Genomic DNA, 288,358 nt, shown 5'->3' on the forward strand with positions numbered 1-288,358 from the left:
CAAATATAAGTTTTATGAAAGCATCTTTCAGCATTTTCTTCTGAACTGCAACCCAAACAATGCCTAAACACCTTTCTAATATAATAAAATGTTGTTGGGAAAAAGCCTTGTTAGGGAATGGCTTTCACTTGGCATTAGTGTGAATGACTTGGCATTGTCAACATGGGTGGTGTTATTTTAAATACAGAACATCCTGCACAGTGATTTTCATTGTAAAGTCTGTGATGTCAAACTTCAATAAAATTTCTTTCTGGGAATTGAACCTGCAAAATGTACACATGGCAAATGTCTTTTATTCAAACAGCTTTAAAAACAAAACAAAACAAAAATCTCACATTTGGATCATATACATCTGTTATCCCATCTGGTCCTCATAACAAATATGTGAAGCAACTAAGTCAAATTTTATAATTCACTCATTGTACAGATGCAGAAATGGAGGCATGGACTATAATAAGTAAGTGGCAAAACTAAGATCAGAACTCAAAACTCTCAACTCTAGCTTTCATGCTTCTACACATGGCATACCGCCTCTCCAGAGGGACAATACAGAAATGGTAATGAAGTGATTTCTCATTTGCAAGACTCAAAATATACAAACTTGGTATATACATAGGGTGAGCCAATATTACACCCCTGGAGTTGAATATTTTGTCAATAAGTTTCCAAATGTTACAATTCCATAAAGAAATGTCTATGTTTTGCTTTTAAATAAGATATTTTTTTCCACCCATTAATACACTGTTTTGATGGTATCTCAGAGAACTTATGTGTGGGATTTTAGAAAAAAAAGAAAACAGGCATAGATAATGTGAATTTATTTAAATGTATATAAAACCGAGGTTTCTAACTTCCGATATGGACCTTTTTAGAATCCCCATATAGATAGACACCAAGAGATACAGGAATTCCTGAAATTAAATGTAAAATTTTTTGAGTATAAATGTTTTCTGGGAGGATCTTTTGGTTTCATTGGACTTTTAAAGGGGGTTTGTTTCTTGAGGAATGATTACTCTAATAGACACCAGAAATAATTCCTCCTATCACCCACCAAAGCAGCCCACAAAGATATCTCCATCTCCTGAGCTTTCAGAGAGTGTGCTATCTGTCTGGCATGTTTATTTGGGACCCACTGAGCTTTGCTTTGTCATTTAACTGTTATACGTAAGAGGCACTTCATCTCAATAATCTGTTTCAGAGTACACAGAACCGTTTTGTGCCTGTAGTAGATGCTTAAGAAATCATAGATTTATAAATGTTGACTTTAAAGTCTCTGATAACTAGGGTAAGAACCCATGAGGACTGTGGGATCAAGCAATGCTTAATTAAGGTACTTAGTTGGCAAATCAATTCTAAACACAAAAAACTAAGTAACAGGTATGATTATCAAGCTATAGGATAACTTTAAAAATAGCCTCACTAGTGTATCATAACCTAGATAATTGTTACCATTTCAATGTGATTCCTTTCCCCAGTTATGTGTTTTTTCAAAGATGATGCTTGTATTAGTCCATTTTCAGACTGCTGATGAAGGCATGCTCGAGACTGGAAAGAAAAAGAGGTTTAATGGACTTACACTTCCACATGGCTGGGGAAGCCTCACAATCATAGCAGAAGGGAAGGAGGAGCAAGTCATGTCTTATATGGATGGCAGTAGGCAAAAAGAGAGCTTATGCAGGGAAACTCCCATTTTTAATACCGTCAGTTCTTATGAGACTTATTCACTATCATGAGAACAGCATGGGAAAGACCCATCCCCATGATTAAATTATCTCCCACCAGGTCCCTTCCACAACATGTGGGAATTATGGGAGCTACAAGATGAGATTTGGGTGGTGACACAGAGCCAAACCACATCATTCCACTCCTGGCCCCTCCCAAATTTCATGTCTTCACATTTCAAAACCAATCATGCCTTCCCAACAGTCCCCCAAAGTCTTAAGCCATTTCAGCATTAACTCAAAAGTCCATAGTCCAAAGTCTCATCTGAGACAAGGCAAGTCCCTTCCGCCTATGAGCCTGTAAAATCAAAAGCAAGTTAGTTACTTCCTAGATACAATGAGGGTATAGGCATTGAGTAAATACAGCCATCCCAAACGGGCAAAATTGGCCAAAACAAAGGGGCCACAGGCCCCATGCAAGTCCAAAATCCAGCAGGCAGTCAAATCTTAAAGCTCCAAGATCTCCTTAAACTCTGTGTCTCACATTCAGGTCACGCCAATGCAAGAGGTGAGCTCCCACAGCCTGGGGCAGCTCCGCCCCTGTGACTCCATTCCTGACTGTTTTCGTGGGCTGGTGTTGAGTGTCTGTGGCTTTTCCAGGCACATGGTGGAAGCTGTCAAAGGATCTACCATTCTGGGATCTGGAGGACAGAGGCCCTCTTCTCACAGTTCCAGTAGGTGGTGTGCCAGTGGGGGCTCTGTACCCTACATTTCCCTTTGGCACTTCCCTAGCAGAGGTTCTCCATGAGCGCCCCACCCCTGCAGCAAACTTCTGCCTGGACATCCAGGCATTTCCATACATGCTCTGAAATTTAGGAGGAGGTTTCAAAACCCCAATTATTGACTTGTGCAGGCTCAACACCATGTAGAAGATGCTAAGGCTTGGGGCTTCCACCCTCTGAAGTAAAAGCCCAAGCTGTACCTTGACTCCTTTTAGTCATGGCTGGAGCAGCTGGGTTGCAGGAGACCAAGTCCCTAGACTGCACACAGCAGAGGGACCCTGGGCCTGGGCCACAAAATCATTTTCTCCCTCTAAGCCTCTGGGTCTGTGATGGGAGGGGCTGCTGCAAAAGTCTCTGACATGCCCTGGAAATATTTTCCCCATTGGCTTGATGACTAACATATGGCTCCTTGTTACTTAGGCAAATTTCTGCAGGCAGATTGAATTTCTCCTCAGAAAATGGAATTATATTTTCTATTGCATTGTCAGGAAGCAAATTTTTGGAACTTTTATGCTTTGTTTTCCCTTTAAATCTGAATGCCTTTAACAGCACCCAAGTCACCTCTTGAATGCTTTTCTGCTTAGAAATTTTTTTCTGCCAGATACTCTAAATCATCTCTCTCAAGTTCAAAGTTCCACAGATCTTTAGGGCAGGGGCAAAATGCCACCAGTCTCTTTGCTGAAATGTAGCAAGAGTCGCCTTTACTCTAGTTCCCAACAATTTCCTCATCTCTGTCTGAGACCACTTCAGCCTGGATTTCATGTCCATATCATTATCAGCATTTTGGTCAAAGCCATTCAAGTCTCTAGGAAGTTCCAAACTCTCCTACATTTTCCTGTCTTCTGAGCCCTCCAAACTGTTCCAAACTGCCTGCTACCCAGTTCCAAAGTCATTTCCACATTTTCTGGTATTTTTTCAGCAGCACCCCACTCTACTGGTACCAATTTGCTCTGTTAGTCTGTTTTCATCCTGCTGATAAATACATACCCAAGACTGGAAAGAAAAAGTTTAATGGACTTATAGCGCCACATGGCTGGGGAGGACTCACAATTATGCCAGGAGGCAAGGAGGAGCAAGTCACATCTTACGCGGATGGTGGCAAGCAAAAAGAGACCTTGTGCAGGGAAACTCCTGTTTTTAAAACTATCAGATCTTGTGAGACTTATTCACAATCATGAGAGCAGCATGGGAAAAACCCACCCCCATGATTCAATTATCTTCCACCTGGTCCCTCCCACAACTCGTGGGAATTATGGGAGCTACAAGATGAGATTTGGATGGGGACACAGTCAAACCATGTCAATGCTATTAGCTCTACATACAGTCTATAGGACTTCCTCATTAGGACAGCCACGGAGGGTCTCAAAAGGGCATTAACCAGCATGACAAATTACTACGTTCCCTGATGGAAAGTGCAATGATTTTGCTGTTTCAAAATCTTAAGTCTACCTTCAAAGATGTAAGGGTTTTATATATGTATATAAAACAATATGTATGCAAAAATCAGTTTTGTGCTCCCTGAATATAAATCAACGAAAGGACCTGTAACTTGTATGCTGAGTAGTAAATCACTGGGATAGGTAAACAATCTCTTATTCTTTCAAGAGACAGTGCTTACTTGGAGGCCTAAATACTGGGATGCTTACTTTAAAAATAATCTATGGTTTGCATTCATGGTATCAATTTAGTTTTACAATCCAGTATTTGAGCACTTAAAAAGCATCCAACTTTGTGCTATGCACTGAGGGCACAAAGATTGCAAAGACTAAATTCTTATATAAATGAAGCTTGTATTTCATTCAGTCAAAGAGTTATATATAATCTCAACATGATGATATACATGGTATTGTAGATTTATATGCCAGGTAGACAAGAGACTCAGGACCCAAACAGGGACAACAGGGAAGGCTTCCTGGAAGAAGAGACATCTGAGCCCAGACTTGGAAGAAGAATAAGAGCCAGGTAAGTAAAGGCCAGAAGGGCACTTCAAGCAGAGGGAAGAGCAGGAGCAAAGGCACAGTCTTGTACAGAAAACAGCAGTAAAGGAGGAGGTTAAAGGGGAGGGATTGCAAGGAGTTCGGCATTACTGAGAAGTTGGCCCGGCCCTCGGAGCCCAGCGCCGCCGCCATGTCCTCCGGGGCTAGCGCGAGCGCCCTGCAGCGCCTGGTGGAGCAGCTCAAGTTGGAGGCTGGCGTGGAGAGGATCAAGGTCTCTCAGGCAGCTGCAGAGCTTCAACAGTACTGTATGCAGAATGCCTGCAAGGATGCCCTGCTGGTGGGTGTTCCAGCTGGAAGTAACCCCTTCCGGGAGCCCAGATCCTGTGCTTTACTCTGAAGACTCTAGGAGAGAAGTTCGCTGAGGAATGCCTTCAAGCGCAAAGTGATGAATGACTGCCTTCAAGTCTCAAGAAAACACTTTTCCCTAACTCTAATTAGAGATGTTTTAGCCCTTTCCTGTGGCCTGGTCCTATAGCGAAAATCACAGAAATTCATGAGTTTCTACTTGAGTGAGGAAACTGGGTGAAGGAATAGAGTTTTAAATAGTAATAGCCTGGTTTTTTGTGCAAGTACTTTTATACATAAGACAAACAAAAACCTTACCACCAAATATACCAAAATGCACCTGTTTCATAAGTGAGTTACTAATATTTCTATGCCTGGAATATCATGTATGTTTGATTTACTGGATGTTTACATTTTAAGAAGGAAAATAGTTGTGTTTATTTAAACTTGTAAACTGTTGTTCCTGGAAGATATTTATGCCATAAAAAATGTGTTCTTTTCTCATGAATTCACAATTCCTAAATGAATACAAGAAAGTACAAATTGCTGGGAGGAAGAATAGGCTTTACTAATTGACTGATGTCTTGATTTTTCTAAATGGGAAGATTGTTTTATTTTTAACACTAAATATAGGAGCAGTTTCTTAGCAAACTTTTTTTGAAGAGTTAATGTTATGATGTGCATTAGGCTGCCCCATCGTGTATATAAATGAAGCAGATTCAATCCTTGTATTCTTAGGTTCCTCTACTTTGTAGTTGTGGCTATAAAGAAATACAGAATTTCATATATTTAAAAATGTTTAAAATGTGACCCACAGAACATTGTAAATGGTTAAAAACTAACATGAAAATATTACAACCTAAAATAATTCTTAACGTCACAAGTGTTTTACTTTGATGATGTGCCTTTGATTTAATTTGGGACACTTTTTTAGAAGAATACATTATTCATGTTTGTAACAGTCTTTGAAGAGCTTGGAAATAAAATTTCTGCTTAATTAATCATTTTTCTATGACAAAAAAAAAAAAAAAAAAAGACGTTGGCCCGGGGAACTGCAGGGCATAGAGGGGCCGAACAGCAGGCTGCAGGGTCAGGTCATGGTGATCTTGAGCCTGAGTCTTGGGACCTTGGCCTTTGTTCTGTAGGCAACAAGAAGTCATCTTAGATAGGAAGTGACATGATCATATTCGGACTTTGAAAAGATGATTCCATAGTTCAAGATAGTCCAAGAGCCTACAAGCCATGGCTATACTTAGTCATGTATCCTGACTAGCAAAATGCTGGATGCATATTATTTAAAAGTCACCTGATCCCACCTAATACATTTAATAACCTGTGACATCATCTGGAGTCACTCTGTCCTTCAATCTCCAGATAATACGGGCTTGAACTTCCATTCCACATCCTGCAGAAAGTCCAGTGTCCCAGCCAGAGTTCTAAGAGACCCTGGGTTGCTTATGTTCTCTGAGTCTAAGCTCTTCAGTGACTTAATTTGTTCAGTTAACAAATTGTTCAGAAAGTTCCTTCTCTGTTCTGTTGCCATATCAACCCAGGTCTAGGACTGGGCTCCTATCTATGATTTTCATCAAAAGCCACTCCCACAAGGTGTTAGTGTGTGCCGAAGACGTTACTGAAGGATCAGGGAGGTGATAGGCCTTACAGTGCCAAAAAGGTAAGCAATCCAAAATTGCATATTGGATATTCTTGTTTGTCACCTTGAGCCCCAAATTTCCACGGCACACCATGTGGCTTTGCCCTCCTTTCCACCTTGCTGCTTCACAGCTACTTCCTCATCCCTGACCTGACCCTGTATTTTCTGTCCACAGAATACAGAGCGATGCAGCCATCTGTAGCCTACTTCCCAAACTTGGCTCAGGACCTCCTTTGGCAGATCCACAGAGTTTCTTTCCTTTGTAGCTATATAGAAATTTCCCTTCCCGGGGCATTCCTAGCCCTCCTACCAAGGCAAAAGAAGCTACAGTTGGTTTCGGTTTTAGATAATCTTTTTCCACCCCCGTTTCACTGGATTTCTGAGACTGAAAGTTGCATACAAACTGGTGTGCCACTTTTGGTGAATTGACACTATTAAGTAGGCCCATTGAAATATTATCTGTCTCATAATGGAGACAGTTCACAGAGTACTGGGAACACAGTGCCTGCTGCAGGGGCGGGAGAAGAGAGGGAGAATGGCACATAGTCTCTGTTCCCAGCATAGTCCTCCGTGGAGGTTAGCGGATCCTGACATACAGGAGGTTGGCCTTCTTTTCTGAATGGAAATAGGCACTGGGGCTAATGTCTGGGAAGAGGCTGCTTTCTGTTTCATAAGCTGTTTGCTACTATTTGGCTTCTATTCTGTAACATGCATGGATGCATTTCAGAGACTCACCTTACTACCTAACATAATCCTTTCCTCAAAGTTTTGGCTTTAGGAGGCTTTGTTTTCCCAAACAGAATCCATTTCTGGTTTTTTTTTTTCTTTATCTTAAAGAGTCACAAGTTATTGTTGAATTTACAGGCTTACTATGAGAGCAATTGTTACTCTGTGGGTGACTTAAGACATTGCTGAATGAGGTCTCCTTCCTGGTAACATTAGGCGGCCCGCTTTCTGCTTCCTCAGTGGGGCCTGTTGCCTCCTGTATCAGACAATTATCAGAGACTCAGTGACCTTCGGGTTCCTTTTAACTCAGAAATACCAGGATTCTAAAATTTCTTAGGGAAAGTAGTGTTGATAGTTTTCCAATATTTTTAGAGACCAGACAGGTAACAGGGAAAATATAAAGCAGTTGGATAGACAGAATATGCTGGACCCTGCCTAAAGCCATCATATTTCAAAAAAATGATGTCATTCATACAACCATTCCTCCAGAGACCATGACAAGAGTTAGTATGGAACTCCATATTAAAATGATGATGCCAAAATATGTCCCTGGAAAGCCTTTACGTTGAAGGTAGAAAAGAACTTCCTTTGAACGGTTGAAGCCTTTGAACTTTTGGGGGGCTGGAAGTCATGCTCTAGGCTCTTCTTTTCTTCTAAATCCTGACTTCTTTTGGTTAGGGAGAAGAGGCATGACTTTTCTCCCACTTTCCATGCAGCCTCGTTATTTTCCGGCCGTGCTGGGGTTGTGCCGATCATTCCTGCCCAATCAGGGAGGCAGCCAAACAGATATCCCACAGGCAGAGGGCACAGCTGAGATAGGAACTGGTGAGATTCTCCTGGATTAAGAGACCATCTACAGGCTGAATTCCCCCCACTCTGGGGACACAGCCTGTGCACACACCCCCTGTGATGGACTGAATCTGGAGTAGAGCTTTCTTTCATCCCTACTGGCTTAGCTCACATCCTGTCCATCTACCAGGGCCACTACCAGTCTCCTAATTTATCTCCCTGTTTTCACCCTTGCTTCCCTGCTGTCCATTCTAAACAAAGCAGCCAGTGTGAGCCTTTTAAAATTGATGTCGTTCTATTGCCCCAAGCCCACCAAAATTGTCGTGTCACTTAAAATTCTGAGTCCAAACCACAGCTCTTGAAATTGACATCACTTGGTCCTTCTTAACTCTCCTCCTACTCTGCCTCTGCCACCCCCAGCTACCAAGGCCATCTTGCTGCTTCTTAGAGGAATCAAGCATGCTCCTGCCTCTGGATTCACGTATTTACTATGCCTCAGTGGGCTCATACCACATTTCCACTAGGTTCTCTGCTAAGTCCTCTCTTCGGAGAGCTACCTTAACCACTTTATCTAAAATAGCACATTCTGCCGTTCTCTAGTCCCTTACTCTACTTTGTTTATCTTTATAGATCTTATCACTGCCTAACATATAAATGTCGGGTTAGTGCCTGACTCCCAGCTAGAATGAGCATCATGAAGGATGTGGCTCTGGCCCGTCATGTTCTCACTGGTTCCTCAGAATTCAGGACAATACCTGGTACATAGCAGGCACTAAACAAATGAATGAGGTAAAGACAGCACATGTAGGGGGTGTCTGTGTGTGGCTATAAGGAGGGACAGCTTCTGATGGGGCTGATCCGTAGATCCTTCCTCAATTTTGTGAAAAGTTTAAGAAATGTTTGCACTTCCCCGTAACTGATGTTTCATCTAGGATGTGCCAATTATAAAACTGTTCTGGAACCTTTTAGAATCTGTTAATTCCCGTGAGGTCTGAGGAGGACTGCCAGTTGCTATCTAGTTATCTGAGATTACCTTCCAGCGTTTAGAAGTCCTGCTTAGGAAACCACAGGGCTACTTGTTTGGGGTCAGGCCAAAAGGCAAATTCCCCTGGAACTTTAAAGAACTAATCCTCAGCAAATCTCACATGTAAGTGGGTAAATTTAAGGAAACATAAACAATGACTAAGGGTTTAAAATATACTCTCTGCCCTCAATCAACCAGTAGGCAAGAAATGCCTCTGAATTGAACACTGTAACATGAAATGTTCATGCCTGAAATCTAGCATTCCACATTTCCTAGACTGTGGGCCAGTCATATTTGCTGAGCTTGATAAATCCAAAGAGCATGCTATACCTTCTAGAGTGGTATAAGGTACAGTCTGTCTTCTTACCCCCACTAATTAAAAAGACATTTATGAATAATTGAACTTAAACCAATCACCTGCGTTCTTTAATCAGCAGAGGGTCACACACGAGGCTTTCTACAAAGCTCATAGGTGCAGGATGATTAATCAACTTGATTTTTTGAAGTAAAAAATATTACCAAATGCTAGCATTTCAAGGGGAGATTGAACAAGGAACACTTGCAAATGGAATTTTAATACACGAGTACGGATCAAAATCAGATCTCCGAACAGACATAAGGATTTTTACTTTAAAAAAGATGAATCATGATTTTTTTTTTTTTTTTTTTGGTGCTAGAGAAGGAAATAACAGTTGTTGTTTGAATGAAGCACTTTATATGTGTTGCCTCTCTCTTTTATGAGAACGCTATGGAAGTAGGTGTTGTGATTTTCAGAAGAGGACAGAAGCTTGGATGGAAAGCAACTTACTTGTGGCCACAGCTTGATAAAGTAGTGGAAAAACATCCAAACTTATATCCACTTACTGCAAAGCTGGTGAGATCAACATCTCAAACAAAATGCAACATCTCACTTATTAAGGACTCACTGTTGAGCTTTAAAATATTTTTTGACTGTTTCTCTTTCCTTTGATTTGTTTATTTTTCTCCTATTCTTTCGGATCCTCTGAGTCAATTTCAAGGTTTAATGCCTAATTTAATTCAGACAATTGGGGCCATTGCTTAGAAAAGTTTTAGGTGGAATATATCTAAGACTCACAAAAGTTTTAGCCTTATAAATGAATCTCAACACAGACCATCTAAGAACTGACGAGGAGACAGAATCAAAATGATTTTACTTGTTACATCCTTTCCTGTCCTGTCACCCTGAGGTATGCCCCCTTTAGCCGGGTGTTGCCTGTTCTCAGTCACCTACAAGAAGGAAGTGCTAGGCTAACATTCCTAACTAACAGGAGCTTTGACTTCTGTCTTTTTCATGGGAAGGGTAGAGAGGGGAAATTTGAGAAGATAATATACTGGCTGTCCATGGTGAGGCACTAACTGTACTAAATATGGCAAGAAAGGGAATATCTCAGTTTTTCAGCCTGAAGAGTCCAGACCTGGGTGGTCTTACTTGTTTCCTAGAAAGGGGTGACTGAGTCACCTTCAGTGATTCAGTTGAGAAAAGGAAAAAGAATTGAATAAAAGCTTTTATAAAAGGTATCTAGAAAAAGGAAAGGCTCACAACAATTATCTCAAAAATAAACTTTTATTTAAATGTACAGTTCATTAATAAAAAAATGTTTATCGACAGGTCATCAGGACTCTGTGCATTCTAACATGTACCTTTAGAATGCTGAAGATCCTGAGCATGATAATTTGGTTGTATGTGCCAGACTCCTGAGGCATTACATGCTTTTAAATCACGTTTTAGTATCAAGTGACATTTAAAAAGAGCAAGATAGTTTTGTCAAAGCCAGTCATTTTGTTCAAAAAATTCTCTTCCTCCTTGCATGTATGTAAATTGAGAAATACCCAAGTCTCAGGGGATAGATTCCAGAATACCTAAGATGATCCAATCCTGGAGTTATAGCATCATTGAGTTACAAGCCACAGTTCTTCCTGTCTTTTTGGCCATGTTTCTCCCTATAGGAGAGTCTTGAAACTTAAGATTTATTGTGGTACAGCTTGTTTCCTCCCAATATCTTAGGAATGAAGTTGCCTACTCATAAATTCCTTTAGGGGAATCTTTATTATTTTCTTTGCAATCCAACAATCTACTTCTACTTCACTTGGATGGCCAAGGAAAATAATTCTGGAATGTGTAGCATCTTGAAGGCATAACAAATAACTGAGCTGATCTGTGCTGACCTAATAAGGTAGTACCAGTGGTACACTTCCATTACACCACCATATTGGATGCCAGCCATAATGGGCATCAGAGGAACTGTTGAAGGATCCTCACATCAGTAGCAAAGGGGACTCAGCAAACATGCAATGCAACATCCAGCTCAATCTTTGCACAGTAAGCACATAGGATTTGGAATCACACATTGTTTGTAGCCTCAGTTTTTACCTGTGTAAAATGGAGATACTTATTAGGGTTGCTGTGAGGAGCAAGTAGAAGACTTGGGGACACTTACTTAGTACAAAATTAAGCATATGATAAGAATTTAAAGGAGATTTTAAGTTCTTTGGCAGCCATCTAAAGACTATGCAGGCTCCGAAACATTTGTTTCCATCCTAGGAGGTAGTCAAAAGAACTGAGGCAGAAACATCCCATCTATGTTTCTAGCGTTTAAACCATGCAATCTTTTAAGCCTTCTTAACTATGCAAGATGCTATCACTCCTTAAATATCAGACTTAGCTCTCTTTAGACAGGTGTAGAGGAGAACACTTGGGTCAGCATCTAACACATTACATTCATCATAGATAAAGGTAGCTGTGACTTTCTCTGGTAAAGTCACTTACCGGTTCCTGTGTGTGACAGTAAATACAGACCTAGCATTGATGTGATATTCAGTAGCGACATCTGCCCTGTACATATTAGATGCCAGACACTGTGCTGAGCTTTTCGTGTGCATCTCACTTAACACTTACCTTGTCACAGTGAGACAGTCCCCATCATCTCTACTTTACAGGGGGAATTAGTAACTTGCCCAAGGTACCACACACAAGACACAGAAGTCTATGCTGTTAACTACATTGCCTGCTGCTTCTAAACAGAACCACCTTGCCACACATCTGACTTTTTCCTTAAGCGCAGTGAAGAAAAGAGCCATTTTTGATATGCCGTGAGGTAACCTGCAGAGCACCAACTCCCCACCCACAGCTGGTCTCACTCCTGTCTCAGTGTTTTGACACTGAGATTTTTACAGTGAGATTTACAGGAGAACACTGGGTCATGGTCCTACTTTGTTCTTTTTCTCAGATTAGCCAGGCTCAAAAATGTGAAACAGACTCAGGAGACATGATAGACAGAAGGAACCCCACTGTTATCAGTTCGTTAGTAGCTTATTTATCTATGGATCCCTAAGTTTCATATCTAGAGCCTCACTGGCAAAATGCATTCAGCTTTCATGTGTGAAGGTAGATATGAAAGGGATATGCAAAGACGCCTGATAACCTTCACATGTAACTGTTTTGAGCTAAAAATCCTCCAGGCTGGATTAGAGAGAAATAAGTTCAAAAAATGCTATTGTTCCATCTTCAAATTCATTCCCTCCGTATTTGGAAATAAGTACCTTTGATGATTTTTCTACTTTTATATATTTCTGAACTCTCATAGTTTAGGTCCATGATATGGCTGAAGCATGAATGTACAATTTTTAGTTGTCCCAAGGAAAATCAAACTTGTTAGGATATTTACTCGAGTAGTTTTATAATGTTACAATTCTGGAAGAGAAGAAAAGTCATTATAAGTCCCTTCTGGCCTTAGAGAATACATAATATCAAAAATACCTAAAAATCTTTTATTTAAGGAAGTGAAATTGCTTGATGTGCCCTCCCACTCTGGTTAGATGCTTAATAGACCACAGCAGACAGTGCACCTCAGGGCTAAGTGTGCAACAAAACTGAAGTACACAAAAAGCAAATTATAGGCTCAGGTACTGTGAGGCATAAAACAAGAATCAATCCATCAATCCGTGAAATCACTTGATGTGCCCTCCCACTCTGGTGAGATGCTTAACAGACCACAGCAGACAATGCGCCTCAACCAGGGCTAAGTGTGCACACTTGGCCAGCAGCCACCAACAGAACGTGCAGCAGCAGCAGTTAGCGCTGACGCAACTATCGCTGCTATTGCTACCATCTCCCCACTAACAGGGCTTGCAGAATGTATAATACCACATGGGATTATATATATGTGGTTTTTAGGCACCGCCTCATTATCCACTAGAAGGGAAGCTTCTTTCTACTCTTTCACTAGTTGCTTCTCCTACTTGTTAGGAGTTTAATGTATCAGACCCTTTTGAGAAATGTCTATGTCACAGCTACATTCAGGATAAAACAATTATGAAACTGAAGGGCTCAGATTTGGGGATTAAGATTAGCAGGTGGTACTCATTGTACTTGAACTTAAATTAGCAAAAGTATATCTGCTTTTTGCAAGTTTTTGCCACCATTGAAAGCAAAATGTATAGCTTTCATTTGGATTCAAAATAATAAATTGTTTTACTAGGGCAAGATTTCACTAGTAAGCATTCTAGGAAATTATTCCAATTAGATTACATAATAGAGTTAAGTGACCCCTAGAATCTTTAGGTTTGGGGTAGAGATTCTTGAAAGGTAGACTTTAAGTTGGTCTCCCATTTCAACAGTGTTCTTAACTGAAGAATTAGTCTTTTAATATCCTATAGTTTGCTATTTAAAGCTTGGCTTCTCATTTTTGCGAAGGGCTATTTGACTTCCACAGATATAAGGTACAGAAGCAAATGCCAAAGTGCAAGTCTCAATTTTTTTTTTTTTTTTTTTGCCTCGTATTCATCAAGAACTAGAGAGGCAGGGATACCTAGGCTTTAAAACACCTACTAGAATGTTTCAAGGGAACTAGTTGAACAACTGGGACTAATTTTGCCAAATAGATAGCTTGCAAAGGGCACTTAAAAATTTGGACAGAGGAACTTGGCTGGATTTCTTTAGCAGAGGCCACAAATCTGTTTATTCACCTATCATCAATCTTTGTGGCAATTCCTAAAATTTCTGGAGGGTCCACTTTCACTTTGTGTGACAGGCTCATCTAACTCCAAATATTCTCCTTTAGTGTGTGGTAAGCTTCATATTTTACCTCTTAATTATCTTCTACATTAAACTCTAGAGACACAGGAAACTTACCCTAACACATTTCACATAGAATTCAGGTTCTTGTTTGGGTGATAAAGCCAAGGCCTCTTATCATTCATGCACTATTATTACAAGTTGTATTGACTAGTAGTTTAGTCATATAACTATTTTTTATTTTTATAAATTTTTTTTGTAGAGACAGGGTCTCACCATGTTGCTCAGGCTGGTCTCGAACTCCTGGCCTCAAGTGATCCTCCTGCCTTGGCCTTCCAAAGTGCTGGGATTATAGGCGTGAGCCACCATACCTGGCCCCCAGTATATTTATTCTTATTTCAATAGGAATATCTAGTTACTTTGTTTCTACAAATGAGTTTGTACCTCTTAGGTACAATGAGTTGTACCTTGGCTTCTCATTGGGGAGGACATGGTAAAAAAAAAAAAAAAGATGTTTTAGACTCTTTGAGGGTTGGAAATTTGTACCCAGAACATGAAAGAACATACTAGGGACAGGAATTCAAAAGATGATGATGATAGAGAATAATGCTTTATTTGCCAAAACAAACTTTGGGCCTTATAATTAATACTGTATAATCGTTATAATAGGGAAAGCAATAGTATCAAACTTCAAGCTTCTAAAGGGAATTTGGTATTACTCCAGTTAAAAAAAAAAACAAAAAACGAAAAAAAACGTGTTTTTTTGTACCATAGCAGGGTCAGAGCAGCATTCAAACACTGAAATGGCTTTCAGAGTTCATGTTGAATGCTAACCTACTTACCAAATAGGCACTTCAGCTACTCACTGTCAGCAGGCCACATCCTGTTCAGTGTGATGACTAAATGTACAGTAAGGAAAAGGTGGAGAGCAGACAGTTCTATATTCATGACTACAGCCTTTTCCTTCTACATGCTTGACCTCCAAACCTCCCATGAAACAAAGGTCCAAGGCTATCTTTCCTTTTTCATTCAGTTGACCAAAATCACAAGGGGGCATCCCTTAAGACAACAGAACCAACTTCCCCTTCATCTAGTAATATTAATTTCTTTGCTTAAGCCACAAACAAGATGTTAACTGCCTTATATTTCATATGCCAGTGAAAATATGAGTCATCCACTGATTCATGTAGCGACTTAAAACATCTTCTCTTCATCTTCTTCCTACAGTGTTGGTCGGTCATTTAATTCCAGAGGAATTGCTGTACCTTCCACAGTCAACTCTCCACCTCACTTGTGACACACAGCATCCACCCGATGCTTCCAGTCTTGTGTCTTTCCTTGCTTCCAGACATCCTGAGACTTTGGAGAAAGAAAGTAATGGCCAACCTGATGGAAAAATTCACTAAACTCCCTGTGCAACTTTTTCTTTGTCTCAAACTCTTCATCTGCTCTTCATACTGTAAGTTCCAGAAATTGTCCATAATAAGAATCTGCCCTATCCCAGCCAGGATAAAAATTTAGGTGATATTATAATTATATTCTTCATGAAGTCACATCAAAACAGTGGTTTTTAAGCTTTAGTTTACATCAATATTGCCTGAAGGGCTTATGAAAGCAGGTTTCAGCCCTAGCCCGCAGAGTTTCTGATTCAGTAGGTCTGGGATAGGGCTGAGAACTTGCATTTCTAACACATTCCCAGGTGATGCAGATGCTTCTGTTCCCGGGACCACACTGAGAACCCTGCCTTAGATTGTTCAAGAATGCCATTGCTTGCTATCCTCCCTGGGCATCTTCACAGTAAGACAGTCTAGATTTTTATAAGAAGAAAGCCCTTATCCATGCCTTAGAAGGCACTTGTCCTTGACCTAAATAAATGACAGAACATGGAAAACAGACTTAACTATAAAGAAGCAGAATTCATAGAAATCTCAGCATGTGTTTCTCGATCAGGAAACAAGTTAATGGAAAAGGAATTCTAGGTACAGACTAAGCTAGCTTCTTTTACACAGTAAGAAATATTTTGGGAGCAAATGTTAAACAGTACTTCATTTTTTAGCTGTACTTGGGTGTAAGAGAAACTAGCCCAATTACAGGCTTAGTTATACAACATCAAGAATTATAGCTCACACAGAACACTTGATACTACTCAGGCTAGGATTTCATCCTAGAGGAACAGGCACAAACCATGGTTAAGCTGCTTGGTTTAATTTTTTAGCACTTGAAAAAAAATGTACAGTAGTTTGAATACTCAGTCTTTGCAAACCTCCATTGAGGTCAAAGATTTCATTCATACGTACAAAATTAGTTTACAAATTTTTTTTTTGGCAATTTCATCTTAGTAACCCGTTTTATCCTATTGCCATTGTCCCAACCATTGAAAAAGTTTACAATAATTTACATAGAAATATTTTCAAAGTGCTTAAGAATAGTGATTGTTCTCTGGGATATTTACAGATGGCCTATACAATGTATGTACAGGTGGTATACACTATAGCACAAGTTTCATTGCTGGAATATGGCTTTCTAGGGAAAGTGCATATTTGGCCAGAGGTGGCAATACTGTCTAGAAATTCAAGGGTTACAGATACTTAGTAACCACATCCAAAGCTGAAGTAGAATGTGGACAAGAATATTTACAAAAGTAATATAAAAACGGTCAAGTACACAAGCTTGATCCACACAAAGGTATCTTGATGTTCTTCCAGCCGAGAGGAAGAAAGAGACTTCAGCTGCTGGCTCGGTTACTGTTCCGACGGGGGTATTATTTGTTTAGACCTCAAAGGTCAAGACTTGTCACAGAAGTCAAGCTAGATCATCATCTGTGCTTACAACTGATATCTGTGGAAAAGAAGAAGTATGGAATGAGCTTGGTGATCACTCACTGATGGCAACTCTCGTCTTTAAAATGGACCCTGCTTTTTAGTTGGTCATTCGAACACTCAGAGTGCTCAGAAGAAAAGTCAGATACAAAAGAGTACTGAGTTGTATCATTCATGCATTTAATTTGAATTCAACTATACCTGCTTGGTAGTGAGATAAGATAGTGTGACTGATTCTGCCTCTTCTACTTAATGATCATAAGTCTTGGAGAAAAATGTGAAAAGCCATCTGTGTCAAGAATTGACCACTGTTCCATGTTTCACCAGAGCTTGAGAGGGGAGCAATCAATACTTGGTTTTTTCAGCCTGTTTCCTACGTGAAGGCCAAATACTCCACTTGGGTTTCATCTGAAGAACAAGTGAATGACTACTGCTAGAAGAAAAGCTAGCTATACTAAGTGTGGTGGGATACTTTTTAAAGCAAAGCGTATCATAATTTTGGCTAAGTGAATCTTAATATACTGACTTTAAGCCAACTCCCCTATATAGGATATGCTAATTTACTTTCAAATATCCAGTAGGCAATGGATTTAATAGTTCAGTAAAGAGCTACTTGGTTCATGCTAATATTTACATGTCATTTCTATAACCAAAAATATCTTAATATAGTGGTGACCTTAAGTTGACCCTCTTGCCATTTGGTGAGGGTTAGATGCTGATCAACTGACTGACTTATGTTCTAATAGGCTACACTGTCTAATATCCAGGTGGCAGATGAAGTATTTGGTAATGCCATCATCCAAATGGCTCTCTTTCCAGCCTAGGTCTCCTTTCTGAAAAGTCTCACTTCAAGCCATGGTATATAAAGACACAAAGCTGACTTACTGCTGGGTATGTGTGTCCAACAGAAGCACTGTGTCTACCAATGTCTATGGAGAGGTCCTCTTCAGTGGTTTTCAAGTACACAGGATTGTCAAAGTTCATACTTTTCATGTTCTTGTGTTGCCAATTCCGCCACATCAAGTAGCCACCTACTGCTGCCATCACTAAGAGCACTGAAAAAAATCAGAGGGTAGCTAAGTGAGCTAAGTCTAACATTGGAACATACAAGAAAGGTAATAATGTTCAGGAATCCATAATAATTGACATTAGTAAAAATGTCATGTTTTATGGAGCTAGGATAACTAGAAGTTGGAATAAACATGGGCCAGGAGCTTGAAAGAAGCTCAGCCCAGAGGTAGTTCTATGCACTGGAGCTGGGCTAGCCACATCCATCCAGGCAAGGGCAGGGTCCTCGGTCCCACCTTAGTCTCACCAAATTAAAATTGCAGAAGGTTCTGGAGAGCTATTCAGGTGTTCCTGGTGTGTTAGCTAAGCTTGGAATCTATTAATTTAGGACAAAGGCTTTTATAGCAAAGTCCTTATAATTCACATGTCTCATAATAGTTTTAGAGGTCCTTTTCCATAGGTTTGAAAATTCTTAACTGCTTTTAATTTACCCTCAACAAGTCCTGTAACTCTTCAAGAAAGCATTTAAGCATTTGTGCATCTCCTCTGTATAAAGCATTACACGCATTTCAAAGGGGGAACAGAAGAGCAGTTAAAGAGACTTATAAGGGGACAAGCCAGGCTAACAGTGCTTAAGTGGAAAGCATTAACTGTTGAACATTTATCATGCCAGTTACTGTGCCAAGGGCACAACTGAAGAGAAAGATATGGGCCTTAATTTAGTGTACTATGTGGGGGAGAAAGTGAATATAATTCAGTGTCATAAGTGCTATGACAGCATAAAAGGGTAGCTCCAGATGAACAAAAAATCTTCATCTGGTATCTAAGAAGTTCTTGAACCCAGACTTGTAGGAAATCTACTTACAGAGAGGAAGAATGGCCCAAGCGGCAGAAGTCCCTTTTGGGGGAACACTGACCTCTGATACTGCTGTGGTCACATTGATCCCTACAGAGGAATAAAAGGAATCCGTTTAGAAGGGTCTGTATTAAGATTTAGAGATTTACCCATCAGGTAAGGAGCCAAAACCTTTGCATCCAACATTGATGTTCACTATCTACTACAATTGAACACCAGGAACAACTCTGGCCTAGAAGTATTTGAGTCACAGGCTGTAGTAGCCATTTCACCGACAGTTCTCTACTAGAAACCTTAAAGATCAGTCAGGAAAAGATATGCAAATTTTAAGTCTTTGGTGTTTAAATATAGGTTACCAATTGGGGCAGAAATAGTAGTTAAAGGTTGCATTAATTATTTAAGCTATAGATACAAAGAGTGTGGCTGTTAGTGGAGATTAACAGTTTGCAGTACTGAACTCGATACCTCCAGGAACTAGTCCACTAGTTGGTGAAATTTCTGTTGTGTTCGTATCTTTTGTCTCACTGTAAGTCACAGTAGTTGCAGTACCTGAATTATAAAAACCAAGAACCTGGTTAATGCCAAGGTTCCAGAATGGCTAGCTCTTTTGTCCAGACAAGCCATGCAAAAGGTTATTTTAAAACCAGCTAAAATAGACAAACCACTGCTGAACTAAGTTGTACAGCTGATGTGTCAAAATTGAAATAGCAATCTTCATGCAAAAAGAGATACATGAAACTTTGGGAAGAACAGTCGGTATTTGGAATTTGACAATTCAAAATGATGGACAACCATATTTTATCCCTCTAAACAATATCCCACGTTCCTGGAAATTACAAGAAATGTTTTCAAGATGCTCTGGTATAGCAGGCATACCAGACTGTCTTGCAACTAATTTCTTGGTAAACTGAGCTAATCCCTGCCGTGACCTGACCATGAATCATGCTAGTAAAAACCTCACCAGCCTCACCATATGAGCTCCTTGGCCACACAAAGGAGTTTAATTTGCCACTTAATCAAAAGCTAAGAACAGAAGACTAAATGCAAATTCAGCTTAAGTGTTATTTTAGGTAAGCGTCACCCACTGAGGCGATGAGGTTTCTGTAACCATGGCCTGCCTTAAGCATAGTTTCTGTCCTCCTCCTTTTGAGGAAAAATGTTAAGGCCTCGTTTAATTACCTGCAAGTTGGCTAGCTCAGTGCTGTTAAGGGACTAATTGGTACAGATTAGTATAAAGTATGTTGACACTATAGTCTCCTATAAACTCATTTAATGTTGAAATGGGTTAAAGCCAGTTCTAAAGAAATGACATGATAACCCGGCATACAACAATAGCAGATATCTTCTCAAATCTATTCAAAGAATTAGCTAAAACAGAATTTTTAAAAATCCAAGCTTGTGTCTTATATTGCTTGTTGTATGTTCTACTTGTGGTTGAAACACAAAATGCCTTACTTTGGCAGTCTCGGCCATTTTCCTCTAGATTGAACCCATTGGGGCAGGAACAGGTATATTTTGGAGAGTGATCATTAATCTGTGGTGCTGGCAGGCATAGGTATTCACATCCTCCATTCTCCATGTCTTCTTCACACCAATTTTTACCTAGTCAGGAAAAAAATACCATTAAAATGGGTATTCCAATGCCTAGTATATATAAAGCCTTGTTCTACGTGTTGAAGATCAGAGTCCTTGCCCCCAAGAGCTTAGACTTGTTGACTCTGGCAATCCTTCAAGTGAGAGCAATATCAAGGAAGAATAAGTATAAAAGTACAGGCAGCATGCTCTAAGGACACCAGATAAGGGACCTCTTAGAGACAGACTGTAAAAGTTATGTCTTTAAGAGATAGATTTCAAAAGAGGAGGTGGGGAAGGGAGGTGAGGGACCAGGACTGGCTCTCACTATTGGCCCAAGGTTTAGTGTAAAGGCTCAGAGAAAGGAGACTAGGCATGTTCTCCTGGTTTTCTCTTGACTTGCTCCAACAAAGTGGAAGGAAACTCAGCCTTAGGAAGGTTTGAAGGTTTTATTTAGATAGAACCAGCCAAGTGTTTTCAGCAGGACATAATATAACCTGATGTGTTTGAGAATCTACACAATCCTATATCAGGTGTGTCACAGGGAAAAAGTAGGTGTTACAAGTTGAATTGTGTTCCTCCCTAAAATTCATATATTGAAGTCCTAGTACCTCAGAATGTGATCTGATTTGGAGATATTGAAGATAGGATATTTACAGAGGTAATCAAGTTAAAATGAGGTCATTAAGCTGGGCTCTAATTCAATATGACTGGTATTACAGCTCACGCCTTTAATTCTAGCTCTTTGGGAGGCCGAGGCAGGCAGATTACTTGGGGTCAGGAGTTTGAGACCAGTCTGGCCAACATAGTGAACATAGTGAAACCCCATCTCTACTAAAAATACAAAATGTAGCTGGGCATGGTGGCTCACTCCTGTAGTCCCAGCAACTCGGGAGGCTGAAGCAAGAGAATTGCTTGAACACAGGAGGTGGAGGTTGCAGTGAGCTGAGATTTTGCCACTGCACTCCAGCCTGGGCGACAGAGTGAGACTCCGTCTCAAAAAAAAAAAAAAACCTGGACAAAAGCATATACAGAGGGAAGATGATGTGAAGAGACACAGGCGGAAGCACTGTCAACAGACCACGAAAAGAGGCCCCGAACAGATCCTTCCCTCACAGCCCTCAAGAGGCACCAACCCTGCTGGCACCTTGATTTTAGACTTCTGGCCTCCAGAATTTTGAGACAATAAACTTCTGTGGTTTAAGGCAGTTTGTGGCACTTCATTGCAAAAATCCTAGCAAACTAACAGTAGAGGAAGTTTGTAGCACAAAAGCTACTTTGGAGGCTACTGCAATAGTCTTGGCAAGAGGGGCTGAAGGTCAAGGGGACATGGATGAAGCAGAAATAAAAGATCTGACACTGAGGCTTGGGAGGGAAGCTAGGAGCTGAAGCTGAGAAGCCATTTCTCTAAGGCAGCAGAAATAAAAAAATAACGTGTGAAATGTTTGAGGTAGGGTACGGGAGGGCAAACGTTCCTTTTAAAGAAAGGTGAGTTGCCAAGAGCCACTGACATCCAGTAGGTTCTGTGTCATGCTGCTTCCCTTAAAGTGGTTATTAAGGACTGTGCTTCTCCACGGTACCTGATGGCTGTACAAGTTCATGATAGACAATGATGTCTTGGGCATCATTAAGGTTGTTGACTAGAGTGGCTAGCTCTGATCCAGTGAATTTATTGGCACCATAGACTGCTTCGTTTTCCCCATCTATCCAGTAGACACGATCCTACAACAGAACCCCACAATTAGCATGTACATCCAGGATTAACACAAGTCCATTTCTAAGGTCATCATTTACTTCTCATTTAATGGACTAAGTTTATTGAATGCTGAGCTGGGACACTAGATATAAAACTGTAAAAGAATCAAGTTTAGGTTTGAAGTGCTTCTGGGAATTAGTGTCTAATTTGTACCAGGTTTTAAGTGAAAGCAGTTGCTCAAGCCATGCTCAGCTGCTCTTCCCTCCTCCCGCCATGTCTGTCATTTCTCCTCAAAGTGATATAGTAGCTGAAAGGTATACACACTTTGATGTGAGACACATCTTACCTCAAATATTGTTAGTGCAAGAGGGTGAGCTAGGAACTCCAGAGACTTTAGTACTATCCTACGATCTTGGCCATTCAAGTCCACGCTGGATAACATGTGCAACTTAGAATCAAGCCAATAGAGGCGGCTTTTTATAAGGTCTAGGTAGGAAAAGAATTGTCATTACATGACAAGCCACTACTACTCTGGCTTCCATTTAAAACATCTAATGAATTAATATTCTACTTTTATGGTTCTTTCCCCAACATGGTTTCTTAACGGGGTCACACAAACCTGGCAAAGCAGCATGCAGAATCTGTATCCACATTCATTTTTGGGGACTAACGGGGTACCTGAGATTCTCAAAGTAAATGACTTAAGAAATATTACTCACATTACAGAAAATATTAAAAGAGGCTGGCACTTTGTTGTTCTCCTCCAAAAAGCCAGAAGAAAACTGTTAAAAGCCTGCAATTCAGGAAATGCTAAGGCATCCATGCCCAGAATATTTAGTATGAGTGCACCCAAGACCTAACCTTCACTGAGTTCGTGTCACATATTAGGCCCAGGTGGACAACAGGTCAGTAGTTACGGAATGTGTAATTTGCTAATCCACCATTTTACTTGCGTTGTTCAGTTACTCCCATTGAAAATTCCTGCTAGAATTTAGGCGGAAGCAGAAGAGTCATCTGCTAGTCCAGAATTCACCATGGAGATAAATGGAAACACTATGAAGATAGTTGAGTGGGTGGTTGAGAAGGAAGAACATACATACCAAGTGTAATTCCGTTAGGCCACTGGATATCCACTGTCACCAGTGGACGTCTATCAAATCCATTCATTCCTGCTTTTTCTATTTTAGCTGGTTCACCCCAGTCTGACCAGTAAACAAAGCTGTGAAGAAATAAATGAGAAATAAGCCTCAGTGGTTTAGAAGGAATAAAGTTGTAGCTTGAAACAAAAATTTAAAATTTGAGCAGAAAACTCAAGGGATTCTCTAGTGACAAATAGTAACACTTAAGGGTCTAAATTTTGTTCTAGGTAAATAAAATTGAATATTAAGAATCTGCAAGTTCATTATTAACTGTAATAATCTATGTTTGTCTGACATTTAAATTTCGGCCCAAAGTCACAAGGTTATGTTTCCTTTTTAAAAGGTCACTTCTTTCAGAGGAGTGAAAGACAAATATCCTTTAAATTTCATAGCAGGGGTTGGCTGATTGAGTTCTAATGAGGCTGCAGGGGGGGCAGTTGTGATGACTACAGCCTTAGTCAATTTCCTAAGCTGCTCTTCTATGTTACTTAGTGGTAATTTAGGGAACCCCCTTAGTGAAATGTTTCTATAAAGGTCTGTTTATTTCTGCTGGACTTTCAGACAACTTGCACACTTAGATGCAATGTCGTTACCCAAATCCCCACAATTCAGGCTGTCATTTAGGTTTGATCATCCAGAGCTAGCCCAGCAAAGTGTTCAGTCAAAAACTAAAAAATCATTTGCGTAGAAACTGGGTGGGCAAAAGGGTTCAGATACAGCTTTTGGTACACACATCAAATCAGGAATGTTAATTCATTAATATCAACCAGCAGTCAGTCATACGAGTCAGACAGGAGGACCTGTCATACAGATAAGGCCGTCCTAGGGTCATTCAACTGGGACAAAACTGGTATCTTGAATTAGAATTCTAATTCTTTGTTGTAGAGGGCTGATAAACCTTGAGATTTTAGTACTAATTCAGGTATGAGAAAGCTCCTGACCTACACAGATACCATTCAAAAAGCTATGTGATAGAAAACGGTGTACAAACCCAGACAGTGGGTCCACAGCTATGGAGGCAGGCTCTCGCAAATCAGAGTTAAACAGGAACTTCCTCTTGGTTCCATCTAGGGTAGCTACTGAAATAGTCTTAGAAGCCGCATCAGTCCAGTAGATGGTCTTGTACACCCAATCAACAGCAATGGCTGCAGGATTATAGACATTGTCGATCATTTTAACATGTCTACCAACCTTGTCATCAATTGAGGCACTGAAACAGAATAGGTCACAAGAAATTTAAGAGTTTGACACAATTAGAGCTTGGAGAAGGGACTTTTTGCTTACAAAATGGTCAATGACTTCATTCAGAAAGAAATCTAGTAACACCACAGCTCACCACTCAAATTATTTAACCATGCTGCTTACTGATGCTAAATTAATAATGCTGTGGATTATCTAGTTGCTGGTATGTATTCTATATACAAGAACAACAAATTTATAAGTGAAGCTATTTGTTTCAGTATCCATCATCTGAGTTTCTATAGTTCCCATTAAGAAGCGGCTGTACTACCATTTCTATTTGTAGCAACAATGAACAGTTCTCAATTAACTGTAGAGAAAAGGGAGAAAATATAAAAAATATGAAAGATGTCATCTTTTACTTCATAGACAATTATCAGTTTCTATTTAGGAAATGATAACAATTTAATAAAGAATTAGTGTTAGATTTAATGTCCCCAGGTAATTAGATGCTAGATGGGGCTAGACACAAAATGAAACTCCTCCAAACTATCCCACAGATCACTTCCCAAGTGACAATGACTTATGTCGAGACACTACAAATGGAACTGAAAGTTACCTGAAGATAGCCTTTTGGCTTAGATCAGCCCAGAATAGTTTCTGAGCAGCAATGTCAGCATCGAGAGCCACAGTGTTTCTTAGCTGTTCAACTAGTTGGATATATTCTTTCCTCTCTAAGCCAATCTTCCTGATGTCTCTTCGATTAGTGAAGATCAGACTTGGCTCTTTGCCTGCAAGATGAAAGTCAGGGTTACTTAGTTTTGCTTTAAGAAGGCAAGGTCTTTCTAAACCACCTCCTCCCAGCAGAGATCTTAGAAAGTAAAGGTATTGTGGAACACGTCAGTAGTATCTGTTTTGGAGTTCCTGCCCCTGGGACCTGCAAGTGCTTCTTATGGTTTAGGAAGGCATTCCTGGGATTACAGCCTTCAACAACAGGGTGGGTGATGAATAAGTCACTTATTTGAGTTGCACTCAAGTTTTGGAAACAGAGAGCATGCAAACCTGGTAGGTATTCATGGTATCATACGCAAAAGGAATGACCAAGGTAGATGTCTAGGGGAGAGATCTGCTATTTAACCGATACTGCTGTATTATGAGGTTAGCAACATTGTTCTCAAGTACGATTTCACGTTTAGTTTGACTATTGTGGTCACCGGCTGTACCTTTAAGAGGGACTTACTTGTAAAAGTACAATAGCTACACCAGTCCAAGTTCATTTACCTACTGCCTTGCACACGCCAGTGGCAAGATCCATTTGATAGCCACGACTACATTCACACTTGTAACCGCCTTTTAAGTTGATACAAATTTGACTGCAGATTCCTGGATTTTGGCATTCGTCAATATCTAGGAGGGAAATCAGAATTAGTCTTGCTGCTTCTATACCTTACTAGGTACATACTACCCTTTCCCATCACCCGCAGGGTCCAGGTTTTCTTCTTAGACTCACCTCCACAGGTTTTCCTATCTATCAGTTCAAACCCAGCTGCACAGTCACACTCGTAGCCTATAACTAGGTCTTTGCAGATATGGGAACATCCGCCATTATTTACCAAGCATTCGTTTATATCTGAAATAAAAATGTAGCAGTCACTTGACAACTTATTTTCAATTAATATCTGTCTTTCACATTTAAAACCCAAGCTATTTGATAACTTATCTAGTTGGCCTGGTGAAACCCATGATTTGTCTAAGACCTAATCATTTATTTTATAGGTATATACTTCAGGGTAGATTATCTATCTCCTTGGCAAGTTACCAGTTGGTCAAGCAGCATTTAGTCAAGTTTCTCTATTGATGATCAGTTATCTTTAAGGAGGTTAAACTATAAACTAGTTTGGGCTAGGCATGGTGGCTCATGCCTGTAATCCCAGCACTTTGGAAGGTCGAGGCAGGTGGATCACGAGGTCAGGAGTTTGAGACCAGCCTAGCCAACACGGGGAAACCTTGTCTTTACTAAAAATACAAAAACAAAAAACAAAAACAAAAACCGGGCATGGTGGCGGGCGCCTATAGTCCCAGCTACTTGGGAGGCTGAGGCAGGATAATTGCTTGAACCTGGGAGGCAGAAGTTGCAGTGAGCCGAGACTGCGTCAATGCACTCCAGCCTGGGCAACCAGAGTGGAACTCCGTCTCAAAAAACACAAAAAACAAAAAACAAAAACAAACACTATAGTTTGTCCTACCTGGGTATTTAAGTCATAAAGTTTCACTCTGAAGTCTACAATTGAACTTCAGTATATTCAAAAGTTTAAGCAGCCATCAACATGGGGTCTACAGTGTTAGCTATGCTGGATTGTATCAAACTTCCAGGGTTTGTACTTGAGCAACAAGTACACTTACGACATTCTTTCAGGGGCTCATCACTCCAGTCCCTGCAGTCCTGTTCCTGGTTACATACTTTGCTGATATCTATGCATTCTCCACTTCTGCATTTGAATTTTCCAGGGCCCAAGCACTGATTGACTACAAAGAGAAACAAAGAAGGGAGATTCCATGAGTGGGTCTGGTCAGACCAATCCATTGCTTAACCAACAAGAAGAAACCCTTACCATTTTTGCAGTTGACTTCATCGGAACCATCGACACAGTCTCGGATGCCGTTACACTGCCTGCTGCCATGGATGCAGCTGCCATCCTCACACTCAAATTGGTCAGGTCGGCAAGTTCGAGAGGCTACAAAGGGAGGAAACACCATGGAATGAAGCTAGCAAATTGTCCCAGTTGATACACGGAAGAGAACTGAACATGCCATGCTAGAAAGCTACTTACGACAGTTGACCTCATCGCTGCCGTCCTTGCAGTCAGGGTCCCCATCACATCGCCACTTCTTATGGATGCACTCGCCAGAGCCGCACTGGATTTCGCTGGCTGGACACTTGGTGTGTATAACTGGCTGGCGGCCACACTGCTCCAGGGACTCATCAGATTGGTCGGAGCAGTCTGCATCATCATCACATACCCAGCTGATGGGGATGCAGGAGGAGGTGCTGCACTGGAACTCATGGACGCCACAGGTTGGCGGGGCACAGTCCAGCTCATCACTGCCATCGCTGCAGTCATCCTGGCCATTGCATACAAAGTTCCTGGAGATGCAGCGGCCACTGGAGCAGGTGAACTCACTGGGGCTACATGTTATATTGCCTATTAAGAGAGAGGATGCCCCATTGAAAGTGCATCAAGATAGGTCCTTTCAAGATTCTTGTCCCAAAATCTAATACATTGATCTTTATTCATTAATCGTAACTTACTAGCCCAACTTAAAGGCTACAACGGAGTTAAATCAAGAACACAGTCTCACTGTACAAAAAATGAAGGCACACTGTAAATAAAAAGAACAGAAATAAAGGACCAAGAAAATAGTTGAAGACTGGAAATTAATTTGAGATGAGAACCACAATTGACTCTAAAAGTGGCTGTGATAACTAACAAACTGAAACAAGGGATTTCAATTTGGAAGGCAGAGATTGAGTTGTCCTTGAATCAACATACAGCTTGTCAGATCTCATCACTAGTTGAGAATATCATGCAACGTAATACAACAAGCATTAAGACACTGTCACCAAAAAGAGATGAACCACATACTACCATACATGGTTCCTCTTTTCGGTCCTTTAAATAAGGACCAGGAATAACAAGTCTTAAACACTTTCCATTTTGAAAAAGTCACTGCCAGGGCTGTAATCACCATTTAACAATCAGGTATGCTGACAATGATAAGCTAGTCCTACTAGCCAATTGGTACTTTGACTTAAATTCCTGCCAAACATTTCAAGGTCACAATTTGGTGGCAATTAGAATAGAGACCACGACTCTCTTGGGAAGCAAAGTCTAGATTTATAAGGGAAACACTTGGCAGCACAAGGGCTTACCAATACAGAAAACTCAATTCTAGGATTGAACACTAAAACTCATTGGACTAGGTGCAATGGTATTGACCTCAGGAGGTGACTTCTATACACAAGACTGGTGTTTCAACTGTAAGTACCCTGAGCTCCCTTGACTACTACCATATCAGGAGACCCATGCTTGTCAGACCTGGGTAGGTTTTAGAGGCCCTATAAAAAGGGCGGTAGCTTGAAAGAACATTCAAAGCACTGTTTGTTCAACCTAGCGATTTTCCCAGGACTTCACCTTCAACATGCAGCATTTTATTAAAGATTTTCCAAGACCAGAAACATGAAAGAATAGGAAACAAAGTTAGCTTTCAGAGACAGGAACTGCAACAGGAGACAAAGGTATCACCAGTTGGGTAGACTCTTCTTTGGGCATCTGAGGCAAGATGTTAATTCATGCTTCTGTGTCTTTTTTTTTCCCCCAAAAAGTTATGCCAGAATCTAGTTTAGGGGCAAAGAAATGTTTGTATAATACTCAATTTATTCCAATAACCCAATCAAGTTTAGACCTATGAATGTGTTTGCCAACCCTACTCACCTACTTTTGTTGTGCCAAAGTGCAAAAGGCACATGAATTACTGTCACAACAGAGACAAAAGTCCACACAATTGCTGCTTCCCTGAGCTACTGCTACATACAAGTGCCTTGAATGACTTACCTTCTTATTTCTATTTGCCTAAAAGAAACACCAAGCAATGGCCAATTGCCACGTGAATGTCTTTTAGGGTTTTAGGGCAGTTATGAAGGACGAGTAATTGAGCAGATAGTGAAGTCACTGAAAAGTGAGTCAATGTCAGTGCCTCTTCATGCTTAGGTTAGTTTCCCCTGCCCACCCTTCCTTTAGGAAAAGGGTCTTTGGGTTACGTCACTCAACACTGATCTTCTTACCACAGTTTTCTTCATCTTCTCCACTGTCACAATCATTTTCACCATCACATCTCCAGGACACTGGGATACACTGAGTAGAATGGGCGGCACAGCTGATTTCATTTATGCGGCATGTTCTCATATCTGTTGATGATATACAGTCTCAAAAGAGCCTCAAAACTGATCAATGCAAAGCTGATGTTCCTGTGCTGCCTGGAAGCGCTAATACCTGTGACTCAGTAGCCTGGCAACTGGTGAAATTCTAACTGGCTGAAGCCTGGGGAGCTCTTTCATCAGCTCCATTCCTTAGAAGCTGTGCCAACCTATGCTACCTGACAGTGTACCTGACAGCCTTGACCACGTCACTCCTTCAAGGTCCCATGGCGTGCTCAGTTCTGGCTTTTGTTTTACTTGGCATGGTGAAGTTTACTGGCTGGGCTGCTCCTAGACCACTATTTATCTGTTGGATATCAAGTGGACAGACCCAGATATTGTCATCTAATCTCAAATGCATGAAAAGTCAGATAGTCAAACACCTAGGAAATCTTCTATTGCCTAGATTCCTTTACAGGCCTCCTTCACAACCTCCTTTAAATTGACATCTTGCAAAGTAGAAGCATGCCCTAATGCTTGACTTGACGAGGTCATTCTCCACTAAAACTTGAGGCTGAATCTTTACACAACCTGTCTTTAGCTCGCAGGCCTTGAACTCACTTGTCTTGACCATTATTACTCCCCTCACTTATCTACAAAATTGAAAGTAACACCCTTATCTACCTTTCCATTTGATTTTCCTTCATAATCACATTTTAGACCTAAATTTTGTTCATGTTAGTCCTTCTTTAGTGCTTCTACCAGTGCAGGCCTCTACTGACTCAAACTCTAAGACTTTCTTCACCTTGACATTCACGTGATCTCACTTTATATGTTCCCAAACCATCATTCTTTATGGTCTCATAGACTGTTTCCTAAGGACACAGGTATACACTTGCATACCTATGAAGTTTATCTTATTTAAGAATAAGCTGTAAGATTTCCATTTTAGTAACTTTAGGTTACATGTGTGTCAGAAGTCACTATTCACCCAATTACTAGCTACCTTACCTCTTCAGTAATAGCTTTTTAATAGTATGAGAAGCTGTGCTTCTAAAAGCTTATGCTTGGCTCACAGGGAACCCTCACTTCTTGACTTAGCTTCCAGGACCAGAGTACCATCTGCTCAGAGTCATTATAATCAAACATTTGAAATCTATGCACCTAGTCAAGGAGTTCTTGATTGAATCTGCTGACTTCAGTTTTAAGTATTCAATAGTGAAGCTACCCAAGAGAATGTAAGTCTTGTTGGACCAGGGAGAACATTCTTTAAAGGAGGCTGATAAACTGGTAATGATTTGACTGACTTTGGAGTCAATTGACCTAAACTTTAAGGCAGGCAAAGAAAAATGAATACCAAGTAGTAGATTAAGCAATACTTAGAAATGTGAGACACCGAACAACTTAGGAAAGTTCAAGGCCAAAGCAAGTTACACTCACGGCACTGTTCTGGGCTTTCATCTGAACCATCTTCACAGTCAGGATCTCCATCACACTTCCATCGGCTGGGAACACACTGGCCATTGTTGCACACGAAGTCAGATTCAGCACACGTCTTCTTTACTACAAACGTTTATTTGAAGGGTTAAAGTTGAAGTCACTTACCCACAGCCCTAGCTTCACATGAGGGCTCATACTGCATTTTGGCATGTTTTGCTCTAAAAAAAGCTGAGTCAATGGGCACTCAATTGCCAATATCCAGGGGGAAACTTCAGAAAAATTATTATTATTTTTTTTTTTCGGAGAAGGAAGATGCTCATTTGAGAGACTTGGAGAAAACTGAAGTCAAGGTCAGATAGAGGTTGCCCATTATCTTACGACTCGGAGATATCTTACAGTTAACTTCCTGCCTATTGTATAATGTTGAGATTAAGTAACACTTTCATTTTCTACATGTATTTCTTCCAAGTCATTCAAGTACTTCATACATTTAACAGCTAAACATTCCCTCTTCTGACTGGATCATAGTAGAACTGTTTGCTGGGGACTGAATGTTTGTTTCCACCCAAAATTCATGTATTGAAATCCTAACCCCCAATATGATGTTATTAGGAAGTCGGGCCTCTGGGAGGTAAAGTCATGAGGGTGGAGTCCCCATGAATGGGATTAGCACCCTTATAAAAAGAAATCAGAGCACTTGCTTTCTCTTTCTTTGTAATCTACTATGTAAGGACACAGTGAGAAGATGGTCATCTGCAAATCGGAAAGACAGCTCTCACCTGATACCAGATCTGCTGGCACCTTGATCTTGGACTTCTCAGCCTCCATAACTATGAGAAATAAATTTCTATTGTTTCAGCCACCCATCTATGGTGTTTTTGTGAGAGCAGTCTGAGCTGACTAAGACACTGTTCAAGGGGCATCCCTTAACAACACATGTGTTCAGTGTGGAGAATGAAGGCCAAACCCCAGTACTGAATATTGTCACCCATACTGGTCTACAGGGGCAAAGGAACTCATCAGGTAGAAAGGGGAGAAAACTCAATCAGTGTAACAAGAGATGTTGTATTTAGAATTCAAGGGAGAGATGATTTTAGCCTTTCTAGTCAAGGGGTAGGCTAACATCAATCAGCTAAAAGTCATTGAAGCTGTCAGTGCTAATATCCATAACTGACTGCTAATGTTAAAATAGCCTAAGGAAAGGAATTGATTCTGCTGCTAATTCTTGCTGGGGCAGGTCTTTCCCCTATACTTAGGGTTACCATGCAATTTTTTGTCCACATTGGGACAATCTCAGCAGAAAGGGGACACTGTTAATTAATCCAGAAGATAAGTATAAACCAGGGCTGTCCTAAGCAAATTGGGCAGCTTGATTACCCTACCCATGAAGGAATCACAGAGTAGGATGAATCTTGATATAAAGTAGCCACGCAGGATACCCTAAGCTTATCTTTCTTACATTATATTCTTTCTTGCCTATATGCTTATAGCTTCTACCCAAATTTGTATTTTAAAACATTCCTCCATAACATATATTCTGTGAAGATAAATAAGTGAAAAATTCACAATTTGATGAACATTTGAAAGGGACTATTTCCCAAATCACTGGCTTAAAGTAAGTAGAACTCTCAGAGTTTAGAGTTTGCCCTTGGACCACTCTGGTTCAGTGTAAGATATTATAAAGGGGAGAGATAGTGATTACAGTTAATTTCTAGAACTCAAGATGGGTTGGCAAATTATGATCTAAAAAGCATTATCTCCTTGAATTACATAACCAAGGAAACAAGACTAGCCATGCTAGCTTTAGATTCATGACTGTTTCTAAAATCACTGAAAAACTCAAACACTAGTGTTAATGAATTAAGTGGTATTCAAGGCCCATGTTCTCCTGAGCATGGAGGAAGAAGTCAGAGGGTCTGCAGGGTTAGTTGCTGTAATTCAACCTGTGATATTCTTTGGAAGTTGCAAAAGAGGGAGTAGCAGAATGGCTGTAAAGAGACCCCATGATTGATTGATTGATTGATTTTGAGACAGAGTCTCGCTCTGTCACCCAGGCTGGAGTGCAGTGGTGTGATCTCGGCTCACTGCAAGCTCTGCCTCCCTGTGGAGGCCATTCTCCTGCCTCAGCCTCCCAAGTAGCTGGGACTACAGGTGCCTGCCACCACGCCTGGCTAATATTTTGTATTTTTAGTAGAGACAGGGTTTCACCGTGTTAGCCAGGATGGTCTCAATCTCCTGACCTCGTGATCCGTCCGCTTCAGCCTCCCAAAGTGCTGGGATTACAGGCATGAGCCACTGCTCCTCACAGTTTTTTTTGAGACGGAGTCTCGTTCTGTCACCCAGGCTGGAGGGCAGTGGCACGATCTCGGCTCACTGCAAGCTCTGCCTTCCCAGGTTCACGCCATTCTCCTCCCCCAGCCTCCCGAGTAGCTGGGACTACAGGTGCCCGGCTGGGACTACACCACGCCCGGCTAATTTTTTTTTGTATTTTTAGTAGAGACAGGGTTTCACTGTGTTAGGCAGGATGGTCTCAATCTCCTGACCTCATGATCCACCCACCTCGGCCTCCCAAAGTGCTGGGATTATAGGCATGAGCCACTGCACCTGGCCCCCCATGATTTTAAGTCTTAGAAAACATAATGAGGATGTGAAAGATTGGCTGTATACCACAGTGTTTGAGCAAAAGATAAACAGAGACAAACTGCTGTAGGGTTATCTCTCTTCATCTGGAGCATAGACTGGGAGGGTAAAGAAAGGATATTTGAACTGGGCCTTGAGAGACAAGTAAAAATTTAGATGTGCTACAGAGGAAGAGAACTAGCAGTTACATATTTAGAGTACTTAGGCTGCTGATTAATTAGCTCAGCCTAACACTAAAAGAACGAGTTAATGGGACCAACAGAAGCACATGGCTTAGAGAATCCAAAGTTAAGTGGACTATGCCCACTGACATACTGGAAATAAAGAACCATACTAAATATTGTAACCAAGTTCCATATTAAGAGATTAGACCAAAAATAGGAGGTAGCTTTGGAAGTTTTAAGTAATTCTACAGCTTTCCTCTTCCATAGAGAAACAAAGTAAGCACTCAGAACTTCCCTGATTGTAATGTTTCCACTTTCTTTCTCTACTGTCACACATGGGAAGTAGAGACTAATTGTGGCTAAGAATACAATTTCTCCTACCTCAAATGATCTTGATTAGATATATGTCTACCTCCTTTTCTTTTCCAAACTCTCCTACCATGTGGCTAGTAGAGAGTACTTATACAAGACTATTTTAGAAAAATCCCAAGTTGACCCAGGTTAGTTCCTACTGAGTCAGATGGTAAAAGAAGACTTTTGCAATATAAAGAGAATAATTGCTTTTTAAGAACAAGCAATGGGTTTTGCCAAATATATAGTTTAGAATAGAGAAAAAAAAATTGCAACTTACAACAGGAAAATAGTTGACAAGAGTGAGGACTCTCTAGGGAGATATTTAGTGAGGGAACTAAATTACCTAGGTAACCCAGAAATAGCATGAGACTCAATGTCTTGTGGAATAGATTAAAATCTTAGTGTTAAAATGCAAATGATGGGAAAGTGTTGCACAGGAGAACTATTCTTGGTCCTACAACTGGATTTAAGTTTCTTCCCGGAGACTGTAGAACTGACTTTCTTATGCTTCCAAAGGAGCTGCTTATCTGCTCTACACATTGGCATAAAAACACCTGTGATACTGCTCAGAGCGAACAGGTGTAGAACAAGGTCTGCCATGATGCATACTGTATAGCCTTTTAGTAATGATGCAAGAAGTAGGTAAGGGCATAACAAGGTGTCAGTTGCTGAGACCTACATTTAGTCTCTACTTTTCTTCTGTATTTCTACCTTGTATACTGAATATCTTTATATAACATCTTTTAAAAGATAAATGACAATGTTAGCACCAATATTCACATAGAATATTGTTTCAGAATGTTTACAACATGGAACGAAAGGATCCTAGAGCAAACTTCAGCATGTATTCATGGTATCTAAATGTGATCTTGCCATGCAGTTCTCAGCTGATGTGGCTTGACATGAGGTTGTATAGATTGCATACATAGGCATTTCTCACAATGATCTTTAGATAGCTGCTGATTGATGGATGTGACACTGTATCCCCATTCTCTTGGGGAGAGAATGTCTTCCGCTCTGCTAATGCTTTAGAATTAGCAACTATTGTAGGCAGAGAATTAAAAAAGAATCCTTATCGGATCTTTGATCTGTGCTGGCTTGTAGTTTCTATGTCAGGGGTTAATTAACCCCCTGAAACTTTATGGGATTTTCTCATGTCCATGGCTTGCCTTCTTTTCTAGGATCAGAGCCATTTGAAAATCAAAAGGGGAAAACAGTCCTTTCTAAGCAATCCTCTGTTTGTCTCTATTTCTGGTCCTCTTCTTCCTTCTCCCAGATTCCTATTCCACATGTTTGTCTGATCTAAGATAAACTAGGTCCTGTCATTTAAATGGAACAACACCTTATTCCATTCTCAAGTTGATAACCCCATGTCAAAGATTCAATTTTATTCCTTTACACAGAGAAATACAGATTCTTTAGACTCTTTCAAAGCAACTGTTAGAAGTGATTTTATTTTCAGAATCTCAATACGTTTGCAGATTAACATCATATTTTAACAAAATGCATAAGTCATCAAAGTCTTTACTTACCACAGTTCTTTTCATCACTGCCGTCAACACAGTCTTCATCCCCATCACATTTCCACAACAGCGTAATACAGCGACCATTTGTGCACTGGAATTGGGAAGGTTCACATTTGGCTTTTCTCCCTGGAATAAGAAGGGAACACTCAGCAAAGCAAAGATTGGTTATAGATTTAAGATACCTAATACCCATGGATGGGGACCTTCTAAGGAGGATACTGCAGACTCGGCAGGCTGTAACCTCCTAAGGGCCAGAGTAGGATGAATCTTCAGCCAGTGACTGACAGTAATTGCGTTCTTAGCTGGGTCCATGCTAAGACTAAATACTAGATTTCCCAGCCTCTTTCTTAGTGAGGTACAGCCAAGGGACTACATTCTGACTAATGGAATGTAAACTGAAATGGTATATACAACTTTAGGAAATATCCTTAAGAGGACAGAGGATCCATTTTCTTTCCATCTATTCATTTCTGGTACCTGAAAATTGGGCATGGTGGCTGGAATAGTGATCTCGGGCAAATGGAACCAGACCAAAATAGAAACAATCCAGATTGCCCAGAGACCACAAGGGGCATCATCTCTGCCTCTGGACTCGTTTTTCTCATTTGTTGAAACTACATGTGTGGCTATAATCAGCCAAGTCCTAATCCTTTAATGGCATTTCTCGTCCACATCCATACTATTATTCATTAATGATGTTTCTATTACAAGCACAGTGAAGAAGATTTAGAAGGAGCAACAAGAATAGGGTAGAAATAGAGATTGAATACATGATTCCTCCTCTTAGAAACTGAGGTCTAATTGGAAAACACAGGTTTACAAAACAGCTCCAAGATAAAAGCAACAAGAAAGTATAGTTAAGAGGGAAAGGAAGATCATTTGTCATTTAAAGACGAGAAGAAAGAAAAGTGAGGTGGAGCTGAAGATGTAGATTCTATTTCTCTGAATCTGTTCTTCTATGCTTAATGTATGGATATTTAATTCACACAATGGTGTGAACTAAGACTTGTAAGTGGGACAGTTGGTATTTTGCCCGGCACAGGCCAGCTAATATTCAGGTGCTTCCTATCATTAGCAGTTCTGTCCTTCTGGCGGATGTGATTGCTTTACGATAAAAGGCACAGATGTGGCCGCTTAAAGCAAATATACTGCAAATATTTGAGAAAAAACAGTGGAATCATATAGTTCACGCAGACTACTTAGGGAGGGTTTCCAAGCAGAAGGCCTTCCGATTTCCTGCCACCTTTCAGCATTTGCAGCTGTGGCATGCTGGCATAAGAATTGATATTACAGAGACAAGCACAGACTGGAACTCTTGTGTTACGTGCACAATACCCTAGTTGGTCTCCCTAGTGTCAGCTACTCCCTGCTGTCTGGGAGCATTCTGTGCTTTGTGGCTCTTCCCTGGGAGATTAAAATTTGACCCAAATCAAGATGACCATATGGGTGTGGTTACTTCCTTGGATATTAAATATGTTGCTTTTAAAACAGCATCTATCACTCTGCTACCATGAGTCTAATTAAGCTAGGACCCAGCTACAAAGCAGAATGGTTTCCTACCTTCATTTCTTAATACTTTTTCATTCCTCACATGTTTTATGGGTTGTAATATACTAGGGATTTAGAAGGGGAGCTAGAGGAGGGTAGAGATTGTTGTCAGGAAGCATCACCTATGCGGTTTTATACTGCTAAACCAAATATGATGTACCTGGTGCCTCTCCCCTCTTCCCTCATTGCCACTGGATTCTTAATATGTCTGCAATATTCTCAATGCCGAGAGTACATGTCTTGTAGTTCTATATAACCTTATTACCTTTGGGGACTGTGAAGGTGGTAAGATTCTACCTTGAGTAATCAGAAAAAGAACGATTTGTAGTCTGAGAACATAGATATAAATATACTTGGAAAGAACAGTCAGGTTGGAGTCAGGATACAGTAAAGGTTGAAAGCCTCTGATTTTTTTTTTTTTTTAAGGTTTTAGTTACCAAAGGTTAAGTCAAAATGAGACAAAAACATTGACATTGATATCTACAGTGTCAAAATGGGAACCTTGTAATCAGATTTGAATAGGAACTTAAAGGTCAATGTCAAATGATAGTTTCCCACCTCAGGGTTAAGGCATCTGGAAGACAACCTCCTTAAAAATGAGTTTGAAGCTACAGATTTCATAGGCACTCAGAGTGGTCTGGGATTAAATATGGGTATACAGTATCCCAAGGCTGATATTTACTCTACTATTGCCTTAAAGAGGGTCTCTGAATTTAGTTGTAATATACAAGCTATCGACAGTAATAAATTCTATTAAAATCCTAGCAGCTCTGCTCCAAGAGTCTATATTGAGCAGACTCAGGACAGGCATCAGCATTTTCTACTAAGAAAATATCTGAAGCCAAAAAGGAGTTTAATTTCTAGCTTTTCTTATCCCAGATATTTCCACTTTACTCAAGTTTCTGCCTGATCATCATGAAGCTATGTTTTACCCTCTCTCTGTCAACCACACACACATATACACACACACGCACACACTCCAATAAGAAGTAGCAATAGGCATTAGGAGTACAGTGTGCTACTAAAATGTCCCTGCTTGTTTAAAAGAATGACATTGGGGTGGGGGTGGGAAGACAAGCTGGCTTTATAAAGGATTCTTTAAAGACAGGCAAATAAAGACCTTAAGCTTTATGGCTATGCCTCTTCGTTTCCTAAGCACTTTGTTTTGAGGGACAGCTACTGGGCAGAAAGTGCTCCCTAGTTCTGTTTAATTCTCTGCTTCCCACAGAGAGGGTGAGCCCAGACACTAAATCGAATGCCCAGCCCTTAGCCACTGACTGGAACACTGTTAAGTTTTCTGTTCAAGTTTTTAAAAGGTTCTACCTTTCCACCTCTGGGACTCAGCTGGGACTGCCCCTGTGCAGAGCTCTAGGAGAATTGAAAGCACCAAATGAGTTAAGAAGCTTTTGGTTTCCAAAGCTTTGGGGATTACAGGATTGTGGACCTGCAGTCTATTCCCATCCATGAAAGTTAAGTCTCAAATTCAGTATTATACTTTCATAAAGGGAACAAGTTGAGCTTGAAATCATCTACACTCGAGGTTCTTTTAATTCTTAGGGCTAAGCTAAAGCCGATGACACCTCAAAAAATACCTTGGAAGTAGAAGTGCTAGGCACTTCTGCTCAGACAGGTGAGAAGTTGGGGTAAAATGCGATTGTTAGTGGGTTCCTCAAAGCCATGAGGTTTCACAAGAATGCCTTAGGTTAAGGGGCGGTTGAAGTGGAGGGAAAGGCCATGCCCTGTGTGTTCCACCTCTGCCTCTACCAACACTTTCTTTTGAATGTTGGATTTTGTTGGAAGAATTTGAAAAGGGTTCTATTAAGAAATTGTATAGGTTTTCTTCCAGCTCTAATACTTAGAATATCTCTGCTCCTTTGGGTGAGGAGGTTGGAAGTCACTTGTACCTACTCACTTATGTGGCTATTTAAATTTGTAATGCATGAATTCCTGGAGTGTCAACAAAATTCTCACCTTTACTATCACTTACATAGATGGAATCAGACTACGCACACTTCAAGGCACCTATTTTCCTGGGAGCCTTGCTTCTCTAAATAGTTAACATTGCTACACAGACACATTGGCAGTTCACTGGCTCCAAGAAACTCAGGGTTCTTCTTGGTGCTGTTTGTATAAATTTATGGGGTACATGTTAAATTTTGTTACATGTATGTAATGAATGCATACTGATGAAATCCGAGGATTTAGGGTGTCCATCACGTGAGTACATTTTTGTTAACTACAGTCATTGATGTTATTTCTTCTATCTTACTGTATATCTGTATTCTTTTACCCGCTTCTTTTCAACTGCCCTCCCTTTCCCCCGACTTCTGAGTCTCTGTCATCTTTCTACCGTCTACCTCCATGGAATGAAATATTTTAGCTTCCCCACATGAGTGAGAACATAAGATATTTGTCTTGCTGTGCCTGGCTTATTTCCCTTAGCAAAATGACCTCCAATTCCATCCCCATGCTGCTGCAAATGGCATTATTTTCCCTTTTCTCCATATCCTCAGCAACATGTGTTGTATTTTGTCTTTTTAGTAATAGCCATTCTGACTGGTATAAGATATGTCATTGTGGTTTTGGTTTGCGTTTCTCCGATGATTAGTAATGGCAACGAATTTTTCATGTATCTGTTGGTTATTTTTATGTCCTCTTTTGAGAAATGTCTATTCATGTCCTTTGTCCACGTTTTAATGGGATTTTGTTTTCCCCTGTTGAGTTTATATATTCTGGGATATTAGTCTCCTGTCAGATAATAGTTTGCAAATATTTTCTCCCATTCGGCAGGTTGTTCTTCACTTTGTTGATTATTTCTTTTGCTGTGCAGAAGCTTTTTAGTTTAATTAAGACCTATTTCTCTATTTTGTTTTTGTGGCCTAAGCTTTTGAGATCTTTTTCATAAATTCCTTGTCTAGACCAATGTCCTAGAGAGAAACGCAGGGTTTTTAAAGCATATAGAAGTCAGCCTGCCATTGTCTAATTTTCCCTGCAGGGGTTGACTTGGGAGAACAATACATAAGCTTCAGTAAAAAACTGCATAGGCCTTTGAGTAAATACCAAGCCTTCCAGATGGACGACAAATCTCCCTATGGGGCTCTGAGCAGCACCCTGGCAGGAGCACTCCAACATGCATGCCCAGAATATAGAGAAAGTGGCTCCGGTACCAGGCTCACAGTGTACTTCAACCTGCACAGAGGCTCATGCTGCCACACTGCTGGGGCTACCAGGGCCAAGCATTTAATTCTTTCATGCCCTTACTCATTGGTTGAGCATATGGGTGTTATTTGCTGGAATTCCTTCAGTCCATTTGTTCTGGCACTTCTGGGGCCACGAAGGGCATTTATTTTTAGCCTAGTTCACTTTACTGCCTGCCACTTTAATGCCAGTGTTTCTATTTGTAAGCTAAAACTCCCTTCAGGACAAACAAATTTCTGAGTCAGCAAAAAAGTTTTCCTATGGGGAGAAGGGTTTGTAAGAGGCAAAGTACCACAACAGGTGTTAAGGGAAATGTTCTGAGCTGTCAAGCACAAAGGTTGTGTTCTGGCCTTAAAGTCAGCCTCTGAAACATTGTAAGAACCAGTTTGGGCCAGGCACGGTGGCTCATGCCTGTAATCCCAGCACTTTGGGAGGCTGAGGCAGGCAGATCACCTCAGGTCAGGAGTTCAAGACCAGCCTGGTCAACATGGTGAAACCCCGTCTCTACTAAAAATACAAAAACTAGCCAGGCATGGTGGCACACACCTGCAATCCCAGCTACTTGGGAGGCTGAGGCAGGAGAATTGTTTGAACCCGGGAGGTAGAGGTTGCAGTGAGCTGAGATAGTGCCACTGCACTCCAGCCTGGGCAACAAGAGTGAAATTCCACCTCAAAAAAAAAAAAAAAAAGTTTGGGGGCCACTAAAAAGTGGTGAATATGTAGGCTAATTCTTCTGAGTCACGGAAATAAGTGAATTTTACAGTTCAATTGTCAGTTTTTCCATTTACATCAAATTGATCTTAAGAATCATGGATATAACTGAATCGTTTTTGTTATTGGTCAAACACCGCTCTAAGACTTCACATCTCTTAGCTTTTAAAATTCTTAATCCTGCATGGTTGGCCCTATTATTCCTCTTTTATAGATCAGGAAACCTGCTAGAGAAGGAAAGTACAGTCACTTGTCCCAGATCGCCCTTTGCAGGGCTAGGAGTTGAATCCAGGCACTGGCTCCAGATACTGTGTTAGTAAGCATCAATTTAGATTGAGCCTTGTTGTTGAGATGGAAGCCTGCTTTCCTTACCCATTCTAAGTTTTTAAAAATGCTGCTAGAATTCCTCAGCAAGTCTTCTAAAAGGATTACAGCTCTTGCTTTTCTTGTCTAGGGTTCAAGTCAGAGGAAAGGCCCTCCATCTGATATACCTTGAAAATCGTTAGCTTCTGTGAGCGGTAAACTAAGTCAGTCGTTCTCAAGCTCCCGTGTGCATCAGAATCCCCAGGAAGGCTTGTTAAAACACAGAATGCTGGGCCCCAGCCTGGATTCTGATTCAGTAGGTCTAGAACAGGGCCTAAGTTTGCATTTCTAATGAGTCAATGTTGACACATGAACTCAATTAATATTGAATTAATGTTGCCAATTTCGGCCCACACTTTGAGAACCACTGCACTAAGGTTAAGAAGCTACAGATTCTACCCATAATGTAAGTGGCTCTTTCATTTTCAGGGTTGTAACATCTACTAATAACACCCTCATAAGGCTTAAAGTTCATCACAGAAGGGACACAGGAGATAAATACCTCTTTTACAACACACATGATAGTAACACCCGAGTAAAGCCCTCAAAACTATTTTGTAGAAAAAATTTATTTGGGTGTCTTACTAGGCAGAGGTTCTTCTAAAGTCTATCCTTCCCTCCCTGTGTGGTCTATCTCTGATTGGCCCCATTACTTACTCTAAATCAGTACTCCAGAAATAAGCCCAAATTCTTCCCTGACATTTGGCCATCAAGCTGTGGCCATGCCCAAGCCCTCCTCTCTCAACTGATCTAAAGTTAAATCTCTTGTTCCTTTGCCTCCAGGCTGCCACATTCTCTACCCATATCAAGCAACCTAGTGATTCAAGCAACCTAGAATAGCCAAGAATGGGGTCATTTCTCGGCTTACCACTATCTCTAGGATTAAGTTCCCTACTAATTTCCTCAGACTTTTCCCTACTGGTCACCACCCACCATCTGCTATACAGGCTGAGCCAACAGCTCAAAGGGGACCCACTCACTTCCCCATGGCTTTGCCCTTCCTCATGGCTACATTGTCTCAGTTTGTTCGTGTTGCCCTTGTCCACCCATTCACCAGGAGTGGGCTCAGATTGTATTCTTGAATGAGGTCTCAATGCCTTTTTTGGAAAAACTAGGTATGGTCTGGCTGCTTTCTCATAATAGTCCCTGTCACAGAGCCATCACACAAGGAGATGAGTTCAGCTACCATTTTTCACCTTTAGACACAGAGATCTCCTAAGGCATGGCCTGCAATATACATTTGTAACTCAGGACCTGGTACGTGACATCCTACATTCTCTAGGCACTAGTTGGTAGTCTTGGGTGCATGAGTTGATTTATTAGTTTACTAATAAAGCTGGTCTCAACTAAAAACTTTTGTCAAAAACATTTTCCCCAGCTTTTCAGAACTTGAAACCAAGTGTGACTGGTTGTTTTACTAGCTAGAATACTTTGAAACACTCTAGGTCATAAAGGTCCCTGTTCCCTATGCCTATGAGGGTACCTTTACCTCATCTTTGTAACAATTTTTTTTTTTTTTTTTGAGACAGAGTCTCGCACTGTAGCCCAGGCTGGACTACAGTGGCGCGATCTCAACTCACTGCAACCTCTGCCTCCCGGGTTCAAGTGATTCTCCTGCCTCAGCCTCCTGAGTAGCTGGGATTACAGGTGCGTGCCACCACACACTGCTCATTTTTTTGTATTTTTAGTAGAGATGGGCTTTCACTATGTTGGCCAGGCTGGTCTCGAACTCCTGACCTCATGATCCACCCACCTCGGCCTCCCAAAGCACGGGGATTACAGGTGTGAGCCATCACGCCCGGCCTCTTTGTTGCAATTTATCATTTAAAAACAGTGCATTTTCACACACTTGTCTGTCAGAATGAGTGTGTCCCTTTGGGTGTGTTGGCTTCATTTCCATGTGAAAAGAGAGGTTTTGACACCTGAGAAAGTTAGCAGCGGCTAACTGGTAAGGTTAAGAGTTTGATATATCAGACCCAGATTTTATTTCTGACATGTTTTACTGCTCTTTGGTAATACTGGCAGTAATCCATTGTTGCTTGAATCATATCACTTTTGTAGGATTATCTGCAGAGACAGACTCTTTACTGGCTTTTTCATATTAAAGTCTAAGTTCTTGGTGATTTTAGGGAAACTTCATAAGCTAGAACCCAGATAGCACACAGAAACTCCAGCAATCTTCAGCTGCTGTCTGCCTCTTTTATGATTAGGTCTTAAACAATGGATCTGCTCACTCTTCTTCAGAGTTTCTATTCCAAGCGGTCTTCGGCTGTTTCCTGCTTTGATTCCCCCACTAGACTAAGTGCCACGAATGAAGGGACCAGTGCTGTGGTCACTGTCCCTGTGCCTGATGCCATGCGGTAGGTACTCAGTAGATATACATCAAGTGGTTTCAAGAAGATGCACAAAGATGACCAGCATCAATCTGCAACCTACTTAGTGAACATATAGATAAGTTAATACCTCAGATCTGGGGAAGTCTTTAAGAAAATGAAAGATTAGAGGCAGTCTATAAAATAGAAACCCTGTTTACTCACAGTATGTGGGAGAACTATTAAGTTCTGACATGTGATGTAATCACAAATGCTGTCTATCGCCAAGGCTTTGTTAGGTCCCTTGCTTGGCAAATTGCAAGTCCCCCCATCCCCACCACCATGTCTATATACATAAAGGCTACCCGGATGCCCCCCAAGTTGGCAAAATCAGCTGTTCTAGCCAGAGGCTCTATCTTATAGTTTCCAGCATCTCTAAACTACAAAGTAGGCAAAGGATCTCTAAGCAAGCATTGCAACGTTTCTAACAGAATCTCCACACTTACCCTCACAGGACCTAGCAGGCATTATCTTGCTTAGAGACCCAAAATAACTATTGGGGCCGGGTGCAGTGGCTCACATCTGTAATTCCAGCACTTTGGGAGGCCGGGTGGATCACGAGGTCAGGAGATCGAGACCATCCTGGCTAACAAGGTGAAACCCCGTCTCTACTAAAAACACAAAAAAAGTAGCAGGGCATGGTGGTGGGCGCCTGTAGTCCCAGCTACTCGGGAGGCTGAGGCAGAATAGCGTGAACCCGGGAGGCGGAGCTTGCAGTGAGCCGAGATAGCACCACTGCACTCCAGCCTGGGCAACAGAGCAAGACTCCGTCTCAAAAACAAACAAACAAACAAAAAACTATTGGGTCAAGCTTTCCTAGGAGACTTCACTCAATGGGAAAAGTATGCTAAATTTATGGTACAGGTTGAGCATCCCTAATCCACAATCTGAAATGCTCCAAAACCCAAAACTTTGAGTGCTAACATGATGCCATAAGTGGAAATTCCACACTTGACATCATATGACAAGTTGCAGTCAAAACTTTGTTTCTTGTATAAAATCATTAAAAATATTCTATAAAATTACCTTCAGGCTACATGTATAAGGTGCATGTGAAATATAAATGAGTTTCACGTTTAGACTTGGGTCCCATCCCCAAGATACCTTATGTATGTGTGAATGTCCCAAAATCTGAAAAAATCTAAAATCTGTGGAACCCTTCTGGTTTCAAGTATTTCAGATACGGGACACCCAACCTGTGTTATCACCTGCCATCTCATTTGGTTCCTGCAGTGTGGTTAGTGTATCTAACTAAGTGGTATTAACAGTGTTTAGAGTTTTTGTTGCAAGCCAATAGAAGAACTTAGCAAAGAGACACCGATTTAGTTTGAAAAATGCAGAGAGTAAAATTGAGATGATTTTTACTTAAAAGCCAGATTCTCCTATAGCTAGGTTAGACTCTGCCCCAGCTCTTCAGAAGAACTGTCAGTCCTCAGATTTTCTAGCCCAAAACTCTTAGGTGGCAGAAAAAATTGTCCCAAATTGTCCCTGGACTACTTACTTCTGCTTAACAAGTCTATCTCGCCCATAATCTGAGTACACGGTATTTTTGGACTGTTTGCCTTGAAAGTAGTCTATCATGCTGTTGTCCAAGTAGTCTTTTGAGATTAATTAGTAGGGACCAAACTAAGCAATTTTGAATTTAATCAACCAACCATGAAGAGGGCAGTTGTATTAGCCACCACAAGGAGCTCCCTAAGGCAGGCACATTTACGATGAACATCACTATAGACCTCATCAATCCCTTTAATGCATTAATTTCTTAGGCTAGTATATGAAGGTGGTTTTCCAAATGAAAGTTAGTATCCAAAGTGAATGCAATCATTACTTTAAGTCATGTAGGCAACTGCCTCGTTTTAAGCACTTTTCCATGCACTGAAAAGAACGACTTTATTTACATTCTGTGAGAAATAGAAAATGGGCTAGATATTTAAAATGAATTCTATGCTGTGTGCCAAGTCTTCAAGGTTTGGGATCAAAACCTGAAGCCATACGGCTGGGTACTATCTGTTCCCTTGATCTTATGGTCATGTTCTACTCTAGGAGTCCTTGTTAAGTATCATCAGTTTGTTACCTCTCTGGAGCAGAAGAGGCTTGTAACAACTTTTTTCCTCTTCCAAAATTGTAATAAAACTAGTCAAGTCAAGTCAAGTTTATGGTTATTCAATTTTATGACAGGTAGAGACACTTGGATCAGGTCTTCACTTCTTTTGAGCATGGAGGCTGTCACCTTTGCTAGCAACATTTAGTGTTAAATAGCAGTCTATTGTACTAAAGTCTTAATATTGGCAGCTCTACTTGACCTTTATACATGCTTTAGGTATCTGGGGACTCAGGCTATAAAAGCAAACAAAACGACACAGGACAGGCACTATAGGTAAATGCCACATAAAGTGGGCAAGAGGGTGATTCAGGGAATAAAGCTACACTAGGTTTCAAGAAGCTGTTACTGCCAAGAAGGGCTTGGCTGGTGACCTTCCTTTACACAGTCCTTGCTCAGATGAGTGATCAGGTTTTGATAAGGGTTACTATCGTCATACCTTCATTGGTGGTATCTGGATGAGCCAAGTTTACTTTCCATGCCTTCCAGTTTCTTCCCTCCAGGTCTATTACTACCACCAGTAACACCAACCCACTTCTCACAGTGAGGGAAGTTTCCTTCTACTCTTAGCCTAGTTGCTAGCCATATATGAATAGCTCTCACAAAACCTTGGTTTTTTAAGACTTTGGCTTTCAAGAATATATCATACCACAGATCTTAATCCTGACTACTCAGGCTGGAGGAAAATGTCCTAGAACCCCCAGCAATTGTGCAATCAGATATACCAACTTCTCGATAGCTTTAAGTTCCTTGCCAGAGTCTCAGTGCTCACCTGCCTTGTCCAGGAGTACCGTGGAAGAGCACCATGTGCCAGTGGAGAGACAGTGTGTGCGTAGAAGCTCCAGGGTAGGAAGTGAGCCCACATGCCCTGGGACTTTGAACTTAAGACAGATGCCAGTTGGGATTGGTTTAGAGTCAATACCTGCCTCAGCCCAAATTTCCTCCAGTTCTGAAAGAATCTGCCTCCTTTCCTTTGAAGAATTTGTTTTTTCCATTGTTCATGGCATGTCAAATATTTCACATGTGACAAAGAGGATCCTCACCTGCCTAATACAAGGTGAATATCTGGCTTTGACTAACTCAAGTCAGTTTAGGTGCACTCCTAACATTCTATAAGGTAAAGTTAACCTCTAGTGGAAGGGACATGCAGCAAAAATGAAACTTTTCTCTCACCTTCCTGGATAATTGTCCCTCCTGGTATACCTTAGTGTTCTGAAATGTTACAAAAGGCATAATGCAAGTCATGGCACTATACTGAGAAATCGTTTAATAAGTTAGTATTACTCATCCATTAATGATTAATGCTAGCGTTTGAAAACTCTTGTAAGCAGAGCTTTTCTAGGCTCTCAGGCTTGTTACACATCAGATTCCATGTTCACTACACATTTGTCCTCTTCAAAGAGTCCAGGCAGGGGAAGGCATTTGAGGAGCCTGTGGAGTCTCCTACTTTCCATTGAAAATAACACTTCCCGAGCTGCTCGCTTAGGAGTCCGCGGAACCATGTGACCAACCTAAACGTGATCGCACTGCCAGCCAATCGCAGAGGGCAGAAAGGCCAATCCCAGTTCACACCCTCCGGACAGTGGCAACTAAAGGGCAGGGGCATTCGGAGACGTAAAAACCCCAGGCATTGCCCGAGAGGCTCCTTGACCACATACTTTAAAGTTCGCTCTCACTTCAGGAGCACGTGACTGCAGGCAGGCAGGGCCCCTTAAGCCACCTGGCTACTGGAGCTAGGGGCTCTGGAATGGGTGTTTCGGGCCGGGGCGGCTTTCAGTCCCAATTCCCCGCAGCTGGCAAACAAGCCCCTTGGCGTCACATCTGAAGATCACTTCTGGGACGCGCTAGGATTCTGACTGAGTCCTCTTAGAAGGGCTTCCTGTCGCTTGTCCAGGAAAGTTATGAGGCCCCAAGTGGGAACGTGGCTGAAGACCAGGCAGGGCCCCCAAGCCCCTGCGGCAGACTCTAGGGACCCGACAGTAGTCACCACCGCCCTTCTCAACAAGACAGGGCCACACACTCGCTCTCGCGCTGTTCCTTTGATTTATTGTTTAGAATGAAGGCTAATTACAGTCACTAGCCTAGGACTCAATTCCTCTCGAGGAAACGTCAACGGGAAGGAGGATCAGCAAACTAACCTGATTAAGTCTTCGTTCCATTCCCCCTCCCCATTCAGCTACACGAGAGACCCGAGAGGTTTCCAAATGCCGCCCGAGGCGTGGAAAAGGGAGGGGAGAAGCACCCAGAGGACAGTCCTGCGTAAAGCCCGCTCCTCCCCTACCCCGCACGCCGGAGAGGCGGCCCCGCGCCGGGGGAGACGCAGTCTGGATGCGCAGACTGCGCACTGCCCGCGGCTCCGCGGAGCCTCCCGGCTGCCGCCCACCGAACGTGCGCCCGCTCACGGCCGCCGGCAGACTCCGAGCCCCGGCCCGCACCTGGCGCCCCGCGTCCCGGGAGGCCCTCACCTTCGCCCACCGTCCGCTCCCACACTCCCTGAGGTTCGAGGGGCGCGCCCCGGGCTGCCGCGCACGTCTCGGCCCTCTACCTCCTTCCTAACACTCCGCCTGGCAGAGGAGGCAGAACCATTGTTCAATGCTCAGAAGCCCACATACCTCAGCCCCTGTCAAGGGGGCGAGAAACGAGGCAAAACAGCGGCTTTGGGGGAGGTGGTGTGAGGGATCGAAGACTAGTTCAGGCGAGGCGTCAGGACACCCCAAACCCCACTGTTCCCCAAGCCCGGCTCCCTTTAGCCGCGGCGCTGACAGCTCAGAGGCGCCACCACTGAGGGGAGGGAGAGAAGGCGAGAGAGAGCCGAGAGGCGCCTCCTAGGAGGCGGGTGGGCAAACGGAGACCTGCGCCTCGGGGTCTCCCGGTGCCCCGGCTGGGTCCCGGCCGCCGGCGGAGGGGCGCGTCCTCACTCACCGGTTCCGGTGGCGCCGCTCTCCCAGGGCGCCCAGCACAGCGCGAGCAGCAGCCAGAGCGCCCAGCGCGCGGACGTGCCCATGGTGCCCGCCTGGATGGTGCCGCCGCCGCCGCCGCCGCCGTTCGCTCCGCACAACAAGTTACCAGCCCTTCCGAAAGGAGGAAGAAGGTGGGGGCGGGGAGGGGAAAGGGGGAGAAGGAGGGGGAAGGAGTTGGGGGGGAAGGGAGCGGGGAACAAGAGGGCACCCCCTCCCCTACAACTTGCACAATCTCCTCCCCACCAGCCAACCCACCCACCCATCCACCTCCCCGGGCTGCAGCAGCAGTGCAAGCCGAGCCTGCGGGCAGAAAATAATGCAGGCGCTGCAGAGGAGGGGAGGGAAGGGGAGGGGAAGGAAGGGAGAGGGGGTGGGGAGCCAAGAGCAGAAGAGAGGACAGAACAGAGAGGAGCCGGTAGCGGAGCACCCACACCGGCGGCGGCTGGAGCTCGGGGTGAGGAGCGGGGAGGGGGCAGGAGGGGGAGTGGTCAACGGGAGGCGCGGCGGGCGGGCGGGAGCGCGGCGGCTTCAGTCCTCCTTTCCCTCGACGCGCTCCTCTTACACGCGCCGGGCAGCTGGGTGCCCGCGCCGGGAGTGTGCGAGTGTGAGCGTGTGTGCATGAGTGACCGTGGTCGTGGCTGTGGCCGCCGCCGCCACCCGGGCTGCTTTAGGGGCCCGGCTGCTCCGCGAGGCCGCCTGGAGCTCACGGGGGCCCGGGGCGGCCGCTGGTTGGCTCGCGCACCGCCCTCGTCTCCAATCCCCGGTGCCTGTCCTAATTTCCTGATCCAGGGAACCTGCCGCCGCAGCAGCTGTGCGCTCTCTACAGTCATTACTGTACCCTCCCGGCAGCCGCCAGCAGAACATGCAGCAGCAGCAGCAGTTAGCGCTGATGCAACTATCTTTGCTATTGCCACTGCCTCCCCACTAACGGGGCGTGCACCTGGGGGGTACTTGCAGTTTCCAGGGGCAACAATCATCTCTCTACCACCCTCTCCTGCGCCCCTGAGAGAGGCTGGTAGGTAGCATCTTCTTCGGGCCTCCTCTCTCCACTCAGAAAGTGATGAAGCTGAGGGGCTCCAAACGTTTGGGGCGCTCAAATGTGGGGTTTGGGATGTCGGTCTCAATCGCACGCTGAGATGCCATTTTTCTAAAAACTAAATGTGTCTTTAAGTGAGAGAGTGTGTGTGTTTGAAAGAAAGAGTGCGCGCGGTTGTGACTGCTTCTCTGTAATAGAACAAGACTAAAATAACCCAGCCTGGGATAAGGAGAAGGGAAATTGCTAGCGCAGCTTTGCGTTTGCTCATCAACGATTATAGTTAATTGCTAATTGCACAAAATGATAGTTTGAGGGCCTGTAATTAAAAGCTTAACCTTTTCTTGTTTGGAAGAGACGGGCCCCATACGTTTATTCCTCTTGATATACTTTGTAACATTCAATTACAAGAATCGAGGAAAGAATAAAGGAAGCAAAGGCAAGGCTCCTAGAAAGGACTGATTCTTCTTTTGTGCCTGACAGTACCTGAGTCTATAATTTGCTTTTTGTGTACTTCAGTTTTCTTGCACACTTAGCCCTGGTTGAGGTGCATTGTCTGCTGTGGTCTGCTAAGCATCTAACCAGAGTGGGAGGGCACATTGAGCGATTTCACTTTCTTAAATAAAAGGTTTTTAGGTATTTTTAAAAAGTTGTTTTTATCGTGATTCAAACTTGGAAGATTTCAATAATTTCATATTCTGACTATTCTGTTGGTGATCTGAAGAGTAGTGGGCACTGCCTCACTGTCTTCTCCTTGCCCTGGTTCTTGTGGAAATTTGTCAAGGCTAGCAATCAGGGGAGATGTCTGTTAGGAACTTACTATATCCATGAGACACACAGGAGAGGAAAATTCCAAGTCAGGATATGTTTCTGTGGGACCAAAGATATCCTGATTGTGACTGCTACGCCTGAAAGGGCTTAACTCTAGGTATGGAGGGGATCTTGCACTATAGTTCATTTTGAATGCTATTTTGCCCACCCTGTGGTTACATAGTTGGTACAAACTGCAGCAGTCACACAGGTTGCATGTGAAACAACTAAAATTTGTTTTTATGACATTTAGTAGTGAAGATGCATGCTGGTGTTATTCACCAAACGGCATTGAGATGTGATGGGAAAACCTTAGTGCATGATGTCTTTCATATTCTCAGGGTTCTGAAATGCCATCTGATGAGCTGTCGCTGTACACAAGAGGAAAGGAGTAGAGGGGATGGGTGGAATCAATACGAAAAGAGGCAGCATTAATAAACAGTCATATGACTTGATTTAATACTTTTCTCAGAGATATAGGTATACTACAAGCTATACATTGATATGGTATAATAAGACTTATATTTGAAAAACATGTGTACTTTCTAATTCTCCAAGGGATATAAATAAACTTTCAGTGAACTTAGCTGCAGCTCTATGTTCAATCCTGTAACTTTTTTGTTGACTCAAAATAAAGCGTTACTTTTGGCTCCATCTGTGATCGACATATAACTTGGTAAAAATCACTGTGCCTCTCTGTGTCTGCCTGTTGGCCAGTAAACTGAAAATAAAACCGACCCACATTATATCAAAGTGCTCCGTGGCCTCACGGACCAGCTCTCTGCAAGGCATTGTTTATTAGAAGAAAAAGGTTGTATGGAGAAATGCATTTGATTATGATAGAAAGTAGCTAATAACTAAAAAGATAAATTGATAAGTGGAGATGGAAGTGGTTGAACTAACTGAGCTAATTGATCATAAGTGGAGATTGAAATGGTTGAACTAAGTGGGTTCAGATAAGTTGACACTGCTGGATTCCTGATGCCTTCAGGTAAATGCAGAGGCAATCCCATTCCCTCCTACAATCCACCACATTTATTTATTTGTTGAAGCAACACATACTGAGCATCCCTCGCTAACAGGCAATGTGCAAAGTAGTGGGCATACAGAAGTGCTTATCTAGGAAGCTCAGCATCTGGTAGGGGAGGCAGGCAAGTGGGCAATTGTAGTACCCTATGTATAGCACTCTGATTAAGAGATGCTTAAAGTACTATAAGATTGCAGGGAAGAAGCAGCTATTCTGGCTGCAGGATGAGGGTATCAGAAAAGGCTTCACAGAGCGTTTGTTTCCGAGCTTTTTTCATGATTTTTACCCAGTAATCTGAATTCTCCCTACTTCTGGACACATGGTAGGATTGGACATCCTGGCCCCCTTATGGTTGGATGGGGTCGAAAGACTAACTTTGGCTAATTATTTGTGAGTCTAAGTTACAGGGTGCCACTTTCAGACTGGAGCATTTAATTGCATATAGGAGACCCTCTCTTTTTGTCTGCATGGTGACAAGAAATGTTTAAGAGGTGGCTGCTGCATTAGTCCAGGTCTCTGAGTGATTAGATTCATTTAGAACTACCCATGTGAGTAATTCCCTGCTGTCTATGTGTCTTTAGCAATGTTCACATAGAGTCGAGGTTAGCAACCTAGGGCTCATGGGCCAAGTCTAGCCAGTCACCTGTTTTTGTATGGCCTACAGATAAGAATGATCTTTACATTTAAAAAGAGTTTTACAAAGAAGACGTATAGTGTGCAACAGAGACTGTATGTTGCTCACAAAGCCTAAAATATTTACCATCTAGCTCTTTAGAAAAAAAAACAAAAAACAAAAAACTTGCCATCCCCTGACAGAACGGGTGAGAGAGTAGTAAATCTTTGTCATCTTCACCTACTGAGATTTTGTTACCTCAGCATAACCTAGTGTTAACCTGACTGATACACCTGGGGAAGAGGGAAGGAAAACCATGGTTAGCAGAGGGCACAAAGGCAAAAGAGCAGCATGTATTCAAGGCAATGGAAGGGATTCAGGGTGGTTCAAGGGTGGGGTTCAAGTGGACTAACAATGTGAAGTAAGGCTGAAGAAGAAAGGCAAGGACTGGATTAGCTGGAGTCTAGGGTGTTATGCTAAGGCTTTGGATTTTATCCTATGAACCATAGTAAGAACTTGTGATAGATTGTCATCAGAGGCTTGACATCCAGTTTCTTTTACTCTGACAGTGGTATGGAAAACAACTGGTTTAGGTTGTGGGATAGAGTCAGACTAGAGGAAGAAACATTAGTTAGAGACCCCAGTAGTGAGGGAGTGCATTAAAGAAAGTAGAGGAGGCCGGGTGCGGTGGCTCACACCTGTAATACCAACACTTTGAGAGGCCGAGGCAGGCAAATCACTTGAGCTCAGGAGTTCAAGACCAGCCTGGGCAACATGGCAAAACACCACAAAAAATACAAAACACTAGCTGGACATGGTGGTGTGCACCTATAGACTCAGCTACTGGGGGTGGAGGGAGGCCTGAGGCAAGAGAATTGCTTGAGCCCTGGAGGGTGAAGGTGCAGTGAGCTGTGATCATGCCATTATACTGCTGCCTGGGTGACACAGGGAGACCGTGTGTCAAATAAAATAAAAATAAAAAATAAGAGGAAGAAACTACTGTTTGATTAGTCAGAAGCCTTCAAATAATTCATCCATGAGATTTTTCTCCTTGTTTTTTTGGCTTTATCTCTTTGACGCATTTTCCAAACATGTATAATCCATGTGTATCACTGGCTATGTCTGCTAAAAGTACAGATTCTCAGGCCCCTCCCTTGATGATCCTTTTTCAATTGGTCTAGGGTAGAGCCCAGGAATCTGTATATGTAACCCTATTTCAGTTGGTTCTTAGAATTAGTCATGATTAAGAAACTGTTTTAGAGAATGACTTCTTCAATGCCAATTAATTGCTAAGTAGGTTTACTTCTATCATATTTGTGTAACTTAATTTGTCACATTTCTCCTAAGGCAGTAGTTGATGCTTGTCATTATTTTTCTTCAAGGTCCTTAGACTAATAATATTGGCATCAGAAATAATCTTCAAACCAATTTGCTAGTTTGTAGTACTCATCACTGTGATTTCTACCCCACAGCCTCAGCATAAAAAGGAAGGAGTGAAATGAGCTGTCCTCTTCTAGGGCCATCCCCTTCTGAAGTGTTTCAATGGTAACTTCCCAGGCTTCATTCCATTATTTTCTAACTGTGTGACAATCCAGGAAAATGAGTGGGATTCACCCCTTCTAGTCTCCATGAGTAGGACCTGATGGTCAAAATCAGTGGGTCACAAATTTTAGCTTCCATCAGAATCACTTGGAAGGCTTGTTAAACCATAGATTGCTGGGCTCCTCCTCCAGAGTTTCTGAATCAGTAGGCCCAAGAATTTGCATTTTTTATAAGTTCCCAGATGATGTTAATGCCACTGGTCAGGGAGCATACATTGAGAACCACTGTTCTAAACCCATTGACATTACTTCCCCCCTCAGCTACTGTGATTGGTTTAAGGGCCTCAGCCAGTCAACCTATGGCCTTCCTCTGTTTGCATTGATTGGATGCTTCAGCCCTAAGCACAGTACAAAAGCTGGCTCAGTTACGATGAAGCTCAGGGCTTTTGCTTGGTTAGAAAGCCATTATCTTCTAAGTAATGAGATGTGTGGACGTAAGGCCAGAACTGCTCCTGCCATTTTGCCACCTTGAAGGAAGCCAGCTGGAAGATGAAACTGACTCATGGAGAAGAGGAAACTGAAATAAATGGCCTCAAATTTGTAAGCCCAAGCCCAGATCAGCTTGTTTCAAAAGCTGCCATTCTGTGATACTTCTCGCTTACCTACACCAAAAAATTCCCTTTGCTGCTGAAGTCAGTTTAGATTGAGTTTTCTCTTACTTGCTACCTAACTGACAGAGGTGCTACCTAACTGACAGGTATGGGCCCAGGATTTCAACAATGTAAGGCTGTGGTCCTCAACCCTGATTGTACATTAAAGTCTCCTGGAGAGCTTTTAAGACTATCAACACAGGAACAGCTCTATCTAGGCCAACTGAATAACATGTCTGGGAGTGGGGCCTGGGCACGAGCAGTTTTTAGCTTTCCAGGTGAGTCTAATGTGCATTCTAATGGTGACTCACTCGGTGTCAAGCCTAAATGCCCTCTTGAGGGATGTAATGTGCTTACTGGAAAGCAATAGGCAAAACTCTGCCCATGGCCACCCAGTGGAAACCACATGGCTAACCCCTCCTGGAGGGCATTCAGAAGAGGAATACAGGTATCAGTAAGAACTGTTTTGAACAACTGTATTCTTATGTAACCTGGCCAAATCAACTCCCCACTCTAAATCCGGGGTTAATGTGGACTTACTATAAATGAATGCTGATTGAGGGTTACAATCTAGTAAGAACAAGGTTTTGAAATTCCAAGGCCAAAGATAATTTTACAGACTGCTTTTGAGCAATTTTAGAAAGAAAAAATGTGGCCAAATGTGGTAAAAATAGTTTCTGGTTGGAGAGAAACTCCAAAATGGGTTGAATATGAGGCTAGACAAATGGTTATTAACTGGGAGCAATTGTAGACCCAATAAATGTTTGTCAATGTCTTGAAACATTTTTCACTGTCATGCCTGGGGGAGATGTACCCTCTACTGGGTAGAGGCCAGGGATGCTGCTGAACATCCTACAGTGCACAGGACTGGGCCCCACAATGAGTTATTCAGTCTAAAATGTCGGTGGGGCCACAGTTGAGACATTCTGAGCTAGACTTAGGAGAAGTCAGATGGCTCTGTATGTGCGAAGTTTTTATCTGGGTTGGGTGGCCTAACAGAAAGATGTTCTACTCACAACAGAGCAAGGACAAACTGGGTTTTGTCCAGTCAATGACAGATGTGAATGCAGTGTCAGAGGAGGTTGTGGGTAGATTTACAGACCTGGGAGATTTAAAGCAAATCACACGTAGTTTATGTTTTAAGTTGAAATAGGTCAATGTAGGACACATTCTAGGCTGCATTGTGAACTCACCAGGGTTCTTTGTTTTGTAGGGTTGAGTTTTGTTTCCTTTGGTTTACAATGCAGGAATGAAATACTGGGCCATTTATGTTTGGAAGCTCTGATAATTAATTCCTACGACTCTGGCCCCAAATTTGATTGTTCTAATTTGTCATAAATGTAATTTATAGGAGGTTTTGGAATATAGAGCTATAGCATTTAAAACACTCTGACAATGGGAGTTTCTATGGAAATAGAGGCATTGTGGCCTCTACCGAGCCAGTTAAGCATAGATTGCTCATTAGAACATAAGCATTTTAGTCTGCAAGGTACAGTAATGCAGCAAATTCTTTAAGTACTACCATTTCACCAGGATATTTCATTTTTGAACTTTGAAGAGTTTTGTGGAAGTAGATAGTTGATTTAATGTTTTCTTACTTGGTTATGTAAGGAGGTTTAAATTCATATTATACTGCTGCTCACATTCCTTGAAGGGCTGAGTTTCTGAATGAATATGCTTCCTTCCAGCCTGGCTATTTGGGAGGGTTATGTCCTAGCAACTCTATATTGTTTTGGAAACACATTTATGAGGAGTTCTAATGCTGATAATGACCATGTCTGTAGAGTGGAGGGAAGGCCCAGTTTTTGAGCCTGGCTTTAGTACATACAGTACATGTGAAAACTGCAAGCAACTCAGAATTGTTGGAGGATAGATCCCAGAGGAGATACCAGAGAGGAAGGCAAGTACAATTAAGGAAGCCATTTGTATATTGTTTGTTTGTTTATCCCCAAAGCATTTAGTAAGCCATTGAAGGTTTTTGATCAAGAGACGATTTGTTTGGATATGTATATTTAGAAATATGACTATCTGAAAAGGTGATTATGTCTGTATGGGATCTAGAGGGCACTCATGTGGTACTTGAAAGCCTTTGCATGTTGAATGAATGCAGAGAGGTGGTATTGGTTAATGGTTAAGAGAGTGGGTGCTGGAGTGAGTTCCTCAGTTCAAAGCCTGACTCTCACCCTGTGAAATCTTAGGCAAATTATTTAGCCTCTCTTTATGCCTTAGTTTTTTCACCTGAAAAATGGGAATAGGAAGAACACCCACTTCTTATGAGGGTTGGATACATTTATAATAAAGCATTTAGAACAGTGCCTGGCATATAATAAATCAGCAGCTTCAATGTATAAGAAAGGCAATTACAGGTATGGGCCCAGGATTTCAACAATGTAAGGCTGTGGTCCTCAACCCTGATTGTACATTAAAGTCTCCTGGAGAGCTTTTAAGACTATCAACACAGGAGCAGCTCTATCTAGGCCAACTGAATAATATGTCTGGGAGTGGGGCCTGGGCATGAGCAGTTTTTAGCTTTCCAGGTGAGTCTAATGTGCATTCTAATGGTGACTCACTCAGTGTCAAGCCTAATGCTGTGGCCACTGAGGTATAGAAGGGGAGCTGTGTGGTAGGTTTTGAATGAGAATGCACTCTTAGGGAGACAGGGATGTTGTGACTGTGGCAGGAGAAACAAATGCAAATTCCTCCTAGTGTTCCAGAACAGCCTCCCAGTTCTCGCTTTGTGCATCCTGCTCCTGGCCCAGCATCTCGCATCCAGCTAGATTTATCAGCTGTAAGGGGGCCAAGGACCATGGGAGGTCAGAAGCTGGGCACAGCTAGACTGTTTGGAACCCAGCTGGCATCTACCTATCAGGTGATGGATTACATATCACCAGTCTCATGCCTTTACAAATCAATCTACCAGTAAGGACTTGTCGAACACCTTCTGTGGGACCTACAGTGTGCCAGGTGACTGGAGGGCAGCAGCCAGATAGCAATGTGGCTGCTCTTGGGGGTGAGTTGTTATTGTTTTGTTTGCTTTTTCTGCAGGAGCCAAAACTCAGGCTTGTTAAGTGGTAATTGACAGTCCTTTCTTCTAAAGAAGTTTCTCTTGGATTTGCTGCCAATAGGAAGAGTATTATTTCTCAGAGCACTATAGCATTCATTTATCGAGTGCCCACTCAATTATGAGGCATGACAGAGTTTGCCATCTAAAAGAGGAAAGACCACTTAATGATTCCTAGAGTCAAAAGTCTGGAATAAATGGATACACAGATCAAAGAGTTAAGGGGATTCTATTGTAATTGGAGAAGCACTTTTAGCAGGAGCCAGGTCTTCCACTGAGATCTTAAAGGAGCTCTTAATGAGTTGTGTGGGAGGGAAAGTATGTTTTTGAACGTAAAGAAATAGTCATTTGGCCAGGTGCGGTGGCTCACGCCTGTAATCCCAGCACTTTGGGAGGCCGAGGCGGGCAGATCACCTGAGGTCAGGAGTTTGAGATCAGCCTGACCAACATGGCAAAACCCCCTCTCTACTAAAAGTACAAAAATTAGCCGGGTATGGTGGTGGACACCTGTAATCCCAACTACTTGGGAAGCTGAAGCAGCAGAATTGCTTGAATCTGGGAGGTGAAGGTTGTAGTGAGCCAAGATTGCACCATTGCACTCCAGCCTGGGCAACAGAGCAAGACTCCGTCTCAAAAAAAAAAAATAAAAATTTTTTTAAAGAGATGATTTTCAGCTGTTCCTGTGATAGGATAACAAGGTGTAGGCTGTGGTTTTATTGCTAAACCATGGTGGGAGCAGGTTTAAGACCTGGTAGAAAGTGGAATTCTATTTTGGAATTCTGTTTCCCCCGACCTCAGGAAACATTTGAACTCTCTCAGAGGGTGTGTTTATCACAGCAATTTTCAGGGTCTCATTGTTTTTCTGAATGGACAAGACTTGCGTGTGAGAGAAATAAGAAATTTCACCCTTTAGGAGAAGTTTCCTTGTATAGTTGAAGAACTGGTCATGGTTACTGACCCAAATTAAAAGATAATTGATGGTGAATGACCCAAATCAGACCTTGTTCCTAAATTGACTTGGATTTGCTTTAGGAAGAAGATAATGAAAGGTCATTTGGAAGTACCAGAGCGGTCTCATTGTGGATAGAGATGGAGAGGGGAAATGTTGGGATTGGGAGGGTAAACTTGGGGAATGAGACATACTGAGACTGCTATTGACTCTAATATTTGCTTTTTGTATTCTTAGCCATAATACCACAATTGATATTGATAACACCACAATATCAACAGTGTCCTTCTTTGTAATCAAAGCTTCCTACTTTGCTGCTATGAGAAGTAAATACTGTGAAGGCAAAAATTATGATTTAAATACTTGAAGGGCTTACTATGTTTGTGGAATTGAATTGGAATATGGGAAGAGATCTTTTAATCAGGTTTTCTTGGTGAACTCTAGGTACCTTTCAGGGCATCTACAAGGAGGATGGATCATTGTTTAGTTTTCTCTATATTTCTTCTTCCCTCCCTTCCTCCCATTTGCCAGGGACTGCAAGAAAGGGCAAAGACAAGATGGAGAGAGAGTTGGCTGGCATAAAGAGTGCTCAAAACAAAATGACAGATGCTGACAAGGACATGGAGAAAAGAGAACTCTTATATGGTGTTGGTGGGAATGTAAATTAGTACAGCCACTATGGAAAATAGTATAGAGTTTCTCAATAAACCAAAAACAGAACTGCCATACTATCCAGCAATTTCATCACTGGGTGTTTATCCAAAAGAAAAGATGTCAGTATGTCAAAGGGATACCTGCACTTGCATGTTTATTGCAGCACTATTCACATTAGCAAAGATATGGAATCAACGTAAGTGCCCATCAATGGATGAATGGACAAAGAAAATGTGGTATAGCTACACAACAGAATCCTATTCCGTTATAAAAAAGAATAAGTTTATGTCATTTGCAGTAACATAGATGGAACTGGAGGTCATTATGCTGAGTGAAATAAGCCAGGAACAGAAAGACAAATATCTCATGTTCTCACACTCATGAGGGAGCTAAAAAAGTTGATCTCAAGGAGATAGAGAGTAGAATGACAGATAGCAGAGGCTAGGAAGGGAATGGAGAGGGGGTATGAAAAAGAGGGGCTGGTTAATGGATACAGATATACAGTTAGACACAAGGAATAAGCTCTAATGTTTGATAGTAAAGTGACCATAGTTAACAAGAATATATTATGTATTTCAAAATAGCTAGGACAGAGAACTTGAAATGTTTCTAACACATAGTAATGATAAATACTTGAGGTGATGAGTACCCCAAACACCCTGAGTGAAACATTACACCATCTATGCACTAACAAAATATCACACGCATCCTATAAATATGTCAAGTATTCATATCAGTAAAAACAGTTTTTAAAAAGACTCCTCAAAACAAGCAACAAAAGATACATGAAGGTCATAGGAGATCTCGTCTTTCCTTTGCAGTGACTTCATCATAGACCTTGCCCGGCCAGAGGGGCAGTTTTCTAAATGTGAAACAAAAAAATGATCACTATGTCTTACATAGTATGAGAAGAATGTCTTAGGTTTGTGTGTTGCCTTTCTTCTGAGCAGGTTCAAAGTATTGTGCAAACATGACATCAGTACTCCCTGGGAGGAGGCTGCAGACAAATTCTGAGGAGAATAATCCCTTTTCAGCAGTTAGGAGGAGCTCAGGCACAGATCAGCTTCCTCACTGAATTTATGCAAAGTGCCCCCTGACTGTTTTAAGCCTCACACATAGAAGGATGTCATTAATACTTAATGTGGCTAGATGAAGTTTAAGTGAGATCCTTGATGAACTCCATGCCTTATACTTTAAAAAGGCACACTGTACACTTTTATAGTTTATTTTTTTCTTGCCAGTGGCCGTTCTTAGAACTGGCCTTCCTCTAACATCTGTTTGTGGAGCAAGACAAAAATAAAATGAGAACAAAACAAGAGATACCAAGTAGTATTTGTGTTAGCATGACTTGGTACCAAATTGGATCACCTCAGGTAAAATTTGGAGTCTTACAGGACCCTCTGAAGAGGGAAATGAAACATCTTTTTTCCCTCTGTTGTTTTGATTAGGATCTTGTAGCAAAGTATGGCAGGTAAAAATTCTGTTAGTAACTTGAAGGAAAAGTAAATCAATAGTTATAACTTGGCAGCCGTTATAACTTCTTTTTTTGTTTTTACAAAGAAATTTAAGGAACATCCACTAAAGTTGCTGCTGTTTTCCTTTTTTGATTCTAGCCTCCCTCCTCTAATCCCTGTCCTGTCTTCTGTTTGGCTCTCTTAAGAAATCTCGGGAGGCCCTGTCCATGGAAGAAAGTTTATAGAATATGAAGAGAAATGGAGCTGTGTCTTGTAGATATAATATTGTTTCCTCTAATCAAGTCCACTTCAGGAGACAATTCATTGGAGAAATTACCGGAAATATTGCAACAAGGATTATTTGGAAATTGAAGGTGAAAACAGGAACTATTCATCAGGTCAAATTCTTTTCCCATTTCCTTTGTCTCTAATATGAACTGGCTTCAGTTGGTTTCTACTAACAGGTCTAATATACTGTCAGATAGAACAGCTCTTCTATTAGAATCTATTTTTTCCTTTTTTGTATATTTTCAAAATTTATTAATGTTATTTTTAATTGACAAATCATAATTGTATACATTTATGGAGTGTGATTTGATGTTTTGATATATGTATACAATGTGACATGATTAAATTAACCTAATTAACATATCTATTACCTCACTCACCTATCATGTTTTATGGTGAGACATTTGAAATTCACCCTCTAGTTATTCTGAAATATACAGTGCACGATTGACTGTAGTCACCCTGTTGTGCAATAGATCTCGAAATCTATTCCTTCTGTTTGATACTTTCTTCTATTTGATCAACAGCTTTCCATTCCCTCCCTCCCCACCTCCCCCAGCCTCTGGTCATCATCAGAATCTTTCTTTACTTTTCCTTTTTTTGAGACAGAGTCTCGCTCTGTCACCCAGGCTGGAGTACAGTGGCGCGATCTTGGCTCACTGCAACCTCTGCCTCCCAGGTTCAAGCAATTCTCCTGCCTCAGCACCCCCTAGTAACTGGGATTATAGGCGCGTGCCACCATGTCCAGCTACTTTTTTGTATTTTTAGTAGAGACAGGGTTTCACCATGTTAGTCAGGCTGGTCTCGAACTCCTGACCTCAGATAATCCACCTGCCTCAGCCTCCCAGAGTGCTGGGATTACAGGTGTGAGCCACAGCGCCTGGCCAGAATCTTCTCCTTAATCACCAAAGTATTTGTGGTAGGAAAAGTTACTGGCCATCTAAATTTTGCTCAGCTATAAATACTTGTCCTGTATCTAGACTTGGCAGTGTACACATTTGGATTTACAACCAAAGTAGCAAGTTGACTCTGCTTTTCTTGTGGTCATCTGGATTTGGGGGGCAGGGGTGGGTCTTTGTATTTTTCTCCCCAAACACTCCCTGGTTAATTAAAAAAAATCTTCTTGGGGGTTTGTGGGAGTTATTGGTTTATAGGGATTAAATAAGAGACTGTGATGTTTTGTGGCATCTATTTAAAATTTCACTGCCAAATTCATCTTCTCAGCTTTTTTTGTCATACACATTATCCTGGCTGATAAATTTTCAGTGTCTTCCCTTCCCAAGCCTAAATCAACCCCTTGATGTGGGCACTTGGAAACTCCTACCCCCACAAAAACTCCCTTTTCCCCCATAAAATTATGTTCCCTTTTCTCACCCAGAAATACCTGCTACAGTACTGTGTTTCCTTTGGTCTTGATCTCTAGTATCATGCAGAAGTGGATCTGTGGAATTTTTGTCATTATATACATGTTGTCATGTTCAATAAGGTTGGAGATCCCAGGAGCATTACACTTTTTGCCATGTAACTTTTTCTTTCTTTTGTTATTTTTAACCTTTTTTTCAAGTGCATTGACATTTGTAATGTCTGGGACCATAACCACAGAGCCCACAGTAGGAGGCCCCTGCATGCACACACTTAAAGCACCATTTAAGTGACTAACCAGGGTAATCTGTATCCAGACTATACTTATCGTGTCTTCTGTAACCACTGAAATTCTACTGCAATCAGAACTCGGACTGAAAATGTTTAAAGCCTTGATAAAGTTGTGACCTTTGGAGGACATAGCATGAACCTCTCATAGACAGGACACTTTGTACTGTAATCCTTGTGTAACATGGCAGCACAGAGTCTTGGACCAGATACAAGAGACACTTATACTAAAGTTGTTTCATGGAAAGAAGTTAACGGTAAGGGTCCGCTGTGTGTAATTTTAACCACTGAATGCGAATCTATAGTACTTGTTCACTGACATAGACAATGTGGATCAAGCACCACTCTTAACATATAAACTCTGATGGGTAGGCACTGGGGAGGCGGGAGTACCCATGTCTGTCCTATGTTCAGCCTGAAGATGCTCCCGTTGGTAGTAGCAAGCACCAGTTTTCCAGGTCCCAGAAGCCTGTAGCCACTCTCCTTTACAGAGCTGCATGTGATTCTTGGGTCTGGGTGAGCTCTCAGAGGTAGTCAGGAGAGCGCTGCTTTGCTCTCCAGAGTTCAGAGGTGCCCTGAGAGGAGACTGGTGAATGCCCAGTGTTTGTTAAGGGAAAGGAAGAGTGGCCCTTGTCAAAGCAACATGGGATTTCAGAGCATAAAGAGACCTTAAGCTCCCTCATTATGAGCAGGAAAACATACTAAAAGGTGGCACCCTTTAAACTTCTGGCTCCCTTCCTCAGGCTCTGTAGGACCTTTGAGTTCAGGAATGCAGGGGCTAATAAGGAGGAAATGTTTGATAGTTCCAATATGAAGTCTGCAGCCCCCAGATAAGATTTTAAGTTGTATGGGTAAATGTCCCATTCCATTAATAAGCAGCTGAGCAAGTAACAGGTGGGAGTTTGGGTATGAGTGTGCGTGAGTTGTGTGTGTTAGAAGGATTTCTGGCCCACATTCAATATAAAGTGCCATCTAAATTGTAAGTAATATTTTATCTGCTTATCTAGAGGATGACTCTAGTTACTTTGCTTAAGAAAGAAGGAAAAAACTTTCAAAGACGTTGTAGAAGGAACTTGTTCTACTCTGAGATGGCTTTGCAAAAATTTCCATCACCTTAATATGGTGTGACCTATCCTGGCATTTGGATTCAAAAGGTAGGGTTTTTGTCCAGACTTTGCAATCATGAGCTCTGTGTCCTTGACAAAGTCCCCTAAGTCCTTCTGAGCCTCACTTTCTTCAGTTGGGGAAAGGAAATAATTCTTGCTCAACCTCTGGCCTTTTATAGTATTTCATCTGGATCCGAAGGGAGAACGAGTATATAAAGTGACTGTCAGTAGTTTTGGTGGAGTGTCCAGTGAGGTTTTCACTGGGACAGTATATAGATATTAGGAATTTAAAATTGTAGGGAAGAAAGCAGGATAGAGGTAAGTAAACTTCCGTAAGGACTTTAATGGCCCTCCTGGGAGGGAAGGGACCAAACTCTCTCAACCCCCTCTTCTTGTAATTTCAGGTTACAGAAACCTGTGAGTGGTCTGGGTGATCCAGTGCCATAGGAATATACAACGATCCCTGTATTAAAGTGTCTATGGGGACAGAGTTGTGCTGGATGTTAGCAATGGCATTGGATCTTGCCTTGTTCCAAAAAGTGAAGGATTCTGCTTTGAGCAAATGGCTTGGGCATTTGAATCTAAAAAGATGGCAGCTGGTAGCCCAAATCACTTTTGGCGTAGAGCATCCTCAGCTGAGATAACACTGAGTAAAGAAGCCTCCTTTTTTTTTTTAACCTGAAGATCCACATTATTCAGACAGGGTTTTGCACTCTGGTAGGTAGGAGAGTAGAGTGATTCCCAACGCTATCAGTTGCCCCTTCAAGTAAGAAATATCTTGAAATGCCCTTTCCCTGTCCTGAAATGAAAATCATATATAAGATATACATACATATATAATCTATAAAAAATAAAATAATGTCATGATTATAATATAAAGGAAACATGAAGGGAAAATAATTTATAAAAAAGCAATATGGCCAAACCACTTCAGAAGACAATGTGCAGTGGTCAGATATTGCACATGTAGGATCTTCATGAATGTGGCAGCCCATAGGTCATCGTATCCATATGATACTGGTATAGTAGAATAGAATGGACACTGTCATATCCCAAGTAGTGTCGCTGTTAGTGACATGATTTTCTGAAATGGTGAGCCACAATTGATGATGTTCCAAGTTAAATACATAGCAATCTTCCCTTTTCTAGACAGAATAGCTGCATTCCTCAAAAATTCAGTTATCATAAAACTTTAAAAAAGTAATTTTTGCTTATATATAAGGCAAAATCAAAACCTTTGCTCAGATAATTATAAATAGGGAGGAAACCCTTGATGCCTATTGGAACATCTTTGGATATATGAAGCATGTAGACCTTTTTGTTGTTGTTGTTGGGGGTGGTCTCACTAATTTGCTCAGGCTGGAGTGCAGTGGCATGACCGTAACTTACTACAGCCTTAACTTCTGAGCTCCCAGTCATCTTCCTTCCTCAGCCTCCCAAGTAGTTGGGACTACAGGCATGTGTCACTGTGCCTGGCTAAGGTTTTATTTATTTATTTATTTATTTAGAGACAAGTTCTTGCTATGTTGCCTAGGTTGGTCTTGAACTCCTGGCTTTAAATGACCCTCCTGCCTCAGTCTCCTGTAGACCATTTTTCTTGATATGTAGGATGTGTCACCTGCTTTGCAGGATGTCTGGAATCCTGGCCTACTAAAAGCCAACAACACAAAAACTTCAGTCATTATGACAACTAAAATGTGCCCTCATATTTCCAAGACACCCTCTGGGAATGCTAACATTGTCATAAGAAACTCTAGGGTAGAGGCCCAGCCTCACTTAAACTGTTTTGGACATAGCTGGAGGTGACCGTGCCTTCTAGTGAAGTCAGGGTTAGTCAATGGAAGACCTTTTTAAACTTCATGGGACACCAGGTTTCTGGACTAATTTTGTTTTCTAAAGCAACTGTCTTCTGTTACAAGCTATTATGGTACTCTGGAGATCAAAGAAGCATGACTGAGTTCTGGCTCTAGGGGCTAACTGGGAGAAAGCAGGACTGGCAGACCCTCTGCCCATGAGCAAGTACCTGGAACTTCTTAGCTCTATTGGGGTGAACAAGCCATGGAAAGAGAATTTAAACTTTCTGCTCTTCTGGACAAATGGAGTCCCAGTGATGTCATGTTTAAGAGTATATATTTGGGAGTTGGACAGATCTGGGTTTGAATCCTGTTTCTATCATCTGGTAGCTGTTTGACCTTGAACAAGTTACTCAGTGGTCTGAGCCTGAGCACTAAAATGGAGATAGACCTACTGTCTTAGTCCATTCCTGCTGCTCTAACAAAATACCTTAAATGGAATCCACAAACAACAGAATTTATTGCTGATAATTCTGGATACTGGGAAGTCCAAGATCAAGGTGCCAGCAGATTGGTGTCTGGTGTGGGCCTGTTCCTCATAGATGGCAACTTCTAGGCATCCTCATATGGTAGAAGGAGCAAATCAGCATCCTCAGGCCTCTTCTAAGGGCACTGATCCCTCATGACCTCATCACCTCCCAGATGCCCCATCTTCTAATACAATCATGTTTGTAATTAGGATTCAGCTTAGGAATTTGTAAGGGATGCAAACATTCAGACCACAGTACCTACCTAGAAGGCTGGTGGTAAAGGACAATGAGATCTTCATAAAGAGCTTTGCATTGTTCCAGGCACATAGTAAGAACTTAGTTAACTCCAGTGAACTCCAACAACTTAACTGTTGTTGCTTACAGTCATACAGTCATCTTTTGGGGACTTTTTAAAACTTTTAAATTCAGGGATATATGTACAGTTTGTTACATATGTAAACTGGTGTCACGGGTGTTTGTTGTACAGGTTATCACCCAAATATTAAGCCTTATACCTATTATTTTTCCTGATCCTCTTCCTCCTCCCACCTTTTACCATCTGATCAGCCCATTGTGTGTTGTTCCCCTCTATGTATCCATGTGTTCATATCATTTAGCTCCCACTTATACATGACAGCATGTGGTATTTGGTTTTGTGTTTCTGCCTTAGTTTGCTGAGAATAATGGCCTCCAGCTCCATCCATGTCCCTATAAAGGACATTACGTCATTCTTTTTGATGGCTACCATAGTATTCCATGGTGTATATGTACCACATTTTCTTTATCCAGTCTATCATTGTTGGGCATTTAGGTTGATTCCATATCTTTGCTATTGTGAATAGTGTTGTAGTGAATGTACAGGTGCATGTGTCTTTATAATATAATTATTTATATACCTTTAGGTATATACCCAGTAATGAGATTGCTGGGTTGAATGGTATTTCTGTCTTTAGGTCTTTGAGGAATCACCATACTGTCTTCCACAATGGTTGAACTAATTTACACTCCCACCAACAGTATATGAGTTCCTTTTTCTTGACAATCTTGCCAGCATCTGTTACTTTTTGGTTTTTAATAGGGGGCTTATATTTGTGGGGAAGGGCATTAGTGACAACTGAGGCTGTATAGAACCATGCTGCGACAAGGTACAGCTCCATTTCAGCAAAAAGGGATGAGAGTTTCTAGAAAGTCATTGAGGGGGAAAACAAGCCAGCTCTGGATTATATTGTAGGGACTATCTTAAACGTGATAGCAAAGATCTTCTCTATAAACCTTAATACTTAAGATTATGTACTTTTAATACTTCCTACTGAGTTCCAAAGAGCCTGGGTAACAAGGCAGTATGATGATCACACCATAACCTTTATACAACAGGAGGTATACACAAGCTCTGCCATGAAATTCCAGGTTTGCCGTCTCATGTGACTTATCCCCAGCTAAGCAGAGCTAGAACCTATTACTGCTCTGCAAGGGCCCTGGAACAGAAATTCATGTGATTGTTCCTTATATACGTGCTTTTCCTAAAAAGTGAATATTAAGGTGTCCTTTTGTTGATGCAAAGCAAGCAACTAGGTACACTCATGCACACACATTTTCCCAGAACAAACCACAGAGAAAAACTGTTTGAATATGTTTAATGAAAACATTTTGCCAGCTCAGAAGTTCTTAAAGAGATCCAGCTTTCTTGTGGAAAACAGCCCAGGATTTACAGAGAAAATATTGAAGTATTCTTCTTTTCCTTGATCAGTGTTGTTTTGCCAAAGAAGATGCTGTCTTTTTCATTTAAGAGTGAAAAGAAGCTCTGATCATGTGTCTCCATCATTCCATGGGCAATTGTTCAAATTTGTTTTCCTTCATAACAGTGGGGCAAGTGCTTTTCTTATAACTGTCTTGGTTCATAAAAACTTTAAGACAATAAAAAAATAAGAATATAAAATAAATGAGGACTAAGGGGGAGGATAAATATGGCAAAGGTAAATACAGAAAATGTATACCTGTGGAATAAACATTTGTAGGCTTCCCAGTGACTAGAGCAAAGAGGAAAATCCCATTTGGTTATGTGATTTAAAAAAATGAAGTTTTTTAGGAGGAGCTCAGTTGTCCCTGGTGTTAAGAACAGAAGTAAGTTTTCTCACAGTTACTCATAAAAAGTATTTTGAGCTCTGATGATCAGGTTCCTAAAATGCCCTGCAGTGACTGCGACTGAATTGTGTCAGACCTCTTTGTATAACGTCCCTCATTCTTGGCATTTTGCCAAAGTGTAATTCTATAAAGGGAAAGAAATAACCTCCAGGCAATCTTCCATTTATACTATTTATTTTCAACTGAAGCTTAGCGAAATATTGAGCAGCAAAGAGTTAGAGGTCATCTCTGATAAGTACCTGGAACGCAACTCTTCTCAGCAGATGGGAAAGTGCAAAGCCATAGGCTTGCAACATTTCACTAAGCTGGGCAGAGATAACATTCCATTATAAATATGAAAAGGAAGCCCAAAGATATGGGGGCTGGAAGAGAAGGTCACCCACCTTGACATGTAGAGAGGCAAGTGCATCAAAGAAGTTGTAGAAAGTTTGAGAGGAAGGGGAAGAAAAAAATGAACAATAATTTTGTTAACTTAAGACAACCACTATTCACACTTTTGTATATTTCCTTTTTTTTTTTTTTTTTTTTTTTGGTCTTCCTAGTGGGTAACGTTAACACAATCAGAATATGCGCACCGCTGGGTGCAGTGGCTCACACCTGTAATCTCAGCACTTTGGGAAGCTGAGGTGGGAGGCTGTGGTGAGCCCAGGAGTTCGAGGCTGTGATGAGTTGTGATAGCACCATTGCACTCCAGCCTGGGTGACAGAGCAAGACCCTTCCCCCTGACCCCCCCAAAACACTAGGCATACAATTTTATATCGTTTTTCACTCAATTAAGCACCATAAAATTAGTTATTATATTTTGTTTTATTGGGATTTGTGGGCTGCTGTAATATAATCCCCATCATGACTTCTGACCTTCTATAAAATGTATCATATACCCCCTGCCATGAGTAACTGATGCTTTAGGAAAATTAGCGAAAGAGACTGTTTAAATAGATTGGGAATCAATAAAGAGGCCAGAAGGGATGTAGGAGGTGAGAGCTGAGTGTGGGGAGGAGTTCAGCAGAAACAGAGAATCAGAAGGGGAAATGACTGGGAGAACATAAGCCCCAATAGAATTTACTAACCACTTGGAGCTCCCCGTGAATGTGGCATTAGGGATTCAATTTTATCTCAAGATGGAACAAGTGCACCTTTTGTAATGTTTTTAAAAATATAAACGTGTAAGTTCTGCCCTTTCATAAAGAGGTAGACAGAGAACAGTGGTGGGTCATGATAATATGGTAGTACAATTTGACAAGATTTTTCTCTTTTAGCAGCAGCTTTCCAGAAATCACATTTTTCCATAGTCGAGAATTTCTGTTTGTGGGGGGGGGGGGGGGGGGGGGGGGAACGTGTAGTGGGTAGCAAAAGTAATGTTACTTTTTCCTTTTCTTTTTCTTTTTTTTTTTTTTTGAGACAGAGTTTTGCTCTGTCACCCAGGCTGGAGTGCAGTGGTGTGATCTCGGCTCACTGCAACCTCTGCCTCCTCGGTTCAAGCGATTCTCCTGCCTCAGCCTCCCGAGTAGCTGGTATTACAGGCATGTGCCACCAGGTCCGGCTAATTTTGTGTACTTTTAGTGGAGATGGAGTTTCACCATGTTGGCCAGGCTGGTCTTGAACTCCTGACCTCAGGTGATCCGCCTGTCTCAGCCTCCCAAAGTGTTGGGATTACATGCACGAGCCCCCAAGCCGGGCCAGTAATCTGTTACTTACAGAGGAAGACTGGTGTTTACACTCCAACCAGCCCCACATACAGGCACTTCTAAATTATCCATCGCTTACTTTGTTAAATTTTGTCTCTCTCCTTCCCCAAAATAAAAATGTTTCTGATGCTTAAATACAACCAGAAAGTCATTGAAGACATATCTTGAATGACCATTAGGTTCTGATATTCCTTCTTTGACCTTGTACAGATTTTTTTTTTCCTCCCCTTATTGTTTTGAAATGTGTCACTTTTTTCTTTGCTACTTTGAATTACCTTCTGTTCCAGGAAGGGATGGGTAAATACAATTTCTTCAATCCTGGTAGTTTTTTGCTGGTCAGATGTTGTGGTAAAATTCCACCTTCTCCAGGGACTAAAGTGTGACTATTGAACGACGAGGCTAATCTTTTTTTCTTTTTATCATACATGGCTTATAGGAATCAGCCCTGCTGTGTATGATGATTGCTTTGTCCTCTGACAGCCTTCAAAAGTACTGGGAGGGAATCTGTCAGTTGATTGATTGTCTCAGACAATCCCTTTCTGCACTAAGAGATTATGTCTTCTAAAGAAATTCAACCAAATGTGACTTTAGCCATCTAAAATCTTCTTCTCCCAATAAATGGATTTAAAGTATCTGAAAAGACACAATGAAATTAGAGACTTCCAATTGATTTAATTAAGCAGCTGGGATTAATGAAAGGATGTATTCTTCCTGCAGTTATAAAGTCTCTTCCATTCTCTAGTATTCAGTTAATGAAAGGAAATAATATATATTTGGATTTTTTCCTTCTCTCCAATACTGCAAATTTTATAAGCTGCTAGTTTCACTACTGGATATTAAAGTCTTATGAGGGAAAAAAACCCCTTTTTTAATATCAAAAGGGAATGGATTTTGTGTTTCTAGCACAACAGGTAGTCTGCCACTAGGTGGTATGTTTGCTTATTGCCCATACTTAGGTTTCAGAGATGTAAATGCAGTATAGGTACCCCATCATACAAAAGTTCAATTTCCTGAAAAATTCATAATTTAACTGTAAAGAGAATTCTCTTTCTTCATTGGCTCCTATTTTAAAGCCACAATAACATTTCCTTACTGAACTATATAAATGCATTGAAAGTGTCTGATGGGAGGTTCTGGTGTTGACCAGGTCCCTGGAATTCTGGGAACATGAGTGGAATTTACCCATCGACCATAATTCTCTTCTCTCCTTTGGAGCCTCTGGTAGTACTTCCTAGAAGGACTTCCCTGGGTCCTTCTCTGTATCCGAAGAATTTCTGTCTCATATTTGTGGCTTCTAGAACTTTATCTTTGTTTATCCCTTACTTTGGGTATTTACAACCTCTGACAGAGCTGGGTTCCATGTCATTTCACCATGGGGTTTACCAAGCGCCTCATAGAGCCTTTCAAATGGAAGTTTCCTCCCCTTCTTCATCAGTCTCTCTCCCTGTCTCTCATTTGCCCCCTCTAGTCCTACTCCTCTCTCTCCCCAACTCCTTTTCCCTCCTTCAGTCTCATCATCCTTTGGTTTCTTTTTTATTTTGACATATTTTTTAAAAATAGCAATGCCACGTAAAATTTAATTAACAGTTTCTACCCCCAGTTTTATTTTTTTAATAAAAGAAAACATAACAAATACAATTAAAGTCCTTTTTGATGCTCAGGCTCCATTCTCTTCCTCTTGCTCTATTAAATATCTCACAAAGCCAAAAGATCCATCTGATGACCCTTTGCACAGCTGTGTTAACAGAAGCCTCATGGGAGGCTGTTCTCTTGCTTTAGGTCATTAATTTATTAGATGTTGATGGGGGCGCTGAGCTAAAGGGGGCAGTGAGTAGTCCAGAAGCAAATTTAATGAATATCTACTCTTACCCAAATTGTATGGAAAAATAAGTAGATTTGATGTGCCATGGGGTAAACTTGTGAGGAAGAATCAAGTGCAGGAGACTTTAGCAGAATTAGTGACTGCTCCTAATTCCCATTTCCTTTCCAGGAAACCTGACTTGGTTTTCAGCATTCGTGATCTCATTCTTTATAGTTCTCTCTTTTTTAAAAAAGTGGTTTTAATGTCTATATATCTAATCCTGGCCTCATGAGCTGTTTATTGATTTTCTGGCTAATGTGATGGTTTGATTTTGATGTTCTTAAATCTACACTATCCCCAAGCTCTGCTTAATTTAGTTGAAGACACAATCAATGGGCTCAGATGCAGTCTCCTCATCCTAACCCATCAGGGCAAACTTGGAGGTAGACAGAGGTTGGCTATCTAACTGACTTAAAAGTTGACTGTGCCCCTAGATCTGCACAGCTTTGTCCCATTGTTGCCAGTTTTCCGGTCCCTAAGGGTAAGTGGGGACCCAAGAAGAAAGGCACCAAAACTTAGCAGTGCCAGGGAACCTAGAGCCTGAGGTGTCAATATCAACTTGTTGCCTACCAAGACAGATCTTAGTGGGAGGCATGTTGAAATTGGCCACAGTTTCAAGGTTCTCTTCTAGGTCCCCTCTTGGTATTGAGTCTGGGACCTGAACCCGCTGTCATCATTGATAGTGGCATAGATGAGACTGATGATGCTGGGCTAGTGCTGGGTGTATGTGGGAACACTAGTCCTGGCTAGACTGGGTCCACCACCTTCATTTTATGTGCAGTGGTGGATTTGTAAGCTTTTTATGAGCTTCTTGTCCTCCTCCTCCTCCTCCTCCTCCTCCTTCTCCTCCTTCTTCTTCCTCTTTTTTTTCTTGAGACAAGATCTCACTGTGTCACCCAGGCTGGAGTGCAGTGGCACTAACATGACTCACTGCAGCCTTGACCTCCTGGGCTTAGGCAGTCTTCTCGCTTCAGCTCCCCAAGTAGCTGGGACTACGGCGTGCACCATCATTCCTGCTTATTTGTGTACTTTTTGTAGAGACGGGGTTTCACCACATTGCCTAGGCTGGTCTTGAACTCCTGGTCTTAAGTGATCCTCCCTCTTTAGCCTCCCAAAGTGCTGGGATTACAAGTGTGAGCCATCATGCCTGGCCTGTTTTGCTTCTTTTAACCATTCTTCCTTCAGCTTCTTTCCATTAATTTTTTCCTTCTGTCTTTGCCTTGACTTGAGTATCTGCTTGGCTTTCTGTCCTATGCTGTATCCGGTTAACTTGTCCTCTCAGCTGTGAATTGTAGTGACACATAAATGGGGAAATGAAAAATATTGATCAGCCTTGTAGAAAGCCTGCCAAAATTTTCATCGTGCCTTCTCACTCTGACCAAATATCAGGGAAACAATGTGATGGGTAATAGACTCCCACAAGCATCTGAGATTCGAGACTCATGCAGTAGATGGTACTTGCTAGGGGGGAAAAGACTTGATTTAGTCTATGAAAAATAATAAAACTAAAGAGCAATCCTCTCTTTGTTTTTACATGTTCCATTTTTAGCTTTCTTTGGTTTTATTACTCCCTAGTAATTGGACTTGTGGTCTGAGGAAGAGTAATTGATCCACTTTCTCTCTGTGTTGTTAAGCCATCTCTTTTCAGGATTAAGTTATAGTGTTTGAGGGCGTTTACCTGCCCATTTTTCATGCTTTTTAAGGCAGACAAACATAAAACATCAAAGTGAGACCGAAATGAAAACTTTCCTCATCCTACTCAAAGTTAGAAGATCCTCAAAGTTCAAGTTTCCAGACAGACTGCTCAGGTAAGTGCCTCTTCCTGGTAGCAGCAAGAATATTGAGTCAAATGTCACCAGAGCATCTGTCTGGATTCTAATGCTAGCTCCAGCAGTTACCAGCTGGGGGTCATATAATCCCTTAAAACCTCCTTTTCCTCATGTGTAAAATGGGGGTTGATGAAACAAACTATCTTCAGTTGTTATGCTGTGTTATGCTAGCAAAGAGGTTGGCATAGAATTAGCACTCAGGTGTGGTTGCCTCACAGTTACTGTTCTCCTGCCTCCTTTCTTCCACTCCTCTCCTACCTCCCACAGTGGTTCACAACACAACCCTGTCATGGGGCTGCCTACACTTGATCTTGGTCCCACCCGTTCCTCCTATTTGATTCGGAACAGAACCGGCCACCTTTCTGAGGTTGTTTTTGCATCTCAGAATTGATGATGATGCTGATAATATACCTACCGAAGTTCATTTAAAGTTGTAACATAGTGCTTGAAGCATGGTAAATGTTCAATAGTTATTTGTTATTATAATATGATTACTAATATTTTCTCCCAGAGCAAAGTCTTAAATCCCTGCTGAATTTCTGGGGTCTGGCAGAGTTGAGATGGGGGTAGGTTAAACTATAAAGTTTAGATGGACAGTCAACAGCTTTTCTGAAATGACAGTATTTGTTCATTTAAATTTAAGTGAGGTCTCAAGTCATCTCTAGGTTTCTTTCATTGTAGCATAGTCCCCATGTCCCCGTATTGTCCTGGGATGATGACAGTGAGATGGAGCTGCCTTAGGCCCCTTCACAGAAGCTGCTGATCCTGCAAGGCCACAGACAGGTTCTTTTTTCTGGATTTCTTCACCTCCCCCTCTTCTCTTGCTCCACAATGTGAATAGACCCGAGGGGCATCACCACTTGGGGTGTTGCCAGCCAGCCCCTTTGCTGTTTTAGAGTTAGTGGGAATTAGGCAGACAATTGTTTGAAAGCAAAAATAAGATCTCAGGATTGGTGCTGGGGAAAAGCCAGCTTGTAGAGCAGGTGAGAAGTGCCCAGAGACAAATTGCCTGTTGGTAGGTTATGGAGCTCATTTACATGTTGCTCCTTTGCTAGGCCTCCCTAGAATACAATCTATAGCCCATTATCTTTGCCCTTAACAAATGTAGACTCTCTAATCACACTGGCTTTTAGTTTGGCTGTTTCCATGCACTAATTAGGCTGACCTTAATCCATATAAGCTGTAATCCTCTGTGTGTCCCATGGTAACTACTCACCCCTTTCCTTTAGCGTATTCAAGCCTCATGACTTGAATAGTAGAAGCTCAAGTCTAGCTCCCCCAAATCATTGAGCAAGAGCCCATTTTCTTGCTCATGGCTGACAAGTTAATAGCAAGAGGCTCTTACACTACAGAAGTAGCGTGGTCAGGTTCTCCTCCTAAATTCTCAGCCTGGCATGGAAGTGGAGACTTTTCTCTTCCATCTTTTGTGTAGCATGGTGACTCAGATTGGACTCTTGTCCATACCCGACAGCGTCTGTGTATATTTTCTGAAATGCTTTAAATTAAAGGGTTATACAAGTCATTACCCCAAGTCATCAAAACAGCAATTAACTCAATAACCATGACATGAAGCCAGCTGTCTCCTTTGGGAATGTAAAATTGAAAACCAATGCTATAGTGTGCTTGCCTAAGCCATGAACTCCCATGAAGCAAAACTAAATATTGCAAATGTAAATGTTGTAAATATTTACATTCAGAGAGGCAATGTACTAGATTTCTTTTTGGGAGGAAGATGATTGGAACAAAGGGAAACAAATAGGAGAGTAAGAAGAAAAAGTACCTATGTCTAGGGGAATATCTTTACGAATGAATATCTACAACTTTGTTGTTTATTATATCACAGATTATTTAGTATAGTTAACAAATTGAGAAACAGTGCTGGTTAAATTTCCCCTAGGATGTTAATATCTTTGGCAACAATAGTACAGAAAATTGGGCTAATCTTGTTATACATTCTGACTACGTACAGTTACACTCATCTTAGAATTACATTTTGAGATTAAATTATATTTTATATAAAAGAGCTCATTTCATAAAGAAGCCATGGAAACTTAAAAAGTATTTTGAGAACTACCTCCCCAACTTACTGAACTCATCATTTAATGATGAAAACCTACATTTTTCTTCAAACTAGAAGTCTGTATACTCAGTTCATATGGCAGCAATCAGATTAGGGTTTTCTAAACAAATAAAGGATCCGCAAATGCTAAAACCAAAGGCTTTGGAAAGAAATGTTTGCTTTTCTGATTATAAAATTAACATGTATATAGATTATTTGAAAAATACATAAAATATAAAAATAAACATTAACAATGTAATCATACCATAAAACTATTGTTAATACTTTGCTACTACTACCTTAATGTTCTTACTTTGCTTTTTTGTATCCTTTTTTCATATCATTTGATTTATACCATAATATATACACTTGTATTCTACATTTATATAAACTTCATTAGTAGTTTCTCATTTTTGAAATTTTTATTTGAAAATATTTAATGGAAATGTGTCAGGCTATTATATGGTTATTGGATATTTTTACTAATAACTGATGTTGCAGTGAACATTTCAGTATATTAATCTTTGATTCTTTGCCTGTTTCTTTAGAGCATAGTCTTAGAAAGACAGTCAATTGTTTGGGCATATGAGATATTGCCAAATTATATTTTAGACAGATGATACTAATTTTTACTTAGTGTTTCTGTGTGCTCCAACTTTACTGCATCTTCAATGCTGTTGAGTATTATTTTCTTCATCCAATGGTTCTCAACTCTGGCTTCACTTTGGAATCAACACAGGGGCAACAAACAAACAAATAGACAAGTCTATGCCTGGGCTCTACCCCAAACTAATTAAATTAGAATTTTTAAGCAGTGTGATTGCCAATGCATCTGTAATTTTAAAAGCTCCCAGTGACTCTAGTTGATAAAAAGGGTTCAGAACCATTTTGCTAACTGAGTAAATGAAAAATATTCTTCTTCAACACCCTTTGGTATCAGGGTACTATATGTTTTGTCTGATTAACTTGAAAAACATACTGTGAAATTATGCTCATGGCCAAAATATTTTGTCTCAACTGGATTTTCATATATGTGGAAAAAGTAAGGCCAAATAGCATGCCCTACCCCGCATAGCCTTACCATATAGTCAGTTAGTTCTTAGAAAAGTTTTGCAGAGCTCTCTCCACTTTTTCATATTTCATCTTTAAGTTTTATATTTGAAATTCTTTAAGAAGTGGTAAATGCCAGTTGTCTTGTCCTTCTCATCACTATTCAATTGATTATGAAATATTTAATTTATTTAGGCATTTTGAATACCAGGACATGCATCGTCAAATGCAAGGGTTTCTTCAGTGTCTTAGTGTGGTGTTATTTATCCATATCTTCTTGTTTGGTAGATTAAAATACTAAAGAACACTGTAATTGCCTGTGACTTTGGACTGCCAGTTTTGATGAAGGTTCAGTGAAGCTCCAGACATGATCTGAGTCCTACTTTGGATTGAGTTAGTTAGGGAAGCCCTTTTCACTCATCCTGCTAATATATGCTGATGTGTATCATTCTGTTCTTTCTTGAAATTATTTTCCTATGTGTGTTAAATAAAGGAAGAGAATGTTTCCTTCTCTCCTCTAGTGATCTTACTTCAAAATCTGATGCCAGATATTTACTATGTGATCTTCCTAAAGGCTCTCATTTCCTCATTTCTATCATGCCTCCAGCCCTACCTCTTGCTCTTCCCCAAGAAGAACTCCCTTGTGCACCTGTCCAAATATTCACTTCTCCATACTCTCTTGCAGCCAAGAGTGGTGATATGACAAAATTCTGTCCAATTATATGTGAACTGAATTCTACTGAGAGCTTTGGGGGAAGAGACTCATTTTCTGAATAAAGGCATAGTGATACTGGAACCCCCTTCTCTACCTTCTAGGCTTGAATTCACATGTGATGCCTAGACTTTGGTGGTCACTTTGCAACCATAAGGTAATGGAACTGACAGAAGGATCAAGAGAATGGTGGAGATTCTGTCTCTGCTATCTTTGACCTGCTGAACTAACACTAACCATTGCCCACCTGCAGCCTTCTTACATGAGGACAATACACCCTTGGTCAAGTCAGTGTTAGATGGCTTTTTTGTTACTTTCAGCTGAAAGCATTTCTGGTTCACCCAAATATTAGTCAATACCACATTTAGCTATTGATTATAGCTTGCCATTTTATAAATATTCCATGTAAGAATGGAATTAAAAGGCCAAGGCTCTTCCTAAATGGGATGAGGCCCACCTACTTTATCTTCCTTTTATTATATTCACACTAGTGGCAATGCTCATTCTTGGGCAAAGAACTAGGGAAAATCATTGCTTCTCAGTGTTGTCTGTTCCTGATTGTTCCTGCCTGATATATTTGGGATGTGCACCCTCTTCAAATCTCATGTTGAAATATGACCTCCAATTTTGGAGGTGGGTCTGGGAGGTGTTTGTTCTGAGTCCTGCTTTTGATTGAAGCAGGGAGAAGCGGGAGGTGTTTGGGTCATGGGATTGGATCCCTCATGAATGGTTTGATGGCTTCCTAATGGTAGTGAGTGAGTTCTTGCTCTGGTAGTTCATGAAAGAGCTGGTTGTTTAAAATAGTCTGGCAAACCCCTCCCCAATCTCTCTTGCTTCCTCTCTTGCCATGTGATACATCAACTTCCCCTTCACCTTCCATCATGATTGCAAGCTCCCTGAAGTCCTCACCAGAAGCAGATGCCAGCACCACGCTTCCTATACAGCCCACAGAACTGTGAGCTAAAATAAACCTCTTTTCTTTACAAATTATCCAGTCTCAGGTGTTCCTTTATAGCAATGAAAATGGACTAATGGAGAAAATTGTTACCAATAAGTGGGATGTTGCTATAAAGATACCTGAAAATGTGGAAACAGGTTTGGAACTGGGTAATGGGCAGAGGTTGGAAGAGTTTGGAGGACTCAGAAGAAGACAGGAAAATGAGGGAAAGTTTGAAACTTCTTAGAGACTGGTTAAATGGTTGTGACAAAAATTATCATATAAATATGGACAGTGAAGGCTGGGCTAATGAGGCCTTGAATGGAAATGAGGAGCTAAGTGGGAACTGAAGCATAGATCATCTATGTTATGCCCTAGCAAAGAAGTTGGCTGCATTGTGTCCATGACCTAAAGCTTTGTGGAAGCTTGAGCTTTAGAGTGATGACCCACGGTATCTGGTGGAATAAATTTCTAAGCAGCAAAGCATTCAAGAGGTGGTGTGGCTGTTTCTAACAGCCTATGATAAGATATGGGAGTAAAAGAATAACTTAAAGTTAGAACTTATATTTAAAAGGGCAGCAGAGCATAAAAGTTTGGAAAATTTGCAGCATAGTCATGTGATAGAGAAGGAAAGAGTATTTTCAGGCAAGGAACACAAGCAGGCTATGCAGCAACCACCTGCTAGACATTAGCATGACTAAATGGGAGCCAAGTGCTAATATTCGTAACAATGGGAAAAAGACCTTGAAGGCATTTCAGAGGTCTAAATGGCCCCCATCACAGGCCCAGTGGCCTAGGAGGAAAGAATGGTTTCAGGGACCAGGTTCTGGGTCATGCTGCCCTGGTCATCCTTGGATACTGCCTCCTGCATCCTGACTGCTCTTGTTCTAGCCATGGCTCAAAGGGCTCCAGGTACAGCTCGGGCTGCCACTCCTGAGAGCACAAGCTGTAAGTCTTGGCAGCTTCCACATGATGTTAAGTCTGCAGGTGCACAAAATACAAACATGAAAGGAGCCTGGCAGATTCTCCCTAGATTTCAGATGTATCAGAAAGTCTGGGTGCCTAGGCAGAAGCCTGCTACAGTGGTGGAACCCTGCAAAGAGCCTCTAGTGGGGCAGTGCCAAGGGGACAGGTGGGGTTAGAGCCCTTACACAGAGTTCCCACCAGGGTATTGCCTAGTGGAGCTGTGGGAACAGGTTTGTCACTCTCCAGACACCAGAATGGTAGAGCCACTGGCAGCTTGCACCCTCAGCATGAAAAGGCTTCAGGTACCAGACTCCAACCTGTGAGAGCAGCCACAGAGGCAGAGCTGCTCAAGACCTTGGGAGCCCACCTGTTGCACTAGTGTGTCCTGTATGCAGATCATTGAGTCAAAGGAGATTATGTTGGAACTTTAAGATTTAATGAATACCTTGCTGGGTTTCAGACCTGCATGGGGTTTTTTGTCCCTTTTTTTTGGCTGATTTTTTCCTTTTGGAATGGGAATGTCTATCCAACATCTGTACCACCATTGCATCTTGGGAGTAAATAACTTGTTTTGATTTTGTAGGCTCATAGGTGGAAGGAACTTGATCTTAAGTCTCAGGTGAGTCTTTGGACTTTGAGGTAATGATGGAATGAATTAAGACTTTGGGGAGGACTATTGGGCAGGATGATTGTAGTTTGCAATGTGAGAAGAACACGAGATTTGGGGGGCCAGGGACAGAATGATACAGTTTGAATGTGTGTCTCCTCTACATCTCATGTTGAAATGTGACCTCCAATGTTGGAGGTGGGCCTGATGGGAGGTGTTTAGGTCATGGGGGCAGATTCCTTATGAATGGCTTGGTGTCGTCCCCACAGCAATGAGTGAGTTCTTGCTCTGGTGGTACAAGCAAGATCTGGTTGTTTAAAAGAGCCTGGCACCTGCACCTGCCTTATTCCCTCTCTCAAGGTATGATACACTGGCTCCCTCTTTGTCTTCCTCCATGATTGTAGTTAGCTCCCTGAGGTCCACACCCAAAGCAGATGCCAGCACCACACTTCCTGTACATCCCACATAACTGTTAGCCAAAATAAGCCTCTTTTCTTTATAAATTACCCATTCACTGGTATTCCTTTATATTAATAAAAACTAACATATTGCCTTATTCCAGTAAGTCACCTTGATTCAGCCTAAAGCTATGTAGGCTCAATTCAAATAGAAACAAATGGTGGAGAGTGATTGTCTATAACAACTTTTCCAAACTTTCAGCTTTGAATAGTGGCCCACAAACATACAGAATGATAGGTATTTGTTTCCTAATTACCATTGTTTCTTGTAGATATCTCTCCTCTAAGTCCTGGTAAGGTGAGGAGACTGATCTTGGTACCTTTTACCATCTAACTACCAGTATACTACTCTGATTTTGACACAATGATTGCAACAGTTTTGGTAATGAATGTAATTTGAGGTTACATATATTTATTCTGTGCTGGAAACTCTTATGCCAGTGCCTAAATTGATTTTGTTGGAGTGAGGTCAAACCTTGGGTATATAAGGCAATTAATACCTTTTGGCATTTTGTATCAATCGTCAGAGTATCATCAATTTTTGATCAACTATGTGATGTACATATTTACTGAACACAAGTAGTTATTATTTATATGCATTCAACTGAGGTATGGCCAAGAAAATGCAAATTGTTTGAAGTTAAAGAGAAATCTATCAAATGTTCAGTCATTGATATGATAAGTGTTGAACTAAGTTGGAAAATAAAGGCAAATTTAACCTCTTACCTTTGTGTAATAATCACAAGCTTTACCTAGGTGAGAGATTTTCGGGCAGGTTTTGCAGTGTTTTCTGGCTGTGCACTCTTTCTCATAAGATATGTAGGGATGCATAGAACTGGTCAGCATTTTACTACTACATAATGCTTTAGTCATCTTAAATATGTGAAAGTAAAAGGCAAAAATATATAATTACAATTCTGGGCTTGAACTAAAATACTGAAAGAAAGACTTGGTTTACTTGTGACCAAGAATCACTATGTTCATTTTCTTTTTCAGATGTAACATGTACTAGACCACGAAAACAGTTATGAAAAAGAGCTTTCTTTGAAGCCTAACTCATATTACTTGCTTACTGGTGCACACTCTTTACATAACCTTGTCATCATGATTCTAGCTCTACCTGATGAGAACAGAAACTGATGATGGGTAGAAAGGAGCCTTGTAGAATGTTATTTCCTACCAGAGTATCTAGAAAATGTTTGCAAAGGAAAACCCGAGTACATCCTTTGCAGACTGGCACTTTTTTAAATTTAAATTTTAATTTTTCCATAAGTTATTGGGGTACGGATGGTGTTTGGTTACACGAGTAAGTTCTTTAGTGGTGATTTGTGAGGTTTTGGTGCACCCATCACCCGAGCAGGGTACACTGCACCATATTTGTTGTCTTTTATCCCTCGCCCCCCTCCCACTCTCCACCCCCAAGTTCCCAAAGTCCATTGTATCATTCTTATGCCTTTGCATCCTCATAGCTTAGCCTCCACATATCAGTGAGAACATACAATGTTTGGTTTTTCATTCCTGAGTTCCTTCACTTAGAATAATAGTCTTCAATCTCATCCAGGTCACTGTAAATGCTTTTAATTTATTCCTTTTTATGGCTGTGTAGTATTCCATCATATATATGAGATGTGATATATATATAAATATATATATATTTTATATATATACACACACACACACACACACACACACATATATATATATATATATATATATATATATATATANGTGATATATATATAAATATATATATATTTTATATATACACACACACACACACACACACACACACACATATATATATATATAAAATATCTCAGAGTTTCTTTATCCATTTGTTGATTGATGGGCATTTGGGCTGATTCCATGATTTTGCAATTGTGAATTGTACTGCTATAAACATGCATGTGCAAGTATCTTTTTTGAATAATGACTTACTTTCTTCTGGGTAGATACTCAGTAGTGGAATTACTGGATCAAATGGTAGTTCTACTTTTAGTTCTTTAAGGAATCTCCACACTATTTTCCATAGTGGTTTTACTAGTTTACATTCCCACCAGCAGTGCAGAAGTGTTCCCTGATCACTGCATCCACACCAACATCTACTATTTTTTGATGTTTTGATTATGGCCATTCTTGCAGTAGTAAGATGGTATCACATTGTGGTTTTGATTTGCATTTCCCTGATCATTAGTGATGTTGAGCATTTTTTCATATGTTTGTTGTCGGTTTGTGTGTCTTCTTTTGAGAATTGTCTATTCATGTCCTCAGGCCATTTTTTGATGGGATTGCTTGTTGTTTTCTTTCTGGTTTGTTTGAGTTCATTGTAGATTCTGGATATTAGTCTTTTGTTAGATGTGTAGATTGTGGAGATTTTCTCCCACTCTGTGGGTTGTCTCTTTACTCTGCTGACTGTTCCTTTTGCCATGTGCAAGCTCTTAAGTTTAATTGGGTCTCAGCTATTTATCTTTGTTTTTATTATATTTGCTTTTGGGTTCTTGGTCATGAAATCCTTGCCTAAGTCAATGTCTAGAAGGGTTTTTCCAATGTTATCTTCTAGAATTTTTAGTTTCAGGTCTTAGGTTTAAGTCCTGAATCTATCTTGAGTTGATCTTTATATAAGGTGAGAGATGAGGATCCAGTTTCATTTACATGTGGCTAGCCAATTATCCCAGCACCATTGTTGAAAAGGCCATCCTTTCCCCACTTTATGTTTTTGTTTGCTTTGTTGAAGATCAATTGGCTATAAGTACTTGGGCTTATTTCTGAGTTCTCTATTCTGTTCCGTTGGTCTATGTGCCTACTTTTATACCAGTACCACACTATTTTGGTGACTATAGCCTTATAGTATAGTTGGAAATCAGATAGTGTGATGCCTTCAGATTTGTTCTTTTTGCTTGGTCTTGCTTTGGCTATGTGGGCTCTTTTTTTGGTTCCATATGAATTTTAGAATTGTGTTTTCTAACTCTGTGAAGAATGATGGTGGTATTTTGATGGGGATTGTGTTGAATTTGTAAACTGCTTTTGGCAGTATGGTCATTTTCACAATACTGATTTCTACCCATCCATAAGCATGGGATATGTTTCCATTTGTGTGTGTAATCTGTGATTTCTTTCAGCAGTGTTTTGTAGTTTTCCTTATAGAGGTCTTTTGACTCCTTTGTTAGATATATTCCGAAGTATTTTATTTGTTTATTTATTTTTGCAGCTATTGTGAAAGGGATTGAGTTCTTGGTTTGATTCTCTGCTTGTTCGCTGTTGGTGTATAGAAGAGCTACTGATTTGTCTACATTAATCTTGTATCTGGAAACTTTGCTGAATTCTTTTATCAGTTCTAGGAGCTTTCTGGAGGAGTCCTAAGGGTTTTCAAGGTAACCGATCATATTGTCAGCAAACAGCGACAGTTTGACTTCCTCTTTACTGATTTGGATGCCCTTTATTTCTTTCTCTTGTCTGATTGCTCTGGCTAGGACTTCCAGTACTATGTTGAAGAGAAGTGGTGAGAGTGGGCATCCTTGTCTTGTTCCCATTCTCAGAGAAAATGCTTTCAATTTTTCCCTATTCAGTATTATGTTGGCTGTGGGTTTGTCATAGATGGCTTTTATTACATTAAGGTATGTCCCTTGAATGCTGGTTTTGCTGAGGGTTTTAATCATAAAAGGATGTTGGATTTTGTCAAATGCTTTTTCTGCATCTATTGAGATAATCATGTGATTTTTGTTTTAAATTCTGTTTATGTCGTGTATCATATTTATTGACTTGTGTACGTTAAACCATCCCTGCATCCCTGGCATGAAATCCACTTTATCATGGTGGTTTTGATATGTTGTTGCATTTGGTTAGCTAGTATTTTGTTAAGGATTTTAGCATCTATGTTCATCAAGGATATTGGTATGTAGTTTTCTTTTTTGCTTGTATCCTTTCCTGGTTTTGGTATTAGGGTGATGCTGACTTCATAGTATGAATTAGGAAGGGTTCCTTCTTTCTCTGTCTTGTGGAATAGTGTCAAAAGGATTGGTACCAGTTCTTCTTTGAATGTCTGTTGGAATTCTGCTGTGAATCTGTCTAGTCCTTGACTTTTTTGTTGTTGGTGGTGGTGATTTTTAAATTACCATTTCAGTCTCACTGTTTGTTATTGGTCTGTTCAGGGTGTCTAATTCTTCCTGATTTAAGCTAGGAGGGTTGTATTTTTCCAGGAATTTATTAATCTCTTCTAGGTTTCCTAGTTTATGTGTGTAAAGGTGTTCATAATAGCTTTGAATGATCTTTTATATTTCAGTGGTGTCAGTTATAACATCTCCTGTTTCATTTCTTAGTGAGGTTATTTGGATTGTCTCTCTTCTTTTCTTGGTTAATCTTGCTAATGGTATATCAATTATATTTATGTTTTTAAAGAACCAGCTTTTTGTTTCATTTATCTTTTCTATTTTGTTGTTGTTGTTTGTTGGTTTCAATTTCATTTAGTTCTTCTCTGATCCTGGTGATTTCCTTTCTTCTGCTAGGTTTGGGTTTGGTTTATTCTTGTTTCTCTAGTTTCTTGAGATGTGACCTTAGATTGTCTGTTTGTGCTCTTTCAGACTTTTTGATGTAGGCATTTAGGGCTATGAACTTTCCTCTTAGCACTGCTTTAGCTGTATTCCAGAGGTTTTGATAGGTTGTGTCATTATTGTCATTCAGTTTAAAGAATTTTTAAATTTTCCATCTTGATTTCATTTTTGACCCAATGCTCATCCAGGAGCAGGTTATTTAATTTTCATGTATTTATATGGTTTTGAAGGTTCCTTTTGGAGTTGATTTCCGGTTTTATTCCACTGTGGTCTGAGAGAGTGTTGGTATAATTTCAATTTTTAAGAATCGATTGAGGCTCATTGTATGGCCTATCATATGGTCTATCTTAGAGAAAGTTCCATGAGCTGTTGAATAGATGAGTATTCTGTGGTTGTTGGATGAAATGTTCTCTATATATCTGTTGAGTCCATTTGTTCCAGGGTATTGTTTAAGTCCATTATTTATTTGTTGGCCTTCTATCTTGATGGCCTGTCTAGTGCTGTCAGTGGAGTATTGAAGTCCCCCACTATTATTGTGTTGCTATCTATTTCATTTATTAGGTCTACTGGTAATTGTTTTATAAATTTGGGAGCTCCAGTGTTAGGTGCATATATGTTTAGGATTGTGATATTTTCCTGTTGGACAAGGCCTTTTACCACTATATAATGTCCCTCTTTGTCCCTTTTAACCACTGGTGCTTTAAAGTTTGTTTTGTCTGGTATAAGAATAACTACTCCTGCTTGCTTTTGGTGTCCGTTTGCATGAAATGCCTTTTTCTACCCCTTTAATTTAAGTTTATGTGAGTCCTTATGTGTTAGGTGAGGTTCCTAAAGGCAGCAGATAGTTGGTTGGTGGGTTCTTATCCATTCTGCAGTTCTGTATCTTTTAAGCGAAGCATTTAGGCCCTTATATTCAATGTTAGTATTGAAAGGTGAGATATCATTGCATTACTCATGCTCTTTGTTGCCTGTGTACTTTGATTTTTTGTTTTTGCTTTTTAACTTGTATTTTTGTTTTATAGATCCTGTATGATTTATGCTTTAAAGAGGGTCTGTTCTGATGTGTTTCCAGGATTTGTTTCAATATTTAGAGCTCCTTTTAGCAGTTCTTGTAGTCGTGGCTTGGTAATGCTGAATTCTCTGAGCATTTGTTTGTTTGAAAATGACTGCATCTTTCCTTCAGATATGATGCTTAGTTTCACTGGACACAAAATTCTTGGCTAATAATTGTTTTGTTTGAGGAGGCTGAAGATAGGGCCCCAATCCCTTCTACCTTGTAGGGTCCTTGCTGAGAAATCTGCTGTTAACCTGATAGGTTTTTCTTTATAGGTTACCTGGTGCTTCTATCTCACAGCTCTTAAGGTTCTTTCCTTCATCTTAACTTTGGATAACCTGATGACAGTGTGTGTAGGCGAAGATATTTTTGTGATGAATTTCCCAGGTATTCTTTGTGCTTCTTGTATTTGCATGTCTAGGTCTCTAGCAAGACCAAGGAAGTTTTCCTTGATTATTCCCCCAAATATGTTTTCCAAGCTTTTAGAATTGTCTTCTTTCTCAGGAACACCGATCATTCTTAGGTTTGGTCATTTAACATCATCCCAAACTTCTTGGAGGCTTTGTTCATATTTTCTTATTCTTTTTCTTTGTCTTTGTTGGATTGGGTTAATTCAAACACCTTGTCTTTGGGCTCTGAATTTCTTTCTCCTACTTGTTCAATTCTACTGTGAGACTTTCCAGAGCATTTCACATTTCTAAAAGTGTGTCCAAAGTTTCCTGAATTTTGTTTTTTTTTCTTTAAGCTATCTATTTTGTTGAATATTTCTCTCTTCACTTCTTGTATCACTTTTTTGATTTCCTTGCATTGGGCTTCACCTTTCTCTGGTCCCTTCCTGATTAGCTTAATAACTAACCTCCTGAATTCTTTTTCAAGTAAATCAGGGATTTCTTCTTGGTTTGGATCCATTGCTGGTGAACTAGGGTGAATTTTGGGGATTGTTGACGAGCCTTGTTTTATCATATCAGCAGAGTTGGTTTTCTGGTTCCTTCTCATTTGGGTAGGCTCTGTCAGAGGGACGGTCTAGGGCTGAAGGCTGTTGTTCAGATCTTTTTTGTCCCACAGGGTTTTCCTTTGATATAGTGCTCTCCCTGTTTTCCTGTGGATGTGGCTTCCTGTGAGCCGAACTGCAGTGATTGTTGTCTTTCTTTTGGGTCTAGCCACCCAGTGAGTCTACCTGGCTTGGGGCTGGTACTGGGGGTTGTCTGCACAGAGTCCTGTGATGTGAACTGTGTATGGGTCTCTCAGCCATGGATACCAGTGCCTGTTCCAGTGGAGGTTGTGGTGGATGCAATGAACTTCACTGAGTGTCCTTAGCTTTGGTGGTTTAATGCTCTATTTTTGTGCTGGTTGGCCTCCTGCCAGGAGGTTGCCCTTTCCAGAAGGCGTCAGCTGTAGTAGTATGGAGAGGGACTGGCAGTGGGTGGGGTCCTAGAACTCCCAAGATTATATGCCCTACCAGAGTGGGTAGGTAAGGACCATCAGGTGGGGGCGGGGCTAGGCGTGTCTGAGCTCAGTCTCTCCTTGGGCAGGTCTTGCTGCGGCTGCTGTTGGGGATGGGGGTGAGATTCCCAGGTCACTGGAGTTGTGTACCTAGGAGGATTATGGCTGCCTCTGCTGAGTCATGCAGTTTGTCAGGGAAGTGGGGGAAAGCTGGCAATCACAGGCCTCACCCAGCTCCCATGCAAACCAAAGGGCCAGTGTCACTCCCAGCATGCCCTCCAAAAGAGCATGTTTTGTTTCCAAGTCTGTTTCCAAGTGCAGGGAAGACCAGCTTGAAAACTTGCCCAAGGCTTTCTGCCTCCAAGGAGTATTTGGGGTATCTCCTGGGTCCTGCAGGAGCAGTCCGCTTCCTTCAGAGGGTCTGTGGGTCCTCTCAGGATTGCTAGTTTGTTCTTACAGTCAATCTAGAGCTTTATCTGTACAATTTATTCATTAAAAATATGAGTATTGCTATAGACTGAATGTTTATTTTCCCCAAATATGTTGACTACTAGGCCCATTGTGATGGTGTTTAGGTCCGAAGCTTTGGAAGGTGTTACAGACTGACACATGAAATCAAGTGGTGACCTTTTCCAGAGAAGGGTTTTACTAATAAGGATTTTTACTTTCAGTTCACTCATTCACTTTCAGCTTCCTTTGTGGCCAGGTAACTGGGTGCAAGCTTCAGCCTGACAACCTTGATTTTAAATGTATTAGAGATTTTTGTGATTTATCCTGTACCCCAGGCTTATTGGCATGTTCTAGGCATGTTTTCAGGTGAGAACTGGGTCAGGTCTCTGTGAGACTGGGATGTGAATAAAGGAGAATATGTCCCTTTCTTGACTCTTCATGTCTTTTTAGAGATGTTTTGATTCCTTCGTATCACTCAGAGGTGCAGCCAAATAAAGGAAAGAAAGAAAGAAAGAGAGAAAGAGAATATCAAACTTGATTCTAGAAGCCAGCTGCCAAATCTTGAAATAGCCCAACCTTAGGCTGGGCAGCAGCAATGGTCAGCTGCAAGGGGCAGTGTTCTTTTCTGCCAACACCATAATCGTTGAAGTGTCTTCTCCATGTTCTTGGGAAATAAACAAGTAATCCTTTTCTTACTTTTTTACAGATAAAGGATCTGGCAAGAGCTATCCACATTCTCAGTTTCAGCAGCTCTTATGTAGACCCCATCCTGAATTCCTATTTAGGCTTCAGGTCTTTGCTCTGTTTTTGGCTTGCCAGAGAGAAAAGTGGCCAAACCTTCTCACCTGGTTCGGCTGCAGGCTCAATCCCTGTTTTTCCAGTCTTTCCTTGTTAATTATCAGCACAGACAACCCCCAATGTGGTAAAACTCAATAAAACCCTCACAGGCCTCAAGCAATGAGGAAAAGAAGTTTAAAAAAAAAAAAAAAGTCTGCCATGGAAACTGATTGTGTGTTTTTAATTAATTGCTCCAATTAGCCTCACTTTTTTCAGTTCTGCTACTCTATAACAATGTCAGCTGGGATACTTCTGGGAAGTAGAAATTGCTGTAATGGTCAGGTACTTGTCAATTAAAACACTTACTATGTGCAATTAGCTTCTCTTCACGTTTTCATGGCAACCCTGGAGAGTGTAACAGGCAGCATGGATATGGCCTTACCACCACTGCAAAGAATAATGTCAATCCATTTCTATTCCTGTAATTTTGAGAGCATGCAAAGTTATTATACAGAAAAGCAAAGTATCTAAGACAATACAACCAATGATGCTCTACTCTACATTTGTGATAGTATTAAAAGACCTAGTCTTTCCCTTTTGTTTATTACCTTTTGACAAACAATACAAAGAGCATAGATGGCGGATAGTTAAGGATTTAGAGAACAATATCTTTCAAACATCTCAACTACCCACTTTACAAGCATCTTTAACATATTGTTGATGTGAATATTTGTGATTGGCAGATTTATTCAGTCATTACAGTCAGGCTTTTTTTTTTTAAATCACAAATAAGAAAGATGAGGTTAGACTAGCTTTAATTATAAATCTGGAACTCATAAACTTTTTTTCCCCAAATATTCAGCCTTTTCCTTCTGTAGTCTAAAATTTTACAATGCAATATAGTGTGCTTTCAAATAGAGCTAGCACAGTATGACGGTTATTATATGATTACTGAATAATTAGAATTCTTTCTACCACAATCTATTTTTTAAAATTATTGTGAATTATTAAAAACATACATAAAAGTGCACAAAACGTAACAATGACTACCACAATGAGTTATCACAGTCAACCCCAGATCAAGAAGTAAAACACTGACAGAGGCCCAGAAGTCCTCCTCTTAGGTTCTCCCAGTCACTCCTTCCTGCCCCGAAAAGGCTACTGCTTTGAAGAAATTATTCCAGTGACATTCAACTTTGATTTTTATGGTTTGAGAAGATGGCTATTGTTCTCATTGCCTCTTTGAAAGTATATTAGTCAGGGTTCTCTTAGAGGGACAGAACTAATAGGAGATAGATGATTGATAGATATAGATAGATAGATAGATAGATAGATAGATAGATAGATAGATAGGGGAGTTTATTAAGTATTAACTTACACTATCAGAAGGTCCCACAATAGGCTGTCTGCAAGCTGAGGAGCAAGGAGAGCCAGTCCAAGTCCCAAAACTAAAGAACTTGCAGTCTGATGTTTGAGGACAGGAAGCACTCACCACGGAGAAAGATGCCAGCTGGGAGGCTAGACCTGTCTCGTCGCTTCACGTTTTTCTGACGGCTTTATATTCGCTGGTGGCTGATTAGATGGGGCCCATCCCATTAAGGGTGGGTCTGCCTTCCCCAGCCCACTGACTCAAATGTTAATCTCTTTTGGCAGCACCCTCACAGACACACCCAGGATCAATATTGCATCCTTCAATCCAATCAAGTTGACACTCAGTATTAACCATCACAGAAAACAATTTTCTTTTTACTCTGGCTATGTTTAAATGTTCTCTCTTTATATCTGAGGTTCAATAGTTTTACCATGATGTGCCTAAAACTTATCTTCAAAGTTTTTCCTTTAAACTGATTCTTTAACCTGCTTGGAGTTCATAAAACTTCTGGAACCCACAATTTGTTGTTTTTCATCATTTTGGAAAATTCTCAGCTAATGTTTCTTCAACTGTTGTTTTGGTGTCATTCTTCCTCTCCTTTCCCTTCGGTATTTCAGATGTGTCTTAGAGATTTTCACTATTTTCACTACCCACTTACTTTCTTTCTTTTAAAAATATTTTCCAACTTTTTGTCTCTTTATGCTTAAATCTGAGGTTTTTTTTCTGATCCTGTCCACTAGTTCTAGTTCATTAAATCTCTCTTGAGCTGTGATATAAACTGCTCTAAATGATCCACTGACATCTTAATTTTGTTTATTGTATTTTTCTTTTTTCTTTTTCTTTTTTTTTTTTTTTTTTTTTTGAGACTGAGTCTTGCTCGTTGCCCAGGCTGGAGTGCAGTAGGGCGATCTCGGCTCACTACAAGCTCCACCTCCCAGGTTCACGCCATTCTCTGGTCTCAGCCTCTGGAGTAGCTGGGACTACAGGCACCCACCGCCACGCCTGGCTATTTTTTTGTATTTTTAGTAGAGACGGGGTTTCACCGTGTTAGCCAGGATGGTCTCGATCTACTGACCTCATGATCCGCCCACCTTGGCCTCCTAAAGTGCTGGGATTACAGGCATGAGCCACCGCGCCCAGGCTATTGTATTTTTCAATTACAGAATTTTTACCTATTTTCCAATCTTGTAAGTCCTTTAAGAAATAATTTATAATCTGGGCTGAATTCTTTTTATTTCCTTGAAAGAGTACACATGGTTATGTTTTTATGCAGTCTACATTTCGTTGCTATTTATGCCATACCAGTGAATGTCAGAGAGATGATATGGTGTTTCACCAGGCAGTGGTATTCAGTGTGTTCTTGATGAGGTAGCAGCAAAGGCAGCAACTAAAATTCTCTTTGGATTGGCTTATAGACTTTTTTTTTTTCATTTTCCATATAAAAATTATGATATACACTGAAGTAGAGAGAAAAGTATATGAACCTGAAAGACCTTATCACCCAGTTCCAGCAATTATCAATATTTAGTGACTGTAGTTATTTTAAAGTTCATGCCTGAAAGTCTAATATCTGGATCCACTGTGGGCCCATTTCCATTATCTGTTGGTTCTACTGTCCCTTGTTCTTGTCTTCTTGCTTTTATTTTGTTTCAGACATTGTATTGAAAAAGTATTTGCTTAAATAATTTGTGCTTATAATAATTTCTTTCTGCAGGGAGGTTCTATGTTTTCTTCTAAGTGTCTGGTGGTTCTTGCATCTAGAATCACCGTAATCCAATTTCAGGGATAAAGGTGATTTAAAGCTGAACTAAAGTTCCTAGAAGAGCCGGTCTACATCTGGATCAACACTGTTAGGGTGACCCAGGCTCTGTTACCAAGCCCAATAATCCAACGTTTGTGACTTTATCCCCATGAGACTGCCAAAAGTGCTACCTATCCATTTGGCTACCACTTCCTGAATTGGAAAACGCCCCAGAGGAAAATCCCAAACATTGGATCTTTACTATTGTGTTGGCTCTCTAATGCTGTCAAGTAGAATATGTATATGTATATGAGTGTGTATATCCTTAGTTATCCTCAGCAGGATAATTAGTCCATATCTCCTAGTCTACCATTACCAGAAGCAAAAGCCTGTTCTATGCATTCCTTAAACAGTCTATCATCCTGCAGTTTTTCATAGTAATCATTTTTAAAGGGAAAAATTGAATTGTAATATATAATGGTTGCATCTGGATTCATTTATATCTGTATCTATTGTGAGAATGTATTGATAACCATTCTGTAAATTGCTCGTTTATACTCAGATCTAGTCCTTGCTCCTTTTCTTCTCTGATGTGTGTCATAGATAGAAGCTCCCTCACTCTTTGGTTTCCAAGGACATGTGACCAAAAAGAGGTGCTGGTAGAAAGTTGGAGAGTGAGAGCAGGGAAGAGAAGTCAAGGTATTCTCATTTCTTATTTTTGTTTTCCGTGGTTTCTCAGACAGTAGCTCTGTCTCCTTCATGGTTCCAGCTCTTACTGGAAGGCCCTGCCACCTGAGTTATGCTAATCCCATTCTTTCCATTACTTCCCCCACCTCTAAGGATGGTAGAGGCTTCCTACTGTTGCTATCTTGTGGGTTGCCATACTCCATTTGGCTTCTCAACTCTTCTATCTCTGTGTAATCAGTTCCCTTTATGTTCCCACTATTTTAAAGACTTAGTGTAGTTACTTTACCCATCTGTGGGGTTTTGCTATAGTATGAAGTCTGCAATACATAATCCTTATCCTTAGGGAAGGTATTACCTTGACAAGAAATAAAACAGTATATGTGTGAAGAAATTACAGATGATCACCTGTTAAGTGTCAAACTTAATGATTTAAATGAGGAGGTTATTACAACTCAAGAAAGGAAGAAACCCCTGAAATTCTCATGACCTTTTGGTGGAGGTGAGATAAATTGGCTATAAAGGACGTGTGGTAGAATAGAATACAGAATACTCTAGGTGGAAGATAGGATCAAAGAGTTGAAATAAGACATTTCTGGAAAATAAAATCTTGGTTCAGAATTACCATGTAAAAGTAGCCTCTGAAATTATTTTCAATGCAAACTACTGGCATAGATGAGTAACTTGGTGATTCTTGCTCATGCTTTGGAAAGTCTTAAAACTTTGAAAAACTTTCAAAACCATTCGATGTGGTGGCATTTTCAATCTCACTTAACACATTTGGTCTTGCTGGTCCATAAGCTTAAGCATCACTAGAAATTACTCTGTCATTCATTGCAAATAAGCTCTGTCTTTCAGGTGCTGCCCACAGACCATCGATTGAGAGTTGTGCAATGGATTACAGTCAGAAAGCTTGTAAACAAATACATATTTTCCCAGTGAAAAAGGTGCATGATGGGGTGTATAATGAGATGCTCTTTCTCAGCCAGGATGTCATGGTACTTTTGGGTAGACTTAGGTATCTGAAATAAGTTAGGAATGTAAGGTAGAGTATGAAACCAATTATTTGGATGTGGATTGTTACTCTGAAGCTAATATTTATTGTGCTGCCAGGCTGTGCTCAAGCCCAGGGCTGTAGGATCAATACGCCTCTTTATTTGGTGTGTATTGTCTTCAGTCACTGGAAAGAGCGTTGAATTTAGAGGCAGGTGTGAGTTTGAAACCTCTCTTTGATCCCTTTTTAAGCTGTTTGATCTTGGGCAAAGAACTCAACTTCTTGAGTTTTGCCTTCCTCATCTGTGGATTGGGAAGAATAATGCATTCTCTCTTAGGAGGCTATAGTAATAATTTAGGTGAGAGTGTTTAGTAAACTGTCTCACAAATATAGCTATTTTTTACACAAACATTTGTTAGCTGCCTTACTGTCTCTAAGCTATTATGCTTGGCCAGGTTGTAAAATTTGCTGGGGAGAGGGATATTAGACATCTAACTGCACTACCTAGGAACCTGTGCTTATGAGATAGACAAGGGAGAGTCAAATCATTTTCTTCTTGGCTTTTTAAATTTTCCAATTGCCAATCCTAAAGTTCTAGCACCTGGCCCATAGAATATTTGTATTCATTTTATATATTACCCACATGACACACTTGGCTGCGCTCCAAAGGTGGAAGTTGAAGTCAGTAAATGGTCTCTTTATTTGCTTTATAACTAAGCTCCATTTCCTTTCCTCTCTTATATCCTGAAACCCTCAATAATATATATGTGGCATAAAATGTACATGAAATAACAAGTCATTACTCACAAAGTACTTTTTTTTTTCTCCTCAGCGCCTTGTTAGCAATTGGCAATCTTAAAATTTCATCTCCTTAGCAGGGTCCTCATCAGATATTCCTTGACCCCATTCTGTTAAATTGTCCTAGCCGCTCATTGTTAAGCCAACTGCGAAAATCTTAGAAAAACAGTTCAGCCTTCCCCCACCCTATCCCCCACCCCCACAAGCTTCTAGCTTCTTCTCCCTACAGCAAATGTTAAAACTGGTCAGAAGTCACATTATTTACTCTGAGAATAATAGTCTTTTGCAGTTTATGCATATCTTGTCACCCAACCACAGTAATTATAGGTTTGATGTGAACTGCATACTAATTACTTTTATTATTCCAGAGGTTTCATAAGCAACAATCATCCCTTGCTCCCAAATACTCTCATACTCTGAGGAAGGGCTAGCATCTAAAAATATCATCTTAACTATATCCCTGAAGATAAAATAAATGCTAGCATATGCATTTTCTGTTTCACCTGCCCCCATCTTTCAACCATTCACACCAAAAACGTTAACAGTCAGAATATAATTATGATTTCTCAAAGGGAACTCTTTTTGAATTTGAGAGGGCTTCAAGATTCTTCTCCTAACTCAGATGTGAGGAACAATCGAAGACTTTTCTCTTTTTCCTTAAGTTAAAAACAAAAAAACAGAAATCATGGTCTGCGTTGTTAACTTTGCCAAACAGCTTTTAGTTATTAGCAGCCTAGAAAACAAATGTAAATACTGAACTTCCAAATGCCAGGATTTAACTTGGAATTTGAAAGTAGACAATGAAGACACCTAAACAGTCAAAATAAATGAAACAGCACCCATGGAACATATCTAAATGTTTATTTTAAGCAAAATTTAATCAAGCAGTTCACAGGGATTAGAAGCAGTGAATCAGAAATGAAATGCAGTCACCCTATGTCTAGTCAGGTCAGACTGCCATAACAAAATACTGTAGACTGGGTAGCTTAAACAACAGAATTTTTTTTTTTTTTTCTTATAGCTCTAGAGGTTAGGAGTCCAAGATCAAAGTGCTGGTCAATTCAGGTTTGTGGTGAGGGCTCTCGTCTTGCAGATGACCCCCTTCTTGCATGGCCTTTGCTAGGTATGTGCACACGGAGAGAGAACAAGGGTGAGCTCTTGCATGTCTCTTCTTATAAGGGCACAACGCCAGCATAGAGGCCCCACTCTCATGACCTCATTGGTCCCTAATTACCTTCCCAAAGCCTCACCTTCAAATACATCACACTGGGTTAGGGATTCGACATATGAATTTGGGGGCACCCCCTGCAAAGTCAGACATAACAATAGCAATCAAAAGAAAGTTGTTGTTTGCTAGGGAAGGACCAAAGAAAAATTGTTATCTATTTTTTTTAAGTTTTGTTTTTTGTTTTTTAAAGACAGGATCTTCCTCTGTCACCTAGACTGGAGTGCAGAGCTCACCATAGCCTTAAACTCCTGGACTTAAGCAATCACCACCACCCCTTCCCTCAACCCCTTGCCTCGGCTTCCCAAAGAGTTGGGATAACATGCATGAGCCACTGCGCCCAGCTAATATTTTATTTTTAAGAGTGACCATTTAGTGCAGGGACATATCACTCTATGGAGGTCAGTGGTTCTTGTGAGCATCATGATGACTAATGTTCACAGTAATGATTCTGAGTCTCTAGGAACTATCTTCAGTGTCCTTTGTTTAAGAGGGCAAGGACGAGTGTAATCTATTTTAGGATTATTTTTGTCAATGTACCTAAAGTATTGGTGTGTCTGTGGGTTGTAATCAATCATTTGAAATATCATTTATGTGGAATGTTTTTTGTCTAAAACCTGATAAATCTCATGCATTAACAAACACTTCAGTATTTTCTAGGGTCACTCAGTAGGAACAATTTCTTTTCTACTGAATTATGCAAGAGATAACAAAATTTAATGTTGGTATTTCAGTCATTGAAAATAATCCACTAGGTTCTTTACTGCCTAGCACCAAGGTTGAAAATAATGATTACAGTGCTTTCTTATTGAAACACGTCTTTACATGACAAGTCTTATTGTCCTTTAATTTAGAGGTGATGATACAGATCAGGCTTCAATAGAAGAAAGAACCTATGTTTGACTACAATTCTTTCACTTGGGCAAAGGAACAATGATTTCTTGATTTGTTGACTTCTCTCCTGTTAATAGCCATTTGCTGGACTTTTGTGATAGTACCAGCCAGGTTTCCCTTATTACTGCCTGCCATGCTTACCAAGCAATCAGCATCCGTCTCCACAATAAGGCTTATCTTGCCAAAGGTCTAGGATACTCGAAGTCATTTAGCTGTAATTTCCTATATCAATCCTTACCATAGAGATGGTCATGCCAGTGGAACCATAATAAATGAAATCACTTGGCAAATGCTCCCATCCTCCAGATGGTATTTGGAAAGGTATAGTCAGCTTCTGCCTCTAGAATTTTCTTTTTGTATATGTTTCCATGTCTGGGAAACCCTCATTTGGCTGACACATGTCTTCTTTACCTATATTAAAACCTTTGAGGCCTCATCCTATTGGCAGAGGAATTGGGCTGTCCTGTTAAGGTGACACTGCAGACCTTGGTTATGAACCATTGTGTCCTGATCTTAGAGTTTATGCCTAGGTGCAATCTAACTTCTTTAGATCTACGTTCTTAAGAAGGATGCCTCTCTACAGAGTCCCCAGATCAGCAGGTACTGAGTAACACTATGTACATGTGCTTTATCTCATATCCACATCGAATATATTAGCAAATCCTAGTGGCTCCATCTAAAAAAATTCCCGATCCCATCCGCTTCTCCCCATCTCCAGACTGCAACTCTAGTCCAGGCCTCCAGTCTTATTCACCTAGACCTCCATCTTTTCCTCAGTGGGCTCCCTACTTCCAGCCTTGTCTATTGATCTTTTTCAACACAGCAGCCAGAGTGCTCCCTTAAAACACACATATGTTCATATCTGCTGCTCTGATCATCTATGTGCTTCCTATGAGAGAATAACATCCAATATCCATTCATTAGTTACAAGACCCTAGATGACATAAGGCCAACTTATTGACATCGTCTTCAAACATCCCCCTTGCTCACTCTGTTTCCTCTATACTGGCCTTCCTCCACATGTTCCTGCCTTGGGCCATCTGTGCCTGTTCTTCTCTCTAGGGGATAGGGAAGTTCTTTCCCTCTCATACATGTACACTTCATTCCTGCACCTCATTCTAAGCTCTGTACATGTTCTCTCATTGGAGAAGCCTTCCCTGGTCACCCTATTAATAAAATAACAGACTCCTATCCCCAGACTGTATTACTCATCATCTCTCTTTGCCTTGCTCATTTATCGTCCATTCCATCACTTCCTCTACCCCTACTAACATAAAAGTCCCACCAGGATGTTCACAGAGATGTTCTCCCTAGGTCCCAGAACAGTGCCTGGCACTTAATATGCCCCGGTAAATATATGTTGACTAATTGATGGAATAATTCCTTATCTTATTTAATCCTTGTGGCACTTCGTTTATGGGTTAGATGCTGGTATTTTGATCTGATGAACTGAGAAAGCAGGCTCAGTAAGTTGCTGAGAGAATACAGCTACTATGGAGCTGAGTTTTGAACTTTTGTCCTTATGACTCTGAGTTCAGTGTTCATCATATCACACTTTTAACCCCACCTAGTGATGTGGAACTATATGGCAATGCTAGTGAGTGCTGGCAAGTGGCATTCCAGGATTTGGTCATTGATGTTTAATGGGAGGACAGAATCATTAGGTTATAGCTGGTTTACAGCTGATAATGATTTTTTTCAAGAAATTAAGTTGTGACCCATCTATGTATCTATTAATCAAGATTCCTCAGTCTCAATAGGGAGAATAATAAGTTTAGTTTTTGTTTGTTTTTGAGACAGTCTTACTCTGTCACCCAGGCTGGAGTGCAGTGGCTCAATCCTGGCTTGCTGCAACCTCCGCCTCCTGGGTTCAAGCAATTCTCTTGCCTCAGCCTCCTGAGTAGCTGGGATTACAGGCATGCACCACCACACCCAAATAATTTTTGTATTTTTTTTTTAGTAGAGATGGGGTTTTACCATGTTGGCCAGGCTGGTCTCGAACTCCTGACCTCAAGTGATCCAACTGCCTCAGCCTCCCAAAGTGCTGGGATTACAGGCATGAGCCACCATGCCGAACTAGTTTACTTTTTTTGTTGTTGTTCTGAATGAACAAATATAAACCAACTTGCTGATTAGTCACTGTGTTGTAGTAATTATTATTTATTTCCACATCCCCCTTCCAGATAGACAACCATGTCATAACAGGATCTAGACGATAGGTAGTCTGGGTCCAGAGACAGAAGATAGGAGGTTAACCAGATCAGAATAATTCATTCAAGGATCAGAGTTAAATAATCAGCCACAGGTCAGATATAGAATGTTAGACATTCAATTTTCAAGATTTTCAGCAACAAAGTCTCCTTATCAATGGATTACTGGCCCATTACAGGAATACCTTGATAGTATTAAACAAGAAAGGTGCTGAAGATTAACCAAGTTCCCACACTTGCCTCTTAGTGCTGCCTCTTTGGCCAGGGCAAAGCCAAGGTCAGATACAAGGCTGACTCTGACAGGTATGTGACTCTTGAATACACTCTCTTAGCAATGGGGAGTCAGGGGAGCTCCATGAGTGACAATCAGTTATGTTTCAGTGAAGTTCATCTCTGAATGGGACAATGCTGTCTCGCAGATTGATGCTATTAGGGGTTTGTTTATGTGTAGATAATACTCTGCAGACATTTATCCTTTGTTTTAACATAAATGGCTGCAAACAAGTCTGTTGAAACACCAGGAAATAAGTAATTATATATAAATGTGTTTTAAAAAGTTAAGGGTGCAGTGGGCCAACGTAAGTCAGCATATGTTAACATTGCTTAGGGGGCAAATGTGATTCTGGAACATAAAACTAGGAACCTAGCATGAGGTTTGTTTCCTGCATACATCATTTACCTGTATATTTTTAGAACAACCATTCCATGCCAGGTAATGTAGTATATGCTCACAGTACACAGACATAAGACCCAGCCTGTTCTCAAGGAGCTCAGGACATAACAACTTCTCTGTGGGCCACTTCTAGACTCCTGTGTTTCTGTTTCTTTCAGCTTATAAGAATTCTAAAAGTGATATGGTTTGGATATTTATTGCTGCCCAAATCTCATGTTGAATTGTAAACCCCAGTGCTGGAGGTGGGGCCTGGTGGGAGGTGTTTCGTCATGGGATGAATCCCTCATGGCCTGGTGCTGTCTTCGTGACAGTGAATTCTGGCAAGGTCTGATCCTTTAAAAGTGTGTGGCACCTCCCACCTCCACTCTCTCTCGCTCCTGTTCCTGCCATAGGACGTGCCTGCACCCCCTTTGCCTTCTGCCGTGATTGGAAGCTTCCTGAGGTCTCTCCAGAAGCAGATGCTGCTGTGCTTCCTGTACACCTACAGAACTCTAAGCCAATTAAACCCCTTTTTAAATAAATTGCCCAGTCTCAGGTATTTCTTTGTGGCCATGCAAGAACAGCTTAATACAAAGAGGAAATAAAAATTTGAGATACATGTAAAAGAAATCAATTAATTAGATTAAAGTTAGTTTAATTATTAGAGGAAAGATACAGAGATTGTATACTATAGTTTTTGTTCCTTCACACTTATAGGAGGGTTCTAAGTATGCAGCCAGAGAAAAGATATTAAGATAGAATAGATGTAAAGACATTCCCTTTCTGACCTTAAAGCTGTGAGAAGATTTATAGATCTATTATATGTATCTTATATGTGTGTGTATATGTGTCTGTGACCCTCCGAGGTGTGTATGTCAAATTCCTAAGCCCTAGTACTTCAGAATGTGACTAAATTTGGCAACAGATCTTTAAAGAGATAATGAAATAAAATGAGATAATTAGAGTGGGCCCTAATCCAATGTGGTTGGTGTCCTTCTAAGAAGATGAGACTAGGACGCAGACAGTTACAGAGGGAAAATCATGTGAGGATACAAAGAGAAGATGGCTATTCACAAGTCAAAGACAGTGGCCTCAGAAGAAACCGACCCTGCCAACACCTTAATCTCAGACTTCTAGCCACCACGACTGTGAGAAAATAAATTTCTATCGTTGAAGCCACTCAGTGTATGGTACTTTGTTTTGGCAGCCCTAGCAAACGAATACAAACACAGTACCCAAATATAAGGACCTTAGTTCTAAAGATTTTAAGAACCCAGAAACTGCACACGTGTATCAGGGCTAGTTTAGAAAGAAATATTCTCAGGTGCTGGATCATACTGGGCTTGTGAAGCTCAATGACAGGATGAAAAACAATCCTGGCTTAATAGCTACAGGATGTGAAGGGCTCTATGTCCTTAGTAGCTCATTCACTCGGTAAATAGTTTTTAAGCTCCTTGTATGTGCTAGGTATTGAACTAGGCAAGGAAAAACAAGAGTTTGTCCTCAAGGCACTAGCTACTGTTGACGGTGGCTGCAGTGTGAGAGATCTTCTGAGTAACGTGAACAGAGCATCTAACTGAACAAGTGGGTTGTTCCAGGTCTGTATTCCCACTATCACTGGGCTACACTTGGTATTTTTTGTTTATTTCTCTTAAAGCCTACTTTTTTATTATTGTTCTTCTCTTTTATTTTTTTTTTTAAATCTTTTTCTAAATTTTTTAAATCTTTTAAATTTTTTAAATCTTCGGCTAAATACTGGATATCAACACTGGATTTGTAGTAGTTCAGTTAGGCTCCTAGGAAGTCATTCAGAGAACACGTTACAGTGAATCAGACTGTGTTAACTCTGACCTAGAGTGTTACCATCTGTCTGGCTCAATTCCAAGAGAGAGAACCTCCTCCTGTGACCTCTTCCCCCATATTTCAGGCCATAAATAGGTGCTGGGGCCCTGCCAAGTTGGGTCACTGTGGTTCATGAGGGACTGTCAGTTTCTTACAAACACTACACAGCTGCAAAATTGCTATGCCACCCAAGGTGACTCATAAAATCTGCCCTTCTTAAAAAGGGAATATGAGAAATATCACCTCCTGGCTACCACAATAATGCAATTAGGAGTTCTGGTTCTCTGATGACTACCCGCAAGAGTCCTTAGAGGAACCACACGGGAAATCTGGGAAACCTAACACTCTGATTCCAAGGCAAGTATTAGGAAGCAGGGTAGAACTGCTGCGTATTTTAGTCTAGGATTGTGATAAAATATAAATGATGTTTGATATTTACTTGTATCAGTCAGGGTTTTCCAGAGAAACAAAACCAATAGGATATACACACACACACACACACACACACACGTGGTAGGGCAGAGAGAGAAAAAGAATTATTCTAGTTATTTTAAAGAATTTGCTAACGTAATTGTGGGGTCTGGTATGTTCAAAATCCACAGGGCAGGGCAGGAGAGAAACTCACAGGATTTCTATGTTGCAGTCTTGAAGCAGAATTCTTTCTTCTGTGGGAAGCCTCAGTTGTTAAGAGGCCCTCAACTGATTAGATAAGACCTACCCATATTATGGGGCGTAATCTGCTTTACTTAAAAAATCTACTGATTACAAATGTTAATCACATCTACGAAATACCTTCACATCCCATCTAGACTAGTGTTTAACCAAACAAGAGGGCACCGTAGCCTAGCCGAGCTGACACATAAAATGAACTGTCACACCGCTTAGAACTGAAAGAAGTAATCAGAAGCCTTTGTCATGCTATTGGGGAATAAAGATTTCAAGGAAGGTAACTTGTCACCACCCAAATCCTCTAAATTTCAGATTTCTCTCTCTTTGAATACCTTCAGTCTTGGGGTTTGGAGTCACCGTTTCACAAGGCCAGCAGTTTCATCTTTGGATAATTCTCATAGTTGACAAACCCTTGCCTGAATATGTGTAATCCCAATTCTCCCTATAATTATAATGCCTTAAATTCAGTTCTACCCCTTGGAACAACATTGAAGCAGGATGAAGACCAATTTATCTTAAATAATGTCCCAACGTGTATGCTCTATGGAATATTCATTTTGTATGATTCTTAGTTTGGGAGTGGGGGATAAAGAAGGTTCTGTGGTCAAATAAATTTGGGAAAGATTGCTTACATGCTGTTTCTTTGGAATACACAAGGAAACCAACTAAACTAAACTGTAACCTGGCACTTCTCATATACCTGACCTTGGAAAATCCTTTCTTCTTTTTAATACCATCCTGTGCAATAGACATTGAAGATTTCTACAAGTCTCTGACTTTGGTTTAGATGCTCCATCCCTCCAGTCGGTCTGCATCATGGTTGTTGTATTAATTAGCTGTGCTGTGGAGCAAACCACCCCAATCCTTAGTAGCTTAAGATAATAGCCATTTATTATTTCTCTCAAGTCTGCAGTTCACTGGTTGATACTGCTCTCTGAAATGGTCTTGATTGATCTCAATTGGGTTTACTTATGTATCTTCAGCCAGCTGGTGAGTAGGCTGGGGGATGACTGGTCTAGTGTGGCCTTAGCTGGGATGACTCAGTCCTATTTTATGTGTTTCTCATACCCTTTCACCAGGCTAGCCTTGGATAGTCTCATTGCAGTGACAGGGGTTGAAGAGAGAAAATGGAGACATGCAGGCAAGCACTTTTCCAAGTCTCTCCTTGCATCAAATTTGCTGAAATTCTGTTGGTCAAAACAAGTCACTTGGGGCAAGCTCAGAGTCACAGTGGCATGACACCATAAAGTTACAGGGCAAAGGGGGAGGATATGGGGTGACCATTAATTGAGGCCATTGGCTATATTCATCTAACACAGTTATCAAATGCAAATCTGAGAAATGGTGCTAAAATGGCTACATCAGAATTAACAGAGGAAGCATAGTAAAAATGCAGGTCCTCCAATCTCTCTACCCTTTAGACATGCACAGGGTAGGATTGGTCACCCCCAGTTTTAAAAACACTGATGATGAGCCAGGTTTGGAAACACCTGGTTTGGACCCCTCTTTTGTTAAACAATGTTAATTAAGCTTGTGCAATTATAAATTCCATAAGGGATATAGAAAGAGGTTTAAGATGAAGGTGTTGATGCTTCTTCCTGATGAGCTTCTAGTCTCAGGCAAATAAGACGGTTGGGTAGTAAGACAGACACCAATAGGTCGGTCAGCTTTTAATCCCATTGCTGCCATGACTTTTTCCTGGCCTGAAAATCTGTCCTGGCTCATGGGATCCCTGCAATTAGATCATTTACTCAAACTGTGACTGACACATTTTATTCTGGGTGTGTGTGTGCCATGTCCTCTATCAAGAGAAGCAGCTGCAGAAGAGGGACTGAGCCCAAGTTAATCCTAATAGGGCTAGACTTAAAAGGGGTGGGGAATAGATGATTCCTACCCCAAAGACTGAGGATCCCAAGAAGTCAATGGAGTAACTGTTGTAAGGGTGTGGACTGTGAAAACACATTAATATCAAGTATTATCTGAACCTGAATAAAATCAAATCTCCCAAATATGTATACAACTTTTTCCCACAAATATATTTATATGTTGTTATGATTAGTAACATATAAGTATTGCTGAATTCATTATATCTAGTTATTTGTGTGTGTATATATGTATTTATATATCATTTCAGTCAACAGTTAATGAAGATAGAATAACTAAAAGTTTGTGGGAGTTCATATAATTTTTTGCATTCAAAAGTTGGATACTGTATTGGGCTGCTCTGGCTGCCATAACAAAATAACATGGACTGAATGGCTTAAATAACAATGTATTTTCTCACAATCCTGGAGGCTGGAAGTCCAATATCAAAGTTCCAAGAGGGTTGATTTCTGGTCAGGCCCCTCTCCCTGTCTTCTAGATGGCTACTTTCTTTCTGTGTCTTCACATGACTTTTTCTCTGTGTATTCATGGGCAAAGTGTTAGTTCTGGTGTCCTTTCTTCTTCTTAGAAGGACATCAGTCTTATTGGATTTGGGCCCCAACCCGGTGATCTCATTTAACCTTAATTATCTCTGTAAAGGCCCTATCTCCAAATATAGTCACATGGGGATTAGGTCTTCAAACATGAATTTTTGGGTAACACCATTTAGCCCTTAAAAGGAACCATTGTGTTAAACTATTGCTGAATATAAAATGCCCTCACTCCTTGCTGTTGCCATTTTGGATCTCCTCCAAGATATGATTTGGCCCCAGAAGTTTTCCTACTTATTTCTTCAGAGTGATGGCTCTCAAACATTTTTGGACTATAGCCAGCCCCGTGGTTCAAAAGACCTCTTGACTCTCTACTTTAAGTGTTCAAACTAGATTATATATAAAGCATTGAGGCCCAAAATATGTGGATTTTATGCCTACTTTAAAATAGTAAGCTTATGTATAGATTTTACATTCTAGAATGCTACAATATAAGTTTAGGTAATCAAATAATTTGCAGCTAAAAAAAGGCAAGCAAAAGTTCTTCACATCAGCAATGAATGTACAGGCATACATTTCATATCTTCTTTATCAATAAAGGCACAGTTGATTCATATTTGAATTGCAATGCCTTTGTGTCTCAGTATATAGCTCTTGGAGCATTTTAGTTTCCTAGTCTGTATATGTGTTTCACTGAAACCTAAGAGGGCAAATATTATTGCCATAGTGGTTAACAGCAAGGCATCTAGAGCGAGAGCCAGCAAACTGTGGCCCAGAGACCAAATCCTGTCTACTGTCTGTTTTTGTAAAGTTTTATTGGAACACAGTCATACCAGTTTGTTTATGTAATGTTTAAGGCTGCTTTGGGGCTACAACAACATAGTTCAGTAGGGACTCTACAGTTTACAGAGCCCCAAATATTTAGTATCTGGCCCTTTACAGAAACAGTTTGCTGACCTCTGACCTACAGTGAAGATCCCTGAGTTTGGGTCCTGGTTCTGCAGTGTCTAGCTGTATGATCATAGGCAAGTTGTCTAATTTCTCTGTGCCTTAGTTTCCTCATCTGTAAAATGAGGATGATATTATTATCTGTCTCAAAAGGGTGTTAAGAGCGACAAATGAACATGTAGAGATCTCAGCCTAGGGCCTGGACTAAACACTCAAATAGTAGTTGTTATTAACTGAACAACCCTGCACAAACTAAATCCATAATGAAGATGCAAAACTAAGAGGAATTTATAACTAAAAAGGAAAATTAACAGTGATTAAAAACCTGACCAACTCAAATCAACAGTGGTGAGGCTCCTCCCTAAGTACCCTTTCTAAAAATTTGCAGGAATTCTATTTATATGTGGGGCATGCCCAGTGGGAGCTTTTGAACATTGGCAAGTATTGCTTGGCACTAAGCCATTTTAGGAAAATGTAGAATAAATTCTTGGTAAATTCAGGCAATATACTAAGTTTAGTTTATTTAGTAACCCTTAATAATTCACCAAGGATGTACCAGTAAATAACCCCTAGCTATTCCCAAAAATAGAACTCAGTGGAATTAAATTGTATTTTCAGTTCTGCTCATAGCCTACCAGATTATATTTTGAAACTGTCTAACCCTAACTCTTTTCTGACTGGATGACGGGCAGCCCTCTGGTCCATGGATTCAATGAAACCATTCGTGGATTCCATTCCTAGTTATATTTCTGCTTGATTCTCTCTTACAGTCACTGGCTGTACCTTTCACCATAGGTGGCTGTGGCAAATTGGCCCCCAAGGAAGATTAAATAGTATTACAAGTAGTTAGGTCAGTGTAAATATTTTAGCCCCATTGGAAAACATCTTTCAGTGATGACTGGTACATCAGTAGTATCACGGTTTGTTAAGGGAATTTCGTAATCCAAGGGAGAAGGCCTGCAGAGATTGCTCCCCAGTCTACCAGTGGGTTATGTAAGATCATTGGCAGTTCTTTACATAGGTGTTAATTTTGCAATTGTATATATAACACTGGAAATAGCAGTCTTAAAAAAAAAAAAAAAAAAAAAAAAGGATGCTTAATTAGGAGTAGCAAGTGTGAATAGAAAGTTTCTTGTCTAAGGCCAGGTACAGAGGCTCATGCCTGTAATCTCAGCACTTTGGGAGGCCAAAGTGGGAGGATTGCTTGAGGCCAGGAGTTTGAGACCAGCCTGAGCAACATAGCAAGACCTCATCTTTACAAAAAACTAAAAAGTAAATGGATGTGGTGGCATGAGTCTGTAGTCCTGCCTGCTTCAGAAACTGAAGTAGAGGATCACTTGAGCCCAGGAGTGCAAGGTTGCAGTGAATTGTGGTAGCCACTGTGCTCCAGCCTGGGTGAGTGTGAGACCCTGTCTCTAAACAGTAAGAGAAAAAAAATATGTCTTGTCTAATCTGCTGGTGGTTTGGATCCTTATCACTGTCTGACGTCTCTTTACGAAGTTTCAAAATGAAACACAAATAGTCATTAACTTGTGAGCATGACTACAAAAGAGTCCTCAAGCATGGTTACTCAGAGGCATGGCACACAGTTGTGATGGTTAATACTGAGTGCCAACTTGATTGGATTAAAGGATGCAAAGTATTGATCCTGGGTGTGTCTGTCGAGGGTGTTGCCAAAGGAGATTAACATTTGAGTCAGTGGGCTGGGAAAGGCAGACCCACCCTTAATCTGGGTGGGCACAATCTAATCAGCTCTCAGCACAGCCAGAATAAAAAGCAGGCAGAAGAACATGAAAAGACTGTACTGGATTAGCCTTCCAGCCTACATCTTTCTCCTGTGCTGAACGCTTCCTGCTCTTGAACATCAGATTCCAAATTCTTCAGCTTTGGGACTTGGACTGGCTTCCTTGCTCCTCAGCTTGCAGATGGCCTATTATGGGATCTTGTGATCATGTGAGTTAATATTCCTTAATAAACTCATATATATATATGTATATCCTATTAGTTCTGTCCCTCTGGAGAATCCTGACTAATACAGCAGTTAATGCTAATTGTATTTTCTTTTTTCAGACATTCAATAGATTTTTAACAGACTTCTTTTGAGAAGTTTTATGTTCACAGCAAAAATGATTAGATGATACAGAGATTTCTGATATGCCACTATTGCCACACATGAATAGCCTCACCCATTATCAACATCCCTCGCCAGAGTAGCACATTTGTTGCAGTAGATGAACCTACATCATTATCACCCAGAGTCCATAGTTTACCTTTGGGTTGACTCTTGGTGGTGTACATTCTATGGGTTTGGACAAATGTATAACATGTATTTATCATTACAATATCATATAAGGCAGTTTCACTGCCCTAAAAGTCTTCTGTGCTCTACCTATTTGTCTCCCCTAACTTTTGGAAACAACTGATCTTTTTACTGTCTATTGTTTCACCTTTTCCAGAATATAATATAGTTGGAATCATACAGTATATAGTCTGTTCAGATTGGCTTCTTTCACTTATTAATATTCATCTAAGTTTCTTTCATGTCATTTCATAGTTTGATAACTCATTCATTTTTAGTGCTGAATAATATTCCATTGTTTGATTTAGCACCGTTTATCCCTTCACTCATTGAAGGATATCTTGGTAGCTTTCAAGTTTTGCAAATTGTGCATTAAGCTGCTATCAATATCCATGTGCATGTTTTTATGTTGACATAAGTATTCGCTTCCTTTGGGTAAAAATCATGGAGCATGGTGGCTGGATCTTATGATCGTATGATTAGTTTTTTAAGAAACTTCCAAATTGCCTTTCAAAGTGGAGGTATTTTGAATTCCACCAGCAATGAATGAGAGCTCCTGTTCTCTACGTCTTTGCCAGCATTTGGTGTTGTCAGTGTTCTGGATTTTGGCCATTCTATTAGGTATAGAGAGGTATCTCATTTTAGTTTTCATTTTATTCATGGCACAGGATGTAGAGCATCTTTTCCTATGCTTATTTGCCATCTGTATATCTTCTTTAGTAAGGCATTTTTTTTTTTTTAAGTATTTAAACCTTTTTCTTTGTTTTTTGAGACAGTTTCATTCTTGTTGCCCAGGCTGGAGTGCAATGGCCTGATCTTGGCTCACCACAACCTCCACCTCCCAGTTTCAAGTGATTCTTTGGCCTCAGCCTCCTGAGTAGTGGGGATTACAGGCATGTACCACCATGCCTGTCTAATTTTGTACTTTTAGTAGAGATGGGGTTTCTCCATGTTGATCAGCCTGGTCTCGAACTCCTGACCTCAGATGATCCGCCCACCTTGGCCTCCCAAAGTGCTGGGAATACAGGCATGAGCCACCGCACCTGGCCATATTTAATCCTTTAAAATTTTTAATTTTTGTGGGCATATAGTAGGTATATATAATTATAGGCAGTACATGAGATATTTTGGTATAGGTATACAATGCATAATCACATCATGGTAAACAAGATATCTATCACCACAAGCATTTATCCTTTGAGTTACAAACAATCCAATCATACTCTTTCAATTATTTTAAAATGTACAATTAACTTATTATTAACTATGGTCTCCCTGTTGTGCTATCAAATATTGGATCTTATTCATTTTAACTATTTTTTGTACCTATTAACCATTCCCAGTACCCCACGTCACTGCCCTTCACAGCCTCTAGTAACCATCATTTTGTTCTCTGTCTCCATGTGTTCAATTGTTTTAATTTTAAGCTCCCACAAATAAGTGGGGATGGGGACATGCAAAGTTTGTCTTTCTGTGCCTGGCTTATTTCACTTAACATAATGACCTCTGGTTCCATCTATGTTGTTGCAAATGACAGGATCTCATGATTTTTTATGGCTGAATAGCACTCCATTGTGTATATGTACCAAATTTTTTAAGTCCATTCATCTGTTGATGGACACTGAGCTCACTTCCAAATCTTGGCTATTGTGAATAGTGCTGCAATAAACATAGGAATGCAAATAGGTCTTTGATATACTGATTTCCTTTCTTTTGGGTATATACATAGCAGTGGGATTATTGGATCATATGCTATCTCTATTTTAGTTTAATTTAATTTTAGTTTAAGTTTTAGGGGTACATGTGCAAGTTGGTTCTATGGATAAATTGCATGTCATGGGGGTTTGGTGTACATGGTATGTTGTTACCAAGATGATAAGCATAGTACCTGATAGGCAATTTTTCTATTCTCAGCTACCTCCCACCCTCCACCCTCAAGTAGGGCCCAATGACTGTTTGCATGAACAAACTAACAAAACAAGCAAAGAGAAAATTAATTTTTAAAATCTATACTTTAACTTTTTCCCTCTTTTTAACTTTTCATTTCAATTTATATTTTTTATATTGCCTATGTCTTGTTGTAGTTATTATATTTTATCATGTCATCTTCTACTCATATCTCTACTTAACATACAAGTAGTTTACACACCACAATTACAGTGCTAGAATATTGTGTGTTTTATTCTGCACTTACTAACATCAGTGAGTTCTGTATCTTCAGATGATTTCTTATTGCTCATTAACATCCTTTGCTTTTTGACTGAAGAACTCCCCTTAGCATTTCTTGTGGGACAGGTCTGGTGTTGATGAAATCCCTCAGGTTTTTTTGTCTGGGAAAGTCTTTATTTCTCCTCCAAGTTGTAAAGATATTTTTGCTGGATAAACTATTCTAGGGTAAAACAGAACTTTTTTTATCCTTCAGCACTTAAAATATGTCATGCTACTGTCTCTTGGCCTATAAGGTTACCACTGAAAAGGCTGCTGCCAGACATATTGGAGGTCCACTGAATATTATTTGTTTCTCTTCTCTTGCTGCTTTTAGGAACATTTCTTTGTCCTTGACCTTTGGAAGTTTATAAATTTTATGGGGACTTTTAGGATCCTTTTAGGGGAATTTTAGGAAATTTAATAATCAAATGACTTAAGGTAGTCTTTTTTGGGTTAAATCTGCTTAGTGTTCTATAACCTTCTTGTACTTGAATATTGATATATTTCTCTAGTTTTAGAAGTTTTTTGTTATTTTCTCCAAATGAACTTTTTACCCATATCTCACTCTCTACCTCCCTTTTAAGGTCAGTAACTCTTAGATTTGCCCCTTTCATGCTGCTTTCTAGATCTTGTAGGCTTGCGTCATTGTTTTTTATTCTTTTTTCTTTCGTCTCCTCTGACTATATTTTCAAATAGTCTGTCTTCAAGCTCACCAATTCTTCTGCTTGGTAAATTCTGCTCTCAACAGATTCTCTTGCATTCTTCAGTATTATCAATTGCATTTTTCAACTTCAGTATGTCTGCTGGCTTCTTTTTAATTATTTCAGTCCCCATAAAATTTATCTGATAGGATTCTGAAATCCTTCTCTGTGATTCTCAACACAGCTATTTTAAATTATCTGTCTGAAAGGTCACATATTTGGCTCTCCAGGATTGTTCCCTGATGTCTTATTTAGTTCGTTTGGTGAGATCATGTTTTCCTGGATGGTCTTGATGTTTGTGGATGTTTGTTGGTGTCTGGGCATTAGAGAGTTAGGTATTTATTGTAGTCCTTGCAGTCTTGGCTTTTTTATACCCATCCTTCTGGAGAAGGCTTTTCAGATATTCAAAGGGACTTGGGTATTGTGATCTATATTTTTGGTCACTGCAGCCATGTCTGCATTGGGGGTGCACCACAAGTCCAGTAACGCTGTGGCTCTTGCAGCCTTGTAGAGGTACCGCCGTGGTGGTCTTTGATAGGATCCAGAAGAATTCTCTGGTCAGAGACTCTTGTTCTCTTCCCTTACTTTCTCCCAAACAGAGTCTTTCTCTCTTTCTGTGCTGAACTGCCTGGAACTGGGGGAGGGGTGACACAATCATCCTTGTGACCACCACCACTGGGACTGTACTGAGGCAGACCTGAAGCCAGCACAGCACTAGTCTTACCCAAGGCTCACTGTAACCACTACATGGCTATTGCCTATGTTCACTCAAGAGCTTAGTGTTCTACGATCAGCAGGTGGCAAAGTCAGCCAAACTTTTGTTCTTCGCTTCAGGGTGATGGGTTCCCCTTGGCCCTGGGTAGGTCCAGAGGTGCCATCTGGGAGCAGGGCCTGGAGTCAAAAACCTTAGAAATCTACCTGGTGCTCTGTTGTACTACAGCTGAGCTGTCAGCCAAGCAACAAGAAAAAGTCCTTCCCAGTTTTACCTCCCCTTTCCACAAACAGAGGAGTCTCTCCCCATGGCCACCACTGCTCCAGACACATGGGAGGCACTGTCTGGCTACTGTCAATGTTTACTCAAGGCTCAAGAGCTCTTCAGTTGGCTTGTGGTGAATGCTGCCACTCTTGGGACTCTTCCTTCAGGGAAATTGGGCTCCCCTTTGGCCCAGAGCAGGTCCAAAATTCTGTCCAAGAGCCAAGGCCAAGGCTGTCCCTTAGCCTCAGGGACCCTAAGATCCTGCTTGGTGCTCTACCCTTCTGTGGCCAAGCTGGTACCTAGGCCACAAGACAAAGTCCCCTTTACTCTGTCTTCTGCCTTTCTCAATCAGAAGGTGGCGCTCCTTGTAGCCACCACAACTGGTCCATCTTAGAGTTAAACACAAGACCCGTGGCAGGTACTGCCTGGCTACTGCTGCTGATTATTCAGGGCTCATGGGCTCTGTGGTCAGCAGGTGATGAATCCTATCAGGAGTGGGTCCCTCCCTTCAAGGCAGCAGATTCCCTTCTGGCCCAGGGTATGTCTAGAAATGTCATCTTAGAGCTAGGGCCTGGAATGGATGCCTCAGGACTTTGGCCAGTGCCCTATTCTATTGTGGCTGAGCTGGTATTCAAGCCGTAAGACAAAGTCTTCTTTATTCTTCCTTCTCTTCTCCACAAGCAGAAGGAAAGAGTCTCTTTCAGAGGCTGCAAGCTGCACTGTGCAGGGTTGAGGGAGAGATAACACAAACACTTTCTTGGCTGCCCCAGATGGTATTGCATTTAGTCACATGCTTCCCAAGTCCAGTGGCTCTGAGTCCAGCACAGCATTAGGATTTGCCTAGGAGTTGCTGTTCTTGTGGCCTAGACTGCATTTCACTTCTATTTAGGGCCCCAGAACGCTTTAGCCTGTGATGGTGAGGCTTGCTGGAACTTGAGTTTTGACCACTGAGATGGACAATATTTTCCTGGCTGGGGGTGGTCTAAATGTTCCCTCTGTGGGCATCAGCTGAGCTCTTCCCAGTGTTGCTTTCCACTGTAACAGGGCAGCACTGAATTCCAATGTAAATTCCCTAAATTACTACAATCTTCCTCCCCCAACACACATACTCTCTTTTTGTGCTACGCGGCTGCTGCCAGGGGGTGTGGGAGGGGTGGCATTGGCAGTTCAAGACTGTCTTTCCTATCCTCTTCAGTGCCTCTTTCAATGATATAAAGTTCAAGCCAGGTACTGTGATTGCTTACCTGATTTTGTTCTTATGAAGGTGCTTTTTTTGTGGAGATTGTTGTTACATTTTGTGTTCCTTTGGAGGTCAATTGGCAGAGGCTTCTATTTGGAGATCTTGCTCTACCTCTCTAGACAATTTTTTAGTCAGGTTGTTTATTTTCTTATGGTTGAGTTTTAAGAGTTTTTTTGTATATTTCAGATAATAGTTCTTTATCACATATGTCTTTTCAAATATTTTCTCCCAGTCTGTGTCTTGCCATTTCATTTTCTTGACAATGTCCTTCATAGAGCAGCAATTTATAGTTTTAACGAAATCTAGCTTATTAATTATTTCCTTCATAGTTCAGCCTTTGGTGTTGTATCTAAAAACTCATCTCAAAAACCAATGTTGTCTAGATTTTCTCCTATGTTATCTTCTAAAGATTTTATAGTTTTGTGTTTTACATTTAAGTTTGTAACCTATTCATGTTAATTTTTTTCTGATGGGAGTAAGGTCTGTTTCTAGTTTTGTTTTGTATTGTTTTGTTTTGCATGTGGATGTCCAGTTATTATAGCATAACTTATTGAAAGACTGTCTTTACTCCCTTGTAATAGCCTTTCTTCCTTTGTGGTCTATCTTGGTGAATTTTCCATGTATGATTGGCGGGAGTGTACATTCTGCTGTACTGGATAAAGTATTCCATAGATAACCATTATTTCCATTTAATTGATGGTGTTGTTGAGTTCAGCTATACCCTTACTGATTTTCTGCCTGCTAGATCTGTTCATTCCTGATACAAGAGTGTTGAAGTCTTTAACTACAATAGTGGATTAATCTATTTCTCCTTACAGTTCTATCAGTTTTTGCCTCACATATTTTGACACTCTATTATTAGGTACATTCATATAAGGATTATTATGTTTTTTTGGAGAATTTACTCCTTTATCATTATGTAATACATTTTTTATCCCTAATAACTTTCTTTGCTCTAAAGTCTGCTGTGTCTGAAATTGATATAGTCAATCTCACTTTCTTTTGATTAGTGTTAGCATGTTATATCTTTCTTCATCCATTTACTTTTAATTTACATGCATCTTTATATTTAAAATGAGTTTTTTCCAATATGTAATATTGGAAATACCAGATAAAGCAATCAGAAGGTTGATTGTTAAGTTACTCAAGAAAATGCAAGAGAAAGGTGAAAACCAACATAAAGAAATTTAAAAAACAATTCAGTATATGAATGAAAAAATTATCTAAAGAGATAGATATTTTAAAGAAAAGCCAATCAAAATTTCTGGAAATTTAGAGAACCTTTGGAGAATTACAAAATGCAGTGGAAAGTTTTAACAACAGACTACACCAAGTAGAAGAAAGAATTTCAGAGCTTGAGGACAAGGGTTTTGAATTAAACCAATCAGACAAAAATAAACAAAACAAATTAAAAGAAATGAAGAAAGTTTCCAAAAAATATGGAATTATGCAAAATGGCCAAACCTAAGAATAATTAGTGTTCATGAAGGGAAAGAAAAAGCAAAAAATTGGAAAACTTATCTGAGGGAATAATTGAAGAAAACTTTCCTTGTTGTACTAGAGATTTAGATATTCAAATACAAGAAGCTGAAAGAACTTCTCAGAGATTCATTGCAAAAAGATATCACCAAGGTCTATAGTCTTCAGGCTATTAAAATCAACACAAAGGAAATAATTTTGTTTTTAAACTTTTATTTTAAGTTCTGGGTACATGTGCAGGATGTGCAGGTTTATTCCATAGGTAACTATGTGTCATGGTTGGTTGTTGAACAGATTATTTCATCACCCAGGTATTGAACCTAGTATCCATTAGTTATTTTTCCTGATCCCCTCTTTCCTCCATTACCACCTCTGATAGGCTCAAGTATGTGTTGTTTCCCTCTGTATGTCCCTGTGTTCTCATTGTGCAGCTCCCACTTATATGTGAGAACATGTGATACTTGGTCTTCTGTTCGTCTGTTAGTTTGCTAAGGAATAATGACCTCCAGCTCCATCCATGTCCCCTGCAAAGGACGTGATTTCATTCTTTTTTTATGGCTGCATAGCATTCCATGATGTATATGTACCACATTTTCTTTACCCAGTCTGTCATTAATGGGCATTTGGGTTGATTCTATTTCTTTGTTATTGTGAATAGTGATGCAGTGAACATACAAATGCATATGTCTTTATAATAGAATGATTTATATTCCTTTGGGTATATACCCAGTGATGGGTTTGCTGGGTCAAATGATATTTCTGTCTTTAGGTCTTTGAGGAATCACTACTCTGTCTTTCACGATGGTTGAACTAATTTACATTACCACCAACTGTGGAAAAGCATTCCTGTTTCTCTACAACCTCACCAGCATCTGTTATTTTTGGACTTTTTAATAATAGCCATTCTGATTTGTGTGTGATAGTATCTCATGGTGGTTTCGATTTGCATTTCTCTAATGATCAGTGATGTTGAGCTTCTTTTCATATGCTTGCTGCTGTATGTGTGTCTTCTTTTTGAAAAGTGTCTGTTTATGTTCTCTGCCTACTTTTTAATGGGGTTGTTTTTTCTTGTAAATTTGTTTAAGTTCCTTATAGATGCAGGATATTAGACCTTTGTCAGATGCATAGTTGTTGGGAAAAGGTGAGTGTTGGGAGAAGCTGAGGCAGGGCTTGCATGTTGGACATAATGTAAAAGAGTCTGGGAACATGTCCAGGGTCCAGGGTCTAAAATGCCTTGTGGCCTTTGGAACACCAAGTTCTGTGCTAAAGGATGGAAGGCTACCGTGACTCACCATAATCTAAGCCCAGGGCATAAAATCCCTTGTGGCTTGGATAGAATCCAGGGCTTGTGGCTCTGGAATGTGTCTAGACTTGCTGGCTCCTTGCCCCTTGCTCTCCTGGGATCAATTGTATCTTGAGTTAAAAGAACCTGCTCTCCATTATCTCAAGTAGCAGAGCAAAATGCTAAACCATCACATCTGTAAATCATGTGCTTAATGCAACACGCCCTTTTGACCCCCTCATTCTCACCACCTGTTGCTTTGTTGGATTACTAATAAATAGCGTGGGCTCCCAGAGCTCAGGGCCTTCACAGCCTCCACAATCACGATGGCACCCTGGTCCCACTTTACTTCTCAAACTTTTTCTCAATCCTTTGACTCTGCCAGACTTTGCTACCCCCATGACCTGGTATTGGGTCTGATCACTCCAACACATAGTTTGCAAAAATTTTTTCCCATTCTGTAGGTTGCCTGTTTCCTCTACTGATAGTTTCATTTGCTGTGCAGAAGCTCTTTAGTTTAATTAGATTCCATTTGTCAATTTTTGTTTTTGTTGCAATTGCTGTTGGTGTTGTAATGAAATCTTTGCTCGTGCCCATGTCCTGGATGGTATTGCCTAGGTTGTCTTCCAGGGTTTTTATAGTTTTAGGTTTTACATTTAAATCTTTAATCCATCTTGAGTTAATTTTTTTATATGGTGTAAGGAAAGGATCCAGTTTCAATTTTCTGCTAATGGCTAAGCCAGTTCTTCCAGCATCGTTTATTGAATAGGGAATTCTTTCCCCATTGCTTGTTTTTGACAGGTTTGTCAAAGATCAGATAGTTGTGGGTGTGCAGTCTTATTTCTGGGTTCTCTATTTTGTTCCATTGGTCTATGTGTCTATTCTTGTACCAGTACTATGCTGTTTTGGTTACTGTAACCCTGTAGTGTAGTTTGAAGTTGAGTAGTGTGATGCCTCCAGCTTTTTTTTTTTCCCCCTTAGAATTACCTTGCCGATTTGAGCTCCTCTTTTGTTCCATATGAATTTTAAAACAGTTTTGGGCCAGGTGCGCTGGCTGACACCTGTAATTCCAGCACTTTGGGAGGCCAAGGTGGGCAGATCCCTTGAGGCCAGTTTGAGACCAGCTTGGCCAACACAGTGAAGCCCCATCTTTACTAAATATACAAAAGTTTGCTGGGCATGATGGTGCATACCTGTAATCCCAGCTACTTGGAAGGCTGTGGCACAAGAATCACTTGAACCCAGAAGGTGGAGGTTGCAGTGAGCCGAGATTGTCCCACCGCACTCCAGTCTGGGTGACAGAGTGAGACTCTGTCTCAAAAACAAAACAAAACAAAAAAAGGTTTTTCTAGTTCTCTGAAGAATGTCAATGGTAGTTTAATGGGAATAGCATTGAATCTATAAATTACTTTGGGCAGTATGGCCATTTTAACAATGTTGATTCTTCCTATCCATGAGCATGAGATGTTTTTTCATTTGTTTGTGTCATCTCTGATTTCTTTAAGCCGTGGTTTGCAGTTCTCCTTGTAGAGATTGTTCACTTCCCTTGTTAGCTGTATTACCAGGTATTCGATTTATTTATGGCAATTGTGATCTCACTTCTTTTACAAATTTAAGAATAATTTTTGATGTTTTAGTTTGTTCAGCTTAATGTTAAGGTAGAGTAGCAACTTCCAAGCTCCATACATGTAGGGCTGGAGTCCAAAAGTCTCCAATAGAGTTTTAAAAATTCCTATGGATGGTTCTTGCACAAAATATTCCACAGTAAAATCTGATCTTTTCTTTCTTCTGATGCTCTGTTGGCAACCTCTCTTTGGTCTGTGAGAATTTTGGCAATGCTCCCTTTCTTAGTTATTTTCCTGTCTCTTCATTTTTTTCTAGATCTGCCTCTTCCTGGAGATCTTCCTTTGCTCTTCACCCTTCCCCAATTAATTTTTTATTATCCTGCATTTCTGTCTATGAAGATGCCTGGTAAACCCACCCCAACTTCTATTAAGATAAAGTGGAAATGAACTGTCAATATCTATCTTTTTCTCTGGGTCAGAAATAATTAGATAATAGATCACTGAAAATTAAAAAAAGATATAAATAAATGTATTTGTGGATTTACAGTTCTTGTTTGCTTAGTTTGTAAAACAATATAGTTTTTCATTATACAGGAAATATCTATTGTAGGAATTTTGGCAAAATAAAGAAATCTAATAAATAAAAACATAAGTACCATAACCCTACTGCCCATACATAACCACTGTCAATATTTTGCTATATTTCTTTTCCATCTTCTTCACACATTTATTAAGTACACATATACCTACATAATTTATCTGTTTAAAAGTTACTTTATACTAATAGTTTATACATATGGGGCATTTATTAGATACCATGCCAAGCATTTTATGTACATTATTTTATTTAATTAATCTTCACTATAATCGAATGTGATATAACCTACATTATTTCCATGCTAGAGATGCTGAAATAGGGCCCAGAGAAATAAATTATTTGACCAAGTTAATTAAGGATGACAAGAGTCCATGATGTTTATCCTATGCTAATTTGGTCACCATATTTGTTTTATTAATAATAGATCTTAATATTTAAATTGAATTTATTAGTGATTAGAGGATTATTTTAAATCTAATGAGTTATTAGCTTTTAAATAAATAAGTTAATGTGTGTTAATTGTGGCTCAAAATATTTAAATTTAAAATTCTTAACAGAGTACCTTTCTTGCCTGTATTAAATGAGGCAGAGAATTACTACCCATGAGAAACGCCACAAACTGAACTCCATTCTTGTCTTTAATCTTGTTTCTCATTCCTTCTTTACTGTTCAACTAAACTGATGGATTTGTCACATGAAAAAAGAAGGAAGATTAAGAGAAATTGTCTCATGAACCCACAAATGATTCACATTCAATCTCCTCATCCCCTGCCTCCTTCTGAAACCCTGGTGAAGTGATCACACACTGAGGGCTGTTAAATCCATTGATTTAATTCTCATCCTACCCTCCTGGTATTTCCCCAATGGAATCACTTATGAAATAGGCAGAAGTTAAAGTTCTCAGCTGATTTAGCAATGTCTGACAAAATTATGATTTCCATTATGATATGAGGATGATTAACATATATAGATATTTTATCGTTTATTCTGAATGCTACATTTTATCAGTGTATAGCATATATTTTTCTTATATCAGTGACTTATGTCTCATAAAATAACAATCAACAAGACTATTGAAGTTCTACCACACCCCCAACTAAAAATATTTGTGAGAAAATGTTTTTCTGGGATCATTATATATGTGCATATGTGCACTTTTATAATCTGCTTTTGCATGTAATGTTTTAGCAACTTATACTTTTTTGTTTTTTTTCTTTTTTCTGAAACGGAGTCTCGCTTGATCGCCCAGGCTGGAGTGCAGTGGCGCCATCTCAGCTCGCTGCAGGCTCCGCCTCCCGGGTTCACGCCATTCTCTTGCCTCAGCCTCCTGAGTAGCTGGGGCGCCTCAGCTCACTGCAAGCTCCGTCTCCCGGGTTCACGCCATTCTAATTGCGTCAGCCTCCCGAGTAGCTGGGACTACAGGCGCCCGCTGCCACGCCCAGATAATTTTTTGTATTTTTAGTATAGACAGGGTTTCACTGTGTTAGCCAGGATGGTCTGGATCTCCTGACCTCGTGATCCGCCTGCCTCGGTCTCCCAAAGTGCTGGGATTACAGGCGTGAGCCACCGCGCCGGGCCTAGCAACTTACGCATTTTAAAGAGCTGCATAATTCTTGATCTCTTAGGTATGTTTATATTGTTTATGAGTATGTAATTTGTATCTATCTTGTAGATGAGCTTCAGGGAGCACTGCCACAGAATTTCCCCAAACGATGATGATTTGTTTACTAGATTTTCTGTAATATGTCAATACTGCTGCTTTTTACTAAGAAACCAGAATAAATAACCATCCAAAAGAGTATTCTTGCAGAACCTGATTTCAAATGCTGAATAACAAGTTTAATTAAGAATCATAAGAATTTATGTTCTAAGGAATCTGAGATATAAGATTATTCCTTTCAGTCCCTTCATTTTATGGATGAGGAAACTGAAATGATGGCTTGCCTAAGGTCACCATCTAGAAGTGAAGTTTCCTGCCTAGAAACAAGTAAGCCTTCTGTAATATCTTAAAATAGAAGGCATTTATTTACTGTACTATTCCTCACATTTCTTTTTGGATTTAGAGAAACTATCTGGAAGATGGAACACTTCACTAAAGTAATGGTCTCCGAAACTGAATTTCTCACCCACCTCCTCCCTGCTGCCTTCCACAAATTCTGCAACCAGGGGTGTGCAAGATGACCCAATGGTTAAAATTCTGAACTACTTTTAGACTTTCAAAAAAAATCGCAGAAACAGTACAGAGAGTTTCCATATGTCCTTGTGCCACTCCATTGTTAACATCTTACATGCCATAGTATAATTATCACAACAAGGAAATTAACATTAGTACAGTACCATAAACTAAAGATTACAGTTGAACTTCACTTTGAAGGTTCCCATTCATGTCTCTTTGTTGTTGTTGTTTCCAACATTCCACTCAGGATTCCACGTTACATTTGATTGTTATTTCTCTCTGGTCTCCTGTCATCTGCAACAGCTTCTCCACCTTTCTTTGTCTTTCATGATTCTGACACCTGGAACAGTACTGATCTGTTATTTTGCTGCACATCCCTCAGTTTGGGCCATTTGGAATCTTCTCATGAATGAACTGAGATTATGCATCCCTGTCAAGAGTACCACAGAAATGGTGCCTCATCCTTCTAGGTGCATCAAATCATGGCCTTCATGATGCCAGAATGTATTGTTATTGGTGATATTGGTGCTGATCACCTGGTGGAAATGATCACCACTAGACTTTTCCACTATAAAGTTGCTATCCAAATGGCCAAAGATGGAAAAATTTAAGCCAAAAAATACATAATGATAGTACTGGATTGTAGTCCATAAAATAATATAAATATGAACCATGAGTTCATAGTGACACCAATAAATAATTGGTTGAGTAGATAGAGTCGATTCTCATTATTCATGGTAATTGTGTTTTATAAAGTCACTATGAACACTGAATTAGCAAATACTGACCCATTGCTCTTTGGGGAAATATAGGTTTAGGTTTCTGTGAGCTATTGCCAACTAATCAATACATAATCTTGTTTCATGTGTGTTTCTGTTTAAAAACACCTTATTTAATATTTTTTGTCGATTCATTAACATCGAACTCACCACCAGCAGTGCCGTAACTCATGCCTGAGTGAAGCTTCTCTAATGGATGTTATTTTCCCTGGCAGGCCTGTCATAGCCTTCTTGTACTTAGGAATACTAGGCAGCACATCAGCATTATGCTTGAGGGCATTTTAAACAGCAAAATGACCAACAAAAGGCACAAAAATATGAAAAATATGGCACTTAATAGACTGCAAAAAGGGCACTTGTTTACAGGATGAGAGCTGAAACAGGAAGGGCAGAGTATCACCTTGTTTGATTTAAGCTGGGAACATGCACATTGAGTTCTCAAAGTTTTTGCTGTTCTGCACACGTCTGTGAATGACCAAGAAAATGACATGAGTATTGATTTTCGGGTTCCAAATAAATTTTAGCAAGCAGGTGAATTCTCAAATATGTAATCCATGAGAATAAAGATTGACTGTGTATGGAGAACTGGCAGCTCTTTTTTTTTTGCATAGAATTTAAATTAATAAATGTGGAAAGAATGAGAGAAAACTGCCACTAGGAAACCTCCACAGTGGTAATTGTTGCAGATGGATCCACGGATGAATGCTAGACACAGTGGGCCAAGGTTAGAGGAACGAAGAGATTTGCATAGTCTCAAAGTGTCTCCCTCAAGATATTTGTTGACTACAGGGAGAAACACAGTAAATTTATGTTTATTGTAAATTTAATAAGGTGTAAGTTCTTTATTTTTTCTAGCATTTATATAGCATTAACAGATGTTCACTAGCAAATACAGATAAATAGGTGGCATGTACTCAAATTCTTGATAATAAGGGAGCCTCCATATATATTTTTTTTTATTGCACCTTCTTCTCTGGATAATCAGCTAGTGTTCAACCAAACCTGTTATTTTATGTATAATGGGAGAAAAGGCAAAGAAGTTGCTATTTTATCAAGGGTAGACTTGGGACTCTTAAGAACCACTTGCCTCTGTGAAATCATCCCAGGTAGAGCTAAGCACTTGTTCTTCAGTGTCCCGCTATGCCTATTTGAATAGCCTGGAAATATTTTCACACTATAGAGTTGGTTGTGCACATGCTCGTCTCCTGCACGTGATGTTTCCTGAGTGCAGGGGCTGCCTCTTTCATCTTTATATCTCCAATAACAAGCACATTGACTCACATGGGTGTACTCAGTAAATGTTAATTGGAAATGGGATGGCATAGATGGGCTGGAATGATACCCTGGGTCTGTTGGGCAACCCCTCTCCATATTTTTTCACAGATGCATTTTTGTTCTTGCTGTATTTCTGGCAATGTTTCTTGCTAATGCTTATCTTCTGCCAATGATGAAAACAAGCAAACCCTTTGTAGTATTTAAAGGTACATGAAAATGAAGACAGGCCTCTTTAAGTACTTTTGGTTCAAGGGAATTTTCTTATTCCATATATCTTAGTTCAGCTGTGACCTTAAGTGCTTTATTCACACACCTGCCTTTATCCTAATAACAGTGGTACTGTTGTCTCCAGAGGCAAAATAGATTGATGGCAGCATCAGTTAGAGATTTTATGAATCCGCTTAACGGAAAAAGCTTCCATTTCCAGGGTTGGTTCTGAGCATTTGTGGTTTCAGGTTAAACCAAATGTATTAGTCAGGGTAGCCAACTGATGTAACAAATAGTTCCAAAATTCCAGAGGTGTAACATACCTATTTTCTTGTGTCTGAAGTCCAATATAGGTGTTCCCAGTTGGGCAGTTTTTATTCTGGCAGAGTTTCTTGGACTCCGGCTTCTTCCATTCCATGACTCTACCTTCCACCAGGTGCTCATGGTCCTCTTTCTTCAGCTGGTACGTTTTATGGGCCAGATTGAGAAGTGGTTTCCTGACATCTGCCTACATTCCTATGGATGTAAACAGATCACATTTCCACACCTAAATGCAAGGCATGCTGGGAATGTTGTCTAACTGCATTTCCAGGTGAGAAAGAAGACATTGTTTGGTGAACAACTAGCCAGTCTCTGTCCCCACAACTCAGCCTGGCATCTCTCCTCTCAATTCTCATGTCAGTTGTTTTACTTGTTCCTCTTAAGACATTATAACACTTTCTTCATTGTATTCATTCATTAAATCCATTAACAACATGATGTGCTTCCACAGCATGCCAATTGATGGGAGTTATAAAGAAAAAAATCAGGTGCAGCGCCTACCCTTGAACTCAATCTAGTTCGACCTTGTTTTGCTGTCACTGTATTTGGAAGTCATGAACGGAAGTCATGAACTACTTATTTTTAATTCAATCATCCAAAAAGAAAATAATATGATTGTACGACTACCAGTCCCACAAATTAAGTGTCTACTTAGATGTCCAAGTTTTTCCAAAATACTTATTTGCTTCTAATTCAGTTATTCATTTTGCCTTTTTGTAGTCTTGCTGGAAACAAGTAGAGGGAGATATCTAAGATTTAAAGAAAATGTACAAGGACAAAGCTTTAAATGTTGTCCCTAAATTTAATTATTCTTGAAAATTTGGAAAAGGGTATGATTTAGTCTCAGTAGAAAATTAGAAAACAAAGAACCACTGGTGTAGATTCTAGTTATCTGTGGACATGGTACTCCTGTTAGTGTGTAAGCAATTCAAATTTAGGGAACTTATGTAACAAAATATTTTTTGCTACCCCCCAAAATTCTATCCTTATTCACCTAACTCATCAAATCTTTTAAAAATTATTTTTATAATTTCAAAAGCTTATTTGTTGTAGCAAAGGTTGAAAATATGGGTAAACAAAAAGGTAAAAATTAGAAATGTTCATCATCCTACTTCCTATAGATAAATCCTGTGATGTTGGTATGTACATTTTCAGCCTTTTTTCTGCATGTATTTGTGGGTGTGTGACTACGGTATATGTAATCTTCTACAACAATGAAATTATACTGAGCATATAGTTATAAGTTTAAAAATGTATTAACATATTTGTTTATCTATTATATATGTTTTTAAGATTATTTCATTTTAAGTATATTGAGTAAATGAATGAGTAGACTAAAAAGCAGCACCTACCAGAAATTGATATTTGCATGTAAAATGGGATAACAGAGGAGAAATACTGTAGAATTGAGGAGAATAGCTGAGGACATGTTAGTTCTGAAACCGATAGTGTAGCATGGTGGTTCATTGCTCAGACCTGGGTTTAAATTAAAAGTCAGCATCATAATCATAATTATGATACAGATAATTTTGTATAAATGAAAATAGTTATATTTGAATCAATAGTTCAAGCACTTCTTTGTGATAACACAAGTACCCATATATCCCAGCTTTGCCACTTACTAACTACAATGCTTATGGCCTAGGTTTTCTTATTCATAAATGGGCATGATACAAGTATCTGCCCCACAGGGTTGTTGGGAGGATTATTGAGCCAATTCATATAAAGTGCCTGATATATAGTGAATGTTCAGTAACTTTCAACTATTATGAAACTGCCTATGAATTTAAAAACAGTAATCTTTCTTTTAAGTAGGCTGTAAATCAGTGGTTGTAAATCAGGAGTGATTTCTTCCACCCCACTACCTGGGAAACATTTGGCAATGTCTGGAGACATTTTTGGTTGTCCCATCAGTTGGTGATAGGAAGTTCCTACTGGCATCTACTTTGTAGAGGCTAGGGATGTACTGAACATCCTACAGTGCAAGAGATGCATCCAACAGAGAATTATCATGCCTGAGATATCAGTAGTTCTGAAGTTGAGAATCCCTGCTTTAAAGAAATGTGTATTTTATGCTATCATAGATGGAGGGGAATTTCCCATCAAAGTCACACAACTAGGAAGTTACCTTTCTGGTATCAATCTACATGTTGGGAAAGATGTTAATAAGTAGCCAATTCACCTCGGTTTTTGTAGAGATCAAATTAAAGATTGCATTTAACTTTTGTAAATTTATACACTATGTAAGTGTAAGTTAGAACTAAACCTGTTTTCTTCTACATTTTCTATTTCTTTTTATTATTGCCCCACTAAGGAGACTTTTAAGACTTAAAAAAAATTGCCTCCTCTTCCCATGAAATTTTACACAACAGGTATGGTATATATCTCTTTATGCAGTTGGACAGGGTTAAGGATTGGAGGATTACAAACCCACTGTGATATCTAAGATATTTTTGCTCTCTAAGAACCAATTTTCATACCTATGGGGAAATACTCTTTGTAACAGAGGAGTGAATTCTAAAAGCATTTTTGGTTTTTTAAGAATGGTGCTTAAATTACTTATTCAATTAAAATTGGCTTAGTATCTCCTGTTCTGCAGTTTGAGATCATATTGAGAGAGCAATGGAAAAGTGAAAAATAATACTATTGATTTAAAATGCTATAGGCATTTCAAATGGACGCAATGCTCAGAGAAATGAATAGAGATTTAGTGAGTGCTGAAAATGCAAAAATAAAATCTGGTGAGGCCAGAAATAAAAGAAGTTGAAAAGGAGACGAAAGCTTTCTAGAGAGGTAGCTAATCTGAATGTAAGCTTATCATAAAAGGAAACAAAGAGCTTGAGAGGATAAAGGATGGAGGGGAAATCGTACTGGATAAGGAAGCTGAAGGAAATAGTATGAACTTTTCTTTTTTGTAGGTCAAAGTCACTACATTAACTATGTAGCTTGTTTCGGCTTTGTTTGAAAAGGAAAGATTAAACACAACTAAATCTGCAAAGCGACAGGCATGTCACGCATTGGGGAAAATTGGAAATGTACAGCCTGCAGGTTAACTACCTGGTAATCAAGCCACAAGTCTGGAAGAGAATCTTTCTATTGCGTGGCCTGTGTGTTTCTATTCCCTTTGTTCTTCACTCATCCCTCCCCCTTACTTATAAATCCTCAGCGAAGGCTCCTGTATGAATTTTCAGCCTCATTTCTTACCACATCATCTACACAGACACTGTACTCTTGTCAGCTCAGCTGCCCAAACTTCCAGCAGTTCTTGTGGGTCCCACTTCTTTACTTTTGCTTATTATTGGTACTTGATTTGGACTGCTTTCTCGTAACTTCGTTGGCTACCCTTATGCTCTGTATTCCTTTTAATTCCCTCTTCCCCACACTGACAATGAGGGGGTAAGAATGAGCCTTGCTTTACAGGTATGTTCGCAGTCAGTGCTGCATGTTACGTTCCTTGAAAGTAGAAATTTTTGTACTTGTTTTTATATCCACAAGCCTAGCCTGGCCGTGGAGCATGGTTGGTGCTTAATACATGTTCACTGAAGCAAAGGAGCTATTGTTTCCCTCCTTCTCCATGTGGGGTGTCTGCCAAGTTTATAACAATTCTCCCTTCTCTGAAAACTCAGAATTGGTGTTGGCTAGTTCTTCCTTGAACTCTTGTATCCAGTCACCCCCCAGCCAGTGTTAAATGATGAGGGTTGAACACCTGACCCATAGCTAGGCTACATTTCCATCCTTGAGACACTGAGGACAAACAAACCACAAGGTCAGTCCTTGTGGTTAAAATCAGAGCATATAAACACAGGAGCTATCACGGGGCCGTCTTGTGGATTGAAGTGTGGAGAAAGCTGGCCTTCCAAGATGAGACTGAAGCCACCTTACAGAGAAGAACAGATAATATGGAGAGAGAATCTGAGGGATTCCATCCTACTCCTATGTTTTGCTTGCATTTTTGCATTTGATTGCATGAGACACTCTCATATTCTTGTAATAAATTCTCTTTAGTGTCGAAGTTGGTTCAAGTTGATTTCAATGATTTGTAGCAAAAAATCTTTCACCGCTATATCACACTTACAGATTTCCCATTTCAACGAAGGAAATTACACTAGACAGAAATAATATATACGGGGGAGAGATCAAACTTACTTAAAAAATTAGAAACAGAAGTTGTTTGGGAAACTTATTTGGGGAAAATTGATGGAATAATGCTGAGGGACTCCTTGCATTGTTAGGTTTGAAGCAATGGAGAATTTTCCCTTCAAGATAAAGTAGGAACATGAAGAAAAAATAATTCATGCTTAAAAACCATAGGCAACAGCCAATGACAGAGCAAAGGACCAAATAATTAAACTAGGATCTGTCAGAAACCTAAGCATCATTTAGCCATGCTTCCTGAGCTTCAGCCCTCTTATCCAACCCACCGCCAGATCCTGTGAGCTTTCCTATCTACCATTATCTTGAGTCTCTCTCCATCCACTCTAGTCTAAGTGACCCTTATTTCTCATGAGAACTCCAGCAGTGGCCTTTCAGATGTAGATGGTGGACAGCTGCTCTTGCCACCAATGGTTCGCCACACCATGACTATAGAGTTGATCTAAAGTTCCTAACTGATCCTGTCAAGTTTTTCAGGTAATTTCAGGCTTCCTTCAGTCTTCCTCATAAAGCCCCATAAAGTTCAGCCTGTGCAGACTCATCGTGTGCCCCACTCCGCTGCTTATATATGTTCCTGATTATCAGCTTCTTTTTTTCTTTTTAGACGGTCTCTCTGTTGCCCAGGCTGGAGCGCAGTGGTGCGATCATGGCTCACTGCAGCCTTGACTTCCCAGAATCAAGCAATTTTTCCTCCTTAATTTCCTGAGTAGCTGGGACCACAGGCATATGCCACCATGCTTGGGTAATTTTTTTTTTTTTTTTTTTTGGGGAGAGATGGAGTCTCACTATCTTGCCCAGGCTAGCCTTGGACTCTTAGGCTCAAGCAATCCGCTTACCTCAGCCTCCCGAAGTGCTGAGATTATGTGCGTGAGCCACCGCACCCAGCCAACATCAACTTCTCCTCAGGCCCTTGCCTTGCCAAGCTGCCTTTGCTATGGGGCTTTTGCACATGTTGTTCCTCCTGGAACATTCTTTTCTGCCACCTTTACTCAGCTTTCCTTGGCCTCTCTGACTAGACTGATTATTCCTAGTATAGCACTGTGTACCCATCCTTTTCATCATTTGTTATTGTAGCAGTTGTACTCCCCCTTCCCCCAGTATTTGGTTGTCTGTCTATTCTACTAGACTGTAAGCTCCACAAGGGCAGGAGCTCTCTGCTTTAGCCTGTTGTTTTAGTCATCGCACCTAATAGAATGTGTAGCAGGGGATTATCAAATATTTGTTGAATAAATAAATATGCAGAAAGGTAAAAAATGTGAAAAGCAAGCAAACAGACAAGGAGGAGCCTTCAACTTTTATACTCTTTATCAAAGATTAGGTGTATAATTCAGTTGGTTCTAACTCATAGTTTTTCTTAGGTGCTAGGCTTGTCATCAACAATGCTATTAATAATGCTAAAATTCTTTTAACAAATAGGGGTATAAGGTTATCAGTAAATAAAATAAATTAGTGTTAGTAGTAGTTCTAGGTCAGTCCATAAAGGCCTGTTGAATGGATGAGGTGTCCCTAAAATAGTAGTTTTAAGCCCTAACATTTACTAAGTCCTATGACCTTTGAGAAGGATTTGGAGGCTATGAAAGGAAAGAGAATTCCAATTCCTAGCAATTTCCAGAGCTTCATGGATGAAAGATATCATCAAGCCATGTTCTGATGTCTGCAATTCTAGTAGTGAGTGTGGGGTGGGCCAGAGTGATGGGAATGGAGGAGAGCCCAGAGACCATTCAAAGGAAGAAGCTGCTCATGAGCCCTGTGATATGCTGGCTAGGATAGGTCCCTTTTCCTTTTCTTCCATATATGTCCCTTTGAAAGTACGTGTGCTTAAGTAGAAAATACTGTCCAAAGTAATTTACAGAATCAATGCTATTCCCATTAAACCATCATTGACATTCTCCACAGAATTAGAAAAAAACTATTTTAAAATTTATACAGAACCAAAAAAGAGGCTCTATAGCCAAGACAATCTTAAGGAAACAGAACAAAGCTGGCATTATGCCACCCAACTTCAAACTATACTACAGGTTACAGTAACCAAAACAGCATGGTACTAGTACAAAAACAGACACATACACCAATGGAACAAGATAGAGATCTCAGAAGTAAGACCACACATCTACGACCATCTGATTTTTGACAAACCTGACAAAAACAAGAAATGGGGAAAGAGTTCCCTATTTAACAAATGGTGCTGGGAGAACTGGCTAGCAATCTGCAGAAAATTGAAACTGGACCCCTTCCTTACACCTTATACAAAAATTAATTCAAGATGGATTAAAGACTTAAATGTAAAACTTAAAACTACAAAAACCCTAGAAGAAAGCCAAGGCAATACCACTCAGGACATAGGCACTGGCAAAGATTTTATGACAAAAACGCCAAAAGCAATTGCACCAAAAGCAAGTATTTGACAAATGGGACCTAATTAAACTAAACAGCTTCTGCACAGCAAAAGAAACTATCATCAGAGTGAACAGACATCCTACAGAATGGGAGAAAATTTTTGCAATCTGTCCATCTGACAAATGGATAATATCCAGAGTCTACAAGAAACTTAAACAAATTTACCAGAAAAAAACAACTGCATTAAAAAGTGGGCAAAGGACATGAACAGACACTACTCAAAAGAAGACTTTTCTGCCACCAACAAACATATGAAAAAAGCTCAACAACACTGATCATTAGAGAAATGCAAATCAAAACCACAGTGGGATACAATCTCGTTCCAGTCAGAATGACGATTATTAAAAGTCAAGAAACAACAGATGCGGGCGAGGTTGCAGGGAAATAGGAATGCTTTTACACTGTTGGTGGGAATGTAAATTAGTTCAACTACTGTGGAAGGCAGTGTGGCAATTCCTCAAAGATCTAGAACCAGAAACACCATTTGACCCAACAATCCCATTACCTGGTATATACTCAAAGGAATATAAATCATTCTGTTATAAAGATATATGCACATGTGTGTACACTGCAGCACTATTCACAGTAGCAAAGACATGGAATCAACCCAGTTGCCCATCAGTGATCCCATTAACCAACCCAAATGCCCATCAATGATAGACTGGATAAAGAAAACATGGTACATATACACCATGGAATACTATGGAGCCGTAAAAAGGAATGAGATCATGTCCTTTGCAGGGACGTGGATGGAGTTGGGAGCCATCATCCTCAGCAAACTAACTCAGGAACAGAAAACGAAACGCCACGTTTTCTCCCTTATAAGTGAGAGCTGAATAATGAGAACACATGGAGACAGAGAGGGGAACAACATACACCAGGGCCTACTGTGGCATGGCAGCAGGAGGGAGTGCATCAGGAAAAATAGCTACTGCATGCTGGGTTTAATACCTAGGTGATAGGTTCATGGATGCAGCAAACCACTATGGCAAATGTTTACCTATGTAAAAAACCTGCACACCCTGCACATGTATCCCAGAACTTAGGAAACAACCTCCCCCAAAAAAAATTTAAAGAAAGAAAGCACAAGTTAGGTGGAAGATTTTTCTTTTATCTAGACTATAAATGTAGCCATATTTTTGCAAGAATTTCTATATTAACATTCCATGTCAAGAGGAAGAAAAGAAAAGGAGATTCCAAGGGTAGAAGGATTGGAACAGAAGCCTTCTGAGAGCATGGGAGGAAAGGCAGTTTGAGGAGGTGATGACACACAGGGATTGCTGGAGAGAAGGGTGGATGCCCTCAGGGAATGAGAGGGAAGGAAGGGAGAAAAGAGAAAACACAGGTTATTTGCTTGGGAACGAAGGACACAGACAATTCTGCTTTCAATGACCAGATTTTCTGACAAATATTCCCAGAACATAGCTCAGTAGAAATGGCAATCGCTTCAGGCAAACCTTTCTAGAGAATATCAGTTTTATTTTAGAAAGGATAGCCTGGCTGCAAAGAGAAATCTAAGCCAGAAAACATCAAATTATGCCATGAATTATTTTCATGAAATGAGATACTGCACAGCACTCTGAAAAAAACTTTATTGTTAAAATTCCAACAAAGAGGAGCACTTGACATAAAAAGCACAGATCCTGAAGTCATGCTTATGACTTTAAATTTGTATAAACAACTTAATAACACTTGAAAATGTAACCTGTGGCCAGGCGCGGTGGCTCATGCCTGTAATCCCAGCACTTTGGGGAGCCAAGGTGGGCAGATCACTTGAGGTCAGGAGTTCGACACCAGCCTGGCCAATGTGGGGAAACCCCACCTCTACTTAAAAAAAATACAAAAATTAGCTGGGCGTGGTGGTGGGTGCCTGTAGTCCCAGCTACTCAGGAGGCTGAGGCAGGAGAATCGCTTGAACCTGGGAGGCGGAGGTTGCAGTGAGCTGAGATCGTGCCATTGCACTCCAGCCTGGGTGACAAGAGCAAAACTCCGTCTCAAAGAAAAATAATAAAAAAAGAAGAAAGTGTAACCTGTTTTTTGTATTTTAAGTGAAACTGAGGATGAGGTAATTTGTGTTTCCATAACTGGATTCTTTGAGAGCATGAAGCATTCAGGGTTAAGGCGAGAAACGTCTCAAAAAGCAACTTTTATCTCTATTTCCTAGTTCCTGCCCCTGACGCCCCTGGAGTACATATTCTGGTCTTCTGAGCACTAGATTAATATTTCTTCATGTGAATATTCTTACATTTTTCTTTTGGGCATATTCTATAAATTTAATTGGATGATGTTATTTCTACAGTAGTTTTTATAAAATTACTTTTGCCATTCTTAATTTTATACTGAAAGTGATTGCCTTTGTGTATCACAGTTCACATAAGAAAATTAAAGTTAGTGAAAAAAAATCAACAAAAAAGGTTGCCTGAAATTAAACTCACTGTTCTTTCCGAAGAGTTTTACAAATACCATCCATGCAGTAAGAAGCACAGGAATTCTGATGAGAACGCATTTTTCAAGAATTCATCTTCACCTTCCCTTTCACTCGGGAGGTGGCCTCTTATTGTGGCTATTGGATGTAACCAGTGAACCGAATACTTGAAACCAATTTGCTCGTTTGAGAAGAGGTTATTGATTCTCACAGCGTGTATATACTTGGAAAATTTCATTGTTTAACTCTGCACGTGGATGATTCTTGCCTCACGCTGCTTTAAGTCAGGCAGACTGGGTGAGGCATATGACCTCCCTTTATTGAAGTCTTCAGAGAAGACTTCAAATTTTAAAAAATTTTAAAAAAAGTTTAACAGGTCTGCATGTTACCTTGAATAAAAAGGACTATATGTGCTTCTTGGAAAAAGTCTGCTTAGGTGATTTTTTTTTAAGCATATGCTTATTTTGAGGGAGGATGTTGTTGGGAGAGAAATTTCTGTGTATTTTGTACAGAATTAAGACAAAGGCTGTAATTGATAAAACACCAAATATTGGGCACTTATATTCTTGTTTACTAAATAATAAAAGTTCCACTGAATAATTAAGATGTAACTCTTTGGATGGGTGAAGGTGAACCTCAGCTTATCTGAGGTCAGCATCTCTTCTAGGGGCTGTTGAAGAATATAGGTAAGGTGATGAAGCCATGTGTTGCTGTTTCCCTTCAGATGCTGGAAATATAGGCCCCACCCCACTTCAACCCCTCACTTCCCCAGTTTTTCTCTAGGAATATTATTATTGGCCCAGGGAAGGTTCATTTCAGCAGAAAGTCTGCCATTTTGAAGCAATTGGAGCAATTTATTAGCAAGAGGAAGTGATTTATTTTTCTCTGTCACCATTCATAAGATGATCATTATGAACAAGGTTGCTGATAAATCCTTGGCCACCAAAGAGGACTTTAATTCTGACAAGGAAAGTTTCTTAGTGCTTAATGGAGAGAGAGTTTTCTGCCCCTTACCTGTGCAGGTTCATAGTGAGAGATAGACCCTATGGGTATTTATCAACCTGAACTGGGAGTCTTCTTAATATAGAGAGTTATGTTTTAGAAATGAAACTCTTCGGGGTCTTGTTTGGGGTAATTAGTGAAGAAAAGAACCAAGTTAATATTTTTTTTTTCTCAAACATCCTGATCTTTGACTTTTATCTTTTTTTTTTTTTTAAACTGACAAGTTACTTCTCTTTCAGGCTCCAAGCTTGATATAGAAGACTATCATACCCAGAAAGGGTAACTGAAACGAAAGAAATTACTCCAGCATCAAGCTAAAGACACGCCTTAAAGGATGAGGAGGAGCAGAAATCTTACCAGCAAGGCCAGAAAGAAGCTGTGCATGAACAGGTGGCAGTATGAGCAATACTTAATTCCCTGTTGTGATTACTAGCACATGAAACTTGTGAAGCACATAGCCCCAACTAAAGGATCTTGTGTTATAATTTTTCAAAGACTGTACAGTAGGCACACCAGCCATACAAATACTAGAAATCAAGTGTTATTTCTAAAGTATCATGCACTTTGGTGATTAGCAACTTGGGGAGCCATCGGCTGAATTTCTTGAAGAAACCTCCAGGGAGTCAGCCATAACTCTAAGGGTAAGGCAGCTTTCAAGAAGTGTGATTCATCTTCTGTAAGTATTAGGGTCACCTAGTGCCACTCTAGCTCAGTCTGCAGCAGGTCACCTGGAAATGAAATTCTGAGACATAAGAACTAGCAGGAAAAATGTCCCACCTTGTTCAAAGGATGAAGTCAATTGAAAGGGATGAGGAGAACACTGGCAGAATATTTTAAATATATTAACTGATTTTCCTCTTCTGGCAGCTCCTGTTGCCTCTGCCGCCTCCCCCAAACCCATTTAGATATCATTTGTTCTATCAGGAAGAAGTTTCACCAGAGAGCAAGAAAAAAAGCCTTTTGATTTTCCAAAGTCAAGACCCTGAGGGCACTTGGCATAGAGACACTAAGCTGAACTGATGTAAGGCTTCCCACCCCTTGTAGGACCTGAAGTTTTTCAGGTGTGCTGTGAGGACAGTGTTAGAGCTAGGGGAGGAAAGGGAACTGTTAGATGCTGGTGGGGAGGAGGGAAGGGAAGGTGGAGGGGGAAGAGGAAGCAGAGACAGCTGTTAGATGCTGGTGGCTCCCTTCTCCTCTGAGAAAAAGACTCTACACCCTGCTCCCCAGAGGAGAGGGTTGTGGACAACAGAACTGAAGATGGATTGGGGTTGTCATCACCTCCAAGCAGAGCTCAAGAAGACTGCAAAATCCACAACAGAAATGGCTGAGTGGTATCCAGGGGACAGATGGTCGGAGCCAGCCTCAAAGAACTGAGTGTACCCCAGCACAGCTCACAAGTGTTAGAATGAGTCTTCTGTGCCCAAAAGTCCCACCGGAATAGTAATGAAGGACCCACAGAGCTTCCTGGTGCCCCTGTGGCCTGAAAGCAGTGCAGTAAAGTTTCCTGTGCCAACAAGGGGCTTGGCAACAGTTGAGAGAAAATGTGCCATGTCTGAAGGAGTCTCATGCTGGGGAACAGCTCAGTGGTGAAAACCCACCAGGAATAAAGTCATATCAGCCAAGGCTGGTGCTGAGATAGCATCACAAAGAGATGTGTGATGCTATCTCCACCCATTGCTCTGGTACAGTGTAAGACCCCTGGAAACCAGTGAAAAGAGTGGGGGTGCAGAATTGAGGGAAATTAGGTTCTAACACTGAAGATAGGTTCAAAATAGATAAGTGGTTACAGAAAAATAAAGTTTCACTTCTTGTACAATTGAATTTGTTGATTGAGTCCTGAACCCAAAGTAAAACCAGTCATTCAATCAATAAGTTAATTTAAAAAAAATCAGTCATACCTGACAAAACTATTTAGCTCCTCCTTTCTGGGATTTAGGAGAATTGTAACAATTCCCAATCAAGATTTGTCTTACAGCCTAATACAAATCTTGACTATTGCTGTGTAGTTAGTTTATGTGCAGCCCCAGGCTCGTGGGTGTAGCTCAGTCTGCATTGCTTAGTAAGTGCTGATATGTGGCTGGCACTCTTCTAGGAACTTCTACCATTTTTCCTCATTTAATCCTTTAAATAGTATCTGTGAGACCAGATATTATTCCCACTTTACTGATAAGTAAACGAAGACTCAACAAAGTGAAATCTGAGAGAATTCTAATAATTGTCAAACATTTCCTTTGTGAAAGTTGGTTCCACATTTTGGTGGGTAATGCCCAGCACTTCCTTCCTTCTTTTCCAACAGTCTCTTCTTTTCCTGTGCATTCTTCACAGGCCCTGTCCCACCTCTGTGCCTTTGCTCCAAAGCCCCTACTTCAGATACTGCTCCTCTTCCTGTCCTTTTGACATCTTCCCCAGTTTCTAAGGTGCAATTTCAATTTTGTCTGTTCCCTGACAGTTTTCCAAACCTCTCAGCTATTATTATCTTATCCATCCTCATGCTCCTTCAGCACCTCACGCATCCATGATAGCCCTTTATCAAGTCACCTTTGTATTGCAGGTTTTTGGTCACGATAGTGTCAGCCGCTAATTTGTAAACCCCAGAAGAGCTCCATCTTGTGCAGCCCCAGCACCTACAATGAATGTAGCATCCTAGGCTGGCAGGTATTTTGGTGCCTATTACATAATAAAGCCTTAACACATATTTTTCAAACTAAATTAACTTAAAATTCTAAAACACATAGTTAGTGAAACATGAGACAGATGCTTACAAGAATGTTTAATTGGCAATGTCTCTGAATTCCTCACAATTTTCTTCTTTACCCCTAACTTATTTCAATTTTTTTCAAACATACAAACAGTTTAAAGACTCATTCATTGAACACCCGTGTAATGACCGCATAGCTTCTATAATATGCCCTCTATTATATTTATGTTATGATATCTGTCCATCTACTTATCCTGCTATCCATCGATCAATATGTATTTTTTCCTCACTGCCTTTCAAATACATCCAACATATGAGAGACCTTTGACTTTGGAATCAGATCTCAGATTAATTCCTGGATTCAGCACTTACTTGTTTTGTAACCTTGGGGGTGTTGCTTAACTTGAGTCTGTTTTCTCTTTGTAAAATGGGGGTGAACAATGATGTCTACATAGGTTGTGGTGAGGAATAGATGAGACTGTATATAAAGGGCCTGGCACATAGTGTTTGTCCAAAATAAAAGGACAGCATAAATATTTGAACCATCAGCACCAATTTGCAATGATTTGTGCTTTTGGTGTTCTTGCTTCCAGCGTCTACTTTAGGCTCAGAAGGAAAAGAAGTTTACAGGAGACAATCACTCTTATACTCTTCCATGGTCACAAACAAGAGGTCCCTGGATCTATAGGTGAGCAAGAGGTGATCTGGGATTTGGAGTCGGTACTGCATTCTGAATTCCGTGGCACAATTAAAAGGCAATAGAGCTAACAGTAGAATCACCAATTATCTGCTTTACCCAGGCAACATGGGGGATCTTAATATCTATCTAAAATTCAGAAGAACTTTTGCCAAAAATGGAGATGATCAGGAGAGGACGTCAGAGCTCTGCCATAGCCATAACCTGCCTTCTGAGCCCTTGGGTGCAGGGATTTGAATTTTTTCCAAGTGTAAGCCCTCATTAGTGGCACTCTCCACTCTAAAGCTATAGGATATCCCCAATTCGTGAAACTGTTTCTTAATTATCTGTAGGTCATCTTGCCCCTGAAATGGACCTGGAAAGCTATGGCTGGAGAACGGAGGAAAAGATCACTTTCTCTGTTTCTTCAGACCAGGCATCAGTTGGGATGTTGGGATGTCGATAAAAGGAAATCTCATCCTTTGTTTTCTGCCTATGCTCTCACCATACCCATTCCCTACCCATTCCCATGTCTGGTCGTCATAGCGTCCATCACAGCCCTTAACTGAATCACATTGAATACAGGATGGTGTGAATATCATGGTTTGAATACAAGCATGGTCCGTCCATGTGGATTGTTTTTTGCAGCCCACTTAGACTTAAGCCCTCTTAATTTCAAATTTATGTTTGTATGTGCCAATAGAGCTGTCCCTAGATGAACTGGAAAATGCCTGATTTCTTTCTCTTCCTGAGGGTTTGCAACTTAGATGACATGTCACATTAATCTGTGGAACTTTTTGAAAGATATAAATGCCTGCTTCTTTGAAAGCCTCATCCTTCATTCCAAGAGTCAGAGTGAGTGGGTCTTATGTTATCCCACTGCAGTCTACATTTTAAGTATCTCCACAAATTATTTTTTTTTTCCACAGCCTTGGCTAAGAGCTGCCTCTTTACCGTAAAGCTGTATAGCTCTTCTTTAAAACAGTGAGAGATGAAGTGTGTCTTCTTTTGAGATGCAAAATCTTGGTTGACCTTTTCATTTTTGTTTTGTTTTCTACTAGTTGATGACCATAAAATGGAAACTAGCTGAAATGAAAGAATTAGGAATATTATCAAAGTAGAGTAGGTTGTACATAAAATGGAAATAAGGACAACCCAGTAGAGCATTTGAGAAGATGCTCAGCTAAAGTGAAAAGGAACTAATAAAGGTTGTCCCAGTCAGCTAGGAAAGCAGTGCTCAGATTATCAGGTAAGGGTATCACCTAAGACAAGAAGGCAGATATGCAAAAGGAGTTATTGTATTTTGTCAAATCTAATACAATCATATTTTACATTTTAACATCCCAGACATCTGTTGGCCTGGTGGCATTGAGATGTCACATCATTGCCCATGCAGTATAAATTTTGTTGTTAGTCACAATGGCATAACTGGTCAACTTCAACCCCTCAAAGTTTCAGTCAACAAACTAAGAAAAAGTAAATCCTGATTTACTGGAAAAAAAGTAAATCTACTGTTGTCGTCTGCTGGTTAGATTTTTAAAAAAGTAAACATCAATGCTTCTAGATCAAGTGTTAGTGCTTGGAAGAAGATTCAAAGATAATATTAGAGTGTTTTGTAAATAAGTGTTGCATTCTCAATGCTCTTGATGACATGGATACCAATATCATACAAAAAATGGGAACAAAGGTGCCATTTCTGAGTTGAAAAGTGACTCAGAGGAGTTGGATACTCTACTTGTGAAGACATTTGGAATAGAGTTTAATTGGCAGCATTTTATTCTGTCTTACTGGTACATAATAGTGGTGCATCTTACAACCACTGGTGTCTTAGGTTCAGTATAACATGATATTTGTGTTGGTCTTTACAGAGAAGAATATTGAAGAAGATTCTGAAGTCCAGATAGTTCCCTGAAAAAGGCATATGTGAAACTATAGGAGCCCAGTGAATCATAAACCTGTAGGTGTCTAACTTCCATAAAGTCCAGCTATCAAGATCTTAAAAAGAGAGAGGAACCACCATATATTTAGACAATGAAATAACATTTTTTTTTTTTTGAGACGGAGTCTTGCTCTGTCGCCCAGGCTGGAGTGCAGTGGCCGGATCTCAGCTCACTGCAAGCTCCGCCTCCCGGGTTCACGCCATTCTCCTGCCTCAGCCTCCGGAGTAGCTGGGACTACAGGCGCCCACCACCTCGCCCGGCTAGTTTTTTTTTTGTATTTTTTTTTTTTTAGTAGAGACGGGGTTTCACCGTGTTCGCCAGGATGGTCTCGATCTCCTGACCTCGTGATCCGCCCGTCTCGGCCTCCCAAAGTGCTGGGATTACAGGCTTGAGCCACCGCGCCCGGCCCGAAATAACATTTTTAAAAGAAAAATGGCTGGGTTTCATTAAGAAAGAATTATTTTATTGGATTTTTTTGAAGAAGTTAGTAGGTATGTGAACAAGAACTGATGGTGGCAGCTAGGCTGATGTTCAAAAAGTCTTTCACAGGGTCCATTCTGGAAACAGTTAGAACAATAACAGAAAATAGTCATCACTGAATTGGAATTGGGGTGGGGGTGCAGTTTGGAGATTTGGTGTCTTGTAAGCACTCCAAATTTGTTTTATAAAATTGTAACATCTAGGGTTGGAGATTGGCTTTTCACTCCCTTCCTCTTGGGCTGGCCTGAGAAGCTGTAATTTTCTCTATACTTTAAGACCCATAATTCACAAGCCCCATCCCTCCTCCATTTGTTGCCTTTAAATATCTCAAAAAAAAAAAAAAAAAAAAAAAACTTTCTTATAAACCTCAGGTTACTCTTCTCCAGGCTGAACACCCCTTTAATTTTATCATAGTCTGTTTCTTTGAGAACCTTCCTTTCCTTGAGCCTCTCATCCAAATATCCTCCAATTTGTCTACATCTTTTATAACTAGCTAACATAGGTCCTCTGTGTCCAGGGATCTTAGTTTATGGCTATTTTCTGAGCTTAATTATTACTAGCAACTCCTTCATTCTCAAAAGTGTTCTTATTAGAATATCATTTTTGGTAAACCTACCTAAAACTGAACAGAATGTAATATCTAAGAGTGAGCTGACTAGCAAAAGTGAGGGCAGAGCTCTCACCATCCCAAGCCTTGGTACACTACAGGTGCAGCCAAACAGATGCGTTAGGGACTTGGCCTGTACATCACACCACTGTCTCATATAAGCTTGTCTCGTGTAAGTGCAGTTCTCAAGTCTTCTTGGTCCATATGTCACACCATTGTCTCATATAAGCTTGTCTCGTGTAAATGCAGTTCTCAAGTCTTTTCCACCCTTGCTGCCACGAAGCCACATCTTCCCTATCTAGTACTTGTGCTGGTGGTTTTTTGGCATTTGTTCCTACTAAATTTCATGACATTATGATTCAACCCATTATCCAGTCTGTCAAGAACTTTGTCATCCAAAATGCTGGCTTCTCCCTTCCAAATTCCTGTTACCTGAAGATATAATCTTGCTTTTCTATATCATTACCCAAATTATTGATTTAAAAATACTGCATAGGGCCAGGCTCAGTGGCTCATGCCTATAATACCAGCACTTTGGGAGGCCATGTGGGAGGATCACGAGGTCAGGAGCTCGAGACCAGCTTGGCCAACATGGTGAAACCCCATCTCTATTAATTTTTGTGTCTTATTAAAGATACAAAAAATTAGCCAGGCCTGATGGCGTGTGCCTGTAATCTCAGCTACTGGGGAGGCCGAGGCAGGAGAATCGCTTGAACCTGGGAGATGGAGGTTGCAGTGAGCTGAGATCATACCATTGCATTCCAGCTTGGGTGACAGGGAGAGACTTTGTCTCAAAAAGAAAAGAAAAGAGAAAAAGAAAGAAAGGAATAGCCCTGTGGCACTTTGCGTCTTTCCAGTTTGACCTTGTTGGGGCCAAAGGGAAGCTTCCCCCTTGCCCTCAGAGGGTGCACTGAAAAATCAACTTATGGTAAGGCAGATTAATAAGAGAAAAGGCATACAAATATATTTAACCATGCACACAGGGAGAATCAGAGTGATTTCCCAATATCCCAATGAGGCCCAAACACTTATATAACCTTTTAGAGGCGAGGCAGAACATGGAGAATATAGGTAATTCTGTTGAAGGGCATTAAATGATTACCAGGAAAAATGAATGAAGATTTGGGAGAATTAGTGGATTGCAGAGCAGGTGGGTGGTGAACAGTGATTGACTTGTGGTTCTCTTTGGAAGTTGAATGAACCTGAGAGACAGACATTGTTTTGTAAAAAGGCTGGGCCTGGTCCGGTTACCTTCTTCCTCTCCCTTCTTGAAATAGATGATAAGATTATAAGGAAAGAAAGGAAAAGCAATTGTTCATCTTGGTGATTCCATCTAATCCTTATGAAGAAGGGGAAAAGTCTCTTCCAAGGCCTATTGATTTCAAAGGGTTTCCAATTCAAAACATTCATTATATCAGGGAGCCCTATTTTGGGGTGAAACTCTCTGTGCTCCTTCAATGTCTATTCACATCTTGGGGATCATTTAACATCACAAGCTTACTTAATTGTAGTATCATTAAGGCTATGTATTTCTGGGTTTTGCATGAAAATGACTTGAGAGACCTTTGCAAATGCCTTTTAAAACTTCGAATGTCTAATGTAGAATGCCTTTTCCTAATCTATGCATCTAAATAAATAAATTTATAAATAAATATATAATGAAAGAAAGAAAAAGGATAACAAAACTGAGATGAGTCTAATATGATTATTTAGTGAGGGCGTATGGGGGCCTTGGAAATATAATGACTGGCACTTAGGTCAGTGCTCAACTAATATTTCTTGATCCAAACATAATTTTTCATTGACAAATGAGCAGAAGATCTCGCTTATGACTCTTGCTATGAACAAAAGCCTATTTCTTTACACCTGTCAAGGACATCTGCTTTGGGAAGTCCCAAACACAGCTTAGGTCCACACCAGAGTATGAATTGACTATTTGCTAATCATGTAAATATTATTGCTGAAACGAAAACATGATTGAGGCTGGAAGTGTGAACCAAATGCAGAAAGTGCCAGCTCTTTAACGTAAGCAGTTAATTAGGCATCATCTTTAAGTCTGGTGATCGGTCCCAGGGTGTTAATCAAATCAAATATCACCAGCTGCTGAGAGAATAGGCTCTTTCAGGAAGTATTAGCAATACTAAGCAGGAGAGAGAAGTGGCATTAAAATGGGTTTTCTGAGGCTCCAGTAGCTAAGGACACCTATAGAAGAATTGTGGGAAACTGTTACGTAGGCATATCCATAACAGGTCAGACAAGCACTATCTTGGGTCAATTGAAATGGTGAGAAAAGCCTAGATTTGGATACCAGACAGAGCTGAGTTGAACTCCTGCTTCTGCTTTTTCTAGCTTTGAGAAAATCACAGTTAGTTCTCTACAGATTCACAGGAACAGATCATAATGTTTGGGATTATATGAGTTGCTGGTGAGATACCTAAAAGCAGCAAAATAATTAGCACCATCCCTGAAACCATCCTATGGGATCCATGACAAACTTGCACCCATTGGAAAAACCTTAGGTTCGCCCCTTTATCTCTGGCCCATTGTTAATTGCAGAAGCAAAAGGTTTATAAGAGCAGCACAGGTGTTTGAGCTATGTGTATTTTCCTCTAGGGGACTTGGTGCTATCAGAGGAGGTTATCATATTGGAAAACAAATTTTTTAAAAAGTAGAAGTCATAAAGTTGAAGAATTCAGTGACTTTTCCAGGGGAAGAAGTACCTGATTTATGAGCAGTCTGTTATATATGAACTGTTTTATAGAAATGATGTAACTGATTTTTAATAAACATTCCAAGTGTTACACAGAAAGTTTTGATGCTTCCAACTGGCCAATGAGGTAAGCAATTGAAGTGAGTTTCAGATATTTACCTGTATCTAAACTGGAGTAAACCTAAAGTAAAGCTTTGTAAATTCTGAGTAGAGAGTAACAGAGTACTTTTAAGACTTGGGTTCGAGTCGGGTGTGGTGGCTCACCCCTGTAATCCAAGCACTTTGGGAGGCCGAGGACGGTGGACTGAGGTCAGGAGTTCGAGACCAGCCTGGCCAACATGGTGAAACTCCGTCTCTACTAAAAATACAAAAATTAGCTGGGCATGGTGGCACACACCTATAATTCCAGCTACTTGGGAGGCTGAGGCAGGAGAATCGCTTGAACCTGGGAGGCAGAAGTTGCAGTGAGCCAAGATGGTACCATTGTACTCTGGCCTGGGTGACAAGAATGAAACTCCATCAAAAGAAGAAAGAAAGAGAGAGAGAGAGAGAGAGAGAGAGAGAAGACTTGGTTTCTAGAGTCACACTACCTAGCTTGGGATCCTGGCTCCATTATTCATCAGTTGTGTGATCTGGGAACAAGCTACTTCTCTTGCCTCCATTTCTTCATTCATTTAATAGGAATAATTACTTCATAGGATAATCTGCATGATTAAATAAAATAATCTTTATAAACCTCATCACAGGGAATGATAAACATTCAGAACATTCCAGAAACGAATGGATTGATAAGCAACATTTTTTTTCTAATTAGTTCTACGTATTTTCCTTTTAATTTCCACATCAGTATCACGAGCTTCGAACCTGAGTACCCACTCAGTACCCGAGTGCCTAGGGATTGGGAACCATTTTCATTAGTAGCTTACTCTGAAAAACAGCATTCATTTTTGGTAAGGTGTTTTTAGGCATCAACATGATATTATATTTAAGAGCAATAATTACAGTGTCAGACTTCTGAGTTCAAATCCTCACTTACTGGCACCTTAAAAAGGTGTTTAACCTCTTTGGGCCTTGGTGCCCTATCTGTAAAATGGGTATTCTGTGTAGTTTAAATGAGTTAATAGATATGAAGTGCTCACAGCAGTGCCAGGCACATAGAAAGTATTCAGTGCTTCATGGTCGTTGACTTGCACTGTTAATCAAGCACTTCCCAGAAAAGAAAATGAAGTTAAGAGGTGATATCATGAAGCATTTTTCTTCATCCTGTAAATAATATACCGAGCTTTGAATCTTATAACATTCAAGCTGAAATGCTGAAGGATACCTATGCCAGAATTTGTTTTACATAGTGAAACATTAAAGACAAAGTGAGGGTCTATTCACGTAGAAATAACAAATACGTGGCATACATACCAACACCCCACAGCAGGACTGTGGCAGACATTACTAATCCATCTTGGCTTTCTTGCCTACTGAGTTTATACTCAGCTTCTGAATTTTTCTCAACACAATATTCTGGGCAACCGTTGTCAATTTGATTGGTATTATGTGAAATAAAACTTACTTTCCATCTTTGTTCCGGTATCATCTCTTTAAAGGTGTTATTTTCCCTGAAGGATAAAAAATGTACAGGTTTTCAAGTAAAACCCCTCTATTGAAGTCCCAATCAAACTCCTTTTTTGTTTTTTTTTGTTTTGTTTTTTTTTGAGACAGAGTCTTGCTCTGTCGCCCAGGCTGGAGGGCAGTGGTGCGATCTCTGCTCACTGCAATCTCCGCCTCCCAGGTTCACATGATTCTCCTGCCTCAGGCTCCCGAGTAGCTGGGATTACAGGTGTCAGCCACCATGCCTAGCCAATTTTTGTAGTTTTAGTAGAGATGGGGTTTCACCATGTTGACCAGGCTGGTCTCGAACTCCTGACCTCAAGTGATCCAACCGTGTCAGCCTCCCAAAGTGCTGGGATTACAGGCATGAGCCACAGCCTCCCAAGTGATCCAACCGTGTCAGCCTCCCAAAGTGCTGGGATTACAGGCATGAGCCACAGCGCCCAGCTTCAATCAAACTTTTAAATGATGCAAGATAATCATCCCTCATATCCTTAAGCAGGGTGAGTTATATAAAAGAGACAAAAAAAGTTGACTGGCAGTACCCATAATCTATTTTTTGGGCTTCTTCAGAAGATGCTGCTAAGACAGATGACATTGATAGCTGCAATTAAAAAAAAATTGCTAGAGTCTAAAGAAATCATTTGGAATGTGGTTTCCTTAGTTGTTGACTCAGTGAATAATTTTCTGGAAAGACAGCCAGGTTATACTATCTAGCAGATCATACAGCTGAGCATCTTTCATTTTATCTTGAGAGAAAGATACAAATGGCTAAATGTGAAAATTGTTTCTACATGTTGATTAGTTGGTACCCATTTAACTCTAGACTCTATAGTATCTTTTTATTTATTTATTCATTTTTGAGGCAGTCTCACTCTGTTGCCCAGGCTGGAGTGCAGTGGCATGATCTTGGTTCACTGCAACCTCTGCCTCCTGGGTTAAAGTGATTTTCCTGCTTCCGCTGCCCGAGTAGCTGGGATTACAAGCTTTTGCCACCACACCCTGCTAATTTTTGTGTTTTTATAGAGATGGGGTTTCACTATGGTGGCCAGGCTGGTCTCAAACTCCTGACCTCAAGTGATCTACCCACCTTGGCCTCCCAAAGTCCCGAGATTACAGGTGTGATCTATAGTATCTTATAATTACAGCATTGTTACTTATATCATCATCATGTGACCTAGTTCTTCAATAAAGTATAGTTATGCTTGCTATGCACCGTTTAAGAAAACAAAATATGTACTCACCATAGAAAAAGTTTCATCTCTGACAAATCAATGGAAAATGGGCAAAGATAATGAAGAGTTAAACTTCAGAGAAGATAAAATACAAAAAGCTAGCAAGACTCCAAAGAGATGTTCAAACTTAGTTGACAAAAAAATGTAAAATAAACAATGAGATACTCCTTTACATGTATTAAACTGGCAAAAATTAGGAAGCTGGATAATGCCAAGTGTTAACAGGGATGTGGGGCCATCAGAATACTTACACACTGCTAATGGGATTGTAGACTGACTGGTGTAGAAATTCTGCAGAGGACTCTAGTGGTAAGGGCAGATAGATCTATGTATACTTTCTGACCTAGCCAGCCAAATCCATTTCTGCATATGTATATCACAAAATGTGTTAGTCTGTTCTCATGCTGCTGATAAAGATATACCCAAGACTGGATAATTTATAAAGAAAATAAATTTAATGGATTCACACTTCCACATGGCTGGGGAGGCCTCACAATCATGGCGGGAGGTGAAGGAGGAGCAAAGGTGTGTCTTACATGGTAGCAGGCAAGAGAACATGTGCAAGGGAACTGCCCTTTATGAAACCATCAGATCTCGTGAGACTTATTCACTATCACAAGAACATGGAAAAACCTTATTCACTATCATGAGAGCATGGGAAAACCTGCCCTCATGATTCAATTACCTCCCACTGGGTGCCTCCCATGACACATGGCGATTATGGAAACTACAATTCAAGATGAGATTTGGGTGGGGACGCAGCCAAACCATATCACAAAAAAATTATCCAAGAGTTTCTAAGGGCCCTATAGGAATAGGGTGATGAGACATCCTAACTTGCCTGGGATAGTCATAGTGTACAACTGCTGTCCTAGTGTAATTATTAATATCACCCTTCCATTCTCAAAAATGTTCTCCCTGTGATTAAGGCTGGTCATCACAGGATATTCTTGGTGATGGGGAACTAGAGGCAATTTGGGGAGTGGAGAGGCAAAATGCATTCGATTCACACTATTCAGCAGAAAGCTGGATGAAGAAAGAAATAGGTTGAGGTAGATAACAATGACATTTGCACATAGTTAAGGCCCATACTTATATAAAACTGTGTGTTTATAAGAATACTTATTAACAAAGGACATAGTTGGAATGATTACCTTGGGGCAGTAGAGGAATTAGAGTGGGATAAAGGAAAAATAAATAAAATGAGAGAGATCTTGTTGGACCAAAGATTATAATAAACCATTGAGAAGGGTGATTAACTCAGCTTCAGTACCTGAATTCAAAAAGTAAGGGTTCCACCAAAATAGATGAAAGAAGATAATTTAAAAAAAATTTTTTTTAAAACAAACTCTGGCTTCTCTTGTGAAGTTGGTATTTATATATTTATTTATTCTCTTTGATGTTCCAAAGATATTTAAGGCTGTTTAATAAGTATCTTAAATAGAAAAATATAAATATAAAAATATTTGAATGAGGAAGCAGAACAGATTATATATAGAAATAAGAAAGATAAGGCAAAGCCAGCACAAGGTTAACATCTAAAATTCACACCAAAAGGTCCTGTCAATCAGCTATAAATGGGTCTCAGGTTTGGTGCTAAGTTGTCCAGCAGGAAATGCAAAGAAGGTGATGCCCTCATGTCCATGATCCTCGTTGTCTGCAATAAGAGTTACCACAAAACCATTCTAAGTACTAGAAAGCAGTGTGCATTTCCCATTCTGAGATCAGAGAGAAATTTTTCCCTTGGGCTGTTATAAGGAGGGCACTGTGTAATGAAATAGCGACCTAGAAAACTAATTTCTACAGAATGACTCATTCCAAAGCAATATGGAAAACCAAAATGTTAATTTATTCTAATAGAGTTTGGGCTCCTTGAATTTCCACAAAATAACCAACTTTCAGTTTCAAATTAGTTCAACAAACATTCCTAGGTGTGCAATAAAGCTGTGACCCACAGAGATTGGGCTCTTGCATTTGACTGGGCCAGAAATTCCTGATCATAGTCATAATGAATGAAAAAAAGAAGAAGGATTGTATTTCCAGATTCCAAGAGTGCCACTGTCTTTATACTCCTGAGGAGGTAGGTGGTAGTTAAGGAGAGAATGTCTCCTCCTTTCTTCCTGAAACAATTTCAGTAGCCATAACTGACTAAAAAGCAAACATAGTCATTGATATAGAGATCACAGAAAGTAAATCTACTATGTGAAAACTGGTGTCACCGTAAGAGTAAAACCAGCAAAAAGCGATGCATAATAGAAAAGTTTAGTGGCAGACATCTGCAAAAGGAATCCACCCTGAGAGATTATCTCCAAAGGGACATGTAAGGGGTGTGTGTGTGTGTGTGTGTGTGTGTGTGTGTGTGTGTGTGAGAGAGAGAGAGAGAGAGAGAGAGAGAGAGAGATTGAGAGAGAAAGCATGAGTCTGGTATTCTGGTACATTCCAGTTTTGGAGCTAGGGTGCTCATTAAGTTCTTTTGATGGTTGGTTGAAATAATCCCTGAGCATCATTCAATTATATTTGATTTTGTGTTCATCAAGCAACCTCTGCTTATTAATTCAGTTTCCAAGAGCTTGAGAATGGGAAGTGTGATAGATTGATGCCTAAATAGCTGTAACTATTTCCCTTCCTGTATATAGGCCCACATGCAATATGACTTTGCAACTCATCCCATCAGAGGGTAGAAACTATTTATTCACCCTCTTGAACCTGGGCTGGCTTGCAATTTGTTTTGGCCAATAGAATGTGGCGGAAGTCATGGTGTTACCAGAAAGGGTTCCCAATCCAGACTCGTGCAAGAAAGAATTTGAGGTGAGTTCATAAAATGAAAGTAAGTCTATTAGGAAAGAAAAGAATGGCTACTTTATAGGCAGAGCAGTGGCATGGGCTGCTTGACTGAGTAAATTTATGGTTATTTCTTGATTATATGCTAAACAAGGAATGGATTATTCATGAGTTTTCCAAGAAAGGGGCAGACAATTCCTGGAAATGAGGGTTTCTCCCCCTTTTAGACTATACAGGGTAACTCAGACATCTCATGGCATTTGTAAACTGTCATGGCATTAATGGGAGTGTCTTTTAGCATGCTAATACATTATAATTAATGTGTAATGAGCAGTGAGGATGACCAGAGGTCACTTTCATCCCCATCTTGGTTTTGGTGGGTTTTTGCTGGAATCTTCACCACATCCTGTTTTATCAGCAGGGTCTTTATGACCTGCATCTTGTGGTACCAATCCTGCCAACCTTCTATAGCATCCTTTGACTAAGAATTCCTAACCTCCTGGGAATGAAACCCAGCAGGTCTCATCCTCACTTTACCTGGCCCCTATTCAAGATGGAGTAACTAACAATAATGTGTCAGTTCTAAGCCTAGGCGTCAAGAGGCCTTGAATGCTTAACTCTCTCTCTCTCTCTCTGAACAACCTGCATAACCACCATGGGGTCATACTCAGGCCAACCTGTTCAGTGATGAGAAATGAGGCCTATTGACTCCTGTTACTCTGATTGATGACCAGGCAACACCAGACACATGTGTGGGGCCTTCTTTGATCAGCCAGCCTGTAGTCCAACCACTGGCTGACCATAAAGGCCTTAGAAAGCCCAGGAGAGATTAACTGAACCTGGCCCAGAATGTCAAAATTTTCCAGCTGATCTTAGATACGTGAGAAAAAAACAAATGATGCCTTGTTTGAAGTCTCTGATTTGCATCCATTGAAGTACAAAAAAAGTCTCTGAGTTTTGCATGGCTGTTACACAGCAAGAGCTAACTGCTATTAGGATGGTATCCTGATGTGAGTGTAATGACTAATAGAAAATTCTGTGCGATTAAAATAAAAACAAAAATATTATAAATTGAAAACAAAAACCTGAGCATTTTAGTATGTGTTTTAGGATCTTATAAGTCAGCTAGCATGAAAGTTTTGGAGAACATGAGTAGCTCTGAAGAGGTGGACAAAGTTAAATTTCTGGCTTTCAAGATGTACGATCAGACCCTAGACAAATGACTTTCAAATCACCCCACCTGGAATTCCCAGCATGAGTATGAGGGGAATGCCATTCAGCTCTATTGTGAATAAAATGTCATAAAATTTAAGTCACCGATTCCCCATTTCCTCTTAGTTTACATGACAGAGGGTTGTTTTCTCTTAGAGTATCTTTAATTACTCCTCCATTGCTTCGTGCCTGCTAGCTGCTGTGAGTTCTCTAACAGTTCCTTTCTTAGAGCTGCATCTCCCACTCTATTGGTCTATGTCTCATCACCTTGCCTCAGGGAAATGAAGACGGGTTATGCACAAAAGTACCTGTCATAAGGGAGGCTGGGGAACAGCAACTTTTAACTGGGTTCTTCTGTGCTTTCTGTGACCAGTTCTGACCTCCTGATATTTTCGTTTGAGTTTTGCCTTCAGTTTTGTTGTGAGGAATTTGTCTGGGCTTAATGCTTGTGGCTGAGGGAAAGGCACAGGTGGGCCTGGTGCCGCTGTCCTGTAAGAAGCCAGCATCTCTTATGCTGTGGCTAAGTCTCATTACGGCCATTGCTGCTGGGCAGGCAGATGATTTGAAAGCAGAATGGAGGCCTCTGGGATTCACTAATGACAGCTGGGGAGTCGTGACAGGAGTTTACCCTCTTGGGGCATGATTGTGAAAGTGTGCCTGCCTGTGTCCTGCAAGTAATGACAGATTTCTTTCCTCTCATAAATGCTTAGAACCAGAATTCTTGGGATATCCATACAGGAAAATAAGCAGAATTTAAGATTCAGTTTATAAAATGTATAGAATCCCCAGTGAGAATTCCAAAAGTGGGGAGGGAGAGAGAGAAGGAGAGGAGCAAGGGCTGAAAAGTTACCTATTGGTTACTGTATTCGCTACTTGGGCGATCATTAGAAACCCAAATGTCAGCATCACACAATATACTCATGTAACAAACCCCCTAAATCTAAAATAGAAAATAAAATTTAAAAAATAAAAATTTAAAAATAAAAAAGCGAAAATAAATTGCTGAAAATTTTATTAGTGTACTTTGCAACCAAAGTTGAACGTTTTATGTATCCAAAATTTTATCATTTCAATAGGTAATGCATTTTAAAATTAAAAATGAAAAAATAAGATCTATAGAAACTTTGGGGATATTTTTGTAACCCCACACTCTTTTTCCTTTTCAGAAATGAAAGAATCAGAGCATTACAACAGAATGAATCCTGGAATGGGAATGGATTTGTGGCACAGTTGGGAAGCATCCTGGCCACGCCATGTTAAAGGTATGCCTTATGGCAAGTTATTTAGCTTTTCTGAGATTTTGTGAAGTGAGAATGGTATTAAATTTGTCACAGGTTTAAGTAATTTAAATGTATGTAATTCCTAGCATGAAACCTGGAGCAACTAACTTGATAAATGCTAGTTCTCTTTTTGCCTTTTCTGACTTTTTGTTTTATTGTTGTTTGCTTGCTTGTAAATATAATTTTTTACTCCGTAAAACAAAGGAAGAGTTTTTAGAAAGCAAGATGGCATTTATAGAAAAATCTTTAAACTTCACTTTTTACTTAATAATTTTCTTTATGTAAATGTGTGCTAAAATAATGGTTCAAATAAAAAAGTACAGAGTTATAGCAATCCATCATTGCTTCAGATATGTCCTTCCTGATCATTCTGCTGCTTGCCTTATTTTAAAAAGCACATACTTTCTTCACCCTTATTTTTAAAAATCACTTGTGCTATTTGCTTCTTATTCTCCTATTAATGTTTTCATGTAGTCAGATTATTCTCTTCCTCAAATCATTAATAAAAATAGACCAGTTAAGTCTCCTGGGCTTAACATGAATCACTCCCTTCTAAAAAAAAAAAGTCAAACAGCCTTATTTCTTTAATCTATGCAGTCATTTTCTAGGAGAAGCAAAATGCTGGATTATAACTCATTTTGTGTGTTCCTGCATCTATGGAGAGATATTTTATAGTAATAATTATGCCAATCTTTCATAATATTTGGTCAAAGCAGAGTACACTAAGAAAACAGTCAAGAAAGCACTCAAAGTAGAGGAAAGAGAACTTGTCTTGACTGGTCAGTTGCTACATGCTCATCCTTATATTGGGTTCTTCCAAAATGTTGCTTTGACAAAACACCCTGAGTAAGCCTTTTAATCTTCCATTTTCTGAACATGAAACTAAAGCCCCAACATTTCAAATGACTTGAAATACAGACCATGAATTTGAACAAAGGGCTTCTTGACTTTAAAATCTATGTTCTTATTTCTATTCCTAGTTGCCTCCAAGGCAGTGATTCTTACCCTTGGCTACACACTGGAATCATCTGGGAAGCTGGAAAAAAAAAAAAAAAACAATGCCCAGGACCTGGGCAAGATGGCTGAATAAGAACAGCTCTGGTCTGCAGCTCCCAGCAAGATCAACACAGAAGGTAAGTAATTTCTGCATTTCCAACTGAGGTACCTGGATTTTCTCATTGGGACTGGTTAGACAGTGGGGGCAGCCCACAGAGGGCGAGCAGAAGCAGGGTGGGGTATCACCTTACCCAGGAAGCGAAAGGGGTTGGGGAACTCCTTCCCCTCACTAAGGGAAGCCGTGAAAGACTGTGCCATGATGAATGGTACATTCTGGCCCAGATACTATGCTTTTCCCATAGTCTTTGCAACCCGCAGACCAGAGATTCCCTCGGGTGCCTACACCACCTGGGCCCTGCCTGGGTTTCAAGCACAAAACTGGGTGGCTATTTGGGCAGAAACCGAGCTAGTTGAAGGATGTTTTTCTTATACCCCAGTGGCACCTGGAACACCAGTGAGACAGAAGCGTTTGCTCCCCCGGAAAGGGGGCTGAAGCCAGAGAGCCAAGTGGTCTAACTTAGCAGATCTCACACCCACAAAGCCCAGCAAGCTAATATCCACTGGCTTGAAATTCTCGCTGCCAGCACAGCAGTCTGAAGTCGACCTGGGACACTTGAGCTTAGTAGGGGAAGGGGCATCCGCCGTTACTGAGGCTTGAGTACGATTTTCCCCTCACAGTGTAAACAAAGCTGCTGGGAAGTTTGAACTGGGCAGAGCCCACTGCAGCACTGCAAAGCCGCTAGTAGCCACACTCCCTCTCTAGATTCCTCCTCTCTGGGCAGGGCATCTCTGAAAGAAAGGCAGCAGCCCCAGTCAGGGGCTTATAGATAAAATTCCCGTCTACCTGGGACAGAACACCTGGGGGAAGGGGCAGCTATGGGCACAGGTTCAGCAGACTTAAACGTTCCTGCCTGCGGGCTCTGAAGAGAGCAGCGGATCTCCCAGCACAGTGTTCGAGCTCTGCTAAGGGACAGACTGCCTCCTCAAGTGGGTCCCTGAGCCTTGTGCCTCCTGAACGGGAGACATCTCAGCAGGGGTTGACAGATACCTCATACAGGAGAGCTCCAGCTGGCATCTGGCAGGTGGCCATTTTGGAAGAAGCTTCCAGAGGAAGGAACCGGCAGCAATCTTTTCTGTTCTGCAGCCTCCATTGGTGATACCAGGCAAACAGGGTCTGGAGTGAACTTCTAGCAAACTCCAGCAGACCTGCGGCAGAGGGACTGAATATTAGAAGGAAAACTAATAAACAGAAAGAAATAGCATCAACATCAATAAAAAGGACGTCCACACAAAAACCCCATCTGCAGGTCACCAACATCAAAGACCAAAGGTAGACAAATCCATAAAGATGAGGAAAAACCAGCACAAAAAGGCTGAACATTCCAAAACCAGAACACCTCTCCTCCTTCAAAGGATCACAACTCCTTGCCAGCAAGGGAACAAAACTGGACGGAGAATGAGTTTGACAAACTGACCGAAGTAGGCTTCAGAAGGTGGGTAATAACAAACTCTTCCAAGCTAAAGGAGCATGTTCTAACCCAATGCAAGGAAGCTAAGAACTTTGAAAACTGTTAGACGAATTGCTAACTAGAATAACCAGTTTAGAGAGGAACATAAATGACCTGATGGAGCTGAAAAACATAACATGAAAACTTTGTGAGGCATACACACATATCAATAGCTGAATCGATTAAGCAGAAGAAAAGATATCAGAGATGGAAGATCAACTTAATCAAATAAAGCATGAAGACAAGATTAGAGAAAAAAGAATGAACAGGAACTAACAAAGCCTCCAAGAAATATGGGACTATGTGAAAAGACCAAACCTACATTTAATTGATGTACCTGAAAGTGATGGGGAGAATGGAACCAAGTTGGAAAACACTCTTCAGGATATTATCCAGGAGAACTTCCCCAACCTAGCAAGACAGGCCAACATTCAAATTCAGGAAATACAGAGAACACCAGAAAGAAAAAAATGTTAAGGGCAACCAGAGAGAAAGGTCGGGTTACCTACAAAGGGGAGCCAATCAGACTAATAGCAGATCTCTCTGCAGAAACCCTACAAGCCACAAGAGAGTGGGAGCCAATATTCAACATTCTTAAAGAAAACAATTTTCAACCCAGAATTTTATATCCAGCCAAACTAAGCTTCATAAACAAAGGAGAAATAAAATCCTTTACAGACAAGCAAATGCTGAGAGATTTTGTCACTACTAGGCCTGCCTTACAAGAGCTCCTGAAGGAAGCACTAAATACGGAAAGGAAAAATTGGTACCAGCCACTGCAAAAACATACCAAATTATAAAGACCATTGACACTAAGCAAAAACTGCATCAACTAATGGGCAAAATAACCAGCTAGCATCATAATGACAGGATCAAATTCATACATAACAAATATTAGCCTTGAAAATAAACTTTCTAAATGTCCCAGTTAAAAGACACAGACTGGCAAATTGGATAAGGAGCCAAGACCCATTAGTGTGCTGTATTCAGGAGACACATCTCACGTGCAAAGACACACATAGGCTCAAAATAAAGGGATGGAGGAAGATATACCAAGCAAATGAAAAGCAAAAAGCAACAGAGGTTGCAATCCTAGTCACTGATAAAATAGACTTTAACAAAGATCAAAAAAGACAAAGAAGGGCATTACATAATGGTAAAGACATCAATGCAACAAGAAGAGCTAACTATCCTAAGTATATATGCACCTAATACAGGAGCACCCAGATTCATAAAGCAAGTTCTTAGAGACCTACAAAGAGACTTAGACTCCCACATAATAATAGTGGGAGACTTTAACACCCCAATGTCAATATTAGATCAATGAGCCAGAAAATTAACGATGATATTCAGGACTTGAACACGGCTCTCGACCAAGCAGAACTAATAGACATCTACAGAACTCTCCACTCTGAATCAACAGCATATCTATTCTTCTCACCACCACAATGCACTTATGCTAAAATTGACCACGTAATTGGAAGTGAAACACTCCTCAGCAAATGCAAAATAATGGAAATCATAACAGTCTCTCAGACCACAGTGCAATCAAATTACAACTCATAATTTAAAAACTCACACAAAACTGCACAACTACATGGAAACTGAACAGCCTGCTCCTGAATGACTACTGGATAAATAATGAAATTAAGACAGAAATAAATAAGTTCTTTGAAATGAATGAGAACAAAGACACAATGTACCAGAATCTCTGGAACAGCTAAAGCAGTGTTTAGAGGGAATTGTATAGCACTAAATGCCCACAGGAGAAAGTGGAAAAGATCTAAAATTGACACCCTAACATCACAATTAAAAGAACTAGAGAAGCAAGAGCAAACAAATTCAAAAGCTAGCAGAAGACAAGAAATAACTAAGATCAGAGAAGAACTGAAGGAAATAGAGATACAAAAAACCCTCTAAAAATCAGTGAATGCAGGAGCTTATTTTTGAAAAGATTAACAAAATAGATAGACTGTTAGAAAAATAAAGAAGAAAAGAGAGAAGAATCAAATAGACACAATAAAAAATGATAAAGGGGATATCACCACTGATCCCACAGAAATACAAACTAGCATCAGACAATACTATAAACACCTCTATGCAAATAAACTAGAAAATCTAGAAGAAATGGATAAATTTCTGGACACATACATGCTGCCACGACTAAACCAGGAAGAAGCTGAATCCCTAAATAGACCAATAACAAGTTCTGAAATTGTGGCAGTAATTAATAGTCTACCAACCAAAAAAAGCCCAGGACCAGAAGGGTCACAGCTGAATTCTACCAGAGGTACAAAGAGGAGCTGGTACTATTCTTTCTGAAACTATTCCAAACAATAGAGACTCCTCCCTAACTAATTTTATGAACATCATGTGAAAATCCTCAATAAAATACTGGCAAACTGAATCCAGCAGCACATCAAAAAGCTTATCCACCATGATCAAGTCAGCTTCATTCCTGGGATGCAAGGCTGGTTCAACATATGCAAATCAATTAACGTAATCCATCACATAAAACCAATGACAAAAACCACATGATTATCTCAATATATGCAGAAAAGACCTTCGATAAAATTCAACACCACTTCATGCTAAAAACTCTCGATAAACTTGGTATTGATGGAATAGATCTCAAAATAATGAGAGCTATTTATGACAAACCTACAGCCAATATCAAATTGAATGGGCAAAATCTGGAAGCATTCTCTTTGAAAACTGGCACAAGACAAGGATGCCCTCTCTTACCACTCCTATTCAACATAGTATTAGAAATTCTGCCCAGGGCAATCAGGCAAGAGAAAGAAAGTGTATTCAAATAGGAAGAGAGGAAGTAAAATTGTCTCTGTTTGCAGATGACATGATTGTATATGTAGAAAACCCCATTGTCTCAGCCCCAAATCTCCTTAAACTGATAAGCAACTTCAGCAAAGTGTCAGGATACAAAATCAATGTGTAAAAATCACAAGCATTCCTGTACACCAATAATAGACAAACAGAAAGCCAAATCATGAGTGAACTCCCACTCACAGTTGCTACAAAGAGAATAAAATACCTAGAAATACAAGGTACAAGGGATGTGAAGGACCTCTTCAAGGAGAACTACAAATCACTGCTCAAGGAAATAAGAGAGGACACTAACAAATGGAAAAACATTCCATGCTCTTGGATAGGAAGAATCAATATCATGAAAATGGCCATACTGCCCAAAGTAGTTTATAGATTCAATGCTATCCCCTTCAAGCTGCCATTGACTCTCTTCACAGAATTAGAAAAATCTACTTTAAATTTCATATGGAATCAAAAAAGAGTTATATAGCCAAGACAATCCTAAGCAAAAAGAACAAAGCTGGAGGCGTCATGCTACCTGACTTCAAATTATACTACGTGGCTACAGTAACCACAACAGCGTGGTACGGGTACCAAAACAGATATATAGACCAGTGGAACAGAACAGAGGCCTAAGAAATAATGCCATATATCTACAACCATCAGATCTTTGACAAACCTGACAAAAACAAGCAATGGGGAAAGGATTCCCTATTTAATAAATGGTGTTGAGAAAACTGGCTAGCCATATGCAGAAAACAGAAACTGGACCCCTTTCTTACACCTTATACAAAAATTAACTCAAAATGGATTAAAGAGTTAAACATAAGACCTAAAAGCCTAAATACATTAGAAGAAAACCTAGGCAATACCATTCAGGACATAGACATGGGCAAAGACTTTATGACGAAAACACCAAAAGCAATTGCAACAAAAGCCAAAATTGACAACTGGGATCTAATTAAACTAAAGAACTTCTGCACAGCAAAAGAAACTATCATCGGAGTCAACAAGCAACCTATAGGATGGGAGAAAACTTTTGCAGTCTGTACATCTGACAAATGGCTAATATCCAGAATCTACAAATAACTTAAACAAATTTACAAGAAGAAAACAAACAGTCCCATCAAAAAGTGGTTGAAGGATAAGAACAGGCACTTCTCAAAAGAAGATATTTATGCAGCCAACAAACATGGAAAAAAGGCTCATCATCACTGGTCGTTAGATGCATATCAAAACCACAGTGAGATACCATCTCATACCAGTTAGAATGGCGATCATTAAAAAATTAGGAAACAACAGATCCTGGAAAGGATGTGGAGAAATAGGAATGCTTTTACACTGTTGGTGTGAGTGTAATTAGTTCAACCATTGTGGAAGACAGTGTGGCAATTCCTCAAGGATCTAGAACCAGAAATACCATTTGACCCAGCAAACCATCATGAGAATGATGAGAAACCATCATTCTCAGCAAACTAACACAGGAACAGAAAACCAAACACTGCATGTTCTCACTCATAAGTGGGAGTTGAGCTATGAAAACATTTGGACACAGGGAGGGGAACATCACACACTAGGCCTGTCAGGGGGTGGGGGCTAGGGGAGGGATAGCATTAGGAGAAATACCTAATGTAGATGATGAGTAGATGGGTGCAGCAAACTGCCATGGCACAAGTATACCTATGTAACAAACCTACATGTTCTGCACACGTATCCCAGAACTTAAAGTATAATAATAATAAAAACAATGCCTGTCACAATACTAAAAAAGGAGAACAAAATTGGAGGAGTCACACTATCCGACTTCAAGACTTACTATAAGGCTTTGGTAATCAAGATAGTATTACATTGGTGAAAGAATAGGCACATATATCTATGGAACAGAATAGAGGGCCCAGAAATAGACCTGCACAAATATATTCAACTGATGTTTGACAAAGGAGTAAAGGCATTTCAGTGGAGAAAGGATAAGCTTTTCTACAAATGGTGCTGGCACAATTGAAAGTTGATATATACAAAAAAAGCGAACTTAGACACAGACCTTACACTTTCACAGAAGTTAACTCAACATGGATCATAGGCCAAAATGCAATATATGAAACTATAAAACTTTCAGAAGAAAACATAGGAGAAAAGCTATGTTACCATAGTTTGGTGATGAGTTTTTAGATATGTGACCTAAAGCATGATTTATGAAAGAAAAAATTGATAAGCTGGACTTTATTAACATGAATAATTTCTGTTCTGTGAATGACACTGTTAAGAAAATCAAAAGACAAGCCACAGACTGGGAGAAAATATTTGCAAAACACATATCTGATAAAGGACTTGTATCTAAAATGTACAAAGAACTCTTAAAACTCAACAATAAGAAAACAATCAAATTTTAAAATGGTCAAGTGAACAGATACCTCACCAGAGAAGATATACAGATGGAAAATTAGCATGTGAAAAGATATTCAACATCATTTATGATTAGGGAATTGCAAGTTGTAGTAATGAAATACCATTACATACCAATGAAAATGACTAAAATTTAAAAAACTGACAACATCAATTGCTGACAAGGATGTAGACAAACAGAAAGTCCCACACATTGCTGGTGAGAATGCAAAATAGTACAGGCACTTGGGAAGACAGTTGGGCAGTTTCTTACAAAGCTTAACATAGTCTTTGTTACGCGAGTCTGTGTGAAGAGACCACCAAACAGGCTTTGTGTGAGCAATAAAGCTTTTTAATCACCTGGGTGCAGGTGGGCTGAGTCTGAAAAATGAGTCAGCAAAGGGAGAGAGGGGTGGGGCAGTTTTATAGGATTTGGGTAGGTAGTGGAAAATTACAATTAAAGGTAGTTATCTCTTGTGGGCAGGGGTGGGGGTCACAAGGTGCAGGGTGGGGAGATCATGAGACTCATTGTCCTGGGAAGGAATGTCACAAGGTCAATTGATCAGTTAGGGTGGGGCAGGAACAAATCACAATGGAGGAATGTCATCAGTTCAGGCAGGAACTGACTATTTTCACTTCTTTTGTGGTTCTTCAGTTGCTTCAGGCCATCTGGATGTATACATGCAGGTCACAGAGGATATGATGGCTTAGCTTGGGCTCAGAGGCCTGATATTCCTGTCTTCTCATATTAATAAGAAAAACAAAACGAAATAGTGCTGAAGTGTTGGGGCAGCAAAAATGCTTGGGCATGGTAGGGAGAGAGAATGGGCGATGTTTCCCAGGGCTGTTTTGAGTGGGATTAGGGGTGGTGTGGGAGCCTAGAGTGGGAGAGATTAAACTGAAGAAAGATTTTATGGTAAGGGGTGATATCCTAGGGTTGTTAGAAGGAGCGTTTGTTGTATGGAATGATTGGTGGTGGCATAGATGCAGTTTTGTATGAATTGAGAAACTAAACGGAAGACACAAGGTCCAAGTAAGAGAAGGAGGAAAACAGGTATTAAAGGAATAAGAATTGGGAGGACCCAAGACATCCAATTAGAGAGTGCCCAAGGAGGTTCAGCATAATTATTTGCTTGTTTGGCGAGTTTTTGGTCTCTATCCTTGAGGGTTTTTTTATGTTTTCATATACCAGGCCAGATCAATTTAGGTAAAAACAACACTCTTCATTTAAAAATATACAGTTTTCCTTTTTAAGTTGGTATGGTGTGTTTTAAAAAGATCATTAGTTCGTTCTACCTTTCCTGAAGATTAAGGATGGTAATGGGTATGAAGGTGTCATTGAATACCAAGAGCCTGAGAAACTGCTTGGGTGATTTGACTAGTAAAAGCCAGACCATTGTCAGACTGAATAGAAGAAGGGAGGCCAAATCAGGGAATTATATCTGTTAGAAGGGAAGAGATGACTGCAGTAGCCCTTTCGGAGCTAGTGGGAAAGGCCTTGACCTATCCATTGAAGTTGTTGACCGAAACCAGGAGATACTTAAATTTATGGACATGGGGCGTATGAGTAAAGTCAATCTGCCAATCTTGTATTGGAGTAAATTCATGAGTCTGATGCGTAGGAAAAGAAGGAGGCCTGATAAAGCCTTGGGGGCTGGTGGCATGGCAGACAGAGCATTGAGAGGTGATGGTCTTAAGGATGGATTTCCATGAAGGGAAGGAGATGAGGGGCTGCAGAAGGAGAGCCAGAGGCTTGTATCTCATATGGAAGTGGTCATGAAGGGAAGAGAGAATGGACTGAGCCTGTGAGGCAGGAAGAATGAATTTTCCATGATCTAAGAACCACTTGTCCTGCATTGAAAAAGACTGGTAGAGCAGGTTTTCAGAAGAAGAGTAGGTGGGAGTGATAGAGGAGAAAGAAAAATACTGGCCCTCTGGAGTGGGGGTTGAAATATTAGTGGGTGTGGAAGCATTGGCTATTTTTTTTTTTTTTTTTTTTTTTTGCTGTCCTGTTGGCATAGGCGTTTCCCTTTGCAATAAGATCAGTAGGTTTCTGGTGTTCTTTATTATGAATGACTCCAACCTTTGCCAGCAGAAGAGCAGCCTTAAAGAGGGCCTTTATTAGGGAGGCATTGATAATGGAAGAGCCTTGTGTGGTGATAAAACCTCTTTCAGCCCAAATGGCAGCATGTTTATGGAGGATGTGGAAAGCATGTTTGGAGTCAGTGTAAATGTTAATGTGCATTTCTTTAGCAAGAGAGAGTGCATGAGTTAAAGCAATCAGTTCGGCTTGTTGGGAAGTGGTGGAGGGAGGAAGTGCAGCAGCTTCAATAATAGAGGTATGGGACATGATAGCATATCCAGCTTTAGCTGGTGAAAATTGATGGGGTTTAGAAGAATTGCCATAGATTAACCAAGTGTGGTCTGTGTTTGGAATGGAATAGAATTTGTCTTTGGAATTGAAAAGAATGGAAATAAGAGGAAAGGGGGAAGATGCTATGTGTATTAAAGAAATACAGTCATGTGATTCAGGACTTGTGTTGGGTGCTCATTGAGAAGCTGGGTTGAAATCAGGCCCATGGGTAATAGTTACTGTTGGAGTTTTAACAAAGAGTCAATAGAGCTGGAGGAGTGGAGGGGCACACAATAAATTTGAAAGGTGTGAGGAGGATATTAATGCTTGAAGGTTGTGAGAACTGTAGAGGATAAGTGGAACATAGCTTGTGATTTTAAGGGCCTCTAGAAGTATTAAAGCGGCAGCTGCTGCCCTACACAGACATGAGGGCCAGCCTAGAACTGTGAGGTAAAGTTGTTTTGATAGGAAGGCAACAGATTGTGGGCCTGGTTCCTGTGTGAGGACTCCAGCAGCACAGCCTTGTATTTCAGCTGTGTGTAAGGAAAAAGGATGAGATGAGTTAGGGAGTGCTAGTGTGGGAGCTGTCTCCACGGCCTTTTTTGAGAGAGTGAAAGGAAGAATGGAGAAAAGACTTAGGGTCTATGGGATCAGTTAAGTTACCCTTTGTGAGCTTGTAAGGTGGTTTGGTTAGGATAGCAAACCCTGGTATCCAGAGTCAGAAATATTTAGCAATGCCTAAGAAAGAAAGGAGTTGTTGTTTGGTGGTGGGGATTGGGGTCTGGGAGATTAACTGAACATGGTCTGCAGGAAGGGCACATGTATGTTGTTGGAGGATTGATTATACCAAGATAGGTAATGTTAGGGGATGAAATTTGTGCCTTGGAGGGGGATACTTGGTACCCCTTTGAGTAGAGATTTTGAAGAAGCAGGATAGCGTCCTGCTGGGAAGATTGGTAAAAGGGCTGCAAAGAAGAAGATCATCAAAATATTGAATAAGGTGAGAAGAAGAGGGGTGGAAAGGAAGTAAATCATGAGAAAGGGCTTGGCTGAAGTAATGAGGGCTGTCCCTGAAGCCTTGCAGTAGTACAGCCCAGGTAAGCTGCTGGGACTGATGCGTGTCAGGATCAGTCCAGGTAAAAGCAAAGAGAGGCTGGGATGACGAGTGCAGGGCAATAGTGAAAAAAGCATCTTTAAGATCAAGAACAGAATAGTGAGTTGTGGAGGAAGGTATTGAGGACAAAAAAGTGTACAGGTTGGGCACCACAGGGTGGACAGGCAAAACAATTTGGTTGATAAGGCGCAGATCCTGAGCTAACCTGTAAGACTTGTCCGGTTTTTGGACAGGTAAAATGGGGGAATTGTAAGGAGAGTTTATAGGCTTTAAAAGCCCATGCTGCAGCAGGCGAGTGATAACAGGCTTTAGTTCCCTTAAAGCCTGTTGTGGGATGGGGTACTGGCGTTGAGCGGGGTAAGGGTGATTAGGTTTTAATGGGATAGTAATGGGCGTGTGATCGGTTGCCATGGAGGGAGTAGAGGTGTCCCATACTTGTGGGTTAAGGTAGGGGGATACAAGAGGAAGACACGAAGGAGGCTTTGGGTTGGGGAGAAGGGCGGCAATGAGATGTGGCTGTAGTACAGGAATAGTCAGGGTAGAGGATAATTTTGTTAAAATGTCTCAACCTAATAAAGAAACTAGGCAGGTGGGGATAAATAAAAAGGAGTGCATAAAAGAATGTTGTCCAAGTTGGCACAAAAGTTTGGGAGTTTTAACAGGTTTAGAAGCTTGGCCATCAGTATCCACAACAGTTATGGAGGCAAGGGAAACAGGCCCTTGAAAAGAAGATAATGTGGAGTGGGTAGCCTCCGTATTGATTAAGAAGGGTACGGACTTACCCTCCAATCTAAGATTTACCCAAAGCATCTGTGATGGTCCTGGAGGCTTCCAAGGCGATTGCGCAGTGTCAGTCTTCAGCCACTAAGCCGAAAAGATCTGGGAAGGAGTCAGTCAGAGACCCTTGGGCCAGAGTTCCAGGGGCTCTGGGAGTGGCTGCTGGGTGAGTTGGACAGTCCAATTTCCAGTGGGGTCCTGCACAGATGGGACATGGCTTGGGGGGAATCATGGGCTGCGGGCATTCCTTGGCCCAGTGGCCAGATTTCCAGTACTTGAAGAAGCAAGATCCTGTGGGAGGAGGTCCTGGAGGAACACCTGGCTGCTGTGGTTTAGACTTTTGGAAGTTCTTGTGTGCTGAAGAGTGGTTGGGGTTTGTCTCACAGTGGAGGCAAGTAATTGCAACTTAAAAATACGTTGCTGCTTGACTGCCTCTTCTCTATTATTGTATACCTTGAAGGCGAGTTTAATTCAGTCCTGTTGTGGGGTATGAGGGCTGGAATCTACCTTTTGGAGCTTTTTCTAATGTTGGGAGCAGATTGAGTAATAAAATGCACATTGAGAATAAGATGGCCTTCTGGCCCCTCTGGGTCTAAGGCGGTAAAGCGTCTAAGGGTTGTGCCAAACGCGCGATGGACTGGGCTGGGTTTTTGTATTTGATGAAAAAGAGCCTAAATGCTAACTGATTTGGGAGAGGTCGGCTTAAAAAAAAAAAAAAAGCATTAACCTTGACTATGCCTTCAGCTCCAGCCACCTCTCTAAGAAGACATTGTTGGGCAGGTAGGGGAGGGCTAGTCACAGAACGAAACTATAAGCTGGACCAGGTGTGAGAAGGGGAGGTGATAGAAGGATTATAGGGTAGGGGAGTGGAGACTGAGGAAGAATTGGGACCTGGCTTGGCCTGGCTTGAGGAGGAGTGGAGAGGTTAGATAGGTCCATAGAAAAGGAGGATTCAAAGGACTCAGAGCTTGGGGTGGAGACTGAAGGAACAGACAGGAGAGAAAGAAGAAAGATTTGGGACGAGTGGCATTGGGAGCAGAGTAGGGAGGGACAGATGTGTAAAGAATGCCTGGACATCAGGCACCTCAGACGATTTGCCCATTTTTCGACAAAAATTATCTGGATCTTGTAGGATGGAGAAATCAAAGTGCCATTTTCTGGCCATTTAGAACCATTGCCGAGGTTGTATTGGGGCCAAGCAGTGTTGCAGAATAAAATAAGACACTTAGGTTTTAGGTCAGGCGAGAGTTGAAGAGGTTTTAAGTTTTTTAGAACACAGGCTAAAGGAGAAGAAGGAGGAATGGCGAGTGGAAGGTTGCCCATAGTAAAAAGGTAAGTTTAGAAAAAAGAGAGGGTAGAGACACGGAGAGAGGGCAGGTGGTACTTGCTACCAAGGTGAAGGGTCAAGGCAGGCATCCCCGCGGTGATCAGACACCTCTAGAATGTAGGTGAATAATCAGGCAGGCGTCCTTGCAGTGATTAGACACCAAGGGAAGACTGTCTTCCCGAGTCCATGACCGGCACCAGAGTTTTGAGTTCACAGATAAAATGCGTCTCCTCTGTCTCTACCAGAAAGGGAAAGGAACCGAAATTAAGGAAGGGAGAGATTGAAGGGTGGAGGGATAGCGAGAGAGGCTGCAGAAGAGAATAAAAAGAGGTCGCTTACCCGATTGAAAATTGGTGAGATGTTCCTTGGGCTGGTCTGAGGACCCGAGGTTGTAGGTGCATCTCCTCAAGGAGAGAGGGCGAGGACAGGGGACCAGTCTCCCGAAGGAGTCCCCCTGTCCCGGGTCTTTGGCACCAAATGTTACACGAGTCTGTGTGAAGAGACCACCAAACAGGCTTTGTGTGAGCAATAAAGCTTTTTAATCACCCGGGTGCAGGCAGGCTGAGTCCGAAAAAGAAGTCAGCAAAGGGAGAATAGGGGTGGAGCAGTTTTATAGGATTTGGGTAGGTAGTGGAAAAGTACACTTAAAGGTGGTTAGCTCTTTCAGGCAGGCGTGGAGGTCACAAGGTGCAGGGTGGGGAGATCATGAGACTCATTGTCCTGGGAAGGAATGTCACAAGGTCGATTGATCAGTTAGGGTGGGGCAGGAACAAATCACAATGGAGAAATGTCATCTGTTAAGGCAGGAACGGGCTATTTTCACTTCTTTTGTGGTTCTTCAGTTGCTTCAGGCCATCTGGATGTATACCTGCAGGTCACAGGGGATATGATGGCTTAGCTTGGGCTCAAGAGGCCTGACAGTCTTAATATACTATCTAGTAATCAAATATTTTTACTGATGTGTAAACTAAGTTATTGACTTGAAAACTTATATCCATATAAAAACTTGTATGTGAATGTTTATAGCAGTTTTATTCATAATTGCTAAAATTATGGATGGAAGCAACCAAGATGTCCTTCAATACATGAATGGACAAACTGTGGCATATCAACACAATGGAATATTATTCAACAATAAAAGAAAATGAACTATCAAGCCACAAAAAGATATGGATGAATCTTAAGTACATATTGCTAAGTGAAAGAAGCCAGTATGATAAGGCTACACATTATATGATTCAAATTCAATGACATTCTGAAAAAGGCAAAACTATAGAGATAATAGAAAGATTAGTGGTTTCCAGGGGCTTAGGGAAAGGGGAAGAGGATTGAATAAGTGAAGCACAGGGGATTATTTACGACAGTGAAGCTATTCTATATAATACTGTAATCATGGTTACATAATTTTATGCATTTGTCAAAACCTATAGAACTTTGGAACACAAAGAGTGAACTTTAATGTATGTGAGACTTTAACAAATCGTTTAGGGGATTGGAGGTTTCCAGGATGAAATGCAAAATTATGACAAAATAAGCTAACTGTATTACAAATGTATTAAAACAACCTCACTGAGGAGTGTGAAGGAAAAATGGTGGTGACCTAAACAACTTTAGAAATGAATGGAGACTGTGAGAGTAAAGGCTATAAAGGAGCCTATAACATAAGCATGCTACTCTAGCTGATAAAGTTGTTTCTGTGGAAGTACAGGTTAGCATTTCTGACTCTGCTATACATGCATACGAGAATTGAGCAATTAAGTAAATGGATGGATAATGGTGAGAGCCAAGTTTCTCACTGTTGGTGTGGGAGGTTACAGATAAGCAAAACGAGGAGGCTGGAATCATCTATGAGGTAATGGATAATAGTTGGAGACATCATATCAACTCCTATTGGCTTATTATAGATATTGATGGTTAGATATAGAAATATTTATAGATATGTGTATTTATATCGATATGAGTTAATATATGCACACGTATTTCCTTGCTCTGTCAGTTGAGAAGGTCTAGAGTTAATGACACCCCGGTAGCAATGAGTATACCTAGCACCAAGCTCTTGGTTTCTAATATTATTTTCCAACTAAATGAACCACAGCTTGGATAACTGGCTGATTCTAGGATGACAGAAGAAAATATAGAAGGTGTGCATGGAGCATCTTGTATGCCAAAAAGTAAGGAAGTTCCAGGAAAAAAAAAAAAACCCCTCACATACACGCACACACACAAAACAAAGGGGATATGTCAAAGGGTCATAGAGCCAACTAAAAGAACTACCAGTAGCCAAAGTTGGAACATTTGAGCAACAAAATAAATACAGTACTTCAGTATTGAACTGATATCCAAAACGTGAAATAAATATATATACATCCATGCTGATGTGAGTACATTATTGAATAAATAAATAAATGAAGACTAGGCAAATTTCCTGTGCTAAATACTTCTAATTTATGTGGATATTCTGCTCTCAAGGAAGTAGAACATAACTCCCCCATTCCTTAAGTGTGGGTTAAACATATTCGCTTTATTCCAAAAAGTACAATATGGAAAGGCGGAAAAAGAGTAACTTTATACTAAAGAAACCTGACATACATTACTTTAGCCAGGTGATCAAGGTTAACATCAATGTCATGTTGACAGCATGTGCCCTTGATCAGATGTGATGAGAATGACACTTTACTTCTATGGTATTCTTCCCAAAAGCACATAATCACAGTCTAATAATGAGAAAAACATCAGCCAAACCCCAACTGAGGGACATTCAATAAAATATCTGACCAGTATTCCTCAAAAAAAGTCAAGGTCATCAGACACAAGGAAAATCTGAGAACTGTTACAGTTAAGAAGAACCTAAAACATCATGATAACCAAATGTACTGGGGTTTTCCAGATGAAATCTTGGAAAAGGAAAAAGGATATTAGGGAAAATCTAAGGACACATGAATAAATTACAGACTTTAGTTAATGATAACGTATCAGTATTGGCTCATTAATTGCAGGAAATGTACCATGCTCATGTAAGGTGTTATTAGTAGGGGAAATTGGATGTGGCATATATGGAAACTTCCTTATTACCTTTTCAATTTTTCTGTAAACTTAAAACTGTTCTAAAATAAAGCATTTATTTTTAAAAAAATTACAATGCCTAGGTATCACCCCTGAGATACTGATTTAGTTGATCTGAGGTGTGGCCTGACCCTTGGGACTTTTAAACACCTCCCAGGTGTTTCTAATTTGTCTCCGGCAAACCACTATTCCTTCCTTCTGCTCTTCTGTTTAATTATAATAAATGCTCTGACCTTATCCCTGATAAAAATAGCAGTGTGCCTTAATGATTTTGGTTGTTTGAATGCAGCAGTTCTTTAAATGTACAGCCAGTGATATGGAACTTAGTGATATTTCCCATTAAATAGAAAATCTTGTCCAGGAAGCTTAAAATGCCATAAAGAGTTTAGGTAAAGAGACGGTGAAGGGCGGATTATGCTAAATGTATTGTTGGTTTAAATCTGTACGTGGTGGGAATGCCTTTATTTTCTCCCTGCCATGCTATTCCATATGTATTTGGAGATGAGATGTCTCCTAAATTTTAGGTGCAGAGGGTTTAGCTTTAATTAGGTAGTAGATTTATTCTTCAGGGTTTGATTGTGACAAATGAGATAAAAGCATTACCTGCTGGCAAATGAAGCTTAAAGGTTCAGGAACCACAAACTGAACCGAGCTGTCTATTTTTCTCCTGCAGGGAAGCTGGTCAGCCTGGGCCCTTGGAGATTGTATCTGGTGCTGAAGAGGACCGGCTCCCACAGTCAGTGAGGAAGGAATTTTACCTACCCAGCACCCAGATGAACTTTGGTGAGGAGAGGAGGTGAGGAGGTCAAGGAGCCTTGCTTTTTCTTTTTTTTTTTAAATTTTTTAATTTTTTATTTTTTTCCACCACACCCGGTTTTTATTATTATATTATTTTGTTGAGACACAGTCTCACTCTGTCACCCAGGCTGGAGTGCAGTGGTGTGATCTCAGCTCACTGCAATCTCTGCCTCCCAGGTTCAAGCAATTCTCATGCCTCAGTCTCCCAAGCAGCTGGGATTACAGGCACCTGTCACAAAGCCCAGCTAATTTATGTATTTTTTTAGTAGAGACGGGGTTTCACCATGCTGGCCAGGCTGGTCTCAAACTCCTGACCTCAGGTGATCCACCTGCTTCGGGCTCCCAAAGTGCTGGGATTACAGGCGTGAGCCACCACACCTGACCCTGGCTAATTACTTTCAATTTTTGTAGAGATGGGGTCTTACTATGTTGTCCAGGCTGGTCTTGAACTCCTGGCCTCAAATGATTCTCCTGCCTCGGCCTCCAAAAGTTCTGGGATTACAGGCATGAGCCACCTCGCTCGGCTTCTCCCTGAGTAACCTCAGTCACTGGTTTCACGCTCACAGTATTAGTGTACCAAGTCGTTGACGCCAGGCATAGCGTCCGCACTCATCACTGCAGTCCTGGCATACAGCAAGGGCTCAACACAGAACGAACGCAGTGGAGCTGGGAGAATACCTGAGGTTTGAGAGGAACCTAAGAACCTCTATCACATGACAGTTGGGTAAAGTGAGGCCCAGAGAGAGAGGCTTCAATGGCTCCCCCAGCCCACGTGGGCCTGGATCCACGGCGTGAAGCTGTGCACGTGCTCCATGCTGAATCCGGCCAGGGTGCCCTCCAGCCCGGTCATGCGCCGGCTTAGCTCCATGGCCAGGGCCAGGAGGGCCAGGGGTTCCGGGGAAGGAGGCGGGGGCCCGGGGCATGCTCGGCTTGGCGAGAGTTGTCCTCCCGGCTACAGAACAGCTCCACCAGGCGGGCGAAAGAGCCGGAGGACAGGCGGACCAGCTTGCCGCGCAGGGCGGGGTCCGAGGCCAGCTTCTGGTTAATGACTTCTGCCTCCTCCTGCAGCAGGGCCACCAGCCTCCGCGGTATGGCTTCCTTCTCTGTGGGTGGGGGACCCCGTAATTCTGCACTAGGCGGAGATTTCAGTTGCTCTTCGACCAGCTGTTCCAGCTGCTGAGCCACCAAGGCATAGAAGTCTGGAGTAGCTGGGCCAGGCTCTGAACCATAGCAGGGGCGGATGGGCAGAGAGCAAGGCCGAGGGGACTCAGGGGGTGCTGCTCCTCGCCCCAGGGAGCAGGGAAGACATCTTCGAAGGCGGCTCAGGAAGTCTGTTGGCTCTTCTTGGGCAGGGCTGAGTGGACTTGGAACAGGAGACCCGGTAGCCTCACCACGCCTAAGGAAGGCAGCTAGGACCCTCAGCGTGTCTTCCCGGAGCCCCAGCTCTTCAAAGCCTGGTCCGGGGCCTCACTGCCGCCTCCTTCAATCAACCTGCCGCCGCCTCCACTCATACAAACTTTATTAGTTCAACTTTCCCCCCGCCTGCGGAGTGGGCCGGGTCGGTAACCGGCCCAACGAAGAAAGGGAGCCTTGCTTTTTCACTTGCAATTATGGCCCTTCCTTTGGACATGGTAAGTCTATATTTTTAGACTTACATTTCTAGCTTAAATTCCTAACAGGCCAGGAAGATGGCTTCATGCACGTTAAGACATGCAAAAGATTTATTTTTCCTTTGATTTTTCTTCCTCAAGTAGTCATTGGTAGGAATTCTTGCTTTTCGTTTACACCTGTAAGAATATTAACAGACCAGGCCGGGCGCGGTGGCTCACGCCTGTAATCCCAGCACTTTGGGAGGCCGAGGCGGGTGGATCACGAGGTCAGGAGATCGAGACCATCCTGGCTAACATGGTGAAACCCCGTCTCTACTAAAAATGCAAAAAATTAGCCGGGCGAGGCGGCGGGCGCCTGTAGTCCCAGCTACTCGGGAGGCTGAGGCAGGAGAATGGCGTGAACCCGGGAGGCGGAGCTTGCAGTGAGCCGAGATCGCGCCACTGCACTCCAGCCTGGGCGACTAAGCGAGACTCTGTCTCAAAAAAAAAAAAAAAAAAAAAAAAAAAAAAAAAAAAAAAAAAAAAAAAGAATATTAACAGACCAGAAAACATGTGTTCGTTGGCTCTTACACTATGTTAAGCACTGAAGCAGATAATTTAAAGGTTAAAAATATATAATAGTGGCTTTTTATTCATTCATCCAAGCAATATTTACTTGAATGCATATCATGTAGCAGGCATCTGCTAGGGACTGGATAATTTAAAAAAAATAATAAAACAAAATAACAACCAAAAAAAAAAAAAAAAAAAAAAACCACTAAGCTAGATTGGGTCTCCTTTCTTAAGTTGTCTCCAGTCTAAAACCTTACTGTCTAAGTCAACAGTTCTCAATCCAGGGTGATTTTGCCCCCCAGAGGACATTTGACAGCGCCTGGGGAAATATTCAGTTACCACTACTAGGAGGAATGGGGGATGCTATGGAATCTAATGGGTAGAAGCCAGCAATGCTGCTCAACATCTAATAAAATACAATTCAGCCCCCAACAACAAAGAAATTATCAGACCCAAATGTCGGTAGTGTCGAGGTTGAGAAATCTGGCAAACCCACTGGGCTCTTCCTTACACAGAGAGCACTTTCTCCATGTGTGAATTAAACAAAGCAAGCTTTAAAGCCACCTCCTGCCCTCCCTCTATTAGGTGGGTTTGGAATATTGAAGGGTCCCTCCCTAGCTGAGGGGAGAATACATGTTATCCCCACTCCCCACCATCACTTAGGTGGGGTGGCACTGTTCAGCAGAGGGTCAGCGATTCTATTGTCAGCCCAGACCAGAGACATGTCCTGTTAAATAAGTCTGCCCGAGAGAGAGGACGTGAGACTCTTCCTCTCTATTGGAAGCAGCCAAACTTCTATAGTCAAGGCCGGTTAAGCACAAATCCTTTCAAACAATGTTACTAAAAGACAATGACACTCATAATTTAAGCATAGTATTTGCACCTAAATTGAAACTACCATAAAAAATTCTATTGTTTTACTTCTGTGTAAGTACTAACTCCAAAGTCTGAAAGAAAAAGTAACCTTACAGTCATGCTGTTCAATGTAGCTACTAGCCATGCTGCTGTTTAAATTAGTAGACATTAAATAAAATGTAAAATTTATTCGTCAGTTGCACTAGTCACATTTTAAGTGTTCACTAGCCATGTGACTACTGGCTACTGAATTGGACAGTATGCGTATAGGACATTTCTGTCATCACAGGAAGTTCTATTGGACAGCGTTGTCTTATAAGGCTCCACTTCAAAGGATTCTTATCAATATGCACAGTTATTTCTTTAAAAAAGGCTTGTTTCCTAGCAACTGAGACACTGGGGCAATGCTTTGCATTATCTCATTATCATGGTCTGTTCGAAAGACACAGACATGTTCTGCTGGGGGGACCACCTCTCTTCTGACATGAAATTTTTGTGAAGGGTTTATGTAATAGACATGGGACAATGTGTCAGATGATTGAAACTATGATTTTCCAGAAGATGTAACAATGTAAAATTCAAATAGGTAACTCCTGTAAGGCATTTCTGATCTAAGTCAAGTGTGTATTGTTAAATATTAATTCCATTAAAGTATGTCAGCAGGGAATTAAGATATGTGACCCAAATATATTTCTTTTTAGTAGCTGAGTGTAATAGAGAAGTAGTGCTCAGTGCACCTCAACTGAAGAAGAGCTGGGATGAAGGGAAGAGAGGAGGTTCAGAATATTTGGAAAAGATTCTCCATGTTATTTTAATGTACCCAATCCAGGTAAGTATAGTGTAGAGATATGGAAAGGATAATTGATTTACCTTTCACTACTGTATGATTGTGGGGAGGGAGAAAGGCTGTGACTTTTAAAAGTCCCTCCCTTTAGAAATTTTGATTAAGTACAACTTTGAGTGGGGCTTAGATATTCACTCCATTCTCTGTTGCTGTCTTTCCTTTCAATGACCTACCTGTCTATCCCTCCCCACCTGGTTATTTAGGATGATCAACTGGCTTTAGAACAATGACCTTAGGCAATTGTTCCTAGTATCAAGAGTCTCTAGCAAACTTTCGCAGGCTGCATATCACAATCTATTCTTGGCTGCATTTTTTTGATCAGTGCCTGAAGTGATGATATGTGTGCTTACTAATCAAAGCAAGTGTCTCATGCACAGAGGATGCATTACCCAGAGAGGACACTCAACTGAAGAAATTCAGGAATCCATTTACTACTGTTGCTCAGGCTGAAAGGCACCCCACTTCCACAGAAAGGTTCGCTATGACTGTGTGAGCAGGGCTAAAAATGTTCCCCTAAAGGACCTATTCAAGCCATTGGATAACTCTTCATGTAGAGAACCTAGAGTTTGGTAATAGAGCTTTGTCCATTTTTGTTAATGTTAGAAAGCCATTACTAGCCATAGGGAAACCTGTCAGGCCATCAGAATGACACCTTGCTCTGCTCATAGGTACAAAACTTCAACACTCTTCCGCCTTACCCCTATTTAAGTCTCAAACTTTCACATCATGTTTTCAAGATACGTTAGCCCTGAATGGGTTTATGTTTTTCACTTTCATTTTCTCAAGTTGATTTGGAATAGCCTTGCTCCATCCTTTTGTTTTCCTCATTCCTGGTTTCGCATTTTCTCCTGGTAGAAATCTTTTCCCCCCGTAATATGTAAAATGTTGATCACTTGGAGTTTTTAAAGAATAAGGTGGAACTCACATCATTGCGTAACCATCCAGAATGTACATTCTTTTTGGTAGCATGATGTACAGCATATGACATTAGAACAAAATATCCCACCACCCCCAGAAAATGTCCAATGTTAGCTTCCTCCTCTTTTTAAGGACCTAAGAGCCTGGTGGTTGATGATGGAAGAGATGAAACTGTGAAGAGACTGAAGAAGCTAGTTCATCAATAGTTAAGAATCCATTTCTAAAAGATCTTAGTGAATATTTCTTCTTTGAGTCTACCTATGCCTGGGATGTCAAGAGGTATGAATTTCTCTAAGGTTCAGGGAGCCATTAAGGTTTGTCTTCTCAAGGTATCCAGCTAGAGGGGGACGTGGATCTTAAAGCCATGTAGAATTTAGGCCTAACAGATGCATTAATACCTTGAAAATAAGGCAGGAAAGAATGAAGAAAGAACCCTAGAGTGGCCTGCTGAAGACTGCATCATCCATGAGTAAATACTGAGTGTCTGTTATGGGCCAGGTCCTGTGTGGTACAATGTGTTGGTGTAACATGAGAAAAATTATGTATCTGGTCTTTGTCCCAGTTTCTGGTACAGGGCTCCTAAAACCTTTGGAAATTCCTGAGTGATAGAGTGTCTTTTGCATGCTAATGAGGTGACTAAAGAGGGCAGTGCTTAGATAGCTTCAGGATAAGGGTTGGTCGCCAGAGGAGCCAACCACCTGATTATAGGGTTAGAATTGTCAGCTCTGCCCTGCCTTCCTCCCCACCTCCAGAGAGGGGAGAGGGGCTGGAGACTGAGTTCAATCAGCAGTAGGAAATGCTTTAGTAAATCCTGTCTATGTGGTAACGATGCTTTCATAAAAACTCTGAATCAATAAGGCTAAGGGAGCCTCCTGGTTGGTGACTACATTGACATATTGGGAGGGTGTATTACCCAGAGACAGCATGGAAGAGCTGTGTCCCCTCCCTGCCCCATACCTTGTCCTGTGCATCACTTCCATGTTCCTGAATTGTATCCTTTATAATAAAAGTATAATTGAAAGTAGATAGCTTTTCTGAGTGTGCTAGTCATTCTAGCAAACTATTGAACCTGGGGAGTTGTAGTGGAAACCCCCAAATTTGTGGTAGACTGGGCAGAAGTGCAGGTAGCCTGGAGACATCATGTACAGCTAGCATCTAAAGTGAGGGCTTCTTATAGAACCAAAGCCTTACTGTGTAGGGTCTGGGGTAACTCTGGGTAGCTAGTGTCTGAATCAAGTTGAATTGTTGCCACCCAGTTGGCTTCAGAGTGAGGCAGGAAAATAGGATCTGGAGGCAGGGGACGTAAGACCCATTCACACTTCAGCTATGACAGGAAATATCCTCTCCATAGGGTGTACACTGAGTAAATGACTTTGTAATTTTACTTCCTCCTCTCCATTTACGTAGGGCATACACCAAGTAACCAATGGAATTGTCTAGAGGGTATTTAAACTCCTAAAAATTCTGTAACAGGGCCTTTGAGCCCCTATGCTCAGGCCCACTCCCGCACTATGGAATGTACTTTCATTTTCAATAAATCCCTTCATTCCTTCCTTGTTTTGTGCGTTTTGTCCAATTCTTTGTTCAAGATGCCCAGAACCTAGACAGCCTCCACTGGTAACAAGAGAAGCAGAGAATTCATTGGTATTGGAATGATATAGCTGGGAATCAAGTGGTGAACAGGAGTAGACATCTTTCTGCTCTCAGAATTTACAAGTAGTATCCCAATGAGTTTGTTGGGGTTATTTAGCACTATGCTACATATTGTCCAATCACCCCCTCCAAATCTACTCACCCTGGTCTTTAGAGGCTGACCCTCATGGAACACATTAATGGGCACTCTTTCTTTCTGTCTGTAATTGGATTTGAACAATGGGGTGTCCTGAGAGGAAACTGAAGTGAGGGAGGTAAGTAAAATCAGGGTATTGGGCTCTCCTCTCAACATGACTTTCTTCTTCCTGATTCTGGCAACTCCTCCTTATCTCCTTGTGCATAAGGGTGGTGTAAGCACTTCAGCTTCTAATCTTCAGTTTTTACCTGCAAACCCTTGTGGTTCTATTACATCTTGTATACACCCTTGTAAAAAATTCCTTATTAAATAAACCTTCTTTGAATTATCCTAATATGAGTGTTCTTTCTCACTGGGATCCTGACTGATGCAAGCACTGTCCATTTAAGTGGTGGATATATGTTTGCAAAGTATGTTGAGTTTTATTTTAGTATACTTGATGCTAAGCCAGCTGTTCAGCTACTTAAGAAGGTGACCCTGGTTTGCAATGATAAAATTGTATTATAGAGTAGGATGCTTATCTTCCTATTTCTTTTGGCAGGAAAGTATATATTCAATGAGGTATAGAGAAGGGGAGCTAGAACATTAGTTCTGTTTTATAGCACTTAGAATTACAATTTCTGTTGCCAAAATGTTCCTCTTACCCACTATGATTCTGACATTAATACTATATTCCAGGCTTTGAAGAAGCATTAATAGTTTGGGATTTTACCAAGATAATACTTGCTGATGAGAGGTTGATAAATGTTGCAAAAAGTTCTTGTCATTAACTGTTCTATTGGTGAGAAGGAACAGGATAGTAACACTCAGAAGTTTAATAGTTGTGCCTGAAACGTTTTCTTTCAGGATAAACATTTGAGTGACAGAGAGTCCAGAAATGGGTTGTGAAGAGAGCACAAAATGTGTGCTTTTATTATTTGTTTGACAGAGGTTCCGCCATGGAGAACCGCATCATAAAATTTACATTTGTTATTGATCTTCTTGCCTGAGCCCCACCCTAGCACCTCCATTAGAATCTGTTAGAAGTCAGTTTTTCCAGATGATGAATTCCTTGTAAAAAGAGATGAACTGAGTTTGTAGCCTTTCACAGGAGACAATGAGCCTCCTATCCTCCTTATTTTGCTTACTAAAGTCATTACTGAATTATAAATTAGGGTGGCCAGATGGGATAATCAAAGCTGGTTTCAACCCATCTATAATCCATTGATCTGTAGATAAGACGGAAAGCTTTTCTCAGAAGATGGTACTTGTGCACATCTCAAGAGAGTTGGAGAGAGGCTACCTGTATCATTGATCACTAACCTTTATAGATAAAAGCAATTCCAAAGGCCATCTACCCCCTAATGCTGAGGGGACTGAGACCCTGAGATATTAAAAGACTTACCCAGGAAAACAGCTGCATTAATTTGTCAGGGTTGCCATAACAAAGTATCACGAACTGGGTGGCTTAAGCAACAGGACTTTACTGTCTCACACAGTTCTGGAGATGGAGCATCCACAAGTCAAAGGGTTGGCAGGACTGGCTCCTTCTGAGGCCGTAAGGAAAGGATGTGTTCCAGGGCTCTCTCTTTGGCTTGTACATGGCCATCTTCTCCCTGTGTCTCTTCACATTATCTTCCCTCTTTGCATGTTTGTATTCAAATTTCCTCTTCTTATAAGGACACCAGTCATACTGGATTAGGGCTTACTCTAATGACCTTATTTTAACTTGATTGCCCCTGTAAAGACCTCTCTTCCAAAGAAGATCACATTCTGAGGTACTGAGGGTTAGGACTTCAACATATGAATTTTTTGGTGGACACAGTCCAACCCCTAAGCACATCAACTATCTGAAAACTGACTAGAATCTTGGTCCTCTGATGCTCTTGTTCATTTTTTTCCTATTACACTACTATGCCTTTTAATATTATTGTTCCCGTTGCTACAGAGACAATTCCTTCTTTCACAGAACTAAGAGACAGGGATGTGGTTAAAACCTGAACTTTTCTCAGACACTTCAGATGATTCCATTTAGAGGAGTATAAGGCCAAAGTAAATTCAGAGAAGTTATGATCCTTATTAATATAACCTGAACATACTCCTCTTGGGGATAAAGATAAACAATGATTTTTTTTGTATTATCACATGGCTATTACTGTTGAACCTTTAGAGTTGGACACAAAATTCTCTCAGACTTATTTTATGAATTGCAGTTTATATTATTAAATTCTGATGATAAATGAGTTTGCTCAGTTATTCTCTTCTTTGACTTGACTTTCTCTACCCTTGAAAAATAGCCTGCCAGGAAAAGGAGCTCTTGTTTCTGGATGGCCTACAGATGAAGCTTTGACAGAACCATTGTCAATCCAGGCATTTAATTCTCCTGAAATCATGTTGTCAGTTCAGGGATGCTTGAAGCATATAAAGTTTAGGTGGCAACGGAATCAGTGCCAGATATTTAGGGATATGTTTGCATATAGGTAGGCAGGATATTTTTATGTTGTGCCAAGTGGTCTTTTTGGGAAAGTGGATCTAGACAAGACAAATAACTGTTTAATTCATGTCAGGTCACTGAAGTCAGTGTGGCTTATTACCCTCACATCAACCAAAATTGCTTGGATTAAAGGTTGGAACAGAAGAAAACTAATAGTGTATTCAACTCTCCAGTAATGACTTCATTCTTCCCATTCTCACATGGCCTAAAATGCTTATTTTCAAGGAGGGGAACCTAATGCTGAGAGAAATAACGTGATTAGTCCAAGAACACAGTATACTCCCTCCATACAGCAAGTTGCTTCTGCCCAGCATAGCAGCTGTAATGCAGGACTCGGGTGCTGTGTGCTAAGTGGCAGTTCTAACTATCTAGCAATATTTACTAGGGAACACCTAAGTTCAGGCCTTACCTACTAAACCAAGTCACAGAATATGTCTCTTGGTACTTACGGGTAGGAGGTTTTAGGATGTACCCCTGCACTCCTTCCCACCAGCAGTGTCTCCCAAAGCTCATCTCTTAGATTATCAGTCTTTCATATATGTCAAGAAAAAAACTTTCATTAAGTGATTAAATAAATTTGGAAAATGCCACATGCTGCATCCCTTTCTTAGATATTCATCATGCATGTTAGAATATTGACAGCTTTGCAGTGTCTGGCAATGAAAAAGCCGTTTAACTTTCTTTAACCAGGTGTTCCCAAAAGTTATCTGACAGAACCATTTGTTCACGTAAAACCTGTAAGTTACAAGCAACACATTTTGAGAAACCCTGTCTAAAATTTGCATAAGTTGGGGAAAGATACACATTAACAAAGAATTTAGATCAGGTTTAGAGATGACAGAGCAAGAAATCTGTGGAGATATCCTTGTGGAACAGGTGAGTGATAATCCTTGTAATCTGCCCCAAAATATTCCTTGTGGCTATTAGCAGGAAGGGAATCCTAAGCTGGGCTGGGCAGGCTTTACACATTATAGTCTTTCCTCATTGTGGGGGATGACTGTGTGAGGGGGTGTGGATGACTGTGTGCATGTATTTGTGTTTGACCTAGATAATCAGGTGGTTTAGAAAAGAAAAAGAGCACTGGGCTAATGATCAGAAGGTACAGTGTGTTTTTTGCCTTTGTCATGGACTTGTGATGTGATATCTCAGCAGTCCCAGTGCTCCACTAGTTAGCGTGGATGATGATGTACAACCTCCATCCCTCTGTACAGCACAGGCCTTTAGTGTCCAAAGGCCTCTCTGTTCACTTGGGACCTCAGCAAATGCTGTCTGAACGTGAAAGAGAAAAGGAGGATGTTGTCGGGCTGATGACATAATGTCTACAATGTTCCGGTCACCTCAGGAGGAGCAGAGGGTTTGGTGCAAAGGGCCCTGCTGTTCCTGAGGGAGGTGTGAATGACTGTCTGACACCCTATATTAAACCATGCAGCACAGCCTGATTGGGCCACGCAGAATGTTTGTAGTTAGACGCTCCTGTAACAAAGACACTTTGGTTTTAAACGACAGAAATCACCTTGAACTTGCTTCAGAAAAGAAGACACTTTTAGGGTAGTAAAATACTTAAGCATCTGATAAAATTTAAAGAATTTAAACAACCACATCTCAAGAAAGTTCAGAAACACAATGGTGCAGGGGATCTCCCTTTTTCTCTGTGTCTGTGTCTCAGCTGTAATTGTTGGCAAAGAGAAGTGTATAGGCCTAATTATCGGTCAAATCCCTCTCTAGTTCATTTAGCTATAGTATAGCTAACAGCCATGTCTCTCTCATTTTTCCTATTAGAATCCCAATTTGTTCAGGACAGTGTGACAATAGCTTGATCTCAGGGAAGATACGTTCCCACCCCAGTCTCCGAGGATGAATTGTGATAGTCTAAACCAGTCATAGTAATCCCATTTCTCTTTGTCAGTAATTGGATGAGAGTGGCATTGTGACCCAATTCTAATGTAGAAGATATAAATAGAAGTTAGTTGGATATGATTCTGGGAAAGCTTTTGTCTTTCTTATAAAAAGGAACAACAGATTTCCCAGGCATGGCTCTGACTCCTTTTGCTTTTCTCCTTCTCTGGAATGCAGGCATGATGCCTGGTGATTCAGCAGCCATCTTGTAACCATGATGTGACAAGTATGAGAGGAAAGGCGTGTGCTAAGAATAGAAGACACAAAGGAGAAAGAGCCAAGGTCCCTGTATGGTTGAACTGCCGCACTGACTCTGGACAGCATCCCTCCTGATTTATTCTTATTTGAGAAAAATGAAAACCTATTTGTTGATATCACAGTGTACTTTAATAGGTTGTTGTTATTGTTGCCTTTGCCTGCAACCAAAAACATTCCTAAGTGAGAGAATTATATAGAAGAAGAGGGGATGGCACCTACAATGGTTAGATATTCAAAAGTATCTACCAAAGCCACCCTGGAGTCTTGAAATCTCACCACTGCTTTAAAGCATAGAGAGAAACGCTGTTCATGCCACTGCACACCTGTCCTAGATAGAATTAACTAATTCTACTGATATTTATTGATTCTGCATTATCTGCTTGACATTTTTCTAGGTGCTGAGCATTGATTGGTGAAGACAGAGAGGGTCTTGGTTCTAATTGAGCTCACATTCTAAAAGAGAAAATAGAAAATAAACATGAAAAACAAATGAATGGGATTACTTCAGAAATTGAAAAGGTCTATAAGAAATACAAAACAGGGTGTGTGATAGAGGGTTGGGGAGGCTGTGTCCGTGGAAGGCCTAAGAAAGTGATATTTGAAATGAAACTTGAGTTACAGAAGGGAGCCAGCTGTGCAAGGCTGAGGACCAAGCATTTCAGGAGGGAACAGCCAAGGCAGAAATGAGCATGGCCTGCTGGAGACCCAGAATGAACTGATAGTGGGTTCCCACCGCATGGGGCCTGGGGAGGCTACCCATGCTCATCTCATGGTAATGTGCCAGCAACTCAGCCCACTGGCATCATGATGAATCTTGAGGCTGCTAACCAGGTTTCATGTTGCATAGGTGAACTGTCCCATCACCTGCTTGAGGCTGGCAGAGCCCAGGGGGTGAGACCACTGGGGGTGGTCTATGCAGTGGACTCTGACCAGACTGACTGATCGCCTCATGTTCTTTCCCTTTGAGAATGGATCCATCATTCCCAGCCACAGCTCCTATGCTCCCCAGGGGACTAGCTTCCCTTGGAATGGGGTCAGCCCTGCTCTGGAGGGACTGGGAGAGCATTCAGCTAGCACACAGCTGCTACAGGACCACACTCCAGTTAACATTGTCTAGCGCTTGAGAGTCCCCTGTGTAGAGACCCTGCAGAGAGGCAGGAAACCTGTGAGAGCCCTGGGCTGGTCATACCTGACATCAGCTTCAAGTGATACTTATCAGTGAAGCAGTCACATGAGATCACAAGGCTAGAAGCTCCCTCAAAGGTCACATTGTCCTGCATTCCTCGTGTGTCTGGCTCTACCCGGAACAAAAGTGTAAGAATGTTATCACCCCACTTCTAACAGGTTGCCTGTGAAACGGGATATCCACCCATCTCTGGTAGACAATCCAGTTATCTTTTTCTCTAACACTTGAACTTGCCGGCCATTGGAACCACTATAATTATAATAGATGTTAGATTTCCTGTGTGAGTGATGGGATGTGAGGAATGTGACCGTTCACCTTAGAAGAGTAAGGATGCCTAGAAGTGCCCAACCTGCCATTTAGAAACCCTGGGTTTGGTTTTCTTACGCCTGGAACACAAAACCACAAAATACCAAAATTGGAGGCAACCTTGGTGATTAATATCCCTCCTCTTACAGATAGAAAAAAGAAAAAAAAAAAAAAAGGAACATGACCTGACCAAGACTAATAATAATACTACAAAGGAAGGCTCTTTGGGATTCACATGGTCTTGTCATAGGTGTTTATAGAATTTGGTTGTAATGTGCCCTTTGACTGATAGGACAAAGAAAAAAAAATCCTTGCATGTCAAAAATATGTGCCATCAAAGTTCTCCATGCCTCTGTCTGGTTTGATTCTCACCATCCTATGTAGTGGGCATTATTTTTTTCATTTTACACACAAGGAAAACAAGGCCCAGAAGGGCTAAATCCATTCCTGAACTCAGACTTCAATCTTTTGCCTTTTATTCAATATCATTTCCAAGTCCATCTCCACTTTGATTCTCTGGGGATTGATGGTATAACAGAAATTAGCCATAACTTGGGTAGGGCAAGATATATAGGAGCTCTGAAAAGTCTCTACCCTATTCTGGAAGCAGATATTGTGGGTTGCTAGAAATTCTAAAGAAAGGATTCTGATTTTTAGTGACTCACCTTCATTGGCATGTAAATACTTCCCTCTTAGAACCACTGTAGCTGGAGCGGGGCCTCATGGCTGCTAACATAATTTGGTGCTGTCATCTCAGCAGCTGCCTCTCCTTATCTTAAATACCACCTCCCAGGATAGTGTGGTACTGAAAAGCTCAAGCTGTTAGAATCTGCTGGCTACTCCAATTCCTGGTTCTGTCGCTTTAGATGACCTGAGTGATCTTATGTAAATTTCCTATATCTCAGTTTTTCCATCTATAAAAAGGGGGCTAGTTATAGTATCTTCCTGAGAAGGTTAAAGACTAAATGAGGTTAAAAAAAACAAAAACAAAAACACAAAAACAAAAACAAACAAACAAAACAAACAAAAAAAAACCTTAGGAGAGTAAAGTACTCAATAAATATTAGTTGCTGCTGCATTTGCTCTTGAGACAACCGAAAGAATTTTGTCACAGAGCTGAGTTTTCACGAGTACAAAAGGAATATGTTCATAGTTCATGGAGTCGGTAGGCATGCCAGGGTGATAGGTATCCAAAAGACAGAATCACATAGAGTTTACTTTTTTTTTTTTTTTTTTTTTTTTTTTTGAGACAGAGTTTCCCTCTTTTTGCCCAGGCTGGAGTGCAGTGGCACGATTTCGGCTTACGGCTACCTCTGCCTCCCAGGTTCAAGCAATTCTTCTGCCTCAGCCTCCCAAGTAGCTGGGACTACAGGTATGCACCACCATGCCTGGCTAATTTTGTATTTTTTTAGTAGAGACAGGGTTTCTCCAGGCCGGTCAGGCTGGTCTCAAATTCCTGACTTCAGGTGATCCGCCTGACTCGACCTCCCAGGGTTCTGCGATTACAGGTGTGAGCCACTGCACCTGGCCCAGTTTACTTAACTCGGGGTAATGATTGCTCTGGACCTTATATGACAAGGGTTATCTTCATTTTCTGCCAGTATCACCCCTCTGCCCCCACACCCCTCAACAAAGCAAAAGGCTTTAACTCACCCACATGAAAAGCTAAAGCTGACCTGGAAGTTATGATTATGTATTTATTTAGTCCAAAAGAAGAAACAGAAGTAAGAGCCTTTTATATAACTTGAAGAGTGTAAAGGAGCCAATAATAAAAACCATTGCCCTGAACTTTTCCAAAGCACCATAAATCTCTCTGTTATGATTCCCCAGTTGTTGCCAAGGTATCGTTTGTCTTGTTGTTTTTGTCTTCAAATAGACTAAAACAAACGTTAACGAACTTCCTTCTGTTAGTTTGTGTATCTGTGATCAAAGGCTATAAAAATGCTACTCTTTCAAGTTACTCCCATCATCTAAAATATACCTGATACTTATTTTGTGGTTTCTCAGTAGTATTCTGATTTTAATTTGATTGCTTTTTATGTTTGTCTCTTTTCCCATTCAAAGCTGTTTTTTCCTCCCTTCCCTCCCTTTTGTGTTTCTCTCTGTCTCTGCTGATATTTTTTGCATGTTTAGATCATCTCTCTACTGACCTTTCAGTGGCTTAGCATTTTGTTGCAATGCACAACTGAAGTTGGGAAACAGAGCCAAGTGACAAACTGTGAAGTAACAGCTCAGCCTTCACAAAGCAAATGTGCTTTGTGCAGTTTCTTGCCAGAGCAGATGTGGCCTTGGTGGACTGTGGGGAGCATCATCTCTCAGGTAAAAATAAATTACCAAGATTAGGGCCAAATGATGCAAATCCTTTCATTTGCAAACAGATCATGAACTGGCAGCCATGTGGAAGGAAGACTAGACTGAGAATCACTTAGGATCCTGCCGTCGCGTTAGTCCAGAATACTCTGCCAATCAGCTTTTTGGTCGCAGGTGAGTGATTTTAAAAATCATTAAATGTGCAGATGCATAAAATGAACTCACATAGTTCATGGACACAGGTGACATAGGAAGTTAATCAACAGAAAAATAGAATGAAATAACAAAACTCTGTGTGCCACCACCCAGTCTGAGGCAATCCCAACATTTTGATGGGTTTGCTTCAGACATAGTTGAAGTTCTCTGCAGACTTCTTAATCCCATTTCCCTTTCTTCCATCCGGAGATAAACACTATCTTGCATGTACATGCTTTCAGACCTTTTCTGCATGCACATGCATCTTTCCACAATATGTACTGTCATTTTGCATGTTTTACATGTTTAAATAAATGGAAGCACACCACACATATTCTACCATTTGTTTGTTATCTAATTTAGCATAAGATTTCAACAATTTAGCTCTAGTTCATTCATTTGAACTGCTTTGTTTCATGAACAGACCACTATGTTTGTCTGTTCTTCTGTTGATGAACACTTAGATTGCTTTTAATTTTACACAGTTATAAACAATGCTTCAGTGAGTGTTCTTGTCCATTTCCTTGTCCTAACATACAAAAGCTTCTCTACAATAGCATTTTTCAAAATATTTTGTCCACGCAGTTACATGGAAACCCAGCACATACATGTTCTACATTTATGCATATGTATGCATATATGGAACAAAAGTTTCTCAGAATAATATTTATCTTTATTTTCTACTTAAGTCTAATTCTATTTATTTTATTTTATTTTGAGACAGAATCTTGCTTTGTCACCCAGGCTGGAATGCAGTGGCGTGATCTCAGCTCACTGCAACCTCTGCCTCTCAGATTCAATTCATTCTCCTACCTCAGCCTCCTGAGTAGCTGGGATTACAGGCACGTGCCACCGTGCCTGGCTAATTTTTGTGTTTTTTGTAGAGACAGCGTTTCACCATGTTGGCCAGGCTGATCTTGAACTCATGACCATAAGTGATCCGCCAACCTTGGCTTCCCAAAGTGTTGGGATTACAGATGTGAGCCACTGCTCCTGGCCTATTTATTTATTTATTTTTGAGACAATGTCTTGCTCTGTCACCCAGGCTGGTGTGCAGTGGCGCAATCATGGCTCACTGAAGCCTCAATCTCCAAGGTTCAAGTGATCCTCCCACCACAGCCTCCTGAGTAGCTGGGACTACCAGTGTGTGCCACCACGCACAGCTAATTTTTTTTCTTTTTAAACTTATGGGGTTTCACCACATTGTCCATGCTGGTCTCAAACTCCTGGGCTCAAGCAATCCACACCCCTCAGCCTTCCAAAATGCTGGGATTATAGGTGTGAGCCACCACACTTAACCTCTAATTCAGTTTAACCTGTACTATTTCATACACTGTTGTAATTTAGGAAAGTGTTTTATGACCCAGTGATGCATCTCCACTGACAAGTTGAAAAACAGTTCTGGGATACATACATAGACATGGACCTGCTGGGTCATAGGTTGTGCCCATTTTCAAACTCATAAGTTTGTCTACCTGAGTTCATTTTATGCATTTAAATGGATATTTGTATTTAGCTAGCATTCCATGTATTTCTAGAAGGAGGCTTTCCAGGTTATTTAGTTTGCTGGAAATGGAAGTCCTGTGTTAAGCTTTCTGGGTTTCGATTTTTTGTCTGTCACAAGAAGCCACACACACAAAAGGTAGTAGACGCTTCCGTATTTTGCAGGCTCCTTTCTCTGCAGCCCTGGGGAGAGTTCTGGGGGTCTGCCCCAGTGTGGGTAAGTTGCGGGTTAGAGGTAGACACAGGAAATGAGAGAGAATGAGTAGATGGAGTTCTGGGTCTTTTACCACAGTCCCTACCCAAGGAGCTCCATTTTAATATTGATCCATTCTGTTTCCATTAGATTGAATTGGCAAAAGGGTTGTGTAGTTTAAAAATATTCTTAAATGATTGGTTTAGATGTCCTCCAATCTTTCCAGATCTAAACAAATGGAAGTAATTTTTAAATCTCTGGACCATTTAAAATTGCAGCCAGAATTAAAAAGTTTGATGGCTTATGGAATAAAGTTCATGAGTAGTGGCTAGGCAAACAGTGTTTGTTTATCTGAATGTCGACGTGCTCTTCCTGCCACATAGAACCTGGGTTGGATGGGATGCTTTTGGCATCCTTGAAGGCAAGGAGTTAGGTGCACCCTCAGGCTGGAGTTGCCATTTTGAGGGCAGCCGTTTCTGTTCTGTCATATGGCCTTCATCTGCAGGAGGCTGCTTTAAAAAACTACTCTGTTTTCATTGTGTTTGTTTAATTCTGTGAATAAGGCTCTAAGGTAAATTTTTCTGAAATCCATTTCAGCCCAGCACACTGTTCCCCATGCTTGCAATAAAGCTCATTTGCTCAGCAGGGTACACGGTTAAACCTTTGTATTCATAGGGATGACATTTTATTATCATTTTAATGAAAATATTTGCTTCCTCCTGGGTTTATTTTTGCCTTCCCAATATAGGAAAAGCATTTTTTTTAAAAACCCACCAAAAGATGGGGTAGTAACTTGGTAGTAAAGTGAATTAGGAGTGGGCATATGTTAATTAATTTGTATAGGATCGTGGACCTCTTTTCTAATAAATACCCTTGCCTTCTCCACCTCCCCTGAGCCTAGATCACTGCTTCCTCTTAGACTCTAGTCCCTCCCTTCAATTTGTCCTGCTTGTATTTCATCTTCTTTAATCACTGTTTTCATCACATCCCTCCCATGCTCAGAAACCCTTAAGGGATCTTTATTTCCCACCACATCAAATCTAAACTCAGCTGCCTATTTTCAAGGCTTCTCCTAATCTGTTCTTTCCTTACATCTCCAGCTTTATTTCCCTTGCCAGATGTGACTCTGGTTCCTGTGGTTTAGAGATAATGGGATTTTTGTACACCAATAAGAAAAGAAAAAAAAAAAAAAAAAAANGAAATGTCTGGCTCAGACATGTGTAAAGAAGCAGGTCCTGCATAAGGGAAAACTCAGCAGATCATCAAGCTCTGGAAAAGACACTGCAGGAGTTGGTGAATGAAATTTAAGAGAAGTCTTCCATATTGGAGAGGGCTTTTAATTTATGTGGCAATAGCTTATTTTCAACTTTCTGTTTATTGTGGTGGGTGAGTGTACACGTAATTGATGTTATTTACTTTGTTTTTCTCTATTTTGATAAGTTCTGGCTCTTCCACTTAGTAGCTGTATAATTTGGGGAATGTTTCGTCTTTCATAAAATGGATATAATAATGGTATATGGTATATAGAGTCATTGTGAGGGCTAAATGAGATAATATATTTAAAAAGCATAGAACATCATTCAAGAAAAAATATTATCTGTCATTTCTGTCATCATAATTATTGTAAGTATGCATAAGCTGCTCTTCATTTGAGCAGCTGCTAAAATTCTACTTTCTCTCAAAGTACCTTCAGGTCAGTTCAGTTCAGCAAGTATTTCATGAGCGCTCCATATATATAAGGCACTGAAGATACACTGATGGTATCACACATATAGCATTGACTAGCCCTTAAGCAGCATACTTTCTAGAAGGGAAGGCAAACCCAGAAATTGATTATTTCAGTATTAGGCTGCAGTGTCCAACATAGTCACCAGCAGCCACATGTGGCTACTGAAACACTGAGAATGTGATTAGTCTGAATAGAGATGTGCTCTTTGCGTAAAACACACATTGGATTTTAACAAGTTATTATGATAAAATACTGTAAAATATCTAATTAATCGTTTTAACATTATTTGGCATTACCTGTCAAAATAATTAGATCAGATAGACACCGAGTTAAAAGTATACAATTAAAATTAATTGCACCTGTTTCTTTTGATTTTTTAAAAAATGTGGCTACTGGACATTTTACATTTATGTGGCTCCTATTATATATCCTTCCTTTTTTATTTTGAGACAGAGTTTCACTCTGTCACTCAGGCTAGAGTGCTATGGTGCAATCTTGGCTCACAGCAACCTCTGCCTCCCAGGTTCAAGTGATTCTCCTACCTGAGCCTCCTGAGTAGCTTGGACTACAGGCACACATCACCATGCCTGCTTAATTTTTTTTTGTATTTTTGGTAGAGATGGGGTTTCACCATGTTGTTCAGGCTGGTCTTAAACTCCTGACCTCAAATGATCTGCCCACCTCGGCCTCCCAAAGTGCTGGGATTACTGTGCCTAGTGGCTCCTGTTCTATTTTTATTGAACAGAACTGGTCTCATGTGATACAATGGAGGTTAAAATAGGGTACAGGGGGAACTCAGAGGAGCAGCAGGTCATGCAGCCTGTCCTTCTGCCCAGGGGAGCAGGTGAAGCCTATGTTGAGTGTTAAAGGATAAGCAGAAGTTGTCCAGGCAAAGCCAGGTCTAAAGGGCCCTCCAGATGAAGGTAACAGGAAAGGCATAAGGCATGGTATTTCTAGGCACTGGGAGCATTTGGTTCTTCATAAAGCATTATGAGTTAGGGACTGGCAGAAGATGAAGCTGCAAGAGAAGTGAAGCTTGGTCTTGCAATTCTTTAACATCCAGGTGCCATTAAATGCTCTGGTCCTTGACTTATACATGAGGTCTGGTTATTTTTCCACTATTTATTTCTTTGACGTTTTGGACTATCAGCTGCCAAAAGTTAGAGATTTACGTCCACGACGATAGACTTTCTTAGAGTATAGGACTGATGAATGCACACGTGCTGGTTGGCAGGCAAAATGTCATTTATCCTCTGTAGATAACCCTAAAGAGTGGATGGGCAGCCTACAATTGCTGCCAGGAGATGAATAAGAATGATGAATGAGGATCATAGGAAGGTGAGAGCCCTTCACGTGGTCTGAATCATTGGGCCCAAGGAGACTGTATGTGGCTGCATTCACATCCATTTATCTGTCAATGGATTTCAGTGGAATCCCTCTCCTCCCAAATTCTCACTAATAAACAATATAGTCATTCATCAGATTATATTAGTTTGGAAGCTCATTATTCTATTCTAAACCACCCACAAGTCTTCTGCCTTTAATGAATATGTATTCAGTGAGGATTTGGTAGGTCATGTAAGATTAGGTGAAAGAGGGGTAGCAACAGGAGAACCCAAGAACCCAAGTGGATGGAGAGGGTACAGTTAGAAGACCTCTTCCACATCTGCTTTTCACTCTTTAATGTGCATATAAGTCACGTTCTTTAGAAATGTAGATTCTGATGAATTAGATGTAGGGATGGGGGCAACAATCTGAATTTCTATCAAGTTCTCAGGTGATGTCAGTGCTACCAGTCATGGACTGCACTTTGAGTTGCCAGGTCTTAGAGACCACGTGTCTACTACAATCTCTTACCAAGGCTGGAATCTACATCGCAACAGTCTTAATGAGTCATTAGAAGCCCCTGCTGGAAGACCTCTGTTGTGCTTCACCTTGTCTGCCTTTGTGGAGTGAGTCTTATTGTTGGAGCAGTTTGTCTTGTCCCTAGATGCTATCTGGGCAATTTCTGTACATTGGTTCTTGTTCTACTTTTACAACCACTAAGAATAAGTCTAATACCTCTTTCTCTTGACGGTCATTTGCAAATTTGAAGAAATTTTTTATATTCCCCTTAACCCTTCTTTTCAGTGGATTAAATCTACTCATCAACTTAGCGGTTAATCACAGAACTCCCTGGAATTTCCCAGGAATCATGTCCATTAGGTGCCCCTCATCTAACTGAGCACGATGTTCCAAGCTTTCGCCAAACATGAAAGAAGAAAATGGGCTTGTTACTTATCAGCTAGCTGTCGATTCCCTACTTCTGCCCGAGAATCCTCAAGCATCTTGGTTGTTTGGCAGCCACACTAAACCTTGGATTCCGAATGAGACTGGTTGATAAGAAAAAGCCCAGTTTTTCTCACTGGTTGCCATAGACTCCTCTAGCACTTGTGGAGATCATTTTTTTTCAAAGAAGCTGTGATATTTTTATTATGAAATAAATATTTAGAAATCTAGAAATTATGAGGAAGCAAAATTACCATTCTTAATATGTTGAAATATAAAAATCAATTTTTTTTCTGAACAGAGGGATCATCGATTGTATTGATTATCGATTACATTTTATAAGGGCTTTGAACAATCTTTTGTGAACATGTTTCAAACAACATCATTTTTATTAGCTAGATGATATTTAATCACATTGAAATTTTTGCAATTTAGTCAACTAGTTTCCTATTATTGGACATTCATGTTGTCTCTAATTGTTTTTTGTCGTTAATCAATGCGTTTGTAAACACCCAGGTACCTAAATTTTATATACATTTTTTGAAAATGGTAGATTCCTGTAAGTGAAATTACTGTGTTAAAAGACAGGATAATTAAGGTTTTTGAGCTTATTAGTATAATCAGTCATACTGTCCTTTAGGAAAGTTTTAATAATAGAATGCATTATCACTAACAGTAATTTAACAGTACCAATCTGCACCCACATTCATTAAAAAATGCCTTTGACACTTTGATGAACAAAAACAAATGGAGTTCCATTGTTTTATTTTGCATTTTAATAACTAATAAGATTGAACATTTTAAACTTCGTCTATTGCCATTTAAATGTTTTCTTTGAGGGAATAAACTTTTCTGTTAGAACATTTTTATTTTTCATAATGATTTATAATAGTTGTTTAAGTGCAAAGGCTATTAATCCCAAATAATTTTCCCAATGCATGATTTGCTTTTTAGTTTTTTATTTCATTATGACTGAAATGTGTTCTGGATTGTGTCTCCTATCAGACTATTCTTTTTCAAACATTGTTTTATTTTTAATTTTTGTGAGTACATTGTAGATGTATATATTTATGAAGTACATGAGATATTTTGGTACAGGCATGCAATGTGTCAAAATCACATCATGGAGGATTGAATATCCATCCCCTCAAGCATTGATCCTTTGTGTTACAAACGATGCAATTATAATCTTTACGTTATTTTAAAATGTACAGTTAAATTATTATTGACTGCAGTCCCCCTGTTGTGCTGTCAAATAGTGGGTTTTATTCATTCTTTCTAACTACTTTTTTTTGTACCTATTAACCATGCCCACCTTCCCCCAGCTCCCTCACTACCCTTCCCAGTCTCTGGTTAACCATCCTTCTATTCTCCATGTCCGTGAGTTCAATTGCTTTGATTTTGAGATTCCACTATTAGATTATTCTTGATTTTAGGAAAGTTATATATTTTTGTGTAATAAATTGGTGCAAAAGTACTTGTGCTTTCTGCCATAATAGCAAAAACACAATTACTTTTGCACCAACCTAATATGTGTTACCTAACGGTGAGCTTGCTAAACATTTATATTCATGTAAATAGTTTTTAAATCTAATATTTGAATCCCATCTTTTTTTCTTGTCTTGTTGCATTAGTTAGCAATTCCAGAACAATGCTAAATAATGGTGGTTATACTGGGAGTCTTGATTTGTTCCTGAATTTAATAGGAATAGTTTAGTGTTTTATTATTCAGCATGATACTGGCTTTTTTGTTTACTTATCAAAGTAAATGCATAATTGTTAAAGAAATATTCATTTATTCTGACATTTTCACAATTTAAAAAATCAACAGTAGATGCTGAATTTTATTTTAAAATCTTTCAGCATCTGTTTATGTGAATGTGATGTTTCTCTGTCTCTTTCTGTCTCTCAACAACTTTAAACTTAGAGGAAAGTTGTGAGTACAATACAAAAAAAAAACCTGTTTTATTCTGAACAATTTGACAGTATGTTTTAAGATTTCATAGAGACTAGAAGTAGATTAGTGTTGCCTAGGGATTAGGGGGTGTTGGGAAAGGAAATAGAGAGTGATTGCCATTGGGTATGGGGATTCTTTTTGGAGGGATGAGAATATTCTAAAATTAGATGGTGTGGATTCCTGCACATCTCTGTGAATACATCAATAAATTTTAAATTGTATGCTTTGAAGGGGTGACTTTTCTGCGATGTAAATTTTATTTCAATAAATCTGTTATTCAAAAATAAGAACTGTATATTGCATTTAGTTGTCATATCTGTCTCCTTCAATATGAAGCAATTGTTCACCCTTTTCTTAACTTTATCGACCCTGACACTTTTGAAAATTACATGCCCATTGTTGTATAAATAGATCTTCAATTTCTGTTTGTCTAATGTTTCCTTATTATTAGATTCAGGTTCTGCATTTTGGCCCAAATATCACAAGGTGGATACAGTGTTCTTCTCATTGTATCTTACCAAGTGGTATATGATTTGAATTTATCCCATTACTGGTGATGTTCAATTTGCTTGCTTAAGATGTTATCAGTCAGGTTTCTGTCCCATAAAGTTTTTTTTTTTCCCCTTTGAAATTATTTTGTTTTGTGGAAAGGTACTTTGAGATTGTATAAATGTCCCACTTTTCTTCAAACATTTGTTCATTTATATTGGTATGAATTCACACTTTCATGTTTAATTTGTCATATTATGATCCATTATTGAAATTATCTATTTCAATGTTCAAATTATCCTAGATTTGGCCAGTGGGAGCACCTTCAAACTGGTTTCTGTATCCATGCGGTATGTCCCCTTCATTCTTTGAGCACTTCCTTATTTTCTGGTAAAAGAAGATGCTCCTCCAGGTTTATCTTGTACTCTGCCTACCCTGGCCCTAGAATCGTCTATTTTTTCCAAAGAGCCCTGGTCTTTTCAATGGAGATGGTATTTAGAAACGACAATTTAATGTCTAAGGTATGCTCACTGTTCTTTGGGTGTCATTGCTTCCAGGCCCCTCCTACTGGACTGAGCTAAAGAATAGAGATATGTTTATGTGTACACACACATACTCATGTGTAGGTGATTTTCAGTATCACATATCTAACCACCTATTCATTATTTGTCTATCCATCCTTCAATATATTTTAAAATGCCTAAATGTTGATACTTTTACTCTAATACAACTCTATGTGTCTATATTAGTTTTCTCCCTTCCCTTATTTGTAACTCTTCTCTGAGAGTAAGAAACTCAACTTCCATTTTCCTTTAGATAAGTACTTATGTGATCAAAGCCTTATACAAAATCAATTTTCTATCCACCACCAATGTCCTATACCCTGTGCATGCCCTTCTCACACCACTTATGTTCCAACATGCCCCCTTTCCCCACCAACTCCTTCTTGGAGCTACCTAATGGCTTTTGGGCTGAGTTGTTCAGAAAGGGAAGAGGAGTGGGAAGAGAAAGGTGTTTTTCTCTTTTGCCTTATAATTTAGTGAATTATACTAATAAGTTTCTCTAATATTGACTCACCCTTGGACTTTGTAATGTGCTGTGCTTTGATTTTTTTTCTACTCTTTTATTTAAGATGTCTAGATAATTTATTTTGCTGACCTGAAAATTATTTGCAATGCTAGAAATTTTCTTAGACATTTTCTTAATTCATTCTCTTTGACTTCTACAGGAAGAATACAAGGCTTCTCTTGACTTCCTTGCATTTTTCTAGTGCCTTTGCTTTTGGAAATGCCACCAGAATGAAAGCTGCATTTTCTGTGGTAGAAATTATTGATATGTCTCAGAAGCAAGGAATCATGGAGTATCTACTTTCCAGCAGTGATGTATATTTCTTGCAAAAGCCACATCATTATTTATAATACACTAATGAGTTTTTTCACATAAACAGAACAGAGATTTCTAACATTTCCTGGGATTTCACAAAAAAGGAAAAGAAAGAAAAAAGAATTCAACCAAATACCCATTTGTTAGCCCAGCATTGGAAATAACCATCCTTAGAGAACGATTGGAGAATCAACCAGTACCAATACTGCTATCCTTCATCTCCTTCATATTCTGCCTTACCCAGTAGAATTTCTTGGAGCCCACAAAATGTTAATTGAAAAGATACGTCTACTTTGGAAAACATCTGTATTTTACACAGAGATGGAATTTGGGGAAGTGCCATGTAGACATCTGTCATTCTATACACCATGATTATTGTCAGTGACCTGAAACGTGGAGCAGGTTTTAAGGGTTAAATGTCCACAGTTTTTGTCCCCTATCTGATCATTGTCACACTGCATTGGCTCTTTTAGGCCTAAGGGCATGAGTTGCTTGTATTTGGGTAGTTGGTTAATTTTGGAGGCACCCATCTTGCAGGTATGATTTTCTTCCTTTATAGGTGACAAACCCTGGATTGCTGTCCTTTTTATGTTTAATTTTACATACATTGTCCTCTATGTCCCACCAACCCTCCCACCATTTCTGTTTAAATGAGATATTATTCATTATATATGTAGATTCTTCCAAAAAGATTGACATATGCCCATGTGTGCTCATGTGCACATGCACACACACATATACTTACAGTAAGTACATTTACGCTTCCAGATATATTCTGTTATTTTCTTGACTCAATTATTCCATTTATTGACTCAGTTATTCCAGGAATCCTGGAAAAAAGGACGATCCTTTTTGGTTATAAAGTCTAAATGTATTATAGCATGATCAGTTGACCATTGGGGAACTGTGCTCTCAGTGAATTGCATGTTTCAACTATGTCATTGGCTCTAGAGACTCAGACAGAGGGTAGTTATTCAAATAAAGAAATGTCTGAAAACAAACAACAAATAGGAGTTGCATTTTGGAAGTATTCTCATTCATAAACCCAAGAGGTCACATTCACTGCAAGAGGGCATCCACTGGAATGTTGGCTGAACTTATGATTAGAGCATTCATTCATTTATTTAACAGATATTTATTGAGAGGCTTTCGTGTACTGGACACTGTTCTAGGTGCTAGAGATATGTTAATAAGCAAAGGCAAGCATGGTTCTTGCTGGTAAATGTTTAATACACCTGGCTTTACAAAAACAAAAACTCTGATTTCTGGTATTTGTCCATTCCTGTGGTGTAAATACTCCCACTACAGCCAATTTCAAGCTGTTGATGTTCTACAGTGTAAGAAGATATGGATGCATTAAGCAAATGTGAGCCAGCATGAGCCGGCTTCAGCTCACTTCTGGTCCTTGCTGTCCAAGAGCTTACAGTCAAATTGGGAAGGCATACATTTAAAATATTACTTTAGTAAAAGTGCAACTTCAAACTATGACAGGGCTGTGAAGAAAGGAAATGTGGCATTATGGTAGACTGTAATAAATGAATATAAACTAGTTTGTGAAATTATTGGAAGTATTCACTGGGAAACTGATATTTAAGCTGAGAGCTGAAGGTGCAAAAGATTACTCATGGAAAGGAGGAGCATTTCAGATAGAAGTTACAGCTCATGCAAAGGCTCTGTGGTAGGAAAAACTTGGTGTATTTCAAGAAAATAAAAGAAGGCTTTGTGGCTGAACAGTGAGAGGAAAAGGAGCATGTGCTGAGTTTGAAGCAGTAGACATGAACCATTCTTGGCTTATAAGCTATGAGAAAAATGTGGACCTTTATCCCAAAAGCAGAGGTTATCTATTGAAGAGTTTTAAGCCTGGGATTAAAATGATGAAATTTTGTTTTGAAAATATCACTCTAGCTATAGCACAGAGAAAAGACTGGCGTTGACCTGAATGGAAAGCTGGGAGGCAATGAGTAGTTTATTACGGTAGCCTATGTAAGAGATGCTCGTAAATTGCCCTAGGGTGATGGCAATAAAAATGGAGAGAAGGGGAAAGATTTCAGAGATATTTATGACTCTAAATTAAGATGAGTTAATATGGGTTAGTGTCCAATAATATGTTGCCAAGTCCTAAGTTTGCACAACTGTCTGGGTAGTGATGCCAGAGAGAAAGTATGAGAACACCACTGCATATGTGTATGCATGTGTGCACATGCAGCAGGGAGAAATCAGAAGTTTTGGGCATAATGAGTGTGGATAATCTTTGAGACATCTAAGTGGATGTGTCAAATAGGTTAGATATATAGGCCTAGAATTCAGAGTAGAGGTCTGGCCTAGAGTCTACATTTTGGAGTAATTTTTATGTAAAAGAAAATTGAAGACTCCTGTGCCATTAACCCTACTCTTTGGGCAGCAGTCGTCTTCCAAGCACGTGTCAGATGGCTTAAATTTTTTTTTCTGGGATTCTTTTTCATTTGTATAAGGGGATAATAATGCATCTTGGCAACTCAATAAGATTTGGTGACTACTGAATTTATTTTCTGAACTCTTTTTCTTTAAAGATTTGTATTCACTTGATAGGCAGTATATTAACTGGAGTAGTGCACACCAACTGGTTAGCATAGTGCCTGGCCCTAGTAAGAACTCAGAAAATGGTCTCCTCCTCCTCCTCCTCCTCCTCCTCCTCCTCCTCTTCCTCCTCCTCTTTATCCTCCTCCTCCTGCTTCTTCTTCTCTTGGTATCTGGATAACAATTTCTTACTTTTTATTATCAATAGGCTTGTTTTATCAGTGTATCAAAAAGAAACTCATAATATTTAGGGGAAAATGTCTAAGATATATAGTTAAGGTGTATGTGTATGTGTGTGTTTTCTGTTTGTGTGTGTGCAAAGGTGTAGATAAGTAGAAAAGTCTTGGAAAGGATACATACTAGATTTGATGAAATTGTCTCTGAAGATGTAGAATTGAAGGGGGTTTAGGCAACAAACAGGGCTTTTTTTAACTAAAAATCTGTAAAATTTGAATTTTCATGAGTATGCATTCTTTTTATAATTTTTTGGAAAATGAATTTACATTGCATAAGTTGAACAAACATAGCTTTCACAGGATGCTGGTCCAGCAGTGACCAAACACATAGTGCATGCAAGGCAGCTCTGAGAGTCAGGTACTGCCATGTATGAATTATTGCAGATAGAATCACTGTGAAATGATTGTTGAATTGTTTTCCTGGTAAAAAGTTACTTAAATGGTAGAGAAGATAAAACAAAATCAAGACACTCGATCTGTATTTCAGTTGCTATGTAACAAACCACTCAATACAGTAATTTAAAACAACAATACTTATTTTGCTCACAGGTTTGCTATTTGCCTAGGGGCACATTTTGTCTCTGCTCCATATGACATCAGATGAAGTGTCTAGAAGGCTAAAGGGTGAAATCATCTTCAGGAGCACTCATTCATGTGTCTGGTGGTTGGTGCAGGCTGTTGGCTGGGACCACCATGTGGTCGTGACTATATAGAACATCTACATGTGGCCCTTCCACGTGGTTGTCCGCATCATAATATGGTGGCTAAGTTCCAAAGGCAGGTGTCCCAAGAGAGCCCAGTGGAAGCTGTATCAACTTCATATTTTATTTCTTTTTTATTTCTTCTTCTTCTTTGTTTGCTTTTTGAGATGGAGTCTCGCTCTGTCACCACGGCTGGAGTGCAGTGGCACGATCTCGGCTTATGGCAACCTCCGCCACCCGGGTGCAAGCAAATTCTCCTGCCTTAGCCACCAGAGTAGCTGGGACTACAGGTGCATGCCGCCACGCCCAGCTAGTTTTTTGTATTTTAGTAGAGACGGGGTTTCACCGTGTTGCCCAGGCTGGTCTCAAACTCCTAAACTTAGGCAATCCACCCTCCTTAGCCTACCAAAGTGCTAGGATTACAGCATGAACCACCATACCCTGCTTACTTATTTATTTAGAGACAATTTGTTCCTATGTTGCTCAGGCCAGCCTTGAATTCCTGAGCTCAAGGGATCCTTCTGCCTTAGCCTTCCCAGTAGCTGGGACAACAAGTGCATGCCACCATGCTTGGATTAGTATCAACTTTTATGATCTATTCTTGAAAGTCACACAGTATCATTTCCTCCACATTCTCTCAGTAAATGTAGTCACAATGCATCACCCAGATTCAAGGAGAGAAAAAAATAGATTCTCCTTCTTGATGAACAAGTAACAAGTTCTGGAAGAGCATGTGGAATCACAAATATTAATGTGACCATTTTTGGAAAATGTAAATAGCCAAAATAAGTCCTCCTTTCCAGTGTTATCTGTGCCACAATTTTGCAGTGCAAATATAAAAAATTATCCAGATTCTCTCAGTTGCCACAGCTGAATGTGAGAATTGCAACTCGACTCCAAAACCATATTCATACATTGTGAGAGCTGTATTTTTACATAGGAAGCCAAATAATTTTAGTAATGGAGTATTATCTTTCCCATGCTTAGCACAGCTATGATTTTAAAATTAATTTCCCAGTGCACTGTCAAATTTATTTTAACCTAAAAGGCAAATTGACACATTCCAGGCATAGTGAAAGTCTACCTTTGCTTGGTCTGACCCAGGAAGCCGGTAGGTTTCTATTATTTGTTTTTGTTTCTAAGCTTACTCCTCAAATGCAAACAAAGATAAAGCACAGAAAGGAAATTCATGAAAATGAATGTTTGCAATGGAATTTCAAATTGTTCTCTTCAGTGCACATTAGTATCCTTCCTGTGTACCAGCTATGCTTTGTACAGGCTGTGTGGGACTTACTGTGTTGTCTGAAAGTTGGATTCGTTTCTCATATTATTTATTTATTAGAACTGGAGTCAATTCATTCATCTGTATCCCTGATGCCTTTGGTTCCAACTAGGGCATGTGTGCTAGACCATTAACAGGAGACTAATCACCCTGTATTTATTGATTAACCATAGAGTAGTGCTTAGAGGATTGTCAGAAAACATCCAGTTAATGGAGTCCACTAGATTAGAATTTCCTTTTGTTTTATGGTGTGAATTGTTAGCCCAAAATGAGCTGTAAATTGCATCTTCAGGGATTCTACTTTTTAGGAACACTATTATTGTAAATTTTTATTTCTTTGGACATATACATGTTTTTTCCTGTTTTCCTTAAGAAGTTAAGGTCATTATGTCACAGAAATTTTAAAAATTAAACTCTTTTAGTATTGACATGTAAAACAAAACAAAATGAAAACCCCATACTTTCACACTGTCTTTTAACATGTGAAAAACAGCTTTTATACGTGGTTAGATAAATCAGTTAAATTGAATTTTAACAAAGTTTTGCCCCCAAATGTTTTCTCGTTTAGATTGAAGACAAACATGACACATTTATCTTAAGATAAGTCAATTTTTGATTCTTTAGAAATTTATCAGACTCGAAACCTTTAGCAGCCCTTCTCCCATAATTACAATGCCAAAATAGCAAAATGAATGAACTCACAGTCTGTGTCTTCCCTGGAATTAACAACATAGATGGAATCCAAATATTGTGTGCCTGCATGAGTATATTCATTTATGTTATACTTGTAAGGAATGTTTACTAATGTCCCCAGCTCAGACATTTATTATAAAAATCATCAGTTAAGATAGCCAGCCTAGCAGTTCGCCAGTTCACCTAGGGGAGCTTTCATGAAGTATGGATTCTTGAGCCCCTCACCCTAAAGATGTTGTTCATATGCTAAGTATAAGACTTAGGAAATCTGTATTCTTCAAATATAGAATCTTATGCTTCTGAGTTATCAGTCCAGTGTGGGAACAGCTGAACTAGAGCATTTGGTAACCCTTGACGTAATTTTCGTAGTGTGAGATACTCTGCCCTGATAGAAATGTTTAATACCCCAGGACAAAGTGATATTATATTTGAATTTCTCTCCTTGTTACATTTTACAGTAGGGATGCAGGATAACACTAAAGTTTTATATATTGACTCACTTTATAGTAACAGCACAGCTTTATTTTAAAAATAGGGAAAGGAATTGTAATTCATAAATTTTATCATTTCCCTCTTTAGTTTGGTGTTTTGACCGAAATGAATTTTTATATAAATATGTTATATATAATAATAATAGTGATTATTATTATCATTATTTGATCATAATATTTCTTTTAGATTGCCTAAGTACCTCTCACTGAAACCTGTGGAATAAATGAACAACTACAAACAATTCATTATGGTTAGAGGCAATGAATGAGGCACACTTTATGAAAGACGAAATTGTTGCATGGAGCCACAAAAACTAAATAAGATTTCCACCAGTAGAGGAGTAGGGAAAATATATTTCCAGGTAGGACACAGAAAAAACAAAGGCACAGGGCTTGAAGTTTCACAGTACATTCAAAGATGACTAAGTAGCTCCATGTAGCCAGGCTCCAATATATATGAGAGCCATCATGGCTTGAAATACTCAGTTTTCAGTGGCAGGAAGAAAGAATTCTATCTTGATTCTAGGGCCAATGATCTGGAGTAGCTTTTTGAAGAAATGTGTTAAGATAGATTCTGAGGCTGCATCTGGCTCTGGGGTTGATTGGGGCTTAGCTGTGGGCATAAGAGTGGGCAACAGAGTATTAGTGCCATACATTTTATATCCCTCTGCTACACTGTGTACATTTCACATATGTATTCTTGATCTTAGTGTTTTCTTTCACACCTTCTTTTAACTTGGTAATCAAAATGTTTTTCTCCTGCTCTTGATTCTCATTGTGATATCTTAGATTGTATATTGAGATCCTTGAGGGATTCATGAAATGCTGATCCTTTCACAAGGGTGTTTTGCTATTGGCTGTTATTTCAATCTTGTTGGTGAGTGCTGTGGCAGGACTCGGCTGGAAACTAATGAAGTGGCAAAAACCAGATGAAATACAACGTAGTGTTCACTTCTGAGTTTCTGAATCAGTGATCAAGTCAAAGGGATGACTGATGAACTGTTAATTTGATTTGCTGCATGTATGGATTTTCATTTGAAAGCTGATGGGGCACAGACATATTTTTTCTCCAGAAGAAAAAGAGCTAGAGTAGAAATTAAACCCTACTTCAACTTTTACCAAGAAAGCTCACACTGATTATCCGAGCACCCACATTATTATATATGTATATATGTATTGATTGGTCTGGTAATTTTTCAATTTGCTAGTTTCAGAAACAAATCTGAATACCTTAAACACTTCAAGGAACTTTTATTTATTTATTTATTTTTTTTTTATTATACTTTAAGTCCTAGGGTACATGTGCACAACGTGCAGGTTTGTTACATATGTATACATGAGCCATGTTGGTGTGCTGCACCCATTAACTTATCATTCACATTAGGTATGTATATCTCCTAATGCTATCCCTCCCCCTCCCCCCTCCCCACAATAGGATCCAGTGTGTGATATTCCACTTCGTGTGTCCAAGTGATCTCATTGTTCAATTCCCACCTGTGAGTGAGAACATGCGGTATTTGGTTTTCTGTTCTTACGATAGTTTGCTGAGAATGATGGTTTCCAGCTGCATCCATGTCCCTACAAAGGACACGAACTCATCCTTTTTTATGGCTGCATAGTATTCCATGGTGTATATGTGTCACATTTTCTTAATCCAGTCTGTCACTAATGGACATTTGGGTTGATTCCAAGTCTTTGCTATTGTGAATAGTGATGCAATAAACATACGTGTGCATGTGTCTTTATAGCAGCGTGATTTCTAATCCTTTGGGTATATCCCCAGTAATGGGATGGCTGTCAAGTGATATTTCTAGTTCTAGATCCTTGAGGAATCGCCACACTGTTTTCTACAATGGTTGAACTAGTTTACAGTCCCACCAACAGTGAAAAAGTGTTCCTATTTCTCCACATCCTCTCCAGCACCTGTTGTTTCCTGATTTTGTAATGACTGCCATTCTAACTGGTGTGAGATGGTACCTCATTGTGGATACCATCGTGGTTTTGTGGTACCCATTGTGGTTTTGATTCGCATTTCTCTGATGGCGAGTGATGATGAGCATTTTTTCATGTGTCTGTTGGCTGTATAAATGTCTTCTTTTGAGAAGTGTCTGTTCATATCCTTTGCCCACTTTTTGATGGGGTTGTTTATTTTTTTCTTGTAAATTTGTTTGAGTTCTTTATAGGTTCTGGGTATTAGCCCTTCATCAGATGAGTAGATTGCAAAAATTTTCTCCCATTCTGTAGGTTGCCTGTTCACTCTGTTGGTAGTTTCTTTTGCTCTGCAGAAGCTCTTTAGTTTAATTAGATTCCATTTGTCAATTTTGGCTTTTGCTGCCGTTGCTTTTGGTGTTTTAGCCATGAAGTCCTTGCCCATGCCTATGTCCTGAATGGTATTACCTATGTTTTCTTCTAGGGTTTTTATGGTTTTAGGTCTAACATTTAAGTATCTAATCCATCTTGAATTAATTTTCATATAAGGAGTAAGGAAAGGATCCTGACAAACCTGACAAAAACAAAAGATGGGGAAAGGATTCCCTATTTAATAAATGGTGCTGGGAAAATTGGCTNAAACAAAAGATGGGGAAAGGATTCCCTATTTAATAAATGGTGCTGGGAAAATTGGCTAGCCATAAGTAGAAAGCTGAAACAAGGAACTTTTAAAATGCAAGGAACTTTTAAAACTTTTAAGTAATTACAAGACATGTAATTTATGTGAAACTTCCTTTTGTTGTTCCCACTATTTTTTAGTTATGTCTGGAAATATTATCTGGACAAAATATGTAGGCATTTTATAAATATCATTTAATAATTTTCTGTTTAATTAGCATGTTTTTTCCAATTCTAAGGCTCTCTTAGTGCTTCATGTTAGCATTCCAAAATCAGGATGTGTGCATTGTAATTTCAGTGAACATGTCATTGAGTGTTTCCTGTCTGTTTCATCTCTCACTTCCCTACCTCGGCCTCCCATCCCCACCCCCAGTACCAAAAGGCTGTTATTGAATCTATGTTACTTCATGGCCATTTTAGAATTTAGGGTCTGTGGAAAGTGCATGCTTAGAGGATGGATGGCTCTCATTAACTTGGCAAAAATGAGGGAGTGGGAACGTTGTCTGGATAAATAAGGCAGGAAAAGAATTCCTTTGATTTCCAAACCATTATCTCCCCCATCCTCTTTATTTTGAATGTGACTCTGTGTATGTCTGACAAGTGTGAGTTTGAGAAGACTTTTCTGCAATGTCTAAAGGAGCATAAAAAACCATATCAGGTGCCTTACAATTATCTCTAATATTTTAAAGTTATTTTAGTAAGCTGATGAGGTCGATTAGTTATTGATGCTAGAGGGAACAATTTTCCTTTTACCTGGAGATTCGGTTAAAAACCTTAGAATCTTAAAATGTTAAATTAAGGGAGAGTTTTAAATGTTGTCCAGCCCAGGCAAAGTCTAGATAGGGAGTATTGTCCTCTAGGAACCTTCTTCTAGCTTTGGGTCCAGGGTTCTGTTTGCTAATTCCTCAACCCGATGACTATGAGAAGTTCTTAGACTCCCTACCCATTACTTTTGACCTTAAAATACAAGCATTTAATCCAACTTAAATTTTTTGGTTGCTATAAATGGATTAAGTTGCTTACCCCTCAGCAAAATGTAGGAGAGATTTAGGGGTCAGACAGACTATAGTTCAAACCTCAGTTGTGTCACCTCTTAGCTTTGTGACTGGTCATGTTACTTAATGTCTCTGGGCCTTAGTCACTTATTCAAGTCATTCAAAAAATGATTGGTGCAAATGAAATGTGCCAGCACAAGCCTAGATGCTGAGTATACATTGCTAAACAACACAGACACAGTTCCTGCTCTTAAAGAGCTCTGCTCATGAAAATTCATGAGAATGAGTTGCCAATTACAAAACAGAGGATAAGTTCTGTGATAAAGATAATCTCAGCTTGGAGATGGGGGCACATGGTACAGGCAGGCCTTTTGGAGAGATTACATCAAAACTGAGATGTGAAGCATATTAGTAGTAAGGCAGTTAGGAGGAATTAAGAGTGCCTTAACTTCCTCCACTGTAAAATAGGGGCACACCTTCCTTATTGGGTAATAGTAAGAAACAGAGACAATGAATATAATGCATCAGGAATGTGCCTGACAATTCAGCATAGGGTCAGAAAACATGTATTGAATATATACTACTCTAGGCAATGGGATTGAAAAATGAGTAGGATGCTGACCCCATCCTCCTGGGTCTTGGAGGCCAGAAGTGTAGCTCTAGCTCCCTGTATTGTCTCTGTTGCTCTTGCCCATTGTATTGTACTTGCCTTTTCACATGTCTCAACCGGGAGGCTTCCCGAATCCAGTGTTGGTGATGTGGTGCAACTGAAGACATGGAGCATAGCAGTAATGGTGGCTTTGCCAGAACAGTTCTACTTTGAGATGCTTGAGCATTGCTCTTTCCCTTGTGGTCTCCCAGCCTGGTTCTTTGATCCTCTTAGAGATTCTTTGAGCTCTTCAATATCTTTATATTTCTTTCCTGCCAAAATGCCAAAGTTTGTTTCTGTAGCTTGGAACTAAGAACACTCTCTGTTTGTGCCCATCAGGATCCAGCCAGGAAAATAGCCTCCTAGGTCTTGCAAACAGATTGGATTTAATGCGGATACTTGGTTAAAAGGGTGGTAGAGAAGCTGGAAAGCCCTGCAAGGAGCAGGGAGTAGCCCAGCGATTAGTACCAGCTAGAAGCTGCTATCACGCTTAGGGTTGAGGGACAGTGAAGGAAGAGCTTGTCGTTTAGCAGGAGGTAGAACCACAGTAGGGGCTGAAGTAGGCCTGTAAGTCAAAAGGCAGTTGACATGTACATGTAATAGAAGCTCAAATACGTTTTGGCTAAATGAATAAAGAGAATAATCAGGGAGAAGTCTAGGACCAGAACTGTATGTTATACCAAATCTAAAAGGTTAGGGGAATAAGAAGATTCCGTCTAAAAAGCAATCAGAGGAGGAAAACAGGCAGAGGCAGTGTGTCCTGGAAACCACAGCTCTGAAATAATCAAATCTGCCAGACTCTTAACTGAATTTCTACCAAATAGACCTCTGAATTCTTCACTGAGTCCAGATAGAAGATCCAGAGTGCTTATCCATAAGCTCTGGGCATCATAGCTTCTAATCCAGGCTATTCCCTGGATAACTTGTGTTATTAAATGAGGATAACAGTGCTTGCCAATTTTACTTGGGCAAGATGGGAAGCAATGAATAAGGAAGATTTTAGAATACTTGGCAAAAGAGAGAAATGTGTCACAGCAGGAAACTTAATTGATAAACTAGAGATAAGCACATTTACTCTCACAGTTTTAATTTATGGACTGTCCTATATGGCTTACATGAATAAAAGGAATGTATTACCTCTGTTAGGGACAGCGCTGCCTTACTGCGTAAGAGAAAGCAAAGGTCTGTGTTTGACATTTATGAGAAGAAACATGGTCAAAAGGAAAGAGCATAGTTCCTTTTCTTTCTTTCTTCACTTATTTATACCTCTTTTAGTAATAATTATTAATTTTTAGTATGTGTGTATATTTATGTTAAAATGACATACATTTACGATACATAACATGATGTTTTGAAATATGTGTAAGCCGTGGAATGGGTGAATTAAGCTAATTAACATATGCATTGTCTCACATACTTTTGTGTATGTGGTGAGAACATTTAGCGTCTACTCTCAGCCCTTTTCAAGTATACAATAAATTGTTATTAACAGTAGTCACCATGTTATTCAATAGATTTCTTGAACTTATTCCTCCTGTCTAACTAAAATTGTATAACCTTTAATCAATATCTCCCCATTCACCCTTCCCTCAGTCCCCAGTGCCCACCATCCTACTCTTTGCTTTTAGGGGTTTCGATTTTTTAGATTCCACACATAGGTGAGATTGTGCCTTGTCTTTCTGTGCCTGGTTTATTTCACTTAATATAATGTCCTCGAGTTTTGTGCATGTTGTTCCAAATGACAAAATTTCCTTTTATTTTAAGGCTGAATAGTGTTATGTTGTGTATATAGAACATGTTTTCTTTATTGATTCATCCACAGATGGACATTTAGGTTGGTTCCATCTCTTGGCTACTGTGAATAAAGCTGCAATGAACACTGGGATGCAGATATGGGGAAAAGGTATAGATTTAATATTCAAACAGACCTCATTTTAATCTCAGCTCTGCTGCACATTAGCCTTGTGATTTTAAACATGTTTTACAGTGAGTTTCAGTTTCTTGATGTTTAAAATGGGTATCATAATAATAATTCCTGGCTTAGAATTGTGAGAATTTTTATGATTATGTGGGCGAAGTTTCTCCCACGATGCCCACACAGGATGGGAACTTCATAAATATTTGTTCCCTTCCTCAATCTCTCCCCTTCCCCTGCCCCTGCTTTTGTTAAAAAAAACAAACAAAGAAACAAAGAAACAAAAAAACATTGCTCTAACCTAGGAGAAAAAGTAAGAAAGTAAACTGAAATACTTTTTTAGGACAGAAAAGCTAGCATGAATTGGTTTTATAGAGAAATACTTAAAGGATTTAACCCCGCACCCTCAGACTTCATGTTCCTGCTCATTATTGAAAGCACCAAAATCCCTGGGAATTATAAATCCAAAGCCATTTGGCTCAGAATTTTACATGTTAAAAAAAAAATTCATCTGCATTTATTTTGCTTCTGACAAAATCGTCACTTCCCATAGCTGTCATATACTATCAACTTGCTTATATTTTGTGTGAGATTTCATGCTTAGGTGGTGTCTTGGTGTTTCTGTGACCCAAGCAAGGAGTTCCTGTGACTGTGTCACACTGTTTCTTCTTCACACGGCTGGAAATATGATCGCCTCTCAAGGCCTATCACAAAGGACTGGCCCTTTGCTACGGGTCGGCAATAGCAAGGAGTGTTGCCAAGATACAACACGAAACAAGACCTTTAGGTCTCCCTCTGGGTTTCTGGAACAGCTGTCTCTAGCTCAGCTGCTGAAGTTTCAACTCCTTCATTGAAATCCAAACACATCTGTACCCCAGACAGGAAAATGCCTAGTAAGTTGTTTTCCTCCATGCTGGTTCGTCTTGTGGTTTTTGTGCAGCCCGTAAAGACAGTGTGAGTGCTGAGGACCTCAACAGGTTCTTTGCAAGGACAGAGGCGCACATGGTGATGGGTCACTTATGGAGAAAAGTATCATGACACCTGGATGTTCACAACCCTCAGGCTGTTCACAGCTTACCATGGCTTTGAAACATCGTGTGGAGCTCAGACAAATTCAGGCCTCACTGAAGTGTTATCCTCATGCAGGCAACCTACATGCCTTCTCTTTCATCTTTTTATGATTATTTGGCAGAATCCTTTTTTTATTCATTTAATTTCAGAGCACAACAGTGATATTTATCCCTTTATTTATATGTCAGTTACCTGCGTTCAAATGTCAATTTTTAGTATTGTGACTTGCTGTTTTAGGAAATACTATTTCAAACCAAAATGTATTCTTTCTTTTCTTTTTTTTTTTTTTTTAAGGGTGATTGTAGTGTCAAGTCAAGCTTAACTCATGTTCTAGGTAGAAGAGGTAAAAACAAAACGTTTTCCCTCTTTCATAATTAGTTTATCTCTGCAGGTTCCTTTTCCAGACAGGAAAAACCCTTTCAGGGTAATGGAGACCCATGTTATGGGTTCATGGAATAGCAGGTTCTTCCCTTCCTGGGAATACTTCCTAGCAGTGTGGACTCCATGCTGGGCACTTCCACCATGACCTGCAATCTTGAGGCTTCTCTTAGAATTTAGTGCTTCAGAATCACTGCAGCCTCGCCGGTTCTCCTGTATCCTTCCTTCCTTGCCTCCTTCTTTATTTATTTATGCTAACCAAATGCCATAGTTAACCAAGTCCTGTTCCTTGAGGATTACTTCAGATGTGTGTACTTATTTATTTTAATATCTAATTCCATATTCTAAATAGAATACTACCTCTACACACTTCTATTATGGTAGATAACGATTTCTCCCTTAAGTCCCTTTTTCCTTCCTTTATCCTTCCAGTTTATTACATCGCAGTTTTCAAGATTTACATTATTCTGACAATGGAAATATTTTCTGCTGAGCCAAGGAGCATACTATCATTATAACTCCTTTCTTGTTCTATTATCATTTTTTCTAGAGCTGATAATTCACTCATTTAAAAAATGCCTTAGTTTTCTCTGTCTGTGTTACTGTCTTTGCTTCCCCTAACATCTGGCAATATTCAAGACATTGTTTTCATCACAGTATCAGTGCCGCATTTAATTTTTTTATAACTCTCTAAGGCAGGTAGCTATAATCTGTGTTTTACAGATGGGAAGCATGAAGCACAGAGAAATTAATTGGCTCACATAAGATGGGAAGTGGCAGAGCCAGGACTTGAACCCAGGCAGTCTGACTCCTGCACTCATGTTCCAAAGCACAAGACATACAGTATCTCGATGTATAACTACCTACATTAGCAGCTGTACCACCTAATCCAATTAGTTGAATTTTTTTTTTTTAAATGGAGCTCTTCCTCCATATGTCTCTGGACCCTTGTTGCATCTGTATTGCTTGTTTTCTAAACCTATGTATGGTTATCATATTAAGACTTATTTTCATTATTGTCCAGGGAATTTCTTTCATCTTCCTCCTGTGTTGATTCCTTATTTTCTGGATATTGTTTTGTCTTTCTTGCATTAGATGAAGCTCATCTTTTAGAAGACTTCTTGAGAAAAGGTGCGTGGGTGAAGATTTCTTAAATCTTAAATGTCGGAAAACATTTGTATTTTTCCTTGCTAGTACNTTTTTTTAAATTTATTTATTATTATTATACTGTAAGTTGTAGGGTACATGTGCATAACGTGCAGGTTTGTTACATATGTATACTTGTGCCTTGTTGGTGTGCTGCACCCATCAACTCGTCATTTACATCAGGTATAACTCCCAATGCAATCCCTCCCCCCGCCCCCCTCCCCATGATAGGCCCCGGTGTGTGATGTTCCCCTTCCCGAGTCCAAGTGATCTCATTGTTCAGTTCCCACCTATGAGTGAGAACATGCGGTGTTTGGTTTTCTGTTCTTGTGATAGTTTGCTAAGAATGATGGATTCCAGCTGCATCCATGTCCCTACAAAGGACACAAACTCATCCTTTTTTATGGCTGCATAGTATTCCATGGTGTATATGTGCCACATTTTCTTAATCCAATCTGTCACTGATGGACATTTGGGTTGATTCCAAGTCTTTGCTATTGTGAATAGTGCTGCAATAAACATACGTGTGCATGTGTCTTTATAGCAGCATAATTTATAATCCTTTGGGTATATCCCCAGTAATGGGATGGCTGGGTCATATGGTACATCTAGTTCTAGATCCTTGAGGAATCGCCATACTGTTTTCCATAATGGTTGAACTAGTTTACAATCCCACCAACAGTGTAAAAGTGTTCCTATTTCTCCACATCCTCTCCAGCACCTGTTGTTTCCTGACTTTTGAATGATCGCCATTCTAACTGGTGTGAGATGGTATCTCATTGTGGTTTTGATTTGCATTTCTCTGATGGCCAGTGATGATGAGCATTTTTTCATGTGTTTGTTGGCTGTATGAATGTCTTCTTTTGAGAAATGTCTATTCATATCCTTTGCCCACTTTTTGATGGGGTTGTTTGTTTTTTTCTTGTAAATTTGTTGGAGTTCTTTGTAGGTTCTGGATATTAGCCCTTTGTCAGATGAGTAGATTGCAAAAATTTTCTCCCATTCTGTAGGTTGCCTGTTCACTCTGATGGTAGTTTCTTTTGCTGTGCAGAAGCTCTTTAGTTTAATGAGATCCCATTTGTCAATTTTGGCTTTTGCTGCCGTTGCTTTTGGTGTTTTAGACATGAAGTCTTTGCCCATGCCTATGTCCTGAATGGTACTACCTAGATTTTCCTCTAGGATTTTTATGGTATTAGGTCTAACATTTAAGTCTCTAATCCATCTTGAATTAATTTTCGTATAAGGAGTAAGGAAAGGATCCAGTTTCATGGCTGTAGATGTGTGGTATTATTTCTGAGGACTCTGTTCTGTTCCATTGGTCTATATCTCTGTTTTGGTACCAGTACCATGCTGTTTTGGTTACTGTAGCCTTGTAGTATAGTTTGAAGTCAGGTAGCGTGATGCCTCCAGCTTTGTTCTTTTGACTTAGGATTGTCTTGGAGATGCGGGCTCTTTTTTGGTTCCATATGAACTTTAAAGCAGTTTTTTCCAATTCTGTGAAGAAACTCATTGGTAGCTTGATGGGGATGGCATTGAATCTATAAATTACCTTGGGCAGTATGGCCATTTTCACGATATTGATTCTTCCTATCCATGAGCATGGTATGTTCTTCCATTTGTTTGTGTCCTCTTTTATTTCACTGAGCAGTGGTTTGTAGTTCTCCTTGAAGAGGTCCTTTACATCCCTTGTAAGTTGGATTCCTAGGTATTTGATTCTCTTTGAAGCAATTGTGAATGGAAGTTCATTCATGATTTGGCTCTCTGTTTGTCTGTTACTAGTGTATAAGAATGCTTGTGATTTTTGCACATTAATTTTGTATCCTGAGACTTTGCTGAAGTTGCTTATCAGCTTAAGGAGATTTTGGGCTGAGACAATGGGGTTTTCTAAATATACAATCATGTCATCTGCAAAGAGGGACAATTTGACTTCTTCTTTTCCTAACTGAATACCCTTGATTTCTTTCTCTTGCCTGATTGCCCTAGCCAGAACTTCCAACACTATGTTGAATAGGAGTGGTGAGAGAGGGCATCCCTGTCTTGTGCCAGTTTTCAAAGGGAATTTTTCCAGTTTTTGCCCATTCAGTATGATATTGGCTGTGGGTTTGTCATAAATAGCTCTTATTATTTTGAGGTACGTTCCATCAATACCGAATTTATTGAGCGTTTTTAGCATGAAGGGCTGTTGAATTTTGTCAAAAGCCTTTTCTGCATCTATTGAAATAATCATGTGGTTCTTGTCTTTGGTTCTGTTTATATGCTGGATTATGTTTATTGATTTGCGAATGTTGAACCAGCCTTGCATCCCAGGGATGAAGCCCACTTGATCATGGTGGATAAGCTTTTTGATGTGTTGTTGAATCCGGTTTGCCAGTATTTTATTGAGGATTTTTGCATCGATGTTCATCAGGGATATTGGTCTAAAATTCTCTTTTTTTGTTGTGTCTCTGCCAGGCTTTGGTATCAGGATGATGTTGGCCTCATAAAATGAGTTAGGGAGGATTCCCTCTTTTTCTATTGATTGGAATAGTTTCAGAAGGAATGGTACCAACTCCTCCTTGTACCTCTGGTAGAATTCAGCTGTGAATCCATCTGGTCCTGGACTTTTTTTGGTTGGTAGGCTATTAATTGTTGCCTCAATTTCAGAGCCTGCTATTGGTCTATTCAGGGATTCAACTTCTTCCTGGTTTAGTCTTGGAAGAGTGTAAGTGTCCAGGAAATTATCCATTTCTTCTAGGTTTTCCAGTTTATTTGCGTAGAGGTGTTTATAGTATTCTCTGATGGTAGTTTGTATTTCTGTGGGGTCGGTGGTGATATCCCCTTTTTCATTTTTAATTGCGTCGATTTGATTCTTCTCTCTTTTCTTCTTTATTAGTCTTGCTAGTGGTCTGTCAATTTTGTTGATCTTTTCAAAAAACCAACTCCTGGATTCATTGATTTTTTGGAGGGTTTTTTGTGTCTCTATCTCCTTCAGTTCTGCTCTGATCTTAGTTATTTCTAGCCTTCTGCTAGCTTTCGAATGTGTTTGCTCTTGCTTCTCTAGTTCTTTTAATTGCGATGTTAGAGTGTCAATTTTAGATCTTTCCTGCTTTCTCTTGTGGGCATTTAGTGCTATAAATTTCCCTCTACACACTGCTTTAAATGTGTCCCAGAGATTCTGGTATGTTGTATCTTTGTTCTCATTGGTTTCAAAGAACATCTTTATTTCTGCCTTCATTTCGTTATGTACCCAGTAGTCATTCAGGAGCAGGTTGTTCAGTTTCCATGTAGTTGAGCGGTTTTGATTGAGTTTCTTAGTCCTGAGTTCTAGTTTGATTGCACTGTGGTCTGAGAGACAGTTTGTTATAATTTCTGTTCTTGTACATTTGCTGAGGAGTGCTTTACTTCCAATTACGTGGTCAATTTTGGAGTAAGTACGATGTGGTGCTGAGAAGAATGTATATTCTGTTGATTTGGGGTGGAGAGTTCTATAGATGTCTATTAGGTCTGCTTGCTGCAGAGATGAGTTCAATTCCTGGATATCCTTGTTAACTTTCTGTCTCGTTGATCTGTCTAATGTTGACAATGGAGTGTTGAAGTCTCCCATTATTATTGTATGGGAGTCTAAGTCTCTTTGTAAGTCTCTAAGGACTTGCTTTATGAATCTGGGTGCTCCTGTATTGGGTGCATATATATTTAGGATAGTTAGCTCTTCCTGTTGAATTGATCCCTTTACCATTATGTAATGGCCTTCTTTGTCTCTTTTGATCTTTGATGGTTTAAAGTCTGTTTTATCAGAGACTAGTATTGCAACCCCCGCTTTTTTTTGTTCTCCATTTGCTTGGTAAATCTTCCTCCATCCCTTTATTTTGAGCCTATGTATGTCTCTGCGTGTGAGATGGGTCTCCTGAATACAGCAGACTGATGGGTCTTGACTCTTTATCCAGTTTGCCAGTCTGTGTCTCTTAATTGGAGCATTTAGTCCATTTACATTTAAGGTTAAGATTGTTATGTGTGAACTTGATCCTGCCATTATGATATTAACTGGTTATTTTGCTCATTAGTTGATGCAGTTTCTTCCTAGCCTCGATGGTCTTTACATTTTGGCATGTTTTTGAGATGGCTGGTACCGGTTGTTCCTTTCCATGTTGAGTGCTTCCTTCAGGGTCTCTTGTAAGGCAGGCCTAGTAGTGACAAAATCTCTAAGCATTTGCTTATCTGTAAAGGATTTTATTTCTCCTTCACTTATGAAACTTAGTTTGGCTGGATATGAAATTCTGGGTTTAAAATTCTTTTCTTTAAGAATGTTGAATATTGGCCCCCACTCTCTTCTGGCTTGGAGAGTTTCTGCCGAGATCTGCTGTGAGTCTGATGGGCTTCCCTTTGTGGGTAACCCGACCTTTCTCTCTGGCTGCCCTTAAGATTTTTTCCTTCATTTCAACTTTGGTGAATCTGGCAATTATGTGTCTTGGAGTTGCTCTTCTCGAGGAGTATCTTTGTGGCGTTCTCTGTATTTCCTGGATTTGAATGTTGGCCTGCCCTACTAGGTTGGGAAAGTTCTCCTGGATGATATCCTGAAGAGTGTTTTCCAACTTGGTTCCATTTTCCCCCTCACTTTCAGGCACCCCAATCAGACGTAGATTTGGTCTTTTTACATAATCCCATACTTCTTGCAGGCTTTGTTCATTTCTTTTTCTTCTTTTTTCTTTTGGTTTCTCTTCTCGCTTCATTTCATTCATTTGATCCTCAATTGCTGATACTCTTTCTTCCAGTTGATCGAGTCGGTTACTGAAGCTTGTGCATTTGTCACGTATTTCTCGTGTCATGGTTTTCATCTCTTTCATTTCGTTTATGACCTTCTCTGCATTAATTAGTCTAGCCGTCAATTCTTCCACTTTTTTTTCAAGATTTTTAGTTTCTTTGCGCTGGGTACGTAATTCCTCCTTTAGCTCTGAGAAATTTGATGGACTGAAGCCTTCTTCTCTCATCTCGTCAAAGTCATTCTCCGTCCAGCTTTGATCCGTTGCTGGCGATGAGCTGCGTTCCTTTGCCGGGGGAGATGCGCTCTTGTTTTTTGAATTTCCAGCTTTTCTGCCCTGCTTTTTCCCCATCTTTGTGGTTTTATCTGCCTCTGGACTTTGATGATGGTGATGTACTGATGGGGTTTTGGTGTAGGTGTCCTTCCTGTTTGATAGTTTTCCTTCTAACAGTCAGGACCCTCAGCTGTAGGTCTGTTGGAGATTGCTTGAGGTCCACTCCAGACCCTGTTTGCCTGGGTAACAGCAGCAGAGGCTGCAGAAGATAGAATATTTCTGAACAGCAAGTGTACCTGTCTGATTCTTGCTTTGGAAGCTTCCTCTCAGGGGTGTACTCCACCCTGTGAGGTGTGGGGTGTCAGACTGCCCCTAGTGGGGGATGTCTCCCAGTTAGGCTACTCAGGGGTCAGGGACCCGCTTGAGCAGGGAGTCTGTCCCTTCTCAGATCTCAACCTCCGTGTTGGGAGATCCACTGCTCTCTTCAAAGCTGTCAGACAGAGTCGTTTGCGTCTGCAGAGGTGTCTGCTGCTTTGTTATTGTTTTCTGTGCCCTGCCCCCAGAGGTGGAGTCTACAGAGACAGGCAGGTTTCCTTGAGCTGCTGTGAGCTCCACCCAGTTCGAGCTTCCCAGCAGCTTTGTTTACCTACTTAAGCCTCAGCAATGGCGGGCGCCCCTCCCCCAGCCTCGTTGCTGCCTTGCCGGTAGATCACAGACTGCTGTAATAGCAATGAGGGAGGCTCCGTGGGTGTGGGACCCTCCCGGCCAGGTGTGGGATATGATCTCCTGGTGTGCCTGTTTGCTCAAAGCGCAGTATTGGGGTGGGAGTTACCCGATTCTCCAGGTGTTGTGTGTCTCAGTTCCCCTGGCTAGGAAAAGGGATTCCCTTCCCCCTTGCGCTTCTCAGGTGAGGCAATGCCTCGCCCTGCTTCAGCTCTCGCTGGTCGGGCTGCAGCAGCTGACCAGTACCGATCGTCCGGCACTCCCCAGTGAGATGAACCCAGTACCTCAGTTGAAAATGCCGAAATCACCGGTCTTCTGTGTCGCTGGCGCTGGGAGTTGAAGACTGGAGCTGCTCCTATTCGGCCATCTTGCTCCGCCCCCGAAGCTCATCTTTTAGAAGACTTCTTGAGAAAAGGTGCGTGGGTGAAGATTTCTTAAATCTTAAATGTCGGAAAACATTTGTATTTTTCCTTGCTAGTACTGAGTATTTACTGCCATTTTATTCTTGGTCTTGTGTTTGTGACCTATTGTTTCCTTTCTTGAAAGTTTTACTGTCTTCCTGGTGTACTGAAGTTTTATGACACAGCTGGGTCTTTTTGCATTTATTGTGCTAGATGCTGAATGGGCCTTTTCAATCTGGGGACTCATGTTCTTCAGGTCCAAAAAATTTTCCCATAATCTTTCTCTTGATATATTTTTTTCTAGATCCTATTGGTAGGATGTTGGGCCTGCTGCACTGGGTTTTTAGTTTCTTCTGATTTGTCTTCTATTTTTTTCTTAATATTTTGAGATATTTCCTTACCTTTATTTTCCAAATCTTACACTCACATGCACACATAATTTTAGTTATCATATTTAAATTTCTAAAAAACATTTTATTTTTTAAACAATAATCTTCATTTATTTCTCTTTTTTTCTTACTAGCATCCTGACTTTAAGGATAAATAGCTTATCTTATACCTCTGAGGTCATTAAACATAGTTGGATTAAAGTTTTCTTCTTTAGTATCTTGTCTCTGTTTCTTTTGAGTTTCCTTTCTTCTGCTTTGATATCTTTATCTTTTTTGCTGGAGGCTTTCTGGAAATGTCAGATAATTCTTGGCTATCTTTTCATATTTTAAAAGTTAGATATTTTTAAAATGCCAATAGGAAGTTCTATGCACTAGAACTTGGCTTGTTGCCTATAAGGTACACTGTGGAATAATTGGTCGAACTGGCTTTTTAATTTTTGGGATCCCTATAGATCAGTACCTATAGGTCTTCATTATTAGAAACAAGCTGCAGAAAGTGAAAACAAAAAAATTAAACTCCATGGACGACCTAGTGTTTTTGTGTAAGTCTGTCTATGGGGTAAAAGTGGATAGCTTTTTGGTGTGCACACCTCCACATTGTCTTCTGCGATGAATAATCACTTTCACGTGGAGTTTACAAACCACCAGAATCACTAAGAGGACCTGTTATTTCTATGTGCTTTCATTTTTTGCTCTTTTTTTTTTTTTTTTATTGGACTGTTCTGCTGTTTGACAAAGAATTTTACCACATGCCAAGCACAACGTTTTGGGAAAGGTCCTCATAGTCCTATGTGGAATAGCTCTGTTCCTGGGCACGGGGTGAGCAGGCATTTGGTGACCTCTCTGCTTATGTTGCCTGGTACCCTGAGGCTCTGGCAGAATTACTGTGAGGCCATTCACCTTGGCTCAGCCTGAAATCTACTCTGACAGATTTATTGGCTCTTAAACATGTATCCAAGCAGAATGTCTAAACCAATACAAGGTTTCACTCATTTGCACTCTGCAGGGAGAGAAAGAGAGATGAAAACTGTGAGGGGTGAAACTCCACAGAGATATAACTCCGCCCCAACCTCATCCTTGCATATCTACCAAGAAATGGAATTTATCATTTCTTTCCTATTTTAGGTCTCTTTTCTATCAGAACTTTCCTCAATCCATTGGTATATGAAAAGTACATTGAGGAAAGGTAATAAGATCATTCAATCAATAACTGCTTTATTCCTTCATAACATTTGTTTAATAAGGGAAAATATTGAATAAGATATGTAAGAAAATTGCGATCTTCTCTAGCTTTTCTAGGAATTGGGATGGAGAAAATGGTTTGAATTTAAATAAAAGTGAATTTAGAGCAATAAGTAAAACCATGTAATGAAGATCAGTACTAACATTATCTGTATTTTATTCATGAGAAAAATATAGCTTAGAGAGGTTAAATGACTAGGCACAGCTTACTCAGACTGTAAGTGGTGAAGTCACAGCTCAGTCTCAGGTTTCAGTTCCAAAGGTCATGTATTTCTATTGCACAGTCAGTAGTCTACAAACCTGACTGACACAGCTTTCTAGCTCCACCTACTTAGCATACTGATAAAACAAAGCTATTTTGCATACATAGCTGAAACAGAAACAGACAGGTAAACAGAAAGAAAAAAAAAAAAAACAGAGTAAATGTCCATGTGCCACAGATAAGGAAGAATCTTATAGTCAATGTAGTAAGTGCATGAGCTGATGCCAGAACAGTGCAGAGGATATTAGACATGGCTATAGGACCTAACAGCTATGGGTTAGGCTTTAACACACATACAGAATAAAGGACTTCAACTTGGGCCTGTGAAAGGTGAGAACTTAGAACTGAAGACTTGCTTCCCTCATACAAGGGAACTACAAAACACATTGTTCATGTTCTAGAAAGCAACTGATAAAATTCTCACTGATTAGATGTCTGGATGAGAAAAAGTTCCTCACAATAAAGGGAAATTTTAAAACCTGTGCTGGCTGGGCATGGTGGTTCATGCCTGTAATCCCAGAGCTTTGAGAGGCCAGGATGAGAGAATCACTTGAGGCCAGGAATTTGAGACCAGCCTGGGCAGCATAGCAAGACCCAATCTTTATAAAATCTCAGAGCTCTGAGAGGCCAAAGTGTGAGGATAGCTTGAGGCAAGGAATTTGAGACCAGCATGGGCAACACAACAAGACCCCATCCTTACAAAATATAAAAATAAAAAAATTAACTGGTCTTGGTGGTACACCTATAGTCTTAGCTACTTGGGAGGCTGAGGCAGGAGGATCGGTTGAACCCAGGAGTTCAAGGCTGTAGTCTTCTGTGATTGAGCCACTGCACTCCAGCCTGCATGATAGAGCAAGACTCTGTCTCTGGAAACAAATCTGTGCTGTGCATAGGTATGGAATCCAAATTTTACGCTATTTGCATAGTACAGGAATCTCAAATGGATATATTAATGTAGACATCATAATTACTTCAAGCTAGTGAAACTCCTGGGGTTTCCAGAAGAATCAAATATAAAACTGTCTAAAATGTTACTACCACATCTTAAAGTACACAGGAATGCCACAGGGAAAAAATATTCTAGCTGAAAATATGTTCACAATGAAAAAGAAGAAACCAAAAAAAAAAAAAAATGGTCCAAATATGGGGGAGTCACCAGACACATGTGAGAGAACTAGCACCCCCAAGAACCTGAGATAATGTAACAGTCTAAAACTGTCTAGAAATTAAATATATTTACACTCATTAAAGAGAGGAATAAAAACTCTCATGGAAAAAAATAGGACATGAAAAAGGAACAGGAACATCTGGAAAACAACCAAATAGAACAAAATGAAAAATTATGGATAAAATTAAACATAGTGGCCAACTTTAAAAGCAGATCAGGCATGGTTGAAGAGAGAGTTAGTGATATGAAAGCTGTATCTGAGGAAATTACCCAAAATGCTGCAGAGAAAGATAAAGAGGGCTACAATCCAAAAGAGAAATCAAGAGATATTGAAGATTACATTAAAAGTTACAACTTAGGTCTAATGGAAATTTCAAAAGCAGAAAATGGAGAAGGGGCAATATTTTAAGTGAAAATGGCTCTGAATTTTCCGGAACTTATAAAAGGCAGAAGCAGATTGAATTTTCCAGAAATTATAAAAAGCAGAAGCAGATTCTCAGATTGAAGCAGCGCACTGAGTCCTGTGCATAATATATAAATCTACAGCTAGATGCATCATATGAAGAGCAGAACAGTGAAGATAAGATAATTCTAGTTGAGGAGCAAGTGGAAAGAAAAGACAGACAATATATGAAGGGACAATTATTAGAATAACAGGAGACATCAGCCCAATAGCGACCAGAAGACAAGTCTGACCAATCATCAGAAACACCTGAGAAGCACATTAAAATACAATGTAAAAACTATTTTATTCCTTACCACCATATACATAAGCACACATATATGTACGTATACTCACACATACTGATCTCGAGTCTATAATTAAATTTACTTCCCAGCCTCCCCCATTAAAAAAATGAAGGGATTGAAATCATAACCAAGGATAATTTCTAAAGCATTTTTTCCCCAATAATTTCTAGAGTAACCATGCTACATAGTGCCAGAAGTTGATCACAAAAGAACAAGGAAAAGGAGTTAGTACAAACATCTTTGACCTCACAGTTCCATTTCTTCTTCCATCTTCACTAACATATGCATGATTAGGATTGAAGGACATGTTGTTTTGGCTAATAACTCCAGAATCCTGTGTGTTTGTATGCTGAGATGAATGAATGACCCCATGTTTGTAGAACCTTTGGCAAGATATGCTTCCTATCTTACTTGATATTTCATATCAAATGCAGAAGGACACCTTGACTTGCCAGTACCAGAATTTAGTCTATTTTGCCTTTATAGACATCTGTTCTCAGACTAATGGTTGTTTATATAATTGCTATAATAAAGGATAATTCCACATTAAAGTAATACTGGGTACAATTAGAATACTTATAATAGCCATGCTTTTTGAATTAGTAGCACTACTTCCAGGAATCTATCTTAAATACCCCAAACATACACATACAAAAACGCTTTGTATTCAGAGATGTTCATTCCAGCATTATATATGATGAGCAAACCTCTGGAAGTCTCTAGAAGAGTTGAAAGGCAGTAAAATCTTGTTATATTGTTCCAGACACATATAGTACTGTATTTGTTTCTTGACTTGAACTCTTTACACGTATACTTTGCTTTTCCCCTTTCAACAGAAATGCTTGGATAAACAATGGTCTAGCCACATGACAGAACTATGCCAGTATAAAAATTATACTGTGAACAGTCAGTTCAAAAAAAGAAGAAATAAAAATGTGCCATATACATACAAAGAAATATCTAACCTCATTAGTAATAAAGGACATAATTTCATTGTCACCCACCAGAATACCACATAGCTTTCTTTAATGATTAATAATAGCCAGTGTTGGCGAAGTCGTAGAGAAATGGATATTACTTTGCTGCTGGTAGTATAAGTTGGTATGTACTTTCCAGATAAAAACTTGGTAGTTTGTAGCCAAAGTCATAAAAATTCATGTAAATTATTTTTTTGCTTAGCAATTCCATGGGATGTGTGTGTGTGTATGTATTTATGTTTACATATTTTTAAATTAGGACAACTATAACATTTCTTATATTGTGAAAAATTGGGATATATTAAGTATCCAAAAATAGGAATTATTTAAATAAAATGTGATGTTATGCAATGGGATACAGTTAGAAAACATATCCATAATACATAGGTGATAATAAAAATTACAAAATTACATATAAAAAACAGTAATTTTGTTAAATTGCTGACAAGAACACATAAAATGTCAAGACAGAAATGTAGTAAGAATTAGTAATGATTATCTCTGAACGGTAGAGACAATGGTGGTATTTATTTTCTTTGCTTTTTGCATATCATTTTCTTTTACATTTTGCAATGAAGTTTTAATATTTTAATAAAAATAAAGTATAAACTTAGATCATAAATTTTTTTAATAAGATGAGACAATGCCAATTATGGCAAAAGATAAAGGTTGCTTTACAATTACAACTATGTAGGAATGTATACATTAAAATAAGGAAAGAAAGAAAAAGGAAGGAAGAAATAAAAGGAAAGAAGGATGAAAGACAGACAAGAAGACATCTCTTCTAACCAGTTTTCTTTGGCCAGTAGAATTTGGAGCAAATGTTTTCAACTCTCATGAACTTTGATACTTTCTAATATATTACCAATTTTATACTTATAAAAACTAGAAACAATTTTATTTTTTAAATATAAAATTGAACTTAATAAAGTAATTAGCATATTTCTGTCATATTTTATTTTACCCACTTCTCTGCTATATCAAGTTTCCATTCTTAGTCCTAACATCAACTTTCTGGGCTCCAACCAAGCCATCACTTTAGGAAAATTTACATAAAATATTCCTACTGAATTTATTATTTCAATCAGTGACAACGAGACTTTCTAGAATCCTCTTGTGATTCCAGCAGGGAGCTGGGCAGGATGAGACCTTGCTCATCTTCACTCAGCATTCCATCTCAGTCTCCAGAGGGGACGGAAAGCTGCTATGAGATCTTGGCACCACTTTGCAGACTCATGTTATACTGAATTTGCTTTTTGGCTTGAACTCCCCACACATATGCTTTCCCTTTCCGCTTTCAAGCAGAGGGCTCCTTGCCTGCACCAGTCTGGATGTCAGCAGGTGGCCTGCTGGCCCCAAAAGCTTTCTGCATGAATTACTGTGTGTGGTTTCTGCACATTGAAACTTGGCACCCACACATACACACACCTCCCTTGCTCCTTTCCCCTCTCCCCGCAACACTCTGTATTCCATTAGAAGCCATCCAGATTCTTGGCTTGGATATTGGGCCAAAGCAAGACTTTCCTCAAAGAATCATCTAGTTTCTATTTGCTAAGATACCATACCTCATTCCCATTTCCAGACAAAGCATGCGTTCTCGTCACTTTCTAGCTTGTAGGCTCTCCTTTTCCAGTCCAGACTCCATATAACCACCAGCAAGAGTGGATCTGGTCACTCCATGTCTCTAGAATCTTCTGTAGCTCCCATCACATTCAGGATTGTGTATGTATTTACTAGATGGTGAACAAGGTTCTTCATGATAGGACCCCAATTTATCTACTCAGCCCTCATCTTTACCACACATTTCCCACCTTTTTCTTTTTTTTGAGACAGTCTCGCTCTGTCATCCAGGCTGGAGGGCAGTGGCGCGATCTTGGCTCACTGCAAGCACCACCTCCCGGGTTCACGCCATTCTCCTGCCTCAGCCTCCCGAGTAGCTGGGACTACAGGCGCCCACCACCACGCCCGGCTAATTTTTTGTATTTTTAGTAGAGACGGGGTTTCACCATCTTAGCCAGGATGGTCTCGATCTCCTGACCTTGTGATCCACCCGCCTCAGCCTCCCAAAGTGCTGGGATTACAGGCGTGAGCCACTGTGCCCGGCCACCTTTATCTATGGCATATCACGAGGTTTCTGGACTTGACCTGCTTTCTCACCCATCTCCACTTTTCCACATGCTGTTCCTTCTGCCTTTGCACTTTGTTCCCTGGTCAAATGCCTCCTTATCCTTCAAAAGTCCATTTGAGTGTCATTTCCACTGGAAAGCCTATCCTGACTCCACCACCTTCCACTGTACCCCCATCCAGCCCAAGACATTCTTGTACATAACTCCTACAAACATGGAATAGTATTTGCCAGTCATCTCTGTCCTTCCCTGGATCCCAGGGTCCTTGCAAGCAGAGACTGGGTCTTTTTGTGGTTTTATTCTAGCACCTAGCCTGGCTTTTGGTAAACAGCAGGCACTCAAAACTGTATGCAGCAATTCTGCTCATGGGTATAATCCTAATGTTCAAAAATGTTTACACAAGTATTACTTGAACTAATTCCAAAGAGAATATAATCTAAATGTCTACTACCTGTACAATGTCACTTTAAATAAATCCTATACAACAATGAGATTGACTGGATTACAGCTACATGCAACAACATGAATGAATCTCACAAACATAATGTTGAGTGAAAGAAGCCAGACATAAAAGAGTCAATGATGTATATTTCCATTCATATAAGCTCAAAAGCAGGCAAAAGTCATATCCATGGTATTAGAAATCATGAGAGCAGTTACCTTGAAGGTATAGAGTAACTGATAGGGGGCAACTGGGACCCCAGTAATATTCTATTTCTTGATCTGGGTGCTGGATACATGGACATTTTTACACTGTAAAAATTCATCAAGTTGTACGTTTATGATTTATGCATATGTCTGTATTTTGTACTTCGATAAAATTTTAATTGAGAGAAGTTCCCTTTGTGAAACATATTTCTGTGCGGCGTTTAGGATAGTGATGGAAATGGAGAGTGTAAGTTTGACTCAAGTCCATCGCCAGCTTGATTGATGCTCTTTTCCCCACTCAGAATGGTGTTGCATGGTAGAAAAGAAAAGTAAAAGAAAAATCATCTTCCCAGACAGAGTTTAGCATTTGCTTTAAGAAACATGATGCTCAATTGTGTCAGCAGGTATTCTTTGGATAGTTTGATTTCTCAACTTGAATTCAGAAAGTGCAAATAATTTGGAATAAGTCAGCATATAAATAATCAAATTGGAAATGGAATTTTCCTCTTTTCTTGTTATCTCCATCCGTCAGCTCTTAAGGCTTCTGTCTTCAATGGGCGTAAGCTTACTGGCTTGCACACATCAATCAAATCTGTCACAGACCTTATTGATTCACATTTTACCGTTGCAGTTTAAAATTGGTTTTCCTCTTCTTGCTACAAGAATTGTGCTTAATTATCCAAATTAACGTCTTTGAGCTGGTGAAGTTTTTCTCCTCCAAATTTTAAGAGGTCTATAAATATCAGACTATGGGATATTTAAAAAATATACATTTTCTCTCTTTAAACAAACAGATAAATGTGGATAAGGAGGCTGGAACCCTTGTCTCTGAGATAGCTTCAGCCATCTTGGCGGCAGCCTGCGCACTGGAGCCAGTCCAGCAATCACTGCCACAACTCGCCGGATTTCTCGCTCACATTCTGTAATAAAGGACTTTCAATGTCTGCACAGATGGGAATTCTGCTGCCACCTTCTCATTTCACATTTCCTGCACTTTCTTTCCAAAGCACTCGCCTGCCTGAAATAGAATCATAGATTTTTTCAGTCTGCGTGTAGGTATTTAGTGGGAGAATGGACAGGGTGTCTGTAGCTCCCTATAATTACCACACCATGAAGTAATTTTCCTAATGACTATAAGATACTTAAAGGATGCAGAAGGGTGCTCAGAGGTTTTTCAGAGAACAGCACACGATTTTCTTTCTGGGGATGGCCCGTGAAGAGGCAGGATGTCATTGCTAATGGTGTGAGCCTTTAGGAAAGAGGAGGCAGGAGCCTTTGCCTGGCTTGCCACCTACTAGCCCCCTTGGTGAATCCCCTGCCCACATGAGGTCTCTTCCCAAGGGGATATCCCCCCTCCTCCACCTCTTTAAACTGGGCTCCCACAAGGATCAATGACCACGTTTCTCTCTGCCTAGTTGAATTCTCTCCATCCTTCAAGACTAACTCAAATCCTACCACTTCTGGGAAGCCTTCCTGAATGGCTTGAACTGGAAGTAATTTCCCCTATGTCTGAACACAGAGCCCCTAATGATTGCATATTCTGGTGTTGCCTGCACACAAAGATAATTTACAGTAATAAAAACTAATGAAATAAATGACATTAACTGAGTACTTATGTGCCAGGCACTATCTTTGCACTTTACATGTATGAAGTCAGAATTCTTACAGTGACTCCATGGGGTGGGTTATATTATCATTCCCATTTTACAGATGAGGATCCTGAGACACGTAGTGATATCATACCTCCCTAATCAGATCAGAAGCTCCAATTGCCATCTCTTTGACTTACTGATTTGTCTCTTTCATGGCACAAAGCTCAGGGCCTTGCAGTCAGTAATTGCTTGGCTAATATTTGTCTATTTATTAATGTGTTTAATGGAACTTGAAACCATGAAAGTAGAATTTGAAAAACATTTCTGATAGCCAGATACACTACTTTTCATCTTCTGTCAACAGGGAAGGACTGTGAAATGAAATGCGTGGGGTTGATAAAAAAATCACCCTATTAAAAACAAATCCTTAGTTAATACGCACTGTATGCCAGATGCCGTGGTAAGTGATATATTTTCATTACATTTCTTAATCTCAGCTTTTCCCCCACAAAAGGATCAGAGAGAGGTTGCAAAATGCTTGCGATAGGATCAAATAAATAGATGAAGGCATTGTGGGAAAGGGAATATAACTGGTTTAAGTCAGAAAAATCCTGAGTTTACCCCAAAAAGAATGTTCTAAGGATCCTCTGTTGGTAGTGAGACACAAATTTGGCTCTAAGCTTCTTAGTGTTTAGTGCAAAAACAGATACATAATCAATTACAGCACCTATACACTAAGATAAAGACAAACCAGGTATTTGAAGGTAGCACTCACTCATGTTAAATCAAACCATTCCTTCTTACAATTCTCAACATAGGCCATTCTCATCTTGTGGAAGAGCAGAATGGTAAAATCCATTCTAGGAGGAGGTAGACTATTGGGTTTAAGTCTGCAGTTGAGTTTGGCTTAACTTACGCTATCTAAGAGCTGGATGGACTGTACGTGTTTCAGAGAAAAAATTCTTTATAAATGTTATTTCTCATAACCACTGTATCATATTATCTGTGCCAGACAATTATCCTTCCCCTTTCAACTAAAAGCTGCATAGGTGTTTTGGTATAACTCTTATTAACATCCTGTAGAACTAGCATGCCAGGAATAGTCTTTGGAAAAACCTAGTCCTATAGGCAATATGGAACTTTAAAAACTGACTTTTCCATGGGGAAAATGAAATCCAAACTCCTTTGGGTATGGTCACAAAAGCACCATAAATCATATACGTGCTTTTCACAACCTGACCTCAACCTGCTTTCTAGACTGAATTTCTTGTCCTCCTTTTAGCACCTTCATGTTTCCTTCAAACCAAACTATATAGAATCTCATGAAAATACTCAGTGCTTTTACTCATTGAAACCTCATAGTTGCTTCCTAGAAATCCCTCTTCTCTTTCCTTTCTCCCCTTGTTTCTCCACCTAGTGGATCTTGAAGGGCATCACCTTTCCCGCAAACCCTGATTCCAGCTAACAATCTTCCCCTTTACTAGATTCCTACAACATCTTGCTTATATCATATTTTATTATCCTCCTTTGTTAGCATCTCTGATGTTTCTGCCAAACTCTGAGTTCCTCCAGGGTAGAATGTGTCTTATTTACCTTTGTATCCCAGCACTGGGGACATAGTCTGACCTGGATTCACTTCACCAAGTATTTATTGAGTGCTTCCTGCTCTGACAAAGCAGGTGGGACAATTCTCATTCTGAGATGCTACATAAAAAAAAAAAAAAGTTACTCCACAGGTGACCCACACATGTTTCTATCATTCTCTGAAGCCATTTGGTGCTATGCAGATTGATTCTTCAATATTATTTGGTATAGAAACAGGATAATCTAGTAAATGGGTTGAACTACAAACTGAGTGTACAAAACTCTTTTTCCCCTAACTCAGTATTTTCCAGATTTGAAAAGCTCCAAAGGAAGCTGCACCTGTATGTTGCCATTTATGCCAAGTGTTTTCTCTTTTTGTGTGACATCTGTCATGCCAAAGAACGTTGCTTGTATTTGGCATGTGGATGAATCACTTCATCCACCAATAAAATGTATAGCCCTTACAAGTAAAACAGAGCAACTATCCCAGGAGGCCTTGACAATATTACAGCAGAGCTAAGAGGTGGGTCAGAAAGAAAAAAAAAAGACGACTTCTTAATGGCCTGACATGAATAGGACGTTTAAGAACTAAATTACCAAATTTTACTGTCATTGAAGGGACCTATTTGGGCAAAGGTCATAGTAAGTATTGTGCAAATCTAATCTTATTTCTGGACTTCAAAAACCTTTTAATCATCCATCCATCACAAAAAGTAATATAGACATTCAGAGCCACATAAGCACCGCACAAATATGAGATATTTTCATAAATGGAATTTCAAAAATGTGTTGAGCAATGGAAACATTTTGGATGTAGAAGTTGGAAACGTATTTGAAAAGTTACTTTACATCAATTTGCTTACGGTTAATATTAACCAGTCCAACAAGGTTAATGCCATGATGGGAGGGGGACAAATCTTGAGGAAGGAATATTATCATCTTGCAAAGCATCTGCCTCAAGAGATACCTCTGTAATATTTTTAGGCAAAGAATAATGAACGAATTCTACAGGCCCAGAGGGTTCAAGGATTCTGAGGATTCAAGGTTCTCAAATTCCTTCACCTAGATGTTCTTATCCTGTGTCCCAGGATCCCATTCTTTCCTTATCAAGGCTCAGACTTTAGAATTTGAGATTTAGTAGAACTTCAAATTGAGCCTTCTCTACAATTTGACTCTCTCTCAGTTAGGTCCTGGGACTGATTTTTAAGCCAATAGGCCTTCTGCCTACAATAATAAAGGGTGTCTTTAAGTGCTGTCAGAGAGGTCTTTTGGTTTTGGGTACATTATGTCCTGAATTAGTGATTAGTTAAGTTGAGCCGCCCAACTCCACAACTCTTACAATTACCACTGGCATCATATCTCTCAAGTGTCAGTGAGTTTTTAAATGTCAGTATCCCATTCCAGTGGGCCACAGGTAAGATACTTAGTAATTGTGATTTTGCAGCATATCAGGGGATATCACTCCTCTACTTCCCTCCTATGTTAGTATTATTTTATAGTTAGTTCAATATTCCAATTTCAGAAGCATTTGCTACATCTTACAATTAAAATAATTTTATTTTAAAGTCAAGCCAAATACCAAGAAATATAGAAGCCAGAATTCCTGGGTATATGTCAATTTGCTTGTGTTTTACAAACTATGTAAATTTAGTGACTAAATAAATTCCCAACAGTTTCTAGCATGCAATGAAGTTGAAGAAGTTAGTAAACCAGTAGTGTTACTATAATGTTATGTTCTGCCTTTGCCTTCCTTGTAGTGATTGCTATTTTTTTAATCATCTCTATTTTTCTTTGCCATCATTTGTGTTTTCATTTTTATTGTACTAGAACTTTCTTTGCCAATACTTATTTTGGATAAATGAACTGATAGAAAGGAGTGTAATAAACACATGTGTAGCATTACCACAAGTATCAAGAGGCCAGGAAAAATGACTTTTACATACTTTGTTCATCTCTTTTCACCTCTCTCTGTCTTTAATAATGGCAGAACAAGCTTAATATTTCAATTAGAAAGCAAGAATTTTATGCCCAGGTTTGTCACTTATTGCCTCTGCATGCTTCAACAATTACTTCTTGAGCCTTGTTTTTCTCACATCTTATATAGGAGCCATCATAAAATCCTTGCTCAAGCTTCTCTAGTTACATTATGTAATTCCTCAGTATACCAAACTCTTCCCTTGCCATGGTTCTATGTTGTTTTTCCTCTGCCTGAAACACTTTTCTTGCTACTTTTCAAATGACTGGCTTCTCCAAAATATCAATGAAATAAAAACTTCATTTTTTGATAAGTAAAATTGACAAACATTAGCTAGACTAAGAAAAAAAGAGAGAAAACTCAAATATATAAAATCAGAGATGAAAAAGGAGGCTTTACAACCAATACCACAGAAATTCAAAGAATCGTTAGTGGCTTCTACAAGGAACTGTAAGTCAATAAATTAGAAAATCTAGAAGAAATGGATAAATTCCTGGACACATACAACCAACGAAGATTGAACCATGAAGAAATCCAAAACCTGAACAAACCAATAACATGTAATGAGTTCAAAGCCATAATAAGAAGTACGCCAGTAAAAACAGGCCAGGACCCAATGGCTTCACTGCTGAATTCTGCTGAACATTTAAAGAAGAACTAATACCAATCCTATTTAAACTATCCAAAAAAATAGAAGAGGAAGGAATAATTTCAAAGTCATTCTATGAGGCCAGTATTACGAGGATACCAAAACCAGACAAAGACACATTTAAAAAAAGAGAAAACTACAAGCCAATATCCCTGATGAATATTGACGGAAAAATCCTCAACACAATACTAGCAAACTGAATTCAACAACCCATTAAAAAGATCATTCATCCTGACCAAGCAGGATTTATCCCAGGGATCCAAGGATGGTTTAACCTACACAAATCAATCAATGTAATATATTTGATATCAATAGAATGGAGAACACAAACCATAGGATCATTTCAACTGATGCTGAAAAGGTATTTGAGAAAATTTAACATCCCTTATGATAAAAAACAAAAACATAAAAACTGGGTATAGAAGGAACGTACTTCAACATAATAAAAGCCATGTATGATAAACCCACAGCTAGTGTCATACTGAATGGGGAAAAACAGAAAGCCTTTCTTCTAAAATCTGGAACATGACAAGAATGCCCACTGTTACTACTGTTATTCAACATAGTACTGGAAGTCCTAGCTAGAGCAAACAGACAAGAGAAAGAAATAAAGGGCGTGTAAATTGGAAAGGAAGAAGTCAAATTATCTTTGTAGGTAATATGATCTTATATCTGGAAAAACCTAAAGACTACACAAGAAAACTAATATAACTGATAAATGAATTCAGTAAAGTTGCAGGATACAAAATCAACATACCAAAAAAATAGTATTTACATATGCCAACAGTGAACAATCTGAAAAAGAAATCAATAAAATAACTCTATTTACAGTAGCTACAAATAAAATTAAATACCTAGAAATTAACCAAAGAGGTGAAAGAGCTCTACAATTAAAACTATAAAACACCAATGAAAGAAAGAGGACACCCAAAATTGGAAAATAATATTCCATGTTCATGGATTGGAACACAGGATATCTAACATGGATTGTTAAAATATCATACTACCCAAAGCAAGCTACAGATTCAATGTAATCCCTATCAAAATACCAATGACATTGTTCACAGAAAAAAAAAAAATTCTAAAATTTATGTAGAACCACAAAAGATCCAGAATAACAACAGCTATCTTGAGCAAAAACAATAAAATGGAGGAATCATATTATCTAACTTCAAATTATGCTACAGAGCTATAGGAACAAAAACAACATCATACTGGCATTAAAACAGACGTATGTACCAATGCAACAGAATAGAGAATCCAGAAACAAATCCATGAATCTACAGTGAACCTATTTTTGACAAAGGTGCAAAAACATACATTGGGGAAAAGACAGTCTATTCAATAAATGGTGCTGGGAAACTGGATATCCATATGCAGCAGAATGAAATTAGACCCCTATCTCTTGCCATATACAAAACTCAAATCAAAATGCATTAAAGACTTAACCCTAAGACCTCAAACTATGAACTTACTAAAAGAAAACATTTGGGAAACTCTCCAGGACATTGGAATGGGCAAAGATTTCTTGAGTAATATCCCAGAAACACAGTCAACCAAAGCAAGAAAATAGACAAATAGGATCACATCAAGTTGAAAAGCTTCTGCACAGCAAAGGAAACAATCAACAAAGTGAAGAGACAACCGACAACAAATCGAAACTACAATGAGATGTCTCTGCAGTTAAAATGACTTTTATCCAAAAGTCAGGCAATAATAAATGCTGGTGAGGGTATAGAGAAAAGGGAATTCTCATACACTGTTGGTGGGAATGTAAACTAATACAACCACTATAGGGAACAGTATGGAGGCTCCTTAGAAAACAAAAACTAGAGCTACCATATGATCCAGCAATCCCATTGCTAGGTATATACCCAAAAGAAAGGAAATCAGTATATCGAAGAAATATCTGCACTATCATGTTTATTGCAGCATTTTTCACAATAACCAAGATTTGGAAGCAACTTAAGTGTCCCTCCACAGATGAATGGATAAAGAAAACGTGGTACATATACTCAAGAGATGCAGTCATTTACAACAACATGAATGGAACTGGAGGTCATTATGTTAAGTGAAATAAGTCAGGCACAGAAAGACAAACTTTGCATGCTCTCACTTATTTGTGGGAACTAAAAATTAAAACAATTACACTCATGAAGATAGAGTAGAAAGATGATTATCGGAGACTGGGAAGGGTAGTAGGGGTGAAGGGGTTAGCAGAAGTGGAGATGGTTAATGGGTACAAAAATTAGAATGAATAAGAACTAGTATTTGATAGCGCAACGAGATGACTATAGTGAATAATAATTCAATTGTACATTTTAAAATAACTGAAAGAGTATAATCTTATTGTTTGTAGCACAAAGGATAAATGCTTGAGGTGATGGACACCTTATTTACCCTGATGTGATTATTATGTATTGCATTGCCTCTATCAAAATATCTCAGGTACCGCACAATTATATACACCGACTATGTATCTACAAAAATTAAAACACAACAAAACAAAGTGAAAAAATTGGCTGGTTTCTCATTCTTCAGATCTCACCTTATATGTAACTTCACTTAAGTCCTAGGGAGTTCTTCCTTCAGTGTTCTATCTAAAGTAGATCACCTCATAAACTTTATCATCCCTGCACAGTCTTTCCCTTATAACATGTATAAAATCTTTAATTATTGCATGTCTGTGTATAAAATTTGTTGTCTGTACGTACAACTAGAATGAGACCTTATTAAAATGCAGTGCTAGTTCAGGGCTTGACACAAAACAGACTCTTAATAAATATTTGTTGTTAAACATCTGAATTTACTTCATTATGGAATTGGAGACCATTATTCTAAGTGAAGTAACTCAGGAATAGAAAACCAAACATCATACGTTCCTAGTCATAAGTGGGAGCTAAGCTATGAGGACTCAAAGGCATAAGAATGATACAATGGACTTTGGGGACTTGGGGGGAAGGTTGGGAGGGGGGTGAAGGATAAAAGACCACACACTGGGTACAATGTACACTGCTTGAGTGATGGGTGCACCAAAATTTCGGAAATCACCATTAAAGAAGTTACTCAAGGAACCAAACACCACCTATTCCCCCAAAACTTATTGAAATTTAAAAAAACAGGATATATAATAAAATGAATTTTCATCATTGAGATTGAGTGTATAAATGATAACATAAAAACATTTTAATTGTATTATCTGCACCAAACTCTAGATACCAATAATATTTCATAATGTTCAAAAGTGTTCCTTATTAGAACAATGATTTGATGCTACACCACAATAGCGGTATCTCTGAAAACTTTATGAATTTTTAATGTGTAATGATGCTTCAAATGCTCAGATCCATAATTCTTGCAATATTTTCTTGAAATATGTCAATTTCTTTATCTTTTATCAATAAATCATGCAAAATTTGAGTTGTGAAAGAATGACACACTTTTGAGAGCATTAAGTGCGTAAATGCTTATACATACAGTGAGGCATAACCTTCCTTTGTGCCCACCAGCCAAATTGTTCAAATTCCTTTGATGCTGGAGTTAAGTAAGAAATGCAGAAATGCAGTGTAGGACTGAAATAAATGCACTTCTGAAATGCCAATCACAGAAATGCCCATCAGCTTTGAGCCCTGCCTTGATTGAACATTGGATATGCATGAGAATGAGCTACTTGCCACTGTCATACGATTTTGTTCCATAATCAGAAAAATGTGAGGGCTAAAGTTCAGGTGCACATTAAACCTACTGCAGGAAGTAGATCATGACCTTTCAAAGCCACAAACAATCACTTAAAGTTCATTTCCTCTTCAGCCACCTGGAACATCAAATCAAGAAGCATCTTTGAAAGGTTCAGATTTTGAATTGCAAAGTGATCCCCAAAGTATCTACCTATTACACATAGAGCTGGGCAAGGTGAAATAAACCAAGCAGCGAATTTTTAAGAGAAATTTGGCTTACATCTTTTATACATGAGGTAAAGGAAACTTATGCTGAAAATCTTTTCCAGCAACCAAATCTTTTGTGACTACAATTCTTTCACCAGTGTAATAATGATGTGTCCTGCAGTTATCACTGGAAATACATAGAATGGGAATGCTGGTCTCTAGAGCTCATGAAATTGCTACGACTGATTGCAAGTCCTTCTCCATGTAATAGTGTGCTGGCTTTCACAGGCACAGGGCCTGCCTCTAGTACTTACTTAATAATTTTCCCATACTACATTCCCCTAGATGATTTCTATAAGAATACAAGAGGCAGGACATAATTCAAGGGCTCAATAATTGGTTAGAGGCCTTGAAGTTTCATCAGTTTCTAATTCACACAGGAAAGAACAATATTGGCTATTACATTTTGAGTACCTGTAATGTGCCAGTTTCTATTGCATGTATTATCTCATTCAGCCCTCTCTATAACACCTTATTTTTTTTTTTTTTTGAGTGGATGACAAGAACTGAGACAAATCACCAATGAACACAAACTAGTAAGTGGCAGAGCATGGATGAAAACCGTTGTCACACAGCCTCCAAGGCTCATGCTCTCTCCACTATGCTATATGCTTTTTGACTGAAGTCTATTAAATGTCAATCTACTCTTCCAATAAATGTTAAGGTCAGTGCTCACTAGGAGGGAAGGTTGGGCCATTGACCTCCAAAGAATGCTCCCTGTTTTTGAATCCAAATTTAGCTTCTCTGATACTTTCCCTTCAGGGGCTCACAGCAGTGTCTGCTGACACTTCCAGCCAAGATAGTAACATCTTTAGCCCTGCTGAGACTTCTTCCCTTACTACTGATGGTCAGGAGCTAAAGTTGGTTCCCATTGGAGGCTACACCCTGGAGCTTTCTATAGGAAGAACTCTCCTTAGTAGTGGTTGCTCTCAGAAGTGGTGGCTTTCACCTAAATTATCTTCCTGACACCCCTTGCCTTCTCTCCTATCAATGCAACCCCTTGGTGGCAAACACTTTTTCTGGGGCAAATCATCAGCATACTCCTTTATGGACTATGTCTCATTATGGACTACAGTCTCAAGTAGCTTTGGCTACCCAATAAGTGACTATTAATAAAGCCACATAGTTCTTTGGAGGAAATTACTGGAATTCCTACGCAAATATCCACTCAGTGCCATCATTTTGGCTGCCCCCTCAGCCCTGTTTTAATTTGCTTGAAGCCAGGAACTACTCAGCCTTCTCTTAATCTCCAAGGTGGATTATTCCCAAGGAGACAGAAAAAGAAAACTACTTTCTCTCTTCTGGAAGTATTTGGATTCAGATTATATAAAGATGAGATGGTGCAAAAATCTCAGACTCTCCCTTTGTGGGGCACAGGAGCATCTTAACAAATCAAGATTCAAGTAGAATCCAAGACATTCCTTAGTAATTCTAAATAGTTACAGGAGGGAGCTGTATTGGAAGCAAATTCTCCAGTCTTCAGTTAATCACCATCCACTACCTACCACTCCCCAGAAAACATTTCATGGAGCAGGAAAAGCCTTCCCCACTGTGCCCCACCAAAACTGAAGACTTCCAAGAAAAAGGGGGAAAAGATTGCCATAATCTGAAGCCAATGATTTAACAGAAAATACTTCAACTTTTAAGGGCCTCACTTTCTTCTTAATCCATCTGCACCAGTCATCTATTTTTAAACTATTATATCTTGGAAATTATTTTTGATGTGTTTAGAGAACATATTAACAATTCAATAATTAGCTTCTTGAAGATAGGTATCTTGTACTACATTTGCTGAATTTCTAGGCAGAGGGCACTCTATAAATATTTCTTAGTTAATTAAACCAGAGGCTGTGTGTTCTAGAAAATAACATAATTTCTTACTATGATAGTTCTGCAAACATAAGATATGGTACAGTGCAGGCATATTAAAACCTGGGTATATAAGCACACTGACACTTAAACTGAAGTATTTGCTTTATAGAAAAATGCATATAATCACCAATTCTTCAATGCCGTAAAGTGCTTATTTAATGCTCCACTGAAATTTGATATTCAAATCGTGAAATTTATTTAAAAAGTCAAACCACATTAGAGTTCCATCACTCAATATAGCTTTCTGATTAGTGAGTTACAGCACACAAATGAAGCAAGTTTGCAGTTAATGAACTACAAAAAAATCTATCTGTAAATAATAATTACTACTAATAACCAAATTAGTTAGACTTCAGGTTTGCTCTCTGTGCATTTACATTAATTTGTTTATTTTACCCTAATCAGTTAAGTTTCTTCTAAAGATAATTGGAGAGCTACGACTTCTAGAATGACAGTGTGAGGAGCTCAAAGCTGCTCCCATACAAAATAGCTTTAACTGGTGAAAATTATTTTTAAAAACTAGCGCCTATTTAAAGTCTCTGTAAATTTCCTAAGGGTATACAGGAAATGAAGACATATTTATTCAAGAAAATCTATATGGTCAACTAATATTTCTCTAGTGCACCAAAAATACACAATGTAAGGAAAGTTTCTTCAATAAATGGTTTTGGGTAGACTGGATATCCGGACACACACACACACACACACACAAAATCAAATCCTTATCTTATACTATATATATAAATTAAAATAGATCAAATACTTAAATGTAGTATCTTAAGCCATAAAACTCCTAGAAAAAAAACAAAACAAAACAAAACAAAACAAAAAACAGGGAGAAGCACCTTGACATTGCCATGGCAGTAGTTTTTTGGATAGCACACCAAAAGCACAGACAACAAAGCAAAAATAAACAAGTGGGACCACATCAAACTAAAAAGTTCTGCACAACAAAGGAAACAAGCAACAAAATGACAAGACAGTCTCCAAAATGGGAGAAAATATTTGCAAAACATTGTTGCAGGACTTTTCCTTAGTTCAGCTAAAGATAGGTGTATCAGTGAGGGTTCTCTAGAGGGGCAGAACTAATAGGAGATATATATATACACACACACACACATATATGTGTGTGTGTGTGTATATCTCCTATTAGATATATATATATATATATATATATATATATATCTCCTATTAGAGAGAGATATATATATATCTCCTATTAGATATATATATATATATCTCCTATTAGATATATATATATAGATCTCCTATTAGAGATATATATATATAGATCTCCTATTAGATATATACACACACACACACACACACATATATATCTCAAGGGGAGTTTAATAAGTTTTAACTCACAAGATCACAAGGTCCCACAATAGGCCATCTGTAAGCTGAGGAGCAAGAAGAGCCAGTCCGAGTCCCAAAACTGAAGGACTTAGAGTCCAATGTTCCAGGGCAGGAAGCATCCAGCATGGGAAAAAGATGTAGGCTGGGAAGCTAGGTCAGTCTAGTCTCTTCATGTTTTTCTGCCTGCTTTATATTCTAGCTGTGCTGGCAGCTGATTAGATGGTGCCCACCCAGAGTGAGTGTGGGTCTGCCTTTCCCAGCCCACTGACTCAAATGTTAATCTCCTTTGGCAATACTCTCAATACTTTGCATCCTTTAATCCATTCAAATTGACACTCAGTATTAACCATCACAATGGGGTTCTTGTCCATCCCACAGCCACAAAAATTTAGGCCTGCGGAAGGTTACACAACAGTGTACAAGGGGGTTATGTTTTCTGCACATGCCCTTGGCCTAATAAGCCAATTGTCCATTGACAGATAAATGAATTTTTTAAAATGTGGTGTATGTGTATGTATACATACAATGAAACATTATGCAACCATAGAAAATAAGGAAGTCCTGCCATCTGTGAGACAACATGGGTGAACCTGGAGGATACTATGCTAAGTAAAATAAGCTAAACATAGAAATACAAATATTGTGTAATCTCATTTATATGTGAAATCTAAAAAATTAAACTCAGAGAAACAGACAGTAGAATGGTGTTGCCAGAGGCTGGGGGTGAGGAAATGGAGAAATTTGATGAAAGAGTACAAACTCTCAGTTAAAAGATGAATGAGGTCTGGGGATCTAGTGTACAGCTTAAGTGGTGATGGATGAGTTGATTAATTTGATTGTGACAATTATTACACAATGTACATGTATATCAAATAATCACATTGCACACCTTGAATACATATAATCTTTAGTTCTCAATTAAATACTTTGAAATTTAAAAAAAGAAGAAAGTAATAAAATCTACTAAATCTTGGTAATAACAGTGAGATCCTGTGTCACTTATGCCACTATCCACTCCCTCCTTTACCCTTCCCCTAAAGCTCAGCTTGATAGAAGCTCCACTCCAGAGCGGCTCACTTTCTTCTAAGCTACCAATCAAGTGGTAAGGTATCCTCCTGGGATAAAGAGATTGCCAACATTTTTTATCCTCTCCTAGCTGCATGTTACAAAGGCTGGTTTCCAGGCAAGTGTGGCCAAGACGTCAGAGACTTCATTCCCCTACCCAGCTCCAGTTATAACTTCACTGGTTCTACTCCAGGTACAGAAGGGTAATAAAACTGGGGTCAAATTATCTTAACCCCAATCTTTTCATAAGGAGAATATTCCATACTGGAAGAGGCAAGCTGAGAAAACCAGAGGCTACTGCCCCTGCTCAGTGCTCAGCTCACAAAATATGGTATTCCAAGAGAGGTGGGTGATTTTGCCTGCTGTCATCTCCAGAGCAGTGGTTCAGAGATTTTGCCAGATGAAGAGGCAAGTCAAAATAACATAAGATGCAGATGCTTCCCCCAAAGAAATCGAATTTATTTGGAACAAAGTGTGGGTAAGTTCAATCCTAAAGGAACTGTCATGGACCATGGAGATTTTGGTAATAAGCAATTAAGAAGAGGCTGGTAGCTCCAGGAGAGCAACAAGCAAAACTATAAGCCAGCTGGATTACCACACAGAACCAGGTGAAGAGATAACTCTAAGATGAGTCCTCCTGTGGTCAGAGAAATCCTCAAAGCCTGGCCCTGTCAAGACGCCCAGATTTAATTGGATCAGCGTGTGAAGCAATTTATGCGCCAGCACATTATTTTTAAAAAATTGAGTCATCAGCCAGCAATGAATGAAGCTTAACAGCTGGATGTAATGCTACAGAGACATACAGTTTAGGAGACAGATAAGAAATAGAGACAAAGAGAGCCTGCCAAAACCAGTCATCCCAGGATGACTATGCCCATGCCCAAGACTGAACCCTCCTAAGAATGACATCAGAGGCTTCACACTGCATGGGAAATGGACTTAATAAAATACTCTACCCAAGTTACTAAACAAGTAAGCAAGTAACATGAACAAGCGCAGGAAAAGGAGGAAAATCACTATCTAAAGTTGCTACAATACAGAAATGGCCTTACGAGAAATAGCAAAGGAAGTTCTTCAGGCTGAAAGCAAGTGACCACAGACAGTAATTTAAATCTACATAAAGAAACCAAGCACTAATAGAGGTGATTATGTAATTATAAAAGATGGCATAAATGCATATTTCTTCTCCTTTCTTTTAAAAAAAAAGTGGTATAAAGCAATATGTGTGTAATTATATTGTGGACCTATAACATGTAGAATATAATATACTTGATCATAACAGCAAAAAGGAGGTAGGTGGACAAAGCTGTATTGTAGTAAGGAAAGGACACCATATGCTTACTGAAAACTATAGAAAAAGATGAAAAGAACAAGAAATGGCAAATTAACTGGTTAATATAACAGCTCCCCCCAAAATGTATGCTTGCTTTCTTTTCCTCTCTCAGCTCCTTTAAAAGACATACAATCATTTATTAAGTAATAATTAACAACCCCATTAAAAACTGGGCAAAGGATATGAACAGACACTTCTCAAAAGAAGACATTTATGCGGCCAAAAAACATATGAAAAAAGCTCAACATCACTGATTGTTAGAGAAATGTAAATCAAAACCGCAGTGAGATACCATCTCATGTCAGTCAGAAAGGCAATTATTGAAAACTCAAGAAGAAACAGAAGCTTGCGAGGCTGTGAAGGGATAGGAATACTTTGACACTGTTGGTGGAAATGTAAATTAGTTCAATCATTGTGGAAGACAGTGTAGCAAAGACCTCAAAGACCTAGAACCAGAAATATCATTTGACCCAGCAATCCCATTACTGGGTATGTACCCAAATAAATATAAATTATTCTATTATAAAAGTATATGCATGTGTATATTCATTGCACTATTCACAATAACAAAGACATGGAATCAACCTAAATGCTCATCAGTAATAGACTGGATAAAGAAAATGTGGTACATATACACCATGGAATACTAAGCAAACTAACGCAGGAACAGAAAACCAAACACCACATGTTCTCACTCATAAGTGGGAGCTGAACAATGAGACCACATGGACACAGGGAGAGTAACAACACACACTGGGGCCTGTTGGGGGAGGTGGCAGGGGAAGGGACAGCATCAGGAAAACTAGCTAAAGCATTGCTGGCCTTAATACTTAGGTGATGGGTTAAGACTTAGGTGATGGGCAGCAAAGCATAGTGGCACACATTTACCTATGTGATGAGCTTGCATATCCTGCACATGTACCCCAGAACTTAAAAAAGAAACGTTTTTAAGCCACTAAGGACACCATTAAGAAAGTGTATTAGTCCATTTTTATGCTGCTGATAGACATATCTGAGACTGGGCAATTTACAAAAGAAAGAGGTTTAATGGACTTACAGTTCCACATGGCTGGTGAGGCCTCACAATCACGGTGGAAGGTGAAAGTCACATCTCACATGGCGGCAGACAAGAGAAGAGTGAGAGTCAAGTGAAAGGAGTTTTTCCTGATAAAACCATCAGATCTCATAAGATTTATTCACTACTACAAGAACCATATGGGGGAAACTGCTCCCATGATTCAATTATCTCCCACTGGGTCCCTCCCACAACACAAGGAAATTATAAGAGCTATAATTCAAGATGAGATTGGGGTGGGGACAAAGACAAACCATATCAGAAAGTTAAAAAATAATCCTCTAAATAGTAGAAAATTCACAAATCATATATCTAATAAGGGATAAAGAGCTCTTAATAATAAAAAAATTAAACATAGACAAAGGGTGAGGAGACAAGATGGCAGATAGGAGACAGGGATAATGTGCAGCTCCCACTTGGATGGACAGAACAGTGTGTAGAGACTCACATCATGAACTTACTTTTGCTCCAAGAATGACAGCAGGAATGTACCAGGAAAACTGCAAGAATTCACAGATCAGTTGAAAGAAGTAGCAGACCACTGCAAATTGTATGAGACAGGCAAAAAAACTGTGAGTTCCCAAAGTGTGAGAGGTGGAAAACCTTCCTCGTCCCCACTGGGGAATCTAAAAATCTAGATCACAGGAGAAGAATTTAACCTTACCTAGAGCTGACACCGATTTAGGGAACCTCATGAAATATAAAAGTAGAGGTTGAGGCAGGTGGATCACCTGAGGTCAGGAGTTCAAGACCAGCCTGGCCAACACAGTGAAACCCTGACTCTAGTAAAAATATAAAAATTAGCTGGATGTGGTGGTGGGTGCCGGTAATCCCAGCTTCCCAGCTACTCAGGAGGCTGAGGCAAGGGAATCACTTGAACCCAGGAGACGGAGATTGCAGTGAGCCAAGATTGCACCACTGCACTCCAGCCTGGGTGACAGAATGAGATTCTGTCTCAATAATAATAATAAAATAAAATAAAAATAAAAGTAGAAGCAGTGCCTAGAAGGCACTTCCAGTCTCCAGCTCGAGTTCAGGGAAGCCATTCCTGACTATATCTCACAGGGACCCACAAGGAAGGCAGTCAGTGGAATTAGGGATGGGTCACAAGGAAAAAGAAGCTTCCAGCTGAAATTAGTAATACTCTTGACTGGGCACACATTTTCTTGAGCAGAATCCAGAGGACAAACAGGAACTTCTGCAGATATGGGTGCAGGAGCTACTGCCAACAGAGTGGGCAGATGGGGAGTGAGGAGGTCCAAAAGCTGCACTTGCTTTCTCAATGGGGAAGCTGACAGCCTGGAGCAAGGCCTGAGTGGGGCACTGCAGGAGTGAGAGAGGCCTCGCCAACTGCATGGGAGCTGGGTGAGGCCTCTCACTACTGGCTATCCTCTACTTCCCTGGCAAACTACATGACACAGCAGAAGCAGCCAAAATCCCCTCTGGAATATAACCCCATTGGTTTTAGAACCACTCCCCATCTCCAACGGTGGCCATGGCAAACCCCGCCCAAGGAGAGTCTGAGCACAGAGCTGCCTAGTCTGTGCTCATGGCCTTGTCCCCACCTCGTGGTCATTCTCTACCTGCTCTGGTAGCTGAATACAAAAGATAGAAACTCTTGAGAGCTTTATGGCCCAGCCCATTGCCTGAGAAACCAAAAGACTTACTTACCCTGGCCAACTAGGGCAAGCTTAGATCTCCCTACTACCTTAGTTGGTGCTCTCTTGAAAGTGCCACCTCCTGGCTAGAGTCTAGCCAACTCAGGCCATTAAGCACCTCATGGCAGAATAAACCTGATCCCAGGAAGGAGAAAACAATAGCTAATTTCACTGTCTCAAACATCTTGGCTAACCAGAGGTCCTGAGTGTGTCCACATGACAACTTCACTGCTAGCATAACCAGCATTTGAGAAAGCCAGCACACTAAATATATATACAACCAAGGACTCTCACAGAGTCTACTTCACTCCCCTGCTACCTCTGCAGGGGAGGTAGAGGTGCAGGTATCCATGGCTAGGAGACCTGAAGACAAATCAATCACAGGACTCTTTGTAGACATTCCCTAGTACCAGCCTGGAACCTGATAGCCCTGCTGGGTAGCTAGACCCTGAAGAGCAATAACAATTACTGCAGTCCAGTTCTCAGAAAGCCCCATCCCTAGGAGAAGGAGAGCACCACATCAAGGGATCACCCTGTGAAACAAAAGAATCTGAGCAACAGGCTTTTAGTTGTAGACCTTTCCACTGAAATAGTCTACCCAAATGAGAAGGAAACAGAAAAGTAATTCTGGTAATATGACAAAACGGGTCTGTAACACCCGCAAAAGATCACACTAGCTCCCCAGCAATGGATCTAAACCAAGAAGAAATCTCTGAATTGCCAGATAAAGAATGCAGAAGGTTGATTATTAAGCTACTCAAGGAAGCACCAGAGAAAGGTGAAAAGCAATGTAAAGAAACTTTTAAAGAATACAGGATGTGGATGGAAAATTCTCCAGAGAAATAGATACCATAAAGAAAATACAATCACAACTTCTGGAAATAAAAAATCACACTTAGAGAAATACAAAATGCACCCAAAACTTTCAACAAAGACTACACCAAGTAGAAGAAAGAATTTCAGAGCTCAAAGACAAGGCTTTCAAATTAACCCAGTCAAGAAGTTTTTAAAAAATAAACAAAGCCTTCAAAAAATTGGGATTATGTTAAATGGCCAAACCTAAGAATAATTGGTGTTTCTGAGGAAGAAGAGAAATCTAAACGTTTGGAAAACTTATTTGAGGGAATGATTGAGGAAAATTTCCCTGACTTTACTAGAGATCTGGACATCCACACACAAGAAGCTCAAAGAACAACTGGGAAATCCATCACAAAAAGATCATCACCTAGGCACATAGTCATCAGGTTATTTAAAGTCAAGACAAGGGAAAGAATCTTAAGAGCTGTGGAAATAAGCATCAGATTACCTACAAAGGAAAACCTATCATATTAACAGCAGATTTCTCAGCAGAAACCCTGCAAGCCAGAAGGGATTGGGATTCCATCTTTAGCCTCCTGAAACAAAATAACTGTCAGCTAAGAATTCTGTACCCAGCAAAAGTAATCTTCATATCACAGAGGTTAGGATAATGGTGAATAAGAGGCAGGACCAAACTGCAGCTCCCACTTGGAGAGACAGAGTGCTATGTGGAGAATCACATCATGAACTTTTGCTCCAAGAACTACTTGCAGGAACATACCAGGAAAGCCGAGAGAATCCACAGAGTCTTGAAGGGAGCAGGTTGCTCCTACAGTCCTGGGAGACAACCCAAAAGCTGTGAGTGCCCAAAGTGTGAAAGGAGGATCATCTGCTCCCAAACATACACCCTCGGTGGGGAACCCGAAGGTCCAGATCATGGGAGAAGGATTTGACCTTACCTGGAGCCGAGACAATTTTAGAGAGCCAAGTGAAATACAGGGGTAGAAGAAGCAGAATAGCATAGAAGTAGAATACAGGGGTAGAAGTCCCTGGGGACTGTGGGCTCTCACAGTCCCCAGGGAAGCCATTTCTGACTTTGTCTCACAGAGGTCCTTGGGGAGGGCTGCCAGAGGAACTGGGAAAAGACCACAGAGAGAGGGAAACTTCCAGCTGAACTTTGTAACAATTTCAACTGAATGCAAAATTTCCTGTACATAACCTGGGGGAGAGGATGAATCTGGAGTGCAGACACAGCACAGAAGCCACAGCAGGCAAGAAATGTGAAACCTGAAAGCCCTGCTCGCTTTCACAGCCAGAAGGTTGGCAGCCAGGGGCAAGTTCTCAGCCCTGCTCACCTGCTGCTTGAAAACAAACCCGGTGATGTTGGGGAGGGGGTATGGTGGGAGAGAGACTGGCATTTTGGGCTGCACAGCAGCTGGATGAGGACTATAACTGTCGGCTTTTCCTTACTGGCGACGTGCATGACATAGCAGAGGCAGTCATAATCCCCCTCAGAATATAACTTCATTGGCCTGAGAACCATACCCCCACTCCCCAATCCCCCACAGCAGCCACAGCAAGCCCCACCCAAGGAGAGTCTGAGCTCAGACACACCTAACCCTGCCCCCACCTGATGATCTTTCTCTACCTGCCCTGGTAGCCAAAAACAAAGAGCTCCCTTGGGAACTCTAGGGCACTGCCCACTGCCTGATCATCCCTATACTACCGCAGCTGATGCTCTCTTGATCCTCCACCTCCTGGCAGGAGGCCAAACAGCACAAAACTAGTGCAATAAACAAAACTACAACTAAGGACCTTACAGAGTTCATTTTACTCCCCTGCCACCTCCACCAGAGCAAGTGCTGCTATCCACAACTAAGAGACCTGAAGATGGTTCACATCACAGGACTCTGTGTAGACACCCCCCAGTACCAGCCTGGAGCCAGGTAGCTCTACTGGGTGGCTAGATCCAGAAGAGAATTAAAAATCATTACAGTTTGGCTCTCAGAAAACCCCATCCCTAGGGAAATTGGGGGAGCACTACATCAAGGGAGTATCCAATGGGACAAAAGAATCTGAACAGTGTCCCTTGAGCCCCAGGTCTTCCCTTTGACATAGTCTACTTTAATAAGAAGGAACCAGAAAAACAATTATGGTAATATGACAAAATAAGGTTCTTTAACACCCCCAAAAGAACACCCTTGCTCACCAGCAGTGGATCTAAGCCAAGATGAAATCTCTGAATTGCCAATAAGAGAATTCAGAAGATCAATTATTTAGCTAATCAAGGAGGTACCAGAGATAGGTGAAGTCCAATTTAATGAAATTTTTAAAAATGATACAAGATACAAAGGAAAAAATCTTCAGTGAAATAGATAGCTTAAATAAAAAACAATAGCAGCTTCAGGAAATAAAGGACATGCTTATAGAAATGCAAAATGCACTGAAAAGTCTCAGCAATTGAATCAAGCAAGCAGAAGAAAGAACTTCAGAGCTTAAATGACAAGGTTTTTGAATTAACCCAATCCAACAAAGACAAATAAAAAAGAATAAAAAATGAACAAAGCCTCCAAGAAGTTTGGGATTATGTTAAATGACCAAACCTAAGAATAATTAGTATTCCTGAGGAAGAAGAGAAATCTAAAAGTTTGGAAAACATATTTAAGGGAATAATCAAAGAAAACTTCCACAGCATTGCTAAAAATCTAGACATCCAAATACAAGAAGCTCAAACGACACCCGAGAAATTTATCACAAAAAGATCATCACCTAGACACGTAGTTATCAGGTTACCTAAAGTCAAAATGAGGAAAGAATCTTAAGAGTTGTGAGGCAAAAGCACTAGGTAACCTATAAAGGAAAACCTGTTACATTAATAGCAGACTTCTCAGCAGAAACCCTACAAGCTAGAATGGATTGGGGCCCTATATTCAGCCTCCTTAAACAAAAGAATTATCAGCCAAGAATTTTGTATCCAGTGAAACTAAGCTTCGTAAGTGAAACAAAGATTTCAGACAAACAAATGCTGAGACAATTTGCCACTACCAAGCCAGCACTACAAGAATTGCTAAAAGGAGCTCTAAATCATGAAACAAATCCTTAAAATACATCAAAATAGAACCTCCTTAAAGCGTAAATCTAACAGGATCTGTAAAACAAAAGCACAATAAAATTTTAAAAACCCAAAGCATTCAGGCAACAAATAGCATGATTAATAAAATAGTACTTCACATCTCAATACTAATGCTGAATGTAAGTGGCCTAAATGCTCCACTTAAAGGATACAGAATGGCAGAATAGATAAGAATTCACCAACCAACTATCTGCTTTCTTCAAGAGATTCACCTAACACATAAGGACTCACATAAACTTAAAGTAAAGGGATGGAAAAAGACATTCCATGCAAATGGACATGAAAAGGGAGCAGGAATAGCTATTCTTGTATCAGACAAAAAAACACTTTAAAGTGACAGCAGTTGAAAAAGATGAAGAGGGACATTATATAATATCCCAACAGGAAAATATCACAATCCTAAATATATATGCACCCAATACTGGAGCTCCCAAATTTATAAAATTACTACTAGACCTAAAAAATGAGATAGACAGCAACACAAGAATAATGGGGGACTTCAGTACTCCACTGACAGCACTAGACAGGTCATCAAGAGAAAAAGTCAACAAAGAAACAATGGATTTAAACTATACCTTAGAACAAATGAACTTAATGGATATTTACAGAACATTCTACCCAACAAATGCAAAATATACATTCTTTTTATCAGCACATGGAACATTCTCTAAGATAGACCATATGATAGACCACAAAACAAGTTTCAATAAATTTTTAAAAACTGAAATTATATCAAGTACTCTCTCAGACCACAGTGGAATAAAACTGTAAATTGATTTCTAAAGGAACCCTCAAAACTACACAAATACATGGAAATTAAATAGCCTAGTCCTTAATGATCATCAAAAAGTCTGAAAGAGCACATATAGACAATCTAGGGTCACACCTCATGGAACTAGAGAAACAAGAACAAACCAAACCCAAACCCAGCAGAAGAAAAGAAATAACAAAAATCAGAGCAGAACTAAATGAAATTGAAACAAAAAAGAAAACAAAAGATAAATGGAACAAAAAGCTGATTCTTTGAAAAGATAAATAAAATTAATAGACCATTAGCGAGATTAACCAAAAAAAAAAAGAGAGAAGACATTAGTAAGCTCAATTAGAAATGAAATGGGAGATACTACAACTGATACCACAGAATTACAAAAAAAAAAAAAAATTCAAGGCTACTATGAACACCTTTATACCTATAAACTAGAAAACCTAGAGAAGATGGATAAATTCCTAGAAATATACAAACCTCCTAGATTAAACCAGGAAAAAAATAGAAATGCTGAACAGACTAATAACAAGCAGAGAGATTGAAATGATAATAAGACAATTGCCAACAACAACAACAAATGGCCAGGACCAGATGATTTCACAGCTGAATTCTATCAGACATTCAAAGAAGAATTGATACCTGTCCTATTGATGCTATTCCACAAGAGAGAAGAAAAGAGAATCCTCCCTAAAACATTCTATGAAGCCAGTATCACCCTAATACCAAAGCCAAGAAAGGACATAGCAAAAAAGAAAACTACAGACCAATATCCCTGACAAATGTGATACAATAATCCTTAACAAAATATTAGCTAGCCAAATCCAACAGCATATCAAAAAAATAATCTACCATGATCAAGTGGGTTTCATACCAGGGATGCTTTAACATGTGCAAGTCAATAAATGTGATACACCACATAAATAGCATTAAAAACAAAAATTACATGATCACATCAATAGATGCAGAAAAAGCATTTGTCAAGATCGGCATTGCGTTATAATTAAAATCCTCAGCAAAATCAGCATAGAAGGAACATACCTTAATGCAATAAAAGCCATCTATGACAAACACACAGCCAACATAATCCTGAATGGGGGAAAAGTTGAAAGCATTCCCCCTGAGAACTGGAACCAGACAAGGATGCCCACTCTCACCACTTCTATTCGTCATAATACTGGAAATCACAGCCAGAGCAATCAGACAAGAGTAAGAAATAAAGGACATCCAAATCAGTAAAGAGGAAGTCAAATTGTCGCTGTTTGCTGATGATATGATAGTGTACCTAGAAAAGCCTAAAGACTCCTCCAGAAAGCTCCTAGAACCAAGAAATGGATTCAGCAAAGTTTCAGGATACAAAATTAAGGTAATCAAATCAGTAGCTTTGCTGGGTATACACCAACAGTGACCAAGCTGAGAATCAAATCAAGAACTCAATCCCTTTTACAATAGCTGCAAATATACCTAACCAAGGAATATACCTAACTAAGGATGTGAAAAATCTCTACAAGGAAAACCACAAAACACTGCTGAAAAAAATCATAGATGAAACAAACAAATGGAAACACATCCCATGTTTGTGGACAGGTAGAATCAATATTGTGAAAACAATCATACTGCCAAAAGCAATCTAGAGATACTGGCAAAAGCAATCTGGAGTTTCAATGCGTTTCCCATAAAAATACCACCATCTCATCACAGAACTAGAAAAAACAATCCTAAAATTCATATGAAACAAAGAAAGAGTCAGCATAGCCAAAGAAAGACTAAGCAAAGAGAACAAATCTGGAAGCATCACATTATACAACTCCAAACTGCACTATAAGGCCACAGTCACCAAAATAGCATGGTACTGGTATAAAAATAGGCACCTAGGCCAATGAAACAGAAGAGAGAACCCAGAAATAAAGCCAAGTACTTAAAGCCATCTGATCTTTGACAAAGCAAACAAAAACATAAAGTGGAGAAAGGACACTCTAGTCAGCAAATGTTGCTGAGATAATTGGCAAGTCACATGTAGAAGAATGAAACTGGATACTCATCTCTCACCTTACACAAAAATCAACTTAGATGGATCAAATATTTAAATCTAAGACCCGAAACCATAAACATTCTAGAATACGACATCAAAAAATTCCTTCTAGACATTGGCTTAGGCAAAGGCTTCATAATCAAGAACCTAAGAGCAAATGCCACAAAACCAAAGATAAATAGATGGGACTTAAATAGACTAAAGAGCTTCTGCACAACAAAAGAATGGGCAGAGTAAACAGACAACCCACAGAGTGGGAGAAATTATTCACAAATTATGCACCCAACAAAGGACTAATATCCAGAATCTACAAGGAACTCAAACAAATTAGCAAGAAAAAAAACAAACAATCCCATCAAAAAGTGGGCTGAGGACATGAATAGACAATTCTCAAAAGAAGATATACAAATGGCCAACAAACATATGAAAAAAATGCTCAACATCACTAATGATCAGGGAAATGCAAATCAAAACCACAATGTGATGCCATCTTACTCCTGCAAGAATGGCCATAATCAAAATATCAAAAAGTAATAGATGTTGGCAGGGATGTGGTGAAAAGAGAACACATTTACATTGCTGGTGGGAATGTAAACTAGTACAACAACTATGGAAAACAGTATAGAGATTCCTTAAAGAACTAAAAGTAGAACTACCATTTGATCCAGCAATCCCACTACTTGGTATTTACTCAAAGGAAAATAAGTCATTGTACAAAAAAAGATACCTGCACATACATGTTTATAGCAGCACAATTCACAATTGCAAAAATTTGAAACCAGCCCAAATGCCCATCAATCAACAAGTGGATAAAAAAATGTGATAAATATATATCATGGAATACTATTCAGACTTAAACAGGAATGAAATAATGCCATTTGCAGCACTTGTATTGGAGTTGGAGCCCATTTATTCTAAGTGAAGTAACTTAGGAATGGAAAACCAAATATTGTATGTTCTCACTTATAAGTGGGAGCTAAATTACGAGGACACAAAGGCATAAGAATGATATAATGGACTTTGGGGACTCATGGGGAAGGGTGGGAAGGGGTGAGAGATAGAAGACTACCTATTGAGTACAGCATACACTGCTCAGGTGATGAGTGCAACAAAATCTCGGAAATTACCACTAAAAAGCTTATCCATGTAACCAAAACCTACCTGTTTCCCAAAAGGTATTGAAATAGAATAAATAAATAAATAAAATTTTTAAAAATTAAATAGAAATAGACATTTTTCCTAAGAAGATATACAAATGGCCTGTAAGTACATTAAAGAGTACTTGACATTATTAGTCATCAGGGTATTGCAAATCAAAACTACAATGAGATACCACTTCATACCCACTAGGATGGCTATAATTAAAAAGCTTTTTTTTTTTTTTGAGACAGAGTCTTGCTCTGTCACCCAAACTGGAGTGCAATGGTACAATCTCAGCTCACTGCAACCTCTGCCTCCCAGGTTCAAGCATTTCTCCTGCCTCAACTTCCAGAATAGCAGGGGTTACAGGCACCCACCACCACACCTAATTTTTTGTATTTTTAGTAGAAACAGGGCTTTGCAATGTTTGCCAGGCTGGTCTCGAACTCCTGAGCTCAAGTGATCTGCCTGCCTCAGCTTCCCAAAGTGCTGGGATTACAGGCATGAGCCACTGCGCCCAGCCTTAAAAAGGCGTTTTTAAATAGTGTGGGTGAAATTAAAACCCTAATACTCTGCTAATGGGAATAGAACATGTTACATCCGTTTTGGAAAACAGTCTGGCAGCTTCTAAAAAGGTCAAAAATAGAGTTACCATGGTACCTAGCAATTGGACACCTAGGTGTATATTCAAGAAAAATACAAACGTATGTTTACTCAATCACTTGTACATGAATGTTCATAGCGGCTTTATTGATAATAGCCAAAAAGCGCAAACAACCAAAGTGTCCATAAACTGACGAAGGAATGAATAAAATGTGGTATATCTGTACAATGGAATACTATTTGGCCATAAAGAGAAATAAAGTACTATATGTGCTAAAACATGAATGAACCTTGAAAACATTATGTTAAGAAAAACAAGCCAATCACAAAAGACACATGTTGTATGATTTTATTTATATAAAATATCCAAATTAGGTAAATCTATAGAGACAAAAAGCCATTTGATGGTTGCCTATGGCTAGGAGACTTGTGGAAAAATGGAGAGAGACTGTGAATTGTATGGGTTTTTTGTTTGTTTGGTTAATTGGTTTCTGGAGGTAATGAAAATGATCTAAAATTTATTATGATGATGGTTGTACATCATTCTATATGTTAAAAATATTTGACTTCTCTAAATAGGTGAACTGTATAAATAAAGCCATTAAAGCTCAGCAAAGCTGTTATATATAAAAATTAAAGATAATTGGAAGATGTTTTATAAAATATGTGCACTTCTATTTTAAGTTATTAAAATGTCCTAGAAACTAGCTCACAACTCCCCGGGCTTCTCACATGCTCTGGGCTTCTCTGGAAACATGGTTCGGTGCAGTAAAGACTATTTTTAACCTTAAGTAATTAGAAGGAGAGCTAAAATCAGAATGTGGTCCAGTGAGATACATCTCATGCCAGTTAGAATGGCGATCATTTAAAAGTCAGGAAACAATAGATGCTGAAGAGGATATGGAGAAATAGGAATGCTTTTACACTGTTGGTGGGAGTGTAAATTAGTTCAACCATTGTGGAAGACAGTGTGACGATTCCTCAAGGATCTAGAACCCGAAATACCAATTGACCCAGCAATTGGTATATACTATTGCTGGGTATATACCCAAAGGATTATAAATCATTCTACTATAAAGACACATGCACACACATGTTTATTGCAGCACTCTTCACAATAGCAAAGACTTGGAACCAACCCAAATGCCCATCAATGATAGACTGGATAAAGAAAATGTGGCTGTAATGTATTCCATATACACCATGGAATACTATACAGCCAAAAAAGGATGAGTTGATGTTCTTTGCAGGGACATGGATGAATTTGGAAACCATCATTCTCAGCAAACTAACACAGGAACAGGAAACCAAACACTGCATGTTCTCACTCGTAAGTGGGAGTTGAACAATGAGAACACATGGACACAGGGAGGGGAACACCACACACCAGGGTCTGTCGGGGTGGGGGGCTAGAGGAAGGATAGCATTAGGAGAAATAATGCAGGTGACGGGTTGATGGCTGTAGCAAACCACATGGCACGTGTATAGCTATGTAACAAACCTGCATGTTCTGCGCATGTATCCCAGAACTTAAAGTATAATTAAAAAAAAAAAATCAAAATGTGGCCAAACTTGTCTTCATTCTCTCACTCCTGGTGAAATGGGGACTGGCTCAGACTTGGCCACTGCGAGTGACCAAATGAATGAGCACTGAATTTTAGGGCAAGAGGGAACTTTACAATTACCTAAGGAATGCCACATGAAAATGTTTTATTTTTGTGAGGGTTTCCCCTAAAGCAGACCTTGATACACAGTTTTGGATTCAGGTAGTTTACTTGGGTGTTTGTCTCAGGAAACACAAGTGGAGAAATGGAGAAAGTAAGATGCAGAAAGGAGAAAAGCCAATAAAAGGTGCAATAAAAATTGAACTACTAATATAGGCTATTGGGGCTCAGTTCTGCTGAAGATGCTCCAAAAAAGCGTGTAAAGTGTACTTCAAAATCACCCCACATGAGTACAGGGAGACTGAGGCTTGTATCCACCAGTTTTCATCTCCCACTGGCTGGGGACTACCCTTGAAGGTATTAACTCTACACTTCTGGGCTGTGTCTGCTTGCTGTAGAACATGCTTCTGCTGAAAAAAAAATCCTCAGGCTTAAAAAAAGAGAGATGGTTGAGGGAGAAGCTGCCAGCTTCTGGTACTGACACCATAGCTGCAAATGATCTAGGTGAGTATGAGAATGTGGTATGAGGAGACATTATCTATTACAATGTCTATGGTTAAATAACATAAATAGAAATGAAATCACCACCATTTTCCTGGTTCAGAAGGGAATTTCCAACTGGCCGTACCTGCCCCACCTTGATCTGAAGGCAAGTTTCCTCTTGTTATCATCCTCCCCTCAAAAGGTGGCCAAATCTCTTTTTGTTCTGAGTGACTTGTGAGTGTCTAGGACCTTTATATCAGCAGCTTCTCTACAGGAGATGGTCCATCTGGAACAGGTGAGAGGTTTCGGCAGAATCTCATGGGCAGTGATAAACATCACTTCCATCCAGACTCTCAAAGTTCCATGGGTTAGTTGCTGGCAGTTTTCAGGTCACCCACATAGAAGAGGGACACATTAGTTTGGTGCAGAGCTTTCTTATAGCTTCTCAGTTCATGAAAGATTTCCTATAGCTTCTCAACACATGAAAGGTTTCTTTTTCCCCATGTCAGTCCTCAGCTCTCCCTCTTTTTCCCTTACTCTGATTCTTAGTTACTGAGATAAGTCATTTTTCTCACTGGAATCTGAGCTTCTGTGTATCATTGACCAATTCGTGACTGGTAAAACAGTTTAATAATATAGATTAATACTTGAATATATAAATTTCACCTCTCAAGATTAGGAAATGTCAGGTTAAAGTCTAGCAGATTGCCTTAGTATAGGACTTCTCAGAGCCTCTCATTGTTATGAGCCTCAGCTGTCCTCAAAGCAGTGGTTAAAGTTCATAGTATTTTCCAAATCTATTTGACCATGGAAGAGTTTTTCAAAGAGCACTTCGTGAACCTAATGTTCTATGGAACACACTTGGAGAAATATCAGTGTAGCACACTCCATCCATTTTACTCATGGAAAAATAGAAGTCCATAGAAGTGAAGTGTCTTGCTTAAGTCATGCCGTAAGTTATTGATGGAGCCAGAATTTGAAGCCAGGTCTCCTGTCTCTTAGGTGTTCTTTGCTCAGTAGAAGAAAAATGGTCATGGGTTTACCTTGTGATAAGTAGCTTGTGAATTATTCTTTCTCCATTGTTGATGCATTTGAGGAGTGTCATCCTCCTTCTATATCAAAACCAGATGAATGAAAATGTTTACAACCATTCCAGTGATCAACTGTCAGATAGTAGAAGGAGATAAATAAAGACAAGAGACAAAATAGAGTTAAAACCTAGACATGCTGGGTGTGACAAAGGTGGTTCGCTGTTTAGTAAAACTTCCTGCTTCCTCCTTCATCTGGGTAGGTAGGGATGTAACTGTGCATCTAAATATGGCCATGTGGCAAGTTCTCATTAATGGAGGTGTAGGTGGGGTTTTAAGTAATAAAGATACTTTCTCCACCTTCTTGCCCCTCTACCATCTAAATGCTGAGAACTCAGGCCCTAGGGAATGGCAAAGCATGCAACAGAAGGAAGCCTCCTATCTAAACCCAAATGTGGAAGAAAGCCTCTGATTGACCAGAGAAGACTCTTACATAAGCAAGAAATATGCTTCTATTGTGTCAACCACTGAGTTTTGGCTTTGATACAACAGTTCACATTGCCCTAGTAAATGTACTGGGAGGTGGAAGGAAATATGGGGCAAAAGAAGAGATGAGAGATGTCAAAAAGTATGGATTGAGGGGTCAAAAATTCGGGGACACAGCCATGTCATCTGAACCAGAAAGGAACCCGGAACAAAGCAATCAGTCCTTTTGCTCGGGGACTGAGGGGACCAGCAGACACAGCATCCTTCACACCATGCCCTCCTTCACCCTACCTTCATTCAATTGCTAAACCTGCCTCGTTCTGCTAAGTGTTCAGGTAGTATCTACTTCTCTCCATTCTCACTGGCAGAACCTGGGTGGTCATCTTCATCTGTCGGCTGGATTATTCCAATACTCTGTAACTAGTCCTGTGTTCTGTTAGCCACCCCTTTTCCCCCTCACAGATCCATTCTCCACGCTATGGCCAGAATCATCTTCATAATATACAAATGGGATTATAACCCACTCCTTAGGCCCTGGCTTGAACCCTTCAATTAATTCTCAGTGTGATTACAATAAAGTTCAAAACCCTATGTGGCCCTGCATGATATGGCCTCTGTTTCAGCTGTCACCTCTCCAGTCCTTAGACTCTATGTTTCAGCCACTGTGAACTTCTTTTGGCTCCCTGAGTGGGTCACACTTCTCTTGCCTCTTACCCATTGCATAAGACACTCCCACTTCCCAAATATCCTTCCCCTTCTCTCCTCTCCATGTCCCTTCCTACCAACAGTTTGACTCCCACTCAACCTAGCTGTCTCCTTTTCTGGGAAGGTTTCTACGACATATTCAGGCTGAATTAACTTCTTATTTTCTGTCTGTCCTTAGTACCCTGTTCATGCCCCTATCAAAGCACTTTCATACTCTACTTAATTTTCTGTCAGTATCTTCTGTTAGACTGATGCTTGAGGGCAGAAACACCTCAATCACCATTAAATCTGAGCACTTCATGGAGGTTTGGTACAGAGAAGGCGTTCAGTACTTTTTTTGCTTGTTTTTTAGCTGGGTGGATGGGTGGGACAAATACCTATTTGATACAAGCCAAAGAAAAGTTCGTACATTGGCAATAAGCAATGTTGGTTAACCATTAGTGAAAATAGAATCACATTTTTTCATACATTTATTTATATAATCTGATCCATAAATATCTTTTAACATATGATTTTCCAAAGTTGCTGTGTTTGACTCTTTTAAAGGATTTGACTGATTTGCTTAATTATTTATTTGTTTGTTTGTTTGTTAACAGGTGAGTAGACAAGCCAGCACATCTTTCTCACTCTCTACAAGCCAGGACTGGAAGAAACCTGGTTGCTGGCTCAGGAGGAATGAACCATGCACCGGGTTAAGACTTTAGCTCTGGAATCAGAGCTGTCTGAGTTTAGTCCTGCCATATGATTTACCAGCCGTGTGACCTCAGGTGATGAATTAATATTTCTGACGTCCTTACCAGAGTGCCTAGTACATATTAAGAATGCAACAGTGGGTAGCAATAATCGTCAATGTTATATTCTCCACAAAAATTAACTTTTATCATTATCCTTCCTTAATATTGTTGTTAAACTGTGACTAACGCATCCCGGGGGTGGGGGGTTGTACACTGTGTGCAGGAAAAGTAACCAGAAAGATCAACCCTATGAGATCATCAGGAAAGACCTAATGCTTCTCACTGGACAGACAAGAAAACCCACACTCAGCAGGGTTAGGAGACCTGCTCCAAGTCACGTAGCTAGTAAGGGCAGAGCTGAGTCAAACCAGAACTTCTGATTCCAAAGCCAGTTCTCTTTCCACTACACTGCATGGCCTCTGGGTGTTAGCATTTCCAGGTCCCACCTACTTCCAAATATCTAAGGTCAAACAGGACTTTGGATTCCAAATATGCACACTAGGACTGCCTGTTCCCTTCTCTCCATTCACAGGTATGTGGCACTGTGGGCCCATGGGGCGTTCTGCCCAGGCTGCAGAGCTCTCGAATGTGCTTCCCTTCCCCAAGCTGTCTTCTCTGTCAAGGGCACAGACTGGTTCCCATAGAGACCGAAATACCCTTTCACAGAGTTGCTTCTGCGTCTCTCCCTGGGACTGGGCTGGGATTGCTATCTACCTCTTGCACTTCAGAAGTCCAGAGAACCTAAGACTTTTGTGCTTTGTAGACACATGCCACAAAAACTGAGCACACTTACCAACTGAACAAACATCAGAATGTGCCAAATCTCTAAAGTCCAATTCTTAGTGCAAACTGCCAAAGCAGATAACACTTACAGTACTCAGAAGGTCATAAATTGTACAAGCTCGATAGGACCTGAGGCCTCTTCTAGTCTGAACTATTTATTTTGCAGAGGAGGAAATATGGGCAAAGAAATGGGCAGGAACAAATGTCCAGGCTTTGGTGATAGTGATTGTGGGGTGTCTCCTGGGTCCCATTCCATCATCCTTCTTATCGCATCCATATACATCTTCCTGGAGACTCATCATAATTGGATACCCCTTACAGAGACCAGCTGCCTGAGACATAGATACCTGCTCAGGACGCTGGCTATCACTATGGGGAGCCGTTTTGACACAGGCCATTGTTAGTGACTGGGAACACCTCCTAAAAATGAGATGGCCTGAAGGGGTCCCAGTACTTGGGGACTGTGTGTAATAGGAGCCTTAAGAGAGGCTCCTAGACTATCTCTTGATTGCCTGTATGATATTTTGTGAGAATGTAAACCTACCTCACTATTAATTTTAGCAAAATAAAATTAAAAAGCAAACAACCAAATGAAAAGAGATGTCATATAGAAAAGAAGTATGGACAATTCTAGAGATGTTTCAAGAATAGCGTTCATCACTGGTGCTCCAGTACACAGAGAAATGTGCTGGAGAGGTTCATTAGGATTCTTGAGTCAAGCCAAAGGCTAGAATCAGGCTTGTGGTTTCAGGCATCCAGTAGCAGAGGTTAGCTCTAGAGTGGGGTTGGAAATAAATATTACCCCAGGTACCTACCCTACCCTTAGCTTAGTGCCTCCCAGTAGGTGGAAGGGAAATCTTAAGGGACCAAGATGGGTTGATCAATTCCAGGAAGCTTTGATGTTTTCAAAATCACATAGGATATTGAAGTCTTAGAACCTCCCAGGGGGTTCCTGAACCAGAATTTGCTTCAGTCAGACAGATAGGGAACACAACTAGTGTCCTCTGTTCTTCACAGTTTCTCATCTTCTGAACCTCCACTTGCAGTCCTAAATCAGAGATAGGCAACCCCCTGCAGTATGGTGATGCCACATGCCAGAGGGCTAAAGGAGGTCTCTCTATTGCACAGGACCATTCACAGGCAATGGAGTGAATCTGAAGGGGATCTGAAGGGGAAAATTGCCTTTTGAGCATACTAAATTCCATCCCGTTTAAGGCAGGAGACAGTGTTTCTTTATTCTTAAGCTTCCATTATCCTCCTTGGTACCCAGTGCATGGAAGAGACTGAATAAACATCTGACGGATGACTAGGTAAATGAATGAATGAAAGAATAAAGTGAGTATTTGAGTTAGTTAGAAAAAGAGTGAACTATATAGGCTAGAGAATGAACTGCCATAAAGAACCCACAAGGGAATGGCAAAATCTCGATAATACACACATAAATGTTCATGAATTCTATGATAGAGAAAGAGGTTCATCTGTTTATATAATTCCTATCAATACTGTATTTCCTCTTAATGTTTCTTGAATTCTTTAAAACAAGAAACTTTTAACTATTTGGTTCTCTGAACATTTAAAATAACTTTTTGGTGTTATTTCTTTCATTTTTTCTAGCTAGTGAAGTATGTATTCCAATGAACTGTTTTTCACTTAGCCTTGCTCAGTGTCTTTGTCTGTAGTCACCACTTGGCCTTTTCACCACTATGTGTATTAACACCCTGGTAGGAAAGAGATAAATGGAAGCAAAATAGCAAAGTGGTGAAGAGGAGGGTTCTAGAGGCAGACAACCCTGCAGTCCTGAGACCTGAGTCCACTGTTTAACAGAGTGACTTTGCTTAGCCTGTAGATTATAATGGAACTTGCCTGTAAGTATGATTATGAGTAGTCCTGGAAGGATAATACATTGCATTGTGTTAATCACACCGTGAATGATCAATGAATTTTAGTTACTGGTATCATTATATTGTATTGCTATACTACTGTATTACATTAAATCATATTGTATTATATCAATCATATCATCTATTATATATCAGTAGCATATTGATTGTGGTCTTGTAAAACCAGTGTCTATGGATGTGTTGAACAAAGCCACATCCTCTATAGAGTCCTCCTCCAGTCACCTCCTTAACTTTCTTCCCCAGATTGAGACCACCCCTTATTTCTCTCTTATGTAAATTCTGAAAGTAGTACCCAGTGGTCTTCAGGGAGAGAAATCTTGTTTTTTCTCTGAAACAACATTCAGCTACACCCGTGGCTGGCTTTCCCTACATGTGTCCCCCTCCCTCTCATTCAGGAGAGGCCATTTGAGTTCAGAGTCCTGATGTGAGGCTTGCGTTTGAGGAAGGAAAACCACTTCAAATCTCATTTGTTGACCTGACTCTCACCCTTCCCCTCCAGCATTCCAAACTCCCACTCACATCAACAAGCTAGAATTTTAAACTTGGTTGGAACTGTAAAAGCTTGAGGTTATTAGAGCTCAAGGATAGGGCAGGAGCTGAGTCTGACAGCTTGTTTTACTCTCCGCACTGAGGCAATCAAGGCCAAGGCAGTGTCAGGGAAAGGCCAGGTTTTCTTGTAGCCTTGGGCTGTTGGCCGTATGCTAGGGAAGGGAGGTGGAGCCGAAGATTTGGCATCAAATCAGAAAAAATAAGGTACGTTGATTCACTCAACTCTGTGCTTAACCCTGTGGCAAACACATTGGCTAACTTCTCTGCTCTTCTTTTCATCTTCTTTAGCTTATCCAGGTTTTTAGGTGGTAGTAACATGTTCAAGGAAGATGCAACCCCTTCCTCCAGCCTGAGAAAATAAAGCATCGTTGGCTTATTGCCAACCATGGCAATCCCATTCCCCTTTTCTCATGATTGATTTGGGAATGGGCAAGTGACCCAGCCCTGACCAATGAGACCAAAGAAACAGTCTATTGGTCAGCTTATCTCAGAAGATTTTTGTTTCCTGCTATAAACAGTAAGTTTCTTCCTGCCTGACTTAAATGCAGTTGTGTGCAAACATGTTACTTGGAGCTACAGCAACGATTCTGTGACCATGAGGCAATAAGCCAAGAACAAAGGATAGAATAGTGAAAAGACAGAGTATTGAATTTTTTTATGATATCATTGAACTGCTGGACCAATGTGGAGCCATCTACTTTTAGTCTTTCATGATTTGTGAGATGATTAAAAATTTCTTTCGTTTTAGCCATTATTTCTTTTCTGTTACTCAAAACTGAAGACATCCTACATAATACAAACACTATCCAACCTGGGTTGTAATGTATCTATTTTCAGATCTGTGTGTTCTATCTTATTGATTTTTGTATTCTTAGCACTGACTATAAGCCTGCTACTTAGTAAGACTTCAATAAATGACTGTTTAAAAAGGTCTTAGATGATTAAAAAAAAAAAATTCTGAAGTTGCTGAAATATGAAGACCAGGAACCAATTTCAGGTTCCATAAATTTCTTGCTTCCTTTGCTTCTGGGGTATTCTTCATTTCTGTCTGATTCTATCTTTACTAAAATGAATGAATGATTGAGGACTATGAGAAATGGCTGGTATAGTGGCTACTGCTGAGAAGTATCTCTTGGAGATTCCCAGAAATTCCATAAGCCACATTCAGACCTAACTCTCTGATGATCAGTGTTTCTGAACTCAAACCAGTATATATAATCAGTGGACTATTTAAAGTGGTATTGGCCTAGGATATCTAGGACACATGTTTTATGCATTCAGTAAGCATTTGTTTAATGTCTCTTATCTACCAGGCACATTATTATGCATTGGGCATATAGAGATGACCAACCACATGGCCTCATTCCTTGAAAAGCTTACAGTAATCAAACAGGGTTAATAGCCTAAAGAGAGGTAATTACAAGTCTTACAACCAGTCCTCTTAGCATAGTATGGTACTACCACTGAGTTAATTAAGATAACAAAATTCCTAGATATATATCTTTGATGAAATGGTTTCCATAAAAACTTTCCAAGCTTGGTCCTCCCCAGCAGAGTTCATTTTGGAAGGTGACTTTCTGCTTTCATCACCTAAGGTCCTTAGCATGTACCCTGTGTTCTCCAGAGGCACCCCTTGCCCAGAGTGTGCCCTCTGCATGGTTCCCCCAGAACACCTATTTCAAAGGAAAAGAAGTTTGATCATTCAGTGAAGATTTGGGAGGCCACTTTTCTACGTGGGAGGATTACGAGTAGTGCCTTGCTCCCCTGTGAATTAGTAAATATAAAGAAAATATAAATTAACCCCCTTTCTGGCTGGGCACAGTGGCTCATGCCTGTAATCCCAGCACTTTGGGAAGCCGAGGTGGGTGGATCACTTGAGGTCAGGAGTTTGAGACCAGCCTGGCCAACATGGCAAAACCCTGTCTCTACTAAAACATAAAAATTAGCCAGGCGTGGTGGCACACATCTTTAGTTCCAGCTACTCAGGGGGCTGAGGCACAAGAATCGCTTGAGCCTGGGAGGCAGGAGTTGCAGTGAGCTGAGATTGTGCCATTGCACTCCAGTCTGGGTGACACAGCAAGACTCTGTCTCGAAAAAAATAAAATAAAATAAAATAAAATAAAATAAAATAAAATAAAATAAAATAAAAAATAAGTTAGACCCTATTCTTCTTAGTTAACCATGACTTCTGAAGGAGGTCAGAGCTCTTGTGCTCTGCATCTCTGGTCCATCAGCCTCAAGGCCACCTTTCAGGTCCACATGAAATATAAGTGCACAAAGGCACCAGACTTAGCATTATTAGTTTCCCCACTGGTCTGATTTTTGTAGAAATTGTCAGGAACTGATTTTCTGCCCTTTCTTCCTAATAGACAAGCCTTCCTGCCCTCCCTGACACAGCTCTTCCCTGTCTCCTACTCTCTGGTCATCAAGCTTTTAGAGATGCCCTGGCCTTCTGCTAGTTGCCCCAGCTGTATTTTTTCTTCTTGGGAATGCATTGATTCCAGAGCCTGACTGGGAATAAATCTCAGTGCCTCCATTTAGCAGTTATGGGATTCAAGTTACTCTTACTCCCAGTGCCTCAGTTTCTGCACCTGTAAAATGGAGATTTACCACCTTTCCTTCCAGCATTACTGATATTGTTTGGCTCTGTGTCCCCACCCAAATCCCATCTCGAAAATTAATCCCTATAGACCCCACGTGTTGAAGGTCCTGGTGGGAGGTGATTAGATTTTGGGGGCGGCTTTCCCCATGCTGTTCTCGTGATAGTGGGTAAGTTCTCATGAGAGCTGATGGTTTTATAAGTGTTTGACAGTTTCTCCTTCACGCGCTCTCTCTTCTGTCTCCTGCCACCACATAAGACGTGCCTGGTTCTCCTTCCCTCAAGATTGTAAGTCTCCTGAGGCCTCCTCAGCCATGAAGAACTGTGAGTCAATTAAACCTCTTTCCTTTATAAATTACCTATTCTTGGGTATTTCTTTGTAGCAGTGTGAAAACAGACTAATGCAATTACCATGATGGGCTTTCAGTTGATGAACTTGCATCACTAACTCCTCAACCCGCAGCTGATTTCCTACTGTAATTGTTCACCATGCAGACATTTGTTTGTGGAGCTACAAGCATAACCATCGTGGTATTTAAGATTCATTCTGTATCTGGATTTATGCACTTCATGAAAAATCATCAAACTGTCCTTATTATTGGTGTCTTTTTTCTGTATATATGTCATGCTTCAATAAAATATTTACTTAAAATTGTTTTAGGTATGTCAAACTCACTACACCAGACAGGGCTTACTTTCTCACTCTGTTGTCTTTATCCCTCTAATTTAAAGGATTACACATACATCTGTACTTATTTTAGAAAAATAACTATGAACAGCAAAATTTAATAATTAAAAATCATCCATTCCCATTCCCAGCACACAGAGACAATCATCACTAATATTTTAGAAGATGCATATCATATCTTACAACAAAGAAGAAATAATGTTAATAAGATTTTATAACCTTTTGATATAATCTGCCTGTAAATTCCAGAATATTATTTTTAAAGGCTGCATTATGTTCAATTCAATGGGTGTAGCACAATTATTTAACCAATCCCTACCGTTAGAGATATAGATGGTTCTGTATTTAGCAATGCTGCCATGAACAGCTTTGGAGGGAAATCATTGCATTGCATTGGAGTTTCACTCCACTCAAATTTCAGTTATTGACACCACTCTTTCCAGACTCCTTTAGGCTTCTTGGTCTTGAGGGAATTCAGAATCGCTTTATTAGGCACTACATCTTCTGGACTTTTCTTCTGAAAGATTTATGTTCCACTGAAACAAATAATGGGCTTGATAGAGCCATTTTCAAAGATATGACGGGAAGGAACAGGGGCACTTTGGATCACAAAACCCATTTGCTGGAGTAAGTGGGCACAGGGGACCTGAGGATCTCAGACCCCTGCCTTGCTGTGGGCTGATGCAGCTTAGGAGCCCTGTGGCACCTTACAGTGGTATTTGCTTCCTGAGTGTTATTTGCAGTGTTTCTATGGTGCTAATGACTGCAAATTGCTAATGGCTGTGAAAAGCTAATTGTTGTGCAAGGTGTTTCTCTCTGTCCCAATTGCCAGGGGAGTGCACAGTCATGGTTAAACAGAGACTCATTAGCACCTCTGACATAGTCCTCCTGGGGAATCCTCAAAGCAGCCTGGAAAATAACCAAGTCTCCACCATCCAGAGCCAGGAGGTTTTGTGCCCGGCTGGCAACAAAAGAAAACAAGGGAGGCAAAGATCTAGGAAGCACCACCCAGAAGGAAACAAAGGAAGCAAGAGTGGTGTGTGATGTGCTTCAGCTGGTGAACCAAAGAAGTAGAAAGGACATGGTCTTTGTAGGCAAGTTTCCTAAAATAATACCAATGCAGTGGCTAGGAAGTGCCAGACACTATGCTCAGTGCTTCACGACTTTTTCTCTTTGAATCACACCCACTTTTCAGAGGAGTACACTGAGGCTCAGAGAATGAATAATTCCGCTACCTCCCACCCCCCTGCCCACACACACACACACACACACACACACACACACACACACACACACACTAGGAGAGAAAGAATTTGACCGCTAAACTTAATTCATTATGTTCCCTAAATACCTCATGAAAGTTGGGCTGTTTAAAAAACACTAGCAACAAGCCCACATTGGCAGATGAATGTTATTTTTCTCCTGTATTCCTACAAGTAAGGTGCAATGTCTCTGCTTCCACTGATGTCCTGTATTCTAAGCTATCCACTTTAAAAAATCTATTTGGTTGACTATATATTTTTTCCCTGTCCTTTGACTTGAGTTTAACAATTCACCTGATAAGGCAAACTTAGGCATAATAATGTTTGTTTGAATTCATAGTGCGACAATTTTTACAAACTCTTTTTTCTTTATGGACTCATTAGAATTTTTCAGCTAGAGGTATGAGTTTCAGAACTGCCTACTCCTTCCACCGCCCCCACGTTCTTTAAATGTGTCTTGTAACCTGTGCCTTCCCTCCTCCCAGGCACTAAAACCATTTGTTGCTTTGTGCAACACACAGAGTTGTGTTTCCAACTCCACAAAACTTTTTCAAAAAGAGATTGAATCAACAACAATAGAAATGGATGGAGTAGCTATGTCTGGAATTGCCATAAGACTGTTTGCTCGAGTTCATCCTGCACACTCTTTGAAAGACAAAGTACAGGGGCCATTCCCAAAGGAATGGCAGTCTGCTAACACAGCACAGAGGAAAGAAACACTGGAAAGCAAAACTGCCATTTACAGTTGCAGGAAAGTTGCCTGGGCAACACAGAGACTCAGGGGATGAAGAACTGGCCTCACCTGCCATCTTTCCCATCCTTTTTCCTGCCTCATTAGTTTAACAGAGATAGCAGGTGTCTGTATTGACTTGACTATTAACAGGGCAAAGAATTAGCATTAAAGTTAATGTTAAACTCTCAACCAACTCAATTGATTCAACAATGAGATTTGGCGTGGTCAAAGAAATTTAACAATAAAGGAGTTTACATTATTTCCAGCTCCCCAGGAAGTGAGATGTGCTGCTTACAGCTGATGAACTATTCCTGACAATTATTCTAAATGGATGATTTAGTGCAGTAAGAGAAGTTGATGCAAATGATGTCATCTGAAAGTTAAGAGAGAAAGCAAAGGGGCAAGATCCTGAGTTGGTAAGAAAATGGTCCCTCCAGAGAGTCAATCCCATTTGGTGCTTTCAGATCTCAGTTCAGGATGGGTTACTTCAACTCAGGTTGAGCACAAAAGAGCCCCTGCCATTCCTGTTGGTCACCATGCACCAGAGCAAAATGAGGACAGCCTATTTCCAGTGTTGCTGAGCTGACAGTTGCCAATAGCTGTCACCCCCTGGTTGAAAAGACAGGACCATGATGTGAGAAGGCCCCTCCCTTGCTTGCATGTGGGAAATGCAAGGTCTTCCTCCAGCAGCTGAGCTCATGGTCAGAATAGGAGCAACCATTAGAAAAAGACTTCAGTAAGCTGGATGTATCTTTGTGGTTTCTTCTCGGTGGGAGTTTGGAACAAGGCCAAAGACATTCATAATTCCTGGAAGAACATCCCCCTCCTGCTGTGTAAATGAGAACCATTTAGGAGAGAAACAATGGTAATCTCCTCCCCTAAATCTGTTCTCATCCTGAATTTCTTTCTTTTCTTTTTTTTTTTTTTTTGTGAAAGGCTCTACTTACCAGCATTTGCCTAAGCCAGAAACTCAGCACTCACTCAATACCTCCTTTCCCTTCACCACAGTAATTCAATTTCCAAATCTGGTAGTTTATACCTCTTTAATATTCCTTGCATTTTCTCTTCTCCTTTCTCACTTGTTCTTCCCTGGTTCAGGATGTTATCTTTTCTTGCTTGAATTACTCTCTACAATAGTCATCCAAAGGTCTCTCAGCTCCTAGGCTTGTCAACCTTTATGCCACAGCATGATTTTTTTTTAATCCAAATCTGATCAGTAAACAGTCAGTTTACTGTTGCAAATATTTGAGAATTCTCCAAAGCTTTAATGATGCAGTTCACAGTCTTCAGCTTAGCATAAGCAAAATGCGAAGAGCAGACATTTTACCCATCTTATTTTGGTAGAGTGTAGAAGCTCTTGAACCACAGGTAATGTCTAGTACTATTTTCTTGTGGAGGTCAGAGAACAGAGAAGGGCTACTCAGGTGCTGGCTATGTGGTTAGACATAAGAATTATATGTGATAGACATATGAATTATGGTACTATGAAGCCAAAGCTTGGGTGAGAAGTTCCTCTCCAAGAAGAGTTATATTATAAACTAAATGTTTATGTTCTGCCAAAATTTATATATTGAAATCTTTATGCCTAAGGTGATGATATTAGGAGGTGAGATCTTTGGGACGTAATTATGTCATGAGGGTGTAGTTCTCATGAATGGGATCAGTGCCTTTATAGAAGGGACCCTAGAGAGCTCTCTCACTGTCTTTCTACCACATGAAGTTACAATGAGAAGCCGACTATTTGCAACCCAGAAGAGGGACCTACCCTGAACTTGACTACGCTGGCACCCCGATCCTGAACTTGCAGCCTTAAGAACTGGGAGAACTTAATTTTATTGTTTATAAGCCACCCAGTCTATACTGTGTTAAAACAGCTTGAACTAAGACAAGTTGAAATAAGATATAGGATGACCAGTTAAACTTGAATTTCAGAAAAACAATGAATAATAATTCAGATAAACAATGAATAATGTTTTTGTAGATTAAGTATGTTCCATGTAATCTTTGTTTATCTGAAGTTCGAAATAACTGGGTATCTGTTTTTTTATTTGCTAAATATGGTAACCTTATACCATAGCATTGGGTGTAGGATGGAAGACAATTGTGAGGGGAACTTTCAGGAGAGTCTGTAGGGGAAATCTAAAGTCCAAATAAGGAAAAGGATTGCCAGCTAAATACAGCAGATAGATGCAGGTGAATGTCAACTCCATCCAGAAAATCTCCAAAATAACAGGTAATAAAAAGCATAAATTATGAAGGAAAGGGAATAGAACATGACAGTAGATGAAAGATTCCAAAAAAAATTGGAGATACAAAGTAATACATACGTGGCAATCTACTTAGCATAGGGGAGAAAGATTGAAGAGGAGACAAGCTGATTAAGCTGCAAAAACATGGAAAGTCTCAGAGACGAGGGGCACTGGGGTCCTTAGAAGACATTGAGGTGGAGAGTGATTAGTCGAAAATCTATCTAAGAAGAGGGTGGTGCCTGATGCCTTCCCTACATCATGCTTAGAGGAGGTGAGAAGTTTACTTGGAATATGAGACTGAGGGCTCCCAGAGTTAAGCACATGAGGCAAAGGAGATAATGGAATACTGTGCTAAAAAACACAGTAATTAAATAAAAGCCTACATTGTAAGTGGTGAGATCCCCACTTCTGTTCCTATCCTGCTGGGTTTTCAGATTGCTGACATCCTGACATAACAGAAAACCTACTGATATTTACAAGCAATTCGCCAGGAAAATTATTAGGTTTCTAACTAATCAAACTATCCCTGTCCAATGTACATAGATCATCCATTCAGCTTCCTAGGGACAGATTCTTAGCCAAGAAGAGATAGCCAGGGATGGTTAATATTTAAGGAAAACTTTTCTAAAACGAGAGACCCCCAAACTAAACAAGCAGAAAAAGGCAAAAGGTACTTGGAAGAAAGAAAGGGCCTATAAGAAAATTTCAAAAAATATGATTACTATACTTGGAGAATAACATAACATTTTACATCAATGAAACAATAATGGGATGGTATTTTTAAAATACATTCAAAGCAAGAAAAACAAATAGAGAATTAAAATAGAGAAATAAAACACTGAGTAAATAATTAAAAGAAAAAGTTAAACCTCAAAGTAGAACAAATGATTAAAGAGATAGATAATAGCAGGAAGGATGTAAAATTAGATGTGTAGTGCAGAAGATCAAACATCTATTTAATAATATTCCAGAAAGAGAAAAGAGAAAATAGAGGTTGAAATTATTAAATAAGAGTATGTATCTCCAGTTTGAAAGGTCCCACTAAGTGCTTAAAACTGTGAATTTAAAATTAACAGCATACCTATGTGAATGTACTTAATGCCATTGAACTGTACACTTACAACTGATTAAGATGGTAAATTATGTCATCTGTATTTTACCATAATGAAAACAACAACAACAAAAAAACACCAAGGTCATTGATACCAGCAACACACAGAGGATCCCCAAAACTTTGGGGATCAATTAGGAAGACTCACATAAAATATCAAGAACCAGAAATAGCATTTGACTTCAGTCGCAGTGAAAGTTATTAGGTTGGTACAAAAGTCATTGTGGCTTTTACCATTACTTTTAGTGGTAAAAACTGCAGTGACTTTTGCACCGAACTAATAGAAATAACTGGGCAATGCCTTCAGAATTTTGAGGGAAGGCCAGGCGCGGTGGCTCACGTCTATAATTCTAGCACTTTGGGAGACTACTTGAGGTTGACTACTTGAGGCTGAGAGTTCAAGACCAGCCTGGCCAACATGGTGAAACCTGTCTCTACCAAAAATACAAAAATTAACAGGGCATGGTGGTGCATGCCTGTAATCCCCAGCTAGCAGGAGGCTGAGGCAGGAGAATCGCTTGAACCCAGGAGGCAGAGGTTGCAGTAAGCGGAAATCACACCACTGCATTCCAGCCTGGGTGAAAGGGTGAGACTCTGCCTCAAAACAAAACGAAAAAGAAGTTTGGGGAAAAATTACTTCCAGCCAAGAACTCCATCTCTTGGCAAATTCAGCTGTTTCTTGGCACCAAGTAGTGGTTAATAGTAAATTCTTAGGTAAATATTTGGTAGATGGAGGACTGCATGGACAGTCTTAAAGAAAAATTAATGTTACCCAAATTCATAGCCACAGGAAGAGGCTTTACACTCCTTATTGAATCTGGGTGGGAAAAAAAAAAAGAGAGAGAGAAAGACAATTTTACCCTGAATCTCTCCCAAGGAACAAAATGCTTATGTTCATTTCCTCCACAGGTATCTACTGAGTACTGTGCCCTACACTCTACTAAGGCCTATATCAGGGGTCCCCAACCCCTGGACCAGAGACAGATAACAGACCGGTACCTGTTGGTGGCCTGTTAGGAGCCAGGCCACAGATCAGGAGGTGAGCAGGGAGCCAGCAAGCATTACCACCTGATCTCTGCCTCCTGTAAGATCAGCCACTGCATTAGATTCTCATAGGAGCGGGAACCCTATTGTAAACTGCCCAGGCAGGGAATCTAGGCTGCGTGCTTCTTATGAGAATCTAATACCTGATGATCTGAGGTGGAACAGTTTCATCCCGAAGCCATCCCATCCCACCTCCCTGGTCCATGGAAAAATTGTCTTCCACGAAACCAGTCTCTGATGCCAAAAAGGTTGGTGATCACTGATCTATATGGAATATTAGATAATGCATTCTACCATTGAATGTCTTTAATTCTAGTTTGGGAGAAGAGAAACATGTGTATTAAATCAATACTAGAAGCACTATATAGCAATATACACGATGTCACAATGCAGGATAAAATCTAGTGTCAAGGTAGAATTCCAAACAATGAGTGAAGAATGGGCAATTCACTACGGGCTAGAATACTCAGAAGAGGACTTATGGAGGAGGTAGGACTTGAACTGACTTTTAACAGCTAAGATTAGGTCAGTAGAGAAAAATGCAATGTTCCAGCCAGGGAAAAAAGAGGACAAAGCTGAGAATCAGGCAGACTCTGGATGGAGCAGAGTTGGTGTCAGGCATGGTGGGTGGTGAGATTTCAACTGGCAGGGACACACATTGGAGGGCCAGAATACCACGCCAAGAGGCTTGGGTTTTATAATGGGAAGCCATATGTGATGCCTTTCTGAAACTCTAGTTCTTCCTAATTATAACCATACAGAATCAGCAACTCCTTCCATTATATTTTCATAACCTCCTATATACATTTCCAACAGCATACATATCATGGTGAATGATGGTGATCTGTTTATGTGGCTGCCTTCCCCACTAGGCTAGGAGCTCTTAAGAGCCAATGCTTCCTTTACCATTAATTTTGCACTGCTTAGCACAGTACTATGGGCTTGGAACATATTTTTGAAGGAATAGAGTGAAAGGATAGTAGAGGCTGAGACAGACTCAGTGTAGGGAGAGATGTATGTTGCTGTTTCTATGTATCTCTTTCTGTCACCGCCTCCTGTAGTCACCAGAACTCCTCCCTATACTCTAGAGCTATGAAAAATCTAGTCCTGGGGAGAAACATGGATATTTCATGCTTTGAACTACTCAGGTGTCAGTCCAGAATTAGAACCTAAAGTAATCCCACCAGTCTCTGGCCCCATGCGATTCTTTATTGACAGTACTACTTGACTCTGAGAATGATTGCCCTGTCCTGACACAGGCTTCAATGAAATTGGTTCCCCAAATCCTGCAAAACAGCTTAATAAAGTAAACAGAATCCCTACCCACCCACTTCCTTTTGGCTCAAGAGAGGTCCCTCCTCTCTACATAAATATATATGGCTTCTCAATACTTCACGCTTTAGCCTTAACTCCCAGTTTGGAGAATTCTGCTGTCAATTTAACATCTGTCAATTCCCAATGCCTCACCAAAGCCATCTAGCAGTAGGAGCCAAGTGTCTGCTTTAGATTTCCAAAGCAGTCTTCTCTGCTGTGCTAGGAGCTCTGCACACTCCTGGGAAGTGACAGGAGCTACATAAACACGGCTCAGGTGACGTTGTGCATACTACGCTGGGAGGGTTGACCACATGATTTCTCAGCATCTCTAATTTCTGTAGTTACCACTGGGGGGGATATAACCTACATTCACTTCTAGACAATGTACCACAAAAGAGTCTTTTTAAAATATCTTAAAGATTCGTACATTATCTTGTTTTCCCTTAAGCAATACATACACAGCTCCTAGCAGTTACAGCTTTGTGAGTTCTATCCTGAAATGGCACCACAGCCAAATGTAATTAAAATGAAGGAACTATGCTTTGTTTCTCCCCTGCCTCCCACCTCAAAATTATTCCATATTTCTTTCCTTATGAATCAGGAAACAGCTGGTAAATCAATTCATTCTTTTTATTCCTTTTATCTCAAGCTGGGAAGGCCTTGTTAGCATAAACTTCTTTTTCTAAATAAGTAGTTCTCTGGATTCATTCTTTCAATAATTTATTGAGCAATTACTTTGAGTAAAAAAAAGCTTTTCTTAGAAAGACACAAAAATAAATAAGACAAAGTTTTTGCCCTTGAACAGCCCATGAGGGAAGACAGACATAAATGAAGAATTATAATATAATGTGAAAAGTACCACTATAGAAGTCTTTACACTGTGCTGGGGAAACCCAGTTATCACAGACTAGCCACATCCAGGAATGTTGAAGAAGCAATTCCATAGGAAATAACATTTAGTCTGGGTCTTATGGTCAGGGGTTGCTGAGGCGAAAGGACCCTCTAGTTCAGGCAAATAGTCCAGGCATTTGTACACTGGTGTCAAAGGTTCCACTAAAGGCATATCTTAAGAAAGTTTAGTAACAATCAACTAATGGAATAATGATTTACTCATTGAAATGCTTAATTGAGGATGACATTTCTTCTCTTGGCTTTTTGGTCTCCTGGTCAGCTGGCTCTTCTCAGAATAAGGGACTTAATGACTTGATTACATGTTATGAAAGTTACATTCATAAGTGGCCCTATTTGTAAGGTGTTCATGTAGTTTGCCCAGGAAAATACCATTTTATGCTCGTTGTCCGAGTATAAATGGTAACAGTGCCCTCTTTCATGATCAGATGTCTCTATGCTTAGACAATAAATAATATGACTTCTCTACTTATTTGAAAAATAAAATGTATAAAATATTTGTCTGACCAAGAAAATATGACTGTCTATTGGTAGATCCAATCATCTTGCTTCAGAAACCAAAAATGGCTTCATGCTTCTAAGAATAAAACACCTTTTCCAAGACAGATTACTTGTAGGTAGTGGGTAGACTCAATGAATACAAAAGTCCTTCCAAAGCACACAACTCTGGAATTAGAAGAGATTTCTCCCCTGATTCTTTTGAGCTAAGAGACAAACAAGAAAACCCTTGCCTCTTCTCCCACCTAGCACCATTTCTCACAGGCTAACAGAATACAATATTTAGTGTTTACGGGAAATGCAGTAGCAGGTTACCACTGGAAGAAATGCCCTTTGTTTTCCTTTTTCCAATGGGCTTTGTACCAAACAAAATGATTTCCATTTGTGACTAAGTCAAATGTCATTCTTCCTCCCTCCAGCTGGTAAAATGAATGGAATGTATTGAGAACTCAAGACCAAATAGCACAGAAAATCAGCCCCCATCTTTGCATTGTCACCACAGGCATTAGAGAACTCTGATTCTCAAGTTTGATTCAACAAATCACAAATACTTACTGTACCAGGCCTTGTGCTAAGATATGGGAATACAATAAGAAATAAGCTGTGCCACCGATCCTGGTATCAATCAGAAAAGGCTACATTATGTTACAATAACAAGCAGCTCAAAAAAAAAAGGCTTAAATGACAAAGGTTTATTTCTCAGACTCCATTTCAACCATAAATCAACTAAAAACTCTACTCTGCATAATCTCTTTCTGGGATCTAGGCTAAAGAAGCAACACTACCAGAAATGCTGTGAATCTCTGTGGGAGAATGGAAAGAATGTGGTGAAGCACACATTAGCTCTTAAAGCTTCCACCACAAAGGCATATCATCTACTCACATTTTATTGGCCAAAGCAAGTCACATGGCCACACCTAAGTTAAAAAGGAGAATAACAATCCTACCATATGCTTCAAAGGAGAGGAAGATGAAATAATTCTGCATAAACTTAATGACTGTGATAATCAATGCAAAGATTATATTTTGGAAAGGAAGATAGACAAAGAGCTTGGTCACACTCTCGTACCTGAACAGAGAAGCTTGTATAGAACTCTGCTTGAGCTTAGCGCTTTATGAATATGCAATCATAAAATGCAATGCTCTCAGGAAATTTTTATAATACATTTTTCTAGTATTAAAATAATAGCAGGTAAGGACTACAAGAATTTGAAGTGAATGTAAATGCATTAAAGTCAATAATATAATGAAAACTTCATCTGTCATAAAAAGAATTGATGACAGAGTGAAGGGGAATTAGTAACCACTCCCCCAAACTGAGATAGCAAGCTTCAAGAAATTATAAATAAATATGTTTCAAATGATAACAAAATTAAAGGAAAAAACCCATAGTGAAAGAAGAGGATGCTACTTTTAAAAAAGCAGATTTGGAAAAGAATCAAGTAGAAATTGTGAAAATAATAAAATTAAACAAACCTAAATTTAAAATAAAATGGACAGATAGAAACAAAGAGAAGATGGTGGATTAAAATAAAAACATATCAATAATTGCTTTAAATATTAATGGAGGCTGGGCATGCTGGCTCAGACCTGTAATGCCAGCACTTTGGGAGGCTGAGGTGGAAGGATCACTTGAGGCCAGGAGTTCAGGACCAGCCTGGGCAACATAGCAAAACCCCATCTATACCAATAAAAATAAAAATAAATTCAACTATAAAAGTTTAAGATTATCAGATTGTATTTTTTAAATTTTTCAACCAGCGGATAATGTTTAATTATCCGCTGTACATTAAACATAAGGACAGGGAATTTGAAAGTAAAGGAATACAAAATATATACATGCAAATGTCAATGAAAAGTCTAGTATAGCATTATTACTATCAGAGAGCTATCAGACAAAGTGTACTCTAAAGCAAGAGATATTATTAAAAAGAAAGAGGGATATTTTATGTTTATAAAAGAGTCAGTCATCCATGACAATTTAAATGTGCATGCTCTTATTAAGAATTTCAAGGCCAGGCACAGTGAAAATAATAAAATTAAACAAACCTAAATTTAAAATAAAATGGACAGATAGAAACAAAGAGAAGATGGTGGATTAAAATAAAAACATATCAATAATTGCTTTAAATATTAATGGAGGCTGGGCATGCTGGCTCAGACCTGTAATCCCAGCACTTTGGGAGGCCAAGACAGGTGGATCACCTGAGGTCAGGAGTTCAAGACCAGCCTGACCAACATGGAGAAACCCTGTCTCTACTAAAAATATAAAAAATTAGCTGGGTGTGGTGGCACATGCCTGTAATCCCAGCTACCTGGGAGGCTGAGGCAGGAGAATCACTTGAACCCAGGAGACAGAGGATACAGTGAGCCAAGATCATGCCATTGTACTCCAGCCTGGGCAATAAGAGCAAAAGTCTGTCTCAAAAAAATTTTTTTTTCAAAATATATAAAGCAAAAAAGTAACAGAATTTAGCTCACACTCATTAGCATCGTTACTATAAAACAAAACACCCGCAAAATAGCAAGCATTGGTGAGGATGTGGGGAAACTGGACCCCTTGTGTACTGTTGGTAAAAATGTAAAATGGTGCAGCCACTGTGGAAATCAGTATAGTGGTTCCTCAAGAATTAAATATAGGATTAACATATGATACTACCATTCTACTTCTGAGTATATACCCAAAAGAATTGAAAGCAGGATCTTGAAAAGACATTTCTACATCCATGTTCATCTCAGTATTATTCACAAAAATGAGAATGTGGAAAAAACCCAAGAGTCTATCAACAGATGAATGTGGTGTATACAAGCATATATCCATAAAAATGTGGTATTTATATACAATGGAATATTATTCAGTCTTAAAAAGGAAAAGAACTCCGATATATGTTACAGCATGGATGAACCCTGAGAACATTATGCTAAGTAAAGTAAACCAGTCACAAAAAGATAAATGTTGTATGGTTCAACCTGTAAGAGGTACCTAGTATAGTCAAATTCTTAGAGATACAAAGTAGAATTGCTACTTTGTATATCTGTGAATACAACTCTTTGTATCTCTATGATAAAAGTTACCAGGGGCTGGTGGGAAAGGTACTGGAGAATTATTGTTTAATGGGTATAGAGTTCAGTTCTGCAAGATAACAAGAGTTCTCGAGATTGGTTATACAACAATGTGAACGTACCTAACACCACTGAACTGTACACTAAAAATGGTTAAGATGGGAAATTTTATGCTGTGAATATTTACCACAATTAAATTATTTAAAAAAACAGAAATAAGAAACCAAAAACTCTATAATTGAATCTCTTTGGTATTAATTATCTATTGCTGCAGAACAAATTGTCCCAAGACATAGCTTCTTAAAACAATAAACACTGATTATCTCAGTTTCAGTAGATCATGAATCTTGAAGTAGCTTAGTTGGATCCTCTGACTTAAGGTCTCTCACAGGGCAATCTTATCTCAAGGCTCAGCTTGGGAAATATCTGCTTCCAATGTGGTTATTGCAGTATTCAGCTCCTTGAATAATACTGGAGTTAGGATCTTATTTTTTCCCTGGTTCATGATCAAAAGCCTTTTTCAGTTCTTTGCCATAAGAACCCCCACAAAAAGAAGCTTACCGTATGGCAGCCGACGTCCATCAAAATGAGCAAGCAAAAGCCCAGCAAAAGGCATGAGTCTTTTAATAGCCTAATCTTTTAACATCCTATCACTTACCATATTCTATTCCTTAGAAGCAAGTCACTGATCCAATCCGCAGTTAGTGGGAGACGATCACAGAAGGACTTGAATACCAAGAGATGAGGATTGTTACAGCCATCAATAGAAACTGTCCATGACATTTCTCAATAGCTGATAGAACAAGCAGAGATAAATTAGTTTAGATTAATGAACATACGAACAACAAGTCTAACAAACTTGAGCGTGTATAAAATACTGTATCCAACAACCATAGAATATATTATTTTCAAACACGTATGAACCGTTTACCAGATTTAACTTTATGCTTCTCCATGAAGTGAGCATTGACACATTTTAACAATTTAAATAATGTTTTCTTATCACAGTGAAAGTAGGCTAGAAATCAATCATGAAAGATAACTTTATTGTACCTAAATCTTTTGTTATTAAGCAATATGCTTCTAAATATTACATAGGTTAAAAAAATCAGTGAATTTTAGAAAATGTTTTAACTGGATTATAATGAAAAGTGGACACATCAAAACTAAGGAGATACAGCTAAAGCTGTGTTTTAATGTACTTTTAAAGATAATCTTAAGAACAACTAAGCATAGAATGCAGTAATGAACCTTAAAACTTCAATATACTAGACATAGCAACAATATAATTCAATAAATAAATAATAAACAAACATTAAAGTAATATCTGACATTTTTAAAGGAAATAATGGTTATCCCATGATTTCAAAGACCACAAAAAATCACCTTTAAGGAATAACAGCTAAATTACTGTTACAGAATCTTTGGGTGTTACTTTTCTGGCCGGAAACCTCTGTGGCCAGCAATGCCTTTGCCCGTCCTTTGCTCGGGCCTGCTGGGATCGTTCTGCCCACTCAGCTTACGCCACTGGCCTGGATCCCATTCTACCAAGGGTGAACCAGGTGGCAGAGTGGCAAGGGGTATGTGAGCAAGCATGAGGTCCAGCCACTGTGCACGGTCAGACACACTGGCTGCTGCCATGTGGGCAGCTCCACGTGCAGGCATGGGCACTGGCTCTCTGTGAGGCTGCAGCAGAACCAGGTGCATTGCAAGAATTTTTGCCAGTTGGCACTGGGGAATGCAGTGGTGCTTGGAAGCTTGGAGATGCTGGGAACTGCAGGGCTACAAAAAGAGAGTAGCATCCCTGGCTCAGGGAGCTCCTAGGTCTGGGCTCCCCAAAGGGTCGCAGCTCTTCTCTCCTTCTCTTTGCCCCCAACATGGTGAGGAAAGGGCATGTTTCAGCCCTGTTTGTGTTACAACTCTTTTAGTCCTGCTATTTGACAGGTCCCAAGTTCTTGTACTATGACCAGGAAGAATGAGGCACTCGGACAAGTGGAGGGTGAGCAAGATGAGGAGGAGCTTTATTAAGTTATAGAATAGTTCAGAGGAGACCGCAGTGAGTAGTTCCTTTCCACGGCCAGGGTGTCCTGACGAATGTTTAGCTCTTAGCACAGAGGAGGCCCTGGGGTGGGCTGCACCTTTCTGCAGCTGGTAGTCCCGACGCCTCTGCAAGCTTCTGAAGCTCTCAGCAGAGAGAAGGCTTTAGAGTGGGTAGCTCCTCTCTGCTGTTGGTCATCTTGACATCTGCTCAGTTCTGGCTGAACCCAGGGCTTACATGGGCCTCAGAGGGGAGGAAGTGTGCACTGATTGGTCCAGGGGCAGCCACCGGTGTCCAGAAAAGGCACCACAAGCTCCCACTCCGTTGGTAGGACACGCAGCCCAGCCCCCAGCCTTCAGGCCCTCCCTGGCCTGAAGGTGGGGGACTCATGGGGACCTGCCCCCTTCTATCCAGGAATCTGTCTGCCTCTCGCTGCTGTTCATGGCACCTGGGCTGAGCCAGACTTTGCTCCGATGGAGCAGGTACTGACAGCAGGGAGAAGCCAGGCAGTGGGAGCAGGCACCTCTGAGCCTGCAAGGGTACGGGGGCCTTCTGGGCCCCCAAAAGTGCAAGGATGTCCAGGTCTGCAGCCATAGTTTGGGGAGCTGCATCTGCACCTGGAGAGGCAGGGCTCCTTCCTGCTCCTGGTCCCCCAATAGCACAGCGAGACTTGGACCTGCAGCCATGACTTGGACAACTGCAGCCCCGCTCAGAGGGCAGGGCTCTTGCCTGCTCCCTGGAGTGGGAGGTCCGGCTCTGCAGCCATGGTTTGGGTGACTGCAGCGGCCCCAGGGGACATCCCACCCCAACTTGGAAGGGGCGGGGCTCCCACTTGTGCCCAGCTCCCATCAGCTCCATGAGGTATGCAGCCCTGGCCACGCCCCCTTGCTGCTGCAGGCGTGATGGCAGCAGCTGCTGCAGATGGCCCCCTACTGCCATCATTACCATTCAAGAGTTAAAGTGAGACTCCTTTTTCTGGTAATACATTTGACTTTTTCTGGTATCTGTACTAACCTTTCTAATGCTGAGAACTAAAAATGAATGATCAAATATAGAAAACATCTTTCGAAAATATTTGAAGGAGGAAAGGAAAAATAATTATCAGGACCAAATCTAAGGGAAGCTCGGAGCCCAGAACTGAGAGAGATGCAAGAGAAATGAGGAAGTTGCTTCTGCCTTGAGGGCATTTATCAAATCTGATAAACTTCAAGTCTAATGTTTCCTTATTTTCTGTCTAGATAATCCGTCAATTGTTGGGGGTGGGGTACTGAGATACCCTACTATTATTGCATTGTGGCCTATCTCTACCTTCAGATAATTTAATAATTTCTCTATATATTTAGGTATTCCAATGTTGGGTACATATATATTTACAGTTTTTATGTCTTCCTGGTGAAATTTTCCCTTTACCATTACATAATGGCATTCTTTGTCCCTTTTTACTGTTTTTTACTTAGAATCTATTTGGTCCGATATAAGCATCAGTCTTATATAAGTATAGCTACCCTTGCCCTGTTTTGGTTTCCATTTGTATTGGAATATCTTTTTTCATCCCTTCACTTCCAGACTATGTGTGTTCTTACTAGTAAAGTGAGTCTCTTGTATGCAATATATATGTAGTTGTTTCTTTCTTTTTATTCATTCAGCCACTCTATGGAAAATTTGGAAATTTTAATTTATTGGAAAATTTAATCTATTTACATTCAAGGTAGTTATTGATAGGTAACACCTTGTTACTGCCATTTTGTAATTTGTTTTCTGGTTGTTTGGTGGATCTTTTGTTTCTCTTTTCCCTCTTGCTGTCTTCCCTTGTCGTTTGATTATTTTCTGTGGTGCTACACTTTGAACACTTTCCTTTTATATTTAGTGCAACTACTACAGGTTTTTGCTTTGTGTTTACAATTAGGCATCCGGAAAATATATTATACTTATTATTACAGGTTATGTAAGGCTGATAACAGCTTAACTGTAATCATACAAAAATGCTACACTTTTACTCCCTCCCCCGCTTTTATGATGTGTCAATATGTATATATTTTTATAATTTGTATATTTTAACCATTTATTGTAGCTACTGTTGTTTTTGATAGTTTTGTTTTTCAACACTGGTAATAGGGATAAAAATTATTCATATATCACCCTTACAGTACTAGTGTTCTGAAAATCACTTTGGACTTTTGTTTCAGGCTAAAGGAATCCCTCTAACTATTCCCATAAGACAGGTCTGGTGCTGATGAACTGACATCGTTTCAGTTTATATGGGAAAGTTTTTATTTCTTCCTCATTTTTGAAGGACAGCTTTTCCAGGCAAAGTAATCTTAGTTGGCATGTTTTTCCTTCTGCCCTTTGTATATGTCATCCCACTCTCTCCTGACTTGCAAGATTTCTGCTGAGAAATCTGCTGATAGGTGTATTGGGACTCCCTTGAATCTGATATTTTTCTTATCTCGTATTGCTTTCAGAATTTTTTTGTTTTTGATTTTTGATCATTTAATTATGATGTGTCTTGGTGAACTTCCCTTTGGGTTGAATTTGATTAGAGACCTCTGAGCTTCCTATACCTGAATGTTTTCATCTTTCCCCAGATTTGGGAAAATTTCAGCCACTTTTTACTTAAATATGCTTTCTGGGCCCTGTTTTCTCTTTTCTTCTTCTGAAAATCTTAAGCAAATATTCATTCTTTTCATGGTGACCCATAATTCATGAAGGCTTTCTTTTTTTCATTCTTTCTGCTTTTCTGATTATATAATTTCAAGTGACCTGTCTTCAAACTCACAATAATGTCTTCTGCTGGATCATGTCTGCTGTTGAAGCTTCTTTCAATTTTTTTTAGTTCAGTTATTGTACTTTTTATCTCTAGCATTCTATTTGATTTTTTAAAATGATTTTTATTTCTTTTTCAAACTTCTCACTTTTCTTCATAAATTGTTTTTCAAATTAGATTTAATTTTCTATCAATATTTTCTTTTTTTTTTTTTTTTCCTTTTTAATTTTTAATGACCAAAACAAAGCATAAAAATATGGAACGCTTCACGAATTTGCGTGTCATCCTTGCGCAGGGGCCATGCTAATCTTCTCTGTATCGTTCCAATTTTAGTATATGTGCTGCCGAAGCGAGCACCAATATTTTCTTTTAGTTCACCAAACTTCTTTAAGATAATCATTCTAAATTCCTTGTCAGTCATTTTGTAGATCTCCATTCATTCAGGGTCCATTGTTAGAGATTTATTAGTTTCTTTTTTTGGTGTCATATTTCTCTGAATCTTTGTAAACCTTACACTAGTGTCTACACATTTGAAGAAATGGCTGCCTCTTCCAGCCTTTGCTAATTTTCTTTGGTAGCAATAGACCTTCATTATTTAGTCTAGGCTGGGATTCTGGATGGCCCAGCTGGTGGCAAGTCCTGACAGGCACCTTGCTGTCAGATTCTCTAGTTGGGCTGGACTACTGACTGCTTTGAGGTCAAATGGAAACCCTGGCTGTGCTCTAGAGTCTGATGAGATCACTAGCTGGACACTGTATTTAGGGAGAGCTATTAGCTAAGTTTTGTGATTGCCTCTAAGCAGAGTTACAGATTGTCTTCTCTCACTGGATAATACTGCTGTTTGGAATCTATGGATGGACAAAGCCCTGTGCTAAGCTCTGAGACTAGGCAAGATCTCAAGATCACTGCTCAGCTGGGGACAGTGGTTCATGCCTATAATTCCAGCAGTTTGGGAGGCTGAGGCAGGCAGATCACCTGAGGTCAGGGGTTTAAGACCAGCCTGGCCAACATGGTGAAACCCCGTTTCTACAAAAATACAAAAATTAACCAGGTATGATGGCAGGTGTCTGTAATCCCAGCAACTTGGGAGACTGAGTTGGGAGAATCGCTTGGACCTGGGAGGTAGAGGTTGCAGTGAGCTGAGATTGCGCCACTGCACTCCAGTGTGGGCAACAGAGTGAGACTCCATCAAAAAAAAAAAAAAAAATGCTCTCTGGATTCCTCCTCTCTGGGCAGGGCATCTCTGAAAGAAAGGCAGTAGCCCCAGTCAGGGGCTTACAGATAAAACTCCCATCTCCCTGGGACAGAGCACCTGGGGGAAAGGGTGGCTGTGGGTGCAGCTTCAGCAGACTTAAACATTCCTGCCTGCCAGCTCTGAAGACAGCAGCGGATCTCCCAGCACAGTGCTCGAACTCTGCTAAGGGACAGACTGCCTCCTCAAGTGGGTCTCTGACACCCATGCCTCCTGACGGGGAGACACCTCCCAGCAGGAGTCAACAGACACCTCATACAGGAGAGCTCCAGCTGGCATCTGATGGGTGACCTCTGGGACGAACCTTTCAGAGGAAGGAACAGGCAGTAATCTTTGCTGTTCTGCAGCCTCTTCTGGTGATACCCAGGCAAACAGAGTCTGGAGTGTACCCCCAGAAAACTCCAGCAGACCTGCAAAAGAGGGGCCTGACTGCTAGAAGAAAAACTAACAAATAGAAAGTAATAGCATCAACATCAACAAATAGGATGACCACGCAAAAACTCCATCCAAAGATCACCAAGAGAAAAGACCAAAGGTAGATAAATCCACAAAAATGAGGAAAAGCCAGTGCAAAAATCCTGAAAATGCCAAAAAACAGAATACCTCTTCTTCTCCAAAGGATCATAACTCCTTGCCAGCAAGGAAACAAAATTAGACAGAGAATGAGTTTGATGAATTGACAGAAATAGGCTTGAGGAGGGGGGTAATAACAAACTCCTCCGAGCTAAAGGAGTATGTTGTAACCTAATGCAAGTAAACTAACAATCTTGATAAAAGGTTAGAGGAATTGCTAACTAGAATAACCAGTTTAGAAAAGGACATAAATGACCTGATGGAGCTGAAAAACACAGCACAAAAACTTCATGAAGCATACGCAAGTATCAATAGCCAAATCAATCAAACAGAAGAAATGATACCAGAGACTGAAGATCAATTTAAAATATGAAGACCAGATTAGAGAAAAAAGAATGAAATGAACAAAGCTTCCAAGAAATATGGGACTATGTGAAAAGAACAAAAACCTACAATCGACTGGTGTATCTGAAAGTAATGGGGAGAATGGAAGCAAGTTGGAAAACACTCTTCAGGATGTTATCCAGGAGAACTTCCCCAACCTAGCAAGACAGGCCAATATTCAAATTCAGGAAATACAGAGAATGCCACAAAGATACTCCTCGTGAAAAGCAACCCTAAGACATAATCATCAGATTCACAAAGGTTGAAATGAAGGAAAAAATGTTATCGGTAGCCAGGGAGAAAGGTTGAGTTACCCACAAAGGGAAGCCCATCAGACTAACAGTGGATCTCTCTGCAGAAACCCTCAGGCCAGAAGAGAGTGGGGGCCAATATTCAACATTCTTAAAGAAAACAATTTTCAACCCAGAATTTCATATCCAGCCAAAGTAAGCTTCATAAGTGAAGGGAAATAAAAGCCTTTATAGACAAGCAAATGCTGAGAGATTTTGTCACCACTAGGCCTGCCTTACAAGAGCTTCTGAAGGAAGTACTAAATATAGAAAGGAAAAACCGGTACCCCCCCCCCCCAGCCACTGCAAAAACAAACCAAAATGTAAAGACCATTGACACTATGAAGAAACTACATCAGTTAATGGCCAAAATAACCAGCTAGCACCATAATGGCAGGATCAAATTCACACACAACAATATTAATCTTAAATGTAAATGCACTAAATGCCCCCATTAAAAGGCACAGACTGGCAAATTGGATAAAGAGTTAAGACCCTTTGGTTTGCTATATTCAGGAGACCCATCTCACATGCAAAAACATACATAAGCTCGAAGTAAAGGGATAGAGGAAGATTTAGCAAGCAAATGGAAAGAAAAAAAAGCAGGGGTTGCAATCCTAGTCTGATAAAACAGACTTTAAATCAACAAAGATCAAAAAAGACAAAGAAGGGCATTATATAATGGTAAAGGGATCAATGTAACAAGAAGAGCTAACTATCCTAAATATATATGCACCCAGTACAGGAGCATCCAGATTCATAAAGCAAGTTCTTAGAGACCTGCAAAGAGACTTAGACTCCCACACAATCATAGTGGGAAACTTTAACACCCCACTGTCAATATCGGACAGATCAATGACACAGAAAATTAACAAGGATATTCATGACTTAAACTCAGCTCTGGACCAAGCAGACCTAATAGACATCTATAGAACTCTCCAACCCAAATCAACAGAATATACATTCTTCTCAGCACCACATCACACTTATTCTAAAACTAACCACATAATTGGAAGTAAAACACTCCTCAGCAAATGCAAAAGAATGAAAATCATAACAAAGAGTCTCTCAGACCACAGTGCAATCAAATTAGAACTCAGGATTAAGAAACTCACTCAAAACGACACAACTACATAAAACTGGAACAACCTGTTCCTGAATGACTACTGGGTACATAACGAATTTAAGGCAGAAATAAATAAGTTCTTTGAAACCAATGAGAACAAAGACAAAATGTACCAGCATCTCTGGAACACAGCTAAAGCAGTGTTTAGAGGGAAATTTATAGCACTAAATGCCCAAAAGAGAAAGCAGAAAAGATCTATTTTTTTGACACCCTAACCTCACAATTAAAAGAACTAGAGAAGGCTGGGTACGGTGGCTCCTGCCTGTAATCCCAGCACTTTGGGAGGCTGAGGCAGGCAGATCATGAGGTGAGGAGATAGAGACCATCCTGGCTAACACGGTGAAACCCTGTCTATACTAAAAGATACAAAAAAAAAAAAAAAAATTTAGCCAGACATGATGACAGGTGCCTGTTGTCCCACCTACTCAGGAGGCTGAGGTAGGAGAATGATGTGAACCCGGGAGGCAGAGCTTGCAGTGAGCCAAATTCACACCACTGCACTCCAGCCTGGTTGACAGAGCGAGACTCCATCTCAAAAAAAAAAAAAAAAAAAAAAAACTAGAGAAGCAAGAGCAAACAAATTCAAAAGCTAGCAGAAGACAAGAAATAACTAAGATCAGAGCAGAATTGAAGGAGATAGAGACATGAAAATCCCTTAAAATATCAATGAATCCAGAAACTGGGTTTTTGAAAACATTAACAAAGTATATAGACCACTAGCCAGAATAATAAAGAAGAAAAGAAAGAAGAATCAAATAGACACAATAAAAAATTGATAAAGGGAATATCACCACTGATCCCACAGAAATACAAACTACCATCAGAGAATACTATAAATACCTCTATGCAAATAAACTAGAAAATCTAGAAGAAATGGGTAAATTCCTGGACACATACACCCTCCCAAGACTAAGCCAGGAAGAAGTTGAATCCCCGAAAAGACCAATAACAAGTTCTGAAATTGAGACAGTAATTAATATCCTACCAACCAAAAAAAGCCCAGGACTAGATGGATTCACAGCCAAATTCTACCAGAGGTACAAAGAGGAGCTGGTACCATTTCTTCTATTCCAAACAATAGAAAAAGAGGGAATCCTCTCTATCTCATTTTATGAGGCCAGCATCATCCTGATACCAAAACTTGGCAGAGACACAACAACAACAGCAACTAAATTTCAGGCCAATATCCCTGACAAACATCAATGCAAAAATCCTCAGTAAAATACTGGCAAACCGAATCCGGCAGCACATTAACAAACTTATCTACCATGATCAAGTTGGCTTCGTGCATGGGATGCAAGGCTGGTTCAACATATGCAAATCAATAAATGTAATCCATCACGTAAACAGAGCCACTGGCAAAAACCACGTGATTATCTCAATAGATGCAGTAAAGCTTTTTGATAAAATTTAACACTCCTTCATGCTATAAACACTCAATAAACTAGGTGTTGATGGAATATATCTCAAAATAATAAGAGCTATTTATGACAAACCCACAGCCAATATCATATTGAATGGGCAAAACCTGGAAACATTCCCTTTGAAAACTGGCATGAGATGAGGTTGAGTACCACTCCTACTCAACATAGTATTGGAAGTTCTGGCCAGGGCAATCAGGCAAGAGAAAGAAAGAAAGGTATTCAAATAGGAAGAGAGGAAGCCAAATTGTCTCTGTTTGCAGATGACATGATTGTATTTTTAGAAAATCTCACCATCTCAGCCCAAAATCTCCTTAAGCTGATAAGCAACTTCAGCAAATCTCAGGATACAAAATCAATGTGCAAAAATCACAAGCATTCCTACACACCAATAATAGACAAACAAAGAGCCAAATCATGAGCAAACTCCCATTCACAATTGCTACAAAGAGAATAAAATACTTAGGAATGCAACTTGCAAGGGATGTGACAGATGTGAAGGAGAACTACAAACCCCTGCTCAAGGAATTAAGAGAGGACAAAAACAAATGGAAAAATATTCCATGCTGATGGATAGGAAGAATCAATACTGTGAAAATGTACATACTGACCAAAGTAATTTATAGATTGAATGCTATTCCTGTCAAGCTACCATTGACTTTCTTCGCAGAATTAGAAAAATCTACTTTAAATTTCATATGGAACCAAAAAAGAGTCCATATAGCCAAGACAATCATAAGCAGAAAGAACAAAACTGGAGGCATCATGCTACCTGACTTCAAACTATACTACAAGGCTACAGTAACCAAAATAGCATGGTACTGGTACCAAAACAGATATATAGACCAATGGAACAGAAAAGCGGCCTCAGAAATAACACCACACATCTACGACCATTTGATCTTTGACAAACCTGACAAAAGCAAGCCATGGGGAAAAGATTCCCTATTTAATAAAATGGTATTGGGAAAACTGGTTAGCCATATGCAGAAAACTGAAACTGGACCCCTTACTTATACCTTATACAAATATTAATTCAAAATGGATTAAATATTTAAACATAATACCTAAAACCATAAAAACCCTAGAAGAAAACCTAGGCAATTCTATTCAGGACATAGGCATGGGCAAAGACTTCATAACTAAAACAGCAAAAGCAATGGCAACAAAAGTCAAAATTGACAGATGGGATCTAATTAAACTAGAGAATTTCTGCACAGCAAAAAAGAGTATCATCCAAGTCAACCTATAGAATGGGAGAAAAATTTTGCAATCTATCCATCTGACAAAGAGCTAATATCAAGAATCTACAGAGAACTTAAATTTACAAAAAACAAAACAAAAACAAAAACAACCCCATCACAGGGTGGGCGAAGGATATGAACTGACACTCTTCAAAAGAAGACATTTATGCAGCCAACAAACACATGAAAAAAAGCTCATCACCACTGGTCATTAGAGAAATGCAAATCACAACCACAATGAGATACCATCTCATGCCAGTTAGAAGGCGATAATTAAAATGTCAGGAAACAGATGCTGGAGAGGATGTGGAGAAATAGGAATGCTTTTACGCTGTTGGGAGTGTAAATTAGTTCAACCATTGTGGAAGACAGTGTGGCAATTCCTCTAAGATCTAGAACCAGAAATACCATTTGACCCAGCATCCCATTACTGGGTGTATACCCAAAGGATTATGAATCATTCTACTATAAAGACACATGCACATGCATGTTTATTGCAGTACTATCCACAATAGCAAAGATTTGGAACCAACCCAAATGCCCATCAATGTTAGATAGGTAAAGAAACTGTGGCACATATACACCATGGAATACTATGCAGCCATAAAAAAAGGATGAGTTGATATTCTTTGCAGGGACATGGATGAAGCTAGAAACCATCATTCTCAGCAAACTAATATAGGAACAGAAAACCAAACACTACATGTTCTCGCTCATAAGTGGGAGTGGAACAATGAGAACACACATACATAGGGAGGGGAAAATCACACACTGGGGCCTGTTAGAGGGTGAGAGGCTAAGGGAGGATAACATTAGGATAAATACCTAATGTAGATGACAGGTTGATGGGTGCAGCAAACCACCATGGCACATGTATACCTATGTAACAAACCTGCACATTCTGCATATGAATCCCAGAACTTAAAGTGTAATTTAAAAAAAAGGGATAAAAAAGAAAATAGTAGCTAAAAGGTTGAAAAAAGTACATATAAGTAGCTGAGAGGCTGAGAAGCTGTGTAGAGTTTTTAGCAGTTTCGTGTGGTCACAAGAGACAAAAGTTATAGTTCACCAAAGATGAGAGATTGCAGTAATCACTCCAGATTTTCTGTTGGAACCCAAAGTGTTACTCCTTAGGAGTAAGAATGAAACAAAAATATATGAGCCTTTATAGGAATTGAACACAAAGGAAAAATGCCACAAATATTTGAAAAATAAATTTTAATAACCTATAAATTATTTGCCCTCTCAAACTATGAATCAAATATGAGGTTAGGTTCAAAATATTTTTAGACATTCAAGGTCTCAAAATACGTACCTAATTGCCCTTTTTCTCAGAAAATTAATGGAAGATGTACTCCACCAAAACGAGGAACACAAGATTAGGAAACAGAAGATTCATACAGGATTGAGGGAAAATAGAATTTACTGGGTAATGGTAAAGAGAGCTCCTGAAAGGACAATTGAGCAGTAAGGACAATCTGTCCAGATTGAAAGAGTTGGAAGTCTCTAGGGAATGTTTACTCAAGAAGATGAAATTAGTATCTTATGTGTCTGAATGTATCAAGAGTAGATTTAGACTACTGCTTAAGAGTAGAGATTAGTGATGAGTACATAGACAACTAAATAAAAAGACAAAAAAAATTACTGCTCAGCCACTTGGGAGGTACTGGGCCGGAGGCTTTGCTCCACAGATGTGCATATATATGCGTACTTGTCTCCTGGCCTGGAGAAGCTTTAAGCAGAACACTGTGGCTTTGTGTGGTTACTGCTTGCAGCTGGAGTTGGACAAGATCAGATACTTTTCTTTGCGGATAATTGCTGACCTGTACTTGCCTTCTGGCCTGGGGAAGTCTAAAGCAGTGTGCCAATACTTGCTGGGGCACTATGTAGCTGCTGAAACTATGTGGGGTCAGATGATTTCCTCTGCAGATATTCCAGGTCCCGCACATGGTTCCCTGTCTGGGGAAGGCTTAAAGAGAGCAATGAAGCTTGATGGTGTTGTCCCTTGGCCACTTGGGATGTGCTGGGCCAGAGCTTGGGTAAAGCAAGAAGCTTCCCTCCACAGATAGTCACTAATCTGCGCTTGCCTCCTAGCCTAGGGATGATTTAATGAGAGCACTGGGGCTGAGTGAGGTTGCTACTCAGCTACTGGGGTTGTTCAGGGCCAGATGCACCCCTCTACAGATATTCCAGGATCTGCACTTGCCTCCTTGCCTGAGGAAGGCTTAAGAAAAGCACCAGAGGTATGTAGGATTGCTGCTCAGCCACTGGAGTTGGGCATGGCCAGATGTTCCCTTCCACAGATACTCATGAATATGTACTTGCCCCCAATCTAGAGAAGGTTTACGCAGAGCACCATGGCTGGGTGGAAAAGCTAAGTAGGGACTGGAGTCTGGCAGACTTGTCAACTGTGCTTCTTGTAGAGTGATGTTATTGACTAGTTTTTCTAGTGGAATGCCTTCTTGTGCCATAATGCAGAGCCACTGCCAAGATTTGCACATTGGTTGCTGTGAGCCTTACCCTTATTCTTTGTTTTTTAACTGAGCCCACCTGGTCTACCCTTAACAAAATTTTCAACGTTTCTCATGGGGGCAGAATCATGAGGAAACTGAATTTCTACTTCCAACTCCTTTTTTTCCCACTGTAGAAACCATGGGCCCAAGACTGATGTGCTGGGTGATGCTGTGCTGGCTTGAGGGAAAGACGATGTGGTCAAAGTGAAAACTCTTACTTTTTGGATGTATTTTCTCAGTTCTGTGGTCCAAGTGGGTGTCTCAGCCTCCCTCTCACATTCAGGGATATTCATGAAGGTACTCTTGTCTGGTTAGTTGCTAGTTCAATTTCTCTGGACTGGAGCCAGAGAAAATATTCTGCCATTTTGCTTATGTCACTTTCCACATATGATAAACTTGAGTCTAAGCATTTTGAGATAACATACAATAGGGATAGAAGATAATGGCCAGACCTTCTCAAGTTAAGAAGTCTAATGTGTAATCTCCTATAATGCCAGAACACCCCCAATGACTATACTTTCAAATAAGAACAGGTAAGAAGTAAACTACTTTATGCAGATTTGAAGCCCAAATGAAAATCCCCAGGTTGTCCAAAGAAATCACAACCATTATCTTCCTCTTAAAAAAAGGATCTCAAATTGGTAGGATTTATGGATTCATAGCAAAAGAAAAGCAAATTCTCTGAGAAAAATGTGCCTTTATCACAACTTTAGAAGAATTCCTGTATATGAGTTTTTCAAGGAAAGTATGCAACAAACACACAAAAATTTAAGCACATAAAGAAATAATGCTTCATGAGAAAGAAGAACAGCAATAATACCAAAAGATGTTTAAATATTTCAGATGTTGGCATTAACAGACACAATGTAAATAAATAGGCCTACTCTGATTAAATTATAAGAGATAAAATTAAAACTACCTACAGGGGACAAAAAAAAAACCTATAAAGAATAACCAAGAAGATATTCAAAAGAATCAAACTGAATTTTAGAAATGAAAAATATAATACGTGAAATTTTAAAACGTAGTCAGCAGGTTAAACAGTAAATTAGTTATAGCTGAAGAGAGAGTTAATTGACTAGAAGATAAATCTGAAAAAAAAATCCACGATGAAGCATAGAGAGAATATAAAATAGGAAAAGGAAGGTGAGATTAAAAGACTTGAAGAAAAACTTAAGAAAGCTTAAAATATATAAAAAAATATTTTTAATTCTATTTCATGGAAGAAAGGAAAGAGAATCTGGTAGTAACAATATTTCAAAGTATAATGATGGGATACTTTCCACAATTGATGGAATGCCTAATCTATAGTTTGTTTTTGTTTTTGAGAAGCCCAGTGAGTTCCAAACAGAATGCATAAAAATAAATCTACACTAAGGCACAGCATGGAAAGAAATACTGTAAGATACTAAAGACAAAGATAAGATCTGAAAACATCCAGAGAAAAACTATACATTACCCTCTAGGAGTAACAGACTGACAGCTGACTCTGAACAATAAAAGTCAAAGTTAGAATACAGTGGAGTAATGTCCCTAAGGTGCAGAAAAATAATAATGTCCAATCTTAGAATTCTATACCAATCCAAAATGTCTTTCAATAGTAAGGGAAACAAAATTTTTCACTCTCCGATCAGTACTGATCCCTGGCAGATACATTTTTGTGATTTAATACAGCATTCTTCTTTTAATTGATTGTGTCTGGCATCATCACTGAACTGAAGAGTGGCCAGTTAAATTCTCTCTTCAGGTAATTTAGAATTGGGCTTGAGAAATAGTCAGTCTGAGCTGGTCTCTCAAGTCAAAGACAGTTCTAGTTAATGATATATTTCTATGAATTTCATCAAAACTTTTAAATTAATCACATAAAGTTGTACAGAATAACTTATCTTTTTAATATCTGTAGCTTCTATGGTAGTGACCTCTCTCATTCCTAGTACTGGTTATTTGTGCCTTATCTCTTTTTTTCCAGATTGCCCTTGCCAGAGATTTGTTAATTATATTAGCTTTAAAATAAAACAACATTTAGTATCTTCATCTTCTTTATTTGTTTTTGTTTCTATTTAATTAAATTCTGCTCTTATCTTTATGATTTCATTTCTTCTATTTCTTTGGGTTTATTTTACAGTTCTTCTTTCTGAAGTTTTGAGATGGATACTTTGCTGATTAATTTTTAACCTATCTTCTTCTCTAATACAAGCATACAAGGCTATAAATTTCTGGGTACTGTTAAAATTGCATCCTGTATGGGTTGAAAAGATTTAGAAACCTTTTCAACTTAATTCTAACAAAAATTGTGAAAGTTTGTCACTAATAGATATTCACTAAAGGACATTTTAAAGGATGCTCATTAGTCTGAAAAGAGTGATCTAAAATGGAAAGTATTATGTGCAAGAAGGAAAGAATAGAAAAGAAAGTAGTAATATGTAAAATATTCAAAAAATATTGACTATATAAAATAACATTTTACTTGGGAGATGGTAGTACTTGAATTAATAAGTTCTAAGATATTGTAAGGGAAATGGTAAAGGTATTGATTAAATTTAATTTTGATAAGGTAAATAGATATGTATGTTGTACATTGTAGCCTACACATTAAATGAGTAGATTAGAGTGTCTAACTTTGAAGCAAGTGCAGGAACAAAAGGAAATAAGAACAAAAATGCTTAATTAATACAAAAGAAGGCAGAAATGAAGACAAAAAGAAACAAAACAGATGAAGATAAATTACACACAATAAGATGGTACACAAATCTGAGTATGTGACTAATTATATTAATTGTAAATGAACCAATTACTCTAGTTAAAAGAGACAGATTGTCATACTGGATTACTAAAAAATAAAATCCAAGTATGTATTGTTTATGAGATGCATCCAAAATAAAAGGATATAGAAAGATTAAAAAGTTAAAGAATAGAAAATATATGTCATATAAACAACAATCAGAAAAAAGTGTATAAGTATATTCATATTAGACAAAATTATCTTTAAATCAAAAAGCATTATGTTAATTAAAGATCACTTTATAAAAATAAAGGCTCAATTTACCAGAAAGATGTAACATTTTAAAATGTGTGTACATGTAAGAATATAATCTTAAAATAAATAAAGGAAAAATGCTGAGACAAGCTCAGTCAGGGAGAACCTAACCCAGTGGTGCTAGAGGAATGCAGAGATGTGGAGTGGGAAATTAGGGGTCTCACAGCCTTCAGAGCTGAGAGCCTTGAACAGAGATTTACCCATGTACTTACTGACAGCAAGCCAGTGATAAGCATTGTCTCTATAGATTATATATTAACTAAAAGTATTCCTTATGGGAAATAAAGGGATGGGCCGAAAGGTTTGGCTAGTTATCTGCAACAGGAGCATGTCCTTAAGGCACAGATCGCTTATGCTATTGTTTGCAGTTTAAGAATGCCTTTAAGCGGTTTTCCGCCCTAGGTGGGCCAGGTCTTCCTTGCCCTCATTCCAGTAAACCCACAACCTTCCAGTGTGGGATCATGGCCATCATGAACATGTCACAGTGCTGTAGAGATTTTGCTTATGGCCAGTTTGGGGGTCAGCTTACAACCAGATTTTGGGGGGCCTGTTCCCAACAGAAAAAAAAAAAAAAATCTAAAGAGAAATAAGCAAATCTGGGATCATATTGGGAGGTTTTTAACATTACACCTCATTTGGGAATTCACAGAACAAAAAGGACAAAAATAAAAAGCAAAAAGCAAAGCCCTAACTACATAGAAGATCAACATGGTTAAGAAATTTGACTTAATGCATGTTTATAGAATATCATACTCAAGAATTGCAGAATACCTTTATTTTTTATAAACAACCATGTAACATTCACAAAAATTGACCATAGTCTGGGCACATCTTCACAAATTTCTGAGTATTTAAAACTGTATTCTCTGACCAGAGTGAAATAAAACTAGAAGTCAGTAACAAAAAGATATCTGGAAATTTTTCTATATATTTGTAAATTAGGAAATATTCTTCTCAATAGCCCAAGGTTCAAAGCAGAACTATAAGGGAAATTAGAAACCTTTTCAACTTAATTCTAACAAAACAGTTTCAAACCATACAATAGGCAATTTTAACAGTACCTAGAAATTTATAGCCTTGTATGCTTGTATTAGAGAAGAAGATAGGTTAAAAATTAATCAGCAAAGTATCCATCTCAAAACTTCAGAAAGAAGAACTGTAAAATAAACCCAAAGAAATAGAAGAAATGAAATCATAAAGATAAGAGCAGAATTTAATTAAATAGAAACAAAAACAAATAAAGAAGATGAAAAAACCAAATGTTGTTTCATTTTAAAGCTAATATAATTAACAAATCTCTGGCAAGGGCAATCTGGAAAAAAAGAGATAAGGCACAAATAACCAATACTAGGAATGAGAGAGGTCACCACCATGGATGCTACAGATATTAAAAAGATAAGTTATTCTGCACAACTTTATGTAATTAATTTAAAAGTTTTGATGAAATTCATAGAAATATATCATTAACTAGAACTGTCTTTGACTTGAGAGACCAGCTCAGACTGACTATTTCTCAAGCCCAATTCTAAATTCCCCGAAGAAAGAATTTAACTGGCCACTCTTCAGTTCAGTGATGATGCCAGACACAATCAATTAAAAGAAGAATGTTGCATTAAATCACAAAAATATGTCTGCCAGGGGTCAGTACTGAGCAGAGAGTGAAAAGTTCTCAGAGATATGGGGTTACGTGGGAAACAGACACTGCAAAGGAAAAGTACAAAACATGCTATACCACTTATCAATATATATAATAAATACTTATATATTTGTTTCCCATGATTAGAATTCCTCAAAGCTCTTATCAGAGTGTCTGGAATATGGTGGAGCTCAGTCCATATTTATTGAAAAATAATTTAATTAAAAATTTTAATCTCTTTGGGATTTCATATTTTTAGCTCTAAAATAGGAATGACAGTACTTTATCCCTGAAAGCATGGATTGGATCCAATAATACTAAGTGTTATTGTTCAAATGTGTCCCCTAAAAGTTCATGTATTGGAATCTTAATC

At 39.8% G+C, this 288,358-nt stretch overlaps 2 protein-coding genes, 1 long non-coding RNA gene, 1 other non-coding gene and 1 pseudogene across 6 annotated transcripts; 2 read left to right on the forward strand and 3 right to left on the reverse strand.

The window, feature by feature from the left end:
- Positions 1–4,552: 4,552 nt before the first annotated feature.
- Positions 4,553–5,742, forward strand: LOC112608663 (guanine nucleotide-binding protein G(I)/G(S)/G(O) subunit gamma-10). The gene has a single exon (XM_025360674.1). It carries the CDS (start codon positions 4,571–4,573, stop codon positions 4,775–4,777), a length of 207 nt encoding a protein of 68 aa, XP_025216459.1. The 5' UTR covers positions 4,553–4,570; the 3' UTR covers positions 4,778–5,742.
- Positions 5,743–16,134: 10,392 nt separating this feature from the next.
- Positions 16,135–49,076, reverse strand: VLDLR (very low density lipoprotein receptor). Of its 2 annotated transcripts, XM_025360050.1 has the most exons (19): positions 48,474–49,076; positions 35,265–35,384; positions 30,575–30,697; positions 29,063–29,185; positions 27,051–27,422; positions 26,832–26,954; positions 26,623–26,745; positions 25,730–25,849; positions 25,501–25,626; positions 24,839–25,010; positions 24,032–24,250; positions 23,002–23,120; positions 22,248–22,387; positions 21,786–21,927; positions 20,089–20,235; positions 19,099–19,182; positions 18,643–18,723; positions 17,655–17,824; positions 16,135–16,788 (listed from the first exon to the last, which is right to left on the reverse strand). In XM_025360050.1, the coding sequence occupies exons 1-19, from the start codon at positions 48,772–48,774 to the stop codon at positions 16,753–16,755; spliced, it is 2,841 nt and encodes a 946-aa protein (XP_025215835.1). In that variant the 5' UTR covers positions 48,775–49,076; the 3' UTR covers positions 16,135–16,752. The 2 variants fall into 2 exon arrangements, with proteins under 2 accessions (XP_025215835.1, XP_025215837.1); XM_025360052.1 differs by lacking the exon at positions 19,099–19,182.
- On the forward strand, positions 47,959–135,872 carry LOC112608258. 2 transcript variants are annotated; one of them, XR_003115967.1, is made up of 4 exons: positions 47,959–48,642; positions 132,015–132,165; positions 135,067–135,161; positions 135,503–135,872. It is a non-coding gene; the product is annotated as an uncharacterized LOC112608258 (long non-coding RNA). The 2 variants fall into 2 exon arrangements; XR_003115966.1 differs by lacking the exon at positions 47,959–48,642 and adding an exon at positions 100,886–101,019.
- A 31,079-nt stretch (positions 135,873–166,951) lies between these two features.
- Positions 166,952–170,991, reverse strand: LOC112607734 (annotated as a pseudogene).
- Positions 170,992–274,759: 103,768 nt separating this feature from the next.
- LOC112608832 lies at positions 274,760–274,866 on the reverse strand. The gene has a single exon (XR_003116106.1). It is a non-coding gene; the product is annotated as a U6 spliceosomal RNA (small nuclear RNA).
- Between the last annotated feature and the right edge of the window lie 13,492 nt (positions 274,867–288,358).

Source organism: Theropithecus gelada, chromosome 15 (assembly GCF_003255815.1).
Source record: "Theropithecus gelada isolate Dixy chromosome 15, Tgel_1.0, whole genome shotgun sequence".
NCBI lineage: Eukaryota > Metazoa > Chordata > Mammalia > Primates > Cercopithecidae > Theropithecus > Theropithecus gelada.

Excerpts from the sequence above, each read along its gene's own strand:
- LOC112608663 (XM_025360674.1), top strand. The coding sequence starts at position 4,571 with ATGTCCTCCGGGGCTAGCGCGAGCGCCCTGCAGCGCCTGGTGGAGCAG.
- VLDLR (XM_025360050.1), bottom strand. The coding sequence starts at position 48,774 with ATGGGTGGGTGGGTTGGCTGGTGGGGAGGAGATTGTGCAAGTTGTAGG. Across the intron at positions 26,955-27,050 it reads CAGCGATGAGGTCAACTGTC|CCTCTCGAACTTGCCGACCT; the intron begins GTAAGTAGCTTT and ends CTCCCTTTGTAG. Across the intron at positions 18,724-19,098 it reads TAGTGGACTAGTTCCTGGAG|GGATCAATGTGACCACAGCA; the intron begins GTATCGAGTTCA and ends ATTCCTCTGTAG.